At 46.4% G+C, this 288,358-nt stretch overlaps 4 protein-coding genes and 1 long non-coding RNA gene across 5 annotated transcripts; 3 read left to right on the top strand and 2 right to left on the bottom strand.

Moving 5' to 3' along the window:
- Positions 1–12,506: 12,506 nt before the first annotated feature.
- LOC135398419 (uncharacterized) lies at positions 12,507–13,277 on the bottom strand. The gene has a single exon (XM_064629828.1). It carries the CDS (start codon positions 13,275–13,277, stop codon positions 12,507–12,509), a length of 771 nt encoding a protein of 256 aa, XP_064485898.1.
- A 4,948-nt stretch (positions 13,278–18,225) lies between these two features.
- Positions 18,226–71,687, top strand: LOC135397778 (uncharacterized). The gene is made up of 3 exons (XM_064629355.1): positions 18,226–18,304; positions 42,828–43,090; positions 71,179–71,687. The coding sequence occupies exons 1-3, from the start codon at positions 18,247–18,249 to the stop codon at positions 71,566–71,568; spliced, it is 711 nt and encodes a 236-aa protein (XP_064485425.1). The 5' UTR covers positions 18,226–18,246; the 3' UTR covers positions 71,569–71,687.
- Positions 71,688–86,398: 14,711 nt separating this feature from the next.
- On the top strand, positions 86,399–87,284 carry LOC135398418 (myb-related transcription factor, partner of profilin-like). Its single transcript, XM_064629827.1, has 2 exons — positions 86,399–86,602; positions 87,030–87,284. The coding sequence occupies exons 1-2, from the start codon at positions 86,399–86,401 to the stop codon at positions 87,282–87,284; spliced, it is 459 nt and encodes a 152-aa protein (XP_064485897.1).
- Positions 87,285–106,689: 19,405 nt separating this feature from the next.
- Positions 106,690–256,901, bottom strand: LOC135397777 (trypsin beta-like). Its single transcript, XM_064629353.1, has 7 exons — positions 256,817–256,901; positions 256,704–256,749; positions 146,100–146,173; positions 145,858–145,955; positions 116,796–117,054; positions 107,501–107,640; positions 106,690–107,053 (listed from the first exon to the last, which is right to left on the bottom strand). Exons 1-6 carry the CDS (start codon positions 256,862–256,864, stop codon positions 107,599–107,601), a joined length of 567 nt encoding a protein of 188 aa, XP_064485423.1. The 5' UTR covers positions 256,865–256,901; the 3' UTR covers positions 106,690–107,053; positions 107,501–107,598.
- Positions 256,902–280,377: 23,476 nt separating this feature from the next.
- LOC135397776 (uncharacterized) lies at positions 280,378–282,551 on the top strand. The gene is made up of 5 exons (XR_010423738.1): positions 280,378–280,646; positions 280,726–280,789; positions 280,866–281,330; positions 282,225–282,313; positions 282,421–282,551. It is a non-coding gene; the product is annotated as an uncharacterized LOC135397776 (long non-coding RNA).
- The last annotated feature ends 5,807 nt before the right edge of the window (positions 282,552–288,358 follow it).

Below are 288,358 nucleotides of genomic sequence, written 5' to 3'. Positions count from 1 at the left end.
TCTGTGGGATAATCTGTGGGGTTGTTTTGGTCTTGTCAGACGCGTGCATTGCTCGCAGGTGGGAGAACTGGCAGAGCTCGGAGGCAGTGAGGTCGGTGCAGCCACCAGGACCGCTTTACAGTATATTTTGACAGATGGGGTCGCTATAGCTGGAAAGAACAAAAGGGAAGAAAAGAAAATTGTTTTCTGAAGTTTCCATCGCTCATTCTACGTAAGTAGAAAGTTGGAACGAAAGGCAGAAACTGTGGGGAATCGACGAGGACGTTTCTGCCCACGCGAGTACCGAAAGAGAAGGAGGAATCGCGAGCCCGGCACTCAAGGCTGTACCTTCGTTCAGGCAGTTTGGTTCTGCCCCTTTGGAATAAAGTGGGACCATATTCATGACAGCAGGTCTCCGAGTTTCCTTCCTGTAACATAAACAAAGAACCAGAAATGAAGCACTCAGTAAAATTAAGTAATGGTAACCAGCATTTCTTCACGAACTGCTTGTGTACTTGAAATGCAGTTACTTATATATCTATATATAGTTGTGGGAGGAAAAAGACGCGGACAACAACAACAACAACAACTTTATTTTCGACCTTGGAGAGTGGGGAGTTTCATCGCCACAGGCGATACTCTACCCCATAGCTGGATGGAATAGGGGGAATAAAATAACGAGCCCCTTCACAATAACGATCGAAGTCCGATGGTGTCCAGAAATGTCAGAAGAGCTTTGAGCGCAGAACGTTGCTGGGCTGGATTGGGCCAGGGACCAAGCAATTTCGAGAGGGAGAAAGGGCGAGAGTCCAGCTGACGAAGAGACTCGGAGAGTGTGGTTCGGGAAGGTTCGTAGTGAGGGCAATGAAGAAGAATGTGCTCCAGATCCTCAAGAGCACCACAGTGGCAGCAGGTGGGAGAGTCAACTTGCCTCAAGCGGTAACGCCACTGAGCTGTAAAGGCCACATCGAGGCGCATTCGGTGGATTAATGCAGCATCTTGACGAGAGGTGTTTCGTGGCATGCGGAAAGCGAGCGTGGGATCAACTCTGTTCAACATAGAGGGGGGAAGAATGTCGGTTGTCCGTTGGCGGGAAGCCAGGGGTGTCACTAGGCGTCGCAGAATGGAACGGCGGTCTCCTCTCAGCAGAACAATACGGGTCCGTTTCCGATACGAGAGTGCTGCTTCTGCGGCGCTGTCGGCCTGCTCGTTCCCCACGACACCACAGTGGGCTGGAACCCACTGGAGAACTAGCCTGTGGCCTGCGGCGTAGATAGTGTGGTAAGCCATTAGCACGTCTGTGACTAGGGGTGCGGATGGGTCTCGTATGCCGGAATTTTCAATTGCTTGAAGGGCAGATTTGGAGTCTGTAAAGACAACAGATTTCAAGGAAGTTAGGAACACCAGTTTATTTATTAGGGAGAAATTAAAAGTTGAATGAAAAAGAGTCGACGTTTTGACAGTGCTTACTATTCTTACTACTCCTTTCCCAACGTGCTGCACAGTACTTACATTTGGTGCAGGCATCACCACAGTCTCACCTATATACCGAGTGATACCAGTGAGAACGCTCTTTGTCCGAGTAAATATACGCCCTATACGTATACACAGGGCTTTACCTCCTAATTACCAGTCCTGTTTTGTACAACTTTCACATTTCGATAGTATAAATTGTGATGCACCTTGAGGTTCTGTTGTGTTTGTATGTGTGTGATTATGCATTTCAGCCCCAAAAGATGACCTTCCATTGTTCACCCTGCTAACAAGCACATCCTATATGCTACCTCATTTTTGATGTGAGCAATGGTTCAGAGATGCGCAAAAGGGAGACTGTCTTTGTATACTATATGAAGGACTTACATTGACAATCTGGTGTAGTATGTTACACAGGAAGATTACATCTGCTGTGATAATTTTCAGAGGCTCTGAGGAGGAACAAAAACTTCAGGGTACAACACGGCATGAAGTGGAAACGTCAATCGAGGGATGGCTACGCCATGCGAAGGAGCGGCAACACAACAGTAGCAATGCTCGAGCACCGTATGCTGATGAGTGAGGCGGAGCGGTGAACGCCTTTACACTTGGGGACTTGCAATTTTTTTTACCATGAGAGCTATAGCCCCTTTTACGAAGTCGGACGCAGTGCAATATCCTGTGGTTTGAAAAGGATTATTTATTTTTGAATACGTGCAATCCACACGTAATTGCTTGTTTGTCAGGTATAGGATGACCTTTCTCTTCTTGTGCAGGGTGTCCACGGCAATGTGCACTGAGGATATAGGAAAAGACTGGTTGCGCAATATGAATAAAAATGTTATGAAATGAAAACTTTAAACTTGGACGCGATTTCGTTCAGCGCAAGCTCCTCCACTGAAGCAGCAGGGACACCACGAATTTCAACACTATTCCTGCGATTATACTGCTTCAGAGCATTTACTTGAAGGGAGAGCGCTTTAATTTCTGCGTCCTTTTGAGTCAGAGTACATTCAAGCGTGGAAGACGTGGAATTCAGACGTCTAAGCCAAAGCCTACTGATCACCCTCCGAGCGTTCTGATTGCCCACCCCCAATGTAAGCCTGCCGATTGGCCCGTTCTAAGCCCACTGACACCGGATGGTGCAACCCTTTACTGGCTCCGCCCACTTCACGCTGATTGGCCCATTCTAAGCCTACCGATGGCTGGCCCTGATTGGTCCACGCTAAGCCTACTGAACGGTGATTGGCTTACCTGAATTTGTCGCTCCTAAACCAGGCAGCAGCTTCAGACAAGACACACGACAATTGTTGATTTCAACCTTTGTTTGGTACAACAGCCTCCTGGTCCAGCTGCGGGTAGGTTCAGCTGCATCAGAGAGATCATTGGTCCATAATTCTATGTGGACATCTCTCACGCTCATTGCTCACTCAGCTCCCTCGGTAGATTCCAACTGTTATTGGTTCATCTGACTGCAAGTGGCCGCTCACCCAGCTCCTTATTGGTTCTAGTTGGTCACAGCTCCCTCATAGGCTCCAACTCCGATTGGTCCATCTAACAGCAAGTGGTCACTCACCCGCTGCTATTGATCCATTGAACTGCAAGCCACTCATTGGTCACTCACACTCATCGCTAGACGAGATAAATTTAACTGTGGGATATCGTAACTTTTACTGTAAGATAACTTTAGCGGGGGTCATACACTGGTAGGCTCCAACTGCTATTGGCCCGTGCTAACCGCATGCCTCCACCCTGCTGCTCATTGGTTCACAACGTTTCTGCGCGTGCTCTGACGGCGCCGAAGAAGGTTCCCTACACATTTAATAGAAATTATGCTATTGGTCCAGCTGCGTCATAGGGCACGGCTTGGTTCTGCTGTGGCTGGTCCTGATTGGTCCATGCTACTTACCTCGTGGTGCAACTCTTTACTGGCTCCACCCAGTTCGCGTTGATTGGTCCATTCTAAGCCTACTGACTTCTAAGCCGAACCACGTTAAGCCTACTGATTGTCCCTTCACACCGAAGCCTACCGATGTCGGGCGCTGACTGGTCCACGCTAAGCCTACTGAACAGTGATTGGCTAGCCTGTCGCTCCTAAACCACAATGCAGCAGCTTCAGACGAGACACACGACAATTGTTGATTTCAACCTTTATTTGGTACAACAGCCTCCTGGTCCAGCTGTGGGTTGCTTCAGCTGCATCAGAGAGATCCCGGTCATCTCTTGTGCTCATTGGTCACTGAGCTGCCTTGGTAGATGCCACCTGGCTCATCTCACTGCAAGTGCTCATTGGCCCATCTGACTACAAGCCTCTCAAACTTATGTGTAGAGCGCCCTAACAGGCTCGAATTGGTCACTTCCACTCCTCACTAGACTCGACTGCTACTCCCTCTAATCTCTAGATGAGATAATATAAGTTTAACTGTGGGATATTGGAACTTTTACCATAAGATAGGTTTAGCCGGGGGGGCTGGTAAGCTCCTACTTCTATCGGCCCATGCCTCCATCCGCGGCTGCTCACTGGTTCACAATGAAACTCTTTCACATGCTCTGACGGCGCCAAAGAAGGTTCCCTACACATACAATAGATGGAGCCGGTTGTATGCCGTCTTTCCAAAGATGGACAGCTGCGAAGCGGGTGTTGATTACGTCCGTTCTAACTGCATTGGTCACTCCTTTCTATCCGACTGGTTCATACATCTAGCAAGAGAACCAGCATTAGAAGCCAAATCTGCTGCTGAAGATTACAAAACATGAATAAAACAGCTTAAATCAATATGTTCAGTGCTGCCATCTGAAGTCAGCCTCCTTCATGCTATCCATGCCCCTCATAGCCACGGTTGCCTCGCGGTGCTAACGGTAAATTTCAAGGAAATGTTCGGGGTACGATGAACACATCTTAAAGGGACTATGAAACGATTTTTTTCTTCGTTTCGTTCGAAAGAAGACATTTTTCTGAGTCTAGAACCGAAATTTTACTTTCGTCGCGCGAGCGGATTTCTCGGGAGCGAATTTAAACGGAGCGGTGAAGGGAGGACAGCTGGCGCCGCGCCGTGGCGAGCTGCCGAGCGGAGACACAACGGGTAACTTGACGCGACCACGGCCGGCTCAGCAACACGTCATCGTAACGTGTTGCCGAGCCGAGGAATCCCGCCAGGAGCATGCGCCGTAGGATCCCGCGTATGCGTTCATCGGGAGTGGAAATCTCCATGACAGCAGCTTTCGCGCGATCGGCAGATTTCGGCAGTGGCGGCAGCCACAGCGCGAGCTCGCGGCATTACTTGCCATTGTGCAACACCGGTGACGTAACGGGGAACCGAAGAGCGGTCCGTACAGTTACACCATCGGCAGGGAAATATGCGCGGGAGAGGAGGAACGCGGAAGAGACATTTCCAGCGCGCGCTCCTCGCAGAGTGGAGCGATTTCGTCCGGAAAAATTTGTGGCATATTAGTTTCTCTGCGGGAAGAACAGTTTCCATCGAAAAAAAGTATGGGGGTTCGGGAAATTTCATAATCCTTTTAAAACACACTCTACGCATCGCTCCACAGAACACAAGTAAAGTGGGCTTAACCATGTTGTATGCATGCGTAGGGGAAGCCCACCTCTGGGAACACGCTTTCGTTCTTGTGAGAGTGTGCTTTGCACTTCAACATCAAAATGTACTTCAGTGTTTATCAAGCAGAATGGAGAGGTAAAAACATCAATAATGCTATAGAGTGAAGTGCGTTCATTCTTAAAAGCTGAAGAACGGATTTTGTCACAGATAGTGTGCTTCGACAACAACAAAAAGAGTTTTCAATGTTTAATAAGCAGAGCGCAAAAAAAAAGAAAAAAAAAAGAAAACACTCATCGTGATGCCAAGCAGTGAAACCCACTAGCTCAGCACGCGTTCGGACTAAAAAGCTGAGCAGGAAGACGCACATGATAGAAAAACATGTATAGTTGATGCTGTGCAGACAAGCTCGTCTTAGAGAAAAACTATTTCAATGTCGATTGAGCAGATCATCAAGAAACCCTGTGGAGCTGTACCTGCAAGGAAGCTTAGGATCGTTTTGTTTCAGACAGTGCGCGTTGCACTTGAACACAAGAGTCTAATTAAATGTTTATCAAGCAGAATGGCGAAGCATAGTAATGGTGAAGCTCAAGATTGTTTCTCTCACTGACGCTCCAACGCTTATTAAACAAAGTGATCGAGTAGACTCATAGTGGTTGGTGCTATGCAGTGAAACTCTGCACGTACTCAATATTAAAAAGAAGACTCAACCCAAGCTGAGTAGCAAGAAACACAATTTCAGATTGCTTTCAGAGCTCTCACGGAGGCATTCTGTGGAAACGTATCCAGCGTATATGTCACGCGACACGCCTAGCACGCGTTCCTTCAAAACAGTACGCAAGATCACTATTAGACAGTAAGAAGCATCATTAGAAATATAAGTTAAGGGTGATCACACAGATTCAAAATGATCATCACATTATAAGCAAGTTCATCTCTGAATAAATGTGTTCACTTTAAGAGTATCACAGTTACAAATATGACAGGTTTTACACCACATAGATTCACCGTGCGACACGAGCACCGTACAGCACGCAATATCTGAAAGAAACGCGTGGACAGCTCACGCGATTTTAGCCTCCCCATGTCCGCCATATTGGAATTTTCACCTGAGAGGCATGCACACACCGTTATCACGTAGCTATGAATACACACACAATACAACATACATTAGAAATATAAATTTAGGATGATCACACAAAAACGCACTCAATCTTAAAAACCAGACTCAACCCCAGCTGGGTATGAAGAAACACAATTGCTCTCCCAGAACATTCCGTGCAAACATAGCCAGCGCACGCAACACACCTCGCACTCCTGGAAGCACCATTAGAAATATAAGCTCAGGACACAACGTCGCATTATGAACAACTTCATCTCGAAAAAAAAAAAAAAAAAAAGATGTGCTCACCTTCGCAGACGGGCACATAGATTCACGAGCACCATGCAGCAATATCTGAAATACGAATTTCCGACGGCGCGTGGGCAGCTCACGCGACTTTAGCCTGCCCATGCAGTTTTAGACAGTGTGCGTTCAACATAAGAAATTATCTAAATCAGGCATAGATGGGTAGAAATCCAGCGAACCGGTAGAGATGTAGGAAGGGAGTTGCCTCAGGACAGAAGCCGCCGATATTTCGACCAGAGACTGTTCTTCTTCTGGGCACCGTCCTCATCATTGGCATGGTATTTAAAGGGTTAGGTGTGACGTGTTTAAAGGTTCATGCGAATTGTGGGTCAACAGCCCGGAGGGAAGAAAGGGTCCGTACGGGTTTTTACGGCCGGAGTGAATGGCTGCTTTGTTAGGGAGTGGAGGGGATTACGTGAACGTAGTGATCTAGGCTACAGACCGGTTACAGAAAAATGGAAGGTACACGAACACGTGGACGAAACGGGACAACAGGGAAGAATTGGCAAGCATAGCGAAAGATAAGGAGGTTAGTGGTTACGTGGGGAAAATTCCAGAATGTTTTTTTTTTTAGTATATATTTGTAATACAAAGTTGTGGCATGTAATAAAGAGAGCAGAAAGCAGTGACCATGCAGAACATAACAGATGATAATGGAGGTAGAAGGGAAAAGCATATTTTATTTGTGAAGTGTTTCTAGGGTGCCTTGTGATTTGTTGATACCGGACGGGTGAAGAGCATTGAACTTGTATATGAGATAAGACTCCCTATCACGTCTGTCACGTGTGGATCTAAACCCGGTTTCTAGAATATATAGTTTAATGTTGTCAAAATTGTGACTAGGAACGTTAAAGTGTTCGGCGACTGCTTTGGGGAGTTTGTTGGACGTGTCGGTTCTGTGTCCGGTAAGGCGGTTGTTCATTTGTTGGCCGGTTTCACCAATGTATTGCATAGAGCAGTCGCCGCATTCAATGCAGTATATGACATTGGAGCTTGTGCATGTGAATGCGTGGTTAACAAAGTGGGTGTAATTGCTCGCAGTGCTTTTGATGGAGTTAGCGTGTTGAACGTGCTTGCATGTTTTGCAGCGCGGGAGGTTGCAGGGTCGTGTTCCCGTGTACGGGGTGCCCGTTTTGCTGATTTTGGCATTGACCAAGGAGTCTGCCAGGTTTCTTGCGCGTCGATATGTCACCTGTATGGGATTTGTGAATATGTTGCTCAGTCGGTCACTGCTTTGGAGGAGGGGCTCGTGCTTCTGTAGAATGGCTTTGATGTTTGGAAGTGCGTTGGAATATCTTGTGATGAAGCTTATTTGGCACGCGTCGGGATTTTTCCGGTTTTCCAGAACCTCGTTTCGATCGAGTGTGAGTGCCTTGCGACGGAATTCGGTTAGGAGGGAGTCTGGATAGTCCCTTTGGGCAAGTGTACTGCAGAGTTCGTCAAGCTTCTCAGCGTAATCAGTGTCGTTTGAACAAACTCTGCGTAGTCTTACACTCTGCCCATTAGGAATTCCAACCTTACAGTGACGCGGGTGGTGGCTCTTGAAGTGAAGGTATTGTTGTTTGTCAGTTGGCTTTTTGTACAGGGTTGTGATGAGGTTGCCGTTGTCTAGTGATATCGTGGTGTCGAGGAAGTTAATTAAGTGAGTTGACTGTTGTGATGTGAACTTTATGTTGCTATGCGCGGTGTTCAGTAGATCTACGAACTTTTGAAATTCATGTTCCCCGTGTTCCCATATTATCAGTATATCATCGATGTATCGAAGGTACACCGTGGGTTTTAATGAGAGGGCGCTGAGAACTTTGTTTTCTAAGAACCCCATGAAGATATTTGCGTATGTGGGTGCAACAGGTGTGCCCATACTTGTACCGTGTACTTGCAAGTAGTATTCGCCATTGAACTCGAAGTAGTTCAGTTTAAGGACCAAGTCCATTAGAGCGAGTATGGTTTCCGTGTCTTTTCTGGTGTTTGTTGTAGAAAGGGTATTGCAGAGGGCTGTGATTCCGTCGTTGTGTGGGATGTTAGTATACAGTGATGTCACATCCAGCGTGGCTAGTATTGTGTCCGTACCAAATGTACGAGTGTTGTTTATATCTCTGATTATTCTGAGGAGGTGGGGTGTGTCTTGTACATGCGATGGCAGTGTTGTCGGAATATGGTTTAAATAGTGGTCCAGGAATTTCGAGAGTCTTTCTGTTGGTGTGTTGTTATTAGATACAATTGGCCTGCCGGGGATGTCAGCCGTATAGAGCTCGTTGGCGTGTACCTTGTGGATTTTGGGCAGTAAATAGAAACGACCTGCGCCTGTGTTTGATGGGGTGAGATATCTGAGGTCATCACGTGTGATGAGCTTTCGTTCGTGGAGGTCCTGTATGGTATGGGTTATTAGCGCCGTGTATTCCTTTGTTGGGTCATGGTCCAGTTTGAGGTAGTGTTGCGTATTGTTGAGTTGCCTATGAGCTTCAGAAATATATTTATCTGTGGGCCAGATGACGATACTCCCACCCTTATCTGCGGGCTTGATAATGATATCATCTCTGTCAGCTAGCGCTTTGATGATGTCACGCTGTGTTTTAGTGAGGTTGTGACCACGCGAGCTTTGGGAAATACCGCGAAGGATGTCGTTGCTTACTTGTTTAATGTACAGGTCTAATGCGGGTTCTCGGCCGTGATTTGGTGTCCAGGTTGATGGTAGTCGGAGGTCGTTGTTGTTTTCTTGTGCTGTATGAGCGAAGAATTCTCTAAGGCGTAGCCGTCTCGCAATGTCTGATATGTCTTTGTGGATTTCGTATTCGTTAACAGAATTGAGTGTAGGGCAGAATGTTAACCCCCTAGAGAGGACTTGTAGTTCGTCGCTGGTTATTGAGCGTGATATATCTATTACGGTGCTTGCGTCAGCGTTTTCTCGGGGTGGCTCAGCGATGTTGCGGAGAGTTGTGGTTTTGGTGCTGGAAATGATTTGTTCGGCTGCTGCGTGTGTCGTGTTAGTGGGTCCGGTATCCGTGTCGTTGTTGGAATTAGGTTTTCCGAGTTTTGAGTGTTCCTTGTTAGCTAGCTCACGGTTAAGTTGTTGAATATGTAGTTCGAGAGTGTTTGCCTCCGCGTCGGTGAGATTGATATTGTTCATATGGGCCTGGATCGTAGCGAGTTGCGCGTGGCACTGTTTCTTTAATATTTCAAGAAATGTACGGGCTGTGTTGTTAAGGGCTGACGCCCACTCTAGCTCTAGTTCAGGTGTCAGTTTTCCTAATGCAGGAACTGTTTTAGGGGTGAGGCCTTTAGGTACTGTGTTGTGAGCCAGGTGGTGGGTGTAGATCCTTAGATGATGTAGGTATCGGCTACGTTTCTCCATGAGTTTTCGCATTTGTAGAAAGTTCGTTGACTGCATGGTAGGCTGGCGATTAGATAGTCAACGGTGTTTTCTGCGTGATGTGCGCGTGCGTCGTGTCTGTGGGGTCGGTGGCTGTGGAGACTCGCTGTGTTCCTCGATGTCATCTGTCTGTGTTTGCGTGCTTGTGGTTTTCCGTGTCACAGTTTGCGTGAACTTTGTGTGTGTGCGGGTTGTGTTTGGAGTGTTGTCGTTTCCCGTGTGTGTATGCGTGGGTGCAGTGGTCGTTGTGGTCCCCTTTGATGCCATCGTGTGTTCTGGCGTGTTTGCGGTGCTGGCACTTACAGTGTGAGCTGGTTGAGGATGTTGTGTTTGAGCGTTTGTCAGTGCAGGACGGCATCTATGGACCATTAAGTGTTTGATGTTGAGTGCCATAGCTCGTACGCCTGCGTGGTTTGGGTGGATGCCGTCCCGAGCGAGATGTGCTTCAGCGTGGTATTCGAAAGCTGCGTGTGTGATAACCACAACGTTGGTGTGTACCTGACGCATGTGGATGAGGTGGTTGTTGACAGCGTGCACCTTCCTGTCGAACTCGTGTAGCCATGTGTCCTGGTATATGTATGCTCGGTGTTTGTTCTGTCTTCGGGGAAGTATCGTTGTCAGTACTATTTCAGCGCCTGGTCTGTTGTTTGTGATGAAGGAAACTAGTGTTTCGAATTCCTGGATGACATGTTGTGCTGTCGACCGTGCGATGTCGTTGGTCCCTACGTGGAGTATGAAGTGCGTGATGTTCGGTGGGGCGGCGGTTACATGTGTCATGATGTCTCGTATTCTTGCGCCGCTTGAGAAGTGTATGTGAGGTCCGTGTTCTCCGTGCGGGACGTGTTCGTGTATGTACTTGTAACAGCTATCCCCTAGGAGTGCGACATGTGAGAAAGCGAGGACGGGTTGCTTACCTCCTGAGGCCATCGGATCGTCAGTAGCGAACGTAGATGGGTAGAAATCCAGCGAACCGGTAGAGATGTAGGAAGGGAGTTGCCTCCGTGGAGTAACCGGGAGTACCGGAGTAGTAACCGGAGAGTAACCGTGGAGTAACCGGGTAGAAATCCAGCGAACCGGTAGAGATGTAGGAAGGGAGTTGCCTCCGGGAGTAACCTCCGTGGTGAAAACTCCCTTCCTACATCTCTACCGGTTCGCTGGATTTCTACCCATCTACATAACCTCCTGATTGGCTTGCTAGACCGGCTGCTCAGGCTGCAGAGCAACAGGACAGCACAGCAACCAAAACTTTGGATACGCGAGCAGCAGGGAATTTCTGCATCTCGGCAGCGCTGCTGCTCTCGCCCGGAGCTATGGGACCGCTCGTGTCGCTGCAGCTCTGGTGCTCCGCTGCTGTTGCTCTGCTGCGGCTGCTCAAATCGAGGCTATGGGACCCCGCCTTAAGGATGGACCCGTAAAAGAAGCACTTGACCCGGGTGCATGCGCTTATTGGTACGTACATTTGTGAGCCTCGAGCCTATCTGTCAGACGTGCAACATTCTTGTTGCACTCCTCTGTATTGTAGCGTAATCCATGCCCACAGCCATGATCATTCATGTTTCGATTTCACACAGGGCTGCTTGCATTTGGATTGCTATACAACTCTATGCTTGCTAGTTTTGGCGTTGATACAAATACGTGCCGCAAGAAGGAAGTGAGGCAACGACAGGAAGGCACGCTATGCAGTCCTGACCATTGTTTCCCACTCATTAATGTTAATTTGTTAATGCTGAGTATCACATATGTTGCGTTATCTGCACTGACTCATAAGCATGATCCTTGCTTTGCAGGTTATTTTTTTGCAGCAAATATGACACGACCCCTATCTTCAATGGTATCCAGAGAAATAAAGTTATTAAAGTAAAGTAAAGTTTTCATCGTCATTCCTGTTTCCTGAGTATGAAATGGCCGGAGTGGGCAACTGCATTGGCGCTAGCGTTTTCCAATGTGATCAGGTTATTTTCCGTGTTTAGAATGCGAGTTTCAATTTAGCTTTTATATGCAGCAGGGTTATCATCAGAAACTACTGAGAAACTCATCAGAAGTTCAACTGTTTGCATCACAAATTAATCAGAAACACACATAAAAATCAAGAAACACATCATAAACTCACAAGACTTTCAATCATCACACAGTTATCAGAAACTCCGTGGGCAATTTTAAACAGAAATGCATCAGAAACTCATCACAAAATTCGTAAGAAATTCTGATGTGCAAGATGTCAAAATTTTTGTAAGAGTCTAGACCGAAATCGAGGAAGCAGATTACTGGTCATCCATACGGCACGAAGAAGTTACAAAGCGCGTGCCCGAAAAACAGCAGATGGCCCACACGAAGCTACCGGTGACGTCACGCATGATACAGGGGGTAGGAGAGGGAACCTTCAGAAGTTCCGATTTTGTTTTCAGCTTCTCAGTTCTTCTGGCAACTAGCGAGTCCTCGACTGTCAAACCAACTTTATTTTTCTGATTTCGGAAGAATGTATCGAACTTATTTACACAGTCATTATAATAGTTCAGGGGGGGGGATATATTGAATAGAGTGAAAGAAAAAAGGAAATGCCAGCCTGGCTATATTGCCAGCTTGCTATTCCGAAAAAGAGAAATCCGAGAAAGAGCAAAAAGATACAGAAGGAAACTGAAAATAAACAAGAAGAAAGAAGGAAAAGGAAAACATGAAAGAAAAACAGGCACGCAGTGCAGTGCAGTACAGCACGAATGTCCAGTTAGAGTGCAGACGCAAGGCCCGAGTCTTTCAAGAAGCGGGGCAGGGCTGTAGTTACGGCAAACTGAGTAGGCCGAGGGACGGAACCAAGGAGGGTGGCCATGGACAATGTGCTGCAGCCCAGCTGTATTAGACAGCGATGGAGGGCTTGCCGTTGGGGAATGTGCTGCTGGCAGTGCACAAGACAATGAGGAATGTCGGCCACCTCACCACAGCTCGAACACAGGGGGGAGCCGGATTGGCCCATTTTGTAAAGAAGCAATGGGGTGCGGGCAACGTTGAGACGGAGGAGGTGCAGCAGTGATTCCTCCTGACGGCTGCAGCGACACGCAATGAAAAAGGTAACCGAGGGGTCGATGGACTGTATGTGACTGTTGTAGGCGGCGGCCTGAGATCTAAATGCTTGGACACGGGCTGCACGTCGGCGGCGAATACCTAAATGGCAAGCGGAAAGTGTAAGTGATGGACGTACAGTGGCAGGAGTAGCAGCTGCGGCGGCTCGTCTTACAGCCTCGTCTGCGCGTGTGTTACCGGTCAGGCCCACATGACCGGACACCCATTGAAGGGACAAAGCATGACCATTGGCACGGAGTCTGTTATACATCTGAATGATCATGCTGGGTATATCCTGTATGAGGTTGGTGCGGGGCGACATCAAGCGGAGGAGGGACGCCTTGCTGTCGGTGAGGACGACCCATTTCGCAGGCGGCAAGTCAGTAATGTATTCCAGGGCGGTAAGAATGGCGAACAGTTCAGCCTCGGTGGACGACATGGGATAGGGCACTTTGTAGGCCTGTTCATGGTCTGTATCCGTAACGTAAAAGGCTGCGCGCGCCCAATGCGTCAGGCATTACGGAGGCATCGGTGAAGATTTGTCGCCAATGGGGATGAGTAGAGGTGAGGTGGGCCAAAGCGAGTTATTGGGCTACCACAGGGCTGACTACCTTCTTTCGGGGATGGTCTGGTATAGTGGAGTGAATGCGAGGCCGTTTTAAGGTCCACATTGCTGGCACAAAGGTAGTGGCAGGTGTTGAGGACGGGAGATAGTCTCGTAAGCGTGCAACTGCTTTGGCAAAGCGGATGCAGGGCAGCTCACAGCAATGCGGCGAAGAGGATGAGAGGGTTGCGTCAGACAGCGGGCGTAGACGCGGAGGGTGGCTGAGTCCCGCAGAATGGGTATAGGCTGCTCCCGAGCTTCGGCGAGTACGGTTCGAGGGACACCAAATAATAGCATAGAGACAGGGACAAATAGGGACAGCAAAATGGTTTAGGATTGTCGCTGTGAAACTTCCATCCATAAGGGTGAACGGTATGGCTGATGAGGTGTTGTGTTATCTCAGGTTTGCTGGAGGGCGCTGTGATCTTGTGTGGTGCAGTGTCGCCGTGGTATGCCAAAGGGTGTCTGGCCATTAGGCGGAGCCCAATGAAGTGGTCCAACATGGAGGCGTGACTTGGAACGGCGAAGCGAGGATTTCGCGACAATTTTTTTCACAATATTTCAGTTTTATACCGTAGGTGTACATTACGTTGCTATGTTGCTATTATCTTGCAAATCACCTCTAAATTACGCTCCAGTGTGTCCATGTTCGTGAAGAGAATATGTTTCGTCGTCCTTTTTAGGCCTAGTAAAGACAACGATCGCAAGCAAATAGCAAGAAAAACGCAACATATGGTCGAAAATTTGCATTTTATGACATGCTTTTGTTCATATACACACCCTTGCCCGTCCTTGATTCAATCTTGATATGTTTTATAGTTAAAATACGTATAATACCGGCGCTCTGTTCCAACAATCGGTTCTACCGGCCAATCACTCCTGCTAGCAAGCACTTCTGCTGTGTCTCCCCGACATGCCCCTCTCCATCCAGAGGGCGCCGATAAAAGTGGAGACAAAATCCATTACGTTCGTAGGTCGTCGGGAAATATCCTGTTCAATGTAATCCAATCCAGTTTCCCGAAAATGTCCGCACCCAGTGAATACATGTTATATATAGCTTGGATAGCCTGGGATTAATATCGAACTGTATTTTGGCTCGTGATTGGACAGAGCTCAAAAAGTGGATGGAGCTTCAGGTATAGGCAGGTTCCACTAATGGCCAGACTCCCTTTTGCATACACGGCACTGGTGTGGAGTAGGGTGGCTGAATACTAGCTCCCTCTGCGGAGGGAGCTAGAATTCAGGCACCATAGTGTGGTGTGGTGTGTTATTTCTCGATGTTTACGTGGTTTCCTTCCCTTTCTCATTTCCCGTGAATAAAGGTGGAAAGTACGACATCCACCCTGTCCGTTCTTGTTGTTTTCTCCGTCCTGTTCTCTTCAGTTATGTACCAACCGGCCCTTTGTACCTTATTTACATTACGTCGCATACGATGGGATATTGTGGTAACACGGCGTTCGGCGGGGACGGGTAAGGGGCAAAGTGCAAAGGACGGCGTAAAGCAGGAAATATGTGATGATGTCGTGTTGCCATTGGGACTGCATCCTGGGGACGGTGGGGGTTGAAGCGAGTTATCGACGGTCCCCCCGAGACAGTATTATGGGCACACGTCGCATGAGCTGATGTGCACCTAACGCTGTTGCTACTGCTCCCCGTTCCCACTGATGTGGAAACGAGGCTGTAAACGAGGTACGCCACAGTGCTGAGGGGTCCACGGAGTTCCATATTAGTCACACACTGCAGCGCATATCTGGAATCCGTATATACGACCCAGGAGCTGCGGGGCTCTCCGTAATTTTCCGCATGGTCAAACGAATGGCAAAGAGTTCAGCGCACGTCGAACAACAATAACAACTTTATGTGATGAATATGATGTGAACGTTTCTTGTGTGAAAATGTTAAAGTGTAAATTTGCGTGAAGTGTGTGTGTGTGATGTGGAGTGTTGTGAAAGTGTCTTATGTGAAAGACGATGGCCAGTTGATATGAACTCGCGAGGAATGCCAAAGGTGCAGGATGAACTTTCCAGTGCGGTCTGTGAAGACAGCTGTGGAAGTCGTATAACATTCACACATCATAGCCAGGGTGCGCTGCTTAGTCACGTACGGTGCAAGCTCTCTTTTCTTCCTAGGGTGATCAGGCACTGAAAGGGGAGAGGACTGGTGCTGGGAAAGTCAAAGGAGGCGTCGTGTTCAGCAGGAACGCTGGGTTTCCGTTGAGTGACGCATTGACGTACCTTGCAGTGCTTCCATATCCGGATCTTACCCCCGAATTCATACATGTGACTTGACTTGAAGCCACATCTTGACGTGTGCAAGTCTTCGCCAAGGCCTATCCTCGTTCAAGACGATTTGCGCCTTTCATGAACGCTCCCGGTGGCCTACTTCGTCAAGTCGCAGCCTGCTAACTTTAACTGCGTCTGGGAGCGAGACTTTCGGTGAAGGTTGCACTTAAATTTGCTTTGTAGTATGAAAACGCGACATTTCTTATAATATTTATATACGCGATTTCTTATAACATTATATACGCGACATTTCAGGACTTATATGTGCCACACATGTCGTCTGGCACCAACGCTTGTGCAAAGTCCTTGTAAACAAATTGATGACGCATCATCTCATGTGAAGCCAAGCCAAGGCAAGATTCTGAGTGTCATGGGGCTTCCTGAAGCTGCCGTAATGGAGCGTTATCCATGTCGGTTTCAAGGTAACCCGAGCGCTGTCTTGACATTTTCAGCACACATGTCAAGTCGAGGTCGCTGCGTAAAAACGCTTCAACCGCTACGAACCTAGCAGGGTTTTTGAAGTGCATTGGCACTCTTCAAAGGCATCTGCAAGCCAAGTCGAGATCAAGTCACATCTAAGAATTTGAGGGGTTAGTGACTAGTGGGTGTCACCAAAGACACTGCGGACACCTTTCACTGCAGCGAAGGACATCTAGCTGGACATCCTTCGCTTCAGCGATGATCGTACGAGTATCTATTGCTGGAACTCCCAAGCACACACGGAGACTATATACCCCGAGTATCCCCTTTACAAATCTCTCAAACGTTTTTCTATAGAACCGCTATGTATACACGATAGACACAGTACATTCTCCGTAGAGAGTCAGTAGAATTCTGTACTACCTTCCAATGAGGCCCTATAGAATTCTTACAGAATATTGGCCACCGTAATTCTATTGATCCTCCATTGAGTTTTAAGTGCACGAGTTCCTATCGACACCCTTTAGAATCTCTTTTAAGTCATGCAGTGCCCTTTCATAGCTCCAGGAATGAATTGTGTGCGTGAGTGACACATAAAACAGATATATATTTACAATAAAATATATTACAAATAAAATTTATTAATACTACTTAAGCTCTCTTGAGAGACAGAGACGACAAGCTGCTCTTCAGTTGACTATCGGATATGCTGGGGAACTTTCCGTGTGTGCATCTACCATGCATAGATTAAGAATGTGCACATAAAAACCTGTAGAGCAATCTGTGTTCATAAATATCTGGTTCACTTCTGCTAGAGGAGACGAGGCTTTGAATTACACATCACCACATTTTGCCATAGCAGATATTGAAACGTATGTGAAATAGCAGAGAACAAGCACAGAGAGTATACAACACTCGGGGGCTGATATGATATGAAAACACTCAGTTCAGCATAACCCTGCTCCGCAAATAGTTCTCAATTACATTTTGTTGTACAACGTAAGCATTCGAAAAAACAATTGGGCGATTCCACGCTAAAACGCCCAGAGACCCTGATCGACCCCACGCATTTTTTTCTAAAAAGATTAGGAGGTGTTCCTGGTCGTATATAATGTCGCATAAGGTGTCCTGGAATAAGATAAGCTGGAGGCAGTCACTTTGTAGGTGGTACACAATTTGAATCTAACCGTACAAAAAAAGTACAAAAAAGAATGCTGGAAAGATAGTGAAAAAGTAACATTTCTCTCTAGCACTGATGACTACAGAGGTTTCTGTGAAGGATTTCCTTTGAGTAAGTAGCAACTTTTTAAATCAAGGTGTAATGAGTTTTCTCAACAGAAAGTCAAAAGAATTACGATTGAGTCCACCACACATGTATTTCTAATGATGTCAGTCAGAAGACTCTCTATTGAGTTTGAAGTGACAGTAATGTTGTATAATTATTCAACAGTGCTGTCACTCGATTTTCTATGGAATTTTTAATTACTCAAAAGAAACACAATTGACACCCTAAACCCCATTTGGCATTTTTGTAAGGCCCCTGCACTTGGAGACTATGAAAAATTGATTGATTGATTGGTAAAGGAAAAAAAAAACAACTGGAGATGTTAGTCCCAAACTACTCGGGACTGGCTTATCCGGGGCGCGTCATTGAGGGCCCAGGAAAATCTAACCTTCATTGAGGTTGACTGTAGCTGCAGGTCGCTCCTCAAAAGGGGTCCACGAACACACGTACATCAAATAAACAGTAAACCAGCAAACTTCCTTAACTGAACTTGGCTCTTAACTCTTACGAAAGCACTCTTAAAAGTAGACATATATCTGCCATCTTATGTAACTGGGTCTTTTTTATAAAAGCGCCATCCACGAGTGCCACTAGCTATTATATCCCGTTGCTTTAGTAACTTGTAGTAAATCCCGTTTTCGGCATATCAAGTAAAAGAAAATCATAACGGGACGTTAAGCCTGTGCATCCTTTTGTTTCTGGCTTTAACTGCACTGAGCAGGTTGGACATCATACAATACGTTCTGATGAGATTCTTGTTCGGTTAATTTCTAGGTCTCATTATTCTTCTTGTAATTGCGTTGGAAACATCTGTACGATGAGGACGTTCTCTATCTTCGGTTTACTTGCTGTGGTTGCCATCTTCGAGGCTACCAGTAAGAGAGGTTCTTCTTTGCTTCCATATTTTTGTTCTTTCATTGGGTGCCTCATACCTGGACTGTATTGACCGCATTTCTTGGCATGTCTTATTGTAAGAAATGACTTTCATATTGCGGGAGTGCTGGTGTTTCCTAGAGGTCGCAACACCCATACCTTCTTCTTTTCGGGTTTTTTGGTCGTTCTAGGAGGCATTTTGGGGGAGGGTGGGGGTGCTGCAAGATCTGACGCCAAAGGCCCAGCTTCTATGCCAGGACACTCTTTGATTAACAGTTACATTTCCAGGGCACTACAACATGTCACGTCGACTGGGATATACCCAAGTTCGAATACCGGTGCCAGCTACTGCCTGGGGTTTTACAGTGATAGCTGTTAAGGGCTCAATTTCGTGAAGATCTTGTCGCGTATGACGTATCGCCGATGCATAATGTAAAACCCCGAGACTAGGGACCACGAAGGGACCGACACAACACGACAGACTTCGTGTTGTGTCTGTCCCTTCGTGTTCCCTAGTCTCGAGGTTTCACATTATGCATCATCTTCACCAGCTCGCTTGCTTCCTAGCCATTTTTTCATTGGCATCGCCGAAACACAGAAGAGAAGAAACGCAGACAAGAAGAAGGCAAAAGAAGAAGCAGAAGAAAAAGTTGCAGGACGCAGAACGGTCATTTCGGAGAGTCACGTTGGCTGTGGCCTCATTATGGCCCGTCCTTGAAGTACTTGCACTGGCAAGATATGACGCCAATCTGCGCTGCAAATGAACCGCGCTGTCGCTGTCGTTCATTTGATATCATTTGCATCATATCTGCCTATCTTTCCCGGGTTTTCCTCAGACTCTGTCAGACATATGTCGGCATAGTTCCCCACCTCTGTGAGGCCGACGACGGCGTGCTTTTTTACATGCACCACCACCACAAGTTGGGGTACTTCTATGGTGCTGTGTTCTTTCTTGCTCCCTGTCTCAGGTTTTCTAGTTTTTCAATGTACCAGCTCGCCTGCACTCTAGCAATTTTACCATCATCGCATCAATCTTCTCTGCTCATTGGACCACGATTCGCAGGGACTGTTTCATCTTACACTAGCTCAATGGCTACAATAGTCATCATTGGTCACCCCATTCTACATTTCCGGGACATTCACTGCCACGCGGAATTTTAGATTTTAATGCCTGAGCTCTCCACCAGATAGTGGGATGCATGAATGGCGCGTGGCGAAATTCGAGAATTCGGTGAAATTTCACCAGCTCCACATGTAATGTACAATGCAATGCGAGCAACGTGCAATGAACGACATACTCGACTTTCTCCGTATAAGTGAACAGCAATCTGCTAGCGGACTTATGCACTAATTCCTCGAGAAGCGCTAGAATTGAGACAAGCATTCCAAGTTACATGCATACACATACTCCCTCATCCGAACCTAGGTGGTGTGTGACGCAGAAAATCAAAGGAGCCAAAATCCTCGGCCCATTCGAAATCTCCGATAGGAGTGTATTTTATCATGTGTATCTGTAGAGGTTGGTGTAATCTATGCACTATAAGTACACCTCTTGTTTATTGGTCACATCCCCATTTTTTCTGTATCACACCACCATCACTTTCTTCATTATTGGGATCGTATACCCACTGCACAGAGGGTTGTTGGAACGCAAATAACGCTTGCTTGCCTGAGAGGGCCTGCTTATTTTGTGCATCTATACATTTCTTATTTGATAATCAACTCTAGTTTGCATTCATATAATTTAGGGCGCGCTACCACGAATAGGATGCTAGAGAGACGCAAGGAAGCAATTCCGAACAAAGCGTCATAGCACAGGTGTCAGAAGTGCTGCATCAAGTCCGCATGTAACATATCCGTTTTCAACTACACTAGACTAGAATCCCTCAAATTTGAGCACCCAAATCTGCCCAATCTACTCCTAATTATTATTATTATTTCATTTCTTCTTATTACTTTATTTATTTATTATTGAAAACTTAGAATGATTAAACACGTGTAGAATGTACTGGTAGCCTTAGCCATTTATATGTTCCCGCATTAGGTCGTTTTGAAATGCTGATTGTTTTGGAAGGCCCGATTCGTCCTACACCGTAAAAGTGCTAGCGTAAAAGCGCAAAATTTTGGAAACGTCCCTAAATATACATACCTGCTTCAGGCATTGGAGGGCCTCCACACCTCCCATAGATTTGATGGTTTCCACGATCCCTCCAAGCGACAAGGTTTGGTAGAGGTGTCCCAGGCATTGCAAACTATCTCTAAATACAAAGGTGCCAATCTCTAACTATTTTTCCCGTGGAACTAGCTACAATGAAAGGAGGCCACTTCCATCCTCGAATATTAAATTCGCGTTACACCCCGGCCAAATCGTACAACAATTTATGCACCATGATCGGTAATTTCTCCATGGTCGTGCACGCAAGGTTGCAGGAGTTACATAATGTCGTGATATAATCTGTCTAGGTGGCAGTACAGAGCCTCGAATGGTCGTGATAAGGGACACCTGTAGATCTGTCATGAACTTGGGTTACAGTACGCGCAATAAGAAGGAACAAATATGCTAAAAAGAGACACAGAAAACACTGGTCCAAAAACGCGTGCTAAATGACTACGATCGCGACACATAAAAAAAAAAAGAGAAAGGAAAAAAAAAGCGGGAGAGTATCTTAATGCCTTATCTGGGACATTAAAGTTAATTGACGAGCGAAGATCGGGACAATTAACCAAATAATGAGCTGCGTTATATAACAAACCGAAGTCATAGTACAGACGACGCAAAGACAAGGGGCAATAAACAGGTATACAAGGTGTACTTTTTTCTAATGCAGTGTGATTCGTTGCCTACAGTGAACGTTTTCCAAAAATTGTTGTCGCAAAAAAAGTAAATAATGGCTCTAAACCGACCGAATATTCGCTGCACTCTTTCGCGCGCATGCCCCACCCTGCGATGCCAACAACAATGGCGACAATTGCCATTTTGACATCGCGCACCATCAACCATTCCAAATGCGGGACGCTTATACATTGATTATGTTGTAATAGTGGGAAGTGAGGTCAAGTTGTATACATCTGTCCACTTGTCAATCCCAAGGTAGCCAGATGAAACGGCACCGAAAGTCGACAATGTTCAATTTCATGTGCGCAGTATGTTTTCGGTGGTGTATTTCGCCGCGAGGTCACCGCGATGCTCCCGCAACCGGTTCCTTCGCGAGCGGCAGCTTGTCTCAGTGGGGCCCGTCATTGGCTAGGAGAGCAAAATCTCCCCCACCTCCAGCGCCTGGAAAGCGGTGTTGCTATACGTTGGAACGTTGTGACGTGATACGGTTCCAAGGATGAGGGACTGGGAGGTGCCCGGGTTCGAATCCCGGTGCCGGCTGTGCTGTCTGGGGTTTTCCTCAGACGTTGTCTGACATATGTCGGCACAGTTCCCTTAGAAGTCGGCCCAGGACGCACATTCCCCCAAGTCGTCAGTCGTGACGTTGCCCACCTCTGTGAGGCCGACAACGGCGAGCCCTTTCGCCATCCACCACCACCACCACCACCACCACCAGGGATGAAGGAGAAACGCGCGCGCATTATGCTCTTTGAATGGCATTGTTTCGTGGTAAAGACGCTCGCTCGAGGTAAATGAATTCCATATTTGGATATCGTGAGCCACGTTCTTTCATGAAGCATAATAATTGGAGAATGTTCGTCGAGCTGTTTAGTGTCCCTTTAAGTAGTTCACTCTTGACAGATCAGGTCGTATATTTTTGTTCGAAAGGTAATGCATTTCCTATTTTAACGAGTTTCTGCGCTACTTTGCGCGAAGTTCTATTCGGTATAGTTTAGTATCAGCATCGCAAAGGACAGGAATCCACGCCACTTGAAATTACCCAGCATGAAAACGCTTGCGCAACATCATGTGAGAAACTGTTGTGAGGAAAGCTGAGGCCATCAAGCATCCTATTCAACACGTTTTCACACTCTACTGTGTAGAGCTACATAAATAATAGCGCTGGTGGATGTAGTGCAGAAAAGGAACCGGTGGCGGTGGCTGTGCTCGAGCTCACAGCATATAACTGTGACGAAGAACTACGGACATGTTATTCGTGATGGTTCAAGTCATTTTGACTCCTTTCTTAGCTGTAACGCCTCGTGTCGCAGACCTGGGTGATGTGCTGTCGCTGTTAGCTAAAAATGCCTGCTTTTTCCTTGTCGTTTTAGATGAAAACGTTCTGTATAGTAGTGAGTGGCACTTGTTTACATTCCATTAAATCTCCTCGTTCATGGAGGACATGTTTTTTTTTATTGTGATTGTATTTTCATCCGATATATGCGCACACTGTTGGGAAATACACAGTTTGAGGCGCTACTTCTGCTTTAATTTTCAAAAGTGAAATTTCTGACATCAAACTACGTCTTTCTTTGCGCGCCGTATGGGGTGTTATGACTGGCGAGTGCGAATCACAAAAGTGGAAGCAATTTAAAACGATTATAACTTGAGAACTATTCAAGATATTCCAATGAGTGAGACAGCACTGCTACGTCACTGCTATCTATGGATACCAGGTACAAATTTCATGTGACAAATGCACGCGTTACAGACAATGGTGCAGGAGACGGGTATGTCGCGCAATTGAGGGCGAATGATGTCAGTCGCCCAACAACCACCGCGCGTAGCATGCGTACTTCTGTCGCAGCAAAACACATGGGATGTGAAACGACACGTCTTATGCGCTTTAACCGCGACTTATACAGCGTGCGTCACGAGAAACTCACCAAAATTTTGTTAAATTCGTGGATCATTTTTACTTCGATAATCCTACTGAAAGGTAATATTGTGCAGGTAATTAGTGCAATTGTCTCGATTGACTTGCATAATGAATATCCTTAAAAGCATACTTTCATCGAGAGCTAGCTCAAGGGACAGTACACAAGACGTGTCTGCAGGAACGTCCGGATGTGGACCCTGTGTTGTTGAAGGGCGAAGAATTGCGGACTTTGTACACTTGTTCACAGATTCAAGCGCTGGGAATCCATAGTCCGCTCAACTGCACACTTGGAGACATGGAGATAGCGTCGGAGAACATAAATGGATTACGGAGCGAAATGACGCTGCGCTTGCTGAATGCCGTTATACGAGGGGTGTTCGAGTCAAACCCGGAATTTTCATTTTTCGCAAAAGTAAAATGAACTTACATGCGAGAAATTAGTTTTATTTTTCAACGTAATCTCCAGCTGCACTAATGCACTTTCTCCCAGCGTTTCACGAAGGGCTTGGTTGCCACCAGCGTAGAAATCCTTACGTCGATGCTGACAACATGGGCAAAACCTCTGGTCATTTCGAATGCGCGTCTATTACAACAAGAAAGTTGTAGTGCTGGAAAGGTCCCGCAAGGTCTGCGTGGATCCGTTTCCATGGTCGGGTTGGCCACTCCCATGGATGTACAGGGGCTGCAGCAGGCTCGTTACGGTGACGTTGGCAGTCGTCGCGATTCCGTACTCTTGTCTCGATATCCGTATCTATATGCGGCGACCAGATGAAGCTACGTGCCAGTTCTTTCATTCTGATTACTCCAGGGTGACTGCTGTGTAGTTCATCTAGTATTCTGTTCCTCAGCTTCAGCGGTATTACCACTCGAAGACCCCACATCAGGCACCGTTGCTGTACGGACAATTCGTTCCGGCGTTGAAAGAAGGGCTTCAGGCTTGGATCCTTAATTTCAGCTGCCCAGTCTATCGTGGTGTGCTCCAGTACTCGGGAAAGGAGAGGATCTTTCGCCGTTTCTCTTGCGATATCCTTGCTGGTAACTGGTAAAGTGTCGAGCCACAGCGTGAAAAACGAGTCCACTTCATCCCGGACGTTTTGTCGCGTTGAGTGGAAGTCTGGAAAAGTAGTCAGGCGCACTGTTTTCTTCCGAAGAACAATGCTCGATGATGTAGTCGTACGCAGAAAGCGAGATTGCCCATCTTTGAATCCTCGCTGCGGCGATCGTCGGTATCCCCTTCTTCGAGCCGAAGATACACTGCAAAGGCTTGTGGTCAGTTACAAGCACAAATTTCCTTCCGTAAAGATAAAAATTAAATTTCTTAACACCAAACGCAAGCGCGAGCGCCTCTTTTTCTAGTTGGCTGTAGTTCTTTTCAGAGTCTGACAAAGTTCTAGAAGCGTAAGCTACTGGTCGTGTTGAACTGTCGTCATACACGTGAGAAAGTACCGCACCTAGTCCATACGGAGATGCGTCGCAGCTTAGTTGAAAGGGTTTGTCGGGGTCGTAATGCGCAAGCACTGCTGATGATGCGAGCAAGTCTTTCACTTGTGAGTACGCACGCTGGCACTCCAGGTCCCACAACCAAGTCACTTTTTCTTGTAGTAGTCGGTACACAGGATGCAACACCGTCGATGACCGAGGTAGAAATTTCCCGTAATAGTTTATCACCGACATGTGTCGGTGATAACTTCTGAACGTCTGGTACGTCTGATAACGTCTGGTACGTCTGAACACCCTTTCTGCCGACGTCCTGCCTACCTGCCTACTCTGCTCTCCACTTCGGCCCGCCCCTGAAACCCTCCCGGCCAGCTCTTGTCCGCACCGTTCATCCCGCCACTTCTGCCCACTCAGCACAAGACGTCCCTGTTCCACGTGTCGCCTGGTCGGCGGGTTTCGACGCACAGCTTCTTCGCGAGCTCTTCATGCAGCGCCTTCCATCTCAGGTCCAAATGATTCTGGCAGCCGCGTCAAGCCTGCCGCTTGCCAACCTCGCAGAACAGGCTGACAAAATTATGGAAGTTGTCGGCCGCGGTGTCTCCACGGTCACGCAGCCATCCCCAGAACTTTCGGCCCCCCGACGTCAAGGCCCCGGCTGTGCACCGCAAGACGACGTCCACGCACGTCTGAACACTCTTTCTGCCGACGTCTCCCACCTGCGCGCGAGCATTGACGCCCTTGCCAATGCCCATACAGACCGTCGACGACAACCCCTCCGTCGCCGCCGCTCAGGAAGCCGCAATTCCCAATCTCGCCGACGCTCGCCTTCCCCACGCTCTGGAGATTCCATATCCACTCCGTGGTGCTGGTACCACCATCGTTTCGTCGACAGGGCCGAACGCTGAACTCGCCCCTGCGGATGGTCGAGAAGCTCCCAAGGGGAGCACTGACGGCGACCAGCAGCACCCCGACTACCGCCACCGATCGCCTCTTCTATGTCACAGATCGTGCCACCAAGTTACGCCTTCTGGTGGACAAGGCGCAGAAGTCAGCGTCCTCCATGCTACACCTTCTGACCGGCGTCTCCCGCTCTTATTCCACCTTACGGTGGCCAACAATACCACCATCCCAGTTTTCCGCCAGCAGATTCTTAGCCTTAACATAGGACTACGCAGGAGCTTTTCCTGGCTTTTCCTGGTAGCCAGTGTCGGCCAACCCATATTGGCTGCAAATGTTTTGCAGCATTTCGGCCTCACGGTTAATGTGCGGAACAAGCTACTTCTCGACACATGCACGAAGCTTTCCGTACACGTCATGACCGGCAACCGACCTCCCAGCGCCGATACCGTCACGCTTCCTGCATTGACACCGCCGTACGCATCGATCCTTCGAGAGTTCCCTTCTCTCACCCAACCACCGGATTGGACGAGACCCGTCGCGCACGATATTGTGCATCACATCTGCACCACTGGACCACCTGTTTTTGCTCGACCTCGACGTCTCGCCCCGGAAAAACTCAAAATCGCCCGCACGGAGTTCGAGCACATGCTCGCTATTGGTGTCGCCCGACCTTCCTCCAGCGATTGGTCATCCCCGCTGCATATGATCCCCAAAAAGACCGGGGACTGGCGACCTTGCGGCGATTACCGTGCCCTCAACCTCGCCACAGTTCCAGACCGGTACCCCTTGCCTCGCCTGCAAGATTTCACCGTCAACTTGCACGGCGCTACCATCTTTTCTAAAATCGACCTAATGAAAACATACCATCAGATTCCCGTTGCCCCCGAAGACATCAAGAAGACCGCCATTACCACCCCATTCGGTCTGTTTGAATTCCAACGGATGCCTTTCGGGTTGCGCAACGCAGCACAGACCTTCCAGAGGTTCATTCATTCCGTCACCAGAGGCCTCCCTTTCGTCTTTGCCTATATCGACGACCTGCTTGTTGCAAGTTCTACCCCTGAGGAGTATGCCGACCGCCTCCGTCAACTTTTCGCGCGACTGGCCGCTCATGGCATCGTCATCAACTTCGAGAAGTGCGAATTTGGCGTTGAGTCCACCGAATTCCTTGGTCACATGGTCTCTTCCGCCGGCATCGCTCCTCTCGCAAGCAAGGTCGACGCGATCACCAGCTTTCCGCAGCCTCATTCTCTCCGCCAGTTGAGACGTTTTGTCGGTTTAATTAACTTTTACCGGCGATTCATCCCTCACTGTGACACCACTTTGCGCCCACTAGAAGCTCTCCTCAGTTATCGCGGCGGATCGAAACCCCTTCCCTGGTCAGCTGAAGCCGAAGCCGCCTTCTCGAAGATCAAGCTGGACCTCAGCGCGCAGATACAGCTGTACCATCCGAAGCATGGCGCTCCGACCGCACTAATGGTGGATGCCTCCAACGTGGCCGTGGGCGCGGCTTTGTATCAGAAGTTTAACGACAGCTGGCGCACTATAGCCTTCTTCAGTAAGAAGTTGAAACCCGCCGAACAGAAATACAGCAGTTCGGCAGTTGTCCTACCTGGCGGAATTCTGCACGCAGATCCAGTATGTGCAGGGAAGCGCCAACGGTCCAGCTGATGCCCTCAGCCGCATCGCGCCTCTCTGTGCGTGCCACATCCGTCTCGCCGGAAGACCTCGCCTCCGCTCAACCCTCCGACCTAGAGCTCCTCCAACTCCGTGAGACGCAGTCGTCTTCCCTAAGGCTGGAAGACATTCCGCTGCCCGGCACGGACATCACGCTGTGCAGCGACACTTCGACCGGCCGTGCAAGACCTTTCGTGCCAGCAGAGCTCCGGCGCGCTATCTTCGCTTCCATTTACGACCTGTCTCACCCCGGCGCCCGACCTACTCAGAAACTCATCGCCGAGCGCTACGTGTTGCCATCCATGAATGCTGACATTCGAGCTTGGGTGAGGTGCCGCGTCGCTTGTCAGCGCTCAAAGATCCAGAGTCACACCATCACCCCGCTTGGCAAGTTCGTGCCGCCTGACGCCCGCTTCGATTCCGTCCATCTTGACATAGTTGGTCCTCTTCCCATCTCGCGCGGATACCGGTACCTTCTCACGGCCATTGACCGGTTCACCCGTTGGCCAGAGTCTACGCCCATCACCGACGCAACCGGCGAAACCGTAGCCGCCACCTTCCTAAGCAATTGGATCGCCCGTTTCGGAGTGCCCTCACGAGTAACAACAGACCGAGGTCCTCAATTTGAAAGCCGCCTTTTCACCGCCTTCACCAATCTACTTGGCACCTCACACGTAAGAACAATTTCCTACCACCCTGCATCGAACGGTTTGGTGGAGAGGTTTCACCGGCACCTCAAGGCCGCCTTGATGGCGCATCAGGTCCGCTCCCACTGGATAGATGCCTTACCCCTAGTGCTTCTCGGCATCCGTTCTGCCTTCAAGGCCGACCTTGGCTGCAGTCCAGCGCAGCTCGTCTACGGCTGGAGCCTGCGCCTCCCCGCCGAATTCTTCGTCGAGTCAAGCTCGCCCTCCACCCCTTCCGAGCACCTCGACCGCCTCCACCGCGTCTTCGACAGCCTCCGCCCCGTACCCACCCGTGCCAACTCCTCCTGCAAGCCTTACGTCTCGCAACAACTTGCCACTGCCACCCATGTTTTCCTCCGCATCGACGGAGTTAAGCCATCCCTTGTCCTCCCCCCCCCTATACTGGTCCCCATCCCGTTCTGCACCGCTCTGACAAAACCTTCCGCATACTCATCAATGGACGGGAAGAGACAGTCAGCCTGGAGAGGCTTAAGCCCACCTTTCTGGAGAATGCGAACCATTTCGTCTCGTCACTCTCGAACTCCACATACTTCGACCGTACACCTTCGCCCATCGACTGCCAGGCCCGAGCACGCAAAACCGTCACCTGGTCCGATCGTTCCTCGACGTTTTCAGCGGGGGGGGGGGGCACTGTAGCGGCGCTTTCAGCAGCCGGACTATAGCCGGACGAAGAAGCCGACGAGACGGCAGCGCCACCCGGCGCGAGCTTAACATTCTGGCTCGCAGCTCACGGACGTTCAGTCCAGTCATAGCCTCCTATATAGGAGGCTATGGTCCAGTCCAGCCTTCGGACAATAAACTGCTGTCCCCAAACTTGGAATACACTCTAATTCCTACAAATCCGATAAACGACTTCAACTGCTTCTTATCTGTTGGATGCGGTGCCAACAAGAATGCTTTAACCTTATCTGCTGATGGTCGGATGCTTGTAGAATGAATTTCGTGTCCAAGACATTCCAAGGACTCCTTGAAGAATTCGCACTTTTCTGAGCGAACGCGTACGCCCCGTTATGCTAGGACTTTTAAAACAGCTTCCACGTTCTCTAGGTGCTCTTGTTCCGAAGTGCCAGTGATAAGAATATCATCCAGATAACACTTCACCCCGCGTAACCCCTTGAGCATTGTGTCCATTACTTTTTGAAAAAGCGCGGGTGCTGTTGTGATGCCGACCGGCAACCTGTTTACTCGGTACAGTCCAAGAGTAGTGTTAATGGTTAGGCAGTCCCGGGAATCTTCATCAACCTCTATCTGTTGATATGCGCGACTGAGGTCAATCCGAGAGAACTTGACACCCCCTGCCAGGTCCGCCAAAAGGTCGTCTATTCGCGGAAGAGGGTACTGCACGCTTTCAAGAAGCAGGTTGATGGTCATTTTGTAATCCCCGCATAACCTCACTTGGCCGTTGCTCTTTACGACAGGAACCACTGGGGTAGCGAAATCTGATGTCATAACCGGGGTAATGATTCCCATTTCTTCCATAGCCTTCAGCTCTTTTTCTACTTTAGGGCGCAAGGCAAATGGTACTGGTCGTGCTTTGAGGAATTTCGGTTTTTCTCCTTGTTGTTTGAGGCGCAGCTGCACTGTTTCTCCTATTATGCATCCCAGTTCATTGTTGAAGAGCTGTGAATACTTCGAAAACAGTCTTTTCGCGGCTTCTGTACACGACGCCGTGCTGCTTTCTACGGCGTTAAGCTTGTGGAGCACGCTCCAGTCCAGTCTGATATGGCGCAGCCAATCACGGCCGATCAGCGATGGCCCGGACTTGTCAAAGACATGCAGTGGTAGCGAGTAATGTGTGCCTCTGTAGTCTACGTTGACCACAACAACTCCTAAAGGCTTTATGGCCTCTTCCCTGTAGGTACGGAGAACAACATCGGTAGGCTCTAATGTCTTGTGTTGGAGCAGTTCCTTGTAAACATTTTCCGAAACTACGGAAACAGCTGCCCCCGTGCCCAGCTCCATCTTAAGAATGTCCCTTCTACTGTCATGTCGAAGCAAATGGGAGATGCCGTACCCTTCAGGGCACGCATGTGCGAAAATGAATCTTCGTGGTTTTCTGAACTCGAATGGGCTTGACAGACTTCCTTTTGGGAAAACGCAATTCTTTTACTTTTGACATGCATGCTGCTTGAATATGTCCCCTTTTCCCGCACTTTCCCGCACGAAGCATGCGAAGTTGCGATATCGGCGGAGGGAGGAGGAGTGTCGTTGGGAGGAACCGAGAGGTCTGCCTGCCTGATTAGGCGGCATGTTTCTCGGGAAGGGAAAGGTGGTGGAGAGGAGGAGAGGAAAGGGTGAAGTGGAAGACCGAGCGGAATCCGCTCGGGGGGAGGACAGCTGCGTCCATGGGCCGACTTCAGGGGAACTGTGCCGGCATACAACAACAACAATAAATGAAGTGATGATGACATGGGATGCCGGCATACGCCTATTACACATCTGAGGGAAACCCAGGAAAAACCCCAGACGGCACAGCCGGCCCGCGGATTCGAACCGCGGACCTCCCAGTCTCCAAGCGCACGCGTTACCGCTGCGCCACCGGAGCTGGTTCGATATCGGCAATCTTTACTTTCACGGCGTTCACCTTCGCAGCGATAACAACCACTACGATGTTTATGTTTCGGTGGAAAGTTTTTTCCTTCGCTCCGAAGTCGTTGAATCTGTTGGTTAGCACTCATATCACTGTGACAGTCTGTTGCGTTCTTGCTCGCTTTTTCTAATGAGAGTGCTTTTTCCAGTGCATGCTTCAAGGTTAATGATTCATCTTCAGCGAACAAGCATTTCTGAATATCAATGCGCGACAACCCTGTCACGAAGCGGTCCCTCATCACCTCTTCCAAAGTTGCGCCAAATTTACAGTGTAGGATTCTGCCCCCCTGAATCCCACGCGGGGTTGAGTCCAACCCGTCTTTTGCCAAACCGCCACACCGGAAGACACGAACAGAAGTAGAACGAACAGACTCTTTATTGCCTGACAAAGAGTTACACAAATTGGGCACTCACATCGTGTACAAGCTGAAGTCCAAGGCCCAACAGGAATTCCGTGTTGTCTCCTCTTGTCTCCCTCGCGAAATGCCTCTTATCTCCCTTTTATCGTGGTAATCCTTCCGCGGATCCACCCTCCACCCTGGTGCGGCCTGTCTGTCTCGACAGTAGCGCCACCCCACATTCTTCCCCCCCTTAACACAGGCATCACCACTGAGTCAAAGTTCCGGGAGATCCGGCAGGTCCAGTATGCGTTCATCTGCAGGGCGAACGGGGGTGTGGCGACCAACCAATAGCTGCGGTTGGTACCTTTGTATCAGCTCCAGGGCAGCCCGGACGTCCGACGGGCCCAGGAACGCTGGGGCAGGAGTAGCAAGCTGGTGTTGAATACGGGCGAGGTGTAGTGCGCCGGCACGATGAGTTTCCTGGTGAATCTGGAGGGTGCCACAGATGGGGCACAGCTGTGACCTCTCCTCTGGCGTGTAGACGGCAGGAGGCTCAATCGGGTGTCGGTCGGCTAGTGTTAGACCTCTGAAGGGTTCAGGGAGCGAGGATGATGGGTCGGTTCGTAGAGGGCGAGTCTGGTCTCGCCAACGGCGTCGAGACACGAACCCGACGCTTGTGTCGCCGGACAACACCGTCCAGGTTGCCACATGCTGGGCTGGGCGCGAGGGCAGCCATCTTGGGTTAGGCAGGGAACGATCGTCACGTCCGGGGGGTTGCCCTTGCCGTGTCGTGGAGGGGCCCCTGGGGGCCGGGACCTCGGTCGAGGCCTGCATTGAAAAAAAAAGGAAAAATGTCACCTCGGTTGCTTACGTGGGCGAAGGTTATAGCGGGTAATCCCGGGAACCCCGCCCTGGGCAGTAGTCTCTTGGGGGGAAGGTTGACCGGCCCTAGGGGGACTTGAGGGAGAGCGGGCTTGCGATGCTAGATCGTGGTCCTCCTCCCACCTGCCGTTGTCAGAGGTGCGCTCGCTGAAGGTCTTGAGGTCTTGTACGTGGGGGGCCCGTTTCCTCATTGTCGCTGCAACGCTCGAGCCTATAAGTGACCGGAGTTAGCTGTGCGCTTACCCGGTAAGGACCGTCCCATCGATCAGCTAGAGAGGCAGCAAAGCCTTTCGCTGCATCGCTAAGGGGATGTGTTCGCCTTAGGACCAGGTCTCCAACGCGGTAAATGACCTGGCGCCGACCTTTGTTGTACTGGAGAGACTGCTCCAGTCTTGCGACCTCAAGACTCTCTCGTGCCAAACGAATGGCAGTCGAAATTCTATCGCGAAGATCGTTAGCATACTTCGCGTACGAACGACTAGGCTGTGTGTGGCGTGTTCGCAACGTGTTTTTGAGGGGGAACACAATTTCCCGTCCGAAATTCAAATAAGCCGGGGTAAATCCTGTCGACCTATTTTCCGTAGTACGAGTGGCAAAGCCAAGCTCCGTAAGACGGGCGTCCCAATCTTTATGCCTTTCGGTAAAAGATACCAACATCATCTTGATGTTGCGATTAACCCGCTCAGTTATGTTCGCCTGAGGGTGATAAGGGGACGTCTTTACGTGACGTATGCTCAACGCAGAGCAACTATCGACAAACACCTTACTTGTAAAGTACGAGGCGTTATCCGTGATGACCTGGTCTGGGAATCCAAACCGGGAAAAAACGTCCAGCAGTCTGTCCCAGATCCGAGCGGACATCAACTTCCGCAGCGGGTAAAGCTCAACCCACTTCGTGAAGTGATCTGTAACAACTAACAGATACTGGTTACCACGGGGACTTCTGGGATAAGGACCCATTACGTCACATGCGACTATCTGCCAAGGTTTCTGGCTAACAATCGGTTGCAGCAAGCCGGGAGGCTGCCCTCCACGCGGCTTAGACTTCTGAGGTATCGGACAGCTGCGTGTATACCGCAAAACATCCTGTCTCATGCCTGGCCAAGTCGCGATACGACACAACTTAGAATAAGTCTTGCTGCCGCTACCGTGACCCGACAATGCAGAATCATGGAAGTATTTGAGGAATGACTTACGTAGCTTCCTTGGAACTACGATCCGAAAGGGGCTATCACCAACCTCCTCGTCGTCCGCCTGGGGAATGTACCGGACCAGGAGACCATCCTCGCTCAGCTGATAGGAGTCGTACCTCTCCTCAGCGTCTTCCGTGCCTTCCAGGTTTGACGTTTCCAGCCACCTTGACACACGCTGACAAAGGCCGTCGGTCCTCTGCGCTTCCAGGATGTCGTTCCTGCTTACAATCTGTCCCCACGAGAGCTCCTCCTCCGTGACGGTCTGGTTAACCGCGGCCAAAAGCTCCTGCGGAATAACGACGTCCTCAAGGGGCAACGGTGCTCGAGATAGCGCGTCTGCCACCTTATTTGAGGTTCCCTTCCGGTATTCCACCGAGAAGTCATATCGCTGCAACGTTAAACTCCAACGTGCGAGCCGTCCGGCTGGGTTTTTCAACCGCTTTAACCAGGACAGTGCCTGATGGTCAGTTTGAATAGTAAATTTCGCACCATCCAAATACATGTCGAACTTATGTAGTGCGAACATGATTGCTAGGCACTCCTTCTCCGTCACGCTGTAATTGCGCTCGGGAGGCGTCAGCGTACGGCTTGCAAATGCCACGGGCTGGAGTTCACCGTGATGCTCTTGTAACAAGACTGCACCAAGGCCGTAATCGCTCGCATCTGTTTGAAGTACAAATGGGCGATAGAGGTCCGGGAGATACAAGCGGGTAGTTTCCGCAATCGCTTTAGCGAGAGAGGTAAACGCCTGTTCCTGCGCTTGACCCCACGACCATCGTGCTCCCTTCCGCAAAAGCCAAGTTAGCGGTTGCGTTAGGTCTGCGCATCGCGGTATAAACTGTCTATAAAAGCCAATCATACCGAGGAAGCGCTGCAAGCTTTTCACATCCGTCGGGCGGGGGTACTCAAGGATAGCCTTTAGCTTGTCCTCGTTCGGCCTGACCGTGCCGGACTCCACCTTGAACCCGAGGAGATCGATGCTGTTGGTAGCCAACTGCATCTTCCGGGGATTGACAGTCAATCCTGCAGCCTGCATGCGTCCTAACACCACTTTCAAATGAGAAAGGTGTTCCTGGAATGTACGTGAAAAAATTACTACGTCATCCATGTACACCATAGCGAAATTGTATTTCGCATCGCCAAGCACCTCGTCCATCACTCGTTGAAAACTAGCGGGGGAATTAGACAGTCCAAACGGCAGTCGGACAAATTCAAATAATCCCCTGTGACAGATAAATGCTGTTTTCTCAACATCATCCGGTGCTATCGGAATCTGCAGGAATCTTCTACTGCAGTCCAAAGTTGTAAACACGTGGGCGGATCCCAACGAATACATGATCGAGTCTATCGAGGGAAAAGGGTACGAATCTCTTACCGTCACCTCGTTCAGTTGGCGGTAATCCACGCACAACCTTGCGGTTCCATCCGTTTTCGGCGCAAGAACCACCGGAAAAGCCCAAGGGCTGCGAGAAGGTCTCACAGCACCGGTCTCGATCATTTCATCCAGCGCAGCATCGAGGAGCTTGCGCTTATGCACACTCAAAGGTCGAGGATTACATCGCCAGGGCCTTGCGTCGCCGGTTTCTATTCGGTGCTCCAATGCATGGGTTAGACCTGGTCTCTCTGTGAACATACAGGAGAATGGCCGCAATGCTTTAGCGAGCATGCGTCGCTGGTCTGGGCTTCCTGGAAATCGTTTCAGGGCGTCCTCCGAAACAGCGGGTACGACCGTCGCTGCTAGGTGTTCTGCTCCGGAAAATAGCTCGACGGGCGTAGATTGTCCAGCTCGGGGATCCTGGGTCTCCTCACCAGTCCGGTTCTGCTCCGTTTCCGGCGTCGTCCACTCTATGAAGGGGTAGAAGGTAGTACCGCTTGCATGCTGGTAGCCTCCGCGACGTAAGTCCAGGACGAGTCCCATCCGGATAATGAAGTCGCGTCCCAGGATCATCAGTCCCGCCAATCCGGGCAGGTAGATGAAGCGTTGTCTGACACGTTGTCCGTCGATGGTCAAAGTGAGACGTACTGCTCCTCCGGCTGGTACCACTGCATCTGATGCGAGCCGTAGGCAGGTCCTGGTCGTCCGTACGGAAATGTTCCGCTCCCGGCACCAATCGTGGATGGTGTCACCTATCAGGGATACAGCCGCTCCAGTGTCCACCAAAGCCGCAACGTCCTTACTCAGAACGCGCGCCACGATAAACGGTCCGATGTTGCATATGTCATCCTGCGCTCGACATGCGGGCGGGACCAAGGCCACTACGTTATCAGACAAGATAGCATGGTTAGAATTCGCTTGCTTCTTATCGACATTTTCAGCAGCCGACGACAGAACTGAGTCATTCCCAATTACCGCCGCCGGCGTCCCGGGTTTCCCTGCGGGGGTTGTCTGGGGGTAGTAGTGGTCTGCTGCGGGCAGTTACGACGAAAATGACCGCGTTCACCGCAACCGTAACAACGGGGTTGTGTTCCTGCGTTATTACTTGCTCTAGAGTCGCGCCTGTCCTGCCGTGGTGCATGACGTGCATCACCGACTTCGCGCTCGCGCGGCTCTGCTCGTGCCGACCTCGCTCGGTTCCTTTGCTCATATGCAAAGGGATCCAAAGAACGGTAAACTGGCCCGGCGGACGAACCGCCGTGTGTTCCAACAGTCCCACGGGGGTTTAGTTCCGCGTCTAACGACTGTCTCGGCCCGTTCCATGCGCAGCTAGGCTCCAGCGTTTGTTCCGGCCTATGCGGTGGGCGGTACTGCAATTCCGCCAACAAATCTGCTTGGATGACACGGGCTTCTTTAGCGAGGTCATCGAGCGAAGAAAAGCTTCGCCCCCGCAAATAAGGCTTAAAACGAGGGTGACATTGGCGAATAGCGCGGGCCACCTTCTCGCTTTCCGTCGCGAGCGGTTCAGCTCTGCGGTACAGCTCTTGGATTGCCCGGGTATATTCCAACAGGCTCTCCTCCGCGTGCTGCGTTCGAGTCATGAGTTCCTCGCGCATACGCATTGCATAATCTGGGGGCAAAAATTCCTCCCGAAACAGCCGCTGAAATTCGGTCATAGACGGAAATGCGGGTTGAGACCGGCGCCACACAGCAGCTGAGCTTACCAATGCAGCGGGTAGTATCCGGCGCAGGACGGCTTCGTTGGTTGCTCCCACGGCTGTCTGGTAAGGTCCAGGTCCGCGAGAAAATCTTCGACGGACTTGGCGTCGCTGTAGCCGGAAAATGTCGGTATCGTCAGGTTCAGGCGTAGCGGGGGTTCAGAGGACGGCTGGGCGGCGGACGTGCTACTGGGGAGCTGCTGCGACAATAAAGCGCAGAGAGCTGTCATCTGCCGAAGCAGGTCCTCCGCTACTGGCGGGTCGTCCTCGTAGACGGGCTCGAGAGGAGGCTTCTTGGGCGGCATGGCCAGCAAATGCAAACTCCCGAACTACAAATATACAGCAAAAGCGACAGCGAGCGAAGGGCACGGGCGACAAATGCTACTAACTACACTGCAACTACACTCGCTGTCAGTGCCTCCCGGGCGTGCGGCAAGACGGGTCGGGCCCCAACGTTGGGCGCCAATTTGTAGGATTCTGCCCCCCTGAATCCCACGCGGGGTTGAGTCCAACCCGTCTTTTGCCAAACCGCCACACCGGAAGACACGAACAGAAGTAGAACGAACAGACTCTTTATTGCCTGACAAAGAGTTACACAAATTGGGCACTCACATCGTGTACAAGCTGAAGTCCAAGGCCCAACAGGAATTCCGTGTTGTCTCCCTCGCGAAATGCCTCTTATCTCCCTTTTATCGTGGTAATCCTTCCGCAGATCCACCCTCCACCCCGGTGCGGCCTGTCTGTCTCGACAACAGGTATGGGCGAGGTGTTTCAACGCAGCGGGGAACTCGCCTTCTTTTTGTTTTCTAACGTGGAACTTCGCTCGCTCACCAATTACTGATGGTTGTGATGACAAATGCGTTCGTAGGGCTGACTTTAACTCATCCAAAGTTTTGAAGTTGGTAAGTAACCGCCGTATTCTTGAACAAGCCTCGACTCGACGCTCCGCCTCGACTCCAACGAGTGGAGGAAAGTGGCGCTGCTCCACTCGAAGAGTCCATGCGTTTCATGAACCCGCTTCGGGGATTCCTCCGCCAAGGCGCTCCTCGAGAAAGCGTCCTCGAATAAAGCTGTAGTCTCGTCCCCAGCCGTCTTTTGGGACCATTCGAAAATGTTAATTATCCTGCTGAAAACACACTTATGGCATGAAAAATAAATGTAATTCTTTACTTTATTTCGACCAACGTGCATTACAAATACAAACACAAAGGTCTGCAAGTGTTTGAAGAAGGGTGCAGGTGTTTCGAACAGGGAAACAGACTGATAGGTTTCCTAGTTTTCTGGTCTGGCAATTACAACCACAACGGCAGCAGCTTGCTTAATGGCATGGTCACCTTGTATCAAATAATATGAAAGATGATGTCATTGGTTGTCACTCTTCTATTACGTTACAATATGTGGCGTGAATGACTGTTTGTTAGCGGATAGGTACGTTTACCCAACGCCTTGAGGGTAGCTATAAACAATCAAACAAACAAAACAGATTTTACAAAAGCATCCCGAGCAAAGAATCGGGGAGACCATTCTTGGGGAGTCACCGCGAGCATGTCGTACGAACTTTTATGGCCCTCAATCGCGCTCTGCCTAAACGGTGGAGCCTGTTATCCCACCCAACAAACGGAATTCGTACTATTGGAACAACAACTGCAAAAAAAAAAAAGAAAACGAGAGAAAAAAAAACATGAATGGAAGATTTGTTGAGCCGTTTCGGTGATAGCTGGAGCAGGGGTTGGGCCAGCTTGAAACAGTACAGTCGACCCGCGTTTATCCGGATGGCCTCGTTTCCTGTGAAAATGTCCGGATAGCGGGGGAACCGGATAAGTGAAACACGAAAATCCAGAGTGAACCTAAAAGGACATCTTTATTGAGCATTACAGAGAAAACTATCCATTGTCATCTGTTTCATTCTAATACATGCATCCAGTTCTTGCAAACCTTTGCTAACAGCGTTAACTTGCGAAATATTGTTTTTGTTGCTCGGAAAATACTAGCGCTGTCTCAGTGCCGCACGCGGATATTCTACCGTCATAGCTGGTGCATCCCCGCATTCATCATCAGATTCTTTTTGAACACTATCGGAAGCGACGACACTGACGATGTCGTCATCTGCGATTACAGCGCAGGAGTCCTCGTTGCGGACCTTCTCAGTCTGAAATGACCAGTCAGCTGAGTGGATTAACGTGCAAAGTCGGAAAGGGAGAAAATTCTTCATGGCAACACCGTCTTTGTGTCAGTACAAAGGAGGCCACAACCAGGGTCCTCGACCTCGCTTGACTAGGTGTGAGCCAAGTGTCATTCCTGGACAATAACCGGATAACTGAAGCCGATTATTGTGTATTAGTCACTTCTGTTCCCTGGAATTCTCGTCCGAGTCCGGAAGCTGAAGTCCGGATAAACGAGGGCGAAATACACGGGGAGAAATCCGTCCCCATGCTATTTTGTCCGGATAGCGCAGGATCCGGATAAACGAAGTCCGGATAAACGCGGGTCGACTGTATAAAGATTACGGAAAAACATTGAGACGCAGATCAGATGTTTATTTTTTTAGATGTCCAGTCAATGCACTGTTTCTTTTTTTGCACCACTTTTTGCATGAAAACATCCTTCACACACCTTCTTTGTGCTAAATAGCGCGACAGAAGGAAAATTTATTACACCTTGTCTTGAAAAGTGTGCTTGCGAGAAGGTGTGGGATTTTTTCCACAACGCGGCACACCGTCGTTTCTGACACATTCACAATGTCTCCCTTGGCAGTTCGAAAAGTCCTAACGCCATTAAAATCACATGTCGACGGGCAGCTGTAGCACAGGAGGTAGAGGCAGCCCACGATTGCACACATTTTCCTCCACTGGCAATGTATCCAAAAGGCTTCGTACGGTTTTCTTCATGAAGCGGTACCGCATACCACATGAGGAACTCGTGATCATCAAAATGGTCAAAAGGAGTTTGATGGCCCCTTATTATTGAACGTTGTCGCTCAGTGGTAATGTTGTCAGCACCCAGTTAAAGCCCATCGTGGCACAAAATGCAGTCGATGGACGCAGCGAACGAGCTGTCTTCCGCCATGACACCAGCCAAACTCGAGTTGAGGAGCGTTCTCGAGGTAGCACCGATGCTAACTCGAGATTTTGCGAGGAATGCACGGAGGAATTCCTCCACTCGAGGAGCGTTTCGAGTCAAGGTCGATTTATGAAGCGCAAAACCAGCCTCGAGGAGCAGCTCGAGTCGAGTTTGGAGTCGAGGCTCGTTCAAGAATACGGCGGTAAGTCTTCCAATCGGAAACGGACTCGTCGAAAGGTTCAATGTTGCCAAGGGCTGACATACCTGTAGCCATACTGCTGCCTGTCGGAACTGGCTCCGGTTGCTGCTGAACCAAACCCTTGTTGTCACTAGTGTTCATGAAGACCAAAGATGAAGAAGAACCTTTGCAGGACTTTTGTACATGAAGACCTTTGCAGACCAAACGTTCTTGATGCCAGATGTACCGCTTCACCAGCTAGTCGCCATGTATGTTGTGTATGTCCATAGCCACACGGAACACTTGGAACATCCAACAAGAAGTTCTTTAATTTCGGCACATCATGGCCCGATAGCCCGGAGCCACGTTGCAAGTACAAAAGAGAATCCTACAGGGCGATCTTATACACAGTTAGGCGGCGCTGCTTATCAAGGTCAGACATGTAGGCACATGGAACAGAATCACAACACGCGCGATAAGATTAACCGCGTATACACATCAGGTGCCGTCACTGAATTTTTTACGAAAGAGGGAACAGGCGCTGGCAAGTATTAATGAGCGCGTGAAGAATGTGTACGGGGCCTGTGTGCCGTCGTACGCGACTGTCAAAAGAAGCTTTGTTTAGGCATGGCAGGGAGTCTCTGAAGGCGATCCACGGGCCGCGGTAGCCTAATTGAAGTCACCACTGAGGAAACATGCCGCAAAACGGAATACACGACTATGATCAATAGGAGTGTGAGGGAACTGGGCGTATAGGGTCCGTAAAAATATCTTGCGCGACCATTTGGGTATGTCTAAGGTCTGTTCGCGTTGGGTGCCCAAAATGTTGACAGCTGAAATTAAGAAAAATCGAGTGGGATGTTGTCATGGGATGTTAGCCATGATGAGCGCAGATAAGAACTGCTTTTACGGGCGGCTTGCGATGAAAGCCTGGATCTGCCACTGGGACCCCGGGAGGAAGCTAGAGAGCATGCACTAGGCAGCTCAATGATTCTCCACCGCCCATAAATTCAAGACAATCGCTGCGGGAAAGAACATTGTGACATTGTTTTGGGACGAGGATGGTGTTCTGCTTAGTGATTACCTACTACTCAAAACTATGATAACATGGTACCTATTATGCCCAAGTGCCGGTTCGGGCGCGTAAGGCCATCAAAGAAAAACGCCGAGAAAACTTGTCAAAAAGTTTGCTGCTTCCTCACAATGCCCCTCGCCGACCCTCACGTCCCACGTTGCACAAGACGCTGTATGGGCATGCAGGTTGGAAGTCGCTAATCACCCAGCCTATCGTCCGGACCTTGCCCCCAGTGGCCTCTGCCTCTTTGCTCCAAGAGGCAGCTGAACACCATTTCCAGGGGCGCCACCTGAAATTCCTTCGCTTCAGGATTCAGAGAACTCGGCAAGCGATTTATGAAGTAAATTAGTGTTCGCTGGGGGCTGGGGGAGGGGGCTAGGTTGAACAATGAAAACGTGATATTTGTCTGAGAGTTAGCTTTCTTTTAATTTTTTAAGTTAGGCTTACTCAGTGGCGTCACCAGGGGTGTGCGGGGGGTGATCTGCACCGGGTGACGCGCGACACTAGTACCTCTCTTGCTCTGCGGCGGCATGAGCAGCCCTTTCCGAGCACGTATTTTTTTATTTTTTTGCATTTGGTATGATATTGTTATGTATCGCATACCGTATGCTATGGAAAGGATCCATTATAGGGCGGGAGCGGGGGGGGGGGGTGACAGAAAGAATTCACGCACCGAGTGACTCGTAGCCTAGTGACGCCACTTGGCTGAGTACTTACTGCAAGCCCTCGCACGTACCGCAAAGAAATATGTTGTTCCACTTGGAACGTTACACTACCTCGATCATGTATGTTGCACGCGTCGTTTCATTGTTCCTTTCACTCCGGCAAACTATACTGCGCAGGACGAAAACGATCGGTGGAATTCGCCAGTTCCAGAAGATACACCTTTCCCTCGCAATATTTTTTGGTGAGTGAGTGAAAAAGAAAAAAAAAAAATTGAGAAAATTGGCACCACCAGCGTGGAACGCACAACTCAGAAAACATACCAATAGTAGAACAGTAATGGAAACAAAGGCACAAAAGTCAAAACTTATCGTCTGCACCAATATCACACAGGAACGAGACAAAGGCACGCAGCGCAACCAGACTTTCATGCGGGGGAGGGGGGGATATATTTATTAGACGAAAAGGAAAAAAAAACGGGGGAAAGGTCAGGCAAACGGGACGTCGGCTTGCTATTCCGGAAATAAATAAATAAATATAGAAAATTTGGAAATAAGAAATAAAAAGGAAAAGAAAAGGAATTAGGAAATAAAGGGTAAACTAATAAAGGATGAAAGAAGGATGAGGTAGATTAAAGACAAAGATGACAAAAAAGATGACTAACAAACGGCGAAAGAATGATGAGATGGATAACAGAAGATGACTTTAAAAGGAAAGCATGAGGTTAACGCGTTGAGGGTGAGAGTGGGGCACAGAAGAATGAGATTGCACGACTGAGTTTACAGGCTGTTCATAAGACTTGTGACTTGTGGACTTGTGATTAAGCCCCCTGAATCGCTCGAGAAAGTCAGAACTGCTTTGGTCACAGACTGCTGTGTGTGATGTCGTACTGGGCCGAGCAGAGTGGCCAGAGAAAAGTCCGTGCACCGCAGCTCGAGTAGGCGTCGTCTCAGCGTGGCTCGAGGGGTGTCGAATCTGTGACAGTCGAGGAGGTGGTGTGGAATATCAGCTTCGACTGCGCAAGTGGGGCATTTGGGCGACTGGAGAAGACCCATTTTACAGAGAAGTAGAGGTGTGCTGGCGGCATTAAGGCGTAGTCGGTGTAGAATGGACGCTTCTTGACGCGTCCAGTGGTGTGTGGCAACGAAATCCATCGACGGGCGATAGACCGGAGATGGTCGTTCAGTCGGACAGTGTCCTCTGCGTTCATGCGGGGGTCGGGCACCCAAAACCGTAGATAACCCAAGAGGGTGACTGTCTAGGGCCGCGAGCGAGCGCTGAAGTTTCGATCGGGCATCAGAGTATCGCGTGCACAACACATATGCTCTGAATCCTCGAGGGCTCAACAGTCAGGGCAGTTGGGCGAGTCCGCCTTCCCTATCTTGTGAAGCAGCCGATCAGTATAGGAAACATTCAGCCGCAGCCGGTGAATAAGGCGCTTCATGGAACGCGGAAGAGACTGAGCGGCGCGGAAACTAACTCAGGGTCGATGGGAAACAGCACAGAGGACCGTGCACTGCCAGAAAACCGCAGGTTCCTACTGAACCGCTCTCGAAGGAAACGAAGCATGCATTTCGCATCCGATCGCGAAAAGAACACGTTCCGCGTAGACACAAGCTGGTGTGCCCGACACGCTGCAGCGTCAGCTGCGTCATTTCCCTGAATTCCATAGTGACCTGGTACCCACTGCAATATCACGTCGTGGCCAGCCGAAGCGCAGGAGTTGTAAGACGTGATGACCTCGTATATGGGGGCAGAAATGGCGTCAGACACAAACACATTATGCAACGCTTGTAGGCCACTCTTCGCTATATATTTCGCTATACTTTTGGTGGTGGCTAGAGAACGTGGTCGTTCTGTATGACTGTTGCCTTTGAACCTGTTTTGCGGTGAAGTTCTGTTTGAGCGGCAGAAAAAAATATCATGTTTGTATGCTTATCACTGTTGTTTTTATTTGCAATTTCATGTAATTCTAGTCAACCGGCAAGGTTACGCCTCACCTCTACAACCAGAGGAGATTTCATTCTTGCTGCGCTACAGCGTCTGGAACCTGATCGCCTTTGCGAAAGCGTTGCAGCCTCTCTCGATGCCTCCTTCGACCACAACCTACATGAGCGGCTACGTGGGTGGAGTGCTGCGGAAGGTTGTTGTGCATCCTGGGACGCTGCATAACATCAGCACCATACGCCAAGTGGTCAGAGATGAGATCAACATGGATCACGATGATATCAACTACCAGGTGCGTTGCACACATTTACTACTTTGTGCCGCCTGGACGGTGTGCGCAATACGCGCAAATCTCGTTCATGCGTCAAACACTGTCATGGTAGCGAGGCATTACTCCAATTCCAGTTTTCTTCTCCAATGATCGTTTCGCTAAGAGAGGACATTTAAACAAAAAAACAAGAAAAAGGAAAAAGGAAGGTCTTAAAAGGGACTTACAGGTACGATGAAATTTCCCGAACACCCCGTGAAATTTCTGATGGAAACGGTTCTTCCTGCCGAGAATATCGTCCCCCAGAAATTCTTCCGATCAAGGCGCGCTGTTTTTACCCCCCTCCCCCACGCACGGTTGAAATCGCCTTGTGCACCTCTTCTCAGCCTCCTCTCTTCCTGCCTCGTTCATCTTGTCGCTTCTTGACTCACTACACGCGCGGGCCTGGGTGCCTCCTTACGTTGACATTGCACAGGGTTCGCACAAAGGAGCTTCCCGCCAATCATTGGCTACCATGCGGTGAGCAGTGACGTCGTGGGTGACGTAATCGGGCTCAGCTGTGACAGGGCGCGTTTTCTTATTCGACTCTGGCAGGCAACCACGACTAACCCGCGAGTTGGGTATGACGTAACGTCACGTGACGCTAGAGTAGCCACGTTCGACACAATATTTTAACGGTTGGAGTTACTCTGCGCTTGAAGATGGCTGACTATATAGGCGAACTGCATGAAAATTTGGGGCGCCACTTTCCAACAAACTGCAACCAACCCGCAGTAACACAACAACAGCAATTTTTCCCAGCTCATCTTTTTTTTTTTTCACCCACAAACGCGTTTTGGAGTAGCCAGCTCTGACTGGGTCGGGACTAACCTCTCCATATTTTTCTTTCCTTTTCCAATCCAATCCAACCCAACAGCAATAAATCAATGAAGGAAAAGAAAAGGTGCACATTCAAACATGCATTCCTCGAGAATTATAGTCACATGCACCAAATAGGTAAGGTGGGGCAAGATGAGACACGGGGGAGTCGGGACATTTGGGGTTCCACGCCGCCTGCACCTTCTTTCAGCCTTTCAATGGTCTTTTAGTTTCGACAGGGCATTTGTGGACAAGGAAAACGACAACAAAAGCTTTATTACGGGATGATGACTGGGGAGTTTCATCGCCGGTGGCGATACTCTACCCCATTGTTGGTGGTGATGCGGGGAATGAAATAATGAGCCCCGTCACAATATGGATCGAAGTCCTGCGGTGTCCAGAAAGGTGAAGAGAGCCTTGAGGGCAGAGCGTTGGTACGCTGGATGTGGCAGGGGCCGAGCAATTTTGTTAGAGAGAGGGGGCGGAAGTCTAGCTCGTTGAGGGATCCGGAGAGTACGGTTCGGGAAGGTTGGTGGTGTAGGCAATGGACACAAGAAAAACATTTTGACTCTGTGTATTTCGCTACGAAGTGCACCGTACAAGGCAGAAGACAGCATCAACCATTTCCACCAAGGTTATTAAATTTGTGATAAAGTACATATACCTTTTGTCACTGACTACTTTGGTGGCAAAGTTACTTGAGTGGCAGTTGTGCAATCTTAAGCACATAAAAAAAAATTAGGGTATTGCAAGTGGAGCCTGGTTGAACATGTGGAGTACACAATACGATGATTGAGGGTTCTTTTCGCGAGACAACTGAGTGTGGAATACACAGCACAGTGTAGTGTTCCTTATTCTGGCAATGTTAGCATGGTTCAAGAAGTGGGAAATGTCGCACTAGCCTTAATAACATCTGTTGGGCCTAGCAAACAGGATGCATATACCCTGATTTGAAGATACTATGCCTAACTCAAAAGCAGTATGAGATCGACCCGTACGTGTTTATTTGCGAAACTATTGTGAATGGAATATGGCCTGTGTGGTATAGAGCAATGCGCACACTCAAGTAAACCTGCAAAATACATATAAGGGCTCTCGATCTCTACGTGCAGCGATGCGCTCTACGAGATAAACAACACTACTACAAAACTACATCCGACACAATTTGTGCAGGGCAACTCTAATGACCACTTTCATGTAACTGACGAATGGTTGAACGAATGCAGTTCGAATGGTCACGATACATTCCTACGTCGTTCATTGCGGTCACGCTATGATGCTGCACAATATATGTATCTCGTGAAATAAGCCAGGCGATCGCACGATGTGCACACGGACAGAAATACGGTCTTCTTTCTTTGAAGACCAGTCCTGTGCAGGTATATGCTCAAACGACCACCAAGTCTCACGTTGTTGGTCAATCGCTCCCATTCCTGCACTTGCAGTAAAAGCAGCAAACAGGGCGACGCGTGAATGGCAGCTGAACGGTTCAACTGCGAAGTTCTCGAGCACATAATCACAATTTCACGTCGAAAATGTTGTTGAGGTGAGTTCGCAGTTGTTGTTTCTATCGTTCAATAGTTTGGGGGATTACCTCGGACGAAACCCTCATCATAGCCGGCCTGGATTTTCTCGACAAACGAGAGAAGCCGCAAAGGAAGTCGGAGAAAGCCTCAGCTTTCACCTAATCAGAAGCACGATTTTCTATCTACGTAGGTGGAGCAGGTTTTCCCCATCTATGTCACAAAAATGGCTGCGCCTATGGCTTGTTTTGGTTTCTTTGAATTTTCGTAATAGGAAGACGAAATTGAGAAACGAAGTTGCGTTTCGGGGGCAGGTGGACGTGCTCTTTCTGAATATCACAACCGTTTTAACACATCGGGAAATCGGCGTAGTTGACCTTTAATGGTGCAAGGGCAACCTTGACCATAATGCACCAAAGAATGGTATATGATGGGATCAGAAAAATAAAACAAAGTACTAAAACAGCTCACATGCACGTTAAAACAAAACAGAAAAGCTGTCTCAAAAAATACGCATATGCTACGTGTAACTTAAAGTGCCATCAAGGGAGACATCAAAATACTATTAAAATTACAAAGGGAAGATAAGCAGCCGAAGCTCTTTGGCTGCACGTAGAACATGTGTCTGTAAATCCTAACCATCGCCACACCATCACTGGACAGCTGTTCCAGCCTTATTGGGCCATCCTCACCAGAGCGCAGGTGGGCGACGTTTGAGCGAGTGGCGTCGGAAGGTCACGTGGAACGTGATGTCCTCCTGTCAAGGTGAGGAACTCACCTCTGAAAGCCCAGTGCAAAGCCGGTGAACTATTAAGGGAAGAAGAGTAGCCGAAGCTTTTAGAAACTGTGTTTATAAGTCCCAAACGTCGACATTAAATACCCTTCGAACCCTGTTTGCTCTAATCCTTCGTCGCTGTCTTGAAGTTCCAAGCAGTGATTTCCCCAGAAATTTACTGCTGGGGGGGTGGGGGAGAGGTGTCATGCTTGGTGAAGGTTCCACTTACGGAATTTTTCTTAGACACGGAAAGAATCGTGGCACAACGGTGACATATCTGCACAGCTTTCCCGGTTTATTTGTACATGTTATTACTTTAGAACACAGTACATTAGAATAGAGCTTCATTGTGAACGGCATTTCAACATTAAGATGCATAATCACACGACCGACAAAGATAAAAGACTACCATCTTGTCAACGAACACCTAGCAATCAAAGGTGAAAACCTTAGAATACCTCGCATGTTTGAGTTGGGCGCAAATGGCTCTTGATGATCCACATTGAGTTTGCGTGGCCGCAGGCATTTTTGTTGGTATATACGCGCAATATATGCATTGCACAGTTACTTTCAAATTTTTGACAAGTGGATGGTATACGATCATCTGCATGACAGTAGTAAAGAGGGGTTCAGAAACAACGGCATACCTAAACTACGCCCCCCCCCCCCTGTCCTCAGCCCTGCGCGTATTTTTCCCTGCGCGGCGCGCGTGCGGAGGGTTGTCCACGTGATTATCGGCGGGGGGAGGGCTGAGTGCGCTTACCCTCTCACATTTTTCAGCCTGGGCAGACTTCTTTGGCCATACGTGGGCCGACTTCACATATTTTTCCGATACAACAGGTGAGCGGTTTACATGCAGAGACATGCAAAGAAGGGTCATACACAGAAAGTACAAGTCAAAATATATTTATTAATGCCAATCAAGTTGAGATATATTTATTAAAGCCAATAGTTGATTGATTGATTGATTATGTGTTTAATGGCACAAAGGCAACAAAGGCCATAGAGCGCCAAAACTATGCTGAGTGTGTCGGAGCCAATAGTGCTGGGAATTGTACCAATTGCGATGTCAATCAGATGGAGGAGAAAAATACAGCCGAAAAATATTCACCACCTGTAACAGGGCGGTGCTCAGGTGGAGGGCTGCTGTGGTGGGCGGAACGTGACCGGAGGGCTGCGTGCGCGCTTACCATTCACCCTAGGCTGACTTCTTTCACAATTTTCCTACTTGGGCCGACTTCCTTCCCGCGACAGGTGGGCGTCGCGTGGCCGGAGGGCACGCGTTTACTATTCAGCCTGGGCCGCCGACTTTCGTCATTTTTCAGGCTGGGAAGCCGACATTCGCCATTTTTCAGCCTGAGCCGACTTGAATCATATTTTTTCCAGCTACAACAGGTGTGCAGTAGGCTGTTTACATGCAAAGGATAGCCATACACAAAAGTACAAGTGAAAATATATTTATTAAAGTCATTAGGAATTATGTTATGACTCTGCGTGAATGGGAAAAACTTAGCCAAAAAATCTGAAGTAGAAGGAACACAATACACGTAACAAAGAATATTAAAGGTACGATACAATAGCATTGAATAGGGATCACAAAGCAAACACAATATTTTTTATTAGTGGAAGTTTTCAATGAATCAGAAGTGATAGCGCATATAATCAAAGAAGATATTCTTAATCAATACGATTACAATCAAAATTTCAAGTGCTATTATAAAAAGTCTGAGACGTGAGAATCTGATAGGTGTAAGTAATTTCGAGCACAATAGCTAAGTTTAATATTTATCGATTCACATTCAGGAGAAGTGGTGACTACCACACATCAGTAAGAGTTTAATTACAATTTGAACAGGTATTGCGATTTATGATCAGTGTTGTAGAATGTGTAATTTCACAATACGCAAGCTTTAGGTCGCTCACTTTGACGAGCACTCTTTCACGATGTCAGAGAAGTTATTCGAATGGATTGATATTTTCTGTATACACTATAACATAATGCGAATTCTTTATGTCGTGGATATTAAAGGTTACGAATATTTTTTTCCAACGAAAATTTACTTAAAACTCGAAGAAAGGGTCACCCGCGTCGACGAACTCATTTCCGGAAAAAGCAACACGCTCGTGTGCGGTACCGCGTTAACGCGTCGGGCGCAGAATCGCGTTCGGTTTCGGGTACGGCATTGGGGAAACGTGGCCCGGCGTGTTGCCGAAACGTCTTCGAGGACGCGGGTGGCCCTTTCTTCGAGTTTTAAGTAAATTTTCGTTCGAAAAATATTCGTAACCTTTAATATCCACGACATAAAGAATTCGCATTATGTTATAGTGTATACAGAAAATATCAATCCATTCGAATAACTTCTCTGATATCGTGAAAGAGTGCTCGTCAAAGTGAGCGACCTAAAGCTTGCGTATTGTGAAATTACACGTTCTACAACACTGATCATAAATCGCAATACCTGTTCAAATTGTAATTAAACTCTTACTGATTTGTGGTAGTCACCACTTCTCCTGAATGTGAATCGATAAATTTTAGCAATTAATCCACAATCAAATATATTGTATAGTATGTGTGAGTATATGCACAACTTTTTAATCTATATCTTAGAGAAATGCAAGAAATAACGTGCAGTTTTGACTTGAAAATTTAAAGAAGAAAATGATCTTTAGTGTGGAATTTGCATTTTACAACGTTATGAGCTAAAGACTTATAAAATTAAAGTATGTCCTTTCCATTTGTAGTGCCCGGATGCTATGACACTAAAATAAAGTGATAGTTTTTCTGTATGGTTACGGGAAATCTCGAGTATATTTTGAGAATTTGATCTACGTTTATGTGTGACCTGCGCTGATCTGGTTATTATAATTAATATAACATATCTTCCATTGTGTTTATGCATAACGCTCATCTCCATTGTATATTGGTTGAGCACTCCTGATGGCTGTTGTGTGATCCGCTTCTCCCAAAATCTGATTGCCACTTGGAAATTATTTCATATACGTTTGTGTGCCGTGTGTTACGAAGACTATGTGATTAGAAATGTAGACTTGGCCTGCACGTGGTGCTCGTAAAATCTTTCGCTTGCATTGTGGCATCTGATAATAGATTCGCTTTTCGCGAACGCTTCGTATTATCTCCCAGGCACTGAACCCGAATGCGATTGTAAAAGTCGATGACACTGTGTCGCGAACGGTTTGACTTATCCCGCCGCAATCAGTTATATTGCCCTATTTCCCGTTTTGCCCTATCTTGGACGGCTCATTTTTCCTATCCAATCATACAAACGGACAACTGTGTTGACAAAAATATTTATTTATTTGTTCCGCACTCCAATCGGTTGCTTGTCAAAGACGCCTTTTCTTCTTCTTTTACTATGTCTGGGCTAGTGCAACTGATTGAGAAATATACATGCACTGTGGAATTTAATTCATTAAATATGATAGGTTTTCACATAAGATTAGTGATCCTTTTTTGTAATCATAGACTGATGTATCATGTCTCTAAATTTCAATGATCGATCCTTCTCCGGCAATTCTATCCTTCGGGTGTTGAACTTGTACAGAGTGTAGTCGCGTAAAACCTATTTGGTGGTCAGGTCTCATTCCATATGAGAATTCTTACAGAAATTGTGGAATATTCGTTTCCTTAGCGATCACTGTTCTCAGTCTAGCCATGCTAAATGTAAGGTGTTTTTCATTGTGATGCGAAGAATTCGTTATAATGATGACAAAGATTACATTTATTGTTTCAGTTATACACTTGTTTATTTCGATAAATTACAGTTCTATTTCGAACTCTGAAGTTTTCGTTTGTTGTCTTCATTGATGAATTCCGAAGACATTAAATAGTTTATTCTGATTATTGGGCGCTTGAATCCAGCATTGATTAACGCAGGCGCTATGTTGTCGCCGTGTTTGTATTGCTTCAACAACTTGCACTTTGTCGCGATGAACTTGTACAGTCTCTTATTGATGTTTCCTTTCTTTGTATGAAGATTCTTGAATGGCGTACAAGAGAGTATTAGATGAAAATCGTCCGGTGGTTCACCACAATTGATATGTTTGTTGAGTTTTCGACAGGTGATAATACATCAGACCTTGCACGACAATATTGAACTTCTGCTCACTCGACATCGTTGCAGAGACTTGTAGAGGAAAATAATTGCGTTGCCGTGATAGTGGAACATATCATGTGATAAGATTTTATGTATATCCCATCTCTGTATGCATGTATACTTCCCATCTCAGATATGTGTAATTTCAACAAATCCGTAATGAATCGTGCGATATAGACCGCTTGTATATGATAATGTGATCCGACTGCTTTCTTGATGTATGCAATGCCCATTGCAATGATTACAATTACATCTGGTCTAGTGTATTTCAATTCTTCGTTGGCAAACCTCAAAAACTCCGCCATCAATCCCAGCGGCCCTTCCGACGTTGATGTGCAGATATTTTTATAAGTATTGTAGATTCGGCATACAAATTCTTGCACCTTCAGTTCTGTAGTCTGTACCATATCTCCGAATACGACCATGTCTAGGACGTATTGAAATGCAGCGATAATGAAATCGTATCGCGGCTCCTCCTTTTCGAAGCAGTTTTTTATCACATCTTCCATTGACTTATGGTATCGAGTACAAAATCTGTCCATCTTTTCAATGTAGAGCAATTGTCTCTTCTGTTTTCAAGTGCACATCTACACTTAATTAAAAGCATATCTATGTTTATTTTATTGATTAACATTTTATTATCTGGTTTAGAATGCTATAATCTCCACCTGTCGTGAGAATTATTGTTTTGATTTTGTTTCAAGTATTCACTCGACTGATATTCTATGAGTTGTGAACTTACCGCTCGAGATAATTATTGCCTTGTATTTGTTCCAATTGTTCACTCGCTTGACATAAGTACCTCTAAGATGGGAATGCCTCATAACTCTGAGTTGCATTTCACATTTGATATTTCTGTGTGGTTCATTAGAAATTTCTGTTTCAAGATATGATATGATGATACAAAAATTGATGTAATTAGATTTGTTTCTCTTTTTGATTATCATTGCTACCAATTAATAATTTGGACTTTCTTTACATCTTCAATAACAATATCGCATCTCTACAAACTTAGCCGACTTGTCAACCACTTTGACGAAAGATTTCCGTTTCAGGGAAAGGATGCGAAAAGATAGTGACACCCTCGAGTGATATCGACATCTATTTGCGCTGCACAATAAAATATATCGCCTTTGAACTCTCTTATTTGACCTCTAGAGCGCCCCGTTTGCTGGACGAAGTAATATAGCCCCTAACCTTTTGAGTGATAAAACATGCGCTGTGCTATGGAGACATAAAGTCTACCGGCTTTGAGGAAAAGAGTGAAAACCGTGCATATTTCCTACGTCTTGGATACCCCCATCAAGGTTCGTAGTGTTTGTTAGAATCAGGGCTGGGCAGTATTACAAATACATTGTATTATAATACCGTTACTGTAATACTTTCGAGTATTTGTATTACGTATTATAATACCCATCTGATAAGTGTATTTGTATTACGTATTATAATACAAAAAATTCGAGTATTACTTGCATTGTACTACTGCAAAACTAGTAATACCTATGACATGTCCTGCCTGAGGTGGTGGGTCTTACACGTGTATGCTTTCGGTACCATTCCAGTCCTATGAACACGACCTAGTTCTACAAACAGAGGATCACACTTCAACGTGCAACAAAGGGATGATTACAGGAGCTGGCTGACTCGAATTTATGAGAAACTTCCCCAATCTGGGTGAACAACCCGGGGCCCTTAGGGGGTCATATCATAGAATGGAGCCAGGGTCGGTGCGTCAGAAGAAAAAAGGGTTTATAGACACACACACCTGCGTCCCGCGAGAGAATGCCCTGAGAGCTGTGCACTGTGCCGTGCGAAGTTGGAAGTCCTCAAGTACCTCGATGACAAGCGCGTGGACATGTCCATGTTGGACGACTACCCATCAGTTAAGAGTGTTTTCTTAAAGTTCAACACTAATTTATGTTCGTCCGCGCCGGTTGAACGATTGTTTTCGTTTGCGAACGTGCTACTCAGACCAAACAGGCGATCGTTAGAAGTATTTGAAAAGACGTTCCTTCTTAAGTGCAATGGGCCTTTTTCAGGTGGACGTACTACGCATGCGCGAGCCGCGCCGCGCCGCCGCCATCATCTTTGGTGGCTCTCGGTGGTCAGAATAGCACGGCCGGGGCGCCCTTGGTTAGCGTATTCCGTGCGAAAAATGCCTCAACGATGCGCTGTCGTTGGTTGCACAAGTGCATGTAGTTCTTAGCTGTATAATTTTAGCCTTCTTATCTTCAGCTTCATGGGTTGTTTTTGCTCGTCAACCACATAAAAGCCATTCTTGTACCGCTGAAAGGGCACACACCCTACCCATTTTGTGTACAGAAACCCTAGATGTTTAACGTGCCTGGTACTACTGCTGCCTTGTAAAAGTATACTAGGCCTTCATGGACCTCGTTCCACATTTATTTGCCGTTATCTTAAGGAACATGCGCCGTGTGTAATCCACTTGCCCATAAACACATTCTTCATGCTAACCCACTTTTTCACGTCCAAAATGCGGTCCAAGAGCCTGGGTTGTTCACCCTAGCCCGTTCGACAACTTGATAGGTTTTTCTTCTCTAACACATAGTGACTAAACATGCCATATATGTTTTTCACTCCTAATCCCCAACACTTTGTCAAATAATAACTGATGTCAAATAATAAACATTTTTATAAATAAATTTAAATCTATGGCATTTTTGGATGATTTATTCGCGGCGAATGTGGGCAAATTTTAGCAATGTATTATTAATGTTTGGATTTAACTGACCATTGTATAGGCGAAAGAAGAGTTTTGGTTTATTTACTTTGTGCCTACGTTCAAGTGAATCTAAGTTTGGTTCTTCCAACGTACATGTTACCGAAGAAGTCCTTCGAAACATGGACAATATGAGCAGGGGAGCAGATCTTTGTACTGTCTTTTCTTCTTTGTGTGATATGCGTGCATGTGTAGGCACCCACAGTGCAGATGCAAACTCTAAACCAGGTTGAACGAAGGTTTTATATGCCTGATAATTCAATATTGTTCGTTGCACCAATGCGAAATTTCCTTCTTATCATCGACAGACTTCGAGTGGCTTTCGTGCACATATGGCTATACCATTCCAGATCGTTCCCTTTAAATATGCCGCCAGTAATGAGAAGGGTGCCCAGAAGAAGCACGGATTATCGGCTGTGCTCAACATGAGGCCATTTTTTTTTTCAAGATGTGTCCTACTGGTCCGCCGGATTGTTCCGCAATGTTCTATTCAACTGTTCTGCTCGTGAATGACAAAGATATGCAAATAGCCCATGGTCTCCCCTCTTCAACTGACCCCCCCCCCCAAAAAAAAAAGAAGAAAGAAAGCAGAGGACACTGGTTGCCTGCTCCGTACGCTCAGAGAGAGTACCATCAAAAGTTACAGAAAAATAGGTGCGGACAACACACTGAACTCCCTTTGAACTCCATTCGAACAAAAGTATTCCGAGCAAACGGTGTCGATGGACAGACACCGCGCGGCGCGCGAGCCACCAACCGTGTTTCCAACTCGTCCCGCTAGAGGCGCTTTTCCGCTCTGAAAAAGGTCCATTAACTGAAATAAACATGCGTTGACCGGACCGGTGGCTTCAGAAATATGTTTGGGATTCCTTTTCTAATAACTGTCTGCCACGGCACAAAAGTATTACTAGTATTACTTGAGTAATACATGGAAGTAATAGTATTATGTATTATAATACTTAAAAATAAAATGTATTATGTATTAGTATTATAATACCATTTTTAGCAAGTATTATGTATTTGTATTATAATACAAATTTTGAGTGTTCCTGCCCAGCCCTGGTTAGAATGAAAATTGGTCGATTTTATGATGGTTCAATGATAGATTATTTTCCTCTGTTGATGTTTACGTGTCGCCGCGTGTTCTTCTGTTCTTCAGCGTTAAGTCTGTGCTATTGCGCCTTTTTGATAGATTGATTAGCTATTATTTTTCTATGTGTTGGATGGTGCGCAGGTTTGGCTCTCTATTAATTATAGCTGTTGATTGTGTTGTTTCTCGTTATTTCCTCACGTCTACGCTGTTTACTTAATAAGAAATTAAAAGTTGAGTAATGTTGGAATATGAAACTGAGATTCCCTATTGTGCTCGAAATGTTATGACAGATATTCACGCTATTGCAAAGATGGTTCTCACGTCTCAGACTTTTTATAATACAATTTGTAATTTGATTGTCATCATATTGATTAAGAATATCTTCTTCGTAGTGGTATAGATTTTATTTCCTCTTGTGTTCGTGTCGTTCTTTGTTCTGTTTGTTGGCTAGGAGCGTGCTATGTGGTGAAGTTCGTTTTTAACATATCTATTTTCTGATGGGTTTGATTTTTTCTTCTGATTTTCTGAATGATAGATTACAATGTTGTTTTGATTAATCAATGTAGTGGTGTAGATTTTATTTCCTCTTGTGTTCGTGTCGCTCTTTGTTCTGTTTGTTCGCTGGGAGCGTGCTATGTGGTGAAGTTAATTTTTAACATGTCTATTTTCTGATGAGTTTGACAATGTAGTGGTATAGATTTTATTTCTTCTTGCGTTCTTGTCGTGTTTCTTGGCTAGGAGCGTACTATGTGGTGAAGTTAATTTTTAACATGTCTATTTTCTGATGAGTTTGACAATGTAGTGGTATAGATTTTATTTCTTCTTGTGTTCTTGTCGTTCGTGTTCTGTTTGTTGGCTAGGAGCGTGCTATGTGGTGAAGTGGAATATCTTCTTTGTAGTGGTATAGATTTTATTTCGTCTTGTGTTCGTGTCCCATAGTCTTCCAGTGTCTCTGCTGTTCACAGTTAATTACATACAACTATCAGAACTTCCCGCTATTGCAAAGATGGTTCTCACGTATAGGAATATTAGACTTTTTTATAATACAAGTTATAATTTTGTTTATAATCATATTGATTAAGAATAGCTTCTTTGATTGAATGTGGTGATCGTTTTCATATGGTGTAGCTATTATTTCCCTACATGTCGGTTAGGTTCTATATTAATGCTATGTGTTGATTCGAATTATTGCCTTATGTCTGTGCTATTCATTTCAATAGAAATTAAATTTGTGTCACATTGGAATATTAAACTTAGCTATTGTGCTCGAAATTACTTACACCTATCAGATTCTCACGTCTCAGACTTTTTATAATAGCACTTGAAATTTTGATTGTAATCGTATTGATTAAGAATATCTTCTTTGATTAAATGCGCTATCACTTCTGATTCATTGAAAACTTCCACTAATAAAAAATATTGTGTTTGATTTGTGATGCCTATTCAATGCTATTGTATCGTACCTTTAATATTCTTTGTTACGTGTATTGTGTTCCTTCTACTTCAGATTTTTTGGCTAAGTTTTTCCCATTCACGCAGAGTCATAACATAATTCCTAATGACTTTAATAAATATATTTTCACTTGTACTTTTGTGTATGGCTATCCTTTGCATGTAAACAGCCTACTGCACACCTGTTGTAGCTGGAAAAAATATGATTCAAGTCGGCTCAGGCTGAAAAATGGCGAATGTCGGCTGCCCAGCCTGAAAAATGACGAAAGTCGGCGGCCCAGGCTGAATAGTAAACGCGTGCCCTCCGGCCACGCGACGCCCACCTGTCGCGGGAAGGAAGTCGGCCCAAGTAGGAAAATTGTGAAAGAAGTCAGCCTAGGGTGAATGGTAAGCGCGCACGCAGCCCTCCGGTCACGTTCCGCCCACCACAGCAGCCCTCCACCTGAGCACCGCCCTGTTACAGGTGGTGAATATTTTTCGGCTGTATTTTTCTCCTCCATCTGATTGACATCGCAATTGGTACAATTCCCAGCACTATTGGCTTTAATAAATATATCTCAACTTGATTGGCATTAATAAATATATTTTGACTTGTACTTTCTGTGTATGACCCTTCTTTGCATGTCTCTGCATGTAAACCGCTCACCTGTTGTATCGGAAAAATATGTGAAGTCGGCCCACGTATGGCCAAAGAAGTCTGCCCAGGCTGAAAAATGTGAGAGGATAAGCGCACTCAGCCCTCCCCCCGCCGATAATCACGTGGACAACCTTCCGCACACGCGCCGCGCAGGGAAAAATACGCGCAGGGCTCAGGACAGGGGTATGTTTACACGTATGTTACACGTAGTTTAGGTATGCCGTTGTTTCTGAACCCCTCTTTACTACTCATGACTGTGGTCCTACAGCCCAAGTTTGACAGCACAGGATGTAATTCGCTGCGCCGGACTCACTACCAGAACGTGTTGGTGGCAGAGCTGCGTGGAGTCACCTGAGAAATTTCAGGGGGGGGGGGGGGGTGTTGCAAAAATGCAGGGAGGGTGTAGGGAAATCCCTGGTTCCAAGAATGGCGGAAACACGGCAAGTCTTGGCTGAAGCTGGTAAGCTCCCATTGGAGATTCTCTGTGAGCGTGAAACGGCTTGGCACTTCCTACGTTTGCGTGTGCACATTCCTCCTCACCCGCTCTTCCGGAAAATTCGATGCCGGCCTGAAAGGACAATGAAATGATTCGTTCTCGTTTTCGTCAGAAAGAAAACATTTTTCTGATTCTAGAACCAAATTTTACCTTGATCGTGCGAGGAGTATTCACGCGAGCGAATTTAAACGGAACGGCGAAGGGAGTACAGCTGGCGCCGCACCGTGGTGAGCTGCCGCGCGGAGACACAGCGAGCAACTTGACGGAACCACGGCCGGGTACGCGACACGTCATCGTGACATTTCGTGGTCCCACCAGAAGCATGTGCCGCAGGATCCCGCGTATGCGTTCATCACGAGTGCAAATCTCCATGACGGCCGACATGCCGAGACGATGTTGGATGGTTGGTTGCCCTAATTCACATCAATATTCGCCGGGCATCCAATGTCATATGCTTCCCAGTGACGAGACGGACAACTTTTGATGGCACAAAGCAATCGGACCGCCGGAATGGAAAGATGGTGCGGTAGCAAGCAATTTGTAGCAAGCATTTCCATGATTGTGATTACGAAGAGGAATCTCTTCAACGTACTGGATACCGAGCTCAGTGTCGTTTGAAACAAGGTGTAACCGCATCACAATACCTGTCCTCTTCTGGGAAAGAACATCCGCCCAAACGGCGCAAAAGTGTGAGTACTTTTCGTTATTGGGCTAACTTTCACTCCGTGTGGTCCAAATGCTGTCACAGATTTCAGGATTGTGTAAAAAGGTTAATTCTCATCTGCGCGGCTTGGAACCTTATGGCCGCTTACGGCACAGAAGAGAAGAGATTAAACCAAACAGATAAAACAGAAGTTACCGAACCTAGTCACTAAACTCAGGTGGTACACTGTTGATAAAAATAGACTACGCTTAGCATGATCTTAGAAACCATATTTTAACAGAATATTTATGTAGTATATTGAACATATGTATCCAATCTTTTGTCTCCTCTCATTTGCTTCCATGTTGACAGATAACTTCCTCAGCGGAGCCTGAAGCCCCTGAGGTCAGACAGCCTAATCACTGCAACCCACTATTCAGGGCAGACAAATGCTGTGCAGCCTCCTTCCAGATTCATCTTTGCAGCATTGTCTTGCCTACCATTCGGTCTCTGTGTATTGGTCACAATTTTTTTTTGTTATTTGATTTCAGTTTACTGTATCATGTGAACAAATATGAACAACTACTTTGTATACAATAACAAATACAAGTAACAAATACAACAATAACAAATAATGTGTTATTCCTTTTCTTCTCTCAAACTAGGGCAGCCCAAATGTACGGCAGCAAAAGTCTTTCGCCGGGGTAACATGGCAGAACAACTCCAGCAAGTGCTCTGCAGTTCACCTCTAAAATAAAGAGACCTACGTTTGATACACCATGTCGTCAGGAGATTTTGTTCCTGCTACAACTCTGTGCTTTGTTTTACATTACCAAAAATAACCTTACCAACCATTACTATATCAGTGGTGCACTGTTGTGTTCAACCAGTTCAACAAGCTCTCCTTCATCCTGTAAAGCCTGTGCAGCAACTTCAGCCCTTATTTGCTGATCACATTGGTGCCAATATAGTCGCTAGGTGAGCTGTGTGGTAGTGTAAAATAGAATACATCTTGTGCTTGCATATGCATACAAATTAGTCATGTGTAGCATATGATGGGTCTGTGTATATGTTTCAGTTATTAGCCCTTGTGTATTTTAGTTATCGTACTATTTAAGCTAAATGCCGATCTCCTTTGTGTGAATAAACATATACCCCCCCCCCCCCCCGATATTTCAGCTGTTTGAGCCTGGTGCCCTCGTCGTTGACACGTACACAAGTGGGCGCACATCCTCGGTGCAGCCTGCACAGCTGACGACTCTCTGTCTAGGTGTCAAATTGGACAGTTCTTTTATTAGGAAGACAGATTTCCACCAGAAGACCAAAAAGCAGTTTATTTGAAATAGTACCAATTACTTCTTTTTCTTTTTTAATTGCAAAATACAAGGCATGTTACGTGACTACTGAGGCTTTTGCCTCATTCCAGGTACCTCAACTGGTGGCTTCAAGCTTATGAAACACCATAGCATAAGGTGGCGATGAAGCAGGCGAGCTGGAGTCGTTAGTTTGCGTCCCTCAGCCTCAGGGTTAATTATGGATGTATTGCATAGTATTGGAGGGCTTGTTGAACAACAAATGTGTTAAACAACAAACAGTTGTCAGAAATATAAATACGATGTGCAGAATACTCTTACAGAATACGCTGCAGTTGTGTTTCTGTAGGCATGGTTGTTGTTAATGCTAACTTCACATTTATGACGTGCTCAACGCTGAATACCTCCTAAAAGTCGAATTCTTGCGTGAAACATATTCTTAAGCAAACAATAAGTCCTTTGATGGAAGGAGATACTGCCAGCCCGTCGCGTCTGTAGACCACGAAATGCAGAGTAAGTCAGAATCGCTTGAAAGTGCGAAGCTGCTTTGAATAATAACGTAATGGTAATGAAGAACACGAGTTGGAACAAGGTAAAACAAAATTAGTACAAACAAATTGAGCAACAAAGGGGGACAGCTTCCAAATCACAGTCACACTTCACAACGCACTTGCTTTGTTGTCAGATGCCAACACGTAAATATAATTGCAACGCCAGGCAACCACCAGACACTTTCCATTGGTGACAGCGATACAACCAATACAACGTTGCGGTGAATCGCTAGAGGCCCACGTGTCTTGTCAGCAAAAACCTCATAGCCACGGAGGAGGGTGCTTGCATTCCTTGTTGCGAACGGCGCCGAGCAGAAGACGATTACATTCGACTATAAAGTACAGCTCACATGTCATACCTGCCAGCGCAAATGTAGTAAACGATTCACACACAAAAAGCTGTTCATATACGTGTTATCCGAACGCTTGCAACGAAGAGAAACGTAACGCTGCAGCCCTCAGACGTGACCAGAGACCTTGTGACTTTGTATGTGCGACTGGCAGGCGCAGCACCAGCATTGCTTCGCATTGAGCAACACCGGTGACGTAAAGGAAACCAGCAGCACAGCCCGCATAGCTTGATCCACAGGAGAATGTGCGCGGGACAGGAGGAATGCATAAGAGAATGCGCGCGCTTCTCACAGAGTAGAGAGATTCCGCCCGGAAAAATTTCTGGCATATTAGTTTCTCGGTGGGAAGAACCGTTTCCAGAAAAAAAAATATATGGACGGTTCGGGAAATTTCATAGTCCTTTCAAAGTGATTTCAATCGACTAGTGCAGAGCACACGCCAGGCTCTCACTGGCTTCATATCTAAGGACGTCACACCGCCAGACGCCCACTGGTCTCTGCCTGTGCCACACACCTTCGTACGTCTTCCAAACCTCCTGGAGCGAAGAGATCAGGTTCCCCCTCAAATCCTTCGAGCTTATTTTTATGCTCTGGTAGGCGCGAAGTTTTCTAGCTCTGCCGCATACATCGATGGCGGATCTCGAAATGGTAATTCCGCCTCGGCATTCGTCATCCCACCCGAAGGCGTAGTGGAAGGATGTCACTTTTCGCATGAAGCCCCATCCATAGCTGCGGAACTCTGTGTCATACTTTTCTTTCTGCAGCACATCGCTCATTTTACCTCGCGGGAATGGGTCGCGTTCACTGACTCTACGTTTGCGCTGGCGCAATTGAAGTTCTGGCATCCGAGGCTCATCCGCACCGTTGGTGATGGATGTGTTAATGGCTTGCAACCCTGTCTACGAAGCAGGGCACAGGCGGGCTCTCCAGTGGTTCCAGTCCATTGCGGTGTCGAAGGAGAGAACAGGACGGCAGCGCCACTGAAGTAGCTCTCTCGTCTCGGAGACGGACGCGTATTGCGTTGCTGAGAGGAGATCATCTTTCTGTACTTCGATGCCTCGTGACTCCCCTCGCTTCCTGCCGATGGACCGCTGACATTCTCCCCCCAGCCATGCTGAGTAGAGTTGATCCAGCGCTCGCTTTCCGCGTGCCTCGACATACCTCTCGTCAAGATGCCGCATTAGTTCATCGAATGCGCCTCGATGTGGCTTTTACAGCGCAGTGGCGTTACCGCTTGAGACAAGTTGACTCTCCCCAATGCTGTCACTGCGATGCTGTAGAAGATCTAGAGCACATTCTTCTCCGTTGCCCACACTACCAACCTTCCCGCTCCGTACCGTACTCGCCGAATCCCTTAACGAGCTGGACTCTCAACCCCTCTCTTCACCAACGCTCTGTCCTCAAAGCTCTCTTGACCTTTCTGGATACCAAAGACTTCTATCCTTACTGTGAAGAGGCTCATTATTTTATTCCCCGCATTACCATCAGCAATGGGGTAAAGTATCGCCCTTGGTGATGAAATTTCAGCACGTGTGTCACAGACAGCTGCACCCCACAGCACGAGCACCAAGGTGACTCCTCTGGGCGCAGTAAAAACTAATGTTTTAGATACGGTGGCCAACCCTGAACTTGAGAAGAGTATCTCTCTCAGGTGATTGATCAGTCGCTGTGATCACTTTCTTATGTTGGGTATTAGTAAAATTAGTATTAAATTCATTAGGGTATTGCGTTACGAAAAGGAGCAGAAAGCGACACGGAACCGAACAGCTTGCCCGAAGACCCGAAACCAAAAACGAATTGAAATCACCAGCGCAGCCAACTGCGTCCAAGCCTCTTCCGCCTTTTCCTTCTCCTTTTCTTTCCTCCTTTCCGTTTTCTTAACATACTCCCGCCCCAGCGGTACGGAAGTCATGTGCTTCCAACGGAAATAGGCGCTGCGCCGGGTGAATGAGCTGGCGTCTGTCAGGGAGTCGAACAGTGAAGGTCCGACTTCGGTGGAGTCAGGTATTCGCGTCGCGTGGCCCTCGGTAAAATATCCCTAATTAGCCTTGTGATACTGAGTCAGGAGCTCGGGCTGGTCACGAAGCTGAGAAAGTAGGCGAGTTCTGGCGAACGTACGGTTGTCGGCGAGCGTGCCGAGGCAGTCGCCGTTGACAAGGACAGGGACCTGGTAACGTTTTCCGACTCTCGTGACCTGTTGCTCGAACTGCTCCATCGCCAGATCGTCCGTGGCGCACTCAACTGTGCCCATGGTTTCCAATCTCCATATGTGGGCTGAATCCGTTTCGGGATTGTCGACAGTTACGCATGTTAGCTCCAGTGTCGTGGTCTCTGGCGAATCCGATGGATCAGTAGGCAAGGAGTGGGGATATGGGCCGTGGAGGAGATAGCCAGCCAAGAGCCATTCGCACCACGGTTAGTCCCGCGTTCAATCGTCGAATGTCGCCGATAACAAGAGACCAGTAGAAGTCTGAACCGATGAGATGGCGACCTCTACCCTGTTTTCACCTCCGCCAGGTAGCGCATCAGCAGCGTCCTGCCCAAGCTGCTTCAAATCATCAGCCACCGTTCTAGTAGTGCGGGAATCTTCTACCGAAAAAAGGTCGGGCACCGCGAGAGCTTCGAGCGAAATCGTAGGGCCGCCATACTGACTTCTCAGGCGCAAGTAGGCGTGGTGACATCGAAGCCTTGGCGGAAGTGTGCTACTCCCGAATGAATAAATGTATAAATAAATAATAAATATAGTTTATAAAGTATAATAAAAAATAAATGAATAAATGTCCTCGGACGCGAGGACCGTACACACGAGGGCTCTGACACGTCGCGGCGTATGTAGGTGCGGCGACTTCCGGTGTCGAACCTTATGCGAACGATACGAGAGGCCGTGCGTCCGTGGGCGCATACTTGGGCAGTCTGTGTAAGGAAGTGCGGTATTGTTGTGCTACTGCCGTCGACCGTGGTGACGGCGACATTCAATGAAGCGGTGGTGTGGCCCTAAGCATGGTCCGAACGCGGTCCGCGCGGACTCCGTGCAGGGCTATCCTGCGCTGTAACGGCTGAGCGGTGCGCTGGATGTCGCATAGGAGGTACAAGTAGAGGCCACCGCAACAGGCGTAGGTAAGCGACAGGGAAGATCTGCACTCTCGGGCGAAGTCAGTACTTCCCGCACCGTAAACAGCATCGATGTTCCATAAGACGCCTTGTCTTCTTCTGCGGGGAGATAACAGCCTGACAGTCGGCGATAGCGTGGGTGTTGCATTGACAAAAAGGGCAACAAAGTCCCGGAATTGTTGATTGCACCGGTAGCGAAAGTGCCGAAGGAGGATACCCAGAGATCTCCATGTCTGAGTGACGGGGCTCCGGCTCACGATTCGGGGGACGACAGGCAGCGATCTGGCAATCCTCTCTGCTCTCAATGTGGCTTCGCACAAACGCTAAGAGGTCTGAGACACTTTGCACTCGCTGGAACTGACTGGTGCTCACAGGCTGGGGGAGCTCACCTGTTTGCGCTCGCTGAAGTCCACTGGTGCTCGTAGGCTGAGGGTTTTCGCCTCGTTCGAGTTCACGTTGTCGGAATTGGGCTGCGAGTTCTTCGGGGATACAGCGCATGAGGGCACGATGCAGCACAACAGCGTAGTCCGAAGGCGAGACTACGAGAGACACGTCAAAAAAGGGGTAAGCCGCGTAACTATCAGCATATACAGGAACTGAAGGAACAAATACAGCAAGCCTCCCGTTCTATTCATGACGGCATGCGATAAACTGCGTTCAATGCACCCGCGCAGGTTGAAGATTCGCGCAGCAGAGATGAGAACCATTGGCGGAGCACAAGTCTAGGTCGAACGACCTTTCTAGACCTTACTCATTCACAAGAGTCGAACACTACATGCTCTTATGCTCTCAAGCCCAACAAATTAAAATCATGCACTATTTCTGCTCTGTTCTCAAACTATACTTAATGGGCGTGTTAAAGGTGTTGTCCGCGAGGAACCCGGAATTCTAAAGTTAATGTGATATCCACTTGGATGCCTTCCAAGACGAAGCCACCGAAAAGGTTTAGAAAAAATTCGTTCGTGCATTTTTATAAAACATCAAGAACATGGAATTCGAAACCAACTGCCGGCTTCCCGTTGAAGCGGCCCTTCCCTGCTTCTCCCCTTCCGATGAAGTAACTGCACTGCCGGCGGGATTTTCAATCGCTCAACTGCTCGGCGTCGCCAGGCTGGTTGCATTTCGATACTGCCGAAAGCATGAACAGAGCTGCTTCGAGCGCCTCTTCGGCAACAGATTGAGAGTCGGAATACCGCATTTTGTGACGGACCGCATGCCTTCATAACAGACTCCAGTGACGTCGGTCCACACACTGTTGCCTGAATTCAGCGAGGAGCGAGGAGCCAGCTCCAAAATCCGATTAAATTCATTTTCTAACGTTTCCGACTGTTTCAAAACGTGATATTCCAGTTACATGTTCATCTTACTTGTGTTTCAGGTACCCACTATTCCGACAACACTTTCAGATCAACTGCGTTTTTTTGCCCGGATTCCACATTTAAGTAGCGGCTCTGCCCAACGCGCTCGTTGTGCTGTGTCCCTTGTACTCCGATACCTCGCCTAAACGCTCTTTCAGAGCCACGAGCTCGATGCGCGCCCCGACAAAGTTTCCAATGAGGCTATTTGGTTTTCCGGCCTCCCTTCTTCCATACGTCACAGAGTGAGAGTTTATCCAAAGCGGCTGGCTCCAGAAAAGGAGTGATGCTGTTTAAAAAAAAAGAAGGGCGCTCCCAGCACCCTGGCAAAGCGGCGTGCGACGGTGTTGTCTTCTGGCAGAAGGAGCTGAAACACAAGTATTGCCCAATGTTAAGAGGGCGGCATTTTTTAATTTGCATGGGCTATCCATGAAAAATCGACAAATGAGCAGAGTTGATGTAAGTTTTGGCGCACATAATACGTTCTGTAACTCCTAAACACTGTTCCTGTTTGTTTTATTTACGTTACAAACCCCGGGGTTTACCTTGGCGCTCCCTGTACACTTCTCACATCTCGATAGACAAAACGCGACGCTAAACCGGGAACCTTCCTGAGCAGGAGTGGACAGCTACCATGGGAACAGGTACGCGCTTTGTGTCACGTTTTCGAAGATTAAAAAATTCACGCCTTTCCGCATCAATGTGCGAAGAAGTGAATGTGATAGCTGTATCGTCGCTGTGTTGCATGCGTGCGGACGCCACCTCGGTCCGAAACCACAGCCTATCGCGAACGTCACAAACATGCCCAAACTCGTTATTCAGAAACAACAACAACAGGAAAGCTAATTATGACCAATGACAAAATCCGCAAACTCCGCGTTGGCCAGTGCAAACTCCGACGGACGCGCATTCGTTTCAAGTACACACGTCTGGGAACGTTTACATCTACGAGGGGTGTTCAAGTCAAACACTTTCTGGGACTTTCTGTCTCCTGAGTATACAAATGACCCGCGCTACTTCTTTTTCGTCATTTTCACGCGCGACAGGCCTCCGCGTTCACCACGTAGTGGTCCAAAGTTCGTGCAAAACAGCACACACGTGCTGGACAAGATGGCTGACAACGAGGTGAGCGCGCACATCGAACAGCGAATTGTCATGAAGTTTCTCGTTAATGAAGGCGTAAAGTCATCTGAAATTCACCGAAGACTTCAGGCTCAGTATGGCCACGATACACTTAGGGGGCGTTCACACGGGCCGATTTTCAGCACCAACTCGAAGCAACGTCTTTGGACCAACTTCAAGACGGTACCGTCTCCACGTTCACACGTACCAACTCGTTAGCTCCGCGTACAACCAACCTTACGGCAATCGGGGTGTATGGGTTCAAGTCCAAACGCTGGTGAGTTTTTTTTAACTGTCATTAATCAAAACGAAGTCATTTTATTTCGCCAGATGGTCATCAGTATCTCAAAAAATGCCTATTGATATGCTTATATGACGCCGGCAACAAAAAAAAAATAAAAATAATATCATATACCTCTGTAGGATTTGAACCCATGCCAGGCAGAACGACAGGAACGAAATCGCTTGACGCCCTCGAGGGTCACGTGGCAATGCTCCTCGCGTTGATTGGTTAGACCACCACCAACTCTCCGAAGTTTTCGCTCGGCGACTGATTCCCACCAACTCGAGTTGGTCATGGTCGGTGATGTCGGCCGACTGCCACCAACTCCAAAGTTGGTCCGAGTTGGTGCAGAAAGTTGGCCCGTGTAAACGCCCGCTTAGTCGCAGCAAAGCGTTTGAGTGGTGCAAACGGTTCCGAGACGGCCGTACATCAGTGCAGGACGATCCCGGCCGGGGCGGCTCAGAGCCCAGTGTCAGAGTTCCTGAGAACATCCAACTTGTGGAGCACCTGATCCTCAGGGACCAACGTATAACATGTATCGAATTGGCACGAAAGACGGACCTTTTTTTGGGAACGTTGAACACTATCATTCATGAACACCTCCAGTTTCGGAAAGTTAGTGCCCGTTGGGGTCCCGAGGCAGCTCTCCGTGTTTGACCGGCAGAGAAGACTGGAAGTCTTCCAAGAGCAAAGGTACCGCTTCGACACTGAAGGACAGCCGTTCCTTGATCGGATCATCACGTGCGATGAAACGTGGGTGCACCATTTCACTCCTGAGTCTAAACGCGCATCAAAACAGTGGAAGCATCCGGGCTCGCCAGCTCCCAAGAAGTTCCGAAGCACCCCGCTGCGAATAAGGTCATGGCCACCGTTTTCTGGGACAAGGCTGGCGTTGCTCATGTTGAGTTTCTGCCCAGTGGTACCACCATCAATAGTGCATATTACTGCCAGGTTCTCAGGGATGTGCATAAGGCGCTGAAGCAAAAGCGGCCTGGCCTCATCACCAAAGGAGCCCTCCTTCTACAGGACAATGCACGCCCGCATACCGCGCATCTCACGACACGCACCTTAAAGGAACTTGGCTGGGAGTTGCTGCCACATCCCCCTTACAGTCCAGACCTCGCCCCCAGCGATTTCCATCTCTTCGTGCCGCTGAAGCTGCGATGACGAGGACAAGAATGCGGTCCGATCATGGCTGCTACGCGCCGGTAAGGATTTCTACGCTGTTGGCATTCAAGCCCTCGTGAAACAGTGGGACAAGTGCATTAGTGCAGCTGGAGATTACGTTGAAAAATAGAACTAATTTCTCGCCTGTAAGCTCATTTTGCTTATGCGTAAAATGAAAAGTCCCTGTTTGACTTGAACACCCCTCGTATTAGCCACGGTTTCGTGCTCGCCTACCTGTTCGTTCTCCCACCTTCGTCTCTTGGCGTCGGCTTAGCTTTCCCTAGCTTTCGAATCTTCTTGGCTTCATTCAATCCCAACCGTTTTGCGTTCCCTCATTGTTGTGTCATGTTGACTTCGTGTAGCCAATGCACGTTGGGCCTCGCAATCGCTCGAGTGCTATGCCGTTCGCGTGCTGCAGCCGGCGCACCGAGCGACCGAGCCTCCCTATCGCCGGACGGCATACAACTCTCCCTGGCCGCCACATAGCATCGTACACTGACTGCGCTTGCTAGTGATGGGCAGTGGGGGCAGTGAGTGAGTGATTCGTTCTTGGTGAACGAATCAGTAGCTTGAGCTGAGTGAATCGATTCACCTTCCCTAAAAAGATTCGTTCATTGATTCACCTTCAATGAGGGTTCTCGAAAACTACAAAAAAGAGGAAACACTGATTTCAAAACATTTGACGAGGTCGGCGCAGCGCCCTCTCTGAATGCGAACCGCAATCACAGCACACATCCGCAGTGACGTGCGCATGCGCGCACACGGTGTGGTGGTGTGGTGTGTGGTCGTGTGGGGGAATGAACGTGCAGTATAATTCTATTGTTGGGAAAAACTCACGTGACCTCAAGCGTTGGGCCAATCGTTGGACGTCGGTTGAGTAGCTTTTTGCTTTGCCTTTTTTTGTCTCCCTGGGTGACCTGTGACGCTGGCGAGGCTTTCCCTTTCCCATCTGTTTTCTCCCCCTCCCCCGCTTTGGCGGTTCGGGGCAGTTCTGGGTGGTTGTGGATCTCCGTTCGCATCGAGTGAAATAAATAAAATGTGGAAGCGTTGGCTGTTTCTGTTACACAAAGTGCTTTATTTTCCGGGATAGGTATTTCCAAAACACAAATATGAAGTCTGATGTAGCTGTGCACAACATGAACATGATGAACATTGTTTCTGAAGTTCGAATTAAATGCCGAAGCAACTTTGCATTCACTGATAGCTGATGTCTCACGTGGAAGATTTCACAGTAGAACGACAGTATATTGGCTGCACACGCACACACATTCAGAGGTCCGGCATGACAGAGAACATGTCCATATTGCTGCTTGTGTAGGCGCCTGGTTGATCCGTCACAAAGGAAATTGTGAAGCTGCTATGCCGAAAGATGATGATCCAACCACTCTGAGTGTCATATCCATTCTACTGTATCCATGCAGATGCTATTCTGAAGCAGATATGAGTTGAGTGCTTGTACCTGAACAAGAAAGATAGGGATCAGAAGCGTGAAAACCAAAAATTCTACCTGCCAAAATGCTGCGTAGATGCCACAGGTGCGGCGCTATGTTATGCTAAGCGGCAAAATAGAATAGGAACTGACTTACCTGTCATCTAGTGAGTAGCGGAAAAACACAGTATTCGTCCTTCTTGAAGCGTTGTCGCACCAAGCAAGGGAAGCAGACCTGCCTTCCACTTATCTGCCACTCAGTTGACTTGCAGAAGTATCCATGAGGCACCGAGTTTTTCAGAGTCGGTATCGACAACATGTTAGGGAAGGACACTAAAAACCATCCAGAGCGGTACCGGCGTAGATGCTTTGCTTGCGTCCCTGCTGCACCCAACACATTTCGAAACTTTGCGGCGAGTTGCTGGAGTTGCTCCGGCACCGCCGACAGCCCGACACGGTCGCCGGCTTGAGCGCGCCAAGGAAAGTTCATAATTTCAAACCAACCAATGAGCGCTCGCATACGGGGGGAGCGGCCTCAGGAGCCAATGGGCTCGTGACGGTTGAGAACTCGCGCTTCGACGTAAAAATTCTGACGTTTCATGACGTTTGATGACGCGAAAAGCTCGCAGCGCCTCACTTTAGTCCGCAAGTGAACTCGCGAGTTTCATCGCCACGTGTGGGCCGTGTGCGCGTATGGTGGGGACATGGTGGGAGCGCACAGCAGCGCGCAAGCGAGACGGCGAGACTGAATCAAATGAATCGGTCTGAACCTTTTGATTTAGTTCAGAGGGGTATGGATCACGGTTGGCTGCTGCGCTGCTACTCCCCTTGAGTCGAGGTGACTCGTTTGCTGTGCGTTTTAGATCACTGATTCATGTAGCAGTTCGTTCGCTTCGGACAGTTCGAGTTCGAGGGAGAACCTTTGTATGGTTGTGCGGCTCACCGATTCATTGAGTGCTCCATTTGCGATGGAGGTCGGTTAGGGTTCGGTTGTGCGCTATGCTCATGTGGCTCACTAACTCGTTTGCTGATCCGTTCGCTTCGCGCTGTTGGCTGGCGGGAGTGTCTGCCTCGCCGAGTCATGGTGTGATTCGTTCTCTTCGGGCTATTCTGAGACTTCGTTCGCGCTTTATGGCATTATCCACGGAATGGTCTGACCGTTCCTGATCGAGTGGGAACGGGGCTTGGACTGGTTTGCTCTGGACTGTTTGGTGTTCCGCGGCTGATCCTTTACGGGGATGGATCCGTTCGGTAGATAACGACTTAATTATATCATTAAGCGGTCTTAATAACGGTAGCAACCCAGACGCGTCCGTTCGAAAAGGAGTGGAACCGTTGCCGTGCTAGCGCTGTAACCCTTGGTCTTTTTATTAGGATTTGTACATTTCTCGCCGTATGAAGGCGATAACACTGGCAACGTGAAGTCGAAACCGGAAGAACCCGTCAGAAAACGAATGGAACACGAATGAACAGGTAATTGTAGTGAACAAAAGTGTAAACATGACGCGACTTGCGTTTTGAGTTCGAATGTTCGAGCTCTGGTTACCACGTTTTTATTTCGTGTTTGTTCATTTCCTATGAGTGTCGTGCTGATTGTGATTATGTATTGTATTGTATTGTTCATCAACATTAATTTATCTTTAATAAACATATCCCCCATTAATTTATCTGTCGTTTTTGAGTATGTAATAATAAGAAGATATAATCACAGCAACGTGCGGTTGCCAGAAAAGCGCCGTTCTTCTTTGACCTCTTTCTTTATAACAATTGTGAGGTCAGCGATCACGTGACCTGATGACGTCATTGCGTCACGTGTGTCGTGACGTCACTGAATCACTGAACGAATCTTTTGAACGAATCACTAAAATGAACTGAATCAAATGAATCGATTCACTATAAAGAGTCGTTTTGCCCATCACTAGCTTGTACCCCGGTTTTTTTGTCTGCCGTCCAATTTGCTGCTGCGCCAGCCGCGCCAACTAATGGCGCGCCAAATAAAACGCCAATGACCACGCCGCGGCCTTGACAAAACTTTCCTCATACAGATATACTTCGAATAGCTAGGTATGATATTCTTGTGGAGTGAGAGAGAGATGAGAGGAGCACCAGATTTTCGGTGTGCAATGACTCCCACAGGCGAAACTGCATTGGCAGAGGACATTGATTGATAGATATTGAGGAGACGACGCTCCGTCGTCCACATGATTCCTCCTCCAAAAATGGTAGAGTGGTCTCACAGGCCGCTGGACGGTGTATTGTCATTGCGCAATTAGGAAGAAAAAAACAACACTTGGTACAATGGTAATGGTAATGGTAGTGTGTATTACACGTAAGATTTGTCTGCCTGCATGTGTTGTGTAAGCCTCGGATGGCTGGCACGATCCCCTCATGTGAGTCGCTTTATCCTTCTTCTTCGTCTCTTTGCCCTCGGCTCTCACACTCTTCATTCCCGCTTTATTTTCTTCAGTCTACGTCACGGGTCCCTGATCGGGTCTGCCAGGGGGAGAGGGGACTTCACAATGTACCCTTATCCTTCCCTGGTTCGTTTACTCGTACTTTTACAAGTGTCTACAAGTTTTACATGTGTTACAAGTTTCTCTACTCATACGAGCAGCAACAGGTGCTGTTTCCAAAGGTGGATGATTTTTGAAAGGTGTGCGGAACAAAGACCTCGTACGCTGGTCGTTTTTTCGCAGAGGTCCGCTTTGTTTGTTGCAGAACACTCCATAGCCAAAACCAATAAAAAAAAGTTATGGGGGCCACCTCACTGTTCCTTTAAGATCTGTATCCTTATTACTAAATGTATACTCAAATTAGACATTCGTGTTTATGTTCACTTGCTATCCATCGCAGGCCGGAACCATTTTACTGGACGCCCCAGAAACTATGCACCAAGTTGTCGCTAGATATTGCAGATATTCATGAGCATAATCTCATATGGCCCTCGCATCACTACCAGCAATGGTGTAGAGTATCGCCCTTGGCGATGAAGCTCCCCATTCATTATCTCACAATAAAGTTGTTGTTGATCTCACATGGCCATTTTTGAGGACATCACTGAGAATATGCGAATTGCAAAGCGTATACCTTTTTATGCAGGTGACGTTCAAAGTGGACAGGGCTACGTATATTACGAATGTATCTTCTTGGCCGCTTCTCTCCGACGTATACGAGACGCAAGAATTCGAGATTGTTGTGAACGAGACCCAGTTCACACTGCAAATAACTGTTAACAAGAACTCAACTCGGGGTTTCTTGGAATATTTCCTCCTCGATCGTGCCTTGTACGGCGGATTCCGTCGCCTACACCCGAGCACAACAACGCGGATGGAATTTGAAGACAACGTCATGAACCGTTTCCTGAACGAGTTTGTGCAAGAGCGCTTTCTCATACACGAGAACATGGTTGATACATTCAAAGTGATATTGGATATCGAGTACTTCGCATCGGGAAAGAAAGGTCACGGAATTCCTCCATTGCCGCCCTAAGAGCGCGTGTTTAGGGTTTCCACTTTTACAAGTTTTCTCTACTCATACAGCTGCAGCATAACGTATGTGGTACATGCGCAATAAATGCCTTTGTTTCGAAATGGGACAAGGAGTGTTGACAGCGTTGTCGACGACCCTTAATTGCGATGCATGGTGTTGTTCCTATCATCTAGTGAAGTTAATTCCTCTATCAAGCCCAAGCTCAAGCTCTACCAAACCCTGAAGTTCACTATAAAACAAGAGACGGAATTTCGCAAGGACGCCGCATCTACTTTGTAAGATTTTTTTATATTTTGTGTCAGCGTCGCGAAGCAGCTGTGGCTATGAACGGCATACAGGTGTGGACAGCAGGAAGCAGGAGGACATGAGGGTCAATGTGCATTCTCGGCCGACTTCAGAAGGAATTGTGCCGTCATTCGTCTGGGAAGTCTGCCGGAAAACCCAGGGAATCCTCAGACAGCACAGCCGGTGGTAGGATTCGAACACAGCACTTCCCAATCTTCGGCACTACCTTGCCTGTCACGAGTGAGCGGGGTCATGTAGCTTCGTATGATGAGTGCGGTGCATAAAATAAGCAAAGGAGAGGATAAGATACATAAAATATGCTTACGCATTTAACCATAAACCTGCAACAGGACGTAAGGGTCGGTTGAAGTTTCCAAAATTCATGCAGCGTCAGACGCGAAACAATGCAAGTAAGGAGTAGTGGAGCAAGCAATGGACGTAAGTCTGTCGTGTGTTCTTGTTGTCCTGTGTTTTCCCTCAAACTCGAGGTAATGTTAACACCAAGTGTTCGTCGTTATGGCAACAGGTATCGTAATGTGTGCCACCTTTTTGTAAGATTGATCCGCGAAAAAGGGCTACGGCAACCTGTGCTAACGTTCACAGTATGCAGTTGCCACACATCACATCTCGAGAGCGTCGTGTCAGTGGAGAGGTGAATCATCTAAAAAAAACACTGCTTTAAGTGAAACGATTTAGCGGTAAATGCGAGAGAAATGCGTTAGCATTAAGCACCTTCGCCAGTCTATACTTGACTTCCGAGTATCCACGTCCGGTTTAAACCCCATTTCCGGATGTTCACTTCCGTCTGAACCCGACTTCCGCTATCCACTTCCGGTATAACCTGACTTCCGGTTGACCACCTCCGGTCTATACTTGACTTACGATTCTGACACTTTCGATTACTATACGTGAGTCCATTTCATTAACCTTTGATTAGCCTGAACTACTTTCAAATCCCCTTTAATTACCCTTAAATTACCGAACGTAACCACAGCTTACCTGAGGTAATCCTGAATTTCATTTAATTCGCTTTCATTATGTTTACTTGCTTTAATTACTCTCAGTGCCTCTTTAATTGACGTTCATTACCTTTATTACATTTAATTACCTCTGGTAACCTGCCATTACCTTCGGTAATGTTTAATTTCATTTAATATTTCTCTTATTTACATATATCTTACATTCATTGCCTTTCTACTCAACCTTCTTGCATCAATTACCTCTAATTACCTTCTTTTACTCTTACCTCTTACTCTTAATTACCTACGACTATTGCAATTTCAAGTCATTTACCTCCATTTACATTTCCCTCTTATATCCCCTTTATGTCCACCACTTATAGCTCAGCCTCGGTGAGGGGGGATATGTTTATTAACAAAAAAGAAAGGAAAGGTCACGCAGACGGAGGTCGGCTTGCTATTCCAAAGAAAAAGAAGAGAAGAAAAGGAAAAAGAAGAAAACGAAGAGGAAAAGAAGAATACGAAAAGGAGAGATTGAAAAGAAAAAGGAAGAACCACAAAACTAAAACTGAAAAATCACACACACGGTCACACAACCACAAGGTGTTGACAAGGTTCGAAGCCTGGAGAAAGCGGAGGAACGCCGTGCTGACGGCCCACTGGGTCAGCTGGAGAACGGGACCCAGTAAGGTAGCCAGTGTCATAGTGCCGTAGCCAAGTTGGCACACACGACGACTCAGGGCGTCACGGTGCAGAAGGTGTTGCCGGCAGTGTAGGATGCAGTGGAGAATATCAGCCACCACGCCACAGCTGGTGGAGAGGGGAGCGCTAGATTGACCCATTCTGAATAGTTGCAGCGGTGTGCGGGCGACGTTTAGACGGAGGTAGTGAAGGAGCGATTCCTCCGGACAAGTGCAGCGACACGTAATAAAGAAGTCCACTGCAGGGCCGATTGTCTGCAGGTGACTGTTGTTTGAGGCTGCCCCAGCTCTGAACGCTTGGGCACGAGCAGCACACCGGCGGCGTATGGACATACGACAGGCAGAAACAGTAAGGAGCAGATGTACAGGGGCACGAGTCACAGCTTGGGCAGCACGTCGTACAGCCGCATCTGCGCGTGAGTTACCGAACAGTGACTGTGAATCCATTGCAGAGAAAGAACGTGACCATTTGCACAGAGCCGACTGCATGCCTGGATGATCATGCTGGGCAGGTCATGTATGATAGTGGGGCGGGAAGACAGCAAAAGAAGGAGGGATGTCCTGCTGTCAGTGAGGAGAACCCAGGACTTCTCACAGTGGCAGGCCAGCAATGTATTCTAGGGCTCCGAGGGTGGCATACAGTTCCGCCTCAGTAGAGGACATAGGATAGGGCAACGTGTAGGCTTGTTCGTGGTCCGTATCTGTGACGTAAAAGGCTGCCCCTGACGTGTCACGCATCACAGATGCATCTGTGAAGATTTGACGACAGCAAGGGTAGGTAGAGTTGATATGTGCCAAGGAGAGCTGATGAGCTACTAGAGGAGGAGCTTCGTGTTTTCGAGGAAGGTCCGGGATTGCAGGTTGAATGACGGGACGCTCAAGGGTCCACATAGCTGACGCAAAGGAGGGAGGAAGTAGATGTCGTGGGCGGGAGATAATCCCTTAGGCAGCCAATGGCAGTACTGAAGGTGGAAGCAGGGCAGCTTTCTGCAGTCTGACGAAGGGGATGGGATGGCAGGGTCAGACAGCGGGCGTATACGCGCAGGGTGGCTGAGTCCCGTAGAGTGGGAATAGGGAGTTTTCTAGCTTCTGCGAGGACGGAGTAGGTCTCCGTTGTCCAAGGGACCCCTAGGCAGAGACGGAGGCTGCGGGCTTGAAGGTTGAGAAGGTCTCGGTCTTGGGTAGCGCTGATTCCATGAAGGATAGGGAGGCTATACCGTGGCGTGCCCAAGAGAAGAGGTGTATGGACTCGGTGAAGGTCGTGGCAGGAGGGGCCCTAGGACGCACCTGCGACACGCTTAAGGACGTTAACCAGGCTTGAAGCTTTGGTAACAAGTGTCTTCACGTGACGAGGCCATGTCAAACCTCGGTCAACGGTAATACCCAAGTAACGGCAGGTTGAGACAAATTTTCTGGGCGACCCAGCAAGGGATAGTGGGTACATGTGAAATGACTTCCGTGAAAAGGCCATGGCTACAGTCTTAGCAGGTGAGATCGTTAGGCCTTGGTCGGCGAGATAATGACACATTGTGTCCAAGTAGCCTTGCGGACGACTTTGGATCGCATCATGACGAAGAGCAGACGTGCAAATACAAATATCGTCTGCGTAGAGTGTAACGTGAGTGTGATTTGGCAGTCTCGAAACCATGGCGGGAAGAACTCCTACGTTGGCATCTTGGAGTCCTCGCAAAATTGCATTATGTTGTACACTGTCATAGCCTTCTTAACGTCTAGGAAAATAGCGGCGGAGAGGAAGCCATCTGCTCGAGCCTGTTGCACTTCACTGACGAGGGTAAGGACACTATCAAGTGACGACCCGCCTGGGCGAAACTCCATCATTGTGGCCGGGAAAGAGCCGGTACTATCTAGGCACCAGCTGAGCCTGTTGAAGATCATTCGTTCCGCGGTCATCCCCACACAGCTGGTAAGGGCTATCGGTCGGAAGGAGTCCAGGTGGTGAGGAGATTGGCCGGATTTGAGCAGGGGTACTACCATTGCAGCTTTCCATTCCTCGGGAAATCGCCCTTGCCGCCAGCTGTCATTGAATAGGCGTGTGGCAGCCTCATCTGCATCGCACCGGAAATCGGGCTCGCACCTGCTCCACCGAGGTTTCTGGTTCATAACACTAAAGGTACTGCTTGTACCGGTCGCCTCCGAGTAATTGCCTACATTTGGTGACCCGAACAATGAACACCATGTTCGGTGTACTTCGGCCATTCATCATTCTAAATTTTTCGGCAAACCAGCAGCGAACCACCTTTTTGCAGGCAAATCGCACCGGGACCCCAGTTCCAGCGGGGACCCGCAGGGAGATCACAGCAAGTTCAGTTTCCGGCCTCCACCTGCTTCACGATGGTCCTCCCCGGCGCTTCTCTGGCGACAACCAGCATTCACGCTCTCGTACCGGCCGCGGTACTGTGTCCCACTCAGCAACAATCAACGCTCGGCAGCAATTACTCAACGCACTCAACAACCGCTCAACGCAATCAGCAGCACTCAACGCAATCAGCAACTACTCACACCTCATCGCTGGAACCTGCCCGGATCGCAGCGCTCTTTTCCCGCCATCCCGCTGCTGCTGCATCAACTGCCACAAATTCAAGCCGTGTGTCCAGTCGTCCATCATCCACGAGTCGTCCTCATTCTCCTCTTCATGGTATCTGCATGCGGACCTCAACCGCATGCAACGCTCCGCGTCTGAGGGGGGAATGATGTGGGCCCGTGGACGCCGACGCGCCTCTGCTGCCGCGCGCTACTGGCAGTCAGTTCAACCGGCACCAATCCCGTGCTTTGTTTCGGACAAGTTGAAGCCCAATTTGCGGCACCCCACATCATCATTGAGGCAACGAAACTTGGTCACGTTCTTGCCGCCCTACCACCAGAAGTGGCACTTGAAATTCGTGACTTTGTCCTTTCACCAGCTTTCACGACCTTACGACATAGTGAAGCAAGAACTCATCCGCCGCACCTCGACGTCCGAACAACGCCGATTACCACAGCTGCTTCGAACACCTAGGGGACCGGAAACCAACACAACTACTCCGCAGAATGCGGCAGCTGATGGGCAATAATACTGCTGACACTCGGCTTCTGAAGCCTGCAGCGTCTGCCAACGCAGGTTGAAATTATCCTTACAGCTGCTGGTAACATCACTCTCGAAGAGCAGACTGGACTTGCCGATAAGATTGTAGACTCGGCTTATGTCGACCCTTCCTTGGCAGTTCAGGCTACTTCTTTACTTCCAGTTGCCGCGGCCAATCAGCATGCCATGACACGCTACGAGCCCGTAGCTCCTTCCCCCCCCCCCCCACTCCGCTGGCCCTGTCCTAGCTAGTGGCTCCATACTCTCTGCGAGCGTACATCAGCTTCAGGCTTCTATCGACAACCTTACGCAGCTGATGGCCGCCCACGTCGCTCGTGACCGCCCCCGTTCTCCAAGTCCACTTGCTCACCGCCGTCCAACCCCTCGGCGTTCCTCAAGCCCTCGACGTCGCTCCACTCGTCGATCTCAGCCTGCTGGCCCATACTGCTGGTACCATCAGACCTTTGGCGCCGCTGCTCGGAATTGCCAGCCTCCTTGTACCTGGTCCGGCAACCCGGCGACCAGTGACGGCCAATGCCGCCGAGAAACAGTCCAGCCGTCTGTTTTTCATTGCTGATTGCTACAGGCGTGCGATACCTAATCGATACCGGAGCTGAAGTCAGCATTTTCCACCGACTCATCAACTTCAGGCCATCAACTCATCCCCCGTCGCTTGCTATGGTCAGCGTTCAGAAGCCGTTCACCTTGGATTGCGATGTTAATTCACGTGGATTTTCATCATCGCGGACGTGGGCCAGGCTATCTTGAACATATACCTCCTACAGTACTACAATCTCCTGGTTGACTCCCGACGTCGCCGCCTCATTGATGATATTACGGGCTCTCGCTGAATTGTGTCAAGACGTCGATATTTATAGACGGTATTTGTGCCGCCAGCCCTCTCCCGTCACCTTTCTCGCACGTCATCAAGGACTTTGCCCAGATCACTCAACACGGAAGTTTCATCCATTTCAAGTTTCCCATCCAACAACCCATCACATCCTCGCTGTTGGTCCACCTGTGCACGCCCGCGCCCAACGATTACCACCTGATCGCCTTGCCATTGCTCGAAAGGAATTCGAGTACATGCTGAAGCTTGGCATTGTGCGCCCGTCATCCAGTGAATGGGCTTCGCCCTTGCACATGGTCCCAAAACAAGAGCCTGGAGACAGGAAGCCATGTGGCGATTATCGTGCTCTAAACAACAACATCGTTCCTGACCGCGACCCCATTCCCCACATCCACGATTTTACAGCGCGTCTCCACAGAGCCAACCATTTCTCTAAAGTCGACTTGGTTAAAGCCTATCATCAGATTCCGCTCGACCCAGCCAGCGTTCCAAATACGCAGCCATCATCACACCTATTCACAGCCTGTTAGAAATCACCAGTATGCCGTTCGACCTCAGGAATGCAGTGCAGACCTTTCAGCGCTTTATTGACTCGGTCCTCCGTGGTCTCGACTTCTGTTTCGCGTACATCAACGACATCTTGGTAGCGAGCAGAACGCCTGAGGACCACGAGGAGCGCTTACGCCAACTCGTCGTGCCAACTCGTACGCCAACAACGACTACGTGAGCATGGCATCATTGTCAACGCCACCAAGTGCGAGTTTGGCGTTAACAGGCTGGAGTTCCCTGGACACATCATCGACGGCAACGGCATCACGCCTCTCCCTTCCAAAGCCCTGGCCATTCCAGACATTCCTCAGCCTGCTTCTTGCAGAAAGTTGCGGGAATTCCTCAGCCTCGTAAATTTTTACAGGCGATTTATCCCTCATTGCGCTGAGATGTTGGTGCCATTAAACAGCCTCCAGGCCGGTCGGCAATGAAACCCCCATCCTCTGTCTTGGACGCCTGACGCCACAGCTGCCTTCATAGACACCAAGAAAGCTACCGTACAAGCAACGCTCCTCGCTCATCCTATTCCGGACGCGCCACTCTTCCTTATGACGGATGCTTCAGGTACTGCCGTTGGTGCAGCTCTCCATCAGCACACATCGGATAATACATCCACTCCTCTGGGTTTCTTTTCGCGCAAGCTGTCGGCAGCCGAAGCACGCTACAGCACTTTTGGACCTGAATTACTTGCTACCTCGCCATCCGCCATTTCAGTCATTATCCTGAAGGTCGCCCTTTCACTGTCTTCACAGATCACAAACCTCTAACTCACGCCATCCATGCTGCTTCGCAGAACCACTCTCCCCGTGAATTGGGCCACCTCAGTTTCATCAGCGAGTTCACCACGGACGTTCAATACATCTCGGGAACCAAGAATGCGGTTGCTGACGCTTTGTCTCGTCTAACTCTCAGTGAGCTTTTGGCATCACGCTCACCGAATGTCAGCAATCTCGACTCCGCGGATCTCGCCGTTGCCCAACGCGCTGACGAGGTGCTCCACTACGTCACCACCACCAAGTCCTCCCTTGTGCTCCAGGAGCTCATTCCACGTGGAGCGAGCATACCCCTCATATGCGACGTTTCCACCGGTACACCTCGTCCTTTCGTGCCTACGGCTTACGGACCCACCGTATTCCGCTTGCTGCATAACTTATGCCATCCCGGAATACGTGCCACGCAACGTCTCATTACATCCCGTTATGTATGGCCGAGAATGAATGTCGACATTCGACGTTGGTGCAAGACGTGCATACCCTGCCAACGATCGAAGATTACTCCCCACACTGTCGCACCGTTGACACCATTTGCTCCACCCACCCTGAGATTCTAGCAAGTCCACATCCACATCGTCGGCCAACACCCCCCTTCCCCCAACAACATCTCCATACACTGCATTGCATTGATCGTTTCACTCGTTGGCCCGAAGTGTGCCCTCTGCCTGATGCCTCTGCTCAGACGGTAGCTGGTGCGTTTCTCGAAGTTTGGCTCGCCTGTTTTGGACCGCCTGAAACTGTCACCACGGATCGGGGCCTCCAATTCGCATCCCACCTCTCCCGTCACATATTTTTGTTCTGAAAACGGCTCCGGTGTCAGGTATCCGAAGGGACCAGATGTTCTTATTGGGACAACCTCGTTAATTAAGACATTGCCTTAGGAGTTTGCTGATGCCCTCCTAGGAGTGCCCTTCAGCATATGCTATATTGCAATTGATTTGGTCTAGGAAAAAGTGATATATATATATATATATTTTAAAAATATGTTCGCATTTAGCTGGACACCCTGTATGCTGCACAAACAGTCACAATGCTGTTCACTAAGTAACGACACGTCAGCACAATCGGAACGGAAACCACAACCGCATACGATCCACCTCAACCCGGGCCGTCACGGCAACACAGAGGCCTAGCCACACCTTTTATGCAAAACGTACGAGACCAATCATGTAAGTACAGAAGTGAATGTCAAACGGAAATAAATAGCAACAGCGTCTCAGTCGGCAAGTCGCCAAGATTCCGGAGCTTGTAGACGATTCTAGCGGGGAGCGGACGCTTCTGGCAGCCAATGAAGTGCTCGGTCACCTGACGTCACCACACGCCAGACTCTGGTTGAAAAATATATGTTCCAAATGATTTCCATGCTCGTTTAAGCACGCCCCAGACCCGAGACAGAGGGGTACGGGGCGAAAGGGACGACGTAAATCGACGCCAGCGAAATCGTGTGAGCTTCTGGAGACAACGCTGTATAGCTCTTTGTACGCGTTGTCCGGCCTGCCGGTCTTGGGGCTGGAGGGTGCGTCGTGCCCGCCGTTCGGCACGTCGTCGAAGGACGCGGAGCCGCTCATATTCCGCATCAACAGCTGAGAATTGAAGTGGGAGACGGTAAGTCCGTGTAGCTGTTCGGGTTGCACTGGATACAATGTGGCAGGCGTCCCGAGCATTGCCATTACAGCACTTGAAAGGGTTGACTCGAGTGCCCCTGCGAAGTGGTGCCAATCTGCTTGACGGAGTGAGAGATAGGCGAGCGGTGGGCGCGTGGGAGTCAACTACGACAGGTAAGTGATCGTTGCGAAGAGTCTCCGCATCGACACACCAACGGAGCCGGTGGGCTAGGGACGCCGACGCGACGGTGAGGTCGAGGCAGGAGGAAAGGTAGGTTGAATGGATGAAGGTTGGCGAGCCGTCGTTTAACACGCAGACATTTCTGTCCGTAAAATGTCTGCAAGCCGCTGGCCGCGGGTGGCCGTGCGCGTGCTGCCCCAGACTGCATTGTGTGCATTAAAATCCCCGCAGAGCACGAAGGAGGCCATTAATAAGTGATCCCAACTGTGCCACATCGTATCTGACTGCTGGTGGGATGTGTAGAGAGACGATGGTGAGGTCAAGTGAACCCACACGAACTGAGCAGCAGACGTAGTCCCCGATCCCATCCATCTGCAGGTCACGTTGGATCTCTGGGAGGTCGGCGCGGGGAAAAATCGCGGCACGACTAGTCCGTCCACGAGGCTCAGACACAGAGGTGAGGTAGTTTGAGAGACGAAAGTCTGCCCTAGTGCCACATTCTGAAATGCACAGCACCGGGAATTTATGGCGCCACTTGGACTGAAGTCAGATAATTTCGAGGGTAAGCTTCGTGAATTCCACTGAAAGATCGTGGTTGTCTGGTAGTGCGCTAGTGTAATGCGAGGGCGACCGTTATTCATTGTACGTAGGAGGGGATGGGCCTTCGCGTAGGAGAGGTTCAAGGGCAAGCACTGCGTGGACGGCAGGTAAGTCTGCTGCGATTGGGAGCTGCTGGACAATGGCTCGTAAGGCGGTGAAAAGCATTGCTACAGTTGTGCAAGATATGGTGTCCTGTCCCTCGGACATACGGGGCGACTGTGCGGCAGAACTAGGGGTCCGTCGTCCTGGGACCTTGGGCAGAGCGTGGTTAAACCTCGGTGAGGCTTCACCATCACACACACACACACACACAAACAAATACACATACAGCTTTTTCCATTTTGACACTCCTACTGCCTACTGCTAACGCTTCCAACAAAGCTTCTTGGTCATCGAAAGGAAAAGGAGGGCGTTGATAAGCTGGTACATGTCTACAAAAGGACAGTACCCGAGACAAAGAGAGAGATGACTTGTGCTTTTTTATGTGTGTTATCTATCTTTTTGTCTCAGGTAGCGTCCGTTTATGTTGGTGCGCCATCGTTTTGATGGGACACATCACACCTTACGTGTAAATCTACTCCAATTATCTTCATTGAAAACAGGGCGCCGAAACGAATAACAGCAAGATGCGTTCAGGACACGCGCTGAATTTCAACTTCCCTACTCTAATGGGCTTTTACCAATATCACCTACACACAAAAGCAGGAAGCGGAACACAAACCAGAATCTGTATGATGTTTTTGTACATCAGGCATTTCGTTCACATGGGGAGCAGTGTCGATAATATAGGATCAGAGTCCGCCACAGTTGAACGAAATGCCTGATATACAAAAATGTCATACACTCGATTGAGTGTCTGTCTGCTAGGCGAAGCATGTGCTGTAGGTACGTAGGGTGCCTCGAGGAGGAGAAGGGCACATACAGGCACCCATAGGTACACTCTTACCTGAGTTACTTCTATTGTTACTTTTAGACCGTTGTTACGTGTATTTAGAAGTAACATCGGCTCAAAGGAAGAGGTAACACAGGAAATTGCTAATTTTAGAAGTAAATTGGGTCTCGAAGAGCTGGGGCAGAGGTAACCTGTGGGGAAAACCCCTGTCTTCTCCTGGTTACTTGTACGTGTTACTTCTAGTGGGAGTCCGTTACTTCTACGTCGTAAAGCGTTCGGAAACAATCACAGCCGCTTTTGACCGCTTTTGGTCGCTCATCTGGCAACAGTTTACAGTGTCACACGAGAAGGGACACTACATCGCGTCCTCGTGTTTTGTCGGTTGCATCTTTTAAAATGTGACGCCTCTGTGGCTGAGAAGTTAAATCACGCTCGTGGTTGTAGATGTGTTGTGAACTGCTTCCAAATGACGTTTACAAAGAAGGACATCTGGGGAGTGCCGAGAAGCAGATGCAAAGAGTGCGAGGACTGCAAGAAATACATAGTGGAGTCCGGCAGTCGTCATCTAAAATATGAATACTGTGCGTGCAGCCCGGTTTCACATAACAGGATACGTGAAATAGGTACGTGCGTATTTCATCATGATCGTTCTAAGTAGATTCGCTGTTGGTTCCTGTCTTATGGTAAGTCATACATGATGTGCCGTCTGCGCATATGTAAGCTGTTGGTCGCAGTGTCAACGCTCGGCCTTAGCGCATTCTGCTTTCTCTTGCCAGCTTTGCTCTCTACATCGACTTTACTTTGTATCTCTCCATGTCGCCTTCTTGTCCCAGCATCTTTCATATGCTGAAAGGTATACGATACCTATAGAGCCATTTTGACATTGGGTTTTGTGTAATGAAATTTAACTACGAGCAAATTGTTTCCATTCAGCGTTGAAGAAGAGTGATAAGCGCTATAGTCTGTGTGTCGTAGCAATTACAACGAAGAGAAACTGGATTTTTCGAAGTACATTGGTTCTGAGAAGTATTTAGTTCTCTTATCGTGGGATGATACTTTTCATTTCGTTTTTCTTTTTTTTCTGACGGACTTAATCGATTTTGGTGTATGGGCTAATTGCTAAAAAACTAAAGCCTAGTCGACTCACTAATGAAACGATGCGCGATATGGAATTCCTCATGAATAGGCAACTGATTGACCACTACAGTAATTTTATGATTGCGTTTCTTTATGCCCAGGTGTGTGTGTGTGGGCGATTAGTATTTTCTTTACTTCTTGATACGGCTTGATTTTGACTTGTTCAGGGTCGTGTTGTCAATGACAGGTTATTTCGTCGTCTTACTGGCTGGTTGATGAATTGACTCAGTCATTTTCTGGCTGATTGCCTTCCTAAATTTCACTGACTTCGTGGTGAATGGGTCGACTGATGACTTGAGCCACTGTGATTGGTCGATGTGGTTAATTGACCGGAATGGTTGCCCACATTGATGCCTTAGTTGGTTGTTATCAGTGGTTTGCTAGTACAACGGACCACTAGACAGCATCTCGCGAATTATACCAATGACGAAAGTCAAGACAATCAATCAGTCAATAACACCGACTAGTCAGTAAACTGTTAAAAAATAAGAAATCGATCACATCCGCTACTGAATTACATTCAGATGAATTTATCTACCAGGCAACCTAAATCCCCATTCCGATGAGTCAGGCAGTGGAGGAGCGGGTGGGCTGGTGGTAATTAATATGTTAAGGGCCTGCAAACTAATGTCGACTGATTTCCCTCAGGTGGTGAAGAACATGTTCAGGACGTGAACTTGCAGCCACAGGAGGAAACAGGGCATAGGTGTGACGTTTTCCATGGTATTTATTTTCTTACATATAACGACCTGCCATCCACAAAATACTTTGCCATCTGTGTTTGTTGGAAGTTAACATTTCAGTACTCTCTTCTTTTCATGTGCATGTATCGCTGGCCTCTGCCTCTGCTGCATTACACCTTGCCTTGAGGAAGTTCAATGTGAACTCCATACTGTGGCTGGTTTCATCACTGCCGCTACAAATGGAAATGTACAAATATGGAAGCTCGTGAATTGGAAAATCCCCCGTTTTCGGCAAACGACGCTACGATACCGAACACTGAGTCTTCCAACATATCAGGTATCTACATTTTTTGCATTCGTTACTCGTGCTTGCAGAAGTGTAATTAAGATCTGCTTTTGCTATTAATGATGTACCCAAACAACGTGAGAACGATAAATAAGGAGTGCCCATTCCATTTTAGATATTTATGGTGGTGAAACCGGCACCGTCCCCACAGCAACAAGCAAGAATGAGGACAAGGTCCGTCTGCATGCGTGCCGCCCCTGCAATTTTACAACACAATATTTCACGCGATTTTGTGAACACATCAAAGCCCCTTTGGAGCTGTGTTCATTCTACATAGTCTCACATATGCCACCACATTGAGAAAGGATATCTTCGTTATCTTACGTTGCCAATGCTGGGTTGTGTTTTCCTGATATTCACAATAAAATACGTGCCCAGGAAAGCCCATGTTCATTGTATTTTGGTATGTCACCCATGTCGTCTTTCGTGTGTGCCTGCATGCACGGACGCGAGGAACGGGCGGTTGCAGTCCGGGAGCCCCGGGAACGGTGTTACTTCTAAATACACGATGCAGCTGGTTACTTTTAGAGAGGTAACCCCGGCAGAGGTAACGATGTACCCATCTAGTGTACATGTAACAATATTGCAATTTGTTTAACCTTTACTAGAAGTAACCGGGCTAAGAGTGTACTGTAGGGGCCACGCTTGTCTAAAATCAGCACTCCGTGGTTTATCTCGCCTCAAACCTCCAGGTATAGCAAGACTATCTCTTTTGAGTAATAAACACGTGCAGCACATGGTCCACCTTCTAATACAATATTGGCACAACACTTTCAAGCGCAACCGAGGTAATATGAGACGACGACGTACTGACAGGCGATTTTAGCATAGCCTGTCCCCAACAGTACATCTTACGGAGGAGAAGTAAGGAAACCGAACTCGGCTCGCAAATAACGGCCATGATAGGAAGGGGGGAGGGGGGGGGCGAATATATATTTAGTGAAAGTTAGATAGGGAGTTTTAGAAGAAAGTAGGAGTTTAACGATAACGTTCCCGAAAACATGACAAGTCAGTCGCCTCATTCCTTTGGATAGGCTGGCATCACACTGCTGACATCTAATTGACTGACAGCGATACGGGGCCGGAATCAGAGGGCGCTTACGATGTCCTAAAACTCCGTAATTCCACGAATCCTTTGCGGCTAGGCGCGGTGCTGGCGGTCCCTCGGAGCCAGTGTCTTGTATTAAAAGGAAATCTGACCATTGAGAGGAGCCTAAAAACGACGCTCGACCTGTCAGTTAAATTGAGCATTTTCCATTGGCTGCTGTTTACTACGCGGGCCGCCATGGCACAAACATTTTCCCGAAAATGGCGGCGTAGCTTGGAACTGCGAATAGAGAATTTCACACATATTTTTTTTTTACAAATTACTTTAATTTTATTCCGTTAGTGTATATGCTGTTGCAATTATCTTACAAATCACCTTTAAATTACGTTCGAGGGCCCTATTCCGAGGTGCCTCGCTCGCGCAATCGAGTCGTTTGCAAGCGACCGCACGTGGTGTGTGATGTCATGGAACGACAGCGCCGAGAATTTGGTATTCCAGTGCTTCCAGACGAGCCGCGCGTGAACGATCCTGTCGTTTGACCGATGCGCACGCTTGTTCAGCGGGGAGAGCTCAGCAGAAGGGAACGTGAAAAAGAGCAACATTCAACACGAACCACCAGAAGACGACTGCCGCCTGGTTCTAACCCTCATAAGCTAGCAACGTGTGTAATGATTTTTTTTTTTTTTGCTACATTCTATAGCGGCTTCCCGCTCTAGCAAATTTTTCCACGGCTGACAGTGAATACATGCAGTGAAAAGCAGTCGGAGGCGCGAAAGGCAAAGGCAAAGGAACCACTGACAACTTCCCAATCCGTTGAGCAGCTACCACATGTAGTTCTGGACCACCGATGGTGTCGGTAGGCGAAGCGATCGAGGCGGCGGGAACGATACCTGCCACTTTTGGTATTTCGGGTTACGTCTAACGATCGCGCGCTTGGGTTATTAGCCCGTCGACGTGTTAAACGTCACTGTCACGCGCATCCCAGATGACGACGACAAAGCGATTGCACGAGCGCGTTCGCAAATATAACTTTGTGCATTTGAGATAAAAGCAAACATAGGCAATAAAAGACGACGAAAAAAAAAAAAGAAACAAGCTGTGCTTGTTCTTGTTTTTGTCGTATAATTACCTCTATCTGCGATGGATTCTCCGGTACGCGCTTCACGTCCCACCTCGGAGCAGTTTCACATTGTGCTAGACTATGTGGGAGAGCACCGTAATCTCTTTACGGGTGGGCTGTCCGTTGGCTACACATCGCAAGACAGAAAGAGGGAGTGGTGCGAGCTGGCTACACGTTTGAACGCCAGCGGTGGTGCAGTGAAACCCGTTGAGAGGTGGAGAAAGGTGCGTAAATTAGCATCAGATATGAAACACCAACAAAAATCTCAAAATTCGCGGCAGCAGTGACGACTGCAATATCCCCGTCATCGGCCCTTGGGACACCGCGGCCCACTCTAGGGCGACCTTACGTCATGTAGTTGGCTCTTTTGAGGCGACAGGCCTAAGGAACTCATTATGACCCCACCAGCGCTCTCGGACATTTCCACCATCACGACTACGTTCATCATCGCCATCGCCGCTCCGATCATTCCCGTCATCTCTCATTGTCATCACTCATCATTGTCACCACTCACATTAGAACCCCTAGCTATGGGGTAGCTTTCCACTCATAGAGTGGAAAACCGCCCCCCTGCATCATCAGAATATATATGTTGTTTTTGTTGCAATATCCCACTACTTGATTGAAGTTGTGTTCAATGGGAACTTTTAGACGTGGACCAACTGGAAAAGCGCCACCAAAGCCAAGGCAGCTCGCATCTCGCATCACACGCGGGAGACGGGAAGAGGTCCCCCACCGAAAGAATCGCTCTCTGAGCTGGAGGAGCGGCTCGCCTCTGTGATTGGGCAAGTGGCGACGACCGGGATGCAGGAGACTCGGGATACGGGCACTGCCGGCCTCGGAGTCCGCATCAACGATCATTTATATGGCACCGCCCGAGGCAGCTTCTGCCTCACAGAGCGATGAAGGCAGGTCGACGTGCACATAGGTTCCGACCGCGTTGGCCTCGATAGCAGCCACGCGAAGTAACTTACAGCCATCTCCGTTGAATGCTCTGGCTACTCGACAGGCCAAACGACTGGGTCCGAGAAACCGCTCGTGCACCGACACTCAGCCGATAGCATCGTTCACAAGCGACACGTTTAGAAGGCAAGGAAATACCAAATGCTCGGTGCCGTCGATACGTGACATCACGCATCACGTGCCATCGGTTGCAAACAGCTCGATTGCTCCTGCGGTGCACCTCGTGATTCAAGCACGAAGGGCAACCTCCATGGAGCGAATGTACAGCGAAAAAGCTGCGAACTTCGCTCAGCGTCGGACGCCCAGCGCGAGGCATCAAAAATGTGAGCGTCCGCCGCCGGTCTGCCCATGCCGGATATTTTCGCACAGCGTCCGCGATTCCGGAAGCGTCAACTGCAGATGAACCAATCAAAGTGCTCTTCCGCTACGAATCTACGCCAGATCGCCTGCACGTGGTCGTCTGCTCTCGTGATTCATCGTCATCGTCCTCTTCTTGCATCTGGATGCTATCGTCTGCTCGCTGTTTCGCCAACTGCATCGTTAGAACGTGAGGCATTCTCTGCCAAGAAACATGTGTTCCTTTCGCAGTAGTGAATATGGCTTTCGGTACGTTACTGGTCGCATCTTTTCAGACAGTTGTTGGATTTAGTTGCAAAATTTGTGACATTAAATGCACTTTTTCGAGCAATAGATTTCACTAAGCTTTCACCTTATACCCTGGCAACAGCGACATCACAACATGACTTCCCGACGCCGTCCGCTGGTGTTTCGCTCCATGGAGCTGGTGCCGGCGAACAACTGGCGGCGGAACGCGCGTGGCAGTCTGCCGCGCGAACTTCGTTGCAAAAATTCGCTCCATGGAGGTTGCCCTTTAGACGCGCCGTCGGAATATCAAAAGTTGCATGGGTCGTTCCCACAAGGTCGATCGAGAGCGAGCGATCCTCGCCTACCGACAGTGTCGGTCACGCGCAATCGGTAGCTCGGAATAGGGCCCCAGTGTCGACGTTTGCGTGAAAAGAACACGTTTCGTCGTCCTTGTTAGGCCTAGTAAAGACAGCGTTCGCAAGCAAATTGCAAGAAAACGCTATGGATGCCCAAAAATGTGCATTTTATGACATACTTTTATTCATATACACACCTTTTCTGTTGTAGTTGGAATCTTGTTATGTTTCATAGTTAAAATACGATAATACCGGCAGTCTGTAAAAGTTCACAGCGTGGAGCGACACTCCTACGAAATTTATCGCACGACTTGTCCGTCGCGAGTATCTTGTAATATATACCGGTCCACGCCATCGACGCTTGCGCAGGAATTGTTTGTCCCACTTGTGGCGATGTCTCACCGCACATTGGTTTCCTCCGGTCACCTAATCTATATGACGTGCTCATGACGTGCACTACATATCGTCATTTCTACTACACTTTCGTGATTCGAAAACAAATGGCGGTGCTCCCTCCTTAGTTTTCCTTCCTGCTTGGTTACACAAACCGCCATTGTTGTAACTACACTAAAGCGGGTGCTTTTTCCGAAACCGCTGTCGTATCGTGGTTACACATCATAGGCAACGTCATTTTGGTTTCATGTGACTTCGTTTACATATCGTTTTGGCGCTTGCCGGCATATTACCGTCGGCATAAAGTCAAGAGATAAACGTATTTTGCCAGCATAAACTATACGGTGCTTCCGCGACGTGGTGGTCCATTTCTCCTTCGATTAAAACCGAACTGGTTCATAAACCTGTTCGCAGCCCCGAACGGGTTTGCGAACCGGTTCAACGGTTCATTTTTTATGTCTTCCATAAAACTGCTTTTATCAGGAAATGCGTGGCTAATAGCCTACTGCTGTCGTCTGCGTTGACGATTTTAGTGGTCAGGTACTCCCTTTAGCGAGAGAAAGGAGAAATGGATGAACACTTGCAAATAGCGTCTACGCTGATGAAGCGCTGTAGTCCTGCCACTTTCTGTTCCCAAAATATCTTTTTTCACAGTCGCAGTGCCAGCAAAGTACACTTAAAGGAAGCCTAATAAGATGGACAGCATTTTACATAGACGAGTACCTGCCGACACACTGCATTCGTAACGTGAATCGATCTGAAACTATACTGAAGCATGTCGAAATTAAGTCTACCGGCCTTGCTCTGTCCGACCTCGCAGCAGTGTACCAGTTAATCCACAACACAAAGGGAATGTGTCACCAAACAAATGCACAACCAGCAAGCTGAACTACATTTACTTCTCAAACCACGACAAATCAAACAGGCAGCGTTCTGCGTACGTTCCTTCTCCACTTCTCATGTTTTTGACTTGTTTAATTTTTACTGCTCACGTGTAAAGGGAAATGTTCGGGCTTGCTTAATCACGTATTCGTCCTATATAGAGCTACACAACTGGCCTACGTAACTCCTGCTTCGTTCGTCCGCGTGGCGCCACCTCTGTGAAGCGCAGACGCCGCAGTGCGTGCGTCGGGCGCTCGCCGCGGCACTTACAAGGCCAACTGCGCTTCAACGTGTTGAAAGAGACTCTGACAGCATACTTACTATACGTTCTCGTATGACTGCTAGGTGAAAATTTGCGAAATCCATGATATGGAGACCAATCTGTCCTCGTTCGGGGATTGAGAGGCACTTTAAAGGGACGGTCTCGTACACCCTGGCCCATCCACAAAGCGTACCATTCGATTCCTCATTGCTGAAAACGTAATACTGTGAATTCGCTCGTCCAGAATCGTCACGGTTATTAAATAAACGAATTAAGTCGATAAGAACAGCGCCAGCACATTGCGATTTCTGTTGGCAACAGCGATATGCGCTACGGTGGCAGACCGCTTATTGGATGAACAAATCGTCTGCTCTCGCGCCTTTTTGCAGCGGTGAGAGCAGACGACTTCCAAAAAGTGCGCGAGGATCACGGCGACGGCAATAAATTTGCTGCATGTGGTCTGGTCAAACGAAAGACGCGTATTGTAAAATGTGGCCGAACAACAATGTCAATACGTCTCGCATCTTCATTTCGAGCGGGAGTTTACGTGGATGACTCCACCTAATAAAGGCAGTTGATGCTTATTTACTAACTTGTCTCGTATCGTTCGGTATTTTGAGCACTTCTAGTTCGTCTTACCTGCGAAAAGAATATTCCGTATGGAAGTGGTGGAAACGTAACCCGGGTGTATATAACAACTCTTTTGTCGACGACAATGTGACGAAAGTGGATATAGAAAAGCACCGTTTCGTTCACGATGCATATGAGGTAAGCGACGTTCTGTGAGCACGATATGTATGGGACGGCGCCGGACGCAGCTCAAACTAAAAGATGTCGACCGTCACGCAGTCAACTGTTAGCGGCAACGGTGTCCAAAGAACTGGATACGCGCAGTATTGAAATGTAGGTATTACTTTGTTGATAATAGCCAAAAGTGATGTGTACAGAAATTGTCGGCACCTCACGGAACGGCAGTCCCGCGTACCTCGGTAGTATTGCGAGAAGGAAGTGCTTGATCCAGCAGGCTACATCAGTTTGTTTACCGGAGCAGTATATACCGGAGCAGTATATCGCCAAACTATGCTCAATAATGTTGTCTTGTACCCCTTCAGTAGCTGACACTAACTGATGAGAGTGGCACTCCTTCCTGTCACCACCTATCAACAAATATAACAACTCCAATTCGCAGGCTTCACAGCTCTATTTAATTTTTCCCTGAACATTGCTGATGTGAGAAAAGTATTGCATAATATAAATATGTAAGTTATATCCACAAATCAGTGTTGTGATTATATGATGTTTAAGCAGCAAAAGACAAGACAACCTTGTTGACAGGACAGGACGACAGGTTGCTCAGAGCTTGCTGCTTGAACATCATTATGACTACCCGATACCAACAAACCAATTTTAACACAATTGGTCAGTGCTGTGGACGTACATTACAATAAGGGACAATAAAAGATGACTACATAAACACTCAACTTCCGCAACCTTTATATTCAACGTGCTGGACATGTTAGTCTGCAACCCCTGATATCGAATCAAAATGTGAGCCAGTATAGGCTCATGAACAAACCGGTGTAACATGAGCAAAAATAAGACTGACGACATGTCGACAAGTTGCAAACCGCTGTTCCATCTTACAAATTTGTCATGCCTATCTAGGTATTTTTCATATTGTTTAAACATTTACACATCTTTCATATTCAATGTGCTGGACATCTTAGTGTGCAACCCATGACACAGTCAAAATCTGGGCCAGTATGGGCTCATGAACACACCGGTGTAACAATGAGCAACAATAAGCCAGACGACATGTCAACATGTTGCAAACCGCTGTTCCATCTTACAAATTTGTCATGGACGTCTAGGTATTTTTGATATTTTTGAAAGTTTTTAAACATTTCCAAATCATTTATATTCAACGTGCTGGACATCTTAGTGTGCAACCTCTGACACAATGAAAATCTGAGCCAGTATGGGCTCATGAACACACCGGTGTAGCATGAGCAAAAATAAGACTGACAACATGTCGACAAGTTGCAAACCGCTGTTCCATCTTACAAATTTGTCATGGACATCTAGGTATTTTTGATATTTTTGAAAGTTACATTTCCAAATATTTTATATTCAACGTGCTGGACATCTTAGTGTGCAACCCCTGACACAATCAAAATCTGAGCCAGTATGGGCTCATGAACACACCGGTGTAGCATGAGCAAAAATAAGGCTGACGACATGTCGACAAGTTGCAAACCGCTGTTCCATCTTACAAATTTGTCATGGACGTCTAGGTATTTTTGATATTTTTGAAAGTTTTTAAACATTTCCAAATCTTTTATATTCAACGTGCTGGACATCTTAGTGTGCAACCCCTGACACAATCAAAATGTGAGCCAGTATGGGCTCATGAACACACCGGTGTAACATGAGCAACAATAAGCCAGACGACATGTAAACATGTTGCAAACCGCTGTTCCATCTTACAAATTTGTCATGGACATCTAGATATTTTTGATATTTTTGAAAGTTACATTTCCAAATCTTTTATATTCAACGTGCTGGACATCTTAGTGTGCAACCCCCGACACAATCAAAATCTGAGCCAGTATGTGCTCATGAACACACCGCCATAACATTAGCAAAAATACGGCTGTTCCATCTTGCACATTCGTAATGCACGTCTAGGTATTTTTGATATGAAATATTATAATCATCAATGATGATAAGGGCTTATTCTATGCAGAAGCATGGTCTTTGATGCAGATATGTTGGATGGTCCTGGAAAGGGCTTTTTTTTTTCATAGGCCAGGGGTAATTGAAGACGTTGACGTAGATCAGCTTATCCTTGATTTTGTCATTTGCTCCAGGTGTAATGACATGAATGGAAAGCTTTCACTTATCACGTTGACAACCTCCTGCCGCTTGCGGGAATGGATAGAGAGAGCAGCTCTCTTCAGCAGTCTATCCAAGTTCTGATACATATGACGAAATGCCCAAATCTGAAATTTTGCATAACGTACCATGAAACACACATTTTTATATGCAAATAAAAAGCTGCGCAACAAAAACAAACCTTACAACACCTTTCAGGAGAATACAACACCATGTGTACGTGACGGACCGAAACAGGTTCCGGATTGTGCGCACAACACATGCTGGTATTGGGGAGCAGTGGCTACACACACACCTGCAATGTCTGTACAATTTAGAATGGTGTCACGATCAGGCGGAACATATATACGCAAAAAAGTGCGCTTTTATGGATGAGTCTTACCCGTCAATCGATATCGGATCATCCAGTACTTTCACTGGCTAACCACGTTGTTGTGGCAAAGGGTCAGTAGCTAAAGGTTCATCGACGTCCCCGGTTCTTAAATCGATCGGCGCCGATGAGCTCATCTTCACCGCTTAGTGACAGGCAGGGATGGGCAGTATTTAAATACATTGTAATTAAAGTACTATTTAAAATATAAATACATGTATTTATATTTTGTATTTAAATACAGACTTGAAAAATGTATTTATAATTATATTTAAATACCAATTTTCGGGTATTTATTCTTGTAAATACAGAATATACTGACTCATATGTTAAAGTTGCCCGCATTTGACCTTTCGGGAAGAAGGGCGAGTTTCGGCGCAATTATGGCGGGTTTGCGCTAGCATGCGCATGCGACAAACCATTTTAGATGGCGAGTTTTTCACTGTTGTTGCGGACAACGGTCGTGACTACCCGATTACATTGTTCTCCGAAGCATCTTCGTCAAATTTAATACAAGCATTTGTTCATCGGCACCTGTGGAGATGCTGTTCTCCTTTGCGAATCTGATTGTACGGCCGAACAGAAGATGCCTAAAAGAAGCAGTCTTCGAGAAATTTCTAATATTAAAATCGCCATGATAATCTAACAAATAAATGATATTCTTTCTTGCTGATTTGTCCTTATGATCATAATTATTTCTATAATTCCACATGACATCTTCCTCACAGTATTTATGGTAGTAGTTACGGTATTTAAATACAGTATTTATATTTTGTATTTAAATACTCATGTTGAAAGCTATTTATGAAGAGTATTTAAATACCCCTGTCAACAAAGTATTTTGTATTTATATTTAAATACTCAAAAAATTTATTTATGCCCATCCCTGGTGACAGGGACCCGTCACTATCGCTAAATTTGCTATCAGACATTACGACGTCGCGCGTGACAACTTCCAAGCGCAAAGCGCATACACCTCCGACTGTATTGTGCATTGTGCTTCGGTCGCCCAATGGGCGACCTGCCACCATAAATACCATAACCACGTCACATGTGACGTTGCGTGAGAGGGAGTTTAATCCAGCTGCGACTTCCGTCGTCTGCTGTCACGGCATATTCCTTCAAATTTCTCGAAAACCACTTCGTTGTTCTGGTTGAAACTTCGCGACTATGTTTCTGTAGCACTCTTGAATATAATTCCAGCTAAGTTTCGGAATCGCTCGATCTGTACGAGACCGTCCCTTTAAATTTATGCTCACTTCTTTTATGTCCGTACCGTTTTGTTGCGAACCGGTTACCGCTATTACTTTTTCGGGTTCTGCTCCGGTTCGGGTTCAACAGTGTCATGAAAATTGCGGTTCGGGTTCGGTTCCGGCAAAAATAACGGTTCGGGTACGGTTTTCGGTTCGGGTTCGGGTTCGGTTCGACACCCTGGTTGAAGTCTTGTTCATTTCGTGTTCTGCTTGTAAAGAGCCACAGATCATGTCAGCAATGACAATATCGGAGTATTGGTACTAAGATATGGTATTTTTGGTGCGCTGCTTCCCTTAGCACCAGCGGCTGATCCAGAATGTCACATTGGGATGCGGGGGGGGGGGGGGTTCTTTGTTGAATCGCGTAACTGGGGGGCGGAGCACACTGCATGCAGTGTGCACCGCTCGTACATGCACCCTTATATTGCTGATACATTAGCAGTGCAATGATACGAGTGTCTATAAGTATGTCTCATAGCCACGAACCGAGCAGCGAAGCTGTGGGAAACTTGGGGAGCAGGAAAACTTGGAGCAACTACTCGGAGAGTACTATCACGTGTAACGCCAGCACTTGGTGCGATAATGAACCTTAATATTTCTATTTGTTGCCCTTGCAGGCCATAGTGGGCCCTGCAACAACTAGGAGTCCCTCTCTCCTGGCTCAGCAAAGTTCCCGAACATCACGAACACAGCACACCGCAACCAAGCTAATGTTATCAACCGCCACCTGGGAAATGCAAGAAAGAGGCTCTATGTTGCGCAGGAAACAATGAGGCGAAGATAAAAAAAATCCAAAACTTAAACTGACCGAAAAGTGAAAAATAACCCCCATATTTTTGCCCACTGTCGTGCACAACATCGTTGTCTGATAAGACACAGAAAGCATTACTTCTCAATTCGGCATATTTTTTACGTATAAATATTTTGAAGATTGCCGAAACATGGACGGTGCTGCCAGCGAACGGCGAAAAAGAGCAACTTGGGTTTCAGGTCCAGGGCTCCCAGGGATTGGTCAACCCTTACCACGTGAGAGTTAATTTTGTAGAGAACAAAGCTGACGCACATTATCTTACAGCTAAACGCCATTTTAAAAATGACGCTCACTTCCATAGCTTTTACGTTAATAAAGCATTCAGCTACTTCGCCGCTACGAGCTACGATCCGCCGCGCCATCTGCAAGGCCGTCTGTGTTATCGCGTTTATTGTTTACGTCGTGGGTGGTCGTGTTGGTCGCGCGAAGAGAAGTGAATGACATGTTCGTCGTGGTTGTGTCAATTATTCGAGAGACCTACATATGCCTGGTGTAGTTTTGGTGTTCGGGGATGCAAAAATCATGTTTGTTCACCATCGGCGGCGGGCGTCTTCTACCACAAGATTCAACAGGAGAGTGCGCGAAAGCGAATGTGGTTCGAAACACTCGGTTATTAGGTGTAGCAGTCGTGTCGTGTGTGCTGTTCTCATTTTGCTGCCGATGACTACGAAGATGCCGTAGAAGCCGAATTGCGAAGACGTCCGAAGCACACTGATGCTCAGTACCCAGTGATTTTGCTTCACCGAGGTGACGAGTTCAACACAACGTCTTAGGTACGTACAGGCGTCACACATGTATAAATTATAATATAGCGACGACGTATTCCATTTCACTTATGTTGTCCTACTTGTCCCGTACTCAACATTGTCAACATCAACAAATTTAATTTTAGGGGCCTTCCAGTGTTGAAGTGGCGCAAGACTGCTTTGTGTGTGTGTGATCCAGGCACTCAAGCTGACATGACAGAAATAGCTGAAAGCAGGTATGCAAAGTCCACAGATGGAAGCACTAGATTTGTTACGTGTTGCAGACTTTGCAGATTTTTTTTAGTCTTTGGACAGGTGCAGAACATTAGTATGACGTCAACAAGGGGAGAAGAAACCGATCAGAACTACTAGCTTGTTTGAAGGGTATAAGAATACTTCCTGTTGAGATGTAGTTATGACTTTATGACTAAGGAACGCTAATTAATTTTTTAGAGATGCATCCTCTACACTGGAATGCCCAGTGAAACAGCAAACGTTCGTTGTCTTTGAAGCCCCACTACTGGAATTGTTCAATGTGTGTCAGAGCTGCAGTGAGCCATGCAAGGTTACCACATCATATTGGTCCTAAATTTGCAGAGTTCCCCTATCTAGGACGCAACTGTCATTTCTCTTTATTGCTTTTCGATCCTACCTTCTCAGAGATTAATGTGGTTCACCATACACTGCATGGCACTGCCTTTCTCTATACTCATGCTTTCGGTTTCTTGTTCTGTTGAATAAATCTTCACTTGAGTTTGCAGCCATCACGCTGTCTACGGTGTTTGCCCCTCATCAATATTGATGTGCTGTAACGGTATAGCACATCAACATGCCAACAACCTACCAAACAACCTTGCCTAGTCCTACTTTTGGATGGAAACTACACGATGTGGTAACATCCACATATATAAAGTGTTAGTCGACGGAGATTTGCTGTTTTTGTACAACCTTCATTGTACATTTCTTTTGTCTCACTTAGCATGCCTGAAGAAATGTTCTGATCTTCATCAAGATGACAGGTCATTGTTCGATCTGCAGCATTATTGTTCCTGTAATCTTTTCACCAACAGAGAATACAAAAGTGAACAAATGGTAAAATATAACTAGCTCGTTAAATTCAAAAGGGAAAGACAAAACTGTTTATACTTCTCTTGTTTATTTTGTTGCAGGTTTTACAACTCTATCAAGTACGTCTAAACATCAGAGGGCAGGAAGTCCTACTCTGTTTCCTAAATCCCTGGACAATAAAAAAGAAAGATATAGTTTGAGTTGTGACAAAATGTTGCTTCTGCTCTTATATTATATTTCAATTAAATGTTACGATGGATTTGTAGTGTACACTGAAGCCAGTTTCAATTTGCAGGGCTGTCAAAAGTACTTTACAAAAGTACATCTCAATTACAGTAACAGAGAACTTATGCAATAAATTATTTAGCCATTTTGGAGTACTATGCACACCAATGGTGCATGGTTAACTTTGAACCCAGATCAAGGGTTAATAATACTTGAAGTCAGCCCTCAAGTCCTCCTTTACAAATGTTAGTTGGTGACGTGATAATGAATCAGTTACAAGTACTCCGTTTGGCAAAACAGAGTTAAGTGTTAAATCCCAATCTTGGTTCAATTATTAGTTGACATTTGGAAACGTGGTCACTAAGAAGTATACTAAAAGGTTATGAACACAGTTCAGCTGAATGACACTGATGAAAATTATCTTACTTACTCCTCACATATACAATTGAGACATGAGTATAACCTACAAATACATCTATGCCAACAGGTTATTTAACCCTCCAGGAACAAACTAGTAATTATAATATGCTGTGACAGCAAACAAAAAGCAATGAGAAAAACTTGCAGCAAACAAGAAATTAAAATCTGCTGATAACATTTCTACAGGTCAACGCACTGATGGGAAAGCATCCCTAATAGCACGCATGACGCAGATCGAGATCCAGTGGAGTACTTTCTATTGTATTTTCTCGGAGCACCCCATATCCATCTTGTGAATGGCCGACAGGTGGTATAACGGAATTTCCTGCAGAAATAAGGGTTTTCCGTCCAGTTTGCCGTTCAAGTAGCGCGTAAAGACCACACGGCGCTGCCGTGTATGTTGCCATGCTCTTCGGTTTCTCGGATGTATGTAAAAGACACTTGCAGTACTTCGGCGACAAGGCACAGTATTTCGAAATATTCGTTAGTTCTGATGCAATCGTCTGTCTGCTTTTCACACGCATTCTCTACCTCTCGGCAGCAAAAACCGTAGTATCCATCCGTAGTATCCGTCGGTTTGCATTTCACACATGAACACCTGCACGACGAAAAACCAGCGCTTGTTTCGGCTTACACAAGTGCTTCCCCCTGATACATGGAAATTTCACAAAGTGTTCACGGCACGGTGAGCTACTGCTGAGGACGAATGTGACTCCGATTGATCTCTGGACGAGGAATCTTCTGCTACGAAGAACACACTTTCCAGCACGCTAACGCACGAACAACAGTTCTGTGTGAGCGACAGTTCTCGAATGTGAAATTCATGCGCACTCATGTTCAAGAGGCTCGACATTCTCGACGTAGAAAGTGGTCACAAATGCCCACTGCCATTTTCGTTTTCGCCGGATTAGCGCCCGAAAGTGCGCGTATTACATGAGTCCTCGACAGATGGCGCGGGGTCATGCAATTGTTGACAGACTGCACGGTTTCCTACTAGGTCCCTGGACATGCAATTATGGAAAATTCGATTACAGAAAAACTACTGCGACTTCAGCGGAGTTCTTTGATATTCGAACTTTTGAAGGTTCAAGCTTTTCGCTGAACATAAAGTTTCGATAGGTTCACATTCACTTTTCGGTCCCTTTAAAGAACATGATCAGTAATCTCAAGAATAAGAATCCCATCTTGGACGAAGCAGAAAGGGACCTTGGATCTTTTGGCGAGCTACCTAATGAACTGCGCAAGTCATGAAAAAAAAAAGAAAAGAAAAAAAAAAAACAGAAGACTTCAGGCCGAAGGTACAGCGAGAGTTTTGAAAATTTGACACAACAATGCACTACTATTCTCCGAGAGCATACATATACCTTGCAGAGCAGTTCCCAATGCCCACTGAAGGGACAATACGAAGGCGGTTGAAGGTTGTTGAAGCATGGCCCGAATTCACAGCGGAATCTTTGACCCACCTGCAGCAGAAATTCAGAGGCGCCGCAGATGGAGCAAAGCTGTGCAGTCTGATCATGGACGGAATGAACATCAGGAAAAGGTGCGACTTGGATCAAAACAGTGGCAACTGATAGGGTATGTAAATTTTGGACATTCGCTTTCACACGAAGACTACGATGATGCAGAACTGGCGGCAGATTCTCAAATCCTGATGGCGGTTGATGTGACAGCACCATGGAAGCTGCATACTGCTTACTTCCTCAACAATGGCTGCTTAGGAGAGCTACTCAAATTCATTATCATCGATGGAATCCGGAACATTGAAGAGTGTGGCTTACGTGTCACCTCCGTCGATTGCGACGGCCTTGCGTCCAACGTCAGTATGGGGAAGCGCCTTAGATGTCAAATACGCGTCCATCAATCGGAAGAATTTCGCATCTGGTTCCTACATCCTCATAGACATTTTTTTTTTCTCGTGTACGATGCTGCGCATGGTTTTAAACTAACTCTTGAGAAACCTCTTGGGAGATAAAGGCAACCTCAAGAATGGTAGAGCGGCGTCTTTGTACTAAAAAAAAAAAAAAAAAAAACTTTTGCAGGTAATTTGATAGAGCGACATCACGGTGCTGCATCAACTACGGGAGACTGAAGGCTTCCGAGCAGCGAGTGAACTCACCAGAGCACACATCGATTACCGAAAGCACATAATGAAAGTGCGACTGGCTGCACAGACGTTCAATGCCTAGGTCGGCACTGCCTTGAGGTTCTCGAGAATGCCCTGCTGCCGGCCTTTGAAGGAAGTGAAGCAACCGAAAAGTTTCTTGAAGACGTAAATGAGTAGGTAACCCAAATTTTAGAATTGATAAAGTCAAGTGATAATGCCACACAATACGTTTATATTTGTCATTTCATTTACTTGTCCTCAATGCTCTCCAGGCTTTTGACCTTCTTAATTCCTACCGGCAAAAAGGCACTGACTCAAAAGTCCCAGAAACAAAAACCAAGCATGTTTGCAATGTCCTCAAAGTTAATGACAGTGCAACTCCCCTCCGGGAGACTTGCAACTCAGGATTGCCGAACAACGTCAGCCATCAGTCTTGCTTTCACCCTCAGAAGCGTAGCGGAGCTGTAGGACTACCTCTTCAGCCATAACCTGTGCGAGTAAGAACCGATTTATTTATTTATTTATTATATACTGCTAATCGCCTTTTGGCGACCGTAGCAGGAACAGGCTACAATGTTTTGGATGTATAAATGAAGAGCAAACAACAACAACAAAAAGATTCAAACACAGTAACACATGGAATAGAGCGTAATGAAAACCTCGAACAAGCACCAGAACATATAAAGAGGAAGGGCTTTACAGCTACTGTGGGACGATGGCTGATGAGAACGCATGTAATGATGGAGCATTTGTTATTTCGTACGCTAGTGCATTCCAGTCTGTTATTGTGCGCGGAAAAAAAGAAAACCTGAATGCATTTATTCGAGAAAAAGGGGCAACAAACGTGTTGTTATGCCGGGATCGTACTGGCCTATTTTCGTTAGTCGAGATATATTTGTTGATGTCGATACGAAGTTTTCCATTGACCACGAGATCAAGAAGTTTAAGCCTGTCGCGTGAGCGCCGAGCAGTTAGTGGTTCGATATCAGCTAAGGCGTAAAGGAATGTGACAGATGTGTTACGTTGATACTTATTAAATATGAATCGAAGTGCCAGACGTTGTACACGCTCGAGCAGAGTTGCGTTAGACTGTGTCCCAGGATTCCAGACTGAGGACGTATATTCTAAAATGGGTCGGACAAGGCTTTTGTAAGAAGTCAGTTTGGTTAGAAATGAGGCAAGCTTCCATGATAGACCAGAGTGTCTTTGTGGCCTTTTGTGTTACACAGAAACTCTACGTAATACATCGGCAGTCAAAGTGTAGTCCCACAGTAAGGGCGATTTCTTCTGTGTAATAGTTAGTACAGCACACTTGCTTGAATTCAAAGTCATTTGCCATTTGTTACACCAATGTGAGATAGATGGAAGACAGGAGTTTAACGAAAGTTGGTCAGCCGCACTATTAATTTCCTTGTAAACTACGCAGTCGCCTGCATACAATCTAAAGGTGACATCATGAGAGCACACAATATCATTAATATAGATATTAAAAAGTAACGGCCCCAATACAGAGCCCAGGGGCACGCCCGATCTAATAGAGGACAGAGGTGACAAGGAAGAATTGATACTGACATACTGGGATCGGTTATTAAGGTAAGATTCGATACAGCGTACAACAATGTCGTTATTAAGCAATTTTCGAAGTTTAAGTAACAGCTTGGTATGCGAAACACAATCAAATGCTTTAGAAAAGTCGAGAAAAATGACATCAACCTGCCTTTTTCTGTTGAGCACTTCTGCTAGGTCCTGCACAGATTCGATGTGCTAAATTGTGGTTGAGAGGCCCCTACGAAATCCATGTTGGTTATCGAAGAAAAAGTTACATTCCTCTAAGTATGAGGAGATATGGCTATGACGCGCTCAAGAATTTTGGAGCATGAACAAAGTATAGAGATTGGGCGGAAGTTAGCAATGTCGATGTTTGTACCGGATTTGGGTATAGGGACTACCCTTGCACATTTCCACTCAGTCGGAACCGTGCCGAACTGCAGAGACTTGACAAATAAAAGGAGACAAAGGTTCTGAGATGAACAACAAATCTAACATACTCATGTGTGATCCAGAGACACGTGTTGCTTGGTTTACAACTTGAGTTAGATTGAACGAGAAACAAGTGTCCAAAAGGAGACGAGCGCTTGGCGAGTTGGTTGTACTAGTGCCTGTGGACCAGACAATGTTAGGTAGGTTGAAGTCGCCTGCTAGAACCAGTTTTTTATTGTTTGCATAGAGAGATGCAAGTGTGTCGTGTAACATCGTTATCACTGTATCGTCGGAATTCGGAGGCCTGTAATAGGCGTCAACTACAATCGAATTACCAGACAGCTCAAGTCTAATTCATACTATTTCTAATTGGTCCGAGTAGGGGCTATCAAGCACTAGAAAATTCATACCGCTTTTTAGGATAATCGCCACCCACTCCTCCTCCTCTAGCCCGTCTAATCATGACGTAGCCTGGAGGGACAATTTCTGCATCACCTATGTCTGTGTGCAGCCAAGTTTCAGTGACCATCACTACATCGGGTTCGTATAGGAGCAATATATGTTCTAAATCAGGCGCTTAATTAAGAATGCTTCTCGCATTTAGGTTGATTAGTGTGAATGGGGGAGTTTACGAGATCTGGTTCCTATGAAAGATGAAAGTCACTGAAAAGGTTAGCCAGCTGTAGGGATCGAACCCACATCTTCTGGATCACCGGTCCAGGGCTCTACCTATTGAGCTAAGCTAACACTTTTTTTCTTTTTGCACCTTTTATTAACAAAACATACAAGTGCACACAACTACGGGTACGCCACACGGTCGCAACGCCGTGGGCCATTACAAAACGTCTAAAGAGGAAACTGAAGAGCTTTTGAATCTGTACATACGATTTTACAAGTACGTAAGGGCATCAGACAATGTTTCTAACCAATCTGGCAGCTCTAAACATCGCATAAGGCACAGCTTAAGTTGAGATATTTCTATCTTAAAGTATTTCATAGGAGGCATTAACGGTTCTTCGTTCCTGTCAGCCATACGAAGTTTCCACAGACAGTACAAGGCTATAAGCATGACAATATCGTACCTGACTGTTTCCCTCGGGTGTAATGGGAGAAACCGTATGGTGTGTGGGTTAAGCCGAAGTCGAGTTTTGAAAACTTTATACTGGAGATCGTCCCAGAAGAACTGGGCTTCTGTGCAGTCTAAGAAAAGGTGATCATGCGTTTCAGGAACTTTGCAGAACCTGCAGTCTGCCGACCAGGGCACGTATATGCCCTTCTGCGCGAGCCATGCCTTGACAGGTAGTGTTGACGTATGAAGGAGCTAAGCTAACACGCCTCTCCAGCGACTTTCGGGGTGAGTCATCTGAAGGGACGATAAACCAGCCACTCACTCTGACTCACCCTCCTTTCACTCTTACATTTTTTGCTCACTCATACACACATTCATACGACGGAAATCGACGCAAGCGGCACCTGTTGAACAAGAGAGAAACTGAGGTTTTGAGGCTGGAACAACATAGAAGGGACAGATACAAACAAAGCCTCAAATTGCCTAAGAAATCAACGATGAAAGATGAAAGTCACTGAAAAGGTTAGCCAGCTGTAGGGATCGAACCCAACATCTTCTGGATTACCGGTCCAGGGCTCTACCAATTGAGCTAAGCTAACACGCCTCTCCAGCGACTTTCGGGGGGCGTCATCTGTGGGTTCGATCCCTACAGCTGGCTAACCTTTTCAGTGACTTTCATCTTTCATCGTTGATTTCTTATCTTGATTCTGTTTGTATCTGTCCCTTCTATGTTGTTCCAGCCTCAGAACATCAGTTTCTCTCTGGTTCCTATGTTGTCAGGGATGTGGAGCAGGTCTGGTTTGCTCGGAGGCAGATTGAAGCCCAAGCTTCTTTCTGCATTGATTAGCAGCATCCCACACAAAAATTTCGTTGTTGATACGAAGCTTGTCCAAATTCAGAGTTACTCTATCACCAGTAGCTTTGTTCGCACTGGCACTTAGCCAGAGATTACGTCGTATAACTCTTACTCTTTTAGAAAAATCCTCAGAAATCGACATAGCTGTACCTTTAAGTTTCCTAGCATTCTGGATAATTTTTACTTTTTCATTGAAATCAAAAAGCCTGGACCGGACGTGCCCGGGAACCCGGCCTACCCTGTGGATTGACCTGGGATTGACCTACCCTCATTGAAAGAATGTCGTTGATAGCTTTCTCCCGTAATTTGTTAACGTCCTCGTTTTCTTCTTCGGGGATACCATAGAACACTAAGTTGTTTCGGCGGCTTCTGTTCTCAAGGTCGTCAGTGTGCGATCTTGGACGTTCAACGGCGAGCTCAAGCTCGGCAATTTTCGCTTCCATCAGTGACATTTTGGAACTCAGCGTGTCAATGGAAGCAAGTTTATCTTCGATTGTCATCAGCCGGTTGTTGATAGCGTCCATGAGCGTGTCTGATCTAGCTTGTCCAGCTTTAATGTCTGTTATGTCACGCGCAATCTGTGCTAAAGTATCAGTATCAGCTGGCCCAGGGTTAAGCTCGATATCGCCACACAAATGAAGCAAGTCCAGTGCAACGTCACATGGAAATGTTACAAGTGTCCACATAAAGAGATGCACTAACTTGCGCAGGACCCAGTTTACAGCATCGTAGACTTTAAGAGCAATATGATGAAACACTGTGTTTGGGCACGGCAGGAACAAGCAGACCTGTTTGTTGACGTGTTGACCTGTTTCTAGGTTAAAGGGACTATGAAATTTCCCGAACCCCCATACTTTTTTTCGATGGAAACTGTTCTTCCCGCAGAGAAACTAATATGCCACAATTTTTTCCGGACGAAATCGCTCCACTCTGCGAGGAGCGCGCGCTGAAATGTCTCCTCCGCGTTCCTCCTCCCCCCGCGCATAATTCCCTGCCGATGGTGTAACTGTACGGACCGCTCTTCGGTTCCCCGTTACGTCACCGGTGTTGCACAACGGCAAGTAATGCCGCGAGCTCGCGCTGTGGCTGCCGCCACTGCCGAAACCTGCCGATCGCGCGAAAGCTGCTGTCATGGAGATTTCCACTCCCCATGAACGCATATGCGGGATCCTACGGCGCATGCTCCTGGCTGGATTCCTCGGCTCGGCAACACGTCACGATGACGTGTTGCTGAGCCGGCCGTGGTCGCGTCAAGTTACCCGTTGTGTCTCCGCTCGGCAGCTCGTCACGGCGCGGCGCCAGCTGTCCTCCCTTCGCCGCTCCGTTTAAATTCGCTCCCGAGAAATCCGCTCGCGCGACGAAAGTAAAATTTCGGTTCTAGACTCAGAAAAATGCCTTCTTTCGAACGAAACGAAGAAAAAAAATCGTTTCATAGTCCCTTTAATTAGATACGGTTCAGAAATGAGTGCAAGAATGTGTAGAGCGTGTTGGTTGGGACTGAACACGACTGAGAACGCGGAATGGCAAAGGCGGCACACACACACGGAAGCGTTCAACTAGCAACTGATTTTATTTGGACAAACAACTCTAGTCAGGAAAGTTCCGCGCAACAAAGGCGACATCCAGCGGTGACAGGTTGACTGACCTCTGACTCACGTTGTTGGAAGACTGATGTATGAAGGCGGCTTCGACAACCTAGCGTCCAAGCCTATGATGATGTCTGTGAAGAACAGAGGCATTGTGGTAGAGAGGATGCATATAGCCCAGGAGCCTAGGTGGTATTTAGCCTTAAAGGCATGTGATCTGACTGAGCTCGAATTCTTGCCCTGTGTTGGAGGAGCCGAACATTTAGACATTGTGACGTTTGGCCGATATATTGTTCCCGGCAGGATAGCGGGAGAGAGTATATGACACCTCTTTTGCATGGAACAAATCTCTTTCGGTGATTAATTTGACATTCTTGATTGGTGCTTGGTCTATTTACCACGGGGATCATTTCGGCCAGATTAAAGGCGCAGCGAAAAACAAATTCTACATGAAAGGAGGCAGCTACTTTTTTAACCCTGTGACCAAATCTATGGGAGTAGGGATTGCTCACAACCCGCTTCTTTTCCTCAGGAGAAGGCAAGATCCTACCCACTGAAAGAAAAACGCTTTTTGCCAACGCTCTTGCGAACGAAAACAAACTCTCGATCTGAAACTTGACGCTATTGTAGCAGAGATGAGCGCATGACCTATTGAGAGCGCCTGTAAGAGCCGATTTAAAGACGGAATCTGTTACAGTCTTCGAATGATAGCTGGAGAATGGGAGTAACGTTTTTTTTACATTTTGCTGGTAAGACCAGCATGTACCTGCTTGGAAGAATCGGAGTGAAAGACCAAGGAACTGCAGCTTGTCCTTGTCGGGAAGCTCCATTGCCATCATTGGAATCATCTGGATTTTTAGCGTGCTACAATCCAATGCAAGCCAACGTCTGGTAACAATAGGACATCTCATGGCGGCCGCCGTCATTCTACGCATTGAATAGGCAGAAATACGCGGGAAAATGGCGACCCTGGGGCACCTGGACCGCCTAGTTCGGTAGAGTTGATCACCTATAAGGAGGCGTATCCAGTTTCGCTGTGCTTGTATTCCCATCTGCATTCAACGCAGAATTATTTTTTGAGGGGAAGACGGTTTCGTGTCCGAGCAATGAGTACAATCCTCAGCAGAGAAGGAAACGGCTGTACACTGTTGCGGCGCACGTAGCGAAGAGTGGAGACGTAGAAATGGCCCCGCTGCTTCTTTAAATATCTTAATGCCTTTTTCGGTTCCGTCCCTTTGTGTTGGGTCTTTTCCCAACCACAGATTTGACAAAACCCCTTGCTCTTTTGAAGCATCTGTGGGACCCGTACCTTCATCAATCTAGAACTAAGAAATCAGCAGGCGTTATTTCAGTAACAAAGACCGCCACCAGCCAATAGGGGAACGTGAATGTACATATCTTACTGCTTCACAGAGTCAGCCTATATATTGGCATTGGCACATTGGCGGCTTGGCATTCCTCCGCCAGTGTAGGAGGCCATCATGGAGGATTGTACAAAAACAAACTTTATTGGTCATTTGTTGTCACCTGAACATTCTGGAAGTATGAGAAACTTTGCGTATGACAGAGTATTTACGGATACAGTTTCTGGGGTTTACACACAAATGTACGTCCTGAAATGCTGCCATTGCTTGCATTCGTGAGAAGCTGATGAATGATTCATTGTAGTTGAACATACTGCTCGGGTTTGGTAGCCACAGCTCTCTTTATCCACGGCACGAAGTAACTAATGTTTGTGTAGACTCCCGGCCTACCTTCTACATTGCAGCCGTCTCCAAATGACACAAGACCAGCGAGCTCGAAGACACCCGGGTGCCTCTCGATCATCAGTGGACCGCCCGAGTCACCCTTCCATGCATAGAAAATAAACATTAGTCCCGTGGAACAATAGTGTAGCACAGTGGAAAATTCACAAAACTAACAAGGGCTGTAACAAATTTTGTGACACCTTCTTCCCGAATTCCACTGGAATTGCAATCCCCACCTCTTGAACCTCAGCACGAAGAACAAAGTTACAAACACAATATCTTATTGTCTTACAAAAAAAGTTCACAGGGTGCATATATGAGCGCATGAAACACACGTCCTCATTTTACGTTACGTGGAGTGTTTTGTAGATATTGTAGGAGATCCCCACCAAATGATATAGGGAGTGCAGTCAGAAGAGGTGCATTCTGTTTAACGAATCGTGCCACATTCTCTGACAGTGAGGCAAGTACTGGTAAGATGAAAAAGCAATGAAGAACTAGGTTTATTAGGATGCGAGCTTTCGTGTAGCAGACTACACTTGTTCACCTGGCAAGCATCGGAACCTTTTCTGTAAGCGCACAACATGACTTCGGGAAAGTAGCTGATGCCTGGTAGACGACGCCGACAATCGGACGACTCCAGAATTATTTGTGTCGTGTACATAAGCACGGGAGAGCCTCTTCCTCCTGAAGAGAGAGAAAGAAGAAACGTTCGCGTGAACTTTGACATCATCACACTTGGGAGGCATCGGGTGTGTTGCGAGATAGACGATGTTATAGAACTGCAGCGATTCTTCAGCTATGAAATTCTGCCCTGTCAATTGCATTAGTGAAATTTATTTATTTTCTTGTTTGCCCGAACATCCCACTTAAATCATTACGGAACATGCCTTCGTTAGTCGTAGATCTCGCATTGTAGAACGCCTCGCTGTTCCAAAAAGTTTTATACAGCGCGGTAAGTAAGCGATCAGAAAACGAGCAACAACAAAACTTGACAATGAGCAAAAAAGGAATAAATGAGTGCGTGTGTGCGTTTGGTGTTAGTGTCGCAGATCTGCAGGTCGCCCTCCGTTGTTCTTTCAATCCACTCTCAACACGGCCGTTAAAGAAACTGTAAGGTGAAATACAGCACCCCTGTTTCTGTGTGCCACCTAGTAGCGTTTGCCTGTGTGGTGCTGCACACAGAGCCTAAGCGCTCAAAGCGCGTTAATTATTACACCGTTTAATTTAGAAAAAATCAATTGGATGTTATGCAGCGCCCCGCAACAGCTAAAAACGTCGTAATGGGAATACGCCCGTCATTGGTGGAAACATATCACGTGATACCTAAGTATTACGCCATGAACTTATGACCGATTATTAATTACTAATAAACCTTACCTTAAGAATTGCAAGAACTACTAGGAAACTTCTTCAAAATATCGAAGAAGCAGCATCCCCAAAATACGGTCAGCACTTTCTGTGTGCTCTCCTCCCAACCATCGCACTGCGTGAATTGCGTCTGGCCAAGTTTGTGTATACAAAAAGTTCCTTTCCTGCCGAAATTGAACAGCACTTCATGTGACAGCGATGCCAGATATCTAGTGTAACGTTCTGGGATGCGTCAGCTGTGCTCTTTCGACAAGGGACGTGATGCACCACAATATTCCAACGGATAATGCGCGGAAACGAAAATGGTTCCAAGCGCTTCGTCAGGACATTCGTGATGCAGGCCGTATTTGCTCGACCCATTTCTCTGACGAGTCGTACGAAGCCGTAGCAGCGGACGGTCGAAAACGTCTGCAATGGATCGCAGTCCCGACACTGGTTATCTGCTTCCGACATCTGACAACGCGAACACCAGGGCACACGAGGTATGTATTTTCCAATACACAGGGATTCTATATATAAAGGGTGTCCACGTTAAGTGTGAACAGATTTTTAAAAAATATATCAGTCACTTTTTCCGAGATGAAATCAATTGCAATATAGCATATGCTGAAGGGCACTCCCTAGGGGGGCATTAGCAGACTCCTAAGGCAATGTCTTAATTAACTTTCAATAATTAACCTTTTTAATTATAAAAGCTACGAAGTTGCTCCAACGAGAACATCTGATCTCTTCGGTCACCAGATACCAAAGCCGTTTTCAGAACAAAAATCCGTTCGATAGATCGTCCGCAAAAAAAATCGTGAAGGAACGCCATTTTTTTCTTTATTTTATTCATTGCGCATCTCTAGAGACGCGTCTTTCCTTCGCCCCCAATACGAGAGGATGAAAGAGCACACTATCGCATCTTGCGTCCTGGAAAAAGATTAAAAGAAAACAGAAAATGGAGCCCAAGATAAGGGCAGTCGCGATAGAGTCACCCGATAGATTTGTGTTTTTGTTTTGTTTCCGCAAGTTAAAGCTAATCTTCGACGCATGAGGCGGCACTGTGCTCTTTCACTCTCTCACACTGGGGGTAAAGGAAAGCCAAATAAATAAAGGAAAGCGCCCAATGAACCAAATAAAGAAAAAATGGCGTTCCTTCACGAATTTTTTGCGGACAATCTACCGAACGGATTTTTGTTCTGAAAACGGTTTTGGTATCTGGTGACCGAAGAGATCAGATGTTCTCATTGGAGCAACTTCGTAGCTTTTATAATTAAAAAGTTAATTATTGAAAGTTAATTAAGACATTGCCTTAGGAGTCTGTTAATGCCCCCCTAGGGAGTGCCCTTCAGCATATGCTATATTGCAATTGATTTCATCTCGGAAAAAGTGATTGATATATTTTTAAAAAATCTGTTCACACTTAGCGTGGACACCCTGTATATATATACACTTGGTGGAAGGGGTTCGGACGACCGCGAATGTATATAGCTGAAATGAAAAATGAAACTTCATTCCTTACTTTAAAAACTTAGTTTCCGTACCTTTGTAGTCTGGGATTCATTTTTCATTGCAGCTATATATATATATAGATATATATATATATATCTATATATATATATATATATACATATATATATATAGAAAGGAAAAATAGCCGAAGCTCTGTGGCTGCACGTTGAGCATATGTTTACAATTTGGTCGTACGCTCCCAGCCGAGGACAGCTGTTTCGCTCTACTTAAAGCTGGCCAGCCCGGCGCAGGGAAATGACAGGATCTTGGTACTGTGATCGTGGATGCTACACGTAAGGTTTGTCTGCGCTGTGTAGCGACATGCTGCACGTGCTGCATGGTAGGACTGCGGATAATTTGTACCACCTGGGGTTCTTTTGACGTGCGCTGGAAATCTCCGACACACGGTGCTGGAACCAATGTTTACCTCCCCCACATTGCTACCGCCCTCGGGTCGGCACTAATAATGCGTCTAGGCGAGACGTCAATGTTCCACGGTGACGACGCCACCTGTGGAGGCCGCAGTGCAAGTCAGCAAGCACATATACAAAGGAAAAATAGCCGAAGCTCTGTGGCTGCACGTTTAGCATATGTTTACAATTTGATCGTACACTCCCAGCCGAGAACGGCTGTTTCGCTCTACTTGGAGCTCATCAGCCCGGCGCAGGGAAGTGACACGATCTTGGGTCGGCACTAACAGTGATTTTCGCGGCACACTTCTCACCGTAAAACCTGAGTACCCAAGTGAACACACTTTATCTCGGAAAAGTCAGCCAGAGGTGAACAAGATGGCTGCAGGGAACATCTTTCTGTCTCGGGCGCAATCCTTTTCAATGGCGCCAGTGCAACCAAGGTCTGTATTCGTAGCCCGTTACGTTGGCACATATTCAAATGCCACCTTGTATCATAAGGGTACTATTGAGCACGTTCTCCGGTTACTCGAGTCAATTAATGTTCAAGTGATCTCGAAGATAGCATCAACATTTACCTGAGAGATTGCCTACTGCCTGCCATGACACACGTAGGACTATCAGATTTCACGGCCGTGTTGCAGAACATAGAGTGGTATTAGAAATCATAAAGCTTTGCATACATGGATTTTCTGCTACAATAATTCTATCTGCAACAGTGACAACAGAATAGCGTACACAGTGATTTCATTTCCATTCATGTTATCGCTTCTTCTGATCCGTCAAGGTAGGAGTGTCGACCTCTTGGGAGATGGCAGGTGCGACTCCCCCGGGCACTCTGCTAAGTACCTCACGAACCGCGTTATGGATGCAGCATCAAAGAAAATCATCAACTCTGTGCAAATTCAGGTCCGGGTGGTGAGTGTTTTCAGCACAGTGTTAAATGTTACTTTATCGCAATATTCCTGAACATATCTCATCTGTACCAGTCAGAAGATATTAGATCCAGTAGCCACATGGAAAAGGCTGGGTTCATAAGGTGCCTAAACAAAGTGAAGTGCAAGGGCACTACAGTCACTACTGACTGTCTGTCCTGCTGTCCGAAAGCACATGCGTGAGAAAGAGCCAACCATTGGTTGTGGATTTGACATCTGGCATACCGTGAAAGGTAACAAGAACTAGCTTGTAGTTACTTGTAATAAACAAATTGCACTATGCAATTGCCATGCTTACAAATGCCTATGGGCCATGTAGCTTAAAAAAGTATCTTGTAATACAAGGTTGAAGAAAATGTTTGAAGTTGCGGTCAAGTCCCGTGCACCTGCTGCCCTAAAATCATGGGTGCAGCATATATGTAACCACGTTTATTGGTGTAGCGCCAATTCCGAGGGAAATACAGAGCTTCTGCTTAGCATGTGGAGAAGTATGAGCTTTCGTATTGAAATGAACTGTCATTCAGGTGACAGTGTATACTAACTTCGAGATAATGTGTCTAGGTTCGATCCGGCATGTTATCAACGTCAATGACAGTCATGAGAGACCACATCACCGTTACCTTCACGATGACCTTGGGGAGAGACCCTGGCTGGAATCTGGTAATTGGAGGTTATGACCGTAGATTTCCTTTCAAGCCCATATTGACAAATTTGTGCATGGTGTTTTTACTTTATATGACTAACACGCAGGCACTATTGCTTACAAAAAGCTGAACAAGATAGTGCTAGAGAAAAGGCTACTGAAGGATATTGAACAGCTCTCTACTGTGGGGCAAACATCAAGCCTTGAATCCTTCCACTACCTGCGTCTGAAATTTGCCCCAAAGTCAACAGCGTACACTCCAAAAGTTGTGCATTCATTCAAAGTCTATTCATTTCAGGCATCACTTTAATAGTAGTAGTAGTATTACTATGATTCAAACTGATGCCGCAATCATCGGCACTGGGGGTACTTCTTTTACAGTTACTGATACTGTGTTTTGTGTGTGTGTGCGTTTGTACCTAGGACGCAAATCGCTATCCTGAATTTAATGAAATTTTTTTATGACATTTGAATGAAAATGCTGTACCGTCCACGTGCACGTCGACAGGATCGTGAGCTGATGTACAGGAAGACTCTAGTCAAAACGAAAGAGGACACGGACGTGGTTACCATGAAAACAAAAGCAACACATAGTATGAAATTCGGGCTTTGTTCTGATATAAAAAAATATATAATACAAACATATAATTATATTTGCCATAAATTGATATAAAGGGAAGAGATTTAGGCATGAGCATATTTTCTTTTGTTGGCAGAGTATGTAGACCATATCCTGAGGGAAGCACTGACAACTTGCCAAGATGTGAGTTACAGTGAAATGATAGCATCCTGCAAAAAGTCCTGAGCCCGCACCAATGACTGCACACTGCGAACGGCAACCAAAGGATGTCTTGATTGCCAAAAGAATGCTGCGGTTCCCAACAAAGTGAGGCAACGTTCACTCATCACTTGATGGGCTCCAGCAGTAGTATCATTTTCAGCTGACCGCTCTCATGACGCAAGCTTCAGCAGTGAAGTGAAGCCTACTTGCAAATATCTGTCTGCCCGGAATGACCTGCCCCCGTTCAAGATATAGCAGGGAAGTACCAATAACTTTACATGAAGTGCAGTCGGCTGATGCTGTATATGCAAGTATACATGCATCTGCAATACACATAAGGACAGCAGTTCCACTGAATGAAAACTTTTATGTGCATGTTACTTCATAGTGAGAGCCTGAAGTTTTCGGGTTTAACCCGATTCTTTCCCGAATTTGCACCCCGAATTGAAGGTTGCCTCTTTAGAGTGACCGATATTTACCAAGTTACCATTCCAATTACAAATTGCCCTCACTGAGATCTCTTTAGGAATGCACACTCGGACTTGTTTGCCAGTTAACGCAGTTACATCACCATTTGTACCGGACCACTTCAGTTAGTTTGAGGAACTGAGCCCGGTTTCTCCCCGAATTTAGCGTACTGGAAGTTTTTCCACCCGAATTTGCATGAATTCAGAGCACATGTTTATTTACTCGATTTTTACTCCCCGAATTTAGAAAAAAAAAGACCCGAATACTTCAGGCTTTATTCATAGTCCAGAAAGCTACATAAAATGTGAATCAATAATGAAGCCCTGTGCCATTTCATCCTGCATGCAGACCTAGTCTCGATGGTGGAAGTTGCAGGATGGGATATGACACTGGCCATCAAGGGGCTTGTGTGTTGCCCTTTCCTTTCTGCATCGACTTCGCCTCCATGTGGCCTTCACCCCGCAGTTCAGATACAGACTAGGTTGTGCGTCAACCAGCTCGTGTTCCAACTGCGGTATAGTGGCAAGCATTCAACATCGACTGCCCATACAGGTCGGAGAGAGCACTGCTCCAGTCCCAACTGACCCGTCTCAACAACAAACCGCTCAGCCTTGCAGCAATCTTGGGTCCTTGGTCTAACCCTGTGCAGCACCGTCAGTGCCTGCACTCATTCTATGTGTTCCTGACGTCTTCTAACCTGCTTGAACTCCTGTGACCTCAGAGCTGTTGCCATGAATGCGGAGATGTGCTCTTCACAGCATTTCATCTCCGTAGCCGACCGGATGAACTACTATCCCATCAGTTACGACGCACCCACGTGCGTGATATCTCATTTGCGTCTGTCGTGTGTGTGTGCAAGTGTGTATGCCTCATCTTTTTCATCATCATCCCACTCATGTACAAACCCACAGGCACTGAGGTATGGTACTGCAATTGTTGCGATGAATCACGTCATCCCATAATCATTCATGTAGTTGTTGTTGTTGTTGCCCTTTCTTCTGTGTTGCAGCCACAGAACATAAATTTCCATCGCATCAAGAGATGTTTGGCCATCCTTGTATGTTCTTCATTTCAGGTATCTCTGTTGCTTTGCACTGTTGAATGTCTAACTTTTTAATTGCAGCTGTTATTCTCCTTTGGTCCTTTGGAACAGCTGAGATATATTCGCCTTGGTGATTCTTCTGGTGTTCCAGGCTCCTGCGTTGAATGCCAACAATGATTACGTACACTTTATGCGAAGGGACAGTATGATGGTACCATTTTCATCAAGAAGCCTATGAGAAGAAAAGGGGAAGTTACAAATAAGTAGCTTATATGAAGTCAGTGGCCTATGTCATGGCCACATGGCTGTGGACAGGTGTGCCACGTGCCATACCTGTATTCCCTACCACACTTCTGTTTCTTTTTGGTAGGGTATTTATGAGTGCAGAAGCGCCGTTGAGTTGGAGCTGTTGAAAATCAAATATATCCTGCCTTTGTAGCTGTACAAATCTACATAGGAATTGGACTGGGTATGTAGGAGAACATGTAAAATATGTAATGAGAAATCGAGAAAGGGTTACAAAGACGAATGTGTACAAAAGGGTCTCAAATTTTTCCCTACGTGCTTGCGGAGCCAATGATGATATGGATGCCTCTGAAGAGAAACCTCTGTTGAAGACATTGGCTGTTCCCACCTGAAGCTCTTCTTGTACTGATGAAGAAGTCGCAACTCATGTGATGTCTGATAGGCAAGAGGATAGCCTATGGTCTCTTAGAGCTGGTTTAGCTGAGGTTTAGCTACGTTTAGAGCTTAGACTGGAGCATGTTTGTCGCAAACATCTATGCACACAAAAAAAACAAAAAAAAACAGCATGCATACATGGCGTTACTGATTGATGGGAGGTGAAGCTCTTGCAAATTGATATGGGCACATTAAAGGGATGTGCTCCTTCCCTGTTTGTTTCCAGCTATCGTTCATATGTTCTTTCATAAACACAGTGATCAATAGAGCAATATTTACATACTTTGATGTCTGTAGAATGTATTTTACTGCGTAGTGGCTGTCGGATTACTCCAGAAGCGTATGTGCAAGACCCGTATTGCGCATCAAAATGATAGTGTTGTGAGTCTGCAGTGTTCACGACGAAACCATCCAGTGTACCTCTGTCAAGATGGCAGGCATTTCATACTGCCCACAAAGACCTGAAAGAAAAGTGAATGCCTCACCTCAGTGATAGGGAATAAATATACACATTGTTAGACAGTACCTACTGCACGACACATCAGGAAGGCGAAAGCCTTTGTATGCTTAATTTTGCCTTATGGCATGTACAGCACATGCTGGGAGGACCTTTCTGCAGTGCTTCCGCAATGGTCCCCAGAGCTGCCTGGTCAACTGTTTGTAGGCGACGTACCGAAACTTCCTGCATGTACCATGGACAGCGTATAAATTATGATATGTAACTTTACTGATAACAGAAACTGAAGGTGCACGTGAATGACCTCACTTGTTCACTTCACTGTTCCTGACCAGGGCATAGTCGTCGCTTTCTCTCACCTAGTAGTAGCTACTACTATCCTAGGTATCCTAGGATACCTGGATCGCCTCAGTGTCCAGGCACAGCATTTCAAAGTACTGATTTCTTGTTATGCAAGCGCTGCGCTGCTTCAGTACCGCTACACATTTGCCGCAAGTACACCTGAACATGAAGAAGCAATACCACATTTCCGCAGTTAGGCTCTCAACATTTTCATTACACATGTCACTAACCGAAGAGGGTTTCCCACGCGGTCAGGTGACGGCGTTGACGCATTTCGTCCTCCGTCGACGACTCTGCGGACGGCATCCAGTCGTGCTGCCTCTTCGGCGTGCTCTCGTACGAACAAAAGTTTTGCTGGAGCGACCGCCCGAGCACTTGAAGCTCGAGGGCACTCATGTTTGGTATGCTCAACATCGCACGGCGCGTACCCCAAAACACTTTCGGTTTTGCCGCAAACCGGGACGCAGATGAGGAAGGCGAGAGTAGCCATAGTCTAGCCGACCCAACCTTATGGAGTACTCAGCCTTGAGTTCGAATGCAATCTTTGAAATTCGATTACTCAAACAAAAAAGCGATTCCAAAAGAAATCTTTCCGCACTGAAATGTACTGTTCCTAGGCTTTCGAAAGGTCATAAGGTTATCCTGGGTTGCAATTCACTTTGCAGTTCCTTTAATAGCATGTCATTGAAGCATCGCGCTAACACGGAATCGAAAAAAAAAAGTCATTGAAGCATCGGTCATGCGAGTGAAACGAGGATTCGTTCAATAGACTGCAAGGCTGCAAACCGACTGTCAGGCACATAATACGAAAAATACGTTGCATAGCAAAACACAGACATTATGAATGAATCGGGAGTGAATGTTGCGCAATATTACGGGGACATAAGAATTACATGCGTTCTCTTAGAAGTAATATGGGGTTCCGAACACCGGAGAAGTCATTCGAAGACTGGGGATAGCACAATACTGGAAATTGTCCAGGTGTGCAAAGGATACGCGACATTTTACCAAATAATCCTGATAGCCACCTGGTAAAGTACGGACATATTCCTTTCATGAATACACGAATGCACCACGCAGTGTCAACTCCGGAACCTTTGAAACTCACGGCAATTGCCCGGACGTAAAGATGCGTCATAACATTTTTGAGGTCTGCTATGTGGCCTTCTTGGAGATACATTTGCCCTAAGGCAGGCTAGGGGGAGAAGCAAAAAGTACCTTCTGTTTGGACACCCCATCCTGCCACCACAGAGGTTGTCCCAGGACTTGGTGGCTGCGGCGAAGGCAGGCAGATGGTGCGGGCGCTGGGCTAAACTGAATTGGCTCGGAAAGGTACAAGACAGCCACGTCGGAGTAGAAAGTGTCCCCCACGAAGCTTTCGTGGCGCAGGTATCCCGCGACACGGACCCTTCTGCCTCGTTGGAAGTCGTTGTGTCCGTAGTACATGGTTATCCTTATGGCTTCACTTCTCTCGTTCCTGCGAGATACCTTATTAGTAGGGTTTCTCGTTTTCGGTGATGATAGTTTCTTAGACCCTGGAAATGCGTCAAAAAATGTGCGCAAAACCAAATTACAGTGATACAAGTTTGAATTGTGTTATATCATTATGAGATAGCAGGATATTTTTTTTTTTACTTTCTCATGTATCTTCTCCCTACCACGTAATGCCTCGGAAAATAGAAACCCTACCTATTAATGTAACGTGCAGCATATGTCGCGACTCAAATCGGCTGACACACCTTACTTTTGAATCTATTCCAATTACCCTTTTTACTGTTTTCCTGCACATTTAAGGCGGGGGTCATGTCGTTTCAGTGCTCGATAAGTTCGTAGCTTTATGAATAGTTAAGATATAGGATCTATGTTTTTGGTCTGCCGATATATTGTTCACAAAGCGGGAGTACATGCTATACACAGTTGAGCTGTTGGTGGTGATCTGTCGGTAGTGGTCACATGGTACTCGCCAAACATTGGTGTAGGAGAGAAGTGGGCGAGCGGGCTGTGGAAGAGGAAGCCACGGAAATAGCCATGGACATTGGGAGAACTTTCCAATCCCAGTGCTCGTTATAGTGCACAAAAGTCTTACACTGCTTGAGTGCGCATGTTACACTGGTCGCTTAGGAGTGTATGAGCGGTGTCCTATTGGCGGCGAGCTCGACCTACAGGGGGCGCTCTAAAAGTCACGTGATCCGCCGGTAGTGTGGAAACAGCGGGAAGCGTGCCTGCGGTAGTGACCGCGTTTGGTCGTGTTTAGACGGTATTGCGCTGTTTTTAACCGCAAGTCGTCATCAGCTACACTTGGAATGAACTTCCAGAACTAGCCGAAACATGAAAAGTTTGTAATAGTATGATTATCTTGTTAATCAAGCTGCGAAACGGAAAGCGAGCGCCAGAAAAATTGGCGCATTATGAGGCACGTTCGGAGCATTTCGCCGAAGCGTACGTCAGAATGAAATAACAGGGTAAAGTACTACTTGGTGGACAGAAAACTGCAACAATATGGTGCTCTTGGTTTCCCGTCCAGATCCGGAACGTTGTTTACCGAAAAGAAATATTGTGCCGTCAAGAAATCTACCCACGAATGCTCGACAATTGTCTCCATCAAAAAGCCGGCCTGAGAAAATCGTCATTGCGCTGCACTGTCAGATATGTTTTTGTGCACTTTCGTTATTTGCCGTTGTCGCAGGGTACAGATTAGGTCTTACACCTGAAGAAAACTGGTATAACATCAGTCGCATATCTCCAGCTAGTTATGTAGGAATAAAGGTGTTACACTGCCGTATGGTTTCCAATGTAGAGTACTTTATGAACTGGGACATCACACTGTACAATACAACAATAATAATATTAATGAAACAAACAAATACGAATCCATACAAGTTCCTGCTGGCGTCCGGAACGAAACTACTACGCACGCACAAGATAACAATACATATGATCACTGATGACAGCGTTGGATGTATGCACTATGCAGCTCCTTGAGGACTGTCACTGTAGTGCTAAAGGGGGCGAGTAAGCTTGCACCTCATACAATTGCAGGTCTCTTGTTATTTGTTTAAATGAGAAAGGATGAAAACCGTTGACGCGTATTATTACCATTCGAAAGTTTATCTGTATTGAATCACTCTGTACTGGCTGCTAATGATCACAATCCTCAAACGCATTTTTACAAGTTGCACTCAGTCTATGAGGCACCGCTTTTTATCTTTCAATTCAGTTCCAACTTTACGATGCAATGAGCAACCGGATTTGTCTGAGTAATTCTGCACTACACCAAATAATTGTAATCAATCATAATACACTGGCGCTAACCAAGTATGACAAACAAAACGATAATTGTGACAGTGCGCTCAAGGCCGATAAGAAGCATGACGAAAAACCCGAGACTGGGAAAAAAGACGAAAAACAGACGACACAACACAAAGTCTCAAACACTGCTAAAGTTTAATCGACAACCGCACACTTTTAACAACATCACGTGGGGGAGGAGGGACAGTGCAAAAGGCTCGCCAAAGCAGGGCCGAAGGTCACAGACGCTTTGCTGACACAGTTCCCAGCCCCCAAAAATTGACAACGTTTCTCTCAAAAGCCTCCGACTGAGGTCGGTCTCCCTGGCCATGACAAAGGTCTCTTCCCATATGGGAGAACAATTAAAGCAAACTTTGAGATGCTTTGCGAATTCCGACGACTGGTCCTCATTTTTCACCTTCGAAGCGTGCTCCCGGAGCCTGTCATTCAAGCAACGTTTCGTTTGGCGGATATAGCAAAAACCGCAAGCAAGAGGTATCTGATACACCACATTTGACTGGCATTGTACATAGCTAATTTTATGCGATTTACAAACTTTGTCACGCTTCTGGAAAGGACAGAGAGCATCAAGTCTAAAGCAGTTTTTAAAAACAACCCGGACACCAAACTTTTTTGCTACAGCAAGGATGTTATGTGAGACATTGTGAAAATAAGGGATCGCAACACGAATCTCATTATCAGTGACAAGTGGGACACAAGGGGAAATTAATATACTAAGAACAGACTCAAGAGCGCTAAAAAGCATTGCATTTGAATAGCCTGCGAGCTGCAGACGATCACACTAAAAGTATAAAGAAATACACAACTGATGTACACATGACTTTCTCAAAGTGCTAGATAGGAGGCCCGTGACAACACCACGTTTTACATTCTTTGAACGACAACTGCTAGCGGGTAAAAGTGGCTTAGGAGCCATTTTTCCATACGACCAACACAAAGAAGGTGTTAGCAAGAGCCTCACATCAAGGAACTGTAGCACAGCATTGGTCGGGTGTTCAACAGTGAAGGACAACTCAGGGGATGACGCTCTTATCAAACGCTCACAGCCGAAAATATCATCTTCAAAAGTAGAGAGCAGCAGAAAATCGTCTACAAAGCTCTTAACAAGTAGTTGAGCACGGGGAACTGTCGCCAGATATGATGTAACAGCATTATCAACAGTAGACAAGTTATACCCCTGTCACACGGGCATTTTCGATCCTGCTCGACCGAACCTGCTTGAACCCAATGCAGATCGGATGGTGCTACACGGCCGCTTCCAAGCAGGATCGAGCTTTGATCCTGCTTGACTCAAGACAGTTCCCATAACAGGATTGAGAATTTCAAGACGGCTCGACGGCCGCCATTTGCATCCTCGACCCCGGTGAACTGTCATAACTTAAGACGGACATGCGCGCGAAGCTACAAGTGATGCTTACATCGGTATACGATAAATTACCACTAATATCGTTGTTATATAGGAAACGCGAAATTAATGAGTTACGTTTATTCATTTGCACAGGTCAACCATTCAATGCGCATTGAAAGTGGCCGTGTAGCAGCGTCAAAACTCGATCGTGCTCGGGAAGTTCGATGCAGATCGGATTCGAGAGGGATCGAAATGCCCGTGTGACAGGGGTATTAATCTCTGATCTGATAACACAGGTGCGATGGCCGAACCAATGCAAACCCCCGTTTTTTGAATGAACAGACCCTTATCAATGCGGACAGCAGTCGATCTCAGATAAAGTTCTAAAACACGTAAGAAATCTGACACAGCAATGCCTGCTTTTGATTGGAAACGGACCAACTTGGATTCAAGAAGATCTCTTACTCTAGACAACAGAATGCCTTCATCTAGGGAGTAGTAAAGATCCTTAATATCCAGGGAGGCAGCAAAACATTTCTTCCCGTGAAATGACTTGAGGCTTTCAATGAGACATGCAGAATTCTTTAACACAATGCTGCTCCGTTGCTTAACCATTGCTTAACCATGTTATCTGTACCGATAAGAAGGCTTTTTTACACAAAAAATATCGCTGTAAGCTGGTGTGGGCATCGATAGGGAAACTGGAAGGCAAAGCCCGTCCGTAGCACTGCATCACACGTGCACATTTCTAGCGGGCATAAATTTAAACAGGAACACACTCATTACGAATTTAATGTTCATTTGACACTGTCTATAACCACGCTTCGGGACAGGCAACGTTCTGGCTGTCAACAGGGCTGTCACTCCGCTGAACACCATTATGAACTCAACTAAACGTACGTTGGCAAGTTGGCGAACGGCGTTGTATCCACACTGCGCAGTTCGCTCCGCCACCGCGGGAGGGGCGCCACCGTTCGCGCTCCTCCCCAATACTGTAGACGCCGTGAGACCCGTACGATATTGTCTATGTTCATCGTCTCTGAGTGCTGGTAGAAAGCTTGCAATCTGTGTGTGTGTGTGACCTTCGGGAGCGGGACCACGATTCTGCTGCCATAGTCAACCGCATGGCGCTCATGTTTGGCGTACGTGCTTATTATTACGTCATTCTTAACACTCAGCTCAACAGCCTCCGCTAGTTAGAAGGTCTGCACGATCCTGTTCTCCAGCACAGTATCTCCATGCCGATAGGGGAGGGGGTATATTTATTAGAAGACAAAAGGAAAAGGGAACAAGAAGAAGGAAATGTCAGCCAAAAGCAGTGTGGGCTTGCTATTCCACAAGTAAATAATTGCAAAATAAATTATAAAAAGGAAAGGCGAGAGAAGTATGATAGAGAGAAAAAAATGAGCAGTCTCCCTGCTGATGCAACGAGGGGTAAAGCGATAGCAATCGTTGAACTGTTAAGACAATGCGGGGATAATTTTAAACTTCGTGTAATGGTTTCCAGATATGGGTTAAACATAGGAGCAGAAGATCAGGAAAAGATCTTCCCGGAACAGCACCGCAAGCGGTACTGCCCCGACGACCTTGTTATCGGCCGCGCGGCCGATAGACACGGCCCACCCAGGGGCGGACCGCGTTATCAAGGGGCCCTTCTCCAAATATGAAGGACCGGCTCCCTTTCGCCTCCCTCCACCGCGAAAGATCCTAGCCCAAAGGCGAAAGATCAATACGCGGATTTGAAGGGAGACCAGAGCAGAATGCATCCAGTTACCATGTAATGCTAGAGGGGATAATGCGCTGTGTGGTTTGGCGCGGCGAAATACGATATATTGACCCGAATTAGAGGATAACTTTTTTCGTGCTGTTGTCGCTCACTACACGCACCCCGGGTGAATGATGTTACGTAAATGAGCCAGAGGGACCGAAGCTCCTGGTGACCAACTCCAGCAAGCTTTAATCAACAAGTGAACAGAATCCAAAAAACCCGAGCCAGGAGCCGCGCGCTCATTTCAATCCCATGCACCTGGTGGCACGTCGTCCTCCTCTAAGTTACTCAACAAGAATCAACAGGCATAAATCACACTTTTTTTTTGCCGTGTATTTCAAGAGCCATTCATTTTTAGGATATGAGCATCCACATGAAACCTATGAGTATGACGACAGGACTCACTGGATTTACTGCAACGCGTACACAAATGACACCAACTCCCCTTTTCCCCGCACCCCCTAATGCCCTCCCAAAAATCTTGCAGCACGATGAATTTTTTTTTGATTGTGTGTTAGCGCCGCGAAGCAACTGTGACTATGAGCGGCGTACAGATGTAGACAGACGGAGAGAGGACAGCAGGACGTAGTGGAGGACACGGGGGTTAGTGTGCGTCCTGGGCCGACTTCAACGGGAACTGTGCCGACATTCGTCTGGAAAGTCTTCAGAAAACCCAGGGAAAACCTCAGACAGCACAGCCGGCGGTAGGATTCGAACCCACCACCTCCCAGTCTTCAGCACGACCTTGGTTACCACCACATGATGAAATCATGTCCGCAGCCCCACGCCACGACGAAGCAACAAGCAAGACGTCGCCCTCCCGCCTTGGCTCTCCCGCAGCTGGAGGGGATGAGTCACGTTGAATAAAGACTTCTGCGCCCACGTTTCCTGCGCCGCCATCTGTCGTCCGAGCCGAGGTTTCGGCGCACACCACATGACTTTCCGAGGAGCTAACAAAATATCGCTATCGCTCTAAAAAGTAAACAGATCAGTGATGTGCATGAAGGTGAGGTGTGAGGATGGGGATCGACAGTGACGAATGAGATGATACAGAGTTTGAGGTCATAGGGTGTGCATGAGACCTGTGTCGCTGAGGAATGCCAGAACTACTTTGGGTACGGACCGCTGTAGATGTCGTACTGGGCCCAGTGCAGTTGCCAGAGAAAAGTATATGCACCGCATCTCGAGAAGGCGTCGTCTGAGGGACGCTCGAGTGGTGTCGAATCTTCGGCAGACGAGGAGAAGATGCGGAATATGAGCGTCAACAGTGCAAGTAGGACATTTGGGAGAGTGGCAGAAGGTCCATCTTGTAGAGAAGCACAGGGGTTTTGGCGACATTAACCTCCGAATTCATAGATGTGACTTGATCTCGACTTGACTTGCAGCTGCGTTGGAAGTGTGTCAATCCACTTCAGAAACCCTCCTCAGCTTGGAGCTCTTACGTAGCGATCTCCAATTGACACGTGTGGTGAAAATTTCGAGTAAGCGCTTGAGCTACGTTGAACCTGACTTGGGTAGCGCTGCAATATGGCAGCTTCGCGAAGAATCTTGCCTTGTCGTGGCTTTACATGAGCTGATGCGTCATCAATTTGTTTACAGGGCCTTTGCACAAGTGTTGCTGTCAGACGACAGGTGTAACATACGAGGTGTGGCTATTAACTAACGAGACTGGAGTGGGAAACCGTGTTTATTATTACGTCGTTTCATATTAACAGCTATCCCCTTCAATATACTCCCCTCCCCTATCTATGCAACACTGGATAACAATTTTTCACTGTTGGAAGCCGCGCTCAGATCATCATCCCGCATAGCCCGTCGAACTGGGTCCTGAGGCAACTCCCTTCCTACATCTCTACCGGTTCGCTGGATTTCTACCCATCTGGGTTGCTCAAAGACATTCAAGAAGCCCGCCGCGCAAGCAAGACAGTCACTAAGGAGCTGGCGGCGCTTGATCGTAAGCGCTGGAGGCAGTTTTGCAGATCGTTGTCACCTTTTGACAGCTCTGCGAAGATCTGACGTGTGGCAAGAAGTTTAAGCGAACCTCCCACGAGCCAGCATCCCTTCGTGCGCTTGCGTTATTTTCCCCCAAGTCCGAAGCGGAGGTGGCTCAGGGCTTTTGCAACACGATTGCCGCTCCTTCGAAGGCTGCAAGTACAACATGGTTTTCTTCCCATGTGACTACCTTAGTCGAACGGATGCAAGCTGCGCCCACAGTCAATAACCCGGACATGGATATAGATTTCTCACTGGCCGAGTTCAGAAGTGCGCTGCTACTGTCTCGGGTTCGGTGCTCTCCTGGGCCGGATAACGTCACCTATAGGGCTCTCCACAACCTTGATCAGAAGTGTGTGAAGTATCTGCTGTAGGTATTTAATAAATCCCCCCCCCCCATTGAGGTCAGGGAAAGTACCTGACAGTTGGAAGCGCGCACGTGTTATTCCGCTGTTGAAGCCACGTAAATCGCCATCGCAGCTCTCCTCCTTTAGACCAGTGAGCTCGACTAGCTGCCTTGGAAAGTTGATGGAGCGCATGGTGCTTGCCAGACTGTAGTGGTGGCTCGAACATCGCTGCGTTTTCCCGCAAGAAATGTCAGGCTTCGATACAGAGCACCAACAGATTCGGTTCTGCATTTAATCACTCCTTTGGAAGAGGCAAAGGTGCATAAGAAGAAGGTGCTGGCAGCCTTCCTCGACGTTAAGCGAGCGTACGACACTGTCAGACACGCCTCTGTCCTCCATGGTCTTGTTGATGCCGCCCTACCTTCCAGAGCATTCTCATGGCTTACTGATTTTCTTCATGGACGGGAAATGTTCGTCCGCACAAGCCAGGGAGATACAGACCTTGTCACGTTGGCCCATGGGGTGCCCCAGGGAAGCGTTCTGAGCCTCATCATTTAACATTGTTATGGCTGGTCTTCGAGGTTGCGTTGGCAGGAAAGTGGCTATATTTGTCTATGATGAAGACATTTGTCTCTGGACCAGCCGCAAATCTCGTCCTGCCCTCCAGCGACGCCTCCAACTCACTCGCGACCCTATCCAGCAGTACCTGTCACTAGCGGGCTTGGACATATCGAATGAAAAGACAGTAATACTCCCTTTTACGAGGAGGAACATGCGGCCCTTCCAGCTTTTGGTTGCTGGCATACCATTGAAGCATGTGTCTCACCATAGGTTCCTCGGTTTCACTGTTGATGCTGGGCTCTCTTGGCGGAAGCACATTGCAAGCTTGGAGACCAAGATCAATCGTTGGACCGTGTAGTGTGCTACCAGGCCCACGAGCCCAAAAGAAGAAGTCCACGCTCCGGTGTCCGATGCCCAAAAAAAGCCACGTTTATTCTGCACGTACCCTTATGTAGCAATCACTCCCACGCTAGCAATCAGTCATTCGCTGCCGTCCCGTGTGGCGTCAACCTAGACCCGACATCTTCCGTTCCTTCGAAGCAGACCTGACTGGGTCTGCACCACATACGACCGACCGTGGATACGTCGAACGTCGAACGGCGACTCCTTTCGTTTCCTATTGAAAAACCCCGTATGAGACTCATGCGGTTCCTATATCAGTTCGTATGGTTCCCGTACAGATTCGTATGGGTCCTATATTAATACATATGGGCCGCATATGAAGTCATATGTAGGCAGCATGGCATTCTTATGGGTACCGTACGGAGTCAATATGATACTTGTGCGGGCCTCTAATGAAGGGATATGGGACCGTATACCACATATGGGTATGATATGGCAGCAATATGGGTTCCATACGACTTCGTATGTGACAGCAATAGTACACATATGGGGCCGTATGATGCACATTAGAATAGTATGGGGGACATAGGAATCACATATGACACATAATTCGAAACGTTGATTCTGCCACATAGTTATTACAATTATGCCAAACTCATTTTTGAAATGGGCCACTTAATTGCGTCACGCACTTACCTTATAAAAATGGATTGTGCGAACCAAATTTGTGTCACTGCCCTGGAGGAATATTACAGATAAATAAGCTCACTGCTACGTTCCTGTGTTAGGGACTGAAGAGTAACGGACGGACGGAAACGATGCAGAAATAAGATGCACGCTCCGAACGATATGTGAGGTAACACACATGAATATAGGTTAGATCAGGTTGGATGATGTCGCTTATTGCTGAGAATACAATTAGTTACACCTTAACATGCATTTCTCCTGCATTCTAACCTGTTCCCATACTCAAAGTACCGATTCTTCAGGTATTTATCTGGAGTACACAGATAGCCTGCTCAAGACTCTTGGGGATCCTAGTGGTTCATGGCAGTAGTGAGTCTCTTTCTACTGACGGTGGTGTCGCTTGATGGGGTTGTGCGTCTAATATAGAGGCCTAAAAGGGTCCTATCAAGACGCTGTTTATTGTGACGCATTCGATATTCCTACCCCTTCAAGAGCACACCCAAGGTTTGTCAGAAATCCTAACTGTAGCTGACAAATGTGGGAATTTTTGGCCTCCATCAGCACATACGACAAGTTCGGAGCGCCGTCACTCCCGCAGCGTTGTCGGATTAACGCCAAAACTTGCGTCCAAGTAGGTCTCGAATAGTTCTATGATCGGCCAAATCACACCGCGGTCCGGTCTTTAGCGCACTCTGAGAAAAAATGGTGTTGTCACAACTCCTTTAGGTGACTAAATGGCTTGTCCCTTAGAACACTCCCTTTTGGAGTAAAACTTACATCCTCCAGGAGGGAGTTCCACTTTACTCCATGTCCCTGGAGTAACTATGACACCAGTTACAGGTATCACGCTGAAACCATGAAACAGATTTATGCCAGTGCTTTGGAGTCATCTGTGAAATTTCTGACGTCGGAAGATATGTGTATCCCCTTAAAGGTCAGCTACGCCGATTTCCCGATGTGTTGAAACGGTTGTGATATTCAGAACGAGCACATCCAACTGCCCCCGAAACGCACCTTCGTTTCTCAATTTTGTCTTCCTATTACGAAAATTAATTCATCAAAGAAACCAAAACAAGCCATGGGCGCAGCCATTTTTGTGACGTAGATGGGATAAACCTGCTCCATCTACGTAGATAGAGAATCGTGCGTCTGATTGGATGAAAGCTGAGGCTTTCTCTGACTTCCCTGGCGTCTTCTCCCGTTTGCGAGGAAATCCAGTTATGGCCGCCGGCTACGATGAGTGTTTCGTCCGAGCTAATCCCGAGAACTGTTGAACGATGGAAACAACAACCGCGAACTCACCTCAACATCATTTTCGGCGTGAAATTGTGATTATGTGCTCGAGAACTTCGCAGTTCAACCGTTCAGCTGCCATTCACATCAACCCGTTTGCTGCTTTTACTACAAGTGCAGGAATGGGAGTGATTGAGCAACAACGTGAGACTTGGTGATCGTTTGAGCATATACCTGCAGAGGACTGGTCTTCAAAGAAAGAAGGCCGTATTTCTGTCCATGCACATCGTGCGATTGCCAGGCTTGTTACACGAGATACATATATTGTGCAGCATCATAGCGCGACTGCAATGAACGACGTAGGAATGTATCGTGACCACTCGAACTGCATTCGTTGAACCATTCGTCGGTTATATGAAAGTGCTCATTAGAGTTGCCCCGAACAAAAAGTGTGGGATGTAGTTTTGTAGTGTGTTGTTTATCTCGTAGAGCGCATCGCGGCATTTAGGTCGAGAGCCCTTATACGTATTTTTTGCATGTTTAGTTGAGTGTGCGCATTGTTCTATACCACACAGGCCATATTTCATTCATAATAGTTTCGCAAATAAACACGTACGGGTCGATCTCATATTGCTTTTGAGTTAGGCATAGTGTCTTCAGATCAGGGTATGTGTACCCTGTTCGCTGGGCACAACAGATGTTATTAAGGCTAGTGCAACATTTCCCACTTCTTGAACCATGCTAACATTGCCAGAATAAGGAACATTACACTGTGCTGTGTATTCCACACTCAGTTGTCTCGCGACGTATACCCCCAATTATTATATTGGGTACTCCACATGTTCAACCAGTCAGCACTTCCCATATCCTATTTTTTTTAAACATGTGCTTAAAATTGCACAACTGCCGCTCAAGTAACTTTACCACCAAATTAGTCAGTGACAAAAGGTATATGTACTTTATCACAAATTTAATAACCTTAGTGGAAATGGTTGATGGTGTCCTCTGCCTTGTACGGTGCACTTCATAGCAAAATACACAATAGTCCAAATGTTTTCCTTGTCCACAAATGCCCTGTCAAAGCTGAAAGACTCTTATCAAAATGGGGAAGCGGGCTTGCTTGTCCAGAGAAACAAATATGAAACTGCAGTGCTCAACGTAAATAACTGCATGCTCAGCAACTAAGGCTAGTGATGTCGAAGACCTAATATTTCTAGGTTAAAAGGAACAAAGGAGAAAAGACCACTGCGGCGTATTAATGTTGTTTCAAAAGTATAACACCACAAAATTTGTAAGAGTCAGTTGGTGTATTTAGTTACGTTGGTCACCTCCTGCACCAATTTTTAATAAGATTCAAATGCGTTGCTACCAACCAGGACCTAAGCCTGACCTATGATCTAATAATAATAATAGTATCTATCTATGACCTATATGAACCTTCACCACTAGTTTGGTCTAGGTTTCACACGTGGCTTCTAGTGAAATTCGAAGCTGCTCTGTAGAGCCGACAGGAGACTTGCAGAGTAGAGAATTTTTTATTTATACTTTCCAAAGAACATGTAAAAAAACAATGTGCTGTACCAACTGTATTCAAAGAAATACAAATATACTTTGCTTTAGCTATGTGCATATTAGCATATTACAGGTGACTGATGACACACAATGGGCGTAAAGGGTGAGAACACAAGAATACTACCACTGCAGGCACTGTCCTGAAATTCTAAGTCACCATTTGTCAGAAAGGAATGACCACGCACAGCCTAAGGATCATATTGAGCTTCTTCCATTATTCTTTTTATTGACAGCATGTTGGCTGCCATCCACTCCATGAAAGTGACCCTTATCGTTGAAAGAACGGTTCAACAGCAAGCGAGCTGGTGATAGTCCATGATGGCGAGACCTGAAGAGGAGATACCAGAAGGGACATAAACACGCTATGTTGAGACATTGTGTATGTCCCTTCCTATCCCTCGTCTCCGGGTTTTTCGCTATGGACCTTCATGATGTTTCCTTCGGCAAACTTTACATATTTTTATGTAGAATTGTGGAGGTACAGCCAGGCGCTGTTAGCGAATCACACAGTACTTTTCTTGAATCAAGAATCCATAGAAGGTACACAGTCATCTTCAGCATTGCACACGTCTATGGGACATGTTAATCACTTTGGAATGTCACAGACATGTCATGGAGGCCGGCACATGGTTAGTGGTGCTGAACAGACAACTATTTGTTATAGTTTAAGCATAAAAAGCAGTTTTGTCACCTGCATGTTGAGACAGATGTATCTCTACATACTTTGCCATGACACAAATATATGAAGCAACAAATGTACCCTCTACTTTATTATGGTTATTAGTCAACACTGCCAAGAATGTGGGAACACAGTCTTGTACCACCTACACTCTTCAAAATGACCTTCACACACGACACACTGTAGGTCAACGAGACTCCAGAATTATGTCCTCTCCCTCCCCATTGGCTGAAAACATTTTTCTACTACTTTGCATAAGGGGGAGTTAGTACAAGAAACGCACACATTCCTTTTTTGAGCAAATCAGTATTCAGACCGTTACCATACTGTGGTAGGCCTGCAGTGCATTACGTGGTACAGCACACACTGTAAAAAAATTCACCGTAGAACATGTCCCCCATTCTAATGACAGTCTTCTCCAGTTTTTCAAACGGCCATTTCCCATAGTGCTTTATGGCATGACACAGTATTTCTAAATCTTTACTGTAGTTTACTGGTTGTAGCAGAAAAAAGACACCACTGTTTCCGATCACAGGATGCAAGCCATAAGTGCTATACGGAAACAGTACATGCTGCTCTCTAGCAGTTGTTAGTGTTTGGACATGGTATGGTGCATGCAGGGTAAATTCCATGGTTAAAATATCCAAACGTGAACAATTGTTAGATTACATGATGTAGAATGCTCTATAGTACAGTAAAACCTCCAAAGTCGGACACCTCCCTACATCGGACAACTCCCCATGATTTCATTGCACGGGCAGGCTCCCATTGAAACTACATGGGGACGAAATTCTCTATGTCGGACACCTCCCTATCTTGGAAGTAGGATAGGGTTTTCCCTGCAAAGTCGGACAAAACCCTGGCCAAATTACCTCAATATCGGCCCATCTTTGCACCGAAAAGACCCAAAATGAGCCAGTGGCCTTGACTTTTGCCCCCTTTTTCCCCTATACTGGTCTCAGCATTTTGTTGCTTTAGTTTTTAGAGTCCAAAAACAAGTGCTGTCAGTCTACATTGTAATTCCTTATGTGAGCACTTGTCTTCAGTTTGTCTAGAGCCTTTGAACGAGCACTGCACCAAAGCTATGAGAAGTAGGCTGACGCTTCAGAGACAAGTCCTTGCTGCTCGAAAAGCTCCAGAGGTAATGCTATTGAGTAGAATCTGAACGGAATTGAATATACTAAAATCAGTAATAATTATCAGTGAAGAGTGGGTAGAGGTACCACTACCAGGCACCACCACCAGGTACCACTAAGGACCTTAAATTGAAAAAGGGGGACATTTCTCACAGCTGTGATCTCTTCCATTTTTTGTTGCCGTCATATTCTGTAACTCGGACACCTCCATAAGTAGGAGACGTTTCGGCTGCACCGCGGGTGTCCAACATAGGAAGGTTTCACTGTATTTATGTTCCGTGTCATGTGACCACAAACAATATATGCTTTTGCTCATGCTGCACAGCACAGGCGAATTGAGCTGCATGTGAGGATAATAACATGAAACCCGAGGCACGGAGGGAAAGGCATGACTTTACGGTCTCTGTGTCAGTTGTTTCATGTTGTAATTGCGTATCAGCTGGCCTGTACCTGAGAATAGGTTTGATGCATTGTACACGCACCATAGACATGCAGTATGTGGTGTGTTGTGATAGTAATGCCACTGCCAATTGAAGAATAATGCTCCAGGTGGATTGTTTCGGTACAATCTTGAACTATGCATACCAAGGGGTAGGGCATCTGCGTGGCAGGTTTACCTGGAAGTAAGAATGTAAATGTTAGCTGAAGTCATTGAATTAACATTATCAATATACTGCTGCAGATCATACCAACAATAGCACACAAGATGCTCCGATATGTTATGCAGGAATGTCTCTGTACTCACAATATTAGTACAGCAGCTACAGAAAGGCATAAAACAAGTTTTTGTATACATGATACCACTTGAATGCAACACAAGCTTCTGCTGCACTGCCAGAACACCACAGATTTACCTTACTTCACCTGAGAAAAAGTATGTACTGTTGCACACATGATGCTGTTTGAATGTCTCGAAAAACATAATTTATGACCCAAAGACATCAACTGGAAGATTTCGATTTACCGTAGTCAAAACTGAGAAAAAGTATGTGCTGTTGCACACATGAAGCTGTTTGAACTGCCCTTGAGCGCTCTGGAAGAACACCTTATTTGTGACCAAAATACAACAGCTGAGCCAACATTGAATTTATACCTTACTCAAAATACACAAGATGTGCTGCCGTGCATATGATACGATGATACTGCTTAAATGTACTCTGAAAGCGCTGGCACCTCAGGCATGGTTGCTCTAAACTAGCGAGCAACAGCAAGGGTATACGAACACAAGAAGTCGAGCACAAGTGATAGAATGCACTTGATTAATGCACTTGAAAATGAAATGTCTCAGTACCAGGTGTCACTGTTCCGTCAAGAAAAACAGATGCACTTTGAAGGGGCGTCTGGTTGGCACTAGTGACAGCCTTCAGCTTGAAACCCAGACGGTGATAGTTGAGACGTGGAGTGCAAGCTTTTCGGTGGTGCCAGAATGCCTGCGAAATGATTTAACAAATAAGGCAATTCCAAATCTGTACTGAGAATACACCCGCTGGGGCGTAATCTCTAAAGGATGAAGCAGTAACTGACAGATTGCGTATTTTTCTCTTCTACGTGATGCAATTTGCACCACATGACTGACTTGTCTAACATTACGTGTCTTACCTTTATCTGCTGCCTAGTCCTGCCCCTGCAATCTCCTGCTGCAGATAAGGTTGGCACAGCATCCCGGACGAGACATCTTCGGCTTCTTGTGAAACAAGTTGCGCATCGCTTCCGTAACATTCGTATGAGCCAGATGAACAGATCAAATCACTGCTTTCGAAGGTGGCACCCAGTCGGAGTTGTAACCGATTGTTGCAGTCAATAGATTTCTCTTTCGTCTTTCGGAAAATTGTGGTTTGAAACATTGGAACTGCATGCTGAAGTGTTCTTGCAGACGGGAGCAAAACGCTCACGCATTCTCGGCACGCAGCACAGAACACGAATCACACCAGGAAGTCTGTACTGGCCTAGCAAATGCTTTGCAGTCGAAGGAAGCAAAACTCACGTTCCTCGTGGGTTTAGTGAAGTCCAGAAATATACTGGCTCCCTAATAGCGAACTGTTTATCACTTCCCCACTGCGAATCTGCGCAGCAGACGGATCGGCAGAAGAAACCGGCCGGCTTGGCGGAAGAAACCAAGCCAAAAGTCATGCCAAGCCGGAGCGCGGGCAGACCACGAATGTGTCGTCGACCCAGGGTTTGCGGGCCACAAGACGGGATGTCAGTGAAACTAAAAATTCACTTTTTCGGAAAACCGCGAGGAGTTTGGGATAACTATTTTGCATACATAATCAGTGTTCCCTTATGAACACATCGTGTGAGTACCATTCCATTCTGTAACACTCGAAAATCGGCGTAGCTGAGCTTTAAGGAACTTGTCGTAGTACATACTCGATGGGAATGGGAAAAATTGTGTATGAAACAGGAAGGGAAGTGTTATGGTAGTGTACAAGAGGTAGGGGGTGTGGTACCACCATTTATGAAATTTCAGTAGTCCCACGGAACTACTCACTAGAAAAAAACATCCGAGCTTCCCTCAGTAACCTTCATTGGGAAGCGCCCTCGAACGCGGTAAACTGCTGGATAAGAATTCGACGTCATTTCACGATGCGCTCTCACGTAACGGTGAGAACTTCACCAACTGAGAGTCTTAGTGTAAAACCATGGAATGTATAGCAGAAATGGTGCAAACTATAGATGCCTGCACTGTAGTACAGAAGTTTATAATTCGAAAGTCACTGTACGAGAAGGCGGGTGATGTCACACATCATTTGTCCACTAAAATTCGGCCGGCAAGAGGATGTACCAATTTGCTGTGATGGAGTTACATGGTAAATGCAGGAAGAAAGGAGTAAGCGACTGACAGGGGGAGTGGAAATGGAGTAAATGTGGGAAGTTACTCCCCCGTTACTCCTTTTTTTCTGAGAGTGCGGTTTGGAAATTGTGGGCGAAGAAGCGTTCGCAGCGCTGTTTTTGCCAACCTTGGGGGTCCTTTTTCTGAAGGAAGCCGACGATATTAACTTTTTGGGAACCAACTCCCCTTGACCTGCCAAACGTCACAAAATTGACCCGCAGCTCTCTAACCTAAGCGGTTCTCGAGTTACCGGTTTCCGTGTTTGCACTCCTCACAATACATGGGACGGGCGGCCGCATTTTCCTAAAACCGTTGCAGTTGCAGCTACATAGTCGTGTGTAACATAGTTTTGAAGGTCTCGACGTGCTCTTTTCAATCGCATTTGTCCAGTAGGCGCGCGACGTCCGTTCTCCAAGATAAGATATTGATTGGCTTTGCAGTTCTTCGACGCTGGCGTGTCTGGGTAACGACGCCCGGAAACGCTTCCCAATGTTCAGAGCTGTAACTTGCTTACCTGACGTCCGATTTACCCGAAATTTTGTGTGCGCATGCTCCGTTCCCTGCACTACAACTTTCCGATTCGGACCACTCGTCAATTTCCAGTTGTTAGGGCGTGATTCCGAAAATTCATGACGCCGACCCCCATTCCGCGACATTTGTCCCCGTGTTTGGGTTCGAACCTCACAGCAGATCCGAACCACCTCCTACTGATGAGCACACGTGCTCGACACGGGCAAGGCGTAGGAACTCGCGACACCTTTCTATCTCTCTCCGTTCTCGAGTTAGGAGCCCGTGGCAATGGCGGCTCCCTTATACATGGGGCCCTGGGCATTTTTTCCGATATCGGGTGTTTCTCGGCGTAGGAAGGTGAATGAGATCTCGTTTTGACAGGGAAAACGTCCTCTTTCCAATAGTATTGCTCTTGTGTTCGCGCCCTTTCCGTTCTCTTGATACAGTGCGAAGAGCGCCGCAACATGTGGCGCCCCCAACTGAGTTCGAGGTAACTCGTTACTGTAACTAAGTTCCTTTTTTGGTAACTTGTAACTTAACTCGGTACTTTTGCGCCGTGGTAACTTTCAGAGGAACTCGTTCCTTTTTCAGGTAACTTTGGCAAAGTAACTTAAGTTAAGCTCCAAGTTACTTTTAACTCGCTTTTCACTCACGTTCACATATTTTCTTGTTTTCTGTCCGGTTCTTTCGTGACATTTTTGAGCCATAAAACGTGATATTCAATCAATGACAGTATTTTATTCAGGAAGTAAGAACCGCTGCCATTGAAATTAAGCTGAACCACTGTGCGCCTACAGGGAGTAAGATGCAAAGCGTTCAAATAGACCTCTACCAGAGAAACGTCATCATGACATTGGTAGACAGACTAAAAGCGAAACAAATCGGAAGGAGAGGGCTGGGTTCCATGAACGGGCACTTGTTCGCTGCATCCCATTGAAAGAGAAGCAGGACCTAGGGTCGCGTCCCTTTAAGGGACCGTATCATGATGCCCTCAAGACCGTGGCTTTCGGGTGCGACCTTGTCCACCTCTAGCTTCGAGCGTAGTTCAATTCTACCAAATTTGTGGCACTGTTGAACACTATGACTTCATTTGTTTACAAACAGGGAGAGGTCTATTGTTGGACATAAACGAAAACAATCTAAGCGTGTTGCACTCTTCCGCAGGCAACTCATGGTCTACCTCAACAAATCACGCGCGCTACCCTGCGTAATGCTATTTTGTGTCCGAAGTAACTTGGAAGTAACTTTTCTTTTTTATAAGTAACTCACTAACTGCGAGTTACATTTCAGGCTGAAGAACTTCGTTATTAACTTAGTTACAGTTTGCACACGGTAACTTAACTTGTAACAAATTCTTTTTGATGAGTTACTTCTCAATCTATGCCCTCGGCGTCATTCTCTGCATCTTCCGCTCTGCTCAGTCGACGTTGGAGCACCGGAGGTGAGCGGTCGCCTGTTGTCGTCTTTCCTGTTTCGGGTGTTTTGTTGTTTCTTCGTGGCATTGGTGGCTCAGACTGTTGTGACTGTGTTTGTGCCTTGCTAGTAATGTCTGGACCTGTTTCTGTGTGTACACCTTGAAAGATACGTCCAGAAGCCGTTGGATTTCGTGAATGGAAGGTTAGTTGTGAGGCTGTAGTGCCATGAGGCACGCACCTTTTGCTTGGTATCATTCCTAGCATGTGGGTTCCTATTACTTTATGCACTCAGTGTGATTGCTACCCTCTTGATTCCTGTTACCTTATGCTCTATCTCTCAACTCCGTGTGCTTGTTGCCGTAGTGGTTAACTGATATCGTCACTCAACATCGGGTGAACATGTCACGTGTGATGCTCCAGTGGCCTGTTCCTAATGTGGAATCTATTAATTTCAGACGCTTTTGACAGATTCGTTTCGGTGCACAAGACAAATGGGCTATCACACACCTGACGTGGGAAAATGAACACATACATCGCTGAGATCTTGAAACGCATAAAGTAAGTTAAGGTACAGGTCATTGCAAAGCTCTTTACTGAGTTGTGTTTACTGCAAAACAGGTAGGGTGTGCACTTCACCCATGCAACTCCAACATCTGCTTCATGGCAGTGCAAGCTTTTACAACCGTGCCCTTGAATGTAACAAGCCAAATAAACTGGATAACAGAGAAAAGTTTCCTGGTTGTTTTGCCATTATGGTCGCATAAAGGTATTCGCTTGACATACCTAGATTTTTCTAAGATCTGTACTGCTTTCACAAAGTATTCTCCCCTTTGGTGCTTTACGTGTAGGTGGATTTTGGTTCCCCATTATGTGTCACAGGATGCACCCTGTATAATGTTCACTCCGTATCGTCATACGACCGCCAACCCAGTAGTGGCTACTTCAACGTGGTACATAACCTTATCCTCTGTGCCCCGTATAAGCGGTCTTAATTCTGCTGCGGCTCACACACTCATGTGGATATATGGGCCACATGGGAATTGTTTGGGACACGTTGATACGGGATTCTTGGATATGGAAATTCTTGAATGGGTCATACGGGCCATATGAGCACCCCGTATGGTCTATATAACCCATATGTCCATATGACACATATACCCCATGTTGAATAATGCCGTATGTATGGGTCCTCTATGGTTTTGTTGATGCCGTCCTACCTTCCAGAGCACTCTCATGATTTACTGGTTTTCTCCATGGACGGGAACTGTTCGTCCGCACAAGCCAGAGGGATACAGACTTTGTGACGTTGGCCCATGGGGTGCCCCAGAGGAGTGTTCTGAGCCCCATCTTATTTAACAATTGTTATGGCTTGTCTTCGAGTTTGTGTTGGCAGGAAGGTGGCTATATCCATCTATGCTGATGACATTTCTCTCTGGACCAGCGGCAAATCTCGTCCTGCCCTCCAGCGACACCTCACTCTTGATGCCATCCAGCAGTACTTGTCACTGGCGGGCTTGGACATATCGATGGAAAAGACACTAATACTCCCTTTTACGAGGTGGAACATGTGGCCGTTCCAGCTTTCGGTTGCTGGCATACCATTGAAGCACGTGTCTCACCATAGGTTCCTCGGTTTTACTGTTCATGCTGGGCTCTCTTGGCAGAAATACATTGCGAACTTGGATCGTGTAATGTCCTACCAGGCCCATGAGCCCAAAAGAAGAAGTTCTCGCTCTGGTGTCCGATGCCCAGAAAAGCCACGTTTATTCTGCGTGTACCCTTTTGTAGCAATCAGTCCTGGGCTAGCAATCAGTCATTCGCTGTGTCGCCGTGTGGCGTCAACCTGGACCATACATCTTCCGTTCCTTCGAAGCAGACCTGACGAGGTCTGCACCACATACGACCGAGGATACGTAGAACGTCGAACGATGACTCCTTTCGTTCCGGAGCCTCGACCCAGACTCTGCCCCCTAGTTTGAAATCTGGGAGAGGTCTTTCCTGGTGTCTCCTGTTGTAGCGAAGCCTCTGGTCCTCCTTTTCTGCTGCCATCCTCTTCGAAACCTCCTCTTGAACCAGCGTCCTTGGACGACGTGTTGATGGCACTACCAGAACGTTGCTTCTAAGCCTTCTCCCCATCAATATTTCTGCTGGGCTGTACCCAGTGTTCCTGGGTGTGTTCCTGTATGCAAACAATGCCACATAAAGGTATTCTTCTTTTTCCAGCAGTCGCTACACCGTTTGCACCATTCGCTCTGCCTCTCCGTTCGCTTTGGGGTAAGACCGACTGCTCGTCACGTGCTGCCCAGGCAGAAATTAGGACTGGTTCCCAAATGGTCCCCAAGTGGTTCCATTTGCAGTTGAATGGTCCCAGATAGGTCCCCAAGTGGTATTAATGGTCCCACTCTGGCTTTAAGCGGGTTCCATTCTGGTCCCAGATGGGTCCCCAAGTGGCGTTAGTGGTCCCATTCTGGCTTTAACCGGGTTCCATTCTGGGCCCAGATGGGTCCCAAAGTGGTGTGTGGTTCCCACTCTGGCTTTAAGTGGGTTCCATTCTGGGCCCAGAAGGGTGCCAAAGTGGTGTGTGGTTCCCACTCTGGCTTTAAGCGGGTTCCATTTTGGGCTCAGATGGTTCCAGCACTTCCAGCTGGAGCCTCACAGGTACCATTTTGTTCCCAGAATGGTCACTTGAGACTCCAAGTTGGGCAGCTTCCCAGCTTTCCCCTTTGAGATTTCATCTTGTCCACACTCGCCATATATCCTCCTGGTTTTGTTTGGTCTATTACTCTGATCTATTTTAGCACATGCATGATCTCTTTTCATTGCTGTTTATCCAGGTGCGTGCGTCTGCGATCAAATATATGCTGTATCCCTGTAACTCCAATTCGAGCACATATTCTCATCTGAAGGTGCATATCATAACACATTAAGTACCAGAGAAAGGTAAAAAATACATCTCAACAACAACAAAAATTAAGCTAAATAACTAGAAGAAAGACAACGAAAAAAACAAGAAAAGGTAACTGCAGAGGCTGATGCAATGTGGAGACGCTACGGCGGCTACAAATTCAAACTTCACACAGCGAGAGCCGAGAGGGAGAGGAGAGGGCGAGAGAGGCGAGAGTGGCAGGTGGCATGGCAGTTGGAGAGCTTGAACGCTTGAACGCGTCGCAGCAAGTTGGTTTGGTCTTCAGTTGCCGTCGCAAGGATGGTGTATCTCCTGTGCAGTATTTACGTGTGTTTTAGTGGGCTTTGTAAGACAATGCGATGACAATGGTTCCTGTGCAACACATTGTCGATTTCCCGGAAGAGTTTTGACGCCAAGAAGACCTAAACGGCGTAGGGGCAAAACGCACTGTGAAACGCCAATCGGACTGCACGTCGCGAATGTTTGCAGGTATGAGTGATGACCGTGATGTTTTGATTGCTATTAAATACATGTTTCATTTTAGAAACTTAGGTGGAACTTGGAAGAGAAACAGGATAAGAAGATTCCGAACGTACGGTGAAGAGGAAGGGGGTGTCGCGACCTGCATGGAAAACAGGAGTGTCATGTGTCATCTTCTCTAAGAAAATACAAGATGTGAGGTGGCCAACGAACGAAAGCTCCCTGTGGTCCGTGAGTGCATCGCACAGTCAGGCATATGCTTTGTCAAGACACAGTGAGTGATCAGACTTATACAACGTGGTATGTACATGTAGAGATGTATTGATTATTTCTTTCTGCTCAGTGTATGCTTTTAGCAGAATAAACGGTATTTAATTGAGCAATATGTGCATTTCTACGCATTATTTTCAGTCATGCATTCAGTGGCGCCAGCTGCTAAGTGGTCGGATCCCGGACCACTTAGCAGAGGGGACCACTGGATCAATTCCACTGGTTCCAGTTCAAGTGGGACCATCGTGGAGCTGGTTCCACTTTCAACTGGTCCCAGTCAGTCAGTGGGACACACTCAAAGTGGGACCTGTCCAATAAACCACTTTGAAGTGGTCCCATTCCAGAGTGGTCCCATTCTGAAGTGGTTTAACGAACTGGTCCCCCATGGGACCACTTGGCAAGTGGGACCAGAGTGGGACCATTACTAGGGTGGGACCAGAGTGGGACCGTTACCAGAGTGGGACCAGTTCGTTAAACCATTTTGAAATGTTCCCATTCCAGATTTCTGCCTGGGTGAGAGGTTTCTAAGAGGTCTACACGCAACTTTTCCCTTGTCCGCACGCAACGTACCTGGAAAGAACTTGGTCATCGCAGACACTCTGTGAACAGGGCCCCAACACCAAGTGTCTTGCAGTTAACGAAGTCCAGAGTTTTGCAAGTGGAGCAATGATGGGCATGTCTTCTCAACCATCGCAACTGCTACACATCCAGGCAGCCCAGCAAGAAGACGAGGTTTGTCGTACCTTAAGAAGGTACTGCGAAACAGGATGGCCGCGATGGTCGTCAACTCCTTAGGCACTTCGACCGCATTGGAAAGAGCAAGGGTCCATCACTGTCCACGAGGACACTCTGGCCTTCGGCACACGAATAACCGTCCCTGAGAAAATGAAGTCACAAATTCTGCCCTATTGAAAAAAGCACTAGAATCATTCTGGTGTTTTTGGTGGCTTTTCTCTAAGCGTTCAAAACTATGCACAGCTTTCAGAGCCTCGTGATGGCGTTGAGGTGCCAAGTACCTCACGGGATGGAATAATAATGTTCAATAGTCGAGCATCATAAAACACCACAAAAGGATCCTGCCATATATACATGAATGTGCAACATTCAACCAACACGGTCTGCTCGTTATTCCGGTACTAAAGCTGCTTGGGATGTACTCATTAATGTTAGCGACTCATCAAACCAGTCAACAATACAACAAGATATCAAGGGTTTCTTTCTACTGGAAAGGTGTCCCAGCTGTTAGCAGGCTACTAATTTTTGCATATAGTATATTGAGAATGAGAAATAGGAACAAACAAGCGTGTGTAACAAAACTGTTTATATTACTGCTACCATTGATGATACACATTTAGGAGAAGTATGCACTGCACAATATAAAAGTACAAAAAGGAGCAATGTTATTTCTTCTGCGAGTGTGAATACATCACATGCGGCACAGTTATAATTTAGAATAGCATGCTCGATCAACTCTGCAGTCATTTTCCGTCCTCTCTTCTTGTAGTCCATATCCCATGAATGATCAGTTCACATGATGCCGGACGAAATGCACATTCAAAGACGTCACACCAACGACCAGTCGTCACATCTGCCCTGAATGCATCTCTTGTGTTTTCTCATACTTCCACTTGTGCACAGGTTGGAAAGCAAACAACGACATATAATGCAGAACTTCAGAAACACATATTCAAAGTTGTTTACATGCGTGCGCAGTTTTTATGTTGAAAACCAGGACGGAACGCTAAACCTCAGCCAGCTCGTTGAGTTCAAAAGAGACACTAATGCCGATGGCGCTGTTGCTGTCTTATGTGACAATGAGAGCGTAAAGTTTCGTTTTCAAACTCGAGTGAAAGCCGCAAAGCGTGTCAATTTCGACACTCGGGGGAATTATTTGCGATGTGAATTATCATCCCTTTGGAAAAGAAGTTGCGCTAAGGAACTCATGATCATACCCTGGCGCCTGTAGGTCTGGTGTCTGTGAACCACACCAGACCGCTCTAACGGTCACATTAAAATACTACGTCTGTCTAGTGCGCACACCAAGCATTCTAGAAGGCACCAGAATCATTCTGGTGTCGTAGTAGGCCACTCTGGTGTTGACATCAGGAGAACTCGGCAGCACCAGCATCACACTGGTGTCACGCCAGAAATTCTTGATGTGCACATTACAAACATCAAAACAGTCTAGTGTTAACGCCAGGAACATCAGGAAACACCAGAATAATTCTGGTGATTTTTTCAATCGGGTGAGGATGCTTCACAAAGGATATCAGGGCATAGTCAGGTGCAGAGCACTTGTGCAGGAGAGAGTATGGTGGCCAGGAATCTTTGCGCAGCTAGCCAAGACAGTCAGAGAATGTCAAACCTGTGCAAAAGGTAGAGAACAAGTGGCAGATCCTCTGCTTCCATGGCAAATGGTCGGAATCGGCCTTTTCAACCTCAGAAGACGCCCTTACCTACTGGTGGTTCTGGAACTGCTCCAGAATTCCCTCTCTGGAAATCGATGAAAACGACACGCGGACAAGGCCTATCAGGGTGCATCCGGAGGGCCTTTGGAGACGTGTGGGCAGGTGGGACGGCATCTGCAGGTCGCGGAGTGTCTGTGATCGGTTTGTGCAACAAATGTCACTTCTGCTGGGTTGGACAAGCTCCTACAGCCAAGACCGTAACACCATGTGCCACGGCACATGGTCGCGTCAGAACTCAAACTGGTACGCAAAAGTCGGCGTATTTACCGAGTACTTTTCCCTTAATATATTGTGGTACGAAAGCGAAGCAGACCATCTCGGAGACAATCGCATACACTGCACTCCCATTGGTGTGCCTGGTTTGCATCATCATTATGTTATTTATTTAATATGTAAGCTGTTTTCGGAAGAGAAACTTTGCCAAGGAGACTGTGAAGCGGAGCTGAACATTGCCATATTGCTCTCATGAGCACGCTTTCGGATGCGATAGTCACTGACTGGTTGACACTAGGAATGCCTAACTGAGTATTAAGAGCAAGGAACAAATCGTCGAATGTCAGTATTCACGAACTTCGACCTCTGATCTTAGCCTATACTAAGAGTGCAGTCGACACCAGGCTGTGTCTTCACATGGGAAGAAGAGATCGTCAGCAATGCATTCGCGCTTTGTTTTAACGGCTTCCGCGTGAGCGATATCTGCGGAACTTCCACAGTGTCCTTACAGATGGACGGGATCTCTGCTGCTACGGTCAAGTGCTCTTTGTGTTCGTACTGACTTTGTAGTTGTACTTCCTCCAGTCTGTGGCAATAAGCACTTGGTACCGTCGCAGCATCACCAAATGTGCTTGGTCGTACAACTACCTCTTCTAGAGTTTGTAAGTTAAATCGCCATGACACATCTTGTGGAGTGATGATTTTTGAGGCTGCTGAGTGATGATTTTTGATGTGAAAAAAATTGAGGGACGGTTAACGCTTGACTTTCACACGATGGTGATGGTGATGTGGTAAAGAATGGAGCGGCTAGACACTTTCGTCACTACATTGTTGACAAATGGTGATTAAAAATTTTTACTAATTACTGTGGGGGTCCTAATTGCTAATTAATTCGTAATTGAATGGTGTCCAGGTATTTTGTGTGTTTCCTGATACTGGTGGTCAGTGTTTACTACTCACGGCGACGCGCTTGTCATTTCCCGGGAAGCGAAAATAAGCAACACTCGACGTAAAAGCCGACTTGTTGCGGGAAGTTTGGATGCAGCACCTCGCAACCCCCTCATTGTTACACAAAAAACAAGAAAGCTGCAAGGCGTTGAATGCACACAAGCATAAATCAGGCGAACGCATACCCAGTGATGCAGGACGGCGTCCAGTGTTGCTTGCAACACGTTCTTCCAGCGGCAACTCAAAGCCGCCGCTCCTCACATTTTAAAAATCGTTTTTGTGATGTATGCGCCGTTTTCAGCGAGATATTTCGTAACCGCGTTTGAAACATGTCAGTAATCGTAAAAGTAACAGAAGACCACAACCGATTTTCTTCCGAAGCCTCCCTAAGTACGGAAAGACGATGCGCACGATGTACTAAAACCCTCTTCTCCTGCTCGGTTGGCATGACGATGTAGCTGCTACATGTACACCTAGCATAGACTCGTTGCTTTCATCACCTTACAGTTCGACTCATCTGTCGATGTCCACACCTGTAGTCACGTCCCGGTAGCGTCACCGAAGACATTTCTGGTGCGAGAACTATACCATAGAGCCGCACACTGTCGGGAAGCGCTGGGCTGTCGTTGTACAACACATAGTTATATTCGTGCTGTACTACTCGTTCTTCCCATGGAGTCAGTGGCCATAAACTGTTGACGGCTCTGGTGGCCGTCGAATCCTTCATTTCGGACATCACGTAACCGAAGGACGTCTAGCGTCACGGAAGCTGTAGCAGACGCTCCGGTCTGAACGGTGCTGCTGACCGATGTTTGCCGACGTCACCTTGACTTTGTGGTTCCAGATCCAACGAGGAGTGTCCCCTCCACAAATGTCACATTGTGACGCGTGTCCCGGCGCTTATCACGTGTCTATCGTGAAGGCGAAGGATGGGTGTTTCGCGCACTGGAGATTCGGGGTGCTGTAGTAGGCTTTGGATGTTCGTTGTGATTTTACTAATTGTAGAAAAACGGCTTCTGGTCTCCTAACATTCCATACATACCAAAACCACAAACAAAGTTGTGTGCTTCTAGACTGCGGAATCTATTTTAACCCATTTGATACCATTGCTCCCATTTGGGAACAAAAACATCACCTTAGTCTAAGCGATCGCGCAACTTTATTAACGCCGATACGATACCCAAACCAGCTTGCATTATATGCCAACATACCAATGTTCAAAAGTATGACCCGAAATCGCGCTTAGGTGTTTACGTTTTCAGTTGACAGGGGGATTCGTCTGCCGCATTTACCAAAGTTGCAATTTTTGCTAGCAATGCAGTTTTTATCACGTGCTGCAGGTGCGTCGCATTCCCCTTGTTTATGTAACTGCCAGTGATGATTGCAGTGAGACAAATAAACATATCTGTGTGGTTATAAAAGTTCACTAGCCAAATATTTCAATGTGAGGCAACCATTTCCTTGGGAATGGTTCTAGGAATCAGCGGCGGACACGAGAATAATCGTGTTGGGCTATGCACAACTAAATGTGAAAGGAACGTGACCTACCAAGACCCAGAAGACGAAGAAGACAGAGCACAGACACTCTGCCAGGTGATGTAGTGGGCAAGTGGAAGGAAGAAGTGGAAATTGCTGTGGGCTGTGGAAGTGCTGTGGGTCCGCCACACGTACAGAGTGCACGTCATGAACTCATAAGAAAGGGGAACAAGGGCACGGCCGGTGCAAAACGGGTAAAACGGGAAGGTTACACTATCCCGGCAGCCGCGAGTCTGCCCGTAACAGTTTCCCCCACTTCGTGGTTCGTCGGCTTTTACACTGTTCGAAACATTTTTCGAATCATGAGTTTAGCTGCCTTCTAGTGGCAGAGTCTGAGAAATGTGCTCGTCAAAAATGAGCTTCGGACTTCCATGTGGTGTATCCGGTAACCCTTGCTTGTGCTTCCACCGCAGAGAGTGCAAGACGGTACAGGTACAACGAATAATAGTTTGTGTTGGCCCGTGGACGGCGGCAATGCGACACAACTACCGCACGCCATTGCTGAAGCCAATCGGTTCAACCGGTACCATCGTCATCCTAGCGTGAGGCTACGCACTTCTGCCCACTGAGATAGTCCATTATAGTTAGTCAGGACTTATATAGGGTAACACCATCTCTTCTGCAAGTTGAGAGCTCGGCTTCATGACTGTATTTGATTTTTCGGTAGGTTTGTCAATAACTACAGTCCTGTCATTACTAGCAAGAGATGGAAAGGCAACTGCTCAGACACATCCAACAAAAACTCCGCATCGCAGCCTGGATACTTCACCTAGATCTAGGATGTCGACCTAAGTACGACCAGCTAAGCTGCATGAGACTTGTTGTGGAGACACATTCGCAGCTTGTGATGGTCCGTTCAGAAGAAGAGGCCCACTTGACGAACTCTTACCAATAGCAGGACAAGGGCATTATTAGGCTCCGAAGGAAAATATCGCGGCTGCAGACAGTGCTAGAAGATTGGAGGACCGATATACGAAGCATCGGTACAGTCAGTGTGCAAAATTTTTCCAGGAGTGCTACTTCCATATCTGGGCAACGACTGCATGTTTTCCCTTGCAAATTTATATTTGCGTATATCTCCACATAATAAACATTTCTTCAAAGGCTGTTGTTGTAGACTTATCGGAAAGCAGGGCGGGCACTAAAGGGTTAACTGTATGATCACTTTAAATTTCGTGTGCTCCTGCTTCGAGCGGCGTCCGTCCCTCACATCGAGCACAGGCAGTGCGCTCTCTCACGAAGCAGGTATCTCCTGTCAGAACTCCCTCTCCTTTTGCTCTCTCACACGTCCACTGTCCTTTACTCTTATGAGGGAGCCGTTGTTACTGACCAGATGTTTGGTAACGGGAGGCCAACCACACCCCACACAATGCAAGGACAGCACCCTGAAGAATATTGTCCACCCCAGTTATACGTTCTTCGAGAGACAACAAGTTCCCTTCTCGAAACGAGCCTAGCTTGAGGACCTATACGAGATGGCACCATGGGATGTCCATCTCCGGAGAGCTCTATTTCAGCCTGGTGCGACTCGGCGTGTCCACGGGTTGGTTCGTTTCGGCAAATTAGATTCAACTAACCCTATTAGAGCCTTGGTATTGAGGCTTGGGCTACAGATGTCTACGGGACACGAAAAACAGAGGCACATTACTCAGAGAGTGCCTTTGGTCAGTACAGTACCAGACGAGTACGTCCCAATTTTTATCTGCGTAGATAAGCTGGATGACTTACAGCATGGTGCAGTGACCAGCGGTGACCACGTGGCGAGAAGTAATGATGGAGCCGGCGCACCTCGTTAGTGAGGCCAGGTACTTCACGTAGAGGAATACCTTACGAGGAAGAAACACACGACGTTGCACATGGCCAGCAACGTGAAGAAAACACTTTTCCCTAAGAGATTTTTGTTCAAAGCTCTGAACACACGTTATGTCATCGTAAATTAAAAAAATGCAATGGGCAAATGAAAGGCTCACCACCCAAGGAAAATTATCTTTTGCAGCCGCCAAGCCGTTGATGATCCTCACGTTCAAGCTAGGAATTCCGCACGCTGTAAAGAGAACGGATGAGGACATCAATTAAGCTGAACACGTGATAGTGTATGCGCATGACGTCGTGATACGCAAGAAACATCGACATCACCACGACTCGAACTGGGCTTATCCCTCTACGTTACCTTTCTGGAAATTTTTACACATGTGGCGGGGGTGGTTTATAGAGCTGCCACATGTCTTTGTGTGTAGCGCACAAAATCATTTAACCAATCACCTCGAACTACAAGGATTGTGTGGCTATTGTACGTCTACCGCTAGCCGTGAATAAATAGTAAGCCTTCATAGGACGAATTCCATTAGCACGGCTGAGTCAAAGTTTTGACTCGGGAAGGTACAAACAAATTTCCATGTTCAGAATCAGGTCAGGCGCGCAGTGTTCCATTGGGAGAGGAGTGGCAAAGTACATTGCCCGATAATTTGCGAGCACGGGTACGAGTTCAAAATATTAAGGTGGTAATGTTCACCGGTATGGCGGGAATTGCAGGGGTAAGCAGACCCCGAATGACGTTCCATTGTTTTAGGAGACCCGCGTGACATTGCTGGGAGTAGGCACCCACAGCCTTCAAAATTTGCTCTCTCCGTGGAATTCGACAATGCGTTACGCACAAATGTTACGCAAACCATTTCGATGTCTCGCATTAACTTATAAGATAATATAGATGGAACACATACGTACGCGGCACCCAATGTACTCTGTACCGCGACTTGAGGAGCACATAGCAAAATACACTCACTCTATCAGTTTCCAAATTCTATCAGCGCCCGTTTTAACGTTATAGGCAATTTTCCATTCTAGCGCTCGTAGGCACTTCCTTCGCTATTTTCAGCTTTTTGTAGAAGTGTACAATGACACGAAGAGTGTCGCGAAACAGCAGGCTCCCCCGCTTAAATATTGGTGTAGCAGTAAACCAAAGAATGAAAAAAAAAAACAGTGACAGAAGTTAGGCAGTAGAATGCCCCCTTCCCGTTGCACAAATAAGATGGTGCACCAGTTTGTGGGGAAAAGAGGACGAAGAAGCTGGGAGGTTGGAGGACGACGAGGTGGTTAGAGACAGGTGGTAAAAAGGAGGACGACGAAGGGTTTGGACGCAGTGTGGACGTGGAACCACACGGTAACGGACCTTAAGACTGTGGACGTGGAAGCGCACCGGAACAGACTGTAAGATGTGAGTTGAGTTTCTTGGCACATCTTGTGTTTGCATTTGTGTTTCGCCTTCCACTGGGGTCGAATGAACGGGCTTTGCCCCCGACACTGGGAATAGGCTCCCACAAATGGCGCCCAGACGTGGGGCCCGAGCTCGTTCGTTCGACGACGTGGAGGACGTGGCACGTATTTTTTTCGTTCCATTTTAGTGTGTCAAGTTTTATTTCAGTGTGATACCGCCGGATTGTGGTACTTCAATTACTTCGTGTTCTTTCATTTTTTTCTTTGTATCTCGCTTTGTTGGGGCCGCATTTTTGCTGCTCGTTTTCATTGAGTGTTATAGCTCCCGCCCGGTGCCTGACCCGTGGAGCTGATGGACCGTACGCCGCCTCGCTGGTACAACCTCCGGAGTGGAGCAAAAGCTCCATTACCCCACCGGTCTCACTCGGAGGAGCGACCGGCACACGTCGCCCGGGCGCCTACGGAGCCGAGAGGACCGGCCGACGATGAGAAGGCACCTGCCGTGCCTCCATCCCAAGGTACGTCGACTGCGGTATCTGCAGTGCCGCCGTCAGACACCACAGCAACGACAGAGCTTCTGTCACGTATGGCCGTCTGCCTTGATGCCGGGTTGGTTTCGCCGCCGCAGGCACACACAAGTGCCCGTCCGACTGACAATCCATGTCCCTACGTTCTCAGGGTACACCGATAGAAAGTCAGTTGCAGACTTCTTGGATGACCTTACCGCCTATCAGGCTGGTATGGGAATCTCAGACGAGGTCTTGATCCTATGCATCCTGCAGGTTGCTTTGGTAGGAGACTCCGCCCGCTGGCTCTGACTGCAGTCGACGTTCACGTCCTTTCAGGACTTCAAGCAGCGGTTTAAAAACGAATTCCTTTCCCCTGATTACGAATATCGTATCCTGGAGGAGCTGCACAAACGTACTCAGCATCCAGATGACACGTTGGCAGAATTCGTACGGGCCCTGCAAGAGCTGTATAGCAGAGCAGAACCAACTGCAACAGAGCAGCAGCGAGTAGCACGGGTGCCACCCACGGGTGCACGGGTGCACGTCAGTGCCACCCACGCTTCCGGCCCTACATTCGAGCCCATCGCTTTGATAGTCTTGAAGCGTTGGCGCAGGAGGCTCGTACCATACAGGGCGACCTCCTAGCCGAACTCGAATATCGGCCCCCGCCGCCGCCTGAATGGGCGTTAGAACCACGCTGTGCGTGGTCAGCGGGAGCAGCCTCGGTCGAAAGCCTACCTGCAGTGGGACAGGATGAGCACCACCGCAATCCTTATGCGGAGCCATCCCGCCGAGCAATTGATCCCTTCCGTCATGGACAGAAGGCGATCCCCGCAGGAACGAGTCATGACAGACCCGTCCTGCCTAATTATCGTGGTCGATCCGGCAACACCGCTGGCGAAACTACGGACACGCAGCGGGAACGGTAGCGTCTGCCGCGCCCGCAGCCGCAAAGGTCCGCCGGCTGTTGGCATTGCGGCAGCCCCGAACATTTCCGTCGGGACTGTGCGCACCGAGGGCCGAATACCCGTAATGTGCCAACGGGAAAAGACGCAGCCGACGTCCATGAACGCTCGTTTAACGACGTCGGCTATCTGTCGAACGAACGGTCGCTAGCAGCGGCCTTGATCATGCAAAAGCTGGCTCTGCAAGCAGCAAGACAACCAAATGAGACGCATTACCTCCTTTTGCTCTCTCTGTTTGGAATGGCATTCAGGACAGAGAGCCAAATATCGCAGTTCGCATTCTAGGCAGAAATTACATCGCCCTTATCGACACGGGAGCTACACTCTCTCTCATCGGCGACTGTGTTTACGAGCACTGCCTGCAAAGACAAGCAGTTCTGCAGACTACTGAGGTCACCCTTCGTCTTGCTTCCAATGACGTCATTTCAGCACAATCTGCAGTTGTGCTCTGGCTCCGTTTCGATGGGAGACGGCGAAAGCAGCGCTTCGTTCACCTTCCTGGCCTGGCAGTGCCCGTTATCGTGGGCAGGGATTTCATCATCCGGCACATGTTGGCGCTGGACCTGCCCAAGGGAGGATACGTATACCACGGCTCGACAGGGTTCTTCCCCTTCGCCACGGCAGCGGACGATTGCACGGCACTGCAAGCTGCAGCAGTCTCCACCGAACCGTCTGCACTCCCGACTGTCTTGGGGTCATTCCATGGTCCTGAGGAGGAGCGCCGTCAGCTTCAACAAGCATTGCGGCCGTACGACGGTATCTTTACGGAAACCCCCGGTAAGACGTCTCTGTTACAGCATAGCATAGACACGGGTAACGCTAGGCCCTGGCGTTGTAATCCAAGATCTTTGAGCGTGCATAAGCGTGCTTTGTTAGACGCTGCTCTAGAAGAAATGCTCCAAACCGGTGCAGTTCAGAAATCCCAGAGCCCTTGGGCGTTTCCTGTCGTCCTGGCTCCGATACGTGATGGTACGGCAAGGTTATGCGTCGACTATCGTCGACTTAACGCGGTAACTGTAAGGGACTCTTATCCCTTTCCGTCCATAGAGTCAATCATGTATTCCCAGAGCAACGCTGTGGTGTTTTCAACGCTTGATTGTAGCAGAGGGTTCTTGCAGATCCAAGTTGCCCCGGAGGACGTCCCGAAGACAGCCTTTACCTGTCATAGGGGTCTGTTCGAGTACGTACGGATGCCTTTCGGTCTCTCTAACTCACCAGCCAGTTTCCAGCGATTGATGTACACCGTGTTAGGAGATGCGAAGTACAATTTCGCGATGGCGTACATGGATGATGTCATAGTGTTTCCCAGAAATTTTCAGGAACACTTGGAACACCTGTCAATCGTCCTTGCAAGGATGAAGCAGGCGGGGCTAACCATTAACCCCCGCAAGGTACAGCTGGCATCGCCTAAGATGAGCCTTCTCGGCTTCGTGGTGGACGGAGGCACCATCAGTCCTAGCGATGACAACCTAAAGACGATCATGGAGTTTCCGGTTCTCGGTAACGCAAAAGCCTTGCAGCGTTTTCTAGGTATGGTTGGTTTTTACCGGCAATTCGTTCCTAATTGTGCTCAGTTAGCGCAGCCGCTGAACCAGTTGTTGCGCAAAGACACACGCTGGCATTGGGGAGAACAGCAGGAACATTCCTTACGAGCTCTATCTCATGCAATCGCTAATACAGGCCAGGCTATATTTGCCCCACCTAAATAAACCGTTTGTTGTGCAAACAGATGCTAGCGATTATGGTGTTGGCGCAGTTCTCTTGCAGGAGCATGACGCTATTCTCTGTCCAGTGGCTTTTGCAAGTCGCACGCTGAATCTGGCAGAACGGAACTATTCCGTCACGGAAGGAGGAGTGCCTGGCGATCATCTTCGCTCTCAGGAAGTTTGATCTCTACCTGGATGGCAGCACTTTCACCGTCCAGACTGACCACCAGGCACTCTCATGGCTGCAGCGGCTCCACAACCCAGCTGGACGTCTCGCCAGGTGGGCCCTGAAGCTACAAGGCTACTCCTTCAACGTGGAGTACAGGCGGGGCTCCACGAACGTGGTAGCGGACGCACTATCCCGTGCGCCTCTACAGGAGGGGGAAGATGTAGGCACCGAGGCCCCTTCTCAACTCCTGACAGCAGCACAAGTGGCACGGGACGGATCCTCGTCCTGGGGCACGGTCGTGAGCAGACAACAGCTCCTAGACGCTCAGAGAGCGGACGGCCTTTGTCAGCGGGTGTCTCAATGGTTAGCTGAGCAGGTCTCGGCAGACACCGGAACGTCTGACGGACGACACGACTCCTATCTGCTGGGCGAGGATGGCATCCTGTTCAGGTACATACCCCAGGCGGATGACGACGACGGTACATCCCCATTCAGAGTCGTCGTGCCACGGAAGCTGCGTAAGTCTTTCATACTTTACTTTCATACTCGGCCTTGGCAGGTCACAGCAGTGGCAAGAAAACTATGAAAAGTTATGTCGTGTTGCGACATGGCCAGGAATGAGGCAGGACGTAACTAAGTATGTTCGTACTTGTCCGGTATGTCAGAGAACAAAACCTCGTGGTGGTTTACCCCCCTGGGCGCGTACAGCCTGTTCAGAGCAATAGGCCCTGGCAAATAGTTGCTTGTGATGTGATGGGACCCTTTCCACGTAGTCCTGGAGGTAACCAGTATTTGTTTGTGGTTACTGGTCATTTCACGAAATGGGTTGAGCTGTTTCCTCTCAGGACGCTGACTTCCCAAAGAGTGTGGGAAAGGCTACTCGACACCTTTTGCCGGTTTGGGTTTCCTGCTCAGCTCATCCCAGATAACGCTACCTACTTTACAAGTAAGGTGTTCTCAGATTATTGCGTTGTCTTAGGCATTCAGCACAAGACTTCCCCGTATCACCCTCAGGCTAATATTACCGATCGTGTTAGTCGGAACCTGAAGATGATGTTGGTTGCTTTTACTAGTCAGCACCACCGTGATTGGGATCTTCGCCTGACTGGGCTGGCGTTCGCTACACGGACGACTGTCAACAGATCTACAGGCTTCACCCCGGCGTTCCTGAACTTGGGACGAGAGGCTCCTTTTCCATTAGACAATGCTCTGGGCCTCCGGGATGGCAGTACCCAGCCTCCTTATCCAAGGTACGCGGAGCACCTCCAGAGCCGACTGGACGTCGCAGCTCGGACAGCTCGGTAGAACTTGGACGTCGCAAGGTTGGACCAGGCTCGCCAGTACAACCGTGGACGACAGAATCTCACCCACAGCGTCGGTGACCTTGTCCTTCGACGGACTCACCCGCTTAGTGATGCGTCACGCGGCTTTGCAGCTTCGCTCTCAGATAGGTGAGACGGCCCCTTCGAGGTAAGTGCGTGCTGCTCCGGCCTCACTTACAGGCTTCGTCCCTGCGACACCGGCGAGGAAACTGGGCCAGTACACATCTCGGATCTGAAAGCTTACCACCTTCGAGACCCCGACGGAGAGGAGACCGATCATCAGCCGTCTCCTCCCCAGGACCTGGACCAGGATTCCGCTTCCGGACCAGCTCCCAGTCGCTACAGGCGGCGCACGTAGCTGCCACTATCCTAGTCGCTAAATCCTAGTGCTCTTGTATAGTTGGTGATTTCTGTTTCGCGGTCTTCAGCTATAATGTTCTGGGGGAGAGCCTTTTCAGGTTCTCACGGTTTGAAATTGCTTTCTCACCGGATTCCCCTTTCCTTCCCTGGCAGACTACGATGCCTCCCCGTACGAGACAACGCGGCGCCCGGGACTTCTATTTTACCCAAGGCCGCCCGGGGTCAAGCGGACCACCGGCACGATCTCGTTCGCCGTCACTACCTGCTCTTCGCTCAGTGGCCACCTGGACGGTGGTGGCGAAAGACCGCCCTGTTGGTTGGGTGGCTCGCTCCAGATGGTCGTCGCTGCCACGCCGCCTCCGGGGTGATGATCCTGCTTCGGTCCCTACGCCTTTTTTGGAACTGACGTTGTCCGACCGTCACCCTCACGATCCACCGATTCCCCTGTCCGAGGAGGAACAATGACTGCTGTGCCCTACGTGCAACGTCCCGGAATTACACAGGGCGACTCATCGTCGAAGTCTGCTACACAGGACCAGGGTCGACGACGCCCATACTGCCGGAGACGTATAAGCAGCGTTAGCGATCCTGCGACGCCTACGCCCCGAACTGCTGCGGGACGCTCCTCAGCGGGCAGATCCCCCGGGAGACGTCATAATTGACATGTTGGAAGATTTTTGAACTATTGTTTGTTCGTTCGTGAACTTTTGAATTTTGAGTGTTCGTGGTAGTTACCACAGGGGGCGGGAAGTGTGGGGAAAAGAGGACGATGAAGCTGGGAGGTTGGAGGACGACGAGGAGGTTATAGCCTACTCACACTAGGCGAACAACAGCAGAACACGCGATGAAAAGCACGTACTCGCAGATGTTTTGCATTTGTTCGGGGCCTTATAGCCTACTCACACTAGGCGAACAACAGCAGAACACGCGATGAAAAGCACGTGCTCGCAGATGTTTTGCATTTGTTCGGGGCCTTATCACACTGGGAAAACAAAAAACAGAGAACAACAACAGTGCTGGCGAACATTGCTTTGCAAAACATTTCATGTTCTGCCCGTGCTTCGCAATGCACGCACACTGCACGAGCTCTCGTGAAAACGCGCTAGGAAAACAATCCATCATGGACGACGCTTTGGCGATGCGGCGATACTGCTGTGCTGTCTGGCTGATCATGGGCAACGACGATGGTGACATTTTGGCAGCGCTTGCGATGTACAAATCAGAAACCAGGGACGACAACGACGAGAAACAACGACAACGAAGATGGTGGGTCAGGTCATGATTGCCGTCTGGTGCAGGGATGCTGTGAGAACCTCGAGAAGACCCTGATAACTATTGGCGATGAACCTGGGCACACATGTGAGGAGCTTTTCCATTCCGTTATACTGTTGAAGCAGGTCACGCCCTTCCGTCACGTCACTGAACCCAGAGAAAGGCTGCCCATCACGTTCAGGTACCTCGCTACAGGTAGGTCGAGTACAACTACGTTGCTACCATGTTATCAATGTACAATCTTCATACTAAGGTGAAACAGACCAGAGGACATCGCACGAAACTGAGACGGCACAGGAGGCTCTCTGGCCACTTATGAAAGTTAGTTGCAAATGTTCATCTGGTGCAACCGCATTCAAGCACATTCAAGCCACATTTTTTCAATGAAGATGTAGTGAGCGGTGGAGGCTCTGCAAGACAAGTTACAAGCTGCAGCCACAAAAACAGGTACAAATAAATTGTCTCAAACAGCTCTTCTGAGAGAGTGACTCCGTTGAACATGCATATACACCACATACCACATGACATGACATGACATGGCATGACATGACCGAAGTTTTCTCCTGGAGACGACAGTGGCAATATATCTGCCATATTTAATTTCTCTACAAGCTCGACCCACAAATTAAACGAAAAACGGTTATTAACAAGGCTGTCCACAAAGTTCGCTGAAACAATTAATACTTCTTGCGGAAGTCCTACCCGAGGTCCTATCCTGCGGCACGTGCAGTATGTCGCCACACAAATGTGGGAGGACTCACTGTACGTGGAAATCTAAATCTCTGCTTCCAAATTGACTTTTTTTTTTTTTCGGAAGCGCCTGGTGACTACTCCAACTGCGCTCTCTGGGAGAGCGGAAGGGAGAGTGAAACAGTTGGATGAGCAAATGGGATGCCGGGTACTAATTTTAGGGTACTAAGTTACGTTGTTTTAGTCTTTAAAAAAATGTCATAGCTCCTACACATGTATATTCGACGATATATATCTCCTTAGATTTTGAGCAAGAATTTTATTTTATTACTATTATTTTTTGGTCGATGCAACATCAAATTCTATAGATATTAAGAAAATTCCCTTTGGTTCGCAACGCTGTACTGTGGACAGCAGTGTTTTCCATCTCGAAAATCGAGCAATGTCCGAAACACAGCTCTTTGTTCGGCGCACATGTTCTTCGTGCATGTTTTTGTTCGCGATTTCAATCACACTGGCAAAACATTTGCTGTCCTCCGATGTTTTTTGTCTGCTTCTGCAGTGTGCGAGGATGTTCGGCGAACGTGCTCTGGAAACATTGTTCGCCAGCAGTTTTGCTTTCGTGTTTTGCTCGTGCTTTGCTGCTGCTTCGTGTTTTGTTCGTCTAGTGTGAGAAGCCCTTTATCACACTGGGAAAACAAAAAAACAGAGAGCAACAACAGTGCTGGCGAACATTGCTTTGCAAAACATTTCATGTTCTGCCCGTGCTTCGCAATGCACACACACTGCAGGAGCTCTCGTGAAAACGCGCTAGGAAAACAATCCATCATGGACGACGCTTTGGCGATGTGGCGATACTGCTGTGCTGTCTGGCTGATCATGGGCAACGACGATGGTGACATTTTGGCAGCACTTGCGATGTACAAATCAGAAACCAGGGACGACAACGACGAGAAACAACGACAACGAAGATGGTGGGTCAGGTCATGATTGCCGTGTGGTGCAGGGATGCTGTGAGAACCTCGAGAAGACCCTGATAACTATTGGCGATTAACCTGGGCACACATGTGAGGAGCTTTTCCATTCCGTGATACTGTTGACGCAGGTCACGCCCTTCCGTCTCGTGACCAAACCCAGAGAAAGGCTGCCCATCACGTTCAGGTACCTCGCTACAGGTAGGTCGAGTACAACTACTTTGCTACCATGTTATCAATGTACAATCTCCATACTAAGGTGAAACAGACCAGAGGACATCGCACGAAACTGAGACGGCACAGGAGGCTCTCTGGCCACTTATCAAAGTTAGTTGCAAATGTTCATCTGATGCAACCGCATTCAAGCACATTCAAGCCACATTTCTTCAATAAAGATGTAGTGAGCGGTAGAGGCTTTGCTGCAAGACAAGTTACAAGCTGCAGCCACAAAAACAGGTACAAATAAATTGTCTGAAACAGCTCTTCTGAGAGAGTGACTCCGTTGAACATGCACATACACCACATACCACATGACATGACATGCCATGACCGAAGTTTTCTCCTGGAGACGACAGTGGCAATAGATCTGCCATATTTAATTTCTCTACGAGCTCGACCCACAAATTAAACGGAAAAGGGTTATTAACAAGGCTGTCCACAAAGTTCGCTGAAACAATTAATACTTCTTGCGGAAGTCCTACCCGAGGTCCTATCCTGCGGCACGTGCAGTATGTCGCCACACAAATGTGGGAGGACTCACCGTACGTGGAAATCTAAATCTCTGCTTCCAAATTGACTTTTTTTTTTTCGGAAGCGCCTGGTGACTACTCCAACTGCGCTCTCTGGGAGAGCGGAAGGGAGAGTGAAACAGTTGGACGAGCAAATGGGATGCCGGGTACTAATTTTAGTAAGTTGCGTTCTTTTCGTCTTAAAAAAAAATGTCATAGCTCCTACACATGTATATTCGACTATATATATCTCCTTACATTTTGAGCAAGAATTTTATTTTATTACTATTATTATTATTATTTTTTGGTCGATGCAACTTCAAATTCTATAGATATTAAGAAAATTCCCTTGGGTTCGCAACGCTGTACTGTGAACAGCCGTGTTTTCCATCTCGAAAATCGAGCAATGTCCGAAGCACAGCTTTTTGTTCGGCGCACATGTTCTTCGTGCATGTTTTTGTTCGCGATTTCAATCACACTGGCAAAACATTTGCTGTCCTCCGATGTTTTTTGTCTGCTTCTGCAGTGTGCGAGGATGTTCGGCGAACGTGCTCTGGAAACATTGTTCGCCAGCAGTTTTGCTTTCGTGTTTTGCTCGTTCTTTGCTGCTGCTTCGTGTTTTGTTCGTCTAGTGTGAGAAGCCCTTTAGAGACAGGTGGTAAAAAGGAGGACGACAAAGGGTTTGGACGCAGTGTGGACGTGGAAGCACACGGTAACGGACCTTAAGACTGTGGACGTGGAAGCGTACAGGAACAGACTGTAAGGTGTGAGTTGTTAAAGTAAAGAGTTTCTTGGCACATCTTGTGTTTGCATTTGTGTTTCGCCTTCCACTGGGATCGAATGGACGGGCTTTGCCCCCGAGAGTGGGAATAGGCTCCCACAAGATTAAAAGTGCAGTGCCAGATCTGCTGTCCGTCTCGCCGTTTATCAGCATTGACTGTGACGTCAAACGTTAAAAGTGCTCTCGTTCGCTACGGAAAATTCGTATGCTTCAGGCATGGCATTCTCCTTGTTGACAGCTAGTCACCGTGTCCTGTTGATTTGAGGCATAAAACAGAGGTGCAAACGAAGAAAATGACGGCCATAAGACCCATTCAACTGACACCGGTGTAAAAACGTCTGAACAGAGCGCGGTAACGTGGACGGAACACAGGACTTCAGCTCCGGATCTATACGATGTAGCAGCGACGAATCACCCATCGCACGCCGTCTGCATCGCCGTTTGCACATTTCCTGCGAAAATGACCTTAATGAAGATGTATCATCTGACTGAGTATATCACCGGATGTAGCGTTGAAGATAGGTGTGCTATGTCCGCTACTTCTTCTGCCACTTGATTCCTCATTTCTTCATAAAGTTGGAAGAGCCGACTCATCGAATTGTTCGGTTTGTGCAACGGTGGAGGATAGCGAGCATATTGCGCTGCACTAGGTCTGCATCTCAAAGAGCTACACCGAAAGCTACACTTGATCGACTAGACAGCATAGTCTTCGATATAGTGAAGGTGTTGGGACTTTGGGCACCGCCGAACACGAGGGATGCTGCTTGGCGGAGCTGTGGGGTGGATACAACCTTCTAGGATTCTCTGTGCATGATCTTGGGATAATTGTGGATATTGGACTTCTGAATGGCGAACATGTGAATAGTGAATAGCGAACTTGCGAGTAGAGCACATGACATGTATTTTTGGGGGGTGAGGGTCCGGGGGTGAGAATTTATGTTAGGAATAGCAGAACAAGTCGGGAGACGAGATCAATTTCTCCTCTTTTTTTGCACACGTGCAAACGAACAATAAAACGTTACGCTCATAATGCTAATGCATTGTGTGTCTTACATTCATTGTTCATGTTTATTATATACGTCTCCAAATAACGAGGACTGCCGGCGTGTCACACGAGGCAACAGGCAATGTGGCGGTTCGCGCAATTCGCCACGCGATGCAACATCACACGGCTCTCCTTGTATTCGTTCCTGGAAAACAAGACAAACAAAGTGCGTCCTTTCTGTCTTCAACTTATTGAACTAGTTCAACGATCGCAACTTTCACTCGCACTGCACCTGCACATCCCCATTCCCTTTTGTGCCTCAATCTACACGACTTGCCGATTTCGTTGCACTGTGTATCCTTATCGTGAGCCGGAAAAGAACAGGAGAATATTCACTGGCGGCAGACTGATCAGACGACTATGTTTCCGACGCCTTGTTTAGTAAAAAAAAAAAAAAGGCAGCCATCTCTGATGCGTCTCTCGGCAGAACAACGCGCGCGAAAGGCGATCTGCAGTCGGCCGCGAGTCACTTTGATGCAGGGATTTCCCTACACCCCCCCCCCCAGGGGCGGTGTACACCCTCCCTGGATTTTTGCAACACCCCTCCTGAAATTGCTCAGGTGACCCCACCCAGCTCGACCATGTAGTGAGTCCGGCGCAGCGAATTACATCCTGTACTGTCAAGCTTGGGCTGTATGACCACAGTCATGCAGATGGTCGTACCATGCATTCGTCCAAAATCATTTGAAAGTAACTGTTCAATGCATAAATTGCGCGCATATACGAGCAAAAATGCGTGCGGGCACGCACACTCAATGTGGATCATCAAGAACCATTTGCGCCCAACTCAGTCAAGCGGGCTGTTCTGCTTTTTTCGTCTAAGGTTTCCACCGTTGGTTGCTAGGTACTCATTGAGCTTCGTGAGACAGGGTGCTAGTCCTTTTCCTTTGTCGGTCATGCGATTATGCATTATGTCAAAATGCCCTTCATAATGAATCTGTATTCTAATGTACTGTGTTCTAACGTAATAACATGTACAAATAAAACGGGAAAGTTGTGGAGATATCACCAGTGCGCCACAATTCATTCTGTGTCTAAGAAAACTTAGTAAGTGGAATCTTCACCAAGCATACCCCCCCCCCCTTGAAAGTTCGGCACCCCCCCCCCCCAGCAGTGAATTTCTGGGGAAATCACTGCTTTGATGGGTGTCAGTGTCCGATCACAGCCGAGGTCACTTGCGAGCCCTAGGAGTGGACGCAACGTACAACGTCAAATCGTCACGGGGCTGCCCGTCATTTCTCAAGTGTCCTCTACTAGAATAGGAGAGAGCTCTCCGCACTCGTGAGAATCAATCGGCTGCTGCAATATTTTTCTGCTACGCACATATTTCTTGCGTGAAAACGCTATGTAGTTATCGGACATTCGATCACGATAAAAGCTTTTTCTTTTGTCTTTGACTGCTCCTTTGAAGGGATAGTAGCGTGTAGCAACTCGCTGTGGGAGATATCACAGTTCGATTACCCGTAGCTTTAAATGTAAGCCTACGGCGACTACGGCTTAATGTCACCAGGGCACCTCAGCTACTCTATAAAATGAGTCTTCTCCACTCGCCCAAATGCCCCACTTGCGCTGTTGAAGCTGATATTCCCCGTCTTCTCCTCGACCGCCGCAGATTCGACAACCCTCGACCCACGCTCAGACGGCGCCTACTTTTTGTCATAACGTGCATTCCACCTAGGCCAGCATCCCTAAGGATTAGTCATTCCATTTATAAGGCTTATGTTATCTGCAACAGTGCGTGTTCGTCCAGTCAGTCGTCTATGTAGTCGCACGAGATTGAAGTACAGCCGATTTTTTTCCGGCTAAATAATGAGCCGAATAATGACGGTGCCAGGCTGAGAGCAAAGTGTCGATCGTGCTTGGAATTCATCAGCGCGTCGATACGGTATTCACTCAAATTTGAAACATCGTCGCAAGATGAGTGTGATGTAGGATGTGGGAAGACGACGAGAAGAAGGAAAGAAAGGCTGTTCGTACTTTAACGCAACTGGGTGTGGTTGTCTGAGGCTCCGTTCTTACACTGTAACGCAAGAGCCGTTACAACTTGGCGCCCGAACTCTCATCGCTTGATGCACGGACGACGGCCCCTGGCACCCGCTCTTCACCCTCCGCTCTCAACCGATCGTCGTAAGCCTACGTCCAAGATGGCGGACCATTCTTCTATGGAACGTTCCATCGCGAACTTCGACGAGATGGACGACGTCGGTAAAGCTGCGGCGTTCAGGTCCGCAGTTACTGAGCTGGATGGCTTGAGGAACCAAGTCGGCGACTTACAAGCACAGCTCACCGCCTTGAAAGAATCGTTGGGACGGGAGGAACCTACTCAACCGAGCATCCAAGTGAATACCCTAGACCTTCAGGCAACACACGACCTTGTGTGCGGTCTACTTGCACCAGTTATCCAGCGACTGGACCGTTTGGAAGTCTGCTCCTTGCAGTCTTCGCGAGCATCTTCACCCGTTGATATTTCAGATGCGTCAGATGACGATGGTTCGATGGTTCGATCGTGCTGAAAGTAAAACGGAAGCGCAAGAGAACAAAGACCCACGCGACGTCCGCGCATCCGCGGAAGGAAGCGTCAATACCTTGCTCTAAGCGGGATATATCCTCTGTTTTCGCCAACGCAGTTCCTCGGCTGGGAAGCGATGTTCTTGCCTGGATCCACCAGACAGACTTCTTGTTCCGGTCCTACAACGTCCATCCTGATGTCGCGATTCCGCTCCTAGTAACGAAGTTTCCATCGAAGGACTTGGAGCGTGGATCAGGTACCATGTCAACGCGTCCAAGATAACTTCATGGGATGACATGAAAACAGCATTCCGCAAGCACTATGGAGCGAGATGAAAGACTCCGCGACATACACCGCTGTGGTTCATGAGAGGCTGAACTGTGCAAGGAGGCTGGCTGCCGAGAACATCAAACTTGCTCAAGAAAAACAGAAATCCTACTTTGACAGGCGACCTCAGGACATCACTTTCGAGAAGGGACAGTTGGTGCTCCTCAAGTCGCCACCAACCGGTGTCAAGGGCTCCAAGAGCTTCCGCGGCCGTTTCGCATAGTGTCTCGTCTGTCTCCGGTCAATTATGAAACCGAGCCTGACGACTGTGCCTGGAGCGACGTCGTTCATGTTGAAAGACTAAAGCCCTACCTGAGGCCTTTTGCCTCCTATGATGTAAATATCTATATAGTGTAATGTAGCTACTGTAATTATTGTATATACGATGCCGGGTCGGCACCTTTTAAAACTGGGCATGTGATGCAGGATGTGGGAAGACGACGAAGAGCATGTAATGGAGGATGTGTGAGGACGAGAAGAAGGAAAGAAAAGTTGTTCGTACTTGACCGCAATTGGGTGTGGTTGTCTGAGGCTCCGTTCTTACACTGTAACGCAAGAGCCGTTAGAATGAGCAACAATAACCCATCTGTTTATTTGGTTGGTGAGTACAAGCATGACATCGTAAATGACCATCGTTGCTGGTCGTTGCCTAGCATTTCGTATATTTTTGTTAGGCATATTATAATATTCCAGAGGGTGCACCTTTCTGCTCATCTGGAGTATACTCTTAAACCCGTACCTTTTATTGTAACTTTTAGAAACATGTAACTTCTGTATAGACGTAGATTTCGAGATTTCTTATAGGTTACACCACTGTAACGTATATTTAGAGGTTAAAAGCGACCAAGGTCATGTCTTTACAACACGAATAGAAGTTACATCTCGGAAAAAACAAAAACAGCTTGTTGTAACTTATAAATGTACCCTCTACTCCGACACTGTAACTTCTAAGCGAAATCTCCAACGATAATCTCTTTGTTAGTTTCTTATCGTTTGTTTTCCTCTTGTTTTTCAGCATAATGCCGCGTTTCAGCCTCCCATTCGAGACGACAGTTGCGAATCTACGCTGTTATTTTTTATCTGTTTCAGCGTCACCTATACGTCAACTACATGTTATCAATGCTGTATGAACACAGATTATAAGTTCGCAGTCTGAAATACTGATAGTATGTTTCTTTCTAAACGGGGGGAAAACAATTGTCAATGCCGCAACCACCAAGATTTCCGATTTCGCTGGGTAGTCGAGCCTGGTCTAGGTCTATCCACACTGAGAGCGGTTTCCTTGAAACGCTTAACGCTGGTCGTCCGTCCGTTAACAAGTGTAATCTGTTTTAATCAGTGGTTTTCCTCGCGTTTATCATAGTGTCGTCAGGAACAACGGAAAAGCTAGATGTCGCTAGCAAACAAGTATATTTTCGGTGTTCTCAGTGGAAAGTGTAGTGAGTGCGAAGATTGCAAAGAATATATAACCGAAAACGAACGTCACCACCGCAGCCCTAATTCACACACTTCATACACTGGGTAAGTGTACATTTTGTGCTAGGTACGTGCGTTATTTTGATAGCAAGAGCTCTTAGCGCAGGTTTGTTGTGATTATGGCAAGCGTTTTGCGGTCCTGCATATGAACGCCACTTACGCTTGCTACTTTTCTGCTCTTACTTGGTCGCCAAGTCAATACACCGGCGTGCATTTTGCGAGCTGCGGATATATGCATCGAGATATATAATTCGCAGCTTCCTACTTGTATTCTTACGATATTCTAAGACTCAATCGCGGAGTGAACGCCTTATCGCATTTATGCTGCTTTGTACCTTGTGATTTGTACGGATTTGAATGGTTCCGTAAATGTTACTCTCATTGCCCAAACTTTTGTTCCCAGGATCCCACATGCAGGTTCACATACCGTCACCAGCGCAATGCAGTACCTCACAAACTCGTCCCAGAGCGCCTCCAACGCTGATAACGCAGTAATGTAGTCTCTCCTGCGTTACTGTACACTCATATTCCTCAAGGTTGTGTGCGTTTTATGTAATACTGTATTGCCATTTGCGCTCGCCTCTGCAACACGAATGTGGAATAAATTTTTTTCTGCTGCAGTTCTCCATTTCGTTGGGTGTGTTCAGCTTAGCAAACATAGGTCAGTTGTTTTGACTCGCTAGCTTCCTCGCACTTTTATGCATTGCTTCTCACTTAGAAGATAGTTCTTTTTTCCACATACATGATAAAGCGACCATGGTTTCTCCTCACACCAGAATCGCACTTGTGCACAATGTGTCACCTCTCGACAGACTTCTGTTTTTGTAATATACATATGTTCAAGATCTCCTTCTCTGCTGGTTCATTTTGGTACATTGGTGTGTTCTGTAAATGTCTGTCCATATCCCACGCACAGGGTGTTTGTTTTTATTCGCATCACACCAGCGCTCATTTGACAGGTGGGTTATGTTAATTTTCGCAAATTAACCCATCCGTAGTTACAAACATTTCCGACATTTCCTGACGCATGTGTTTGTAACTACGGATCGACTAATTAGCAAAGATTCACATAACCCGCCTGCCAAATGAGCGCTACTCTGTTGCGAATAAAAATGAACATCCTGTATAAAAAGCCGCACGTTGGCGTAACCTTTACGGGCAGGTGCTGGATTGAAGGCCGTAACCTCTAATTAGTGGGTTTCCTTGTAACTTTTATAAAAGGGGTCACTCAGAGGGTACCTGGTAGCTTCTGAAATAGAGGGTAAAATATTGCGATTTTTTACCCTTTACTAAAGGGTACGGAGTTAAGAGTGTATGATGAAACTATAAATCAAACAGACGCGCACTAGTGGGCTGTCCCTTCCAGAAAATGTTCCTGTTAAAATATAACCACCTCTAATAAACAATATTAAAGAAGGTAATAAACGCCTCAAGTGGGCCGCAAATTGTGCATATTTCGGCCTTTTCTTTCTTGATAATCTGCGTCTTCTGGGGTGCGTTCTTCGTGGGTTGCGTTTGTAGGGTAAAGCATTACTAGTATTTCTGGTGTAATACACAGAAGCATTTGTATTATGTATTATAATACTGATTTCTGGCAAGTATTTTATATCCGTATTATAATACAAAATATAAGTATTACTGCTCACTCCTGGTATAAACATTAGGCTTTCTGCAGTACATAAGTTCGAAGTTTCGTGGACATTAACTGAATTAAAACTACCAGTATTTATGATACTGAGCCATGGATGGGAGTGGCGTTACGCAGTCACTCCCAGCTGTCTAGCTGTTTTCGTTCCCCGGCGCATGAAATCATTATTTTACGCCTCTTATTTTCGTGTTCAAGTGTGGATTTAGTTGTAGCACCGGACGAACTGTGTCTGGAGCCCTAGGTATACCTTACCAAACTGTAAGCCAGTGTGGATTTCAGAGCACGCTTGTGTCACATCAGCATGCAGCGACATGAAAACGCGAAGCAATTGCACATAACAACACAAACAGCAGCCCCAACCTGCACTGTGACACCAGCCCTTTAATATGTCACAATCATTGAAATTTGCCATTCGCTTGTGATTTATGTAATATCAATTACAATATGTTAGTGCTTTCTTTCGCAGCTGCTCAAACTTGCTTCATTTCATTCAACGCCTCAACAAAGACTGGCTTGAGTCTCAGCCCTTCGTACGCACTCTAGCTAATATCGGACCGGCTCAGTGTCCTGGTAAGCCTCAAAAGACCTTAAGCCTCAAAAAGACACCTGTGCAGGAGCGCTGCAACTGGAGACAACTGCTACTCACAACACATCAGCACTGCGCAGTGTCAAGCAGAGGCTTCTGTATCTACATACTTCGATCCTACTGTACAATCTGAAGGGTAAACTGTACAGACTTGGTAAAGGTTTGGTTTGATGATACAGATATGCTAGAAGAAAGTCTCAAGAGCAGAACCTGTGCAGACGGGCCTAATATAGGATATTTATAACTCGTCATCCCATATTTGTTCATTTGTTTCCCATGTCCAGCACATGTGACCCAAGAGACATAACGTTTGACCTGTCTGATGTGAGTGAAGGGGGTGACACTGATGAGCAAGCTCAGAAATTTAGTGAAGTTTGTAATAACTTCAAATGTACAAATAAAAGATGTGTATTTCAGTTATGTACACCATTGCGAGGGTACACTGAAGTGCACCACATATTTGAGTGCATATGAGTGCACCACATATTTTTGCATGTCAGCCACCTGCTTTTCACCTCTACAGTCGTGCATGTCAGGTGTGGTGTGTGACAATTATCAGACCACTGCACGTGGTGCAGAGGTCAGAGAGAGGGCAGAGGTCATCAGAGACCACTGCACGTGGTGCTTTGTGCCGCCCCCAGTTTTCTTCATGTATCGTCCCATGGAATCCAATATCTGGATCACCATTTAAGTGCAATACATGCTGTTTTTCAGGGATGAGCTGCTCTGGCGATGAACCTCCCCACTCTCCTTCTGAAAATAAAGTTGTTGTTGTTAAATTTGTTGTTCAGGGATGAGAATGCAACACCTCGTTCTCGGCCTGCAGAATCCCCTCCGACAAGTCAAATGTAAGTCCGTGCATTGTTTAGTAAACATCAGACGAAGTTCTCTAAAAAATATCCCGTAGTTCGAAACTTGTGGAAGGACCTGTTATATTAGCCGGTGACTTTTGTTCTGTCAGGCAAGTAAAAACATAATGGGCCATCATCTCTGTGATGGGAGCTGCATGCCAGACACACTGAGCTTGATGAGTACTATTGGCAATATAAGCTGTTAATAACACCCATGATACTCTATAGGTCACATATGTGGCCCCGAAACTAAACAAGAATAGAAAGGGGCAGATTTTGAAAAGAAATTAGTGCACACTATTTCACAGGAGTTGTTTATTGTAACTTGTAACAAAACGATCTCATTAAACTTGAGAAACACATGGGATATACCGGCATTCACAAGAAGAGCAACACACCAGACTCATTCCAAACTGAAAATATACCATGTCTGCATGAATAGACATATCGGCATAAAAAGTCATACTATGGTCTCCACACATGATGCAAAGCCTAACGATACTTGAGGATGACTCGCCATGGCCGTCTCATACTAAAGTAATGTAAAAGAGAGAACGTGCAGGCTAGCTGGTTATACATAGGGCCTGAATTATTAGGGTTTAAACCGATTCTTCCTCGAATTCGCACCCCCGAATTGAAGGTTGCCTCTTTAGGGTGAAACCCGATTTTTAACCGGCAAATTGCCTTCACTGAGACGTCTGTAGGAATGCACACAAACTTGTTTGGCAGCAAATGCAGTTGCATCACCATTTGTACCGAACCAGTTCAGTTAGTTTGAGTAGCTGAGCCCGATTTCTCCCCGAATTTAGCGTACTGGAAGTTTTTCGACCTGAATTTGCATGAACTTACACCACATGTTTATTTACCCAATCTTTACTCCCGGAATTTACAAATATATTCCCCGAAAACTTCAGGTTCTAGTTCTACATGGTGGAAGAAAACACCGAGACAGATGGAGATGCAAAACCGTTGTCTTGTGTTGCGTCTTCCTCTGTCACTGGGGTTTCTACCACCATACCAACGTAAAGTGACGAAAGAGAGGAACGACATATTTTTTTTTAAATCAGCCTACTCCAGGTGAAATGTCTTTGCGGATTTGCTTGAGTAGCTCTGTATTACACACATTCATGACGAGTGTTAATCCTCTTGTCACAACACAGTCTTCCTTGAAAACGGCCTGGCTATTTCATTGTGAGGTAGCGCAATAAAAGGTATTTTTTGTAGTTAGGTCACTCATCACACCCCATAGCTGTAAGCTTCTTACAACAGTACTACTATCGTGCTTTTTTCTCGCATTCTATACCAGCTTTCGTCTTTGTGTTTACATTGCATATTTTCATCATGCAACTTTCACCATGCATAGCTGTATATCTGATCCTAATTTTGCAGCCCCTGAGCCCTATCCCCCGTAGCAGCCTTATAGTCCTTGCCCGAGACAATCCGACGTCAGGCTTCTTCAAGCAAATTCCGGAGCAAATGTCATGTAGTTTTCGTTACTGCAAACATATTCTGTGTATGTGTCACTTGCATAAACGCATACCGCACCGTAAAATACAAAATGTGACAAAAACAGTCAGTGCTCTGTCGTTTTTCTGGAACTCCACTGCATTCGAACAAACGTGAACCAAAAGCAACGAAAGAGAGAAACGATAAACAACAACAAAAAACGAGAAACAGAGTAGAAGGGAGGAAAGTAGTGCGAGAGAAACGCGCGTACGTCATTCTACGTCATTTGCGACATAATAAAAAAAGAAAAAAGATAGGGTGACTAGTCCTCAGTCATTGTCCAGCTCCAGAGGTCACGTGAGTTTTTCGCTACAATAGGCCTCTATGGCAGCCTCCTAGTCCTGCATCGGCTGATAAGAATTGTTTCGACGGCAGGGGATTTAACAAATTCGAAGGTGTCCATGACTGCGGTTCCTAAAACACGCTAAGCCTTTATTTCTTTGAAGTGGCTGGTATTATGTTATGGATCTCGATTTGTAAAATAAAAAAAAATGAGATGTTAGTCCCCAGCCACGCGGGACTGGCTATACCCCAGGACGCGTTATTCAGAAAAGAAGAAACTGAAACTACACAAGTCTATGCACTTTGAAACGGAATAGATGAAAACACCACCACAAAACCTGGCACCAAAAGCAACAGTGTAGGAGAGTCCACGTGCGAAATCTCAATGCATAACAAACAAAGAGCGTCACAAAGTGTCAAAGAGGTCCGTCGAGATGAGGAATTGCACAAGGGCGGGTATGTGCTGATTTCCGCGCCAGCACCCAAGAACCTTTTCGGTGAGTATGGCCGATTATCCAGGCGGGCCAGCGATGACACAAGGGTACAATGGAGTGCACTGTAGCTCGGGCACGCTTGGAGTATATGATCCACGTCTTCAACTACATCACACAGACCGCAGTTGGGTGACGAAACCTTGCCGAGCTTAAACAAAAGTCGGTCACTGTATGGCACGTTGAGGCGGAGCCTGTAGACGAGCGACGTGAAGGGTCGAGGAAGCGCTGACGTCATACAAAAACGGAAATCTGGGTCTACCTTGCGCAGGAACGCCGTAGAAGGGACACTTCTTCGCCAGTGTTAAAGGGACCGAAAAGTGAAAAATAACCCCCATATTTTTGCCCACTGTCGTGCACAACATCGTTGTTTGATAAGATACAGAAAGCATTACTTCTCAATTCGGCATATTTTTTACGTATAAATATTTTGAAGATTGCCGGAACATGGACGGTGCTGCCAGCGAACGGCGAAAAAGAGCAACTTGGGTTTCAGGTCCAGGACTCCGAGGGATTGGTCAACCCTTACCACGTGAGAGTTAATTTTGTAGAGAACAAAGCTGACGCACATTATCTTGCAGCTAAACGCTATTTTAAAAATGACGCTCACTTCCATAGCTTTTACGTTAATAAAGCATTCAGCTACTTCGCCGCTACGAGCTACGATCCGCCGCGCCATCTGCAAGGCCGTCTGTGTTATCGCGTTTATTGTTTACGTCGTGGCTGGTCGTGTTGGTCGCGCGAAGAGAAGTGAATGACATGTTCGTGGTTGTTGTGTCAATTATTCGAGAGACCTACATATGCCTGGTGTAGTTTTGGTGTCCGGGGATGCAAAAATCATGTTCGTTCACCATCGGCGGCGGGCGTTTTCTACCACAAGAATCAACAGGAGAGTCCGCGAAAGCGAATGTGGTTCGAAACATTCAGTTATTAGATGTAGCAGTCGTGTCGTGTGTGCTGTTCTCATTTTGCTGCCGATGACTACGAAGATGCCGTAGAAGGCGAATTGCGAAGACGTCCGAAGCACACTGGTGCTCAGTACCTAGTGATTTTGCTTCACCGAGGTGACGAGTTCAACACAACGTCTTAGGTATGTACAGGCGTCACACATGTATAAATTATAATATATCGACGACGTATTCCATTTCACTTATGTTATCCTACTTGTCATGTACTCAACATTGTCAACATCAACAAATTTAATTCTAGGGGCCTTCCAGTGTTGAAGTGGCGCAAGACTGCTTCGTGTGTGTGTGATCCAGGCACTCAAGTTGACATGACAGAAATAGCTGAAAGCAGGTATGCAAAGTCCACAGATGGAAGCACTAGATTTGTTACGTGTTGCAGACTTTGTGACATCTTTTTTTTAGTATTTGGACAGGTGCAGAACATTAGTATGACGTCAACAACGGGAGAAGAAACCGATCAGAACTACTAGCTTGTTTGAAGGGTACAATAATACTTCCTGTTGAGATGTAGTTATGACTTTATGACTAAGGAACGCTAATTAATTTTCTAGAAATGCGTCCTCTACACTTGAATGCCCAGTGAAACAGCAAACGTTCGTTGTCTTTGAAGCCCCACTACTGGAATTGTTCAATGTGTGTCAGAGCTGCAGTGAGCCATGCAAGGTTACCACATCATATTGGTCCTAAATTTGCAGAGTTCCCTTATCTAGGACGCAACTGTCATTTCTCTTTATTGCTTTTCCGATTCACCTTCTCAGAGATTAATGTGGTTCACCATACACTGCATGGCACTGTCTTTCTCTATACTCATGCTTTTGGTTTCTTGTTCTGTTGAATAAATCTTCACTTGACTTTGCAGCCATCACGCTGTCTACTGTGTTTGCCCCTCATCAATATTGATGTGCTGTAACGGTATAGCACATCAACATGCCAACAACCTACCAAACAACCTTGCCTAGTCCTACTTTTGGATGGAAACTACACGATGTGGTAACATCCACATATATATAATGTTTTTAGTCGACTGAGATTTGCTGTTTTTGTACAACCTTCATGGTACATTTCTTTTGTCTCACTTAGCATGCCTGAAGAAATGTTCTGATCTTCATCAAGATGACAGGTCATTGTTCGATCTGCAGCATTATTGTTCCTGTAATCTTTTCACCAACAGAGAATACAAAAGTGAACAAATGGTAAAATATAACAAGCTTGTTAAATTCAAAAGGGAAAGACAAAACTGTTTATACTTCTCTTGTTTATTTTGTTGCAGGTTTTACAACTCTATCAAGTATGTCAAAACATCAGAGGGCAGGAAGTCCTACTGTGTTTCCTAAATCCCTGGACAATAAAAAAGAAAGATATAGTTTGAGTTGTGACAAAATGTTGCTTCTGCTCTTATATTATATTTCAATTAAATGTTACGATGCATTTGTAGTGCACACTGAAGCCAGTTTCAATTTGCAGGGCTGTCAAAAGTACTTTACAAAAGAACATCCCAATTACAGTAACAGAGAACTTATGCAATAAATTATGTAGCCATTTTGGAGTACTATGCACACCAATGGTGCATGGTTAACTTTGAACCCAGATCAAGGGTTAATAATACTTGAAGTCAGCCCTCAAGTCCTTCTTTACAAATGTTAGTTGGTGACGTGATAATGAATCAGTTACAAGTACTCCGTTTAGCAAAACAGAGTTAATTAAGTGTTAAATCCCAATCTTGGTTCAATTATTAGTTGACATTTGGAAACGTGGTCACTAAGAAGTATACTAAAAGGTTATGAACACAGTTCAGCTGAATGACACTGACGAAAATTATCTTACTTACTCCTCACATATCCAATTGAGACATGAGTATAACCTACATCTATGCCAACAGGTTATTTAACCCTCCAGAAACAAACTAGTAATTATAATATGCTGTGACAGCAAAGAAAAAGCAATGACAAAAACTTGCAGCAAACAATAAATGAAAATATGCTGACAACATTTCTACAGGTCAGCGTACTGATAGGAAAGCATCCCTAATAGCATGCATGACGCAGATCGATATCCAGTGGAGTACTTTCTATTGTATTTTCTCGGAGCACCCCATATCCTTCTTGTGAATGGCCGACAGGTGGTATAACGGAATTTCCTGCAGAAATAAGGGTTTTCCGTCCAGTTTGACATTCAAGTAGCGCGTAAAGAGCACACGGCGCTGCCGTGTATGTTGCCATGCTCTTCGGTTTCTCGGATGTATGTAAAAGACACTTGCAGTACTTCGGTGTCAAGGCACAGTATTCGTTCGTCGTTAGTTCTGATGCAATCGTTTGTCTGCTTTTCACACGCATTCTCTACCTCTCGGCAGCAAAAACCGTAGTATCCATCCGTAGTATCCTTCGGTTTGCATTTCACACATGAACACCTGCACGACGAAAAAACAGCGCTTGTTTCGGCTTAAACAAGTGCTTCTCCCTGATACATGGAAATTTCACAAAGCAGTCCATGTTCACGGCACGGTGAGCTACTGCGCAGGACGAATGTGACTCCAATTGATCTCTGGACGAGGAATCCTCTGCTGCGAAAAACACACTTTCCAGCACGCTAAAGCACGAACAACAGTTCTGTGTGAGCGACAGTTCTCGAATGCGGAATTCCAGCGCACACATGGTCAAGAGGCTCGACATTCTCGACGTAGAAAGTGGTCACAAATGCCCACTGCCATTTTCGTTTTCGCCGGATTAGCAGTGTTGCCAACATTCTAGACGAATGATCCGCCAAAGTAGCCAACCGATTCCGCCAGAATCCGCTAAATTTTGCGAAGAAGCCGCTAAAATCCGCTTAACGCTGAAAAGTGCATGAACACGTTGAGATTTATGTATATTTCATCCTGTTTATGGTGTTCAGGAGCATGCTTCGCATTCTCGTTAATTCTTCTTCGTCGTACCGAGGAGGTCGTACTCGAAGCAGCTCCTCGCATGCCGTCTCAAGCCCGTGTCTTGACCATGACCCGGCCCGACCATGTCCGGCTTCATTTTATTGCGCAAATTGTACTTTATCGAGTTCAGCTGGCTGAAGGTGCGATGAAGATCATCCTTGAAGTGCCTATAAAGCACGTTCGTCAAGATAGCTGAACATTTGGAGCGATACATATCTTTTATTCCTTTGTCTGGAATTTTTGCACTGTCCGTGAAAGACTTCTTGTAAAGTGCCCCGACATGATCGGCGGTCAACACTGAACTGTGTTCAGCAATAAAGAGCTCTGTCCCGCCTTCAGCCTCGTGCGCTGGATCGACTTTCTCAGGGGCGATGCGAACTTGCTGTTGACGGGACGTGAAATGTCCCAATGCCTCTCTGTGCTTTGCACTGTCTCCATGTGCCTTCAGATCTGAGTACTTCGTACCCAGCACACACTCACACCAGCACTACACCGAAGAACTAGAACCAGCACTGTACCGTTTCGTCCAATCTGCCGCCGTTTTGAACCGTTCCTTAGCACAGGGTCCCGAAGCCATTCCTTGCAAAGTTTTTGTTTGTAACTCACTTTTGGCATTTCAACAAACTAGAAGTGCACACGCCATAGACGCTAGTGAAGAAGAGAAACGAAGCCACCTCGCATTGGGAACAGCTATCGGCAAACTTTGTGGGCTACTAAAAGAGGAAGCAAGATGTCCAGACAAACTTTAATTCGTGTTCTGGTGCAGAATCTCGGGTTATGTGTCATCATTTCCCCTAGTCAACAATGCTGTGCTGGGTGTAGGGCCTTAATTTCGCGCCCTAAGGACAGAGCAAAGTCGCTTCTGTCCGGCACAAGATTACGGCCCTAACATATACATAAGACATTAAATGTTGTGGTCTGACCGAGGTACTGGTGGTGTGTTCTCCAAAACAGATCAAAAAGGTTCTAGCACAAAGGAAAGAGAGCGAATCGAAAGTGAGCAGCGCAGTGAGCAGCAAACAGCCGTGCAGATACCAAATTTCACAAAACAACTTTATTTTTGACCTTGGAGAGTGGGGAGTTTACCAAATTTCAGGTGACTGGTTTCGGTTCGGAAGTTAGCATACTGTAGGGAATAAATTGATTTTTCGGGCTTTTCAGCCAAAATGCGGCGAAAGTCTGAATCCGCTAGAATCCCCTAAATTCAGCCAGGACCCCGTCAGAAATTCCGCTAGCCGCTAAAGACATTTTTTTCCCGCTAGATGCAAGTCGAATCCGCCAGATCTGGCGGGAAATCCGCTAAATTGGCAACACTGCGGATTAGCGCCCGGAAGTGCGCGTATTACATGCGTCCTCGACAGATGGCGCGGGGTCATGCAATTGTTGACAGACTGCACGGTTTCCTACTAGGTCCCTGGACATGCAATTATGGAAAATTCGATTACAGAAAAACTACAGCGACTTCAGCGGAGTTCTTTGATATTCGAACTTTTGAAGGTTCAAGCTTTTCGCTGAACATAAAGTTTCGATAGGTTTATATTAACTTTTCGGTCCCTTTAACTGCACAGACGTCTCCTAAGGGTACCAATTGATTGCTTCGCGTCCGCTTGGGTGAAATACGTAGGGTGCGTCGGTACACCACGTGCCACATGAGCCCGTCTCGTAAGTAGGTCGGAAGCTTCATTCCCAGGAACGCCACAGTGACCTGGGATCCACTGCAAGGTGACGTTATGTCCCTGTGTGACGGCACACGAGTACTCCCTGAGAACGTCACACACCAGTGGAGCGAGGGAGCTCGAGCCCATGGTGCAGTGCGGAGCTTGGAGGGCGGTTTTGGAGTCACTGTATATGGTCCAGTGAATCGGGGGTTGGCGGGACACAATCAAGGAAAGCGCCATAAGAATGGAATGTAGCTCGGCTACAGCAGCCGACGTCGGGTGCGACAGCCTTGCGCTTCTTTCAATCGACAGCTCAGAAATTACGAATATCGTCTGACACGGAGTTACAGTGTAAAAGGAGTGATCAGGGCAAATGTCGATGTGCACGACGGTATCGTTAACGGTTCGATGGGGACTCTTAAATTCATGTAGAACGATGTAGCATGTCGCATCGCCCGCCTATGGCTCCCGTTTGTTGGTGAAGTAGCGGGTCACATCGCTAAAATCAAGGCCGCCTCGCTACGTGCCATCAACCCTTGTCTCAGTCCGGAAAGGGTTCCCATCAAACTGAGAACGGTCACCACCATGACAAAAAAAAGAAAGAAAAAAAGAAACTTGCCGCCTGCAAACGCGTTCACATCACCCTCGTCCTGGCCAATGCCATGATCATTCATAAACTGCAAGGTGCGACCTACAACAAAGTAGTACTCCTCTAGCAAGTCACAACCGCAACACCTCGTCTACGTTGCCATGCCGCGAGGGTCATGACTTGCCTCGAGTGCCTGTACATCACTAACGTCGACGGAGACATGATGTTCTATCACACAAAGCGCAACGCCGATAAGCATCTACACGACGGGTTTCGAAGACTCGGGCGCCAGAGGCTCGATACCGTTACGCGACGCGCAGAGAAGTTTCTCCAGTCGGTCGAAGATGGCGAAAACAAGTGATCCTGGCATGATCGTAACTCTGAGCATGGCTGTAGCGAACGTTCAGATTTTGCGGGCACACAGAATGGATGTTCAGCGTGATCCAATTCTTACGAAGGCGCACGTGCTCGGGATTACGGAAACGTGGACTGATCATCCGTGTGAGATAGGCGGATGCGGATGCATGCCGTTTCGCGTGCGCCAAGAGAGCAGAGCGGCTGGTGTCGCACTTTAGGGTACATTTATGCTGCAGCATCGCTGCTCGCTGCAGCTTCAAGCACATCGCTGCTCGCATAACCGCTAGGGTGCGTTTACCCTGCAGATTGCTCAAGATGCTGCTCGCTTTCGCTATATCAGTCGCCTAGCAGCGTTCACTGCGGAAGGATGGAAACGAGGAAAAGTGGGAAGGAGGAAACCGACTTCATCACAACCAATCGCAGGTCGGATTTCAAGACGCCAGTCATCAATGATACCAGGAAGACAAACATGTTTACATTCCTAGGTGCAGCGAGCAGAGCGGCAAGCAGCGGCGAGGATAAGCGAGCAGCCAGGCTGCAGGGTAAATGCACCAACAGAAAGCTCTGTGTTTGACCTGTCATCGCCAGAAGTCAGGTAGTCCCCGGGCATGTTCAAACATGTTTGGCAGCATTGTTGTGGCGATGATCATGGCGTGCATCTTTGGCAAGCAGCGATGCTGCAGCATGAACGCGCCCACAGAGATACATGTGCTTGTTTCGTCATCGCCAAACAGCGATGTGCCATGTGCCAGCAGCGATGCTGCAGCATAAATGTACCCTTACGTTAAGCAACGGAAAAGTGCGCGGTCACTCCATGGCATCTGCCCATCATAACGAAGCGAGAAGTGGGACACCTGTGCGCAGTCGACAGCACTATCAATGGTCGTAGAACCATCATTGTAGTTGTCTACCTCTCATCAAACGTTCCACGAGACTACATTGAACAGTTCCTCACTTGGAATCCCCTGCCGTGGACTCCTAGAACACAACTAAAGTTTCCCGGGGTAAAAACGGCGCACTCTACCGACGTGCCGCACATTGTGTGTGGAGACTTTAACATTAATGTCAGGGACGATAACAATGGATTAGTTATCGATTATATGAAGGCGACGTTCAATTTGGACATCGATGGAGATGTGAATGTGCCGACCACACGCAACGTCACAACGATAGACTGTGTGTTTATGAGAAGTGCATGTTAGTGTGCACTACATGGACTACATATCCTACTACAGTATCCACAAATCCATTATCTACATCGCTAGAAGTGAAGATCACCCAGATGAAGAGGAATCGTCCGAGTGATCGCGTAGGGAGGGGGGGGGGGATCGTTTTCGTAGAATACTGCCAATCTGCTACAAGTGTGCCTCTGTCGCACCCGAAAAGGAGTCGTCGTCCTTCTTCTTTAATTGTAATGCTATAGCATTTCATACGCGTTTGGTAGTGCGCCGAAGAGTACAGTCATTTTTTCTGCATCTCTTATATTTCTCTCTGCTTTCATTTCATCACTGCTTTCATCAAACTGCCGCGATCACTGTCCTTTATGAAAAGTACGAGAAACGAACAGCTAGACTTTACTGCGGCAGTTTACCAAGAACAATGGAATCAGTAAAACAGAAGTTACCAGGACTGCGCATGGTTTCGTATCATTTATCCTGTTTGGGCATCAGGAACAAACAAATAAGGTACAGTAAAATGAAGCTAGATTTCATCCCTGATGTGTCATCACACTGACCTAATATTGTCCTTAAGGAAGGTCTAAGGACATACTGAGTGTACCATATACAAGGTGTCCCCGAAAACGTGTCATTGAATTCTAATAAAAAAAACTACGCCACCTAGAATAATGCGGTCATCGGCTTTTGTTCTTACTAGGTTTTTGCGATCTCCTGATGTGTATGTCATGTTACCTCAGTTTAATTATGTAAATTTTGGCGAAGTGAACTCTGAAATTTGCCATATAAAGATCACTTTTTTACCCCACCAACATGAAGAGCGTGCCGAATTTACTCAAGTTCATGATAATTGACAGTGATATTCCGGATCTACCCTATCGGGACAAATAGCCGAACATCATGCTTCTCAGGGCACTTGAGTATAACGCGCGAGGACGTTTTGAGCGCAATCGCTGTCAGTCCGACGAAAGGGGGTTGGAAACCCAACCCACAGAGTGATAGTAGAAAAAGTGACAGTCCCTGAAATTGGGAGAGGGAAGGTATCGTCCCAGCCGAAGCCGGACGCGATAAGACATCTCTGTGTTATCTCTTTTGCCAATGTGGGCTGGGTTTGCAACCTCCTTTCATCGGACTGACAATGGTTTCGCTGAAAACTTCGACGCGCGCTATCCTCTGCGAGCTCCGTAGAGCATGATTTTCGGCTATTTTTTTACGATACGATAGATCCTCAATATTCCTGCCGATTATCATTAATTTGAGTAAATTCCGTACGCTCTTCACATTAGTGGGGTAAAAATGTCACCTTTATTTGGCAAAATTCCGAGTTCTGTTCGCAAAAATTTACATAATTAAACTTAGGTTATACGACATGCACATCAGGAGGTGGCAAAAACATAGTAAGAAAAAATGCCGCTGGCAGCATGATTCTATGTGGCCTAGTTTTTTTTAAATTAAAACTCAATGACACGTTTTCTAGGACACCCTGTATAGTACGCCATTGACACGATGAGGACGTTTCGAAGATCAGATTTGACCTTCCTGGGAATGTCACTCCTATCTATGCATGATGCTCGTAGGATATCCTTGGGTTGACAGTGTGTTTCTGGGGGACAGATGAAGGACGACGACTCCACTTGGGATGCGAAAGAGACTTTCGGGAGTTTTAGCAGATCGGCAGCGTTCTACGAAAATGATACGATAAAGGAAGCTGTCAAATCAAAGATCAACAACGTGATTTATGTTAGGGGTAGCAGAACAAGTCCGGAGACGAGTTCAATTTCTCCTCTTTTTTTCCTTACAAACAAACAAACACACGCGATGTAAGCCACTTGAAAAGAAGGAAGCAGGCAGTTGATGTGATGTGATGTGATGTGAATAAAGAAAAAATGGGGATGTAAGTTTCGACGCAGGCAGTTGACTTATCGTGTTTTCCGAAGCCTTATCGTTAAGACCTTCCGATCTGCAAAAACTCCCTGTTTCTTCCTAAGGGTTAGAGCCTACGTGTGTCGCCGTACACGATCACTCGGACCATTCCTCTTCGTTTGGGTAGTCTTCAATTCTCGCGATGCAAAGAATGGATTTGTGAATACTGTAATAGGAGATGTAGTCCATGTAGTGCACACTATAAAGCTTGGTTAACAGAGGGACACACTAATAATTCTTTAGGAATAAATCCTTTAAGAAAAACTCTTTCAAAGTACATTGTTCTACAATAAAAAAAAGCAAAAGTCCCTCCCAAAAAAACAATCGCTGAAGCAGTATAGCGTGGTATCGAGGTAAAAGCAACCATAGTACAGGGCACGTTTATTGAACCCTGGGCCGACTTCACTCGCGAATTTCTTCCAGCGCGCGGTGGGCGGCGCGTGGGCTTACCGTCGCACATTTTCCCGCCTGGGCCGACTTCTTTCGGGAAATTTTTCATCGCGCAGTGGGTGGCACGTGGGCGGTTTACATGCAAAGGACAGCCATACACAAAAGTACAAGTGGAAATATATTTATTAATGACAATGGTGTAATGCCAATGTGTGAAGGGGAAAAACCTATCCGAAAACCTTCATGACCTGAAACAGAAGAAACACAAGACAATACAATACATATAATAAAGAATATACTTACTCATTACCAGTATGACACAATAGCATTGAAGAGATATCACACAGAAAGAATCAAACAAAATAAAAAATCAAAACAAACAAAATTACAACATTTATTATAACAAGTCTGAACAACAACAACTTTATTACGAGATGATGACTGGGAGTTTCATCGCTAGGGACGATACTCTACCGCATTGCTGGTGGTGATGCGGGGAATGGAATAATGAGCCCCTTCACAATAAGGATCGAAGCCCTATGGTGTCCAGAAAGGTGAAGAGAGCCTTGAGGGCATAGCATTGGTGGGCTGGATGGGGCCAGGGACCAAGCAATTTTGTGAGGGAGAGGTCGCGAGAGTCTAGCTCTTTAAGGGATCCGGAGAGCACGGTTCGGGAGGGTTGGTAGTGTGGGCATTGGAGAAGAATGTGCTCTAGATCTTCAACAGCACCGCAGTGGCTGCAGTAAGGAAAGTCAACTTGCCTCAAGTGGTAACGCCACTGTGCTGTGAAAGCCAAATCGAGGCAAGTCTGAGATTGCTATACGTGACCACCATCATTGCGACACTAGCAATTTCCCACAGCCAACACTACCTTATAGTGTGTTTCTAATTTCAATTAAAATTACAAGTTGCGATAGGTGTAACTATTTATCGAATTTCAAACACAGCACAGACCCTGAAAGACCATGGGCACACAGAGGGACGACACAAACACAACAGGAACTAAAACATTATCTTTTCTATATCAAAAGACATCACGTTTAGTTAAAGAATAGAGTCTTAAAGGTCAGCTCCGGAGGAAACTCACTGCCACAGATTACAACAAAAACTCGCAGGCACAAAGGTTGATGCCTACTGAATGTACTTCCAAAATAGTTTGGGCGAATACCCTGTATTTACTACGAAACCTGTTTTTTGGTTTGCCGTCCGATCCTCCGCTTGAACAGCTGACGTCACGCTCAGCTTTCGCTTTGGCTCCTCTTGGCTTGTTTGCTGGCTCGCAGTTTCGCAATCGCCAGCAATCACCACTCGTCGGGCTGAAAGCGAAATCGAGAGTCGTGTACCTTTCTCCGCGCCTTAATCTTAATTTGATCATCTTTTTACTCCGGCTAGTCAGTACACACAACCTCATCTAAGTTGTCAATTTGTGAGAGATGCAGCGTGAGTCAATTGTGACAATGCCGTGCTTCTCGCAGTACGAGCAGGTACGCTACTAAGAACGATGTTTCGTGCCAGGTTCCCAGTTGAAATTGTGCGTGATTGAGTGGGTACGAAACCAGTGGTTGAGTGCTTTGAACTTATCAAGGCAACTGCCGTGTGTGCTCAAAGCATTTTGCATCAGAATGTTACGAGGTCGTTCACCTGACGGCCGATTTGGACTGTAAAAGTCGCTGGAAAGGGATGCGGCACCTGCCTCGTTCGACGACAACAAAGAGGAGAGGATAGCACCAAAGGACCAAAGTTGCGGGTAAGTGTCCGCACGAACTTGCACTATGGCTTGTACACAATGTAAACATGTGAACGACAAATATGGGACTGCTAAGCCCTATCATTCGCGGTTGTATGTAAAACTACGCAGTTTCTCAGAAAAGCTTGTTGAGAAATTACATGAGTTTGGAGAAGTCTGAGCTTGGGCACAGGGAAGACAAAACAGTCACAGCAGCTGAAATCAGCAACAACTTAGGAGTTCCTGTTTTGAGACACTCTGTGTCTGTCTGGACTTCTGTATGACCACACTCAGCCTTTTCCCAACCATGGAACTACCCCATATCCTGCATACATGGCAGCATATTGTTGTTGTTCTTTAAAAGCCGGGCTGTGTCTGAGTGCTGTGTATTCAAGTTGTAATGTAAAGTTATTACGTACCAATTCCATTCTGTCCTTCTATACTAATGAAGTTGACTCCAGCAACTGAGTACCTTGACCAGCAAGGGATGACGGTCAGCATGCTCGTCACAGATTAGCAGAAATAGGCGAAGTCATGAGAAAGACTCTTGTATCTGTGAATCATCGTTTTGACACATGGCACATTGCAAGAGAGCCACATTTGCTTTGTAGCACACCGTCATAACACATATGTATGCTGTCCATTGGTTAACAACGTATTTCCTATCAGCAGGGGTATAGCTGGGGGCAAGCTATGCTGTCAACATTGTTGATCACATTTTGTAGCTCTTAAATATGTAGATGCTTTTTTGCTTTTCCTAACAATATTAGCCTTAACAGGTATAATTATAATTTCTGCTTCTCCTTGCTCAGGCCCCAGGAAACACGTACATACAGAAGCACTGGTGAAGCAACGTCTGGTCCTGCAATAATGGTGCCACAGTATCGTGAACATGCACATGGACAAGCAATGATAATGGAAACCTGGTTCCGGTAAAATGGCTCATGATACTCTGGCATGTCATGAATATTTGGATCATAACGTTGCTTCACATATTCATGAGCATCAAAGTCACCATGCAAGATGTGCACATCAAGACATTGGGAAGCTGCTTTGGCCCCACGACGGTGATTTACAGTATTTCAAGGTAGCAGCGATTACTAAGCAATTGTCCTGCATTCCTCACTTACAGGAACTGGAACATTCCAAGTGTTGTAGGGGATAGTGGGTGTACTTCCCATTCTGAAAGACATCCCGCCATTTTGTGCACTAAAAGTTGCCTTGTCTCAGTGCTGTTACTCGGTCATGTATCGAAGTATGTCATGGTAAGTAGGTCATGTATCACACCACCGCTTCCACCTTATCTGTGTGCCACATATTGTATCTACACATAAGGAATGTGTGTGAGAAAACACCTGAAACAGAGAATTGCATTGCTTCTTTACTGCACAAGCCTGTCCTGTCTGTTTTAGGAATTCTAATAATGCTAATTTTCATGTCAGGGTATGTCCAGGGGCTTTCTGGGGCTCTGCTCGATCTGTGTGGACGATGGCTATTCATGAGCCCCCGAACAGAATGAATAGACTACACAAGGGGGGCTCATCGCAAGCATTACAGTGAATGAGTCAGTACAACGCTAGCAGCTCTGCAAGGCATTAAATGCAAGTCGACAGCAGAAGGGCTTCAGTGAACGTGTACAAACAGTCTTCTACCTAGTCTCTGTTCGAAATATCGGCGGCTTCTGTCCTGAGGCAGCTCCCCTCAACTGCACCTGTATTCTGTCCATCTTGCAGTGCACTTGTTTACATGTTGCAACGGATTATGGAGAGGAGTCAGATAGTTTCATGATCTCTGTGTATTAAATAAAATTATGGTCTATTCAATGTTACGTATAAAATTACAGTATCTGTGGAATGTGTGGAAATGTGCATTGATTCAAGAAGTAACTCGCCTCCTGAAACCAGCATGCAGATCCAGATGTAATACTGGCGTGGATGGCATATGGAAGCAACTCATCTTCATTTCTTTTGTTTCTTTTTTTGTGTGGTTGATTCATGTGATGACTCATGGCTGCGCTGCACTAGTACACCAGCCGAAATAAGGTGCAAGATATCCCTGATAATTACACTTGCACGGTGTCCTTGTACTGTGCAGTGTATTTTTCTTTTCGTTTATTTTCGCCTTCCTTTCTTTTTCTGTTCAGCTCTCATAGGCTACGTATGCCCTCTTGCTGGTGCTTGCTCTCTCGACAGCGTAAAATTTCGGCAAATACGTTCATCGCGAATCTACACTACATCTACACTTGAATGTCATTCAAGCCGAGTTCTCACGTACGTACCCGCAGTGTGTATACGATAACATGGCGTTGCCAAACACAACTCGTTCACCCGGTATAATGCCAAGAAATGTGATTACTGCTCCTGTAACGTCAAACGCCAGGTATTCGAGAGGGAGAAAGATATGCGCAAGCGATGCAGCAGTGGTGAGCCGTTATTATAAGAGAGTGAAGTCGTCAATTCAGCAATGGATTGACTTACTTTATCAAGGACACCTACAATGCGAATAAAAATATCTTTCGTATTAGGCGTAGCACAGTCCCGTTGACGATATACGTGACGTTCATTGCGTTCTTAGCCAGTTTGCCGCTGGCCGGAACGCGACAGCATAATTGCTCGAATTCTAACTGCACAAATGGTATTAACAGCGTGTTTTGGCATTGGCAGATCATCCCAGATATAAAAAGTCGATGCGATCAAGAAGCCTACGTCGATCGAGCAGACGCTCCCTGCCACCATCGCTTGTTTACATTTCCGTATGCTCCGTAGAGAGGGAGGGAAGTCTTGAAGAACACTGATATCACTTACGTCGGCGATATAGACCGCGTGAACAGCTCATAAAAATGGCGGCCCCCATGTCTGTTTCGAAATGGTTAATTTACGATTATTAAAAATATGGGGCTGTTTTGTGGAAATGAAGGGTGGTTTCAGATACAGTTCGATATGGGCTTCCAGAATATTGTTACAGTTTCAAGAAGTCAAGGTATCTCCGGAGCTGACCTTTAATCAATACGATTGCAATCACAATTACAACTTTTATTACAACTTAATTAATAAATTTCTTATTAAATAACCAGCGCAGACTTAAGGAAATAATTCCATTCAGAAACAACACAAAACGATCAATGGCCAGCACTAATAGAGAGCAGCCACCAATATAAGGGGGAACCAGCTTCTCTAATGGTGCCTCCTCCAACACACAAACATCAGTGACATGTAAGGAAATAATAGCGAAACAATACTCAACTAATCTATTAAAATGAGAAACATTACAAATTTAAGAAATTCAAATTGACTAGCGCAAATGTAAGAAAACAATTCGATTCTGTAGAACAGAGGAAAACAACCAGTAGCCAGCTAAAACTAAGAGCAGACATCAATATCAGAGCAAACCGATTTTAGACAAGCATTTTGTAAGCAAGCGAGGAATATTATGCTAACATCAACGAAACAATACTCAAACAAAATGAGGAACATAACATGTAATAAATTCAAACTGTCTAGAGCTAATGTAATAAAATAATCTGATTCTGAAGAACAGAGGAAGACAACCAATAGCTAGTACTAATAGAGAACGGTCTACAATATCGGAGCCATCTGGTTTCTCTAAGCTGCCCATTCTCCAACACACGTAAACAACAGAGGAAAATAATCTCTCATTTGAAGCACCATAAAATCATCTTCGCGATCAAAGCTATGCGAACACTATGAAATGCAATTTTCATTTTAGGAGACACTATAAACCTTACTTTGATGGAGGTATCCACACTAACACACAGAAAATAGACACGAGTACAAAAAACCAAGGCATCTATCTCCCGCTCTGTTCTTACTTGAGCCTTGGTGGGGGGTGGCTAACCTTTCCCCTTCCTTCTTACTTTGCATTAAACATATTCCCCCCCTTGGTGGGGGTCACTCTCCCTCTCTCTCTTTCACATTCTTTCCTCGAAATGAGAGACAGTGGAGGACAAGTCGGCTAAGTTTGTAGAGAAGCAATATTTTTCCAAATACAAGTCTAAATTATTTAATGATAGAAACAATACTCAATCAAAAACGAGAAACAAATTTAACTAGAGACACTTTTTTGTGATAACTTTGCATCAGAATGTTCTACACACAGCAGGCTCAAACAAACAACGCATCTGAAATGCAAATTAATGTAAAAGGTTTCCACAGAGGAAATCAACACACACAACTCAGAAATACATAATAGATAGTTGAGGCTTTCCCAACTCAGAGAATATTTTTATTAATATCATTCCAGTGAACATCTGAAACAAAGTTACATCAATAATTTATTTAGGCAATCATTTTCTAAGCAAGCAGTGTGAATATACCACAGAATCAGTACAGAAACTTGTCTTTTTCAGTTAACAAACAGGACCAACTAATGGATTTGAACAATAAAGTGAGAGACAAGCCGCTGACTCTAAACTTCCCCCCACTACTGTCAAGGTACGTTGGCAGGATAGACATATTCAGATGAAGTGGGGGACTTGTACAAAGCATAATTGAAAGCACACGTTTTTTCTTATACGTCACATATTTTTGTAAATCACTTTCCATAATTCTCATGGCGACACGGGCGGGATATTAATAACATTCTAAACACGATAGGATAACAAATTTTCAAACAATAGAATGAGCACAGATATATTTTAATTAAGTGTAGACGCACACTTGAAAACAGAACAAACTGTTGCTCTACATCAAAGAGATGTACAGATTTTGCACTCATTACCATATGTCGTGGGAGGATGTGATAAAAAAACTGCCTGAAAAAAGAAGAGCCTTGAAATGGTTCCATTATCGTTGCAATTCGATACGTCATAGACATGGTCGTATTAGGAGATATGGTAGAAATTACAGAATTGAAGGTGGAAGAATTTGTATGCCGAATCTACAATAGTTATAAAAATATCTGCACATCAAGATCGAAAGGGCCACAGGGATTCATGGTGGAGTTTTTGAAGTCGGCTAACTAAGAATTGAAGTACTCATCACCAGATGTAATCATAATCATAGCAAAGGGCATTGGATTCATCAAGAAAGCAGTCAGGTCAAATTACCATATACAAGTGGTGTGTATCGTGCGATTCATTACTAATTTGTTGAAATTGCATCTAACTATTGATGTGGAAGGTACTAAAAAGTAAAAAATGTTACCATGTGACATGTTCCACTACCACGGATATGCAATTATTTTCACCTAACAGTTCTTGCAAAGATTTCGAATGAGCAGAAGCTATATATTGTTATACAAGGTATGATGTATCACCGCGTATTGAAACTCAATGACCACATCAAGTATCGTGGACCACAGTACGATTTTCACCTAATACTCTCTTGTACGCCATTCAAGAATATTAATCCAAAAAAAAAAGGAACCATCAATAAGGGGTTGCGCAAGTTTGGGGCAACTAAATGCAAGTTACTGAAGTATGCAAGTACGGTGACCTTGTATCGATTGCATTAATCAACGCTAAATTCAAGCGGCCCATAATAAGGAACTATTATATGATGCAATCTCAATTCATCAACCAAGAAAACAAACGAAACCTTCAGAGTTTGGAATAGGATTGTACTTTATCAAAATATACAAGTGTATAATTGAAATAATAAATGTAATTCCTTTGTCACCACTATAATGAATTCTATGCATCACAACGAAAACAGCTTGATTTCGAATGTATCTAGCATGGTTAGATTGAGAATAATGACTGCTAAGGAAACGAATATTCCACACTATATGCAAGAATTCTCATATGGAATCAGAGCTGACCGTCAAAGAGCTTTCTAACCAACTATAATCTGTACAATTTCAATGCCTAAAGGATAGAATTGACGGGAGAAGAATCGATCAATGAAATTCGGAATTTCAGAATTTTTTCTTTACAAAAAGGATTACTAATATTTTGCAAAAACTTACCATATTTGTCAAATGCATAATTGAAAGAAAGTCTATAACTTATTTTGCCAACATATGTTGAAAGGAGCCCACTGACAGAATGATGTGATGCAAATGGGTGATTTTATAAACACGATGTGCAGGCGAAGTGTACAATTCTAATTACAATGGACATACATTAATTTGTGAAGTGTGTTGCTCATAATGAGGTAAAAACGCAAACAATACACCAAAGATCATTTTCTTGTTTAAATTAATACCTGCATACAAATTTGAGATTTTTAAAGATACAGATTAAAAGTTGTACATAGTCAGACATCCTATACAACATATTTGATTGTGCATTGAATGCTAATCGAAAATAAGCGTTTTAGGGAATACATATAATAGGATGGAGTTTGAAATAATCTATATTAAAATGTTTTTCATAACCACTAACAAATATTATATTGTATTCGCTGTATTACAGACATCTCACAGACACGTTGATTTATCGAAACACTTCCGGGAGAAGTCATGGAAAGTTGAGAATACCACACATCAGTAAGTGTTTAACTAAAATTTGACCAAGTGTTGCAATTTACGAATTTAGTTGTAGAAAGTGTGAAAGTGTTTCGCGATGACAGAATTTAATCCAAGAGTTTGATATTATCTATATACACTACAACAGAATTTGGATTTTCCTTGGAGTGGAGATAGATAATTACAGATATTTTTCGTATGAAATTTACTTAAAACTCGGAGAAAGGGTCATCCGCGTGACGACGAACCCGTTTCCGGAAAAAAAGCAAAACGCTCGCATGTGGTAGTGCATTAACACGTCGCGCGCAGAATCGCGAACGTCCTTAGCGCCGGGGAAACGTCGCCCAGCATGTTGCTGCAACGTCTTCGCTGTCAGGGGGATGGTCCTTTCTTCGAGTGTCGTTGATTAATGCAATCGATACAAGGTCACCGTGTTTGTATCGCTTCAGTAACTCGCATTTAGTTGCCACGAACTTGCACAATCTCTTATTGATGTTTTCTTTCTTCCTTTGTATGAACATTCTTGAATGGCGTACAAGAGAGTGTTAGGTGAAAATCGTCCGGTGGCCCACCACAGTTGATGTGTTCACTGAGTTTCCAATAATGGTGATACATCAGACCTTGTACAACAATATTAAACTTCTACTCATTCGACATCACAACAAGAACTGTTAGATGAAAATAATTGCATATCTGTGGTAGTGAAACATATCACATGCTACGATTTTTTACTTTTGAGTGCTTTACACATCGATAGTTAATGTAATTTCAACAAATCCATAATGAATCGTGCGATATACACCGCTTGTATATGGTAATTTGATCTGACTGCTTTCTCAGTTGTCTCGCGGCGTAAACCTTGAATTATAAACATAAAATATACTGACTGCTTTCTTGGTGAATGCAATACCCTTTGCTAGGATTTCGATTACATCTGGTGATGAGTACTTCAATTCTTCGTTAGCCGACCTCAAAAACTCCACCATCAATCCCAGTGGTGCTTCCGATCTTGATGTGCATATATTTTTATAACTATTGTAGAATCGGCATACAAATTCTTGCACCTTCAATTTTGTAAATTATACCATATCTCGGAATACGACCATGTCTATATGACGTATCGAAATACAGCGATAATGGAACCATTTCAGGCTCTTCTTTTTCGAAGCAGTTTTTTATCACATCCTCCCACGAAATATGGTGACGAGTGCAAAATCCGTCCATCTCTTCAATGTAGAGCAACTGTTTGTTGTGTTTTCGAGTATGTGTCTACACTTAATTAAAGCATATCTGCTCATTTTATTGTTTAAAAATTTTTTACGCTATCAGGTTTAGAATGTGATTAGTATCCCGCCCATGTCACCATGAGAATTACGGAAAGTGATTTACAAAAATCTGTGATGTATAAGGAAAAACGTGTACTTTCAATGGTTCTATGTGCAAGTCTCCCATTTCATGCGAATATGTCTACCCTGCCGACGTACCCTTGACAGGAGTGGGGGGAAGTTTATAGTCGGCGGCTTCCCTATCTCACTTTATTATTTGAATCCTTTAGTTGGTCCTGTTTGTTAACTGAAAAAGACAAGTTTCTGTACTAATTCTGTGGTGTATTCACACTGCTTGCTTAGAAAATGAATGCTTGAATTAATTATTGATTTGACTTTGTTTCAGATGTTCACTCGATTGATATTAATAAAAATATTCTCTGTGTTGGGAAAGCCTCAACTATCTATTATGCATTTCTGAGTTGTGTCTTTTGATTTCCTCTGTAGAAAACTTTTGCATTAATTTGCATTTCAGATGTGTTGTTTGTTTATGGCTGCTGCGTATAGAACTTTCTGATGCAAAGTTATCATAAAAAAGTGGCTGTAATTAAATTTGGTTCTTGTTCTTGATTGAGCATTGTTTCTATCATTGAATAATTTGGACTTTCTCTATATGTTCAATAAAATGTATCGTGTCTGTACAAACTTAGCCGACTTGTCCTCCGCTTTGAAGAAAGACAGTGTATCTCATTTCGAGGAAAGAATGTGAAAGAGAGTGATCGAGTAACCCCATCTGGGCTCCAGTAGGAAAAGAGCAGGAGATAATTGCCTTCGCATTTCTTATTGTATTGTGTCTATTTTCTGTGTGTTAATGTGGATACCTCCATGATCTAGTTTAAAGTGTCTGTTAGAATGAAAATTACATTTCATTGTGTTCACGTAGCTTAGATTGCGAGGTTGATTTTATGGTGCTTCAAATGACAGATTATTTTCCTCTGTCGTTTACATGTTGGAGAATGGGCAGCTTAGAGAAACCGGTTCGGTCTGACATTGTTGACTGTTCTCTATTAGTGCTAGCTATTGATTGTTTTCCTCTGTTCTTCAGAATTCAATTATTTTATTAAATTTGCACTAGTCAGTTTAAATTTATTACATTTGTATTGTTTCTCGTTTTGTTTGAGTATTGTTTCGTTGATGTTAGCATAGTATTCCTCGTTTGCTTACAAAATGTTTATCTAAAATCGGTTTGCTCTGATATTGATGTCTGCTTTTAGTTTTAGCTGGCTACTGGTTGTTTTCCTCTGTTCTACAGAATCGAATTATTTTCTTACATTTGCGCTAGTCAGTTTGAATTTCTTAAATTAGTAATGTTTCTGATTTTGATAGATTCGTTGAGTATTGTTTCGCTATTATTTCCCTACATGTAACAGATGTTTGTGTGTTGGAGGAGGCGCCGTTATAGAAACCGTTTCCCTCTTATATTGGTGACTGCTCTGTATTAGTGCTGGCTATTCATCATTTTGTGTTATTTCTGAATGGAATTATTTCCTTAAGTCTGCACTGGTTATTTAATAAGAAATTGATTAATTAGGTTATAATAAAAGTTGTAATTTTGATTGTTATCATACTGGTGAAGAATATATTCTTTAACTAAATGTGATGACGTGTGATATAGAACAGAAAATGTTTCAATTCCTCTTGTGTTCATGTCGTCCCTTTGTGTGCCCATGGTCTTTCAGGGGCTCTGTTGTGTTCGAAATTCGATTAATTACTTACATATATCAGAACTTGTAATTTTAATTAAAATTAAAAACACACTTTAAGATAGTGTTGGCTGTGGGAAATTGCTAGTGTCACAATGATGGTGGTCATTTATAGCAATTGCAGACTTGTTATAATAAATGTTGTAATTTTGCTTGTTATGATATTGATTAAGAATATCTTCGATTAAAAGTCACGTCCTGTGAGATATATTTTAGTTCCCATTCGTTGAAAACTTGTGTGTACTATTAGTTATGACCCATAATAAAAATATTTTATGTGTTAGGTTTGATTCTTTCTGCGTGATATCTCTTCGATGCTATTGCATCATGACGGCAATGAGTAAGTATATTCTTTATTATATGTACTGTATTGTCTTGTGTTTCTTATGTTTCAGGTCATAAAGGTTTTTCGTCTAGGTTTTCCCCTTCACACATTAGCATTACACCACTGGCATTAATAAATATATTTCTACTTGTACTTTTGTGACTGTCCTTTGCATGTCTATACTTGCATGTAAACCGCCCACGTGCCACCCACCGCGCGATGAAAAAATTCGCGAAAGATGTCGGCCCAGGCGTCACTGTAAGCGCACGCATAGCCGTCAGCCACGCGCTGGAAAACAAATCGCCTGTGAAGTCGGCCCTGGGGTCAATAAACGCGCCGTGTACTAGGTTTGCTTTTACCTCGATACCACACTCTATACTACTCGCTCAGAACCCACAATGAATACATATGTCGTTGCAAAGTATATCGTTAAAAATAAACGTTTTCAAAATAAAACTCGGTGTTCTTTCCTAAGCGCATGAACTTGCACGTGCCACCGTACACGATCACTCGGACGATTTCTCTTCGTCTGGGTGATCTTCAATTCTAGTGATGCAGATAATTGGTTTGTGGATAATGTAGTAGGATAGTCCATGTAGCGCGCATTAACATGCACTTCTCGTAAACACAGAGCGTGTGGTCGGCACATTCACATCACCCACGATGTCCAAGTTGAACGTCGCCTTCATATAGTCGATAACCAACCCGTTGTTGCCGTCCTTGACGTTAATGTTAAAGGAGCATTAAAGTGGTATCCAGCATGGCCAACACTGCTGTCATCTTGTAAAGCAGTATAGGAAAAGCATTCGCACAAAATGTTTGCAAAAGATCTTTCACAGCGGCGCAATGCATTTGCAAAATCGCTGCCGCGGTGACAGGTCGAAGCGCTCCAACTGCAGACCACACCTACTCTAGTGTGACTTTTGTGGTAGAGAGCCCTCTCATTCGTTGGTAGAAAAAAACCGTATGCTGCGAGCATTGCAAGCTGTTTCTTATTGACTGCTATTCTTTATATGATTTACATAATGTTTTCTGAAAATAAAGCATATATGCAAAATAAGACAGTGATCACAAGAGATCACATCCGTGGCTGCTGCGCAATCTCATTGCACGTATACAACTGGGGAGCGACGTATGTGCCAGTGCGCCGTTCAAAGCGAGATTACTTCCGAGGCGTTTGCTATAGGGCGTGTCTCAGACGTATCCGCTAAATCCCAGTCACTGCAAAGTCTGTTTGATCTGTCGTGTACCTACCTACATCCCCGAAGTGAGTGGCCCTATAGCTCACCAGCGCAGAGTTCAGGGTTGTGTGAACAAAAAAAGCAACGCCTGACAGCCGCTTTCACAAGGTTCCGCCGAATGAGCCAGTTAGATGCAAGACGCTCGCTTTAATTCAACGTCAGCATACAAAGCCTGATACAAGCCTTCGAATATGCAATCTATACTTATGCGAGAGCGATTATCAATCACCGCCGAGCGTTTTTGTCGTACGTCAACGATAGAACAGCAGCAGATATCCCCCGCTCTGTCGGCATGGCGATGCGGCTGCCGCACGTACACACGTACACGCACGTACAGACCGGTTGTCACGTCCCGCCAGCACAATACGCTCCGCAAGTACGTTTCTGCGCAGCAGAAGAGGGCGAGGGTGTAAAATGACGTGCGCGGCGGCGTGCCGCGCTCCCATTCGCCAAGGCCCCTGTCGCCTCCACGTGCGAACCAGAGAAAGGTAAACAGCAGGGAACCCGCCATACGTTTTGTGTGTTTTCCGCTTTGCTAAGTGATACGGTGTTAAACACCTGCTGCATTTATGACTGTACTTCGTCGCATTTGGATGTAGTGTCACTTATTTACTTCCAAAGCGCACACGGATTCGCTGACGGTGGGAGAACGCGATTAACTGTTGCTGCCGCTGTCGGGTTCAAACGGCATTCTACGACCGGGGGAGTGTTTGTGTGCGTGTGTGTTGTGCAGTGATTTACGTTGACTACAGAAAGTGTTCGAACACGGTGCACTCCCAAGGCTCTGCTTTCGTGACAGTGACGAAGAGCGCCGCGGCAGGTCACAGTTTAATGTGCTGTTTTGAGTGGTCTCATAGTAACGTCTAATAACAGTGGAACGAATCAGGAACGAGCATGATCATTGTCTGTTCGGGTGCAACTGCACCAGGCTCCAGATGCTTCACAGTGGAAGACGGAAGTTCGTACGCGTGCTGAGGCACGGTTGTCGTCGTCCTGTCGTTCACGGTAGTTTAGACCTTTGCAGCTGCCATGTGACTGAATTTTCCATGTCTACGAGGAGACTCGCTGTTCGCCCTAGACACCTGTCAACTCCGTGAGACCGTAATTTGAACAAAATGGGGAAAATGTTTGCAGGGTGCTCGCACGAGCGAACTTAAACGAGAGCCGAATAGTTGAAACTTCAGCAAATATATTGCGTTTGTCCTTCGTCGATAAACCAAGATCATTCCCAACGAAAAGTGGGACCTCTAATACAGAAACCAGAGCTGTTTTGGCCCTCCCAGGGGCACTCCGTGCATCGAATGTGCCTTTGTTTACCTTCTTGAAGCGCGCACATGGTTCCTTCGGCCAATCGGGAGCGTCCTAGAAACGTCACCGTGACATCATGCGCACTAAACTCGCGGGCTTGCGGAGCGTATACACCGGGAAAACGCACAGGACGCACCCGTTGCTCATAAAGGTCACAGTAGCAGAAAGCAAGCAATGACGGCGCTATTGTGGCGCCACCTGCTAGTCACCGAACCAAGTGTGCGGTGAAAACTGTCCTCCAGGCTGTACACTGTCGGGAAGCACTGGGGTATCGCTATACAACGCACAGTTAGATTCGTGGTGCACCACTAGTTCTTCCCGTAGTGTTAGCGGTCCCCAAAAGTCGAGGTCGTGTCGTTGACAGCCTTCGAATCCTCGGTTTTGGACATCACACAGCCGGAGAACGCCTAGCGTCTCCGAAGCGGTAGCGGACGCTTCGGCCTGCGCGGTGTTGCTCACCTCGATCATGTGATCCCAGGTCTAATGAGGAGTGTTCCTACCACGCACGTCACATAGTGACACATACCATACCACGCACACATACCATACGACACATACCACGCACGTCACTATGTGACGTGCGTGCTCATAGTCAAGTGCTCAAACAAGTGGCGGTGCTCATCACATCTCTGTCGTGAAGGCGAAGGAGGGTGTTTCGCGCACGGGAGATTCGGGGGGCTATTGCAGATGTCCCAATTTTGCTACGGTTATACTAATTGTGGGAAAACTGTTTTCAGGCGCGTTCATTGAAATATGGCTGCGGAGCAATGAAGCTTCATATCAGCATGAGGATTTTAGAACCTAATTTGTGTGTTGACATAGCGGGGGTAATGGTGGTGGCGTGGGTTTATTTATTGCTCCTCAGCTGGACTACTCAATTTGAGAACACATTTTATTGAATTCTTGTATTTGTAAAAACTTATAGATTGAAATGGGCAAGTGTTCGTTTTTTTTTTGTTTTGGTTCGCCAAGGAAGATCGTTGTAGGAGTTATATATCGCATTTGGATCAGTGTACGAATTTGAGACAGCTTTTGCACACAAATTCTCTATTTTTATTTATATATTTTTTGCACTTTGACACGCCGTGCACATTGTACGTTGTGGGAAATTTTTGTGCTTTAAAACGCCATGCTCACTGTCAGTTGTGGGAAATACGTGCAAACAACAAAGAATGATGAATCTTTACCTTACGCCGCGAGACAACTGAGCATGAATATGAGCGACACCGCAGGAATGCTTTCGTCTGTATTTTGGCATAAGCTTGGCACAATGTAGGCTGCCCAGTGCTCTGCAAGTCATTTGCCACAGTACAGATCCGTATCAAGAAACAAGCTTGTTGGCCGATGATGTACCAACCAAGGACAGGTAGGCCAGCTTAACTATCGCCAAGCTGTGCCCAACCTTTGTTTGTTGCTTGGGATTGTTTGTTGTTTAAAAAGATTCTCACTAGCTATAGATATGACTGTCCGATTAGTTCACGAACAAGAGTTCTATCTATCTCGTCCACTACTTGATCATTGAACATAAGTAGAGGAGTCAAGCAAGCTGGTGTATACGATTGAATGGAACCGACAACGACGTCTCAAAGTTTGAGTCGTCCTTGTCGGTTCTTGTCCGTCCTGTCAGTCCCCCCCCCCCCCCCCCCCCCATTCGCTGCTCCTCAGAGTCAAGGAGATGTTTCCGTTCAATTACTTGATCATATCTGTATGAAAGACTGTAATTTACTTAAAGGGACTATCGCATCCGTTCCGGCCGATTCCGAAACTGTAGGGCCGTTTTACTCAGCGTTCATCACTGATAATAACGCCGAAAACCCGATGCGAATTGGTGGCGTCGTTCCTGTGCAGTTTAATATAAAACTTGCCAAGAGCAGACGAGGCCTTAAACGGCGCTCGGCTTCCCGGGAGTCTTGCATGATGAACTAGCACTGGGAATGGGACAGAGAGAAGAGACTACAGGACAGGTGCTAGACTTCCAATAAAATAATTTATTGGCAACATAATACTGTCTTTAAATATCACACTCAGAGGGCTAATAAGTAATCCAAGCACTCATCATCCTTCGCCTTGTCCCACATTTTTTAGGAATGTTACTTTGTTATCAAACAAAGTGATAGAAGCATCACTTGCACAGTGTTACTCGTTTTTTCTTATTTCGAATGCCTCTATTATTTCTCTGGTACGTTGATCACAAGAACGACCTTTTATCCTCGTCTCCGAGAATCTTGGAGAACAGCCACACGTGCTACAATGCACAGAAAAGTGACTAGACGAGGTACCCCTCAGGGTAGCAGCATGCTTGCTTAGCCTAATGTTTAAACACCGCCCCGCCTGGCCAATGTATGATTTACCACAGGTCAGCGGTATTTCATAGACATTTGCCTTACATGGAACAAAGTTCTTGAGATGTTTTGTGTCACATTGACCGATGTTCTTTCTATGACAGGTCATATTGCACAATTTCCCTAATTTTTCAGGAGCAGAGTGTGCCACAGGAATAGAATGCCTGATAAAAGAGATGGGGCGCAGAGTAACTGGTGCATGATGATGAAGGAACGAATAACCGAAAGACACGGGACACGAAGACAAGCACAAGAGTTCTGAGAGAGATAGGGCGCAGACTAACTGGTACATGATGATGAAGGAACGAATAACCGATAACTCTTGTGAACGAACTGAGAACTCTTGTGCTTGTCTTCGTGTCCCGTGTCTTTCGGTTATTCGTTCCTTCATCAATAGAATGCCTGTTTGCAAGTTTCTTTAAATTATGGGACAATTTATGCATATAAGGTATGACAACCGGTACCCCTACAGGTGTGTTCTTCGCCGCAGCTTTCTCCCCCATGGTGGTCTTTAGCGACGCCTCACTCACATTTAATATGAGTTCATATGGGTGCCCAGCACTTCGCGCCCGATCAATCTGTGCATCATACGCCTCTTTTACACGGTGGAAGGAGGACTTGCACAAGGCATATTTAACCAGTTACTCAACACAGCTCTTTTTACAATCTTTGAATGATATGGGTGCAACGGTAGTATCCCTCTCTTGCTTCTGGGAGCCTAACACCAACATACATGTTGACACTCAAGGTGTAACCGGATATCAAGGAACCGCAGACATCCGTCAACTGGTACCTCACTAGTGAAAGAGAGACCTCCCCCAAGTTCATGGAACATCCCTACAATGCACTTTTCTTCATCAGACATAGGAACACCGATGTCCTTCTTGCGATAACATACCAAATAATCATCTACATATCTGAACACTCTCTGGTGTTTAAATATTAGGCTAAGGGAGTATGCTGCTACCCTGACGGGTAGCCCATCTGGTTACTTGTCTGTGGATTGTAGCACGTGTGGCTGTTCTCCAAGATTCTCAGAGACGAGAATAAAATGTCACACCTTCTCGGCATCAGCGTGCAAGAGAAATAATAGAGGCATTCAAAATAAGAAAAAAAAAACGAGCAACAGTGTGTAAGTGATGCTTCTATCACTTTGTTTGATAACGAAGTAAAATTCCTAAAAATGTGGGACAAGGCGAAGGATGATGAGTGCATGGATGGCGTATTAGCCGTCTAAGTGTGATATTTAAAGACAGTATTATGTTGCCAATAAATTATTTTGTTGGAAGTCTAGCACCTGTCCTGTCGTCTCTTCTCTCTGTCCCGTTCCCAGTGCTAGTTCATCATGCAAGATCAACACTGTTGTAATTGGAGACTGACAGACTAACGACTGCTCAGGATAAACGAAGTAGGTTTAATGAAAAATGAACGAATGTGTGCGTGAGCGCATGCAGTAGTGCGCATGCTCCTTAAAAGGGGCGTTGGTTGTCGGCTTCTTCCAACACCCCCCTTTCGACAATCAGCCCTTAACGACGCTCATACGGTCCCTGAGTCCCTCGAACCGTGGTTTTGGAAGAGGTTTGGTAAAGGTGTCCGCGACCATGTCGCTGGTTTGACAGTACTGGAGTTTGACAACCTTTCTCTCAACTAAGTCTCTCAGGTGGTGGTGCCGTACGTCGATGTGCTTGGTCCGTGCGCTGACGCCCTCACTGATCGAGAGCTTGAGGCAGCCTTGGTTGTCTTCGTACATACAGGTCGGCTCGTCGTCCCTATAACCGAAGTCAGTTAGCAGGTGTCGAAGCCACACATGGAGGTAAGAAACTAAGGAGATGCCCTAAGCGCCTCTCCCAATGCAAGCGAGCGTGCTGTGGCCCGCGCATGGCATTGTGGTTAGTTGCCCACACACGTGACCATAAACGTTACGGCAAGACGTCATAAAACATGGCGTCCTCCATGTCCGCGGCGTACCTTACCTGAATACAGAGACGAGCTGCGGCCGAATAACTTGTTTTCGCTTTCATAACATCTTTGGAGTTAGAAGTTATCACACCCGTTGAAACAAAAGATAGATCATCTCAGTGTGGAAGCAATGGATCACTAAATCGCTAGAAGACGTACGTACGTCATCGTGACATTGCCTGGCTTCTCTTGTGTTTTGTTCAGCTTTTGCTGTGATTTACCACGCGGCGAATGTTGAAACACCCCATAACCTTCAAAGTATTGTGCGAATGGACTCCTTGAAGGTAAGAGGTTTCCTGAAGATGAGGTTTGCTAAACTTCCAAGTCTCCGCGCAGACCGCCATAACGCCGAAACATGTGAGGATCACGTGACTGGGCAACTAGATGGGCGTGGTATTGCCAGGAGCGACCGCTAGAGGGGTCCCACGGCCCTCCGATCTTATAGCCCTCTCCTTAGTTTCTTACCTCCATGAAGCCACAGCACCTCCTGTGAAGCATGTGCGGCCGACACGTATTCTGCTTCCGTGGAGGAAAGAGCTACCGAAGTCTGTTTCTTGCTGGACCAAGACGCAGGACTAGTCCCCAACCTTACAAAGTACCCGCTGGTTGACTTCCTGTCGGTGACGTCTCCTGACCAGTCTGCATCTGTGTAACAGACAAGCCTTGCTTTCGACTCCCCTGAGAGCCGCAACTTGTAATCGACGGTTTGTTTAAGGCATCGAAATACCTTCTTGACTGCAGTCCAGTCACAATGACGTGGGTGGCTAACACGCCGGCAAAGGTAACCCACGGCGCAGGCTATGTCCGGGCGTGTTGTCGTGCTCAGGTATAGAGCTTTCCGACCGCTTGACGATAGTGGTCTGTTGTGTCGATGCAAGGTGGAGAAGAACGAGAGGAAGGAAGAGGAGGGTAGCTCACGCGGAGCGGACTGACATTCGAGGCATTCGGTTTCGGACGTTGGTCCAGGACAGTTGTGCTAGATGTCAATAAAGACATAACAGATTGGCGCAGTCGACTACAATGAACCTGCATCCCCCACCAGTATTTCTGCCTTCCCCTGGCAAACCGGCCATTCCCTGGGAGGAGTGGATACAACTCTTCACGACGTACATGGAAGCCTGCGGTGGAACGGGATATGCATCTACACGTAAGAAGTGCATTTTACTGAACTGTCTTGGAGTGGAGGGACAACGGGTATTCCGTACTTTACCTGCTACGGCAGTTTCCTCGACCGTTGATGAGACGGAAGACGTGTATGCTGCCGCGGTGCAGAGCCTACAACGCTTCTACTTGCCAGCCCTAAATCGAACGGTCGAACGATACCGGTTTCGTGCAAGAGCGCAACATCCAGGTGAATCGATTGATGAGTTTATTACGGCGCTGCGAACCCTTAGCGCAAACTGCAAGTTCGAGGCCATGGCTGAAGACATGATTTGTGACCAGTTGGTGGAAAAGACATCGAGTCAGGCTGTCAGGGATCGCCTTCTACTAGAACCCGACCTGACCTTGGACACTGCTCTGGCAATTGCAAAGCAAGTGGAGCAAGCGCAAACAGAATCAGCTCTCCTGGCTACTCAGCAACACCACGCTACCGTCTCAGCTGTAGCTCGCCATGAGAAGAAAACGTCGAATGCATGCTATAGATGTGGGTCGACGAAGCACTTGGCAAACAGTCCCAGTTGTCCTGCTAGGAACAAAACTTGCCGGTCATGTAAGAGAAAAGGACACTTTGAGTCAGTGTGCCGACAGAAGTCCTCGGCACAAGCAACCTCGGTCAAGGAGGTGGACGTAGACGTCTATACAACATCGACGTCCACCACAAAGCCAATTTTCTGTGAAATACAAGCTGCGGGCGTGCCCTTACGTCTCCTGGTCGACACAGGCTCAGCGGTCTCCCTTTTACCTTCTAACGTCTACCATGAGAAGTTTTCTCATCGGCCTCTTCACAAGTCAGGAGTCGTACTTAGGAGACTACTCTAAAGCAATCATCTCCACGGAAGGGATATTCTCTGCTACAGTATGTTTCGGCGACAGGACTGCCACTTGTACATTTCATGTGGTGCGCAAAGGAGCTGCCATTGCTGGCATGGATATGTTGCGCGCCTTGGACATCGCCATTGTACCTGCTCAGCAGCTTTGCCGGAAAGTGTCGGCGACACCCGCAGCACAGGTACCTCCGTGCCTGGCGAAATACCCTACTCTTTTCTCCGAGGAACTGGGACTCGCGAAGGGTTACAGACACAAAGTAACGATGAGGACATCGGTCGAACCACTACAGCAAAAACTTCGCTGCCTTCCGTTGGAGGTTCGTCAAAAAGTCTCGGAGGAACTGCAGAAGCTGGAGCAGTCGGACATTATAGAGCGCATAGATGCCTCTGAATGGGTGTCCCCAATTGTAGCTGTCTGGAAGAAGACTGGAGAGCTAAGACTATGCGTGGACCTCAGAAAGCCCAATACAGCCATCGTCATTGATAGCCACCCCTTGCCTCACATGGAGGACATCTTTCATCACCTTGCTGGCGCTTCGTACTTTTCAAAACTGGACCTCTCTTCCGCCTATCATCAGATGGAGCTTGCAGAAGAAAGTCGAAATTTAACGGCGTTCATTACTCACGAGGGCCTCTTTCGCTACAAGCGTGTATGCTTTGGGTTGGCATCAGCGGCTGCTGCATTTCAGAAGATGTTGGCGATGGTCCTAAAGGGCCTAAAAGGTGTTATGCACTACCTTGATGATATCTTGGTATACGGTGCTACAATGGAGGAGCACAACCTTAGATTAGATAGAGTCCTCTTCGCACTGGAGGCCGCTGGACTGAGGTTGAACAAGAAGAAATGTGTCTTTGCCACCCGCGAGTTACAGTTTCTGGGACATTCTTTATCGCCGGATGGGTTGAGTCCGCTGCAGGATACGTTGGAAGCCATTCGTGATGCGCCATCTCCGCAGGATGTCGTATCCTTGCGCTCATTTCTTGGCCTTGCTTCGTACTACCTCAAGTTCGTACCCCACTTCGCCACGGTGGTGGAGCCGCTTCGGCGACTGCTTCGCAAGGAGACACGATTTCTATGGACTGAAGAGCAAGAAACCGCATTCAACAAAGTCAAATCTCTCATCCAAGAGTGCGTACCGCTGGCTCTCTTCGATGCTTCGCTTCCTACAATTGTCACGGCAGATGCATCAAATTTCGGTCTGGGAGCTGTACTGCAGCAGGAGCATCCTGACGGTCTACGTACCGTCTGCTTCGCCTCAAGGGCTATGACAGCGACAGAATACCGGTACTCAACTGGGGAGAAGGAAGCTTTGGCATGCTTGTGGGCGTGCGAGAAGTGGCACGTATTACTTTTTGGACGCAAATTTACACTTTGCACCGACCATCAAGCCTTGGTCACGCTTTTGTCAACCCAAGGTACTGGACGGCAACCAATGCGTATTGCAAGATGGGCTGCACGTCTCCTTCAGTACAATTACACCATCGTATACAAGAAAGGAGAGCATAACTTCGTCGCCGACGCCCTGTCACGTCTTCCCCTACCTCACAAGCTGGCTACAACCGAAGATGAAGATGAGTTAGTGTGCTATGTTCAGCAGGCGCTATCCAGCATCACCATGCAGGAGCTGCTGCAGGCTATGGACGATGACGTCGTGCTCCGTCAGGTTTTAAGTTGTTTGGAACATGACCCTCAACTGGACAAGCAGCAGCAAGAGCAACTTTCTCCATATCTCAAACTTCGCGACGAGATCACTTCGGTGGGAGGTATCGTACTCAGAGGGTCAAGGATAATCCCTCCTTCCTCGCTGAGGAAACGAATTGTCGACATCGCTCATGAGTCACATTCGGGAATCGTCCGGACGAAGCAACGTATACGTGAGCGTTATTGGTGGCCTCGTATGGACGCTGAAATTGAGACTTATGTACGAGACTGTTACATATGTCGTGAAGCGGACAAGACTGCGGTGACGCACAAAGCACCTCTACAGCCAGTACCTTTCCCTTGCGGTCCGTGGAAGCAGTTGGGGATAGATATCGTAGGTCCATTCGGCAACCTTCCAGCACGCTGCCGTTTCGCTATCACAGCTGTGGATTATTTTAGCAAGTGGCCGGAGGTAGCGTTTTTTTCGCATGTCACCACAGAAGTTATCCTTGAGTTTTTAATGGACATCTTCGTTCGTGAGAGATACCCTGAAATTTTGGTTTCGGATCACGGGCCTCAATTCGAAGCTCTACAGTTCAAGAATTTTCTTGCCGAGAGGAGTATACTGCACCGACAGTCGGCAATATACCATCCTGAAGCAAACGGACAGGTGGAACGCTTCAATAGAGTTCTGAAGGGCTTCCTCCAAACGATTTCACTCACTGGGAGGATTGTGTCGCAAGATGTGAAGGCGTTCCTGGGGATCTACAGGGCTACGCCTCACGCAGCAACGGGGTTATCGCCATCAGAACTGCTACATCAGAGGCGCATGAAATCAAAACTCGACGTAGCCGGATTCCCGAACCTGGACAAAGATATTCAGAGGGAAATGGCTTCGCTAAGTGAGCGTATCAAGAAGTATCAGGAAAAGACTAAAGCTTATTTCGACGAACGCCACCGGGTGAGGACCCCTAAGTTCCAGCCGGGAGACTATGTACGCGTCCATCTACCCGGTCACCGTCCGAAAGGATCCCGGGCGTATGGTCCGCCCATCGCCATACAAGAGCAAGTGGGACTCAGCACGTTTGTCTTGGCGGATGGGACAGTGCGCAACGCGTCTAGACTAGCTGCATCCGAAGTTGGACAACAGCCTGTCAACTCAGGGTTACCTACCCAAACAAACGCCACCCTTAGGCGTTCGGAAAGGACACGGAAACCACCGGATCGCTTCCGACCATAAGGCCACTTTTCAGAGGGGGAGTGTTGTGTCGATGCAAGGTGGAGAAGAACGAGAGGAAGGAAGAGGAGGGTAGCTCACGCGGAGCGGACTGACATTCGAGGCATTCGGTTTCGGACATTGGTCCAGGACAGTTGTGCTAGATGTCAATAAAGACATAACATGGTCGTTATCTGGTAGCAGCTCATCACCCAAGAGCTTCGGGTAGTCTGTATTTATGGGAATGGCGCTCCCCTTGGCGTCATCAAGCCGGTACTTTGCTAATAGTGTGACTTTATTGCGCTGATGAAGGAGAAAGCAATCATCACGTGGCCTCTCGATTTCAATCCCTAGGTAATGACTGACGGAGCCAAGATCCTTCAAGTCGAAGTGCTTGTTTAATCTTTGCCGAATCAGCTGGATGACAAATCAGCATGTCGTCCACATATAGGAGAACATACAAGAGCTTCCCGTCAATCCTTTGAGAATACAGGCAGGGGTCGGCGACACTGCGTTTGAATCCCTCCTCCAGAAGCACCTGGTTGGCGTTTATGTTCCAGGCTCTAGCTGCCTGCTTCAGTCCGTACAACGATTTTTTTAATCTGCAAACTAGATGCTCCTCGCCTGCTGTAACAAACCATTCAGGTTACTTCATATATATATGCTCCTCTATGTCACCGTTCAGAAATGCAGTCTTGACATCGAAATGTTGAACGATTAGCCTTTCCGCTGCCGCTATGGTCAAGAGGACAAACAGTGTCGTCAGTTTCGCTACTGGGGCACACGTAGCATCATAGTCTTCCCCGTATTTCTGCGAGGAAGCCTTAAGCGACCAACCTCGCTTTGTACCGGTCCACGTTCCCCTGTTTATCCCGTTTAGTCTTAAAGACCCACTTGCAGCCGAATGGATGCTTCCCTGATGGTAACGGCACAAGACCTCAGGTGTTGAGCTGATGCAGCGAGTCCGTTTCCTCTTTCGCTGCTGCTAACCATTTCGCCTTTTCGCAGTCGGGAAATTTCTGCATCTCCCTCCAGTTAGCTGGATCACTGTAGAGTTCAGTCTGCGTAGTGTTGTAGGCAAGGCGTACAGGCGGCACCCCTTTATTGGATCTCGTCGACCTCCTGGGTATATCCACGGCGCGACCTTGGCCGACAGGCACTTGGGCAGCGGGCTTCTTCCATCCCTGATCACCACTGATAACAACTTCGACCGTCTCAACTCCATTAAGCGGTGTGCCAACACTTGGCGGTGCATACGTTGTCGGACACACGTCCACCATAATGTCATTGTAAGGCCGCCCAAACTCGCAGCTTGACAGATCTGCGGTGGGTTCGTCTGAGGTGCGTCGGTGTGTAGGTGCTAGGTGTGATCCCGATTCTCGACAGAACCTTTCCATGACAGGGCCTTCATCAAAGACGACGCTCCGGGATGTCTTAACCTTATTTGTGCCGGCTACCAGTATCCTGTATCCCTGCTGTGTATCACTGTAGCCGACTAGTGTTCCTTCAGTAGCATTGGCATCCCACTTGTCGCGGTGCTCCTTTGGGACGTGCACGAGAGCCCTACTCCCAAAGATCCTCAAATGACCCAAGCTTGGCTTCCTACCATTCCATAACTCATATGGCGTCCTGTTTACTGTTCTACCTGGGACCCTGTTCTGAAGGTAGCATGCAGTGAGAACAGCTTCACCCCAGTACGTCTTCGGCAAAGCCGCTCCGAAGAGCATCCTTCTAGCCCTTTCGCAGAGCGTGCGGTTCTTTCTTTCTGCGACGCCATTCTGTTGCGGACTGTATGGCACTGATGACTCAAGTACGATACCGGTCTGCCCGAGAATTTCCTGTGTCCGTCCCCCAGTGTATTCTGTACCTTTGTCAGCACGCAGGATCTTTGAATATCCGCCAAATTTGTTAGAAACGTACGCCAGGTACTCCTCCGCCTTCGCAGGAACTTCATCCTTAGACCTGAGCTAGTATACCAAAGTGTACATAGTGAAGTCATCTGTGAAGGTGATGAAATACTTGCTCTTGCTTGGTGTCATCACAGACATTGGTCCGCAGACGTCCGTACGGACTAAGTCTAGGGGATGTTCTGACCTCGACGAAGTATGTCGAGGAAATGATGCACGCTTCATCTTTCCTTTTATGCAGCTAGCACACTGTAGCAGTTCCTTGCACTGCTTCACTACAATTCCATTCGCTAAGCGTTCCTTTTGTAGCCTCTGTACTGCCGCTTGGTTGCGGTGTCCGAGGCGGTGATGCCACACGTGAATGCAGTCATGGTGGCTGTGATGACTCGAACCTCTCGTAGCGCGGGCTGCTCCAGGATCGGCTATCACAAGCTTATAAAGGTCTTTGTGAGCCTCACCTCTGGCGAGTACGCGGTCCTCTCTTGTAACTACGCAGTGGTCCTCTTGAAAGGTCACAACGTTCCCCTGCTGAGTTATCTTGCTGACCGAAAGTAGGTTGCTCTCCAACGACGGAACGTAGAGAAGGCTCTGTACTCGTACTTTCTGAATCAGTGAATCATTAATTCTGCAGTACAGTATGCCGTCTCCCACACCTTGAGCCAAGACTTGTTGTCCGTTCGCTACAGTGATAACTTCTGACTTCTCCTTGTAGCTCTTCCAAAAAAACTCCCTGTCGTTGCACATATGGCTCGTCGCTCCAGAGTCAATGTACCAGGCCCCTGAGAGACTCCTAGCAAGAAAGGCGGCTTCTGAAGAGGACGAGTGACTCGACGCGGCTTTCCTGGCACGCTGTTTGGCGCCAACTCTGCGTGAGCTCTTCCTTTCTGCATTCCTGGCTGGGCAATCCCCTCTGAAGTGGCCAGGAGTTTTACAGTAGAAGCACTCCCCCGAATCAGCCGCACTCGAACGGATCACTCTTTCCTTGGCTTGTGAACGAAGTGCTGATTCAGACTCGCTTGTGGCAGCTGTTAGCTCTTTCTTCCTCTTATACTCGTCCATCAGCTTGCCCTTGACATATTCCAGCGTGAGGTCTTTTTCCGAGCGAGCATCCAGGGCCGTGACCAGGGTTTCATAGCTGCCTGGAAGTCAACTGAGAAGTAGTGCGGCAACTTGAAAGTCCGTCGGTTCTAAGCGTTGAACCAATTCCAAAACGCGCCTAATATACGCTTGCATATCTTCGTCTCTCTCCATCTTCGACTGGTACAACTTTCGCAAAAGGTAGAGCTTGTTGCTAAAGTTGGCCCGTTCGTGCACCTTACTGAGCTCTTCCCACATAGACTTCGATGACTAACAATTGCAAATATGCACAATCTGGATGTCGTCCACGCAGAGAGATATTGTGCTCTGGGCCTTGCGGTGCCCCGTGCTCCAAGCTTCCGACGGATTGCCTGGCGTGTCGTCAGAAACATAGGTCCAAGTTTCCTCACGTATCAGTAACATCCTCATCTTGAATTTCCATGACTGATAGTTCCCATCAGTCAGCCGAGCTATGGCAAACTTGTTCGCCCCATCTATCTTCAGGCTGTCCCGAAAGTACTCCACGTTGACTTCTTAGTGACGCAGTGAAATCCACAGCTGTCCTGGGCCCATAACCTGTTGTAATTGGAGACTGACAGACTAACGACTGTTCAGGATGAACGAAGCAGGTTTAATGAAAAAGGAACGAATGTGTGCGTGAGCGCATGATCCTTAAAATGGGCGTCCGTTATCGGCTTCTTCCAACAAACACCAACATGCATTTTTTTTTTACTTTGATGTCATTCCTGGGAGTCCGTACCGTACGAGTACCAGCTCCCCGACGTTGAGCAGCGGAACGCCTGTCCGGTGTCTATTATCGAAGTTCCGCTTCATTCGACGCCTATAAACCTCTTTTTCTTCCGGTGTCATCGGCTTCTGATCCAGCCGTACACTGTCGGCTACCCCTAGCTGTTGATCAGTGCAAAGAATGGGGTCCTCCTTGTACGCAGCAAAATGCAGGCTGCATCCGAGAGCTCTGGTGTGGGACCCGTTGTATTGCCGTACTGCGCCTTCTAAAGCGCACTTTCAGCCGCCACGAAAGTCGGGATAGACAGCCATGTAAGTTTTGATGTCTCGAATGGCTCTTTCAGCTAACCCATTCGCTGCAGGGTGTAGGGAGTGGTCCGCGGGGGAAATTCCATGCTCAAGTGCCCATTTTTGAAGCTTTCTACTGCGGAACGCAGGACCGTTGTCTGAGATGATCACCTTCGTGTTCCGGAACATATCGTGCTCAAGAAGGGCAATCACTGAATGGGCGTCTTCTTGTCCAGGTCGTGCGGCAAGCATCCTAGTGCGCCGATTGTGAGGAGGAAGGCTGGAGTGCGTCGTAGACCTTCGCCATTTTTTCTTAGCTCCGCGAAATCCAGGTGAACGACGTGAAAGGGTACGTCCGAGTGTTTGGGTGGTACCATAGTGTCTGCCCGCTGGTGGAATTTGGCTTTGTGAATCTGGCCTGCATGGCACGAAGAGACGTAGTCTCGTATGTTGGTTAGCATGTTTCGCCACTGGAAGCGCTTTCCAAGCTTATCGTATGTAGGCCAGAACCCATCATGTTCTCTGGATTCTGGACTGTCATAATACAGTTCGAGGATCTTATGAACCGACGTGTCCGGGACAAAAAACTTCCCACTTTCCTCCTGGAACTCTAGTTGCTGAGAGACGTGAGAGCGCATCGGCGTCTGTGAGGTCGGAGGCGCTACGGTGGGAGGCTTCAAAGTCAAAGTGTTGTATTTCCAAGATTCAACGTGCAATTCTTCCCTTAGGCTCTGCTAACTTGAGGAGATACGATAGTGCCTTATTGTCTGTGAAAAGCTCAAATGTCCGGCCTTGCAAATAGGGGCGGAAATACTTCAGCGCCAAAACTCCCGCCAGAGCCTCATTTTCAGTGGTTGTGTAGTTTGTTTCTGGCTGAGAGAACGTGTGCGAATGATACCCTAAGCTCAATTGGTGGCCCCTCGGGTTGTCCGGTCTGCGCTGATATAGCACCGCCCCTGTGCCAAAGTGGGAGGCGTCAGTTGTGAAGGGGCTCATTATTTTATTCCCCACATCCCTAATAGCAATGGGGTAGACTATCGCCTCTGGCGATGAACCTCCCCACTCTCCATCTCAAAATAAAGTTCTTGTTGTTGTTGGTCCGTATTTGTGTGGACGGAAAAAATGGTGCCGCAAGCACCTGCGCTGCCAAAAATACAGAGGCGTAGTTGCAGGTAGCCGATGGAGCACATCACAGCCGACCAAATGTTACCATTCGCTCTCCTGATTTGAAATTCGATTCAATGGGCAACATAAAATCGATATAATTCGCTGCACTAGTTCGCTAGTGATATCGTCCTCTGGATGCTAGTATTTTCCTAGAGTTGGCCAGACACGGGTTTTACAGTTGTCCCCTGCATCTTTTCTGTGTAGATGTTTATGCACATTGAAAGCTGTACACCCATTTATTCAATGTCTCATGGCCCGTACAACTCCGTTTCTGTTGAAGATACGGTTCAGCGACATCCAAAGTATGAGCGAACAACTGAAGTATGTGTCTCACCTACAATAGGAAAATACCATACAGGAGATAGGATATGCGATATAGTATAGCACCATCCAGTGAGCATCATCCAAAGATTTCGTTTATTTATTTGACTGATTTATTTGTCAAAAATGTTTATTATTTGACATCAATTATTACTTGAAAAAGGGTTGATGATTAGGGATGAAAGACATGTATGGTATGCTTAGTCACTATGTGCCAGAGCGGGAAAACCTATCAAGTTACCGAACGGGCTAGGGTGAACAAAGCGGCCCCTGTACCGCTTCCTGGATGCGACAAACTGGGTTAGCATGAGGAATGTGTTTACAAGCAAGCGGATTACACAGAGAAAAATGTTCCTTAGGATAACGGCATTTACAACAGCAACTTTCTTTGTTCTTCTCTTTCTTTCTTTTATTTATTTATTTATTTTTAGTTTTATCTTTTTTTTTCATCAGCGCTCCTGGTGAACCAATAAGAAAAATCGATCGAGCGACCGCTGCACCATTATTTCCGCTCACGCAATGAGGAACCGTCTTTTCCGGAACCCAAATTCACGTTCTCGAAACAAGGAAAACCAACGACAATGCTCGATTGCTTCGTACGATGATATGCCGTGTTTAAAAATCCGACATCATTATTTACCACACAAACTCACGAAATTTTGATGTCTGTCCAAGTCATTCTAGCGAACGAAAGCCACATTTCAGCGACTTAGGCCTAGCAGGGCGGACACGACGGAACAGCACGTTGGTTAGTTTGTTATTAGGTTAGTGCAAGATCGGTGTTTGCATTTTCATGTTCAGGTTAGTCTAAGTGCGCTTTGGCAGTTTCCCGCGCACAACTGTGCATTTTATAGCCAGATAACATTGATTTACATTTGTTTATTTTTCAACGGGGATTTCGATCACTTTATTTTGAGGTACACTCAATTTCTCGATACCGGTTCCCTGGATTTTCCATCTTTCGTCACTCCTTGCTGGTTGCGCGTGGGATGACCCAAAACCTTTACCCGTCTGTCTTTGCACCGCGGACAGGCGCCGAGGCATACTGACGAAGATAAGGAAAAGCTCCGGGTCACTGGGGGATCTCCGCTGATCTAGTGACTCAAGGCTGAAAGAAAGGTTTGGTGTAATGTGAAATACCCTGTGAAAACCAAGAGGTGTCTAAAAATATAATACTGAAGTTTCCGGGTAATAATCAGCGCGTTATGAGACGGAATTTGTGCTCCGAGACCTTCTCGCGCGTCAAGTTCCTTTCATTTTTTCTTGTTCATTTATACATAAAGACGGAGTTCAAGGAGTTTTAGGAGCTTCCTTCTTCTATTTTTTTAAATAGCTGTTGCTAAATGCAGTGCATTTATTTAGGCCGATTGAGTGTAAGTATTAAGCCTATCAAAAGACCGAAAAATCATAACGACGAACCACGGTCCATTGATACCCTCTCCTCTCTCTGGTCACGAAAATCCGTCGGAGAACAATAGGTCAGGTTTGCCTAGGGAGAACCGCCGCCACGCGGAGGCGCGCGCGTCGCTACTTGGGGAGAAAACGTCAGCTGATGCGGGTAAATGCCGCTTCTTTCGCCTGCGTTTTGACAAGTGTAGACGCTTCTTCCTGAAATCCACGCGCATCCTTAGACTGTGAATAGATTTCGGCTAATATATGCATGCCGCGGACGTGTTGTATCCTAGCGTGTCGCTCGGGATATGATAATTCTGGTGAAAAGGCATCATTTTTCGCGTTGCCGACTGATGCCATCAAGCGAGACAAGTGAAAGCGTGCGATACCTCAGAAAGAGGACTCGCGTTTCAGCTGTGAGTCAAAGTGGACACGTGTGTGCGAGAAGCACTTCGACGCATCCGACATTGTCAGAGCGGACGAATTCCTCGTGACACGCGGAGCTGTGAATGACACCGCAAGCAAAGAGAAGGTCACCATGCCTCGCGACAGGTCAAAGCTGCGTCCTGAGGCCGTGCCACGAATTTTTGACGGGTATCCGCAATACTTGAGCACCGCAAAGCCTAAAAGTCGCGCAACGACGAGGCTGCCAGCAGCGAAACCGTCCTCGAAAAGAAAACGGATGAGTAGTGGTGGTAGAAGCTCGGCGCCTGTCATCGACGTTGGAATAGGAGAACTCACACCTTCGTCACGCACAACTTTTTACTCTGCGGAGAAGAGCCGCTACTGTGTGAGCACTGTGGCGAACTCCTCTCTGTCATCTACATTCTTATCACCTGCCCACACCACGAAATCCATCGCCAGCATCATTTTACAGAGTTTTATACGCATTTTTTGCCTCTTCATCTAGCGCTCTTGCTTGGCGATGAGGCTATTATCCCCTTCAGTAGAATTTTTAATTTTTTAAGAGACACTGGAATTGTAAGTCTTGTGTAGTTTTAGTCTTGTATCTTAGATAAGTACTGCACCTACTTCTTGCTAGTCTTATTTTAATCACAGTGTTGGCGCATTATGACCTATGTAGTTAATGCGCCATTAAAACTCCAATCATCATCATCATCATCAACAGGAGAACTCTGCGTTCAAGACAGACAGCTAGGCGCATCAGAGTAGAATGTGCGTTACTATTCATAAAAGCCCTTTGAAACTTGTCTGTTGTAACATATGACTGCAATGCAGCCATCAAGAGGCCATAACAACACGCATTCATCTTTTCTAGCCTGAAGTGAAACTTGCAACATTCCTGTCGGACTGATTCACACGTCTGCATAAAAGCAGAACTTGACCGAATAAAGCGGAAGCTGTGGGACACACAATAGAAGCAGTACACCCTGCTGAGAAAGTTGGCACAAGTCCGTGCAACATTCAAGGTGTCACATGTACCTCACATATATGTCATATGTCTGGGTCCTAGCGTTGGATGCAGTGCGCACTAAATCCAGAAAACAGCTGAAGAGCTTAATTTTTTTTAGATGTCGGCTGCACTTCTTTTCCCGCAAAGAAAGAAAAACAAGAAGCTTAACCTGGCTACACCCAGATCACGCCCTGCTGCAGGTGGCAGGAAAGATTCACCACTGTCGGTGAAAGTGCAAATAAGTCTGGCCATCCAAGGCCGTGAGGCATTTGGTCATTTCATGAGTTGCCCTGGAACATTGTTTTTGCCGATTATCATAATTGGTTATGTAAAGCCCAGTCACTCACGGCCACTGATGTTCTGTGATATAAAGTCCTCATTGCCAGTGGCACTGATTGTGATCACTGTTGTTCCGCGAATCGTAAAATGTAAATACAATCATAAAATGTAGTTAATTAAAACCTCCATGGTGTGGGAAACACGTTGCAATAGCAGTATTGTGGAGTTCTGCTACCTAAAATAGTAAATCTGCAATAAATGATGATTGGGTTCATTGCTGTAGCGCAGGTGGAGTCTTCATTTTTTCAGACATCAAACGCGATCGAAACACTTACAGTAATGCGTGTCGATGAAATAACTGCCTAAACCCAGCGTTTTTAAGTGACAAAGCGCCGCTGCAAATTTGCGATCAGTCCCATTTGGACGTCGGTATGTGAAAGCCATTTCTCGCTGAAAGTTATCCCCCGTCCGCTATATATCGCTGCACACCCTTGCACGTGTAAAATAAAACAAAATTCAAATACGTTGAACAACATTATTTGGTTTGTTGTGCTCAAAGCCACCCAAAACGGCCAGCTCAGCCCACGCGCGAACATACGGCTACGATGCGCCAGACGCGACCGTCACCACCTGCTGCTTATGCGCGCGCCGCCGCGCGGCAGCTCCGGTCCCTAGGCTAACTTTCCGGCGGAGTTTCGTGACCAGAGAGAGTATCAAAGGACCGTGGCCGAACTGTTAGAAGGCGGATAATTGTGCACTAAAAGCCCCTGAAATATAGATGCAACTATGAACTGAAATCTAGACAGCCGATGAAGTACATCACAGCCGACCGAGTGTTATCATTCGCTTTGCGGATTTGTTGAAATTGGGAGACATAGGGTTCTTTTCTTTTTCTTTTTTTTCCCATGTGTGAATGAATAATTAAATCTACATTGCATTCAATGAGCAACATAAAAAAATCGATATAATTCGCTGCATCAGTTCGCTAGCAATATCGTTCGCTGGATGCTAGTATTTCTCTACTGTTGGTCAGACACAGGTTTTACAGTTGTCCCCTGCATCTTTTGTGTGTCGATGTTTATGGGTTATAAAAGCTGTACACCCACTTATTCAGTTGTTTCATTGCTCTTACAACTCCGCTTCTGCTGAAAATGCGGTCCATGAACATAGAAAGTATTAGAGAACAACTACAACCTCATTATCTTACCACAACAGCAAAAAAAAAAAAAAAAGCTATATATGAAAATACTAGTATTCCGGCTGAGTTGGGAACTACGTCCGACGGCATCCACGTTCAGCGAGCGGGAAGTCATAACCACAGGATAGTGAGCATATTCGTTTCATTTCATTCGTATGAATACAGAAGGTAATGTGTCATTGTGCTCTGTATTCTGTAGTACTTCCCTTTATAAAAGAACGCGGCTACCATTTTTCCAACATATCTGCCAGAAATACGTACAAAGTAGCAGGACCTTGGAAAATCACCAGTGATGAATCACCTCGTGTCATAGTCAAGATTTATTTGTCGTTGGAGAATCTCTTTCTAATCTTGCCGCTTTGTCTGTACTCAGCGAACTAAAATAGAGAGAGAGGAACAAAAAGAACAGATGTAATCCGCACAATGCAAGTGTGCAGCGGGTGTAACCGCATTTATGTTCCTCGTTCAATGGTTTTACTATTCATTAAAGTGAATGTTAATTTAAAAAATCTCGTCTCCCAATTTAGACAAATAATGTGGGCGACTGATAGCACTTGATCGGCTATGATCCGTTTCCTCAACTGCTCACAACGGCGCTCCTGTAATTTTCGGCGTAAGAAAACCCGCGGGACCATTATTTCAGCCCACGCAATCAGGGACCATTTTTTGCGGGACCATTTTTTCCGGAACCCAAATTCACGTTCTCGAAACAAGGAAAATCAACGAGAATGCCTGATTGCTTCGTGAGATTATATGCCGTGTTCAAAAATCCAACATCACTATTTACCACAAAAAATCACCAAATATCGATGTCTGTCAAAGCCTATGTAGGGCAGTCGTCATGTATCACGTGAAGGAAGGTGGTACTCCAAAGCGTAACTCTGGATCGACCTTGATAGATTATACGAAATAACTTCTCCGTGATCATTCCTTGAGTTTTCAATTGAATAGCGCTCAGATTCATCTCTGGAAACTCCCATTTTGTGATTCCATCTGTGTCTGTCTTGCCCACTAGCCCTACAAGAATAGTGATTTGCCTAACGCATAAACTTGGCTCACAAGGTGTCCCATACTTCAGCTTTTTCCATGACCGAATTACAAGTTTTAAAGTTTGGATTGAATTAACTGAGACCTCATCGTCCAACACGAAGAAATCTGGAGGTAAAAAATTACGCTTCAGGAGTTCTTGTACAAAAAAAAGCAAAAGCACAAATTGATTTTTCCACATACAATATAAGGAGGTTGAACTGCATTGTTTCCTACACTGAAACAACATGTTATGTTGTTAGGTGACCGTTATTACTTTTTTTTTTTTTTACTCTGTGTCATTATTTGTCGCATGGTTCTTCTTGGTGTCCCGGGGGAAAAAAAGACACAGTCTTTGTTGGAAATATCGCGACTCCCGCTGTGAGGCCCCGCCTTGGCTGGTTTCGTGTGTGTCGACCCAAAGCCTTTATCCCCCCCCCCCCTTTCCGCCTTGGTCCACAAAAATGTCATTTTTGCATGAATAATAGAGGTATTATCAAGGTAAACTGTGTGTAGGCGAGTGCAGGAATAAAATACTGTTTCGAGCACTAGATTTTCCTGATCAGGATTGTAAGCGCGGTGTGCAGGCAATGTTTACGCAATAGTACGAGTACGTCTTGAGAGCCTCCGAGATACCGACATCGCGAGAGAGCTTTGATAGCATATGAAGTAACTTTTCCGTGATCATCTCCGGATTTCTTGAATTGGCAATCGACTAGCGCTCAGACTCAGTACTTGGTTTATAATACCATCTGTGTATGTATGGCCCATATTGCCATCCATACTATCCGATTACATTTGTACGTCAGCATATAACAAGTACGCACAAGTACAACAATACGAAGAGCAACTAAAAAATTCCATAGTCAGTCAGTACAGACGCCAGTGAACAATTAATATAGCAAAAGGAGACAAGCAAAAAGGCGTGAGTGTCCCGAATCGAACTGCAGACCTTTCGTCTCAAAGTCCGACACTTTATATCTAGGGTTTCTGGTTTTCGGGATTTATTTTCAACCCAATTCGGGGTGTGTTTATCGGCATTTATATGGGGGACTATAAATCGGATTTTTTCGGCATCTATATTCCGGCCAAAAAATAAATGCCCGAATACGGGCATCTATTTATTTCGCATGAATGAAAGCCTATTTTGCACGCGAACTAACAAGAGCCGAAAAGAAGTGAATCGATTCATGGTTTCATTAACAATGTCTTTTATTGCCTGTGCCAAACCAGCAAACAAGGAGACTACCTCTTGTTGTAATAGATGCAAACGTACATCATCATGCTCGCATCTGTCATAGCGGCTCGCTCCTTGCGATTAATAACACGCACTTTAGAGAACGCGCGCTCAACATCAGCGCTAGAAACAGGAATAGCCAGTATGCTTAAGGCGCACTGCGATAACAAAGGCCATGTGCTGGAACGGGTCGTCCAAAACTGAATAGGAGATATATCCACCTGAGGGGCACACACACACACACATACATTGGATGGTGATGGGGTGGGCGATTCACCGCCGCTGAGGCGGTACACTGCCCTATTTCGCGTTGGGGGAGGATGAAGGGATGATGATGGGGCTTTCAAAGAGCCGTCGCCAGACCGGTGGAGCACAAGTACTCCGCCAGAAGACGAATGCCCTGCGTCTGGTGGGCAGCGTTCGACCACGGACCGAGGATCTTCGCTAGGTTGAACGGCCGCTTGTCGATGCGTTGCATAGAGAGTTCCATTAGGGCACACTCGTGGTGGTATTGCCTGCAAGCCAGGATGACGTGGCTGAGGTCGCCGTGCACTCCACAAGTGGGGCAGAGGGAAGACGAGGTGGAGCCGAGACGGTGTTGAAAGGCAGGTGTAAAGGCAACGTTGAGCCTCATGCGGTGGAAGAGAGCAGTTAATGGGCGCGGTAGTCGCGGAGGAAGGACGAGAGAAAGCGTGGGGGCTACATCAGAGAGAAGGGAGTGAGCTATGTCGTGTTCCCACTGAGCCTGCATCTTGGGACCGGTGAGAGTCAAGAGGAGGTGTTTTCGGTCGCCCGACGACATCATTATCGGGGAAAAAGCTGCGTGCTGATGGGCGTTCAATGCGGCTCTGTCTGCTTCTTCGTTGCCGCTGATACCCTGAGGGGCAGAGCATGCAGCATATTTGAAAAACTCGCGCTTTATATCATCCATACGAGATTCATCTCGTAGAACAAATAAGAATAAGTCCTCATACAAGATGAAGCATGTGGACATCTCCGATTTCAGCAGTGGGTCCAACACTTGCACGCGATACCAAAACGACTTGTCAATAAATTGGAGATCATCCGGCACGTAGACCACGTCGACCCTATCGTCCCAGAACAAGTTGATTTTCATAGCTTTCATGTGGGAATGAGACAACAAGAAGCTGTATTCTACATCGTCCATAACCAATGCCATGGCGGGCATAGCACGATTTTTATACTACAGCTCGACAGTTCTCGTAAATTCCGGCAAGCTCTATCGTAACCTTGAACGACTATTCAGCGTCCGAGGAATACCTTGTTAGCCTCTACATGGCTTCGATTTACAATACTGACCATTCCCCCACTGTCCACCAGGACATTCGTTGGCCTTCCACAGACCATGCAGTATCGTGACATATAGGAGGTTTTGATTAAGGAGGTACACAATCTCGTTATTTGTCCTCAGGCCAGACTGTAATCGCTGTTTTATTAGTTTTTTATGTCCTCCTCAGTCTCGGACACACCTGGCTACCCGTACTCCTGCATTTGGTTAACAGGTTGGCCTGGTGAATGTCGAGCTTGCCCAGGTGAAGGTCTGCGCAGATTCCACGCCGGATTCCCAGTCTGATACACTTGTGACGCCCGTTGGGAACTCTCCGCCAAATTGTCCGACCAGGGGCCAGTGATGACCTTTGTGGCGCCCCGCCTGACTTGGCTTGGAAGGCCGGGCGCTCAACACATAGTTCCTTGCAGCAGTGTAACAAGTCCTCGACGTTCGATGGATTCTTGACTTGAACTTGTCGCTGTAGGTCCGGGGACATCCCGTGGATGACGAATGGGACGACAGACGTGTCTGGAAGAGTAGGATCGGCGATTTGTAGGAGTCGTCTTTTCTCAAAAAAATATTTGAGAGGACTTCCGTAGCTGTACCGGAACAATATAGCACGATCCGGTCGTTCGACTGCATTTGCCTGAAACGAGGTGAGGAAGCTATCGCTCCACAACGCCCAACTATCCCTTGCATGCTCCAAAATTCTCTGCTCGTACCAAGATTTTGCCATTTTTTTCTAAGAGCCTGAGATTCTTGATCTTGTCTTCGTCCGTAGTCACCCGGTTCTTCTCGCAGGCATATTCATAAAAGTTGAGCCAGCCCTGAGGACTCGTGGATGTTCCATTGAGCAATACCGGCTTCATCAACGCGAAACGTGGCTGGGGCGCCATGGAGCGTGTACTCGTGTGGAGAAGCTGCTGTTATTGGTGAGCTTGCTGCTGTTGTAGACCGATAAGTTGTCTCATCATCTCTTCCACAGGTATGGCAGGTGGCGACGGTAACCCTTAGTCCGACATTTCCACCGGCTCTCCAGGCGATATCCGAGAGTGGAATTCGGCCATTCTCATATTTATCCGTATAGCTCCCTTGCGAGCGTAAGCCTCTGCAGTCATCTTGGTCTTCTCAATAACGTACTGAAGATTGTCGGCTGTGCTAACAGATTCCGCCAGCGAAACCGGGTCCTCATTGTCGAGTAGATACTTTTCCAGCACAAAGCCTTTCGCAACATCTGGCCTTGTGAAAAACTGGACCAACATGTTAACGTAGTAACAATGTAGAGTTCCTAAATGTTCCAAAAATGTAGAGTTCCTATGGAACCAGACAAGATAGATATGTTTGCTCTCCGAAGCTAACCCAGAGGAAATGATTTTATTCCCTTCGTCCTCTTCCTCTCGTGCACTCACACTTTCTCTCCTACAATATATTTCCAAGGGTAATTCAAGGGTAATTCACCACGCAAAACGATCTTACTATCATTCACAAGTGATGTCCTGTGTGAATAGAAAACATAAGTCGAAAGTGATAACACACATTTTTAAAACGATCCAATGCCCGCAAGCAGACTGAAAAGATAGTTCACAATGATGTTACGTTCTACAATCCTTCTGATTTTGATGCTGCGTTTAATGTCTATTTTTATCTGTTGCCACCTGTTAATTAAGTTCACTACCTGTCCCTGTCCTGCCTCGACAACTCCAATGTTTTTTCTACACACGACCTCGCCTTTAGAGATATCTAATACCATATCTTCATTATGTAATATCCCAGCTGGTTACGACAACCTTACAACCTCCAAACTGAATCTAGTTAAAGATACTATGCTTATATTGTCAACCTTGCGTGTAATCGAGGTAGTTTTCACAAAGCTCCGAAAAACGGTGTTGTAGTGCCAATCCCTAAGGGTAGCATTATAAACATCAACAACTACGGACCGATCTCTATTTTACGTGTTATAATACAAATATTTTAAAGCTTGCTTCACAAGCGGTTACATAGATACTTCAATAAATCTGGCATATTTTACTCCAACCAATTTGTTTTTTGCAGTACTAGGAATAAAACAGAGCTTGACGGATACGGCGTCCGCGATTTTGTCGAGCTTTACGCTTAGTAAGGTAAGGTAAGGTAGTATGGTAAGATTGGACGTAAGCGTAAATTTATCCGTTTCGTTTCTGAGAGTGTGGATTCGCAACAGATACAGCTCTTCAGCTAAAACAATCAATTAATTCTGGCGGCATAGCTCTCTCTGTCTTTGTTCATTTTTCTAAGACATTTGACTGCGTTGATCATAAGATTGCCGTACAGAAGTTTGCTAGCTACGGAATTAATGGTGCAGCGTTTATTTTAATTAATAGTTATTTAAGCAATTGCATTCACACTGTTAAATACCAGGATTCTCTTTTCTTTTTAAAATTTATCGAGCATTCCTTGGTGTTTATGCAGATAATACTACTCTCCGTTTTACTGGCAACAACCCCTCGAAAATATCTATTGTACTTCAATCGGATATTAAGAGATTAGTTGAGTGTTGTAATCAAAAGAGAGAGAATGAACAAGAACAAAACTGCTGTTTGGTATTTCATTCACCGAAATGCGTCGTAGCTCCTCCTGCCTTGACATCAAAGATATTCCATGAAACTAAATTTTTGAACGTGGTCTAAGATCCGTAATTATGCTTCACATCCCGTATATGAGACAAAAATTTTCATATTGAGTTAGTTCTTTAGTACGTAGTCGCCGCTACTTTTCTGTACGTGTACTTATAAATCTATATTAATAGTTCATTCACATTGAGAGCACTGTGCGTCCCTGTGGGGACTTCCTTATAAATCACCCCCATCCAGACTACTAACTACACAGAGGGGCTATCAGGATCATTTTTGGATTGCCATATCATTCTCATATTTTACTCAATGACTTTCAAATTCTTGGTGTCCACCTTCAGTGTATACCGAACATCGTTTATCGTATCATGGCAGGTATCCCTGTCATACCAGCCATATGTCTCAGTGACCTTTCTGCTAACTACCGCACAAAAGCAGGGGCAGCTGGTGTACTAAATCTCACAAAAGTTAAAACAAATTATGAAAAACTGTCGTTCCTGTTCCGCAGCGTATCAGAATAGAACAAATTGCCACCTGAAATACGGAACACTAAAGTTCTTCAGTCACCTTGAGGAAAATAAAATATTTTTACTTGGTTTAACTAGCCCCGAATAAAGTCAGCTAGCTTTACATGTTTTACCACATTGTCAAACAGTAGGGATTTTCTTTTGTCTTATGGCATATACAATTTGTACCTTTATTTTGTTGACGTTTATGCATGTACGTTATTTTATATTTGTCTGACTATTATGTATTTTTTGCTTTTTCTGACATTTGTCACTGTATTTTACAGTGTTGAGGGTAACTCGTTACAAGTAACTCGTTACTGTAACTTAGGTCCTTTTTTCGGTAACTTCTACCTTAACTCGTTACTTCTGAGGTCCAGTAACTTGACGAGGAACTCGTTCCTTTTCTGGGTAACTTAACGGCCTGAAGTTACAAGTTACTTTCCTTTTCTTGGTTAAAGCGCAAACTGTTATGATAATTGGCATTCTTCTCTTGACGTTTCCGGGCATCCGTCGAGCGCCGGCTGCACTTCGGCCACCGACCCTGAGCGGCGCCACTCTGTCTACCCCGATGCCGTTGAGACGCAAAAGAAGAGACGCATCGCGTTGGAAGCGAATGGTAGTTGACGTGTTCCGTGTGTCGGGGTTGTGTTTATCGCGGTTGTGACGAACTTCTCTTCGTCGTGTACCCGATGGCAGAGGACACTGCGACTAAAATGCCATGGCCCCATTTGTCAAAGTTTTACGAGCTGTGTACCGAAGATTCAGACACGTGCAACTTGAAATTCCGGTGCCTCCGGTGCCTCCTGTGCGCTCCTGCGGGAAAATTCATTCGGACGTCGAAACCTTTGAATGGCAATTTGAGGAAGCACATAAAAGTAGTGCATGTTCAACTTACAGCAACTTTGCAGCATTACTTTTAATGTCGTGTAACGACACTTGGTCATATTAGACTCATCTCATACTTGATATGTTTTTCTCCGTTTTGCGGTTCACCATTAACTGTTCGTGTTCTTTACGAACCTGTGACACTCCTGAGTACATAGTGGCATGATGGGTTGACCGCGCTTTTATGCTTTTTGGGCCCCTGGGTGTCTTCTTCTTTTCAACTTTTCCCTTCTATTCAATTATTCTCCGAGAAATTGCATGCAAGCCGATCCCATGTACTACCGACCCTTCCCTTTACTAAGAACGCAACAGGGTGCGTTCCCAAATGTTTTCCCAATTTAATTGATATAATTAAGCCAATTAGCGATGTACTGTAATAAACAGCAGCTGGCACTGAACATCAGCGTTTTCCATTAATTAGCCTAACTATCCTAACTGAGCTTGAAAAAAAATGAAAGAAAAAAATTGGGCCACTCTTAAGTGAAACACCCGTATATCCCCTCTCTCATCACCCCATGGATTGGCCTACAAGTATGACGCATTAGGCAGGACATCTTGTCTCAGCTTTCTATGCACCGTTAATACCGACCCACCGCGGCCCGCTTCCTCTAGTGATCTTTGTGGTCCTAACTTAGACCGGCGGGGCTCAGGATTATAATACAAACATATTCTGCACAGTGTAACTTGGAAGTAACTCGTTACTTTTCAAAAGTAACTTGGTAACTTCCAGTTCTTTTTCATAACCAGTAACTTAGGTAGTAACTTAGTTACATTTTTCGGCTGGTACCTTAACTTGTAACGAGTTCCTTTTGGACGGTAACGTCCTCAACTCTGGTATTTTATGCTAATCCCAATGCTCACTAATATCATTGTGCATTCATTATGGAGGAGCCTTTAACAGATAATCTATTCAAACTGTATATTGATATGGAACGCAAATAAAATTGATATCTATTTAATCTAACCATGGTACAGATTTGGACATAAGTTCACACCGGGCTATCATATTTCTTCATTAGAGTGCAGCAAACAGGAGCGGACAGACATACTGAGAGGTCACAGAACAACCAGACACCTATTGCTTACTCGACAGCTTCCTGCTAGCCAGCAGGGGGCGCTCCGATGAAGAAATACGACAGTGCACTGTTCCGTAAAGTTTTGTCTCAAGCTGTACATGGTGTGAACAGCCTGAGTCAGGAATATTCCCAGGATTCCCGTCTGGAGGGGATATTCGTGTCTCGCAGGGTGGAGGGGGAGATCTCCTGTTTCATTTCTTTTATTGATCCTGCACATACCTAACCTTGACCCCTTCATCTCGCGTTTGACCACCAACGGCAAGCCTATCTCGACATTACGCCTTCTTTTCCCTTAATGTATCTGCTGCTTTGGTGCCCTTCTTGGCCGTCAGTCATGTGTTTGGCCTGTCCCTCTAGTTGTTGCCTAGACTCAATCTTTTCACATCATGCACTTTGTCCACCAGGTGGCCTGCATCTGTGTCAAATATATCTCCACTTGTACTTTTGTGTATGACTGTCCTTTGCATGTCTATACTTGCATGTAAACCCCCCAAGTGCCACCCACCGGGAGGCGAAAAAATTCGTCTGTGAAGTCGGTCCAGGGGTCAATAACCGGGAGTGTGCTAGGGTTGCTTTTAGCTTGATACCATTCTATACTACTCGCTCAAAGACCCACCATGAAAAAATGTTCTGCTTTTATGGCCTGGTCTCAGCAGCGTGCCAGTGGGATGCCTTTTCGTATCGCTTTGCTCACCCCAAACCCAAAGTTGGAAAAAGACATCGGTGGACAGCTTGCGAACACTTTGCCAGTGTCTTCTTCGTCACAATACTGATTAAAGGGACTCTGACCAGAAGTTGTGGGAGCTCTTTCGTACTTGCAGTCGATAAAGCACCCAACAAGGACTCTCCATGTGAAAATTCACGCATTAAAACCCCACGGTTTCTCTAAACTCGAATTTTAAACATTCGACTTCATCCGAGTGCAGCACGCCTAGCGTCAAACCGAGAAAACATACGTTTATGTAGAATATCCACCCCGGCCCACCATCAAAATGACGTCAACATGAGGGCCACTGGCAGCACCCACCATTGGCTCAAACGCGTCAGGTGGTCACGCAATACCTTGTCAATTTTCTTCATGAAATGTCATTTATATGTTAACATGTTTTTGTTACAGAGTCCCAAAAAGAAAAATATACGCTACATTTAACATATGCAGTAGGTTCTACGATTGCCTTTTCAGTCTGCGTTCTGTTGTCTTGCATTCCATATGGTTCCGTATCCGGTCAGCTGTAATGACTGCCTTATGACGAGCTTGCGAGCTTTTGTGATTCCCGGCTCATCCTGCCTTTTTCTGGTCATTGGGTTGGTGTTGTAGTTGTTGGCCATATTCTGAACGTTTTACCAATCATTGCGGCCCACTGTTCTTGATCTGCTGCGATGCAACGAACCGCAACGGCAGTCACTCGCCCCAGCGAAATTCTGTCTGCTGCATATCAAAGAAGCATCGGGACCTGATGATGTATACTGCAAATGCTGATGTTGAATTCTTTGAACCTTCATCTAAAGAAACTTAGTGTGCTCTCGTATGGTTCTGACGGCAAGGCAGTTTCAACAAGGTTAGCACATTTATTTTTCAGTTCCAGGTCTGCACTCAAAACCATGTATGTGCATCCGATCATTCTCGTAGTTGTTCTGTAACACGTATGCTTTCTTACGTATCCCACAGAACCTTCCGCTTCATGAACCCAGTTATACTTTATGTGACCCTTCTGATGGCTCCTTGCTAGGCTATGCCGCTCTGAAGCATTGAGATGACGAAAGGTCGTGGGGGCTGCACCTTTGCTTTCGAAAGATGAATTAGTCATTCCACACTGTGCTTACTGGCTTTGTATCGAGTCTGACAAATCCGACAGACCTGGACTGCCTTTTTCAAGGAAGTTTGAAATGTAAGTATGTGTTATATTGGTTTCACATATCCCCACCACATATTGAGTGTGTATATCGCTGTACTTTTGATGCTATAGCATATCTAGCGTACATTATTATTGTGTGGGAGAGATTTACTAGACGGATTTCACATTATTATTGAACACCAAGTGTGGAAAACTCGACACCAGCCACACAATGCCAACAATTGTTTCTGCTTTTTCTTCGACTGCTTATTTTTATTATCATATTATTTTAGTATAGTCGTCTGATATTTAATAGTCACAATTTTTCCATGGTTTTGGCACACTATAGCCTGTTGCTTATGCACCATTAAAACTGAATCATCGTCATCATCTTTAACTGCCATTATTCAATTGAAGTGCCATGTTTCAGTTGGATACAATGATATGGCCAGAGATACTTTTTCCTTTCGTTCTGGAGTTGCTCATTTCAGAAGAATAGCCACTGTGAGGTTTGTTTTCGGAAGCATTAAGGGGACTAAAACCAAACACTTTTCCTTCAGAGCATCCCTTATGCACCTGCATTTCAATTAAGATCTGTGTTACAAGGATGACAGACCACTCAACAGCGATGAACATTTGAAGGTGGAAGTGCTGGAACGAAGATGTGTTAATCTGTGTGAAAGGTGCTTTGTATGTGTCTAAGTCGAGGGCATAGGTCGCAAGCTAATTTCTGTCTTCAGAAGAGGTGTCAACTATGCTCCTTCTATCTACTAGCCAGCTCAACTTTTTAGGGTTCCCTGTAAACTAACGGAGCACATCATATACCAGCACGTTGTTAACCATGTTAAGTCTATCACTTTCTTTTTTTAAATTCCAGCATGGCTTTAGAAAAGGGTATTTAGGCAAAACTAACATAATTCGGTCACAGCATTTTAAACTGTCTTGATTTCTGGGTCCACGTAGATGCAGTATTTTTGTATGTTGTAAGGGCTTTCGACACTTTACTTGTTTTACTTACTTGTGCTTACACTTACTTGTGCTTTATGCTAGCTTGTTGGCCAAACTAGCCTCATTAAAATTTGATCCTGCTACCATTAAATGGATATGCAGTTTCTTGACTAACCTCAACCGTGCCAACAATTCGTGAGGAGGACCTATCATATCGCCACCATGCAGCGTTTCTCACATTACATTTGCATCACATTTCAATCTAGTGTGAAGCAATGCCTTTAGGTGATCGGTCTTGTATAATTACACGTCCCTCCGTTATGTAACACCACACGGTTCTTCAGCCTATGACAGATAAATAAATATATTGCCAAGTAAATTGTGTACAAGGCTCATTACCCCATTTCACCACATTACCCCAATTGTTGTAGAGTAGTGGCCCAGGGTATGAAGCTCGCCAATAATCATCATTCAAACAAAGGTCATAATGTAGAATCCTTTAGTGAAAACACCGACTTAACACGGAAAACACACCGGAAACCTCACGCTGTCTTGTGCCATGTTTTTCACAGGTGTCAGCGTAGCCCTCGTACTCTTAATGTTGAAGCACGCTAACATTCAAGCCTTTAGCCTCCAGACTTACTACAAGTACCAGCAGCACTTCTTGTACCCGGATGTTGAGAAGGTCAGTTCGGGATAAGTTTTTTTTTATGGGGTTTCCCTCTCTCAGACTTGTGCTGATAAATTCACTGGAAACTTTATGTGTATTGCTTTATTATGTCTGTATGCTGGACAGTGGTTCTTTTTATCATGCTATTTATTTACTTATATATTTATTTTTTGCCACGTGTGGGTGCATGAGCAAAGTGAGCTGATTGAACAACTGAAAGGCCAGTCAGTTGACGCATCTGGAGACGGGAGATGTGACTCGCCAGGGTTCTCCTCGTTCGTCTGCGCCGAGTTGTTAAAAAAAAAAAACTACGCCACCTACAATCATGCCGTCAACGGCATTTGTTCTTACTTCGTTTTTGCCACCTCCTGATGTGCATGTCATGTAACCTAAGTTAATTATATAAATGTTTGCGAAGTGAACTCAGAAATTTGCCAAGTAAAGGTCACTTTTTTACCCTACCAACATGAAGAGCGGGCCGAGTTCTCCCGTTTCCTGGGACACCCTGTAGGTGATCGAATGCACTCGGGAGATCACCAAGCCTACCGGTCCGTGTCTAGTAGCTTTGAAGGCACTAATATTAACAAATAGATTTTGCTCAGAAGTTTGGTAGGAGTGTACTAGTAATACTAACCGAGTAAAGATCTGACGCTGATCTGAGGTTCTGAGATTCTTCTGAAAGATCTGAGGTTTAGAGAGTCATTAGCCAAGACGTCGAAAGCAACACAGAGGCAGACAGGAAATATCGAACTTCCAACTTTGTATCATATGATTTGAGGTTGAAATAACTTTTCATAAGTTTCTGCGCAACGCAGAACGAAGAAATCGTTTGATTTGGGTTGTTTTGATCAGGTAAACGGAAAGATTCCCTGACATCGCGTTTGTGAGATTCCTTCACGATACCTGTGTACAAAAAGCGACGCTAACATGAACCGGTGCACCGTACCAAATCATGGCTGTTTCCAGAAACGCCCTAATCAGACAGCTCGCCTAAGGTGAAGTAATTGCGTGCTCCCAGTGACTTGCACTCTTTCACAATATCAGCTATGAACCGGCTCGGCGAAAATATTAGATAAACTACAGTGTGATTGTGATCGGCGGCATGTTTTGTGGCTGGGCTGTCCAGTTGTCGATGTGTAGCGCAAAGACATCGTCGCGTTGTATACCGTTCATAAACAACTTGGTCTTGAAAGAACTCATGTTCTGAAGCTGGAACAACATAGAAGGGACAAATACATACAAAACTTGGTCTTGTAGCGACACTTGTCTGATTCCTTCATAGCTCTAAATTACACTGGTATTGTGGAAGGAGACAGTCGAGAGCGGTGTAGCCGTGCAACACAGCCGATGTCGCACCGGCGGAAAGCATTCCAACGGCTGCGTTCATTTTTCTAACACCTCCTAGATAGCAACAGGCCTGCGCGCTTACGTCACCCCACGGAGGCCTGCCTGGCTTTGCGACCTGCTTCAAGTTTTCTTCTTGTTCGCTCTTTCATCGACATCATAGCAGCATCCACAGCAGGCCTTGCTGTGTGACGCCGTGTCACGTGGGAGCAAGTCTGATGCACTGATCTCTATGTATAAAGGCTGGGTAGCGGATGGGTGAGGGTATCGGGGGAAATGGTACGACAACCGGCCGCCATATTGCGGTGCTCAAAAGAGCGATTACAGCCCATAGGAATGCATGTGACCTGTGACAAGTTTTGCTGTTTGTGAGCGCTTCCCTTGCTGCTTCGCTAAAATTTTGCCACAGATCGCTGCAGAAATCCCTCGTGATTGGATTCCTTACGGTTTTTGTGTGAAATCCCGTCACATACATGTTATTTCCTGTCTATTTTGTACTCGTGTGAGCGTGTGTCGTTCCCATCTTGTACTTTGAACTACGATTATGTGATTTGCTAGTTTTGTGCGGTGTTGTTGTGTTACGTTTCCTTTGTCGTCCGTCAGCGTGTGCAGCGTGTTTCCCCCATTTCCTTTCTGCTCGGGGGTGTGGAATGCCAGGGAGCAGTATTCTCAGAATTGACTCTTGGCATTCAGCAGTGTTTGGCACGTTTGTTTATGAAACCACCTTAATATACTTGCATTACATTATGCTTTCCACAGGAAGTTTAGATATGACTAGTTATGAAACGAAATGCCGAACGGCACTAAAGCACTTCCAAAGGACTAGAATGATATTAAGTATGTGATATGAAGGCTATATGACAACAACAACAACAACTTTATTTTCGGCCTTGGAGAGTGGGGAGTTTCATCGCAACAGGCGATACTCTAGCTATATGACGGTAAAAACATATCGACTACAAATATGTGCACTGGGGAGGTAAATGGCGGTAAAGACAGTTCAAAATGACTAGAGGTAGAGTGAATAAGTCATAAAAAGGCTAAGTAGCAAGGTCTTGTGGTGAAAGCTCCAACATCGAAGTATCACAAGTCCAGTTGCAAAAGCAAGTTTGAAGCAGTCAACCAGGTAAGTGAGTAGTGTGCATTACTGGTTGTTGAATACGTTGTTGAATATGATACATTGAACTACGATGCCTACGGAAGTCTGACATTTCCTGGGGGAAAACACATCTCCTCTCAAGGCACCACTCGAGCCTGTGCAGCACCATGCGCTCCAGGACTTTGCCTAGGCAGCTGGTAAGGCTGACAGGCCGAAAAGATGCCAGGTCCAAGGGGTGTTTTCTAGGTTTCAGTATGGGAACCACTAGTGCCTCCTTCCACTGAGCAGGGACTTGTCCATCCCTCCATGACTTATTGTAGATCTCTAAGAGGACCAGGGGGCAGGTGTCATTCAGGTTACGGAGCGCAGCATAGGTGACCATGTCCGGACCAGGTGACGACTTTTTCCGAGACAACGCCAGGGCCGCCTTAAGTTCTGCAATCGTGAAGTCTGCATCCATGTCGAGGTCCGATGATGGTGGAGCTTGTCTGATAGCGCGCTGTAGCTGCACAACATGTTCCTGAAAGCCTGAACATTTCGCTGCCTCGGAGCTCGCTGCTATGGTCTTGCAAAATTCGTATGCAACTTCCTTCTCGGGCTTGGAAATCGAGAGAGACAGAGATCGCAGGGGGTTCCCCGAGACATCGAGCAACACGCCATACCTTCGCAGTACTGGTAAAAGAGGTCAGAGACGCACAGAACTGCCGCCATCCACGTACATCCACGGCCTTCAGGCCTTTTGTACCAATACGTTCGCACGACGTGCATCCTGAACATCCATGAGTTGGCCAAATCGCCGAGCCTTTCGCTCCGCCCGTCTCCTACAAGCACGCAAACGCTCCACTACTGGATCCGTACCTGCATGACCAGCAGCGACCTTAGCAGTCGTGGTGGACGACGTTATGCACCGCACAATGAGATCAGTAATCTCCTCTGCTGTCATTCCCGCCTGCACATCTTTCTTGCTCAGGTTGCGAAAGGACTGCCAATTGGTCAACCGAGCGATCCTGCGGCCTGCTCCGGATGTGTTAGCGATACAAGAGAGCCTTACCCAACCATCATTCAAGATCCCGCCGTTTGTCTCCTACAGCGCCAAAGGCCACCATGCGGACGGCCTCCCGCGGGCATCGCTATTTGTCAAACGGTCCATTGCCCAGGCTGAAATTGACCTATCCCACCTTTGCTCTTCAACTGAAGAATATGTAGGGTGTCTACTGAGGGCCGGCTCCAAGTCAGTCACAGTCATATCTGTATACCAGTGGGGTCATGCTCCGCCCAACGTCGAGTCTCTCAAGGCTCTGCGGCTCGTTTGTCCAGGTCCCCTAATTGTGTGCGGAGATTTCAATGCGAGCCACAGTCTCTGGGGTGGTCGACGAAACTGCAGACGTGGTAATTCCATTGTCAATTACCTCTCCTCCAGCGACCTCGTGGTGCTCAACACCGGCTCTCCTACATATATGCGTTCGCCGCGCTACCTAAATGCCATCGATTTGACTCTGGTCTCTCCTGACGTCACCCTAAAGTGGGAAGCCGAGCCTGACACATGGGGTTCAGATCATTTCCCCATCCTGCTTTCGCCTCCGAGTCGCAGCAACGGCCCCAGGAAAACGAAGACTATTACCAACTGGGTGAAGTTCAGGGAGGGACTGGTCGGCTCCACGGCAGATACCTTGCTCGACTCTGTAAAGGCGTCATGGCCAGTATGCCTGCCCCTGACCTCCGATACCTCAACCTCCGTGCTGCGCGACGACGAGCACAGCGACGAGCTCTGAGAACCGGCCTTCAGGGCGACTGGGTCGCTTACAGGCGTGTCTGTGCTGCCCATAGAAGGTATACCTTGAAATTAAGGCGGACCCAATAGAGACAGTTCAGCGAGTCCCTCAATGCCCACACCCCAACAACGAAGGTTTGGCATACCCTGCGAGCGATCGAAAGCCTTCCCGAGCCTGTCGACCCGCTTGTCACTTTATCGGTAGCCTCAAACAGGGAGCCCAAGAACATAGCCGAAGACTATGCCAGTGAGCTAGCTCGCGTTGCAAGTTGCAGTGCCCAACGCCTTTTTCCTAGCCACACAGGAGCAAATGGTTCCCCGGCGGACGACGACCTCACGATGTCCGAGCTGAAGTCCGCCATCCAAGGCTTAAAGCGGCGCAGTGCAGCCCAGGGATCCCTAACCAGGCGCTCAAGAACCTAGGCGACGACCAACTCGACGCTCTGCTCCAACTATATAACAACGTCTGGACCTCTGGATGCATCCCATCGGATTGGAAACATGCTCGAGTAATACCCGTCCTAAAGCCGGGGAGGCCACCGAGCCAACTGTCCTCCTACCGTCCCATTGCCCTAACCTCGTGCGTTGGCAAATTATTGGAGCGTATAATTCACAAAAGGCTGGCTTGGGTCTTGGAGCGAGGCGATTGCTTCCCAGATCACATTACGGCATTCCGGAAGGGCTGGAGCGCGTCTGACGCAATCGCTGAGGTGGCTACTAGCCTGAAGCAAGCGAGAGAGTCCAATGAGTTTGCTCTCGCTTTCTTCATTGACGTGAAGAAGGCATACGACTCGGTAACGCACTCGGCATGTTTCGCTGCGCTCGAAGCAGCTCGAGTCACTGGCCGCCTTCTAGGATACCTATGTGACTTTCTGTCCAACAGAACGTTTGACGTCTCCGTCCGCGGGTGTATCAGCTCTGTGAAGAAGTTTGAGCGAGGAGTCCCACAAGGCAGTGTTCTATCACCTATACTATTCAACCTAATCATGGCAGGGATTCACCGAGGAATTCGCCCTACACCGTACGCCCTTCATCTCACCATCTACGCGGACGACATCTGCCTCCGCATTGTGGAAACGGACAAGGAGAAAGTTCGTGACACAGCTGATATTGCCTTGAACGGGCTCAATGCAGCGCTGCTTGCGAGAGGGCTGGAAGCATCACCGGAGAAGTCAAAATGCATGGTCTGCATTCCCCGTCGAAAGTACGTGGGTAAAGACTTCCCCAGCCTCAGCATTAACAACACTCCCATCCCAAGATGCGCGTCATGTAAATATCTTGGCGTCACCATCGATAGCACATTACGCTGGTCTAAGCAAGTAAACGAGACTATCTGCAAGGGGAAGAAAACGCTCAACCTGCTACGCAGAATCAGCGGTAAATCATGGGGCTGCAATGCGCGGTCATTGCTCACCCTTCACAAAGCCCTGATCTTGTCACGCATTCTCTACGTGGCGCCATACGTAGACCTCGCGCCTACACAATGGCAGGCCCTTGAGCGCCTTCATCGCGCTGGCATAAGAACTGCGCTTGGTCTCCCAACGTTCTCTAGCGTCACCCAAACGTACCTGGAAGCTAAGGAAAAGCCTGTTAGTGTCCACTCTGAGCTCAAAGGACTCCAGTTTCTGGATGATGCATCAACATCCATCAGCAAGCATTCCCTCTTCACCGACCTCGAACAGAGGACACACACATCCCTAGGACGCCTGGCTAGTGCCACCAGCTCTCTAGCCAACAGGGGCGCTCTTCCTCGGCTCCCAGCTAGTCCACCTACGCCGCCGTGGCGGGAGTTCGTGCCCGCAACAACGCTTCACATCCCGGGTCTACGGAAGAAGAGCGAGTCCAGCCCCCTAGTGGCCAGGATGGCGGCTGAGAACCTGATCAGCGACGTTTATCACACATATACTCTGGTGTTCACGGATGGCTCCATTGACCACCGTTCCCAAAGTGCTACCAGTGCGTACTACATCCCGTCAATAAACAAGGCCTGGCAAGGGAAATCAGTTCGCTACCCAATCTCATCTACGACGGCCGAACTGCTGGCCTTGCTGCACGCAGCTGCTGCGGTTCAAGTCACCGGAATACCTAAAGCCGTCTTGCTTACGGACTCCAGAAGTGCCCTCAACAACGTGATAAATCCCATGTGTGGTAACATTCTGGCCCGATGTATAAGGAGATCGTGTGCCCAGCATAGGTTAACCGGAGGTGAGCTTACGCTCCAATGGATCCCATCTCATGTCGGCATCAGAGGCAACGAACGAGCGGAGCAGCTAGCTTCCTCGGCACACAACAGCTGCAGCCCATCCTTAGCAGTCCCGGCCGACACTGACAGGCTCATGGTCGTCAAACAGCTAGTTGAGGTGCGTCACCCTGGCATACAGGACATCATGCAGAATCACCGACCCTCTCTTCCCACGAAAGATCTTCCCCGTGGTATGCAGACAATGCTCCATCGATTACGCACAGGATCTGCGTTCACGAACTCGCAACTGTGCAAGATCGGCTCCAGGGAGGACTCCAGTTGCGGACACTGTAATCATCCGGAGACAATTGCGCATATCCTGACAGAATGCCGTGCATACCATGCCATGCGGGAAGCCCATCTTCCCCATGCCAGGCCTGGTATACTGACGGACGTCCTCTTCCCCGAAGGTTCTTGTGCGGAACGACTTTCAAAAACTCGCGGCCTCGTGCGCTTTCTCCAAGCAACGGGCCTAGCGGAGAGACCACTCTAGTGCACCTCTCACCTACAGTGTGCTTCCGTCCCATCAGTACCGGTCATCCTGCTTCTACATCACTTTGAAGTCCTCAACTCCCCTTTCTCCCACCTTCTTTTCCTTTTTTTTGGCTATAGTCGTGACGATGCCCACTTGAGTGCGGCCAACAACGGCAAGCTACCTCGACACCCCCCCCCCCCCCTCCGGGCGCGTACTTGGAATACGAGAGGAATATGGGGAGATGATCGCTGCATCTGCCGTCCAAATCCGTACTCCAAGTGACATGTGGAAAAATATCCCTGGAACAGAGCGAAACGTCTAGTGCGTCCGTCGAGAAGTCTCGACGCAAGAATGTTGGAGACCCATCATTCAAGACACATAGGTCAAGATCTTCAATGACGTCGCACCACAGAGACCCCTTGCCATCGCGCTTACGGCTTCCCCACATAGGATGGTGCGCTAACTAGGAAGCATGATTCATAGAGGCCAAATTTTCATGCAAATACATACTTTAAAACCTGCATGCTTTTTGTACACTGCATAATGTAAGATACTGTTGCCCCAGCAAATCTGTTAAATGTTTTACATGCACGCAAGTGCATTTCTAGCAGGGTGTCGAACCGAAACGTTTTTCGTTCCGGTTTTCGTTCCGGTTCTATCACAAACGATCCGGTACCGGTTCTGCTCCGGAGCAAAATAATAACGGTTCATACCGGTTTGAACCGGTTCCGCTTCTGATGTGCATATTCATTCCCAGAAAAAAAAATCAATGTTGCAAAATGTAAACCCGTTTTATCTGTATACATGGTATTCAATATTAATAGGCCGCTGAAAAATTGGTAGCTCCTGGTTCCTGTAGGGGACTCTCTGTTCAAATAGGCTCTCTCCTTTCTTCAAGCGCATGATACAGACGGACTTGTTTGTCGTGATGTCATACGTAAAGTACTTTCTTGCTGGATTGGTGCGATCGCGTCCCATCCGAATGTCTGTTGCTGCTTCCTAGCCAGCAAGCACCACCGCACGAGTACAACGCCAATCGAGGAACACCTTCACTCACAAACGCGCTCGACGGCTCCGTATTCTTTTCTTCGTGTCCTGTCCACAATAGAGGCGCCACTTCGCACGCGCCTGCCCTAGCGGATACATAAATGTATTCAACTTCGCTGCCCTCAAACAAGGAACGGGTTGCGCGACATTACCGACAGAGAAGCCGTTACGCAGCCTCCATGGGTCACTGTTTTGTTGAGTGTGTTTCCTCTTAAGGGGAACGTAACCAGAGAGAAGAGTTTGGGCGGATGAAATTAAAACGGACACTACGGCACATTGGTAGAGAGTCACAACCGGTCACATGTACCTCTAAGTCTGTGTGCGCGAACGATAAAACGTTACAAAGGGAGCCTAAGGGTCATAGTATACCGACATACATTCCACTGTAACCGTAACCCTCGTAAAGTACCCATGACATGACTTCAGATCAGAACACGCGACGTCAGTTCCATTCGCCTATTCTAGTCCAAACCGGCCCAGTTTTTTCTTGGACCGAAAACCGTTAAATAAATTTTTCGGTTTCCTTCCTGAGCAAAAAAAGGTATACGGTTTCGATTCCGTTCCGGTTCGCACCAAAATAGCGTTTTTTTTTTGGTTTTCGGTTCTGGTTTTCGGTTCACTCCGACACCCTGATTTCTAGAGGTGCATATATTGAGCAAGTATAATGAATTTTTCATGCACCAGCTTTTAGTGCATATAAATCCGGCCTCTACATATGATGCATGCATTATTACTTTTTGGAGGTGCTCTGGGAAGTCGAACTTGGTGGGCACAGCGTCAGGCCCCAAACGAACGATCGACCCCGTTCTGTCGAAGCAGCTGTCTTCAAAATGTTTGCTGCAGACCACTGATGTCTTCGACGGCGTCCAGTCCTTTCGCCTGACGTTCACCACCCACTTTTAAGATCCGGGCGGCTGTGAGGGAACCTGCATTAAACCATTTATACCATGAATTGCGGCAGTGATGACAAGGCTGATCCAGGCAAGCAATTGGCGATACCGTGACGGCCTAACTCAGTGGTAGATCCCACACATGACAAGTGCGCTTCAACACCTGCTGCGTGCTGAGACCATGCAGAGAACTGCATGACGGCTGTACTATCAAAATGACTTTATCCAGATAAAGTACTGCTTAAAGTTTAACGTTTAGATCTTGAGGTACGAGTCACAAAGTGCCGCGCACATGCTTGACGGCTACGTTTTGTCGCCCCGCTCGTGGATTAATAAATCACATATATTTATAGAACTAAGTCACTTACTTGTGAAATGTCGTTCCCGGTGCCTTGCCAGTACGGGCAGTACATCCATAACCACAGCAGGTGGGCATGACACGATAAAAATGTTACGCAAAGGCGCATGCAGAATATGCAGCTGTAGTCGCGAATGGCAATGTTTTGAGCTTCCCAAGATGGGCGGCCGGTGACCGTACGGTTGCACCCTCAATCCGCTATCCAGCCTATTACTATAGAGATCAGTGGTCTGGTGCTACCTACGAGGTGTGGGTTTTTCCCACACCAACCGCGCGCATGCGCTGATGGCGCCTCTTGTTTGAACGAATAGATCACTTCTTGTGCGTTTAGAATAGATCTTTCGTGTGCGTTTGTGCTGCTGTCGGGCGGTATTTCGAAACTTTAGGGACACTTTTTTTTTAAACCGGGGAAAAAAAAGAAACAGAACTGAGAGGAGGTACATAATCACGGGTAAGAGAATCGAAGACCCCCTTACCCCTCTACAACTCCGCCATTGATAGTTTTGCTATAGTCCCTGCAGTTAAAAGGATAACCAAATAATTTTAATTAACGAATTATGTAATTTACGAGGAAACAAAAATAGACTGAGTATCCCTGCACCCTTTCTAACATTACGCACTAAGTCTCGTTCAAGTGCAATGCATCATTGTTATAAAAATGTTTGACTCGTTTTAAAGGAAACGCCCTTCAATAATAGTGAAAACAGAAAGTGTCCGAGGTATGATGGCATTGAGAATGCCATTTGTACCAGTGATACTTGTCTAAAAAGAAGTCTGGCATTTGAAAGTGACGAAACAGTTTGAAGAATCCTTATCAAGCTCGTCACGCAGGGCCCGTTATCCCCAATCAAAAGGAAGTGGCCCGTGATAAGTGTTCGCTCTCTCCTGTCCTCCTCCTTCCTTTCGGGTTTCATGCCTCCTCTCACCTATACACGTGTACAAAGGTAAAGTTGTCTCACTTACACAACACGTGCTATTAGGCTAAGCGCACTTTAGGGAGACGCGTCCGCGAATCTTGGGCATGTACAAATCAAGATCTCTGGACACGCCGTCCCACAAGTGCTACAAGAACTGGGACAATGACAAAGAAGAAAGCAAGCATGGAGGAAGCGGAAGTTACTGGAAGAGTTTGATTGTGCTGTTCCGACAAAAAGGAAGAGAGCAACAGATCCCACCTCTGATGCACACTATGGGAAGAGCTGCCAGGAACCAGATAAGCCACCAGAGCAGTTTGAAGAAAAGGTATCAGCACTACTATCCAGCCTCCATGTAGGGGTCCAAGCGAGAGAAAACATTGAAGCCCGCACTAAAGGTCAGGTTGCAAATGTAACATGGGCACAAGAGCTCAGAAATCGGTTGACGTCTTCCAACATTGGTAAAGTCTGCAAGCGACAAAACATCATTCTCAGTTGTAACCTTGTCAGACAAATTTTGCACCCTAAGCCATTTTCTGCAGCAGCTAGAGAGTACGGGAAGCAAAACGAGGACGTTGACATAAGGATGTATGAAACCAAACGGAAATGCACTGTGCAAAAGTGTGGCCTCGCTGACTTGGAGCACGGCTTTGTTGCGGCATCTCCTGATGATCTTTTGGAGGAAGATGGGATTGTAGAAGTGAAGTATCCCATATCAAAGCACACCCTGACACCTGAAGACGCAGCAAAAGCCATAAATCCACGGAAGTTCCAGGGCTAAGCAACGTGTAAAGGACATGACTACTACTATCAGGTTCAAGAGCAACTGCATATTACTGGACATTCCTTCTGTGATTTCATTGTTTACACCCAGCAGGGCATTCACGTTGAGGAGAACAATAGAGACGACGAATTCTGTGCAACTAAAATGGAATCTGCGCTTGTCTTGTTCTACACGGAATGTATGATGCCAGAAATTGTCGACCCCCGAGAGCGAAGGAACATGCCCCTGAGCGAGGCTGAGCGTATCCTGAATGCCATCGAGGAACACAAGGAGAACCTGAGAAGAAATGCAGAGAAGAAGCTAGCAAGGAAATCGCACTGTCCACTAAGCGCCATTGGAAACTAAACAGCCACGTCACCAGGCGATGGAGCTGTTCCCAGCACAGAAACCCAACAGCAGCCTCACAGGCACCAAAGCTGTTGCAACGTTGTCCTGCCACCTCACAGGGTAAGCGCAGCCATCATCGAACAGCAGCCTTACAGGCACCAAAACTGTTGCAACATTGTCGTGCCACGTCATGGGGTAAACGCAGCCATCATCCTATAAAAGCCTCACAGGCAAAATCCATTTGCAACGTCATTCTCCTGTGCATTCACACGTCCAAGTGCAGTCACCCAACAGTAGCCCCACAGGCGAAAATACTGTCACAGCGTCATCGTCTTGTGCCCTCACAGTCAATAGGTAGACATAATCATTGAACAGGGTCTCTCCCCACTTCGTATCGTCATTGGTATGAGTCATGCTTATATACTTGTGATGCTTATATACGGAGACGTAGTGGGGGAAGATCAAAAGCATCAGGTATAGCAAGTCAACTTCATCGTGGTTCTCGAGTCTTTCCTCTCCTCTTTTGCAGGCCTTTCAAATGAAATGACGTACGGCCAGAATAAAGTGCATGGCACACCTGTACTATATGCGCCTTTGTCCCTCTTTACCTCTTTTTGATTGTACGTAACGCTCAGGACCAGTCCTTTTAGTGCGAGCGTCAACTTTGCGCTGCCGGAAAAACATGGCCATTCTTTGTTCCTCCCTCTAGCTAAGCAATGCAAAAGAAGCTAATCATGTACAGATAGCAAACTTTACCGGCAATTTTCAATAGGGTGACCTGTGTATACTGATGAATTAGAACAAGATCCCGGTGATCAAAATTTTGAAACGTGACATGATATAATCCTTGCTGATGTCAATGTAAGCAAATTGAGAACATAAGGTGTGACACTCGAGGTGAGGTTTTATTACGGTTCTATTACGGAAACCCAAACTTCATGATGCATGTGTGACACCTGACAACCGTGGAGTCTGTATTACAAGTCCAACAAGACACTAACGCAGGGAAACAATAGCTACTCCATCGCTGACTCCGTGTAGCTCTACCTCATCCCCCGACACATGAAGAAATTATAGGACAGCGGCATCCTTACGTTAAACAAGTCGTGCACTACGACCACCCCAAGACGACGGATATTTCTCAGTTACACGCCTGCAAGGAGCCATAAAAGAGAAAGCCAGCTTCACTACAGGTGGGAACGTGCTGTAGTAATTTTAGTTCAAACAACCATCAGTATGCATTGAAGTATGCATCTGGCAACAGTGGGTAATAAAAGATCGGCAGCCTAAGTTCAGGTATGGTGATCGACTTCCGGACCGCTTTGTGACAAGCAGTGTTGCCAATTTAGCTATTTCGTAGCTACGTTTATCTACTTTTGGCGACGACGAGCTACGAAATTTTGTCTTTAGCTCCGAGTAGCTAAACTGGTTCTTTTCTCAATATCTAGCTCAAAATTGAGCAACTTCTGGGAGTTCTGCATACTTTCTGGCAATTTTTGCGAGAAAGCACAAGTGGCCGTGGTAGTGTGGTGTTACGTTGTTTGTTAACGATGGTGTAAGTGCACGTACATACGAGGGGAGGGGGGAGTGAAGCAACACGACTCGCGAAAGGATGCCAGCTAGGGGGAGTCGAGGTAGCTTGCCGGTGTTGGCCGCACTCAAGTGGACATCGTCACGACTATGCGCCGTCGAGGCATTTACCTCTCCGCTGCTCCTCGACCAATCCGATGCGTGTTCTGACATTTTATATATGTGCTTTTATTCTAATACTGCAGTGTTTTTTTTCTTTCCCAGGGGGATGGTGTAGTAATGTTAGTTCACACAACCACCGCTTCTTCGGAAGAACCTTGACATTTAGCCACTGCCTCCTTTGTGGTACTTCAGATTCTTTGGAATAACCCTTTGTTCGGTGGTAGCGAGCACAGCGCGCACGGTCAACGACACGACAGCGGACGTCCTGAAGGACGCACAGTCATATAGCCGCCCTAAAATTCAATCCGTAATTTTATTCGAACGCTTTTTGCTCACTCAAACCAAAGTGCCATGTGCTTTGTTTGCATTTTATACTTTCTGAATTTTATTTTATAACGTGAAACTAGATCGTTATCTTGGGTAGGAGGAAGGTTCTGAAAAAATGGTCCTCGAGTCAATGACGGTGCAAGATAGTGAATGCGGCAGCATCAAACATGATCCGATTTAAAGTCCCGTGCAGTATCGCATAGTTCGTGTGATATTACCATATGTTATCTATGGCAATCTGGTGCAGGCGCCACGTTGCGCCATGCAATACCGAAGTGTGTGCAATACCGATGGTTTTGTACATTTATATTGACGTTTCTGCGATCGGCAGATAACGAAAAAAGAAAAAGAAAGTAGGAGTGGTCTCGCTAGTATAACCAGGTTGTGCCTAGAGTCAGTAATTAGACCTGACCAAACTATATTTGCATCGGGATCCGTTCAACACTTCTGAGAAAATGATACGCTAAAGTAATGGTGTGAAATCATCCAAGTATAACATGCAATAATAATTGCAAAAGCGGCAAAGGCGGCAGTGTACGACGTACTAGAACTATCTATTTATTGCAAAAAGGGACGCAAAAAAAAAGAAAGAAAAAATAGAACGTAATGTTTTTTTCTTTTTTTAGAATCCATCCGCTTTTCGCTCTTATTTTTATTTTCTTTTATTTATTTATTTTTTTTGGGGGGGGGGTACAGATAAAAGAGAACCGACAGCAATATTCTGCAAAAATGGGAGGCGAGGGATTATTGACCGTATGTCACAAACGCTAGGATTCACTGCCGTCTGTGTGGTGCGGTTGTAGGATAAACTCCCTGATAGGCAATCCTGAGCGATGGACAAGATGTCGATGTCTTGCCCATCGCTCAGGTTTGCCTATCGTGGAGTTTATCCACCAGCTAGCTCGCATCTATTCCCCAGTCTTTTTAGGTTGTAGGACATAGATTACCCCGTCACATTGTCCCACGTCATTTCCCTGATGTATATTTTTCGTGTGCCATCTCCTCCGTCTCAATTCCTCTGTAGTCTGCGTTCGAAACAGGAAATGAATACGAAAAGGTTTCCACCCATTTAATCGAAAGACGTTTCGTCGAACCCGTTTTGCAGCGAATGCCGCTTCACTGAACACATTACCATGTGGATTCCAAAAACATTGCGTTTACGTTTCAAGCGACAAAAAGTCACATTTCACCGCATTTTATTCTACAATCTATGTACAACGATTTTTTCTTTCACAGAGTGGGAGCTCTAGGCCTCGCTTGCCGATGGAATTGTTGGGGCGTCGGGGACGGTTTGAATCCCTCATCCGCTTCCTTGTCAGCGTCTCATGGGCGGACACGTGCGAGGTCGCTTCCCCTAATGCTTGTAAGAAACGAACTCCGAAGAGGCTGCAGTCTGTCTCGGAACCGCGGAACTCGGCCACAAAAGACCGGAAAGTCAAATGTTCGACACGTGCCGTTGGATGAGGAATGTAAGAATGCAAGGCAGTAGAAGTTTGATAACCGTTGAATTCGGCTTGACAAGGTGGAACTCCTTCCCACACAGGGTGACATCACTTGGCGTTAGCGGGTTGCAGCGGCCAGGGGCAGAACCAATGATCGAACCGCGAACAAAAAGCTGCGTAACGCAAAAAAAAAAAAAAAAAAACAGACAAGTAATGGGATTTTCTACGGTGAATGTTGAGTGAACATGTACGTTTCCATACATAAGCAGCTCACCAGCGAATCGATCTTCTCATGAGACCACGAAAACATGGTGTATCAGTAACCATGTCAACTGTTTTAGGGAAAGCTTGCTAGGGAAACTGTGTGATCAACGACGTTTATTTGTTTGGGACGAATATTCATGCCTTGATTTCTTGAATGGCACTCCAAAATTTGACAGGTCAGCATAACGTTTTCTGCCATATTGCATTTACGCACGAAATCCTTTTCACGCTACGATGGTGTAGGCAAAAAATAATAATAATAAACACGACGAAGAGAACCGAGAACCCCGACTTTGTGATGCTGCTGGTGATAAAGCAGCAAAATTACACAAAAATCGACAGTCATTTGAAATAACAGTAGAACGTAATCAATGAGAGGCTGGAACTGTTTTCGAAATAACGGGTGCTATGTGCCGAAAAATCATGAAGCCAAACTACAGAAGACCGAAGAAACGGAACATCGGAAACTCAAAAAGCTGGAACCCTGAAGAGGGTTTGAAGAATTTGTAAAAAGTAAAAAAAAAGTAAAGAAAGTTTTGAGCGAGAGCCACCACCGTGGTGAACCACACTCTCTCGCTACATCTGTCTGCCCGCTGTTCTCCCACACACGACTAAGGAGCAACTGGCACGGCATCGTATCACCAAAGAGACTGAGTTGACCAAATAGACTGCGACACATTTTGGTGGCAGGTAATAACCCTTCATCCCTTCGTCTCGGTATTTTTTTTTTTTCCTTTTGTCGCGTGCAACAAAAACAACTAGGTTGCCCTTCCACGTGTCTAATGCCGCCTATAAACTTTTGGTGATAATGTGGACATAGGCGACATAAGATGGACGAAGAATCTCTTTCGCACGTAGGTCCGCCGCCAGGTCATAGATAATGAACATGCAGCCTACTATTCAATTGTTTTACGCGTTGTGCGCCACTCACACAAAGTGTTTCAGTAACAATGTCAAAAGCATAAAAGAAGGAAAGCGCGTCACGGAAAATGTGTGATCAACGACATTTGTCTGTATGGAGTAAAAATAGGGAATCATGCCGAGTCAACATGTTATGTGTTGTGTCTGTGTTGTGTCTGTCCCTTCGTGTTCCCTAGTCTCGGGGTTTTTACATTATGCATCATCTTCACCAGCTCGCTTGCTTCCTAGCCATTTTTTCATGTTATTCTCTTCTTTTACAAACTCTGGCCACAGTCACATAGCTGTTGTGAATTCAGGTTATAATAGGTATTTGTATGATTGTATGATATTCAGAGTGACAAAAAATAGTAGACCTTGCAAGATGGCCAAGAAGCAAACTGTATGAGGGAAATTTGAACAGTTTCCATCTTATGAGTTGCTAGACAAACTTAGCGAAGTTAGTGTTGGAGTAAATTGCAGTAAATGCTTATGAAGCACGAAGTTTTTTTTTTTTTCATTCTTCGCTATTCTGCCATGGAACAGCACCTACGCTAAACAAGTCCCGCTTAGTAGCCCCATCAAATCACAATAATTTTCTTTTAGAAACTATAATCAATTTATAATAATATATAAACCATAAGAATTTGTTTTTTTCTATAATCGTACTCAAACTCAAATTCTCTGTTTGTTTGTTTTTTCGTTTCCTTTTCCTTTATTATCAATTTAAATGCAAATACAATGTAGGGATATGCCAAAAAGCGGCAAAGTAGCCGTGACTGGGGCATTATCCCGTATGGATATTGCTGTGGCGGCTGCAACAGTGTACGAATATAGAAGGAGGAAACAAACAAAATACAAGTATAAGAAAAGGTACAAAGAGCACTGTGCAATACTTGTTATGCACTGGTCAAAAATAAGCAAAAGCAAACATCAGTGGGTCATGTAATAACAGCCTCAGGTAGACTGGACAAATAATGCTCGCAATGAGGATCGTGAGAGTGTCTGGATATTAATATTTTGCCTATGATAAAAATTAAATGTGCTCGGGAGAGTGCATGATAATGATTGATCACCGTAATTTGTTCGGTATAGTGGTATTTTTAACAGGTGGCTGTGACGCGAATGCGGCGGAAACCACTCAAGAGGGACTAGTGAAAGCATACATTCGTTGTTATGTTTGACTGCTGATAAGTAAGCCTTTAAGAGCAAGAACTTTAAGTGAGTTATTTTAATGAAGTTGAGAGCTGTGAATAAGTGTTGTGTGTGATGGTCGTAGGGGGCGTTGGCAATGATACGTATGGCCCGCTTCTGAGTAACCAGTAGGCCCTTAACAGCGTTAGTATTTGCGGTACCCCAGACCAACAGGCAGTACCGCAAAAAAATTAGTGAGTTGTATAAAAGTATTTTAACATGTTCTGGCAACGTACGGCGAAGGCGATTCATGATCCCAATGGGTCTAGAGATTCTGGACCTTACATAGGATATGTGGGCGTCCCAAGATAAATTTGCAGAGAAATATACGCCCAAGACTTTGACCGACTTTACGACGTCTATGTAGTTCTCCCCCAGTCGTATGTTTACAGGACAATCTGCTAATTTATTTTTGGGTCTGTAAGGTACGGCCTTAGTCCTTTTTGGTATTTATTTCTAAGTAATTTGCTTTGGTCCACTGGTGAATAGCTCGGAGAACAGTGTTGGCCTTAGCAATTACTTTTGCTTTATCAATATCCGACACAAACACAGTGGTGTCATCGGCATAAATATAAAAATTGGCATCGCTGGCAATATTTACTATATCATTTATATACATATTAAACAGTAACGGGCCGAGGATGCTGCCCTGTGGAACGCCAGTATGTACTTTAAGTTTGTCAGAGGAGGATGTGCTAATCGATACATACGGTTGCCGCAATGTCAAGTACTAGCAAAAAAAGGAGAGGGCAACACCTCGAATCCCGTATTTTTCTAACTTGGCCAAAAGGAGTGAATGGTTGAGAGAATCGAAGGCCTTGGAAAGGTCTATATAAATCCCTAACGTGAATAGTTTGCGCTCTATATTCTGTATAATGTGCTCCTTATGATGAAGAAGAGCTATTTCTGTTGACCGAAATTTTCGGAACCCGAATTGCAGATTAGTAATGGATTGGTGCTCCTCGAAGAATTTAGTTAATCGTTTGTTCACAAGGACCTCCAGGCCCTTCGAGAGAATTGGAAGCAAAGATATCGGTCGGTAATTTCCAAGCACATTGGGGTTGCCACCTTTACTTAAAACAATAACCTTGGCAATTTTCATATTTGATGGGAATACGCCAGTTGCCATAGAGAGATTATAAATGTGTACCAAAAAGGGAGCCAAAATGTCAATAACAAACTTGATAGGTCCTATCTGCAGGTCCTCATGATCTCTGGCTTTGCTGTTTTTCAAATTAACGAGGAGGAGCAGGCTGGCTCACTTTTACGGCTTATGTATGACTACACTGTCTGTAATGCATAATAGCACAAGTCGCAATCCCAGCAACGCAAATGTGTGTACGAGCGTCGTCCTAACCGAAATACGTAATGTTTCCGCAAATAGCTGCTCTGGATGACGTTATGCTGCTGCGTCCTTCTGTGACGTAGTGATGTGCGAGTCAATAGAGATACTGTGTGATTGTTCCAGTAATGGGTTTTATTGAACACATTTCTTTAACGCACGTTTTCGTCGCGGTGAAGCGTAGCGGAAAGAAATTTATCGGCTTTAATCGACCGGGTATCTGTCCCTTCTGCCTCTGTCTTTGCACCTGAAGCTACCGCTGCTGCAGCTGATAGAAATATGCGTCCCGAGGAATCTGATTACAAGATCTTGCTGCCTGGTTTCCCCGCTGGGTTAACGCTCAGTAACGTCGCTGTGCTGCATGCTGACATACGCGGAAGGCCTTACAACAAGGGTGACTTCAAGCTGGCACTCATCCGTTGTTGGATTAGGTCAATATCGTTTCAACCATGTATGGCTGATAGAGTTCCGATATGCTGCACTGCGTGAAACATTCCTGAATCACGGCGCCCTGGTCGTAAGAGGATGGCGTTGTCTAATGTCAACCACAGCAGCGTCAGAACTGGAATTGCTTATCCCATGGGTGCCAGCGGCTGGGACTGATGCCGCGCTTTCTGTGGCTTTCCGCCCATTTGGTAGCATTGTGAAGATAGAGCGTGAAAAGTAGGACGATCCAGACTTGGTGCATGTAGATTACCTAGTTCGCCTTAAGCGAATCCGAGTTGAAGATGATGACATGCCGACATGCCGCATCTAATCACAGTGTCTGGAATCGAGCTCCTTGTGCAGTGCAAAGGTAGACCTCCCATATATCTGCGTTCTGAACAGGTAGGCCATATTGGTCGTGAATGTGCAGTTCTGAGGTGCGACTTTTGCCGGTGCTTTGGACACAGCTCTGATGTTTTGCCCGAGGGCGTACGCTGCAGCAGTCGTACGGGCTGTCCTTGCTGGCAACGTTGATGCCATGGACCTGGAGGCTTATCTTGAGGATGCAGCGAAGCCTCAGGAAGAGTGCTCTGCCATGCCATGCCATGCCATGCCGCAGCAGTCCAAGTACCAAGTACTGCCCGTACCACTAGCGGCCGTTTCCGTGGGAGATCCCGTTTCTTCCCAGCAGCCACGATTACTGTTATCAGGAATGTTGCGCCTCGGGATAGGTGATACTTCTGCTTGTTGTGATTGGCTGTTCATACTACTTTGCTCTCCCCGACGAACTCGTGCACCCTCACCACATCCCCATCCTTCATCCTCGTCTATCCTCCATCCGTCTGTCCTTTCTTTGTGTTTTGTGTTCTTTCCTTTTTTTTTTTGCTAAAGTCGTGACGACGCCCACTTCTGTGTGGCCAACAACGGCGAGTCCATCCTGCCAATACCCCCCCCCCCCGCGTTCATACTACAAGCGGTGCCATTAAAATAATGTACGGGATAAATAAAGTGGTCTTTTTTTTGCCGAATGAACCAAACCACATCTCTTTCACTCGACACCGTGCCATCCATATGGGATCCAACATGCCTCGCGGACAGGAATACCCAGTAAACCACCAATGGCCCAAGGACGTCCACATAATGTTGCACTCAGGACGGTGAAAACACCCGGGAGTGCGGACGGTTTATTTGTTGGCAAGGCAGCAGATGCGTACCCAGATAGCAAAACCGATTTGATAGCAAAACCGATTTGAACAAAAAAGATTTGTTAATGTCAAGGTAAAACGGAATGCCGTTATCAGCAACAATTGATTCAGGTGCTGAAGTGTCTGTTGTTCCGAAGAGCTTTAAGGGTGTGCCGTGCAACTTACAAGTTGCTTCAGAAGCTTTAAAGGGACTATCGCATCTGGAGACATGACGGGTAGGAAATGGTTACGAGAATGTTTGGCATCATTCGACAATCGATTTCACCGCTTTTCTCTGCTGAACAATGTTCGGGTGTTAAATAAACGAGTTTTTTTTCGAGCAGCGAAACCTCCGATAACATCGTTGTGATGCAAGAGCTAACAGGACCAATGCGCGGGCGCGGAGTCGCCGGCGCCGCTCCCCCATTTTCTCTCGGAGATATCGTTTGCTTTGGAGATGGCGTCGTTCATGGCTACGTGTATGAAACAACCTATTTCTTCGAAAGTGCTGTGAGTTTGGCTCAGTGGTGAAATTACGACATGTCGTTGAGTTCCGGAACGCGTCGTGGTGTTCCTGGCTGAAAAAAATCGTCTGGGAAAAAAATCGTCCCCGGCAAGCTTCCTGCCGTGGTAGAAGAATCGCACGTTCGACACGTTTGTTCCTCGCATTTTGCCGACGAAGCATAAGAGAAGAGGGTAAAGCCCTATGCTGTGCCCACATTGTTCCATGAGTAAATGGACACCACTGACGTGCCGGATGAGCAGGTAAGCATTTGTTTTCAGTTCATCTCGAATGAAGCCCCACAAAAGTGTTGTGAATTGATATAAGCATAGCTGGGCGAACTCACTCATGAGGGCCCTCATGAGTGCCCCTCACCCTCACCTCACGCCTTTGAGGTGAGGGTGAGTGAGGGCAAGCCCGCGATCAGGCCATCCGTGAGTGCACTCATGAGGTTCTTACCCTCATGAGGTCTCCTGTGAGTGCACTCATGAGGTCTTACCCTCACGAAGTCTCCTGTGAGTGCACTCATGAGGTTTTGCCCCTCATGAGACCTCCTGTGAGTGCACTCATGAGGTCTGAGGGGCGCCAGGTCTGTGTGAGTGAAGTCACGGGTGAGGCCGGAGGGGTGTGAGGTCAGTATCAGTGCATTCAGAAATGAGGTTAAATGACGCTTACGAGACGTGGGCAAATTATGAAGGCACTAGTGATATGGTTGCAGCGATCCAGCAACCGGCAGAGTGCACTTTAAAGGGCTGGTGTTCCCGTTTTTAGCAATTTCATCTACGTCGCGCTGGGAACACAGCCAAGCGTCCTGAACTAACGGATTAGTTGGTGTTATGGTTCCAGAGACCCAACTACACGCAGTGTGCACTTTAAAGGGCTGGTGTGCCGGGTAGCAGTTTCATATATGTCGCGCTGGGAACAGAGCAAAACGTCTTGGCTGACTGATTACTTGGTGACATGGTTCCAGCGACCCAACTACTGGCAGAGTGCACTTTAAAGGGCTGATGTGCACGTTTTTAGCAATTTCGTCTACGTCGCGCTGGGAACACCGCCAAGTGTCCTGGGTTTTGTTGTGTTCCCAGCGCGACATAGACGAAATTGCTAAAAACCGGCGCACCTGCCCTTTAAAGCGCACGCTCTCGGTAGTTGGGTCGCTGGAACCATGTCACCAAGTAATCAGTCAGCCAAGACGTTTTGCTCTGTTCCCAGCGCGACATATATGAAACTGCTACCGGGCACACAAGCCCTTGAAAGTGCACCCTGCGTGTGGTGGGATCGCTGGAACCATATCGCCAAGTAATCAGTCAGCTCAGAACGCTTTGCGGTGTTTCCAGCGCGACATAGACTAAATTTGTAAAAACGTGCACACGAGCCCTTTACATACATACGTACGTACGTACGTACGTACATACATACATACATACATACATACATACATACATACATACATACATACATACATACATACATACATACATACATACATACATACATACATACATACATACATACATACATACATACATACATACATACATACATACATACATACATACATACATACATACATACATACATACATACATACATACATACATACATACATACATACATACATACATACATACATACATACATACATACATACATACATACATACATACATACATACATACATACATACATACATACATACATACATACATACATACATACATACATACATACATACATACATACATACATACATACATACATACATACATACATACATACATACATACATACATACATACATACATACATACATACATACATACATACATACATACATACATACATACATACATACATACATACATACATACATACATCTTTATTTCCATCAGAAAGATGGGAGGAGACGAGGCTAAAAGCTTCGCAGCTTGAGAGTGCCTCGACTCCTCTACAGTAGCAGCAACTGCAAGGGCCATAGACATTCAATGTGAAATTCAAGACAGGAAAGATAACAGTAAAACAGGTAGGAGAAAAATGAAAAAGTGGTAAAATTTAAAGTGCACCCTACTTGTAGTTAGGTCGCTGGAACCATATCGCCAAGTAATCAGTGAGCTCAGGGCGCTTTGCTGCGTTCCCAGCGCGACGTAGACGAAACTGCTAAAACGGGCACAGCAGCCCTTTAAAGTGCACCCTGCCGGTATTTCGGTCACTGGAACCATATCGCCAAGTAATCAGTCAGCTCAGGACGCTTTGCTGTGTTCCCAGCGCGACATAGACTAAATTTGTAAAAACGTGCACACCAGCCCTTTAAAGTGCACCCTGCCTGTAGTTGGGTCGCTGGAACCATATCGCCAAGTAATCAGTCAGCTCAGGACGCTTTGCTGTGTTCCCAGCGCGACGTAGATGAAATTGCTAAATACGTGCACACCAGCCCTTTAAAATGTACACAGCCAGTGGTTGTGTCGCTGTAACCATATCATCAATGTCCATAATTTAATTTGCGCACGTCTGGTATGCGTCATTTGACCTCATTTCTGAATGCCCTCATACTGACCTCACATACCTCAGGCCTCACCAGTGACTTCGCTCACAGAGACCTGGCGCCCCTCAGACCTCATGAGTGCACTCACAGGAGGGCTCATGAGGGGCACAACCTCATGAGTGCACTCACAGGAGACCTTATGAGGGTAAGACCCTCAGGGCTTGCGTTTGTGACTGCCGTGAGGGTGAGGGCGATTGAGGGCATGTGTCTGTGAGGGCCGTGAGGGTGAGGGCGAGTGAGGGCTTGTGCTCGTGAGGGCGGTGAGAGTGAGGGCGATTGAGGGCATGTGTCTGTGAGGGCCGTGAGGGCGAGGGCGAGTGAGGGCATGTGCCCGTGAAGGCGGTGAGGGTGAGGGCGAGTGAGGGTATGTGCCCGTGAGGGTGACGGCGAGTGAGGTTTCACCAAAATGCCTACCTATGGATATAAGAGGCCTCGAAGTGGCTTCAGGTAGACTGGGTGTGGCTCGAGTAAGATATCAGACATGCGCGCCGTCGAGACGCGCGAGATCTAGTACACTCGGAATGTAAGCACGTACAATATAGCTGCTCGTGAGAGTATCTCACGAGATGTCGGTTGTGGTGTTCGGGGAAAAACTCCTAACAATATAACAAAAAGTATGTACGACAGTACGCTTTTTTTCTCGCTCTTTCCGCGGATTTCAGCCGTCCTTTTCTGCAAATGCGCATCGGAATTTGTACGGACCAGTAATGTACCGACCCCCTTAGACCCCACCAGCACCCCACGTAAATTGCTGCCTTAGCAACTCTACAGGCTCGATAGGTGGCAGTATGAGGTCCGGTGCAGTTTGCGCATTTGGGCTCGCGCTTCACTGTACAGTCTTTGAAGTCGTGGGGACCGGTACACACCTTGCACCGCAGGGGTCCGCGGCAATTTCTATCATAATGGCCGTACCTTTGACATTTGAAACATTGAACTGGCGCTCAACGTACTCTGACACCGGGTAGCAGGAGAATCCCACGTAGACTTCCGAGAGGAGCACGAACCCGGGCTGAGAGGTCAGGAGGACATTGGATTTCACGATTTCGTTGGCGGAACCGTCGCTCTCGCTGGTATATGCCACTTCTCTCTTTCACACGAAGGACTCCGCTGGGCTTCCGATATTCCAGAAGCTGTTCTTCACTGTATCGGCGCTGAACTTTAAATATTCGGCCCATCGCGCGCAGATAGGATTCTGGGATATAGGGATGAACAGAGACTCCAGTAAGTGGCCGTAGTGCGAAAAGGCTGCGGACAGACTGTTCAGAGGACACGTGCACGATTAGGGTACCGTGCTTGTTGATACGGTGATGCCGCACTTTTTCTTAAGTAATCTTCAAGATATCTCTTGCTATGGGGTTGTGGTCAACCTGCCAAAACGAATCCGACTCTGTCGCGTATCTGAAGACGACTGGGATGCCACCCGGTCGGCTTTTCCGGTAAGTGACGACTTGGAATGGCTTCTCACCTTTGTCTTCAGTGATGTGGATATCTTCCACGCAAAATTTATCTTGAAGGATACCGGTGACGTGGGCGAGCCCGGCGTTCAGAATCTCCGTTTGGTAGGTTTGTGGTGTGGGTACCACGGCTGGTGAACGGTCGCCGCCCTCCAGGCCGGTGGCCGAGCTCCTATTCATCGGAGACCGACTCCTGTCAGGTAAGTGCAAGCGTGGGGAACAGCTGCCGCTGCGCCCTCGAGGGACACGGCGGCGCTCTCCGCCTGCATCCATGAAAACAGGTAGAATTATCTGCTTTCAGGCGAAAAGTGGCTTTAGAAAGCGAAATCAGAGGAGCAGCAAAGGAACACGTCCGTACAGTGCGAGCTTCTACATAAATTCCCTTGCTATGCGCTTCCTTCACGCCAGGCCTGGATGCGATTTGCCTCTGGACATCCTACTCGTGTTGGGGATATATGCATTGTGGGACGCTCCATGGAATAAATGACGCAAATAAGTCAACAGTCGGCTCCTGGAATAGCAAGCAGTCCTTTCTGGCTGACTTTTCCTGTGAAAATAAATAGATTCCCCTTCGGCTCCTGGCCCATATTCCGCAGCATGGTGTTTTTGTTTGTTTGTTTTTCGCACTTTTTAGTGTTTACATCCACAATACATACATCCTGTATCCATCTCTTATGAACCGGCCCCGTAGATTACTAATTTTGTCTTGTCGGTTAGTCCTGCTGATGTCTTTATGCTGCGATGAAACTCCCCACCCATCATCCTGAAATAAAGTTTGTATTTTGTGGTTTTTATGCTCCAACCTCTTATGCGCGTACGCCGCGCCTTGGGCTTTGCGTTTGGTTGTTGTGAAGTTTACCTCTGTAACGGGCATTAGTCTCTCTTTTTGTCGCCGTATTATGTTACGCGCGACAGTTTTCAATGAGACGTACATAACGTAACTATTGTATCATTGTATCGCTCTTCATGTCGTGCCTAGCACCATGAGCCAGAATAAAAGTTTCGGGGAAAAAGTCTGCTGTCGTGGTGTAGAGGTGGCATATCTAACCGGGATCGGAAGACCCAGGTTCGGTTACTGGCGTCCGCACATTTTCCTTGAGTTGTTTAATCCGTTAATTTCTGGGCGTTTGAGGCTTACGTGTTTGAGTCATCCATATTTGTTTGGCCTGCCTCGGCTAATTTTTGTTGTTTACGTAGGTTTTACGAGATTTTACAAACTATGGGGATTTGATCTCCCATTCGTTTGTTTCTTTATTGGACGCCTCGGGTGATCAGAAACATTTCGGCGAACGGGATTTAGCAGATTCGAAGGTCTTCGCTGCGAACTGCTTAACGTGCGCCATTGCGGAGGGCACAGAACCCATCTTTGTCCATTGTAACAGACACGCAGACTTGTACGTATCTTGACTACGTACTCAAAATACAGTATTTTAAATACTTGCCGGTATTTTGGTACCGGTATTTTGCTACTCTCCTCAATACTTTTTGCGAAAAGTATTTTTGACGTATTTAAAACACTTTTTTGCAGTATTTGCTACTCAGTACTCAAAATACTTTCCTTCGTCGTCAAGCCGTATCCAGCACAGTTATACCCACCGTGTCCAGATTTTCAGCTCACTGGAACTTAGCCCCCCCCCCCCCCCACCACCACACCTTTTTTTTTCTCCTGTTTTTTGGTAATTCGCAATATGTCATTTATCCTCCTGTACAATAGTCTGGTCCCACGCTTGGTCGTGCTTCTCAATAGCCCGGCCTCTTCGTCAGCGAACGGTTCCTATTCATATTGCGAGGTGAGTCCTGAAGGGGATTAGGTACAAGAGGATCTCGGCATTTATTTTCTTGGTCACCAGAGCAATAAACACGCGCCAGAGAATGAAAGACCCGAGATGGCATACAGTGGGGATTACGAAGTTTTGGGTTAGAACATATCACACTTGAGTTCACCAAAGTTCAGCAAACATTACTTGACGCCAATACCTTGCAAATAAAGGATATGCTCAGGTATGGCGGATTATGTTTATTCTTTTCATTTGTACGGCCACGTTCAGAAGGTGACGGTGATGTGATAAAGAAAAAAATGGGGATGTGAGAATGCGCGTTTCATTCACTTAATGCTAATACTAAAGTACTTTACAAGGTATCTTAAATACTTCGCAGAGTATTTAGTACTCTACTCAAATTACCTTCAGTTCTGAGTATTTTGTACTCTATTTTCAATACTTTTTACGTGGAATATTTAGTGTCTTATTTTTGTTAGAAGAAGTCGACATGCTAACCTCGTTGCGTGCGCACCCATTCTGGCGCACCTGCCCCACTTTCGGAATAAACCCGTCCCGTGCACACGCACTGTTGCTGCCTCCCAGGTTTACTGCTTTCTCACAGGTTATGGGCCCAGAACACTAGAACTGTGGATATGGGAGACAGCGGCAAGTTTACGGTTGCAAAGCTCACGGACGGCAATTATCAGGTCTGGAAGTTCAAAATGAAGATGTTGCTGACCCGGGAAGGAACGTGGACGTACGTGGACGGACCTACTCCACAGACACCTTCTGGAGACTGGACGGCTGGCGATGAGAAAGCGCAGAGCACGATTTGCTTCAGCGTTGAGGACAATCAGATTGTGCACATCTGTAATTGCGGCTCAGCGAAGGCGATGTGGCAAGAGCTACGCAAGTTTCATGAGCGAGCAAACCTTAGCAATAAGCTCTACCTGCTAAGGAAGCTCTACCAATCCAAGTTAGCGGAGGACGAAGACATGCAAGGCTATATAAGGCGTACCTTGGAGTTAGTCGAGCGGCTGAGAGGGATAGGACAGGAGACCACGGATTTCCAGGTAGCGGCTCTTTTGCTCAGTGGTCTCCCGGAGAGCTACGAGCCGCTCGTGACAGCCCTAGACGCACGGCCCGACGACGACCTGACTCTGGAGTACGTCAAAGGAAAACTCGTGGACGAGTATATGAAAAAGCGAGCATCAAGTCGTTCAACGTCTGGTTCGGGAACTGCCCTTCAAACGAAGAGAGACGACAGTAGGAAACCTTCGTCCGGCGGGAGGCATTGCTACTACTGCAAGGAGGTAGGCCACTTGAAGTGGAACTGCCCCCGTTTGAAGGGGCGCAGGAAGCCTCGGCAGCGCGCTAAGGTAGCAGCGTCCGACCGCTCGTCATCGTCCGAAACTGCATTTCTCGCCGCTCCCGAATTGCCAGGTAGACCATGGTACGTTGACTCTGGCGCTACCAGCCACATGTGTAACGACAAGGACTTCTTCACGGAGAATTATCGTCAGTCAGCAGAAACTGTTACCGTGGCGAATGGTCAGAGAATTTCTTCACATGGAATCGGTGATGGCATTCTACAGTGTCGCATTTCTGACTCCAAGTGCAAGTCGGTCAAGGTGAAGAATGCACTCTACGTACCCTCCCTCGAGAGTAATCTTCTGTCTGACAAGCGCCTCACGCAACAAGGCAACGTGGTGACATTTCAAGGAGACCACTGTATCGTCACTAGGAGGCAGGAGGTGTTGGCTAAGGCAAGAGTGGAAAATGGCCTCTATCGCTTGTCCACTTTGAGTACTACGGCTGCCAATGTATCTCGGACGTCTAGTCACCGAGAGTGCGTACACGTATGGCACCTTCGTCTCGGGCATAGAGACGCAGTAGCAGTCAAGCGCTTACAGCAGGAGGATTTGGCAGATGGGATCCTGATCGGTGACTGCGACCACTTGGTAAAATGTAACAGCTGTATCAAAGGAAAGATGAAGAGGGCATCCTTTCCTAAAGAGACTTCGTCGCGAGCGGGAGCTGTTCTGCAGCTTGTCCACACGGATGTCCGCGGCCCCATGAGGACTCTAACGCCTAGCAAAAACAAGTACTTCCTCACTTTCATCGACGATTTTTCACGATACACTGTCCTGTACCTGCTGAAATCTAAGCACGAGGTATCTGCAAAGCTGGAGGAGTACTTGGCCCTGATGAACACGAAGTTTGGGCGTCATCCGCAGATAATTCGCGCCGATAATGGGACAGAGTACACCAGTGGCAAGACACAGGCCCTTCTGCGCAAGTACGGTGTAACATTCCAGACATCAGTTCCGTACAACCCAGAGCAGAATGGGGTCGCCGAGAGAAAGAACAGGACACTCTGTGAGAGCGCAAGGAGTATGCTTTTCGGGGCAGGCCTTCCAAAGTTATATTGGGGCGAAGCTGTTACGACTGCCTGCTACCTTCAGAACCGGCTGCCTAGCAAAGCGGTATCGAAAACTCCTTACGCAATCTGGACTGGCAAGAAGCCCCACCTGCAACACTTGCGCATGTTTGGGAGCACGGCCTATCTTCGTGTTCCTAAGCAGAAGCGACACAAATGGGACGCTCGGGCTCTTGAGGGTGTGCTAGTGGGCTTCAGCGAGACGCAGAAGGGGTACCGGGTGCTTCTTAAAGGTAGTCACAGTGTCAAAGTGACACGCAGTGTGATCGTTGACGAAAGCCCGATCATGGAAGCGTTCTGTGGAGAATCACCCGCTTTCCGGCGTCCGGGCACACAGCGTTCGGAGCAGTCGTCTTCTGGTGACGTTGAAGTGGAGCTGCCTAGCTTTCGCCCTCCTAGCTTGCCCTTGGACGGTGACAGCGCTGGAGATGTTCCGGTGACTGACAGAGTTGTACCAGGGTCCGGTGCGGATGTTCAGATGGCAGATGGAGTTGCTCCCGCAGCTGATGGGGATGGTCAGCTGCGGGAGCAAGCTGCTCGCAGCTGCTCGAGTCGGAGCAACAAAGGAGTACCTCCGGACCGTCTTTCTTATGTAGCCTGCGCGGCATCCGCGCCCGATCCAGTTAGCTGGAAGGACATGCAGAAGTTGCCAGCTGCTGACAAGGACAAATGGATAAAGGCTGCTGTCGATGAGATCGATTCACTTCACCAGCTCAACACCTGGGTTCTTGCACAGTTACCGGAGGGCAAGCAGCCCTTCGGCTGCAAGTGGATTTTTAAAACTAAACGGGACAAAGATGGCAACGTTGAGCGTTACAAGGCAAGACTGGTCGCTCAGGGGTTCTCCCAGCGGTTTGGAGAGCACCGAAGCAGAGTACATTTCCGCGGCTTATGCTTCACAGGAAGTTTTGTGGCTGCGTCCATTGTTGGAAGATTTCGGACTAGTCATTGATCAACCGACACCTATGTTCGAGGATAATCAGGGCTGCATTAAGCTTGCCCTTAGTGAAGGGATCAACGCCAGGACAAAGCACATCGATGTCCGTCACCATCACTTACGTGATCTAGTAGCACGCAACATCATCAACTTTCAGTACCGCGAGTCCGCTGACAACATCGCGGACGCGTTCACGAAACCTTTACCACGACCGAGACTGGAGGCGTTAAGGCAACGGATGGGGCTCATCGAGGGATAACCTGTCGAGGGGGGGGGGGTTAGAAGAAGTCGACATGCTAACCTCGTTGCGTGCGCACCCATTCTGGCGCACCTGCCCCACTTTCGGAATAAACCCGTCCCGTGCACACGCACTGTTGCTGCCTCCCAGGTTTACTGCTTTCTCACAATTTTAAATACTTTTGCGCAGTATTTTGTAGATGTCTGCTAGACATGCCACTCAACATTCATCATTGAAGGCCACTCTCGACCGACCGGATGGTACACCTTTTGACATTGCAAAGGTGTTACGTGTTTGGCCCTCCAGCAAGACGGATGCATCTTTGACTGCGCTTGTGAATTTCATTGCACAGTGTTGTTTGGAATCCGTTTATTAGGTTATGCGCACTGTTGGTGGGTGATGTTTGCTGCCGCTGTACCGTTTCTTTCTTGTTGCTATTGCGCTGTCGTTGATGTTGCGCACGTGTTATCGCGTTGTATATTTATTTAGATATACTACAAACCCACCAAAGGGTTCAAGTAGGGTGGGCCCTAACATTTCACTCAAAATGGCACTCAGAATAGGCACACATAGACACACCTGCAAGCACATGCATACAAATACAAGAGTGTGAAACATTTCGTCAGACTCAGGTGATCCCGTCAACAAACTGCTGTAATTTGGTTACATTCTGTACGGCCTGTGGCAACGGATTCCAATCGCGAATAGTGCGCGGAAAAAACGAATACCTGAAACAATCTACGCGTGCGAATGGTTCTTGGAAAAGGGTACTATGAGAACTCCTTGTAGCTTGCGTTGTATATAATTGAACCTCTCTATGCAATAAGGGGATAAGTCCAAAAATCGCAAACCGACAAAAGGGGCCTGATCTGATTGTCCGTCCCATTGACACGCATGCATTTCCCAGTTTTCACCATGCTGTAGCAGGCCAGCAAATCACAATAAGGTCCTAAATTTTCATTCACAGGTGCATACTTGTATGCAGATGTCATCGCAGCAAAAATAGTAAAAAGGGGATAAGTTGACTTATTCCCTTATTGCATACAGAGGTTCAATTGTGGCCGCGAGACTACGTTTCGGTGGGTGCGTGCGTTACGACGCGTTTCTGTTCTTTCTATTTTTATATGTTTCTTCTTTTCTTTTTTTTTAGTTGCAGATTTGGTCGGGTGCCGAATTCAATTTCTCCATATATTTTTGTTTAACTTGACTTATCAACTTATCAACCTCCGTATAACTATTCGTTACCTGCCTACTCATACTGCCGAACCGAACCGCCATACGCACACTGGTCGAAGTCGAACGTAAACTCGGCACGCAGAAACCCAACGTATGCACCGAGCGGCACAGGAGACGTTCATCGTGAGCGATGTGAATGTGCCGACCACACGCAACAGCACAACATTTTTTTTTGTTATTGCGTGTTAGAGCCGCGAAGCAACTGTGGCTATGAGCAGCGTGCAGATGTGTACAGACGGAGAGAAGACAGCAGGAAGGAGTGGGGGACAGGGCCGACTTCAGGGGGAACTGTGCCGACATTCGTCTGGAAAGCCTCAGACAGCACAGCCGGAGGTGGGAGTCGAACCCATCACCTCCCAGTCTTCAGCACGACCTTGGTTACCACCAACGAGCGGACGCCTTAGCCCAATCGGCCATGCCGCTGGTAGCACAATAGACTGTGTGTTCACCGAGAAGTATTATAGTGTGCGCTGCACGGTCTACATATCCTAATACAGTATTCACAAACTCATTATCTGCATGGCCAGTGTTGCAGACCACCCAGACGAAGAGAAATCAACGATGAAAGATGAAAGTCACTGAAAAGGTTAGCCATCTGTAGGACTCGAACCTTCTGGATTACCGGTCCAGGGCTCTACCAATTGAGCTAAGCTAACACTCCTTCTCAGCGACTTCCGGGGTGCGTCATCTGAAGGGACAAACCAGTCACTCTCTCTCACTCATCCTCCCTTCACTCTTACATTTTTGCACACTCATACACACATTCATACGACAGGGATCGACGCAAGCGGCAAATGTTGAACATGAGAGAACTGATGTTCTGAGGCTGAGGATCGTGTGCGGTGACACACATATGTTCTGGTTCATGCTCTTAGGAGTAAATGCTTCTTTTGTAAGTGCTCCTTAGCAAATCCTAATGCATAAAAATCGTGAAACTCTCTAAATATTACCAATACGGACGTCTATGTAACATGCTATTTTATGGTTGCTGTCACCCTTGTATCGAGGGGGCCTCCCTCAACCTGCATTGTGTAGCTTTTTTTCCGTACCTCCCATTCCTGCGGAAATGAACAATAACGTTTTAAAAAAGTGATAAGAAATAGCGAGTTTTAGCAGATCGGAAGGTCCTTACGGTAGCGCTTCGGAAAACATTATAAGTCAATCACCTGACTCTTTTGAAGCTATTGTTGATATTTGATTTGACGGCGTCCTTTATCGTATCGTTTCCGTAACGTGTGCCGATCTGGTAAAACTCCCGAAAGTGTGCTTCTTTCGCATCCGAAACGGAGTCGTTGTCCATGGTATGTTGTAACGCTAGTAATGGTGTCGTATTTCATACCCGTTTGACAGTGCGCCAAAAAGTACAGTGATTTTTTGGTACATCCGTCGCTCATGTGTAAAACCATGCAATCTGTGTTCACGTGGAGCCAGGTCTACGTTTTTTTTTTTTCTGATACGAGCGTTCCATTATGGTCGCACACGAAACAGCGAAAAGAAAAATAAAGCTTATCTTTGTCTTTACTGCAAGTACTGCTAGCCAGAAGATTTTAAAAAATTCAGTTTCAGTCATCACGCATATTTTGTACGAACAACCGCTCTTGAACGGGTTAATGTTTTCGAGAACGGGCTTCAAAAGGTACGTATGCCGCCCTGAGCTAAATCGGAACCTTTATGCGAGAATCTGAACCGAACCGGTTAAATTTTCCGTTCGACAACAACAACAACAACAAATAAATCATGACTATGGCCTGGGGTGATTCACCGCTTGAGAGCAGTACAATACCCCATTACACGAGAAACATGAAATGTGAAATATGAAAATGAAGTTATGTGCAAGTACAACGCTTGAACTCCCGTCCTCTGGTTGCGCAACGCTACGTCACACAAAAGGAAGAAGCACATGAAAGAAGCGCCAAGGGTCCTTGAGATGCAGGGGAGGACCCTACAGCGTCTGGAGCAAGCCGGTAGCCAAGAAGAGCTCCAAGAACATCAGAAGACCTCGACGGTGTTTCCCAACATGGCTCTGACATGGGCCAAGAATTGCAGCGAGGTTGAACGTCTGTCGGCTAACACCACTCAGCTGAGCACAGAGTTGCCGCCTGTCCGTTTCGTAGAGCTTACATTCTATTAGGACGTGCTCAATGGTCGCTACGACGCCACATTTGGGGCATAGGCAGCTGTTACAGTATCGGATTCTGCACTTGAATTGGAGAGTGAAGGCTACGTTGAGACGAAGCCTGTGCAGGAAGGACGTAAAATAGCGTGATAAACGGTCAGGAACTGAGAAGGACATAGTGGGATCCACCGAATACATCGGAGACCTGTCAGTGATGTCCCGACTCCACTGCTGGCGAGCTAGTGGCTGAATGAGCTCATTCAGAAGTGATCTCCTGTCTCCTCTTGATAACACCGTTGGTACAACAGTCCGAGACTGTTGGGCAGCCGTTGCCGCTCTGTCGGCTTCTTCGTTTCAGCTGAAACCACAGTGACCCGGGACCCACTGCAGGTCGCTTACTCGACCCACTGACCGTGGTCGCTTAGACGTTGAACCTGATGGAGGATATCAGTGACAACCGGGGCGAGCGATCCACGTATTCCCATGTTGGCTATACATTGAAGAGCCACGCTCTGTGGTTCAGACAGTCAACTTCGGAGACCATCGCGCGCTAAAAGTTCGGTCGCCAAAACAGCCACAGAATTCAGATTAAACGTATCTTTTGGCTGAATAATGTATGTGTTCCCATGTGTCACAACAGACTACTCGAATACACACCGGTAAATAGATTAGAATTTTACCCAAAATGAGCTTTAAGTTTGTGCAGTGACTGTGTAACAACATTAAATACGTGTGTGAGCTTGGAGCGCGGAAATTTGCCAATCCATAAGACACCATTATTAGAGCAACTTCCTCGTCGATTTCCGGTTATTTTCTTTTCTAAGCCACATGCACACGAACCCCGAAAACAAAAGGCAACATACACTTGTGGTTGATCCAAACCTCAGCCGCTGCAGTCGATGCGAATACCTGCGACAGAACACACGTTTGGGAACACCGTCGATAGTTAGAAAGACAACAACGGCACAACACGTACAACGAGTGCGGCAACAAATATCCCAGTCCTCCTGCGATATACTGTCATTTTCTTTTACTGGTGCTGTCCGTCGCACTGCTTGAAAATGAGCAGCTGGTACCAGAAGCGGCACGTGTTGCAGCAAATTAGGAATTTTACGATCCGTTTCCCCACCTGTTTCACATCTTGTTTTGTCGGCGTAGAAACTGAAAGAGACACGTTACGATACGAGTATGTTAAAGTAATTACTCACAGATAAAACGGCGAGGATGAAAGTTTTCTGGTGGTGACGTAGTACGCCTTTACTTAAAACCCTTCCGTTTGGGACGTGTCTCTCTTCTCCCTGCCTCTGGGATTTTCAGTGCGGCTGATTAGCGTCGGACACTACGCTTGGCAAAATTTACGCGGTGACTAATGAGAAGCAGCAACTGTCGGCTGAAATTACGAAAGTTGGGGCACACGTGTAGGAAGAGACAATTGAAGGAAACAATCTACCAAAGGGACCACATGACTAAGGTCACCCTTACTCATGTGGTCCCTTAGATTGTAGCGCTGGCTAGCTGGTGAAACGTTCTACTGAGTGAAACCCCGAGACACGGGATAGAAAAAAGGGACGACAACACAGAGACTGTGTTGTGTCGTTCCTGTTTTCTATCCCGTGTCTCGGGGGGGGGGGGGGGGGTATATGTTTATTAAGAAAAAAGAAAGAAAGAAAAGAAACGAAAGGTCAGCCAGGCAAAGAGCCGGCTTGCTATTCCGAAAAAAAAAGGAAAAGAAAAGGGTGAAAGTGAAAAGGAAAAGGAAGAAAAAAAAGGGGGAATCGAAACAAAGGAAGGGAAGGGAAGGAAGGGTTTCACTCAGTAGAATACCAAAGGGAGCCACACAAATACTGTTCGAACGGTGTTACACTGTGTACGAGGCACAAACTTTTCCTTTTGTTTGCAGCTACAAGAGTTCAGTGAAATATGGCTGCGAAGCAATGAAACTTCTTTATATCAGCATGAGGATTTTAGAAGCGAATTTTTGTGTCGACGTAACGGGGCTAACGGTGGTGGCGTGGGTTTATTTATTGCTCCTCAACCGCACCATTCAGTTCGAGAAGACATTTTATTGAATTCTTCTATTTGTGAAAACCTAAGGATTGAAAGTGACAAGTGTTAGTTTTTGGATTCGCCAAGAAACACCGTTGTAGGGGTTATATATCACCGTCGATTTGGATCAGTGTACGAATTTGTGTCAGCTTTTGCACAGACATTATGTAACTTGTCTCGTGAAAACAAGACTGTTTTGCTTATCGGAGGCTTCAATATTAATATTCTTGATGAACGTTGTCCATATTGTTTGTTGTTTAAGAAGATTCTCACTTGTTATGGATATGACTGTCCGATTAGTTGACGAAGAAGAGTCACATCTATCTCGTCCATAATACTTGCTCATATCTGGATAAAAGACTGTGATTTACATAAATAAGAAATGTTACAAGTTGACATTTCAGATCATTTCCCTGTTTCTGCCATACTAAAAAAATCGATATAGCAATACTGAAAGGTATAAAAAATATGTACGTTTTGATGTCAAAAACCTTGTCCCAAATATAACAAACACTGACTGGAGTCCCGTTTTTCATTCTTCAGGTGTCGATGATGCTTACGAATTGTTTTCTAAGATTTTAACTCCGGCTATTAAAGTGCCACTACGGACTAAATCTCATGTCTTCAGAATCCTACCCAAGTTATGTTACTGAAATTTTCTTGCCTCACCTTGCATTCATGCAAAATATTTCGGCTCTATGCAACGCGAAAGTCAAAGAAAATTAATTTTGAATTTTGAGAACTGTGACGTCATGGTATGCTCCGATGGATCACCCTGTTTTCACGTGCTGGTAACATTGTCGTCTTCCCAGCGGGCTTCGTGCTTCGTGCTTCCGAGCCACACCAATCCACACTAATCCACCAATCACCTGATTCGCGCTCTTGCCACTTTCGGTTGCTTTCTTTGCTGTCTGTTATGTTTATGACCCCAGCAGCGCCCTCGGACATTCCCACCATCACGATCACGTTCAGCATCGCCACCGCCATTTCGATCATTCCCGTCATCTCTCATCGTCATTACTCAGCATTGTCACCACTCATATTAGACCCCGTAGCTATGGGGTAGCGTTCAACTCCTAGAGTGGAAAACCTCCCCACTTCATCATCATAATATATATGTTGTTGTTGTTTTATGTTTATCGTGTGTTCAATTGTTCATTCTTTGGTTTCTTTTTTCGAAGGAGGATCACTTCATCGCCTCCACCGCTGCGCCTCAGGAGTGTTCACGTACAACTCATGGAGGTATGATCTCCGCAAACGACCAAACCGTCGTCTGTGCCGCGAGTTTGTTTCCCTACATCATAACAATCATACGACACAACACGTATTAAGTTTCATATTGTATCTGTATTGTAGACCTCTGGTTGGTGTAACACTATATTTTAGCATCAAGATTTATTTCATGGACTGTAGTCCTGATGAACATCCTCACTCGGCAACATCGTTACAGATTTGACTTTGGTGTGTGCAATCGATTAATGGGTCAGATTTTGAACACACATATTATTCTCATTTCAGTTTACTTTCTAGCACTAATGTGCTCACAGGACATACCTATGCACAGCATTTCTTTACTGCTTTCAGATGAAGTTCATGTGCATCATGAAGGGGTTGTGGAAAACATAGGGGATGAATTCCACTCACCTCGTTCTGGTAAGCTTTTTCTGTTATGCTCATCCTGTCAGTCTGAGCTGCTTATACTAGTTGTCATTTAGACATTTTTAAACCTTCAGCAGATACCCATGGTGAAGCCATAGAGCCCACAGAAATGGACGCACAGTCACGTCTTTCAGGTACGCCTCATGTACCTTTTCTCCTTCTGCTGACATTGCTGCGCATGGCTTAATAATAACTTCCACATTTTCTTTCAGATAGCTGCACTGAAGGAGCGCCAAATGCGTCAACACTAACGTCAGACTCATGTATGTATTGCATATTACTTCATTTAGCCCGTTTAACCATTTCTTCTGTAAAACTTTTTCATTGGTGCAGTGCTGACATCCCGCTCCACAAATATATGAAGCAAGCAAGATGAATCAGATGTTGCAACAGACAATGCTGTGTTCTCTTGCCGGGTCATTACTGCCAGTTTTCAATTTCGGGCGTCGCTGGGAATTGATGCAGGTATGTGTTCCACTTACTTAAACCGTGAAAGCAATATCGCTGTTATATGCATGCGCGTCATGTACGAGTTTAACTTCCAGCCACTCAAACAGAGGAATTCACATGCAGCGACCGCTGTTGTCACAAGTGTCTCAGCTTCAACACAAACTGGTACTTGTGTTCTAATTAACGCGACACCGGTTCATAGCGGTTGTGAATCTGAACCTGAGCTTGAGCCCTCTGCAAATTATGTTAGCTACGCTCCTTCTGTAGAGCCAACCCACGATAGCTCAGTGCCCCCCTTGCCACATTCTTTGCTGTACTGCTAACAGAATGACGATACTTTTCGGTTCTTTTGTGGATCTCAGCAAGTCACAGGCTGATGAAAGTTCCTTTAAAGAGACAAAATACCCTGTTTTTGAAAGCTGCCTGCTGTCACTGTTTGAGGCATGCCGTGCGTGCCTGTTGCCCTGCACAACTGACCTCAAGCAGTCTGGAACATCTGTCATGGTACGATCTACTTGCGTCAACCACGTGTGTGTGTGAGGGCGAGCCAGCCTCTACTACACAAGAAAGGTCTTGGAAATATCCGCCTTGATGCTGCAATATTTTCTTCTCTGGTAGCTGTCCCACAAAAACCCCAAGGATGCTAAAACAGATAGGCATGGCCACAATTGCCCCATCAACATTTTTTTTTTCACTTTCAGGATGCTTACCTTTGGCCAGCAATAGAATCGGTAAATTTACGCAGTTTCTTTATAGATAAAATTACTCAGTCATGAACATTGTACGTTATTTCTGGTTATTTTTTTTACACAAGGTAATGCAACGGGACAATGCACACAGCCACTTAGCGTAGCTGAAGAATGAAGGACAAATTCCCCTGGGCGCCGTGTAAAATATGGCAATTACACTTTTCTAGATGTCAAGGAAAACAAGGGAGTCCACATAGAAGTGGTGCAGGTAAGAATTTGCTTCATTTTTTTTTTTTTTTCAAAATTCATGGTCGGTTGAAGTTGGCAATGATTAATGTGGGCATATGTCTACGCCTGTGTAAGCACATGTTCTGAGACCATTTGTGTTTAATATTTTTGTGTCTATCATGTTACTTTCTCAGAGCAACGAGGTCAATGGCAGCCATGCCATGGAGAAAGAGGGAGTGCACAGAGGGTTAGAATTTCTACAAGAAGAAAAAAGTTGTGCCATTGGAACCATCATTACAGACAGACATTCTCCGATCAAGAAATACATGAAATCATGTCACCCAGCTATTTTGCACCTGTATGACTGTTGGCATGTTGCCAAAGGTTGGGTCCTTTTTTTACTGTAGCCTTTGTACTTGCTAGAGTATCCGAGGAGGTATTTTAATTTTAGGACTTTAAGTCCTACCTAATTTAAGTCCTACCTTTTGAAAAAGAACCTTTTGGCTGCAGCAAAAACTTTGCACTGTTTCACCATCGGTGCCTGGGTGCCCTCTGTCACAGCACAGGTGTACTGGTATGCTAATACCAGTGGTGGAAATAGCGAAATGATACTGGCCAAATAGACTTCTGTGACAAATGATGTCATCAATATTCACGTTCACGAAAATATTCACCATCCAGAGTGACCTACCATGATGACCTCCCACGACGCCTGTGGTTTGACGAAGGTAAGGCATAGAAAGCAGGTAGAAAGGAAGGCAGGAAGAAAAGCAGGTAGCAATGTCTTGCTGTCCTACACTGAACTCCTTCTTACTGACTAGGGACCGAGGCACACATAAAGTTCACGAACATAGTATGCGCAAGATTTGAACGACAATGGACAACTGTCATCTGTTGGGCAGACGTACAGCGTACAAGTGTACCACAGCCTCCTGCTTCACTTCCTTCCCAAGATGCTTGCTTACACCATGAAAGGAATGAAGGCGAGGTTGGTATTGTTGCAAGGATGTCTAATCATGTAAAACCTACGAAACAAGACGCAGTCTTTAGAGATACGTCACACGAATCGGTTACTTGGCTGACAGACAACAAGTAGCTTGTATGGCTTCAAAAATGTTCTGCTAAATACGAAACAGCAATCTCTCAGCAACCATAGAGTGAGCTACATGTATTGCAGCTATTCAAATCGAGCACGCACATTTTTATCGTTTACAAATTTATAATAATGAAAAAAGCAATGAGAACAGCATAGATGTCGTTTTTGCAGTTGAATTATAGAACCAGGTGGACACTCTCGAAGAAAGCATGTAATGATAAGATGACATATTACCTTAAAATGGTTAATTCACTTTTTAATTAGCGATCATCAGGCAAAAGCGAGAGAGCAGAACGAGAGACAGCTCCTCGTTGAAAACCATTCTATCTTTTAGATATCCTGAAACGGGCGTTCGCCACGTGCATGCATTAGCAAATTTCGTGACCAGGCAAAATGATGTGCCACTCTGTGTGTTTGTTATTCTCTAAAGTCATATGCGAGACCATGTTTACACGTCACTCCAGGCTGCCATGCAGTGAAAATGGATGCAGGGCACAGGCAATGCCAAGTAGTGGTGAACTCCGGTACAAAGTCAGTCACCCAAAAAATCAGAACGTCAGAGCAGTACTACGGCCACTTTATGGTATGGATCAGGTGGGCATCGTTTGAACCATTGTATGCATTCATAATATCTATGTCATCTCATAGTTTTTACTCATACATACTCAATACATACCATACCAATTGTGTATGCAGTGTCAAAACAAAAATATTTTTGGGGAGGTGTCTTGAGGGAAAATTTATATTCCAGCCCCACCAAAACAAATCCACGTGGGCAGAACGGGATTCAATACCAGTCTTGGAGCTTGGAGGGAATGAGGCATCTGCTGTTGTTTGCCCCACCCAGTGCGATCTATTGGCTACAGAATCACCTTGTCTGCTCCCCAAGGTCATCAACGCCCACATATAAGCAGTTGTGAAAAAGGTCCCTTGTTTCAGGGATGTATTCTTGGAAAATGCACAGCAGGTATAACACTAAGTCAGCATGACACATTGAAGGCAACTCTCATGGATTCATGTAAAACAGAATTTTATCTCTCCAGCTTATGTAGATCATCTTCTAACCGAAGTATTTTCAAGATGCGCCGGGGAACTGTCCACATACAAAAGAGTTAAAGAAGATAACAAGGAGCCAGCACCACTTCCACCACTGAGCAGCCAGCACAGCCCTGTGTCGAAGGAGTCGCTCTTGAGGCTACAGAAGACAACATTTTCTGTTACACCATCTTAAATGCATAGTAGCTGTCTCATGGCAGCTCTCAATGCAGCTGCAGTAACGGCACAACTGGGAATAGGCGCTTTAACCCCTCTTCCTAGGTGGCGATGCACCCAGCATCTGAACTGTACATATGTAGCCTGCCGGTATTGCCTGTTACATGACATGAACATAATGTGAGGGAATGCAACAACACAGACCAAGGGACTGTACCAAGACTGTATGCAATAAGTGGACAAGTCAACTTATCCCATTTTTACTATTTCTGCTGCAGTGACATCCACATACCAGTATGTGCCTGCCAAAGAACATTCAGGACCGTATTGCAATTTATTGCCCCGCTACAGGAGGGTAAGAAACGGGAAATGCATGTGGTGGAAACACAATCAGATCAGGCCCCTTTTCTCGGTTTGGAATTTTTTTACTTATCCCCTTATTTCATACAGAGGTTCAATCATTGCCTTGGTTCAGGTACAAATACATGGGTTCATATATTGACCAGGCAATGCATTTGCGTGCACTGGGGTACTGCATTCATCCTTGGGTTGCCACCTCTTTCATTGTCAAATACTGAAGATGGGTGCGAGTGATTGTCGCGCTTCCCATGTCACTCGAATTATTAGCCTGGTAGAGGCACAAGTCGTGCTACAAGTGAAATAAGACGCTCGTCACCAAGATAGTATCCACTCAGGAGACTCGTTCCTCATTAGGGATTAGAGAGTGTGTTGGTTTTGTAACTTCGGATTTAGGTAAAGTGCAGTAGCAAGCGCAGCACACTGGGCTTTGTATACGTACACCCGCGTGTCAATACGACGTATGAAATGTCTTTTTAAAGGGGCACTAAAAAGCAAAAACACGTTCACTTCACATTACGTTACACGCTATGTTAATTTCGTACTTCTTATCAAAATTCAGAACTTCGATTCCGTTACGAAGCTACAATCGATATTATACCGGACTCTTTCTTGCTTCGACGCTAAGCAGAGAACGTTTTGTCAGCTCGTGCATTAGTGTTTTTGGTCCACATCGTTACGCCACTCGCCGTCGCCATCGCCACCTTCCTCGCGCGGCGTAGTACGTATGATGGCTAGCAACATGTGTCAAACGCAATATCACCAACTTCCTCCTCTTCTCATTCATTCACGGCGACAGTCTCGACACCTGACGCTCGCAGAGACGAGAAATTTCCGGGCGTCAAACGCTGCACCTTTTGTAAAGATATCGCCCGAAAATCGCCCAAAAAATAACACAGTGATAAAAGAAAGAGTATACAGTCACTTTATAATATAAACATAAACGATCAATACAAAGCGGCGGCGGCGGCGGCATTGTCGTCTGCTACATAAGTTCAGCAGACGACGAATTGCTGGGAAGTGCAGAGACGACTCTAGCTTTTGAACCAAGCATGCTAAAGAGTTACAACAGTACACTTTAGAGTGCTTCAAACTGATATAGCCCTTAAACGCCTTGCTCGTGCCTTCATTTACAGCATGTAGATGTCAGAGGTCCAAAAATTGCTTTTGTTGCCGCTAATGGAGGAGTCCCCAGACCTTTGCAACAACCGGTCATTTATGCCTAGCGAGACGAAACAACATCGACGGGCGAAGTGGGACACAATCGCCGCGTCCCTTAACTCACTCGGGGGAGTTAAAAAAACGGCGCTGGGTGGCAACTCCCTTGGAGAAATTGGCGATACCGCGTACAGATCCCGACAAAAGTTTACTGAACACTAGAGCGACGTATTTCTTGATCGGAGCGACACCCTAGCAGCGAACGGGAGTGGACACACTTACTAAGAGGTGCATGGAGCACCCTGTCACCTGTTTGTAAGTCTATCTGCTCCTGTTTGCAGCAACGGAATCGCTCGGATTGCTATTTACACCACCTCCCGTCTTCCGTAAACTTTGTCGGGACCTGTACGTAAAAACGTGCGCGGTAACATAAACACAATTTGCAGCACCGGCGGAGGGGGCGGCATTGTCCAAAACGAAATAGTAGACCATGGAGAAGCGCCACGATTTGAAGTAGCCGACGTCGCCGCAGGCCTTCACGGCTTCGACGCCCGCGTCATGACCCTTCTTGGGTGGGATAGCGTCGGAGGGACCCAGGGCTCCTTCGACGTACTTCCTCAACACGCAGTGATTGTGCCACAAGTTCTTGGTGAAGTATTTTTTGTGTTTTAGATGTGTGAACTAATGAACATAAAAACGTATGTTGCTTTCAGGACGTGCTGGCATCTTCACAGTTGGATAGTGCTGCCGGATCTGTGCATGTGGTGTGCTCATTAACACCGTTTTAAGATAGCGACACTCATGCCATTTAGCACGTCATTTACTTACTACATCACTGTATTTCAGGGTTCAGTACCTGGCACCAGCGGCACAGCTCGTGATGTGCTCGACAACACTTCGAGTGCCAGTGCCGTAGAAATGGTAGCTTTTATTTGTGCTATTGCAGTTCAATAAATAATTAAATTTCTTTGTACAGGTTCCAGTGCCTGAAGCTACAACAGCAGACGCAGAAGGACAATGCAGCCAAAGTGGCGAGGATGTTCACAGGGATGAACGTCGGGCTCCTGTGCGCCGAAGGCGGATGCTGGCTCCTGTGGCGCAGCAAATTATTAACATGCCGAAGGAAATTCTCAAGGAAATAGCATTGCTACGAGAGGTAATACGCTCTGACGGGAAAAGCTAGAAACACTGGTAGAAGTTCACTTCAAACATGTATGTCTCTTTCGGGCAAGAGTATCAAGAAGTGAAAGTTTTCACTGCTGCTCTGGGTGAAAAAAAAAAAAAGAAGGGGAAAGGTAGACAAAATATCCAGTAGTAGATTTCCAGTAGTGTAGTAGGACGCACAACTAACTGCATAAGTAATAGTATTGTATCACATTTTGTGTATTCATATACATGTAATTTGCATCCATGGTATCACAAGTGATGTATTTCCACACACAGGCTATCACTCCGATCAGCGACTATTTCAGATTGAAGCTGGAAAGACAGCGAGCACTCAACATCCAATAGTATGATCTTTGTTTCTATGAACAGCAACATTCATCCCAGTGCAAGTAAGTGTTCATGCACAACAGAACAAATTTACATATTCTAAAAAGAAGCTAAAGGGCAGTCTAGAATTTGCAAATGTATTCTGCTAAATAGTGGCATGTCTTTTTATGAAATGTGTTTCAAAATGTCCTGATAAAGACACAGGCAGTGGTCATTGTATGGTGAATATAGGCTCCTTGATGACTGCAAATTATGTTCTTACAATTACACTTACACTCTATGAAAACCAAAGCTATACGTGATTCCTCTTTTGCATATGCATTAAACAACACTTCATTTACAGACAGGAACACAATGTTAGTTGGGCCTCGAAAGGACAGATAACAAGTTGAAATATAGCCTCTCATTCATTCATCAATACTAACGGTCTTTGTTGCAGTTATCACGACTTTAAATTGTCAGATATTCTTCAAAATATATGCTACAAGAGAAAATTGTCATTAAGGCACATTGTCTGTGAGCAGGGTGTCTACCAACCTGAAAACAAGCAATTGTCAGGAGATTTTGATGCAACTGGAAAAGTCAGTGAAGATGCGAAAAAGTTGAAGGCAGGGAAAAGCACATAGGGCAGCCCCCATAACAAGTACAGAGGAGTAACATACAAGACAGCGTAAAACGACTGCCTATAGGTATACTGCAGTATACTGCAGTACAATATACTGCAGAAAAAATCTGTTCTCATAAACAGTAAGTAGTAACATATTTTTGACGTGTTTGAGTGATCAGTGTGAAAACGTAGGATCTCTTTTGTTTTCGTCAGGGAACTTGTGTAAAATATTCTGTGAAAACCTGAAAACTCAGGGAATTGAAAGGCTACAGTTTTGTAGACACCCGAGTGAGCTACCGATAGTTCACTGTAAACACAGAAGGCTTGAACGATCATCGCTTTCATCGTTAATTTCTTAGGCACTTGAGGCCTTGTATGTATTTGTTCTTTCTATGTGTTCCAGCCTCAGAACATCAGTGTTCTCATGTTCAACAGAAGGCTTGACAACCATTTCACATTTGTTTAAACCAGTCAGAAATATAACACACTCAAATCGGAATTGAGGCAAGAGGCAGGATGGCACATATTCAGTTAACGAGATGAAAAATACTGCCTAATAATGTGATCCCTCTTGTATAGTCCCCTTGATAACAACGAGCCCTCTTCAGGCACGTCAGGAATGTCTATGTCAGAGCTGTCTGCACTGCTGCCTTCAAGACCGTCCTTCTCTTCACCTGAAGGTTCAGGCACGTTCTACTTAATGCACATGTTGTGCAGGATGGCACATGCAGTTACAATGTTCGACGCTCGGTAAGGTGAGAAGTGGAGGGTCCTGTAGCACTGAAGACATCTAAATCGCATCTTGAGCACACCAAAGCACTGTTCAACGCGCACCCTTGTTTTACGATGGGCTTCGTTGTATGCCTCTTCTCCACCTGTTGTAGGGTTCCGGACGGGAGTCAGGCGCCAGGGCTCAAGTGGATATCCCAGGTCACCTGCAGCAAATGTGTATTTTTTGTTGCCACTGCGTACATGTTGTACTTGCAATCTACAGTATTTCATTTAAAGCGATAGCTCATTAAAAATGGAAACTACGCTTTCTTATTTCTACTATAACCCTGAGTCAAAATGAATTTTGTACCTGCCTAAGGCATTCACCATCGCTAAATAACTCTGGTGCTTGACGGCGCAGTTCACACATGCCCCATATAGAAGAATCGTGGCAACTACCTGGGTACCGTGCATTCACGTACAGAATCCTAAGATTGTTGGAATCTTACAACATTGTTAACCATATTATTGAACCAATCAGAGTGACGAGTTCTACTCAAGCTCTTCCAGACGATTTCATAACGACGTCCAAGCAAATGTTTGTTGTTCCCGAGGTGATCAGAGAAGACATTAGCGATCATTTTCTCATCTGTATTACTGTTAAAAATTAATCGTCAGAAAGGAGTCCCTTGAATACAAATGTATCACGTAATCACACAGGCAAATTTGGAGCGTTTTCGTTATGAATTAAGAAAAAATTGGCATGAGGTTATTAGTGAATGCGACGTCAACAAGTATAATGCTGTCATCTCAATCTTCCAAAGAATTTATGAGGCATGTTTCCCCTGAGAGCTTGTTAAAGTACAGAGAAAATATCGCAAACCCTGGATGAGTCGTTGACTCTTACGTAGGATAAAAATGAAGCATCATATGTATGTTAAATTTCTGAAAAATAGAAGCCTTGATGATCTCACGGAATATCGGAAATTTCGTAATGTTGTAGATAAGGGCTCAAACAAGCAAAAAAATGACTACTTTGTTAATGTCTTCTCTGATACCCCCTTAAGTAGGTCTGATGTTATATGGGATAATATAAACTACCCAAATAAGACGGAAAAGAGTATGTCGCAGTTACATGTAGAAGGGGGAATATGTTTAATAGAATGAAAAGAAAGAAAAATGGAAATGTCAACCAGGCTAATGCCGGCTTGCTATTTCAAACAAGAAAGAAACTCAAAATAAACACAAGAAAGAAAAAGAAAGAAAGGAAACGAAACAGTAAGGAAAAAAGAAACAGGTAGTGCAGCACAGGCACGACATGGCACAAAAAAGCCTATTTAGAGGGCGGACGCAAGGCCCAAGTCTTTCAGAAAGCGAAGCAGGGTCGTAGCGACGGCCCAGAGGGTGGGGGCCGACGTATCTAGATATGAGCTAGTAAAATAATTCAGTATTTCTCATATGATTTCGAATCTCTTATGCTATATATCTCTAAAGCGCCACCGCAGCGTCACGAACGGCGGAATGTTGAAGCGTCTGCTTCGCAAATATTCCCTGGCTCCTCCTCCGTACCTAGAAACCTTTTTTTGATTCCGAAACCGAAACTTACGGGTGTTTTAGATGCGTATAATTACCGTGTTCAGTTAACTGGACATGAGGCCGGAAGGAGTATAAGAAAACTAAATATTGTTCTGCTCATAATTGTTGTATGCCATTGGTTATTTCTAAATCAATTTACTGAGACAGAAGTTCGTAATATACTTTCGAAAGTAAAAGTAGTGCATCATGTGATAAAGATGACATTGTCTGTCCTGGAGAGCGGAGGTTCGTTGTCTGAGAGGTAGAGCTGAGTCTCGACTGAGTGTCCTGCGATACCTCTGTGGTGCCCGCTGGGGGCTTTCTACAAGGGCATTGCTTGGTCTGCACCGGTCCCTCATACGACAAATGTTAATGTACCATCTTCCAGTGTTGCATAGTCTTTGTCCTTCGTCTGAACAAGTGTTGGAAACCGTCCTTGCAAAGAGCATGAAACAGTGCCTTGGTGTCCACAAATCAACGTCAACTGCCCCTGTCATGGCTGAAGCAAAGGAGCCTTCGCTGATCTTTATGCGGACGGCACAATCTCTTGGGCACTACATGAGGCTCTCCACTCGCCACTACCGTCACACATTAGTGCGCGACATTCTTCGGCGACCAGCATCCGGGTACTGCCAAGCCGTTTTAGCTCACCGCAGCCTCATTCCAAAGCATAAAAAACTGGTTCTACCCGCAGTCCCTCCATGGGCCCTTCAGGCACCATCTGTGCATGTCAGTGTCCCTGGCTTGACTTCCAGAAAATCGGCTACAACAATTGTTCTTCGCCAACTCACCCTGTGTCTGCTTCATCGCGATGAAGGCAGAATTAAAATCTTTACTGATGGCTCATCGACACAGACCGGCTCTACCTGTGCATTCGTAATCCCTGAGCTGTCGATTGAACGAAGCGCTAAGCTGTCGCACCCGACGTCGGCTGCTGTGGCCGAGCTGCACTCCATTCTTATGGCGCTTTCCTTCATTGTGTCCCGTCAACCACCGATGCACTGGACCATATACAGTGACTCCAAAACCGCCCTCCAAGCTCTGCAGTGCACCCTGGGCTCGAGCTCCCTCGCTCCACTGGTGTGTGACGTCCTCAGGGAGTATTCATGTGCTGTCACACAGACACATAACATCACCTTGCAGTGGATTGGGGTCATTGTGGCGTCCCTGGGAATGAGGCTGCCGACCTACTTGCGAGACGGGCTCATGTGGCACGAGGCGTACAGACGCACCGTACGTATTTCACCCAAGCGGGCGCGAAGCAAGCAATTGGTGCTCTCATGGGACGTCTGTGCAGTGAACACTGGCGCAGAAGTGTCCCTTCTACGTCGTTCCTGCGCAGGGTGGACCCAGATCTCCGTTTTTATATGCCGTCAGCGCTTCCTCGACCCATCACGTCGCTCATCTACAGGCTTCGCCTCAACGTGCCATACAGTGGACGACTTTTGTTTAAGCTCGGCATGGTCCCGTCCCCCAACTGCAGTCTGTGTGATGTAGTTGAGGACGTGGATCATATACTCCAAGACTGCCCGAGGTACAGTGCACACCGATGTACCCTTGTGTCGTCCCTGTCTCGCCTGGATAATCGGCCATACTCTACCGAAAAGGTTCTTGGGTGCTGGCCAGCAAATCAGCTCATACCTGCCATGCGCGCCCTTGTGCAATTTCTCGTCTCGACGGACCTGTTTGACACATTGTGACACTCTTTGTTTTTAGTGCCTTGAGACTTCGCTTTTGGTGACAAGCTCGGTGATGATGTTCTCATTTATTCTTTCAAAGCGTTTCAAAGCGTCGAGGTTAGTGTAGTTTCCCTTTCTTTTATTAATAACGCGTCCTGGAGTAGCCAGTCCCGAGTGGCTCGAGACTACCATCTCCATTTTTTTCTTTTAAAATCAATCAATCAATCATGACATTGTTATCAAGCCTGTTAACTTTGTGCTTGACATTGTATGTTCTCATTTAGTTCGTAATTTCACAATTTTAACCACACATCACCATCAGCAATGGGGTTGAGTATCGCCTCTGGCGATGAAGCTCCCCATTCATCATCTTAAAATAAACTTGGTGTTTTGGTATTTTTAACCTATCTCCGTCCTCCGGAGTATTTCCACAGACATGCAAATTGCTATGGTTGCAAATTGCCAAGTAATACTTTTTAAGGGGGGTGATAAGAATGTCTTTGAATGGTGATAAGAAATTACCGTTCAATCTTAATGCCTCCCCTTTCAAAGTTCGAGTATCTAGAAGATATTATGCATTCTAGACTTTCCTCTTTTCTGGATAAGCATAATATTCTGAATGACTGTTTTCGTGATCCGAAATCTGGCTCATTTATGTGTACGAGAATGTTCACACAACTGCTTTTCTCAATTCCCAGATTCCCAGGAACCGCTGACGAATTTTTACGTCGAAGCGCGAGTTCTCAACCGTCACGAGCCCATTGGCTCCTGAGGCCGCTCCCCAGGTATGCGAGCCCCCCCCCCCCCCCCCCCCAGGGCGTGAGTCGTGACGTTGCCCACATACGTGAGGCCGACAACGGCAAGCCCTATCACCACCACCACCACCACCACCACCACCGAGCGCTCATTGGTTGGTTTGAAATTATGAACTTTCCTTGGCGCGCTCAAGCCGGCGACACCGTGTCGGCGGTGCCGGAGCAACTCGCAGCAAAGTTTCGAAATGTGTTGGGTGCAGCAGGGACGCAAGCAAAGCATCTATGCCGGTACCGCTTTGGATGGTCTTTAGTCTCCTAACATGTTGTCGATACCGACTCTGAACAGCTCGGTGCCTCATGGATACTTCTGCAAGTCAATTCAGTGATAGATAAGTGGAAGGCAGGTCTGTGTCGCATTGCTTGGTGCGACAACGATTCAAGAAGGACGAATACTGCGTTTTTCCGCTACCCACTCGATGACAGGTAAGTCAGTTCCTATTCCATTCTGCCGCTTAGCATAACATAGCGCCACACCTGTGGCATATACGCAGCATTTTGACAGGTAGAATTTTTGGTTTTCACGTTTGTGATCTCTATCTTAATTCTTGTTCATAATTTCTTCTTCTTCATTCTTGGTATAAGCACTCATCCCATATCTGCTTCGGAATAGCATCTGCATGGATACAGTTGAATGGATCAGCCACTCAGAGTGGTTGGAGGATCATGTTTCGGCATAGCAGCTGCACAAGTTCGTTTGTGGCTGGTCAACCAGGCGCCTACACAAGCAGCAAAGGGATATGGACATGTTCTCTGTCTAGCCGGATCTCTGAATGTGTGTGCCTGTGCGGCCAATATACTGTTGTTCTACTGTGAAATCTTCCACGTGAGACATCAGCTATCAGTGAATGCAAAGTTGCTTCGGCATATAATTCGAACTTCAGAAACAATGTTCATATCATGTTCGTGTTTTGCACAGCTACAGCAGACTGCAGTTTGTGATTTGGAAATATCTATCTCGAAGAATAAACCAGTTTGTGTAATAGAAACAGCCAACGCTTCCGCATTTTGTTATTTATTTCACTCGACGCGAACGAAAATCCACATTCCACAACCACCCAGAACCGCCAAAGCGGGGGAGAGGGTAGAGAACAGATGAGAGAGGGAAAGGGAAAAGCACCGCCAGCGTCACAGGTCACCCAGGGAGACAGAAAAAAGCAGAGCAAAAAAGCTACTCAACCGTCGTCCAACGATTGGCCCAGCGCTATAGAGGTCACGTGAGTTTCCCCGACAATAGAAATATACTACACGTTCACCCCCACTGGTCAGGCCAGGCCTCCACAGCTCCCCGCATTTGCGGCAGTAGAAAAATAAAATCACGTCACAGTCACGTGGTATTACATCGTCAGGCATCATGACGGATACCCATTGGCCGAAGGAGGATGCGCGCTCCGGGATTGGTTCTGACAGCTCACTTTTCGCGGGCAGTCGGCCAGGCGGGCAGCTCCAAGCAAGGTCGCTGCGTCTCCGCGGCTCGCCGATGTCGGTTGACCACAACGACCAAAGAGGAAGTGTATGCGCGGGTTTGTTCGTGAGTTATAGTGACTCTGGCCATGTACTGATCTCCGATAAAGTGTCAACCTACGGACATTCTTGCCGAGTCGGAACTGGAATGCTTGGTGAGCTGACGCCTGAGGAACACTTTAGATCGCTGTCGCATTTTTCAAATACAGTGACTAAGAAGAGAGTGTTCGTAACGACAAAAGTATTTCCAGTGACTGTGTGACCCACGGTGCATCGCCAGAATGAGAAGAAGATGCTCATCTGTCAAACGCATGCACTCGTGGACTCGCCTCCAGAAGTAGACTGTGTGTGTGCTTTGCACGTTCGAACTTGGTTTGGTTGCTGTCTATTCAAGGGACGAAACGTCCTGTACGCACGGTGAATATATGAGTCAAACATTTGAGTTTATATGTTGCATCAATAAATATGTATTTAGCCTATCAAAAATGTCTTAGTTATTTTGGAATAACGGGCGCCAGGTATGAAAACCAGTAGAAGTCAATGGCAGCCAGGGCCGACCGAAAGCCGAGCCATACGGAGTGGTTGCTGATTGGTCGGCTGCTAGGCATCACGACGCATTTTCATTGGTGGTATGTCCAGTGTTGCCTGAATTATCTCAAACTATGGGCTCTATGGGGAGCGGTGGGCGCCTGGTCAGGCGTCAGTTGGAACTTGGACGCGTCGTTGCAAGGTCGTTTTTTCTCTTCAGTTGCAGTGGCAGAGATCGGGCATCTCCTGTGCACGACTTACGTGTTTTAGTGCGTTTTCTAAGACAACGTGATGACAGTGAGTCATGTGAAACATATTGGCGGCATCTCGGAGAAGTTTCGACGCTAGGAAGACACGGCGTGCGCACAAGAACCGGACGATGAAACGCCAAACGGACTGCACAGAATGCTTCTTCCGATGGTAAGAGGTATAAATGCTTACCGTGGTGCTTCGATTACTACTGATTACATGTTTTATTTCAGGAGCTAGAGGAACCTGAGAAACATGGTTAAGTCGAGTATAAAGATTAGGATCGTTTGGTGAAGAGGAAAATGGTACATGTCGCGACATACATGGACGGAGGTGTCATCTTCTCTGAGAAAATACAGGTTTGAGGTGGTCAACAAAACGCCAAGCTCCCTGTTGTCCGTGAGTGCATTGCAAATTCAAGACAAGCACATGCCTCGTCTAGACGCAGTGAGTGATTACCTGTGTGCGACTTAGTACGTGAGAGATGTATCGATTATTTCTGTATTCTTAGTGTATGATCATAGCAGAATAAATAATATTTACTTGAACAGTGTGTGCTTTTCTACGCAATTCTTTCGGTCATGCATTCAGTGGTCCCATCTGCTAAGTGGTCCGATCCGAGACGACTTATCAGAGGGGACCACGGGATAAATTCCATTTGTTCCACTTCAAGTGGGACCACCGTGAAACTGGTTCCACTTTGAACTGGTCCCAGCCAGTGAATGGTTCCACATTCCAAGTGGTTCCTGTCCAATAATCCACTTCGATGTGCTCCCACTCCAGATTTTTGCCTGGGTTATCAGGAACAGCGAAGTGAAGAAGTGAGTTCATTCACGTGTGCCTTCAGTTTGTTATCGGTAAAGTTACCTGTCATAATTTTACGCTGCCCATTGTACATGCAGGAAGTTTCGGTACGTTGCCTGCAAACAGTTTACCAGGTGACTCTGGGGACAATTAGGAAAGCACTGCAGTCAAGTCCTCAAAGCATGTGTTGTACATGCCATAAGGGAAAACTTTCTTTCTGAAGCATACAAAGATTTTTGCCGTTTTGACGTGTGATGCAGTAGGTGCTGTCTGACCATGTGTATGTTTATTCGCTTTCACTGAGGCGAAGCTCTCACTTTTCTATCAGGCGCTTGTGGGCAGCATTGAATGCCTGCTATCTTGACACAGGTACACTGGATGGTTTGGTCGTGAACACTGCTTGATCACAACAGTATCCCTTTCATGCACAATAGAGGTCTGCCATATCCCCTTCTGCAACACGGCCGTGAGTTCTGATAATCCTACCTTTGTCGCGAGAAGGAGTCTGCAACCTTTCTGGTAGGTGTTGTAGGTGAGATCACTTTAATATTAATCGGCTCGAGTATCCAGAGAACCTTGTCAACAGCAAATACTACAAGGTGTCATTTGAATCTGTACAAACATAGGAGGCTATGAATTCGCACCTTTGCTGCACTGGCCCCACTGAAAAGGACTGTTCCAAAGATGTTCCAGCCATCTTGTCCACCTCTGGCTGAGGTTTCCAAGAAAAACTGTGTTCACTTGGGCACTCAGCTTTTGCTGTGAGAAGCGAGACGCGAACATCCGTGCCCACTTTGTGCGATGCACCTAAGTCCTGCATTTCTCAAACAGTTCTAATAGCGGAGTTCTGAATTTGATGTTCTGGTCTGGTGAAGCAGAGGGCACCACACAGCAAAGCACAAGAGCTTTTACTAAATGCAAACTTGTATCAGCAGGCTATGTACCATTCAAAACTGTTGTCTTCAGATTCCCAGAAACACTCAACAGCTGGTTCCACCAGTGGTGAAGATATTTTCATATCGTGCATCTGCAATGAGTGCAGAAGTTACAATGTTAAACAAAATTGGAGCTTGACCCACCTGTGAGCATTTGGGTGTATGGACCAGAGTTCGAGGTAACTCGTTACTGTAACTAAGTTCCTTTTTTTTTTTGGCAACTTGTAACTTTACTTTACTTACTCGGTACTTTTGCGCCGTGGTAACTTTCAGAGGAACTCGTTCCTTTTTCAGGTAACTTTGCCAAAGTAACTTAAGTTAAGTTCCAAGTTACTTTTAACTCGCTTTTCATTCACATCCACATATTTTCTTGCTTTCTCTCCGGTTCCTTCATGGCGTTTTTTATTCAATCAATATATTATTAGATATTCAATAGATAGATATTCAAGAGATTTAATATATTAGATATTCAATCAATGACAGTATTTTATTCAGGAAGTAAGAACCGCTGCCATTGAAATGAAGCTGAACCGTTGTGCGCCCACATGGAGTAAGATGCAAAGCGTTCGAATAGACCTCTACCAGAGAAACGTCATCATGACATTGGTAGACAGACTGAAACCGAAACAAATCGGAAGGAGAGGGCTGGGTTCCACGAACGGGCACTTGTTCGCTGCCTCCCACTGAAAGAAAAGCAGGACCGAGTTCGCGTCCCTTTAAGGGACCATATCGTAATTACCTCAAGACCGTGGCTTTCGGGCGCGACCTTGTTCACCTCTAGCTTCAAGCGTAGTTCAATTTTACCAAATTTGTGGCGCTGTCGAACACTACGACGTCATTTGTTTACAAACAGGGAGAGGTCTATTGTTGACAGAGGTGGGCATCCTCACGAGGGCAAATGAGCGTGAGGGTGCCCTCACCTCACGCATGTTGAGGTGAGGTGAGGAAAAATTCTCAAAAGGGAGATTGAGGTGAGGTGAGGAAATTTTTTTGAGAAGGACCTTGAGGTGAGGTGAGTGAGAAAAAATTTCCGAAATTGAGATTGAGGTGAGGTGACGAAAATTTTTGAGACGAAGGTTGAGGAGATGTGGAGCGGCTATTTTCAGTTGCGCGATCTCTTAAAAGGGCACCGGGAGCCAGCCTTTACTATTACCAATGTAGCAGATATGTTTTTGTACTGTGAGCATAGGCCCTCTACACTAAAATGTGTTCGCTGTAAGCGCGTTAGTTTGAGACTTTCAGTTGAGTCAGATGCATGATAGACGTGTCAGATCAGATACACGTACAAGTGAATATAGCTTATGTGTGCTTTATGCATTTAGCTCAGATTTCAATACAATCAAACTAGTAAGTTGAGTCACATACATGATGTCAGACACATGAACAAGTCAGTATAGTTCCATGTGCTGTGAGTGTTCAGATTTCGACAATGCCAAACTAGTCAGTCTGTAAGCAGATGTCTTTCACGTATTATTTGGAACGATAGTACATGACAACCAATGACCTTATCAGAGACGGATGTAAGAAATGGAGGCAACAATACGCGCTTTAAGTGCAATAAGCGCAAATAATGGCATATATTTCGTATTGCCACAAGTTGAAATATTCAGCTTTTAGTACGGCAATGAAGTTAGGTGAAAATCCACAAGAGGTCTGTGTCTACATAAAGTAATTTCACTAGTAAGTCAACACATAAGTCACTAGTAATCCGTACATCACGTCAGTAGTAGGAGGGCGGTCAGTAATTACGACAATGAGAGTAATTACGACCCTGCGCGTATTTTTCCCCGCGCGGCGCGTGTGCGGAGTGTTGTCCGCGTGCTTATAACATGCAGAGACATGCAAAGAAGGGTCATACACAAAAAGTACAAGTCAAAATATATTTATTAATGCCAATCAAGTTGAGATATATTTATTAAAGCCAATATTGCTGGAAATTGTGCCAATTGCGATGCCAATCAGGTGAAGGAGAAAAACCCAGCCAAAAACCTTCACCACATGTAGCAGGGGCGGCGCTCGGGTGGAGGGCTGCTGTGGTGGGCGGAGCGTGACCGGAGGGCTGCGTGCGCGCTTACCCTTCAGCCTGGGCCGACTTCTTTCGTCATTTTTCAATATGTGCCGACTTCAATCGTAATTTTTTTCTAGCTACAACAGGTGTGCAGTAGGCTGTTTACATGCAAAGGATAGCCATACACAAAAGTACAAGTGAAAATATATTTATTAAAGTCATTAGTGTCAGAAATTATGTTATGACTCTGTGTGAAGGAGAAAAACACAGCCAAAAAAACCTGAAGCAGAAGAAACACAATACAATACACGTAACAAAGAATATACTTATTACAGGTACGATGCAATAGAATTGAATAGGTATCACAGATCAAACACAATATTTTTATTAGTTATTAGTTTCCAATTAAGCAGAAGGAGTAGCACATTTTAATCGAAGAAGATATTTTTAATCATTACGATTACAATCAAAATTAAAAGTTTTATTATAAAAAGTCTAACATGACAACCCTAGCGGAGTTTTAATTACAAAGCTCTGACAGATGTACGTAACTTCATGCACAACAGCTAATATTCCATTATGACACATTTAATCAAAGAAGATATTTTTAATCAATATGATTACAATCAAAATTAAAAGTTTTATTATAAAGTATTATTATACGTGACCACCATAGTGGAGCTTTAATTACAAGTGCCGATAGTTAATTGTGGACAGCAGAGAACATGGAAGACCATGGGACACGAACACAAGACAAAATAAAATCTATAACACTACACTGGTTAATCAAAACAACAGAGGAGGAGAATAATCTATCATTTTAGCTATCATAAAATCATCCTCGTGACTTAATCTAGTCGAATCCCATACAATTTTCATTCTAAGAGTCACTACAAACCTTACTTTGTTTTATGAACCCAACACAGAAAATATATAAAAAAATGAACTTCACCGCATAGCACGCTCCTAGCCCCCCCAACAACCAGCTCTAATAATATCTTCCCTGATTTGTTGAAGACGGGAGGCGTACGCTGTTTTGTGACAGTTATGAACATTTTCGAGCGTAATAGGGAAGATAAGTTGATTATTCCAACATTACACAATTAATCAATTTCTTATTAACTAAACAGCATAGACATACAGAAATAATGAGAAACGAAAAATCAACAGCTAGCACCCAAGCAGCACAAAGGACTGGGATTCGGCTGGGAACGTAACGGGGATGATGGGTTCGAGGTGGCCGATATCGCCGTCACAAAACCGACTGCTTCCCGACTATGTGAGGGGGAAGAATTGAGGGAGAGGGAAACTACATAAAATTATTTCCCGATAGATCCCCGTTCGTGTCCCGGTCAGAATTCTTTCCCGATAGATTCCCGTTTGCGTCCCGGCCAGGATTCTTTCCCGATGGATCCCCGTTAACGTCCCGATCTGCTGTGGTGTACTGGCTAAGTATTTCTTCACGCTCGTCTCCCGATGTTTATGCAGATTCGGTAACACGTGATCGGATGGTACTGCTTGAGACAAAGTTTCTGAAACACGGGTATTCTGTATTGGACTTCTCCCAGCCACCTTTGGGGAATGCTTGTTGAACAGAATCCTTGGGAAAAATCTGCCCAAGGAGTTGAGAAGTGAAATACAAAACACCCGTGTTTCAGAAACTTTTGTCCCAAGCTGTACGAGAGAGTGAAGCATCCCTTCAGGAAGGAATTTGGCTGTCTGGTATGAGGTAACTCTTTCAAACATTGGGCTGCAGTTCACTTCATGTGTTGTGTTGTGTTGTATGACAGAAAACATGCACACCCAGCACCCTGAACAGAAGTATTAATGGAGCTTCACTGCAAAGCAGGCAAGTACAAGATACTCGGGAAGAGTCGGCCACGCCCGAACGAAACGACCGAATCCCCAGAAACGAAAAACTCACGTGAAACGAAACGAAGAGAGGAGCTTTAGCAAGTCGAACTGATCGGACGAAAACCGCTGCACCGAAACCCGCAAAGACTACGCTGGAGCTCCCTGCATTTGGGCTGCTGCGACTTATATCGCCATCATCTTTGTTTTGGTTGTCATTGGTGGGTGCAAATGGCCGGCGTGTGTGTTGTTAATGTTTCTGTGCTACAAGTTTTGCAAAGTTTGGTTCGGAGGGAGTATGGAACGCCTTTTTGTGGTCAACGTGAAAAGTACTCCTGCCGCATTCTGGTCACTGTTATAAGTGTGATGCCCTGACACCATCAGCAGCTTTTAAGTAGATTCATGGCACATGAGGAATCTGTGATGTACACCATCGCACACAGTCAAGAAAAATGTAGCATTTAACCTTGCTTTCCTTCATTATAACAAAAAAAAAAGAAAGAAAGAAAGAACACTAGAGAAAGGGTTGGCAAAACAGTGAGTGTTTTGTTGTTGTTGTTTTTGATTCTATCGATCTCTCACTGTCAGATTGCACTGCCGATCTGTTCACAATCATAACTAACTAATACCTTAGCTTTGGCCAATCTCATGTTGCAATTTTGCTTCAAACACAACATTCAGTGATTCTTATGAAAACAGCAGCATTTCTCGAAAGATCCTGGAACGGCCACAATCTCAAGAGGTAGTATGATTCTACCCGTCGTCATATTTAGTCCGCCAAGCCATTGCGCGGAGATGTTGGCTCCATGCCCATTTCAACACAGGCTCACTCGCCCGCGCTCGCGCGTCGTCGCTTTGCTTTCATGCCACCAGCCAGCGCTGCCTGTCGCGCATGCGCTGTTCTTGTTGGGTTCGCTTTGGCTGTTGTAAGGGTCGTTTCTCGTCGCCGCGTGTAGTTCGCGTAATTGCGAGCGTTCCAGCAAGTCTAAAGCGTTTAAGAGGCTTTGTATTGTGGTTCTCACCTGATGCTGTCGTTCTTGCAACCCGTCTGATATTGCAACTGTCTGTAAGTGGAAGCGTTTCTTCTAACCGCGAGCAGACCAGTCGGTCTCGTTTGACATGTCAGAGAGTGAAGACGCTGCCTTGCATGTGAAGCCAAATCGTTCTTCGCCTTCAGGATTCTTGCCGTTTCAGGTGTGTAATTAATATAACTGTGAAGTAATATGTTCGACTGCGCCATGCATTTTCATTGTCCGTTTTACTCTATTTGCAGGGATCTGCACAACGACAGGGAGATAGAACGCCAAGTGAAGTCTACTGTATGCTTTGTGCAGACGGTATGTCATAAGTCTCTACACTGCTCTACATATAGGTGTCCTGCCATCGTATTTTCTGGAACGACATTTCATGCAGGTTCAGCGTGTATGACGCAGCGGCCTCCAGCAAGAGAAACTCAAGCACCGTGTTCAAATGCGGTGGGGACTCTTGCTCGACATAACAACGCTTAGAAGTGCTTTTTCGGAAGAAGGACAAGTTGGACCGGAAATGAGGACCTAGGTGTGCTCTTTTGCGTTGTTGTTCACCGTTCGATCATTACCAATTTTTGTGCCCCCGTGAGTTCAACGCTCAGGTATGTTGATGATAAATGGATATGCGTTAAAAGGTACGTACTCCGGAGTGGTGAATTGTTGTGGTGAAGTGATTTGTTGCTGCTATCTCCTGTTTCGTGAGGGTTCTTGTCGGTACTCATATACCGCAGGCATGAGGGGCTTTCTTTGCAGAACATTTCAGTGAACCAAGACTGCAGCATTTTCAAGATTGCCATAACCAGCATCAATGCAGCTCTCATGTCAACATCAGCATCAAGACAGCTCTGATGTGAGCATCAGCCAGGGCAGCTCTGATGTTAACATCATCATCAGAGCAGCTGTGATGTTAACATCAGATCTGATGTGATATGGGACACTGTCTTGATGCTAACATCAGCATCAGAGCAGCTCTGATGTTAGCATCAAGACAGTGTCCCAAATCACATCAGACCTGATGTCGCTTTTTTTTTCAATAGGGATGCTTCTCCTTGACCATGTTTTTTTTTGCTTATTGACGTTTTTGTGAAGGAACGCTGGATATGTGCACACCATTTACTGTCAGCTCTAGTCCCGGTCAGCTGTAATTTTTTACAGTTTTCGTTGTAGTAGTTGCTAGTCATTTGCACCAAAGGCGCTGGATGTGGACTATTTTCTCTTTCCTGGACTTGCATTTCTCCCAGTCGTTGGCTTTGTCATTGTTTCATAATTTAAATTTTCTCTTGGTAACTCTTGAGTTTCGTAATCCCTACACTGTGCATTTTACCATTTTTGATAAAGCTCATTCCACATACCGTGCACAGACTATTTTGTGCTGACATGCAGCAATTGTTCCGTTACGTCTAATGTTACATGCCATTCATTTTTGTGTCTGGGGTACTGAAGCGTGAGCAGATAGGCAGACTGCCTATTACTGCATAACTTCGTTTTCTTTGAGACACCACCACTTGTGCAGGCAGACCGCCTCTTGCTGTATACTTTTTCTTTCTTTTGAGACACCGTTGACGTGCCAGTGGTTACGCAGGCAGGCTGCATATTACTGTATACCATTTCCCCCCATGCAGCAATTTTACCGTTACGTCTAATATTAATGCTACAAGCCGTTCATTTCTTTCTGGGCCACTACTGAAGTGCAAGTGGTTAGGCAGACTGCCTACTACTGTATACCTTTTTTGTTTCCTTTCAGAGACCACCTCGTACTGTGTACGTTTCCCCCCCCCCCTTTTGAGACACCATTGAAGGGCCAGTGGTTACGCAGGCAGGCTGGATATTACGGTAGACCATTTCCACCCATTTCTTTTCAGACTACATTGCCAATGACAGTAGTTATGCGGACAGGCTGCATATTTCTGTATACCCCTCTTTTTTGTTTTTCATTTCAGACACAATTGGCATGCATTGGGTGATGCAGGCAGACTGCTTAGTGTGCACCACTCGTCGTTTAGTCTATTGAGGTGCTACAAGTGTTGTGTCAGTCTATTCCCTCTCCGAAAATAAAATGTTGGGCTCTACACACACTGTTTCACTCGAAATTATTGTAATTATTAAAAATAAGCATATTAATGCTAAAATATGCATGGGGGGAGCCCCCTGCCAGCATTATCGGGGATCCGTCGGGGACCTGCTGGGACCGAATACTTGCTGCCGATATCGGTCCTTAATCATCCCGGTGTTGCAAACTGGATGAAGGACCGGTATCGGCTGGTGGCATGCCCCCGACTTTGTAGGGTTCTTTCCCGATGCTGGACCGGCTTCGCCCCGGTCCTTTGTGCTGCTTGGGCATTAATAGAGAGCCAAAACAATGCACAATCCAATGTGTAAACAACAGACACATGCAGGAAAATAATTGAAAAAGAATCTATCAAAACGAGAAACATGCACGGAGCTAGCACTGAATAGCAGAGAAACACTCTAAACGGCACATCTGCCAACGTGTAAACAACAGACAGGAAAAATCTATACCACTACAAAGCAGTTATTCTTGATCAAAACAACAGAGTAATCTATCGTTCAGAAAATCAGAAGAAAAAATCAAACTCATCAGAAAATAGACATGTTAAAAATGAACTTCACCACATAGCACGCTCCTAGCCAACAACCACATCTAATGATATCTGCCCTGATTTGTTGAAGACGGGTGCCGATAGATGTATGGAAGACCGCGGAACACGAACGACAAGAACACAAGAGGAAATAAAATCTGTACCACTACAAAGAAGATATTCTTAATCCATATGATGACAATCAAATTACAAGTTGTATTATAAAAAGTCTAATATTCCTATACGTGAGAACCATCAGTGCAATAGTGGGAATATCTGTCATAACATTTCGAGCACAATAGGGAATCTCAATTTCATATTCCAACATTACTCAACTTTTAATTTCTTATTAAGTGAACAGCATAGACGTAAGGAAATAACGAGAAACAACACAATCAACAGCTACAATTAATAGAAAGCCAAACCTGCACACAATCCAACACATAGAGAAATAATAGATAATCAATCTATCAAAAGGCGAAATATTACAATATAGCACGGACATAACGCTGAAGAACACAGGAACGCGCGGCGACACGTAAACAACAACAGAGCAAAAATAACCTATCATTGAACCATCATAAAATCGACCAATATACAATTTTCATTCTAACAAACACTACGAACCTTGATGGAGGTATCCAAGACGTAGAAAATATGCACTGTTTTCACTCTTTTCCTCAAAGCCGGGAGACTTTATGTCTCCATTTATGTGACCATAGCACTGCGCATGCTTTATTACTCAAAGGGTTAGGGGCTATATTACTTCGTCCAGCAAACGGGGCGCTCTAGAGGTCAGATAAGAGAGTTCAAAGGCGATATATTTTCTCGTGCAGCGCAAATAGATGTCGATATCACTCGCGGGGATCACTATCTTTTCGCATCCTTTCCTTGAAACGGAAATCTTTCGTCAAAGTGGTTGACAAGTCGACTAAGTTTGTAGAGATGCGATATTGTTATTGAACATGTAGAGAAAGTCCAAATTATTAATTGGTAGCAACGATACTCAATCAACAAACGAGAAACAAATTTCATTACATCAAATTCTGTAATATCTTGCAACAGAAATTTCTAATGAGCCACACAGAAATATCAAATGTGAAATGCAACTCAGAGTTATGAGGCATTCCCAACTCAGAGATTCTTTTTACTTATGTCAATCGAGTGAACAACTGAAACAAATACAAGACAATAATTATTTCAGGCAGTAAGTTCACAACTGATAGAATATCAGTCGAGTGAATACTTGACACAAAATCAAAACAATAATTCTCACGACAGGTGGAGATTATAGCATTCTAAACCAGATAATAAAATTTTAATCAATAAAATAAACATAGATATGCTTTTAATTAAGTGTAGACGTGCACTTGAAAACAGAAGAGACAATTGGTCTACATTGAAAAGATGGACAGATTTTGTACTCGATACCATCAGTCATGGGAAGATGTGATAAAAAACTGCTTCGAAAAGGAGGAGCCGCGAAACGATTTCATTATCGCTGCATTTCAATACGTCTTGGACATGGTCGTATTCGGAGATATGGTACAAACTACAGAACCGAAGGTGCAAGAATTTATATGCCGAATCTACAATACTTATAAAAATATCTGCACATCAATGTCGGAAGGGCCACTGGAATTGATGGCAGAGTTTTTGAGGTTTGCTAACGAAGAATTGAAATACACTAGACCAGATGTAATTGTAATCATTGCAATGGTCATTGCGTTCATCAAGAAAGCAGTCGGATCAAATTATCATATACAAGCGGTGTATATCGGACGATTCATTACCGATTTGTTGAAATTGCACATATCTGAGATGGGAAGTACATAAAATCTTATCACATGATATGTTCCACTACCACGGCAACGCAATTATTTTCTTCTACAAGTCTCTGCAACGATGTCAAATGAGCAGAAGTTAAATATTGTCGTGCAAGGTCTGATGTATTATCACCTGTTGAAACTCAACAAACATATCAATTGTCCACCACGATTTTCATCTAATACTCTCTTGTACGCCATTCAAGAGTCTTAGTACAAAGAAAGGAAACATCAATAAGAGACTGTGCAAGTTCATCGCGACAAAGTGCAAGTTGTTGAAGCAATACAAACACGGCGACAACATAGCGCCTGCGTTAATCAACGCTGGATTCAAGCGCCCAATAATTAGAATAAACTATTTGATGTCTTCGGAATTTATCAATGAAGACAACAACGAAAACTTCAGAGTTTGAAAGACAACTGTAATTTATCGAAATAAACAAGTGTATAACTGAAATAATAAATGTAATCTTTGTCATCATTATAATTCTACGCATCACAATGAAAACCACCTTGCATTTAGAATGGCTAGACATGTCTTCAGAATTCACCAATGAAGACAACAAACGAAAACTTCAGAGTTTGAAAGAGAACTGTAATTTATCGAAATAAACAAGTGTATAACTGAAACAATAAATGTAATCTTTGTCATCATTATAATGAATTCTACACATCACAATGAAAAACACCTTGCAGTTTTAAGTAAATTTCGTTCGGAAAATATTCGTAACTTTTAATATCCACGACATAAAGAATTCGCATTATGTTATAGTGTATATAGAAAATATCAATCCATTCGATTAACTTCCCTGACATCGTGAAAGAGTGCACGTCAAGGTGAGCGAACTAAAGCTTGCGTATTGTGAAATTACACATTCTACAATACTGATCATAAATCGCAACACCTGTTCAAATTTTAATTAAACTCTTACTGATGTGTGGTAGTCACCACTTCTCCTGAATGTGAATCGATAAATTTTAGCATGTAATCCACAATCAAAATATCTTGTATAGTATGTTTGAGTATATACACAACTTTTTAATCTATATCTTTAGAAAAATGCAAGAAGTAGCGTGCAGTTTTGACTTTGAAAATTTAAACAAGAAGATGATCTTTAGTGTGGAATTTGCGTTTTACAACATTATGAGCTAAAGACTTATAAAATTAAAGTATGGCCTTTCCATTTGTAGTGCCCGGATGCTATGACACTAACATAATGTGATAGTTTTTCTGTATGGCTACGGGAAATCTCGAGTATATTTTGTGAGTTGGATCTACGTTTATGTGTGATCTGCGCTGATCTGGTTATTATAATTAATATAACATATCTTCCATTGTGTTTATGCATAACGCTCATCTTCACTGTATATTGGTTAAGCACTTCTGATGGCGGTTGTGTGATCCGCTTCTCCCAAAATCTGATTGCCACTTGGAAATTATTTCATATACGTTTGTGTGCCGTGTGTTACGAAAACTATGTGATTAGAAATGTAGACTTGGCCTGCACGTCATGCTCGTAAAATATTTCGTTTGCATTGTGGCATCTGATAATAGATTCGCTTTTCGCGAAGGCTTCGTATTATCTCCCAGGCACTGAACCCGAATGCGATTGTAAAAGTCGATGACACTGTGTCGCGAACGCTTTGAGTTATCCCGCCGCAATCAGTTATCTTGCCTTATTTCCCGTTTTGCCATATCTTGGACGGCTCATTTTTCCTATCCAGTCATACAAACGGACATCTGTGTTGACAAAAATATTTATTTATTTGTTCTGCACTCCAATCGGGTTGCTTGTCAAAGACTCCTTTTCTTTTACTACGTCTGGGCTAGTGCAACTGATTGACAAATATACATGCACTGTGGAATATAATTCATGAAATATGATAAGTTTCTACATTAGATTAGTGATCCTTTTTGTAATCATAGACTGATGTATCATGTCTCTACATTTCAACGACCGATCCTTCGGGTGTTGAACTTGTACAGAGTGTAGTCGAGTAAAACCGATTTGGTGGTCAGGTCTCGTTCCATATGAGAATTCTTACACAAATTGTGGAATATTCCTTTCGTTAGCGATCATTGTTCTCAGTCTAGCCATGCTAAATGCAAGGTGTTTTTCATTGTGATGCGTAGAATTCATTATAGTGATGACAAAGATTACATTTATTGTTTCGGTTATACACTTGTTTATTTCGATAAATTACAGTTCTCTTTCAAACTCTGAAGTTTTCGTTTGTTTCCTTCATTGATGAATTCCGAAGACATTAAATAGTTCATTCTGATTATTGGGTGCTTGAATCCAGCGTTGGTTAACGCAGGCGCTATGTTGTCGCCGTGTTTGTATTGCTTCAACAACTTGCACTTTGTCGCGATGAACTTGCACAGTCTCTTGATGTTTCCTTTATTTGTATGAAGACTTTTGAATGACGTACAAGAGAGTATTAGATGAAAATCGTCCGGTGGTCCACCACAATTGATATGTTTGTTGAGTTTCAACAGGTGATAATACATCAGACCTTGCACTACAATATTGAACTTCTGCTCATTCGACATCATTGCAGAGACTTGTAGAAGAAAATAATTGCGTTGCCGTGGTAGTGGAACATATCATGTGATAAGATTTTATGTACTTCCCATCTCAGATATGTGTAATTTCAACAAATCCGTAATGAATCTTGCGATATACACCGCTTGTATATGATAATTTGTTCCGACTGCTTTCTTGATGAACGCAATACCCATTGCAATGATTACAATTACATCTACAACTCTATGCCATCCTTTTCTTTCCTTTCTTTGTCCTTTTCTTTCTACAACACATCGCTGATTTTACACCCCGGGAATGGGCAGTCTTTGCAGACTCCAAATCTGCACTTCAAGCAATTGAAAATTCCGGCATACGAGGCCCATTCGCACCCCTAGTCACAGACATGTTAATGGCTTACCACACTATCTACGCCGCAGGCCACAGGCTAGTTCTCCAGTGGGTTCCAGCCCATTGTGGTGTTGTGGGGAACGAGCAGGCCGACCGCGTCGCAGAAGCAGCACTCTCGTATCGGAAACGGACCCGTATTGTTCTGCTGAGAGGAGACCGCCGTTCAATTCTGCGACGCCCAGTGACACCCCTGGCTTCCCGCCAACGGACAACCGACATTCTTCCCCCCACTATGTTGAACAGAGTTGATCCCACGCTCGCTTTCCGCATGCCACGAAACACCTCTCGTCAAGATGCTGCATTAATCCACCGAATGCGCCTCGATGTGGCCTTTACAGCTCAGTGGCGTTACCGCTTGAGACAAGTTGACTCTCCCACCTGCCGCCACTTTGGTGCTCTTGAGGATCTGGAGCATATTCTTCTTCATTGCCCTCACTACGAACCTTCCCGAACCACACTCTCCGAGTCTCTTCGTCAGCTGGACTCTCGCCCTTTCTCCCTATCGAAATTGCTTGG

Source organism: Ornithodoros turicata, chromosome 6 (assembly GCF_037126465.1).
Source record: "Ornithodoros turicata isolate Travis chromosome 6, ASM3712646v1, whole genome shotgun sequence".
NCBI lineage: Eukaryota > Metazoa > Arthropoda > Arachnida > Ixodida > Argasidae > Ornithodoros > Ornithodoros turicata.
Note: the sequence above shows the minus strand (reverse complement) of the source record. Positions and strands in the feature narration are given on the sequence as shown.

Excerpts from the sequence above, each read along its gene's own strand:
- LOC135398418 (XM_064629827.1), top strand. The coding sequence starts at position 86,399 with ATGGATTCTCCGGTACGCGCTTCACGTCCCACCTCGGAGCAGTTTCAC. Across the intron at positions 86,603-87,029 it reads CCGTTGAGAGGTGGAGAAAG|ACGTGGACCAACTGGAAAAG; the intron begins GTGCGTAAATTA and ends GGGAACTTTTAG.
- LOC135397778 (XM_064629355.1), top strand. The coding sequence starts at position 18,247 with ATGAGGACGTTCTCTATCTTCGGTTTACTTGCTGTGGTTGCCATCTTC. Across the intron at positions 18,305-42,827 it reads TGCCATCTTCGAGGCTACCA|TCAACCGGCAAGGTTACGCC; the intron begins GTAAGAGAGGTT and ends ATGTAATTCTAG. Across the intron at positions 43,091-71,178 it reads ACGATGATATCAACTACCAG|GTGACGTTCAAAGTGGACAG; the intron begins GTGCGTTGCACA and ends CTTTTTATGCAG.
- LOC135397777 (XM_064629353.1), bottom strand. The coding sequence starts at position 256,864 with ATGACAGTATATCGCAGGAGGACTGGGATATTTGTTGCCGCACTCGTT. Across the intron at positions 256,750-256,816 it reads TATTTGTTGCCGCACTCGTT|GTATTCGCATCGACTGCAGC; the intron begins GTACGTGTTGTG and ends GTTCTGTCGCAG. Across the intron at positions 146,174-256,703 it reads GGTTTGGATCAACCACAAGT|CGTGCGGAATTCCTAGCTTG; the intron begins GTATGTTGCCTT and ends TTCTCTTTACAG.
- LOC135398419 (XM_064629828.1), bottom strand. The coding sequence starts at position 13,277 with ATGTCGTCCACCGAGGCTGAACTGTTCGCCATTCTTACCGCCCTGGAA.